The sequence below is a fragment of the Lissotriton helveticus genome, chromosome 8 (genome assembly GCF_964261635.1).
Source record: "Lissotriton helveticus chromosome 8, aLisHel1.1, whole genome shotgun sequence".
NCBI lineage: Eukaryota > Metazoa > Chordata > Amphibia > Caudata > Salamandridae > Lissotriton > Lissotriton helveticus.
In genome coordinates this window covers 1,423,374,331-1,423,662,688 of record NC_136069.1, presented here as the reverse complement: position 1 = coordinate 1,423,662,688, position 288,358 = coordinate 1,423,374,331, and the positions used below count along the sequence as shown (strand labels likewise).

Genomic DNA, 288,358 nt, shown 5'->3' with positions numbered 1-288,358 from the left:
GCTCGGGAAGGTACGCGTACGGTAAGCTTACGGTAAGCTCCTCAAGATATATCTATGATTTTACTTTTGATTTTCTCAGGAACTACTGAACGGATTTACACCATTTAACATGCAAACCTAACTGTTCCTTTTTGCCAAATTTGGTGTAATTCCGTTTAGCCGTTCGAGCTGTAGCCCTGGCTAAAGGTCCTATGGAAAATTGCATGGGGAAAACACGTTTTCGGACCCCCCTTTTTTCTCGGCCCCCGCTTGACGGATCAACCCCAAACTTTCAGGGAAGGAGCGGATCGGAGCAGGCCATCTTCTTGGAGAATTTCGCGAAGATTCGTCCACCGGCGCTGCCAAAGTTATTCCAAATAGATTGTTGCGGATTTCCTATGGAAACTAGGTCCTAACTATAACTACCTACTGGTGACCGCCCGTAGGTAATATATATATATTTTCAGAAGCCCCCGCATTCTCAAGTGGCTCCATCATCACTGGCGTGGGCGGCTGTGGCTGCTCTTTGTTTGGTTTCCGCTATGGACTCCGGGAGGCATGGTTTATGCGGTGTTGGGGACTTGAGGGGGCCTTTGTTTCAACATATCAGGACAGTGGCAGTGTCCTTTCGTCCCCGAGTGCCCTGCAGCTACATCATGCTGTCACCCTATCCAGCTTCGCCCGAACCAGAAAAAGATGCATTCTGGGACTTGTGGTCTACTGCTACACGATGGACCAGCATCACAAGGGCGCACCTATCCACTTGGAGCTAAGGTGTAGGGGTGTAACCAATCAGCAGAGAGCAGGACTATTTTGAACGGGGAAGGGACATGCCTCCTGAAACACTCACCTGGCACTGAAGAAGGCAATCCCGCTGAAATGCATCTGCCTTGTGTTTTAATAAAGCTGCCTCCTTCCTGTTCCCCCGTTGTGGCTTCTGCTCTTTTCTTGAAAGGAGTTTGTTTCTGCATATATATATATATATATATATATATATATATATATATATATATATATATATATATATATATACATATATATATATAGATATATATATTCACTGAAAAAAACATAGGTTTCAGGCCTTATATAGTTAGGAATTAACATATAAAAAAACCATTGAAAATGCTCCTATATAGTTTGTTGTACTAACTATATTTGGCGCACCCGCAATCCACTGCTGATGATGTCACATATTACATCATTCATGACATGGTCAGTGACGACATGCAAAGTGAATGGACAGAACTACTCCTTTCACGATTATACAACAAATTGGAGTCTGATTAAGTGCCCTTAAACTTGCGTGTTTCATCACTCTTTTAATTGGAACCATTTTTCCTTTTTGTATATTTCCCATAGTTTGTTTTAATTTGACATGTACTAATTGTTTTTATTGATTCATAATGTGTTTTTAATTATTTGAAATAAAATGTACATTTTCTTGGTAAACACTCATCACCTATACTCCTTATGTGTTCTTGTCTGTTGTCTATAGCGACATTTATGTTTGGTAGTGTGTGGGCAATAACTGTTGTGTGATAAATTTACCCAAAGGGGAAACGTTTCTGACATATCGTCTTTTGGCACCCCACCCCTTTGGTTTGTGGGTCCCTCTCTTTTATTAGAGATACATTTCATGCTTACAAGGTGAATTTAAGGGCAAGTACTACTGAATGTTATGCTTGTTTTATTGTCTTGAGCTCCAAAATAACACAGTTTAATTTCCAACACACTTAGGGCCTGATTACAAGTTAAGAGGTTACTTAATGACCTGATAAATAACAATACTACAGAGTACTTTAACTATTGGGTGCGATATAAAACACCTTATCTGAGTTTATGGGTTATAACCTGCAGACTTTTGTGTTTAATGCACCAAAATGTGCATGATACAGTAAATGCCATATGTTTTACCCCTGTAACATTTCACAAGGTTTGACCTGCTGATATTTAATGAATGTTGCATATTTAACGCGTCCAATAATTATTCCATGCGTAAAATAAAACCAAACCTGTAACCGCCCAACTTGTATTCAGGCCCAAAGCTGGTTGGTTACTTTGGGAGGAGAGGTATATTTTTTTCTCCACTTGGGCCCCTATAAAAAGTTTGCAAAAACCCTTATGCCATACTATTATGTAGCTTGAATAGCGCCTTGATTTCTGTTTTGTGAACCGAAATTGTGACTGTCTAAGAGCTTAACTTGTAAACGCGCTCTACATTAACCTAATGGTGTAATAAATAAATTAGCAATATTTATTTAGATAAACAATTCATCCATTTATTCCCCTTCTACAATCCTTTCTCTCAAAGGACACAGTGTCCAGGAAACATTTAAACGTATTGAAGTTTGTGAAACAAAAAGTAGCAAATGAAAGCCATTTTACTTTCAGTCCAAAAAACCTCTACGCCGTGCTGTTAAATCCAAATTATAAAAAAAGGGCCTATGGAAAAAAAGAAGCGGGCATTTTGAAAGCATACATCAGTAGCAAACACCTCATGCCCTCATTGTATAGGCTTTTTACAGAATGGCTCTTCTTTTCAGTCGCTTTTACATGCTGTGAGAACCAGGCGAAATAGCATTTGAGAGGTATTAGGCTAAGCGGTACCATATATCTGTCATAGGTGTTTCAGTTTTGACTCCAGCTGTTCAAGGGGAACAAGGTACACAATGCTTCAGTTTTTAGAAGACAAATGCAAACAAGTTAAAGGTAAAAGAGGTTTGGACTCAGAATCAATAGAGAATCAGTCATCCTGATGTAAAAGCATTTATGCCTAAATGCAAGGCATTTATTCAACATGTTCCAGAGACGAGGTTTGAAGTAAGTGAAAATGTGTGCCATAGTGCTTCCTGACATTGTGTTATGTCAATTTTGCTCACAACAAGAAAAATACGTTAAAATGTATTTTCAGACACACAGTTTAGTGCAGCTTTACATAAAGTAGATTTTACAATAATGGAAATGCAACATTTTATCACTTTTTTTTCTAACGCTGCCAAATTGTAGGCAATTAATTGATATTTCCAACAATACTGCTTATCGTGCCATAGCGAGTGAAATTGCAGGGAATCGGTGCAATACAAATTGTAAACGAAGCCACTTAGCCAAATAGGCTTTTAGGGCCTCATTTACGAAGAATTGGAGTAGGGCTGCACCGCAAGTCTTTTTGCTGCGCTGCTCTACGCCACTGAAAGGGTTGGAATGCATTGTATTTATGAAATACAGTGCATTCCTGTCCTTTCCTCCAGAGCTGGGTACTCAATTTGCTGCCTAGCGCCAATGTAGGTACCCAAGCACCGTGGTGCAAGGCTGCCTCCATTGCAGGCAGAATTGTTGTTGTGCTAGAAGGGGAATCTTCCTGCGCAAAAACAATCCAGAGAGGCATAACCTCATTCTATGTGTGCTATAATATGCAGCACACATGATAAGAGTAAAAAACGAGGAGAAATTAAAACATCTCTCCTCATTATGCCGACTCTGGAGAGGGGTAACGTTTTGGCGCAGCCCCAGGTTTAAGTAGTTTTGTAATTCTGGGAAGGCGTCAAAATCCAGCGTGAACACCCACCCCATCGCCCGTGGAATGCCTCCTTGACGCAGAGTAAGGTAACGCAGCACTTTACCCTGCATTGCCTTACTCCATATCGATGAGGCCATGCAAAGCCAAGCTGGGAGGCTCTGTTTTGCCTCATAGATATGACTGAGAGGCCTGCGCCACCAAAGCATCAAAACATTTGATGTTCTGGCAGTGCCGGCCTCTTATATTTAAGTCACTTAGTTTTAAATTCAAAGCTATTACGTTGAAAAACTAAGGCAGTAGCAAGTGGTACCCACCACAATACATCATTGTTCAGAATGCTATTTCACAGGGCTTTATTACCATAACAGCACAAGACTATTATGACTTTATGCAGCACAACACATTTCACAACGGGTCTTTGAGCTGCAGACTTTTCAAAACTATCATAAAAAGTAAGCATTGTCTGCATTGACAGATAAACACATATAAAACACCTTCCAAGAAACAGCTACCAAAAATAAATATTTGTCAATATAACAAAAAAAGGCATTTTTTATCCATGAAATGTAAAGCAGTAACCTTGGAAATGCGGAACAAAAGACAAATAATTAGAATCAATATTGAACTAAAAGGTTTAATTAGAAAAGAGGGCAAAACTACCCACTATGTAAAGCAATGACATCAAAAACGAAAGGGCTTACATGCAAGAGTGCATTAGGAGCCACGATTCCTATATTAGTCTGAATGTAGTGAATGACTCCAAAACTTTCTAGAAATGTTTCGGAAAGGGGTAAAAGTGAGTTTGCCTCAACAATACAATTGTGTGCGCCCTCACATGGATGTTTTCCAAGATGGATCTACATATACATCCTCATCCCATTGATACCTAGAAGCAGTGCTGCCTTGTGGCCTATCTGGGGGTTTACAGTGGCCCTATAGCCAGTCCAGCTATTGGACCTGACCCTTTCTTCAGGGTTATCCCCAAACTTTTTGCCCTCTTCCTTCTAGTTTTTCTGACCTTTTTGTTGGTTTTTGGACTCTGGGCATTTTACCGGTCCTAAAGTGCTTGTTCTCTCACTTCTCCTTCTCCCCTGTGATTGGTTTACCTCTGTTCGCCATATTTAATTTACATATAAGTTCCTTGTAAAATGGCACACCATATACCCAGGGCCTGTAAATTAAATGCTACTAGTGGGCCTGCACCACATCTTGTGCCACCGACTTAAGTAGCTCTTCAAGCATGTCTCAGGCCTGACTGTGTTTGCAATTTTATCTGCCATTTCGTCGGGCAAAATAAATCTTTTGCCAGACTCAAACCTCTAATTTGATACATATAAGTCAGACATATAAGTAGTGTAGTTCCTATATCCCTAATCAGATCTGCGCATTGGAATAATATACACTATAGTTTTGACATAGGATTGAGGTCAGTATGTCTCTATCGAGTACATTAAACTTAATTACGTGTGTGTGCAAGCTAACTCAGAGGTCACTAAAAACTTTATTGAATGCACAAGAAGAGATTAGTTTCTGACAACCGCATAAGCATGACAACTTTGTTTCCCTTAGAGTCGGAACAATATCTTCAGAGTCATGGAAACAATAGATAACCATTTCACTTAGTCAATCGTGCATGCTTTCTTTCAACAGAGTTGCATAGAAATAGATAGACGGGGCATTTTCAATAAAAAGGGTTTATTGAACAGTCTTATGTCTCATGCAAGAGATATGAGCTGCTACAATTGTAAGACAGAATATGAAGTATAATGCATACAGCGTTAACTGTAATATAAAATAATACTGTAATAGCATGGTCTGTAGCTATGACATATACAAAAATACATACATAAATAACACAGGCTACAATACTCAACTGGTGCTTCCAAAAATAACCCTAACCCATTGTACCTAACCTAAGTCTAGTATGAGGGAAGAAGTAGGTGCTGTTTTAGCTATAGTTTAGTTGTGCCAAGAATTGCCAAAGGTTTCTATAGGTTCTAATCAGCTCTATAACTTAGAATAAGAGAGGTTGGTATCTTTTTCCCGGGACTCGATCTCTAAAACCCCGCAAGGGGAGTCAGAAACACTGGAGCTGCATTTTCTGCAAGGAGGATGACAGCGTCTAGTCAGTGTGTCAGTTGGGGAGTTGACCTCCTTCGGGACTTGCTGTGGCGAGCCACGTCTTGCAAGTAGGTAGCCGAACCACACCGTGCCTTACCATAGCAAGTGAAGGTATAGGTATACCTTGAAGGTGTTTAGGAATGCCAGTATTGACGTAAAAGTCGGGCATAAGAACGTCACAAATGAACCCCTAAGGAAAAGATGTTCATGCATAAAAAATGAGTTTTTGAGAAATCAATATTCAAGCAAGGGGAAGTCCTAAAGGCTTAAGAGTCTGGTTTTCCCCGGAACTCGTTGTGACGTAGATGAACAGATATAAGTAGCCATGCCTGTATTAGGGTAGCATGGACTATGCCTAAATAAGGCCTGGATTTCTATGCCTCTAAAAGGGCAATTTGAATTGTACCTCTACAAGGGCATGAATCGGGAAAATCATACGGAACCTAATCGACACACAATACCTTGGGTATGCACTGGGCATCCCGAAGGGCAAGGTGCAGTGTACTTTAAAAGTTGGACATGTACTTTTAACTTTTACATGTCCTGATAGTGAAAAACTCGTAAATTCATTTTTCACTATTGCAAGGCCTACTTCTCCAGTAGCGTAACATTGGAGTTACCTTATTACATTTAATAGACTGTAATTTCCAAATTAGAGCAGTTAACCAGTTCATATTTGGTGTATCTGACACTATAATGAAAAATCCTAACTATGGTAAAGTCAGATTTTAAAATACAATTTTAAAAATTCATTCCACTGTTAGAAAGTTGACCTTTTTCTGCTTTAACCATTTTGTGCCTGTAGCCTGTCTCTGGTCAGATGACTAGGTGTAGCTGATAGTTTGGCTTTGTGATTCATCCTAGACAGCTACACACAGTAGAAAGCTTAGGATTTTCTGGATAGACCATCACTGGCAGGGTGGGACCCAGCCCTACTTCACTTGAATAGACTGTGCCCTGCCTCAAAAACAAAGTCCTATATACCCCCTCTAGTTAGTCTGGAGCCATGGCAGGGAAGGCAGGATGCCTGGACACTTTAATGGGAAACCTCTAGAAGCTTCTCCCCTACGTCAAAGGCACAACCGGATATAAATACTGGGTGTTAGACAGCAACTCTTCACTACACTCCTGGGCCTGTGGATACTCTGCCAGAAAGAAGACCTGGTGTGCTGCTGAAAGGACTACCGCAGTGCTCGACCGCTGCCCCACTGGACTACTGCCTTGCTAGACTGCTAGCCTGCTGGTATGCTCCCCTGCTGCCGAAGTCAGCGTGATTGGACCTGTACCTAAACCCAGGACTCCCAGAGTGACTTCAAGGACCAGTCAGTTGACCTCCGGTTCAAAGTCACAGGAACATTACAGGCGCCCAACCACCTGAACTAGCAACCAAATGCAGCTGAAGCTAGCACTGACCCCCAAGTGGTGCCATTTAGGTCCTGGATCCTTGGTTTGGCATCAGAAAGGCTGTTTATCAGCGTTGGGTTCTTAATGACCAAAAACAGCCCTGTTGGAGCAGAAACATTGTCACTCCCACAACCTGCCAACTTGAAGTTTCGTCAGCCCAACCCTTCATGCTATATCACTGCCCTCTCACAAGGAGCACCATCAATAAGCACCAGCCAAACATCGTGTGACAACAGCATGATCTTCATGCCAGGCCTGCTCTTTGCGCTACATAGTCGACCCTCCATCATGCTTCCCTGCTTCTCATGCCGTCCTACACAGTGAGTGGGATTTTTTGTACTTTATTGAGAAGGTAACTTTTCAGTGGGAATAAACTGGTCCCTGTATTCTACCTCTGCTCCATTATGGTCAGCCTGAACTTGTGACTTTCTCCTGGTCTGGCAGGGCCAGATAGCTGCAAGTGATGCTTTGGGGTTTTTGGTGCTATTTTCACTAAACTCTTTACAATTGCATATCTCCGGTTCTACTAATTGGATTGTTGTCGTTTTGATCTTGTTTTATTTATCAAAAATTACTCTTATTTTCTAATTGTGTTGTCAGATTTGCTTGAGTTGTGTTTTCACTGGGTTACTGCTTGAAGTGTTGCACCACTCCTTACACATTGCCTCTTAGTTAAGTTGACTGCTCTTTGCCAAACTACACAAGTGTTAAGCACAGGGTAAATTAGGATTAGGTTTTGATTTCACCCAGAGAAAAATTGTAGTTGCTGCTTGTCTCATAAAAAATCTTTAACCAATATCCCCATTTCTTTCAAATGCACAATGGAATGAGAGAAGCAGGCATTTGTTGCTATAATTCGACGATGATCAGTCTAAAAGAAAGAGCGGAGGCATGGGAAAATATGCAAACTGTATCAATTTGATTTGAAATCCGATTGATACACAGTTGTCATATTTAGAAAAGTAGGAAACTGATCCAGCCATGATTCTAAATCATGAGTAAAACTGAGAGAGAAAGTATGACTTTGTTTTTTTTATGAATTGTATAATGAAAGACCTTCTGACAAGATGTAGAGTAAGGAACTGCCAATGAAATCCTAAACATCAGGTACCCAGGACAGGCCCTCTTAACCCAACATAGAGCCTGATTAAGAGTGTAGCAGTGCAGCGCCTGGTCCGCCTTGCTGCTGCACAGCCAAACCTGTGGTCAGGCCACTTGCCAGATTATGAGTGTTTTTTTTGTCTGGCGGGTGTTTTTCTTTATGTTCCCACAGCAGTACCCTGAAGATGGGCACAGCAATGGGATTGCAAAAAACAGTTTCTGCAAGGCATTGACTGAAAAGTACAAGCCATGCAGAAACATGGGTGCATGCACAGAGGGGGCACATTTTGTGCCCCCCACTATGCACCCTATAGAGCGAGACACAAGGGGGCCCTGCAGGGCCAATTTTGTGAGCTCTCTGCCACAGTTTTCATGGAGGAGGAACCACCATGAAAACTGTGTTGGAGAGGGAACTTGTAATATGCTTGGTGAGATTGCGGCGATCCCACCCAGCATATTGCTGCTTTTACATCGCAGCACCACTGCCAGGGAACGGAGGTACCCTGGTGGCTGCGGTGGGGCACTGGAGGTCCAACTGCCCTAATTGCACTAGGGCAGTTGGAAGACCCCATTGCTGCGCCCTCATGAGTCTAGCAGCATGTGGACTGCCAGACTCATAATTGAGCCCATAATTGTTTGTCAAGTTGAAAATGATATGTGTGCAACTCTCCTCCCGGGGTATGTCATCATACAACCAATAATGTGATGGTTTAGGAAAAGATTCGGAAACAACATCATCTAATTCTTATTTGCCCTATTCAGCTCCTTGTATCATGCCATCTTCACTAAGTACCACACTAGACTTGACAGGCGTTTCATCACAGCAATGGCCATATCATTTGAATAATCTCAATGGCCAGTATGAATTTACACTTAAACCCATCACTTCCAAAGCATTGTAAGACATATAATATGACCTACAATATAAGCCCGTAGTAGATAATAGGGTAGGGGGATAAAAAATACCTCTAAGTCCCTAGTGTATAATACAGCATGGCAGTTTAGATGCCAGCAGTTTTTGTTCCACTTGGATGTCTGCACTGCTGAGATCTGTGGTCATTTTAAAAGCAGCTAAGTGTTGCAGCACTGCTTTCAAAAGTAAAATTCAATGCAAACTCTTCTTTTCTGGTAAGGGTACTTAAAGAGTTGTAATGTAACTTATCTGTACATCATGGGTACTCCCAAGGTCTCCCCTAGGGGTTCCAGGGGTAGGGGTCATGCAACTATAAGCAGGCCTATAAAAGATGTTTTATAAACCCTGGTAAGTGAAAGCTGCCCATTTTATTCTTCCCCCGCGTAGGAAATTCATTACAAAGTTGAATTTGGTGCTGTGGGCACTGTGAAATCATAACCAAAATCATTTCTGCATATTAGGAACACCCAGGTCTCCCCTAGTTGTTCCAGAGGTGGAGGTGTCCTAGAATTTATGAGTAGAGGCTTTATAAAAGAGATGTATAAACCCTAGAGAGGAAGAAATTGCACATTTCACATTTCACTTTCCCCATTGAAGATAGTTGGCCTTATAGGCTAACATTACAATATTTTATGGAAGCATATTTATTGCTAGGAAAGTATGCAAGATGTATACTTCAAAGACTGTATATGAAAAGTAACAACTTAGGCAATTATATCACCTTGTCCGTACAATGACAACTGGGAGAAGTAACACAAAATCAACTATGGTTCTGATTTTTATTATTAGCACAACTTATATATAAAATACATATCTCATAAAAAATCTTTAGTCCATATCCAATATAGACCAGATTACACAATATTAATAAAACCGAGTCAAAAACAATACAGAAGAAAAACAGACACAATTAGTGGCACATAAAATCAAAGGCTGAACATAATGGTATTGATAAATCCAGCAACTTGGCATTGTTGAATTTATCATAACCTGTACAAAAAAGAAGTTAATAAGACTTTATTTTCTAGAAGCCAAAATCCAGCCTCTAGCACTCTTACCTGATTGGCCAGCCCTGAGGAGATTAGCCAAACGACTTTGATTAGATGATAAGTGACCTGGCCAGACAGAGGCCATCTGATGAGGAGAGCACTGCTGGGCGCAGGAATGACGGAGGAGGGGGTTGGGCCATAAAACACCAGATTAATAGGACAAACAGGTCAAGCCAGCCTGTCCCCTAAGGGCCCCCTTCACCCTGCCAGATGGGAGGATTGGGGAATGAAATCGCAGATGTGAGTTTGGGAGTTTATGGAAATAAGCCGTACCCTAAGTTTAGTTTAGTGGAATTTCAATCATGATAGATTTTAAGAGAATAGAACTTTCTGGGACAAGACTATACCACATTTTCGAGGAAGTTGTGCTTTTGGGTATTGCCCTGCACCTCATTGGACAGGGATAATCCCCTGCTTGTCACCAAAGAACACTGGATAAATATGTGAAAGGTGCAGAGCCTGAAAGTGCAAGAAGAAGGAGGACTGTCCTGCTGGAATCCTGATCTGCACCCAGGGGTCTGACTGGTGAGGACTGCACCAGCTGCCCTATCCGAGGCTACAGCTCTGGGGACTTTGCCTTCCTTCAAGAAGGAGTAAGGAGTGGACTCCCTGCAGCTACAGGTTAACAGAGCTTGCCTGGCCCTTCTCCTTCCAGGGTCCCTCCCTGGAGTACATGCAGTGGAGTTTTAATGTGTCGACCAAGTGCATTGTGGGAATTTAAGTCCATGACTGCCAAGAACGATGTAGGAGATTCCAGACCCTTGGATTTATGTTTTGGACTCTTGGAACCCACCAAGAGACATTCTGAAAGGACCTCCAGAAGTTTGGGAATGTTTGTAAAACTTTCTAGAAAAAGCTCAATAGGTGAACCGACTCGAACATGAGGGCCATGATGGGCTCCTACAACCCCAAAATGGCTGGAATTCCAGGTTTGTCATGCTAAAGAACTCCAGAGGTCCCACTTCCAGGAGTTGAACAAGAGCTTGCGGAAAGTCAAGCTGGAAATCCCTCACCAAATCCGAACTGGTGGCGAGCATTGATCACTACCGGCAGAAGAAGCTCCAGAAAAGTTTCTAAGTTTGAAGGTAAAATTTTGACTGAGGCCTCCTGCATGGAGTATCTGAGCAGGGCTCCATCACGGTTGGCCTCAAACTTTGACTTTGTTCCGGTCAAGCATGACCAAATGTCCAGAAGTGGCCCTATTGGTTTCTAAGCACTAGAACATGTTTATTTTTAGAAATTCATATCTCTGGTTCCCTACATTGGATTTTGGTGACTTTGGTGTCATGTTAAAGATGAAAATAGTTTATATGTGTATAAATTGGGGTGGATTGTTTAGTGTGTGTTGTGTCTTACTCATTCACTGTATTGATGTTTGTAAATGCTTTACATGCCCGTCGCCTACGTTAAGCCTTATTGCTCAGTGTCAGCTACCAAGGGTTGATTAAGGGACTAATTTATATAGACCCTTTTTAGGACCCAGTACCATGTAGGTGGCCTTGTTGCTGGTGTTAGGTGCCTACCTACCACTCTCTACCACCCTCCTTCCAGCATACTCGTTCAGGATTATGTTTCGGTGTACTGCTTAAAATGATCTCTATTTACAAAAATTCTGTTTGTAAGATTCTGCAAGTGTAGACAACAATAACGATGTCCTAATTTTTATATAAAAAGCAGGGGTGGAGTGGTGTAAATATGAGAAATCCTGAACATAATATTACTTCACATAGGAGGAAAGGGAATGTTTACTGGTAGTTGTCGCAACTCAGCATACCAATGTAAGTTGCCGCGCTGTATTGCGTGATTGAGCCAGAGCTGAATAGCAAAATATTCTCCAGAATATGGTACAGTTCAGCTCCCTGCATGCATTGGCACATGTGTGGCTATCTAGCGCTAACACAGGCACACTTGCACCATGGTGCAAGTGTGCCTTTCATTACTGGGAGGCTTTTTGCTGTGCAGGAAGGGACATCTTCCTGCAGAAAAAGAATACTTAGAGGCATATTCCTATTTCTATGTGTGCTTCAAAATGCTGCACTAATGGAAAGAGGAAGTAAGAAGAATAAAAGTAGAAATTTCTCCTCATAATGCCTCTGTGGAGTATACCCACCATGTTGGTGCAAAATTGATTTACAAGTCTTTGTAAATATACGTTTGTTTCAAAATGTATGGATGGATGCTCGAGAATGCCCATGCTCCACTCATGTGGCGCCTACCCAATGCAAGGAAGAGCATGTCAGCACCAAGTTTTGCATTACTTCGTATTCAATAACTCACACAAATCCACCCCAATCTACTTAGAGTGGCTTAGTAAATGCTAAAATGGATTTTGCATTTGGCCTACACCATAACATTGACACAACCCTAACGCATAATCTAGTAAATCTGGGCCTAAGTTTGGACATCCTTTGCATATGTCAGAATACAATGCTGCGCCATGAAATGTTACACATTAGTCTAGATTAGGAGAAATCCTAGTCTAGATTAGGAGGAACCTTGCAACAATTGACGAAAAACAAGCATCTTAAGGTGAAATGGCAATAAAAAACACAACAGCAGTAGCTACTCCAAAAAGTAACCACTTCAACTTCTGTTACAAATCAAACCAGGGCACCCTCATGCTAGACAAATTCACCAAAGAGGGATGGGCACTTTTTAGATGAGACCGCCATTGTGTTTATCTGTAGATGCCAACTGCTATAAAATCCAGGGAGTGCAGAATATCCCTGATAGTGTGAGAAAAGTGGAGGAAGGCTACGATAGGGCAAATGTCATGGGGATGGAGGTACACATCACACAAAGTAAGCACAAAACTTGACAGTCACTTTTCCCTTCATCTATCCCGCTCTTCTACCTATTTCTGTGCAGGCTGTCATATGTCACCTCTTGAGAAGTTGATGCTGGTTTATTGGGTGTCTACCATGGTCAAGCAACAGCCACAATCCCTTGTAGGGTGAACAACAAAAAGTCACTAAATTAACCTGAGCTTAACCCTGGGTAGCTTGGCGGAAAAACAATCAGACTTAACTTAGAGGCATTGTATAAAGTGTTTATGCAGCACACAAATTGAAATAAATTCAAAACACAACACAAGAAAAATCTCACTTTTTTACATTTTTGTCACCAAAACAACAAAAAAAACAATCAGTAGAACCAGAGCTATGAATTTCTAAAGTTTTAGTTGAAAACTAGTGCCTAAAACTTCAAGCGCCTACCATGGTCATCTAGTCACGCAAGACCAGGTCAGAATCAAAAGTTGTGGATCGACCATGGTTCAGATGCAAGTAGCTGATTGGGCCCGGTCAGCACTAACCATTTGGATTTAGAAAAATTCTTGAAGAAAAAGTTCTGAGAAGCTCAAGTGTAGCGGAGCAGGGCTCCAGGAGGTGTATAAGTAGTGAGCATCATCGTCATATGAACTTGAGTAGAAGTTGAGGTGAAGATTTCTATGTTCAGATTTAGTCTCCTAAATGGAAGTCGGAAAACTCCATCTGGACAAGGCAGAGGGCTGTAGCCAAAGACAGTTCCACAAGGTTGGATACCCATTTGGCGAAGGCCAGCTGAAACAGAGAAGAACGTAGTGGGAGAAGCAGCAAAGTTAATTCAACCGGCAATGTACCTCGGGTAGATAGGAGTGTGGGTTGGTCCTGATAACCTCCTGGTTCTCAGAGCACTTCTAGGGCAAAATATGTCCTCAGTTTTGGTTTTTGGTACTCTGGGCACCTTTAGCACCACAACCAAGTGCCCATGACTGCTGGGAAATATTTTGGGAGATCAGGACTAAGGCTGGATTAAAGATGATGAGGGCATTTTATGCCACAGTGGCTCTGAACGATAGACCCGTGAACAAGCCTTGGGTGTCACTTCTGGTAGTCCTGGATGCAGGTGAAAATATAGGGCTCAACATTAGGGCTGGCCTCTGAAGTTTCAAGGCAGGCTCCAGGTGGCAAACCAGTCCTTCCAAGTACAGCAGCAGTCTGGCAGGTCTAGAAGTCAAAGGTCCTATCTATATATGCTGTTGCCCTTCTTCTGGAAAGTGGGAGACGCTTCTGGAAAGGTACTCAGAAGTGCATTGAATTTCCTGACTCCCCTGCCCTGGCTGCAGTGACAATACAGGGTTGTTACGCCCTTCGTGGGAAGATGGAGCACAGGCTATTCAAGTGTATGTGGGGCAGTGCTCAGCTCCACCCCCTATCCTGCCAGGAGATGGTCCTTTGTGGCAAACCTAAGTCAATATTGTGTGACAGTCTTAGAGGAATTCACAAAGTCTAACTGTCAGCTACAGCCAGTCATGTGACACAAGACATGTTGCAGGTACAAAGGAGTAAGGGCAGGAAAATGGCAACTTTCTTATAGTGCCATTTCTAAAATTGTAATGAAAAATCCAGTCTTCACATTTAAAGATGGCTTATATTACAATTGTTAAGGCAGAAAACAGGGCATATGTACCTGCTCCCAATGAGTTACAGCTTAATATATTTGTTTATTTATTTCATTTGTAACACGGTCTATCACCTTACGGCATCCCGGCGTACATTATATACATTATATGTAATAAGGAATCCCCAATGTTATCCTACGGAAGAAGTAGGCCTCACTGTAGTGAAAACATATATAAGTTTTTCACTACCAGGAAATGTAAAACTTAAAAGCACATGTCTAACCTTTTAAATACATAAAACCTTGCTCTATGAGCTACCTAGGACCTACCTTAGGGCTGACATATATGTAACAAAAGGGGAGTTTAGGGATTGTCAAGGGAGTTTAAATGGTAAGTCAAGATGGCAGTGTAATACTCCATTCAGGCTGCAATGACAGGACTGGAACATTATCTGGAGGGCTACTTAAGAGTGTGGCACAATACGTGCTGCAGGCCCAGTGGTAGAATTTAATTTACTGGCCCTGAGTATATAGTATACCACTCTACAAGGGACTTATATGTACATTAAATATGCCAATCAGATATATGCCAATCAAACCTTGTTAAGGGGAGTGAGCACAAACACTTTAGCACTTGTTAGCAGTGGTAAAGTACACAGAGTCCTAAGTTCAACAAAAGTGAATTTCAGCCAGATCTGGAGGTAAGTAAGCAAAAAGGTTTGGGGGAAGACTGCCCTACTTCTGATAGAGAACACACTTGCAATCCAAACACATATGCATACCATGCCACATGGGCATATGTATCTAAACACCATCTTTGCAACCAGATACCACCTGCATTAGTGTGGTTTGTGTTACAGTGCCACTGGGACCTGGCACATACTGTTCAGATGACAGAGCCTGGAAAGTATTTGCGATCAAGTCAGATATTATTTCCTCTTCATGTTAAGTACAAGACCTTTCAAGATCTCTATTTTATTCATAATTCATCTACAGCTGCATATTATGTGTACTCAGCCCCTTATCTAGTTTTGTCAAGAGAGCTAGCATTCCTTTTTTGAGCAACAATCTTATGAGACAGCCAGAACAACCTACCTGTAGGAAAATTGATTAATGCACCTTGAGGGATAAAAGCCCAAGTCTTGATTAGAGCAGTGTCTGAGAGTCAAGACAGTGATAACATTCTAGTACCTACACTCAAAAAGTGGATTCAGTGGGGAATCATGAGTTTAAGCTTGTTGGATTGGCACAAGAGCACATCTTTCCTCAGTGAATGTATATGTAAAGTTTATAAAAATGTAAGACAAACAATATTAATGCTAATAAATAAATAGGTTAACACCTCCAAGCCCATTCAAATAAAACAAAACACTTTAACCCCATCGATGCTCATGACGAGCTGAGCTCGTCATGAGGCACGGCGCTCCGGTGCTCATGACGAGCTCAGCTCGTCATGAGCACACGAGCGCCGTGCCTCATGACGAGCTGAGCTCGTCATGAGCATGCGGGCGCTGCGCGCGCCCCCCCCACCCCTCAGCACAGCGGGGGAATTACCGCCGCATGTAAAGGGTTAAACAAGCAAGGAACCCTTGGTTTAAAATAAGCTGATGTAATAAAATTGATTTACTTCAAAACATAGTTCTCTTGCATACAGCTGTAAATGTCTAAAGATAGTACTGGATAGGAAATACCACACTTTCAGAACGTATCTCAAACATTTATACTACAGTTCTTATGCTACAGGGACTGGTCCTTCGAAAACAGGTCACTTGTTTAAGTCTGAAAAAGCTGTTTTCCATACTTCTTTCAAAAATAGTGCGGAAAGTCAAATTTCAAACAGAACTGTTGGATGTCAGAGCTGAGTCTGTATTTTGGCCTCTCCTAGTAGTAAACACTCCTGGATAAGCAAGAATCCCCCTTGCAGGGTTAACTAAAGCAAGTCCTTTTAATCCACAGGATAGTTACAAACAGAGATTCAAGTGGAAAACTGGAGTGAAACACTCCACACTCCCTTCTGAGGTAGATATGGGTTCGTTCAACTAGGCAATCTTCTGCACTTCTATTTTTCATTAGCATTCTGCTTCATGGTGGTGAGAGCAGATTCCTATAATGGTAGCCCATTCGTGATTGGTAAATGTCCATACAATTATCACAGGGACGTTCCACTGCATTGCCCTCCTCTCTTAATCACCACTGTGACAAAGCACTACATCCCAGCTTTCCAAGATGTCCTCAGATGCTCAATGAAAGATTTTTCTTTTTGCTGCCTGGAGGAATCCTGGGTCAATCCATGCCAACCTTCTGCTAACCCATTTCTGATCAAACCCAAATATATGAATCCCTTATTGTGGCTACTATCATCATCCCTCTCATCAAGGAAGGGGCATAGCGACATCCTGGATCCACTTTCTTCAAAGAGATTTCTTAGAGTTGATTCCATTTAGTATGCAAATTCTACAACTCTAAACAGGAAGCATCTCCATGGAGGAGATCCTTCAGAAGTGTCACTTTTCTCATGTCAGTATTTTGTCAAGGACAGGGCAGGACTGAACAATCAGGCTTCTGTGTGTTTTATCCATTAATTAGAATCTTTCTGCTATAGGTAAGGGCTGGCACAATGAGCGATATTAGTGAGTCTAGAGACCTTTGCTCCAGGGAGAACAATAACTAGGTGTGTCATTTACTTCTACTCCTGTCTTTTGAGGCTGAAGTGATGTGTGAAGCAATTTATAATGCACTAAATGTAGCACATCATGCAGTGGTTGTCAATACCATCTTAAAAGAAACTCTTAATCTGCTAGTTCCTACATTTCTCTAACATTTTGTGTGTCATTTGTATTAGAAAATCTATGTTGTTTAAATTAGTAGGTATAATTCACAAGAATTATTTTTTTCATTGTTTCATAACCAAACCTTCAAAAGAGTAAAGTTTTGAAACACTACTGATGTACATATATTGTTAGCTAGTTCCACAGGCAACATAGCTTTTTTACACTAATTGACTTTAGAACAAAAAAGCTTTCATGGTTTAAATGTGACAATTATGGTGCATCTTGTTGCTTTCAGAAACATTAACATATTTCTAACATAAAGTCAGAATAATCCTGAGGCCACAATACGCCTGGGATGCTTCAGACCACTTACCGTGCACTAGTCCGCATGTGAGTGTTTTATGTTTCTTTGCAGCTGCCATGTAGCAATAACAATTTATACCACGTCAAACTTTGATGTGCATTTTAGTGTGGAAGTACAAAAAATACCTCTGACCCGACTTTATTCCTGCCGTGAGGGCAACGGCTGATGACCTTCCTGGGAGAAGCGCCGTGAGGGGAACGGCCGAATAGCGCAACGCCACTGACACCGGGGACACAGAACCACAACCCCCAGGTGCCCCGGCGGCCGAGTCGCGTCCCTGACGCCACCTTCGCGCCTGGAGGCACCTGTAAAAGCGAGGAGCGCCGAGCGCTCAGAGGGGGGCCTCTGACCCGACTTTATTCCTGCCGTGAGGGCAACGGCTGATGACCTTCCTGGGAGAAGCGCCGTGAGGGGAACGGCCGAATAGCGCAACGCCACTGACACCGGGGACACAGAACCACAACCCCCAGGTGCCCCGGCGGCCGAGTCGCGTCCCTGACGCCACCTTCGCGCCTGGAGGCGCCTGTAAAAGCGAGGAGCGCCGAGCGCTCAGAGGGGGGCCTCTGACCCGACTTTATTCCTGCCGTGAGGGCAACGGCTGATGACCTTCCTGGGAGAAGCGCCGTGAGGGGAACGGCCGAATAGCGCAACGCCACTGACACCGGGGACACAGAACCACAACCCCCAGGTGCCCCGGCGGCCGAGTCGCGTCCCTGACGCCACCTTCGCGCCTGGAGGCGCCTGTAAAAGCGAGGAACGCCTCTCGCCACGCGAGTCGCGCGCGGGAGCGCCCGGGACTAAGCCCGGGCAAAGGGCGGGCCCTCTGTGGCCCTCCGAGGACCTGAGGAGGACGGGGCGGGCCACCCCACATGGTCCCAACATAAGAGGTACAGAGACATAATACTGCATACTTATTTATGTTCATTCGTCCTGTGTCGTCAACGGGCTCTACATAGTCCTCCCATGATGTCTGTTTGGGAAGAGCTAAATGCCGTGTGCGGCACTAATTATGTGCCTGATATATTAACCCCCCCCAGAGTGGGCAAAGTCACTGATCTTGTAACCTGTACCACCCAAGCTGTTCCTGTATCCCCTGATTTAATCCTGTTTAACAACGAGGATACTCCTTCAAATGCCAATCCATTGTGTTGTAGCTTCTTATCCCTCCCCGCCAATCCAATTGTTCTAACGCCACATAAAGCAGGGACCACATCAAATAATCTTGTTTCCCCCCCCTCAATCGACCTTATTGGCCGAATTTGAACGTTTGTTGAATGCTGCCCTGTTACCCCTGGTCACAAAAATCAAGGAGTTGGGAGACAGGCTGTCCAGTGTGGAACAAATAGTAAAAATGACTCACCCATCAACTGTAAATTCGGCTGTGTCCCCACTTTCTACACTCTGTATAAACTCGGATAAGCCAATTCCTACTGAACTCAAAAAAGCTCGAATAATTGACCCTCCCCTGAGTTTACCCTTCCCAAGGTGCCAAAATAACACTCGTAACCATAATAGTGCTTCTTCCAAAGTCCCTAGACACCCTCGGCCAAGAAGGCAGAGAATTAATTTACCCCCAGAGGCTGCCCCCTACGTGTCCGTTCTTTCCGGGGTGCCCGAACTTGGTCAGGGCAATTACGAAACAAGCGAGGAGCTGCTAAATAAGACCATTTTTTGGCTTAACGACAACAGACCGCTGCCGCCCACCCTAGATGGCGGAATTGTGAGCGTCAGGAGGGTGGGGTGGTTAGGCAGATCGCCTAAAGACATTTCGGGAGATCTGATATTGATCAGATTTAAACACAGGAACATTGTCCCCTTCTTAAGACTTTTCCAACCAAAACCCGGTGATGGCCTTATTTCTACTTGGGACTTGTTCGATTTTTACCCGGGCCCCAGAGCAATGAACAATAACACTTGGTGAAAAGGGACTCTGGCCACCATGTGTTTATACCCGGACATGGTTGCTATTTACTTATTTTAATGAATTGACCAAATTGTTTGTTTTTAAATTATTTTTGTAATTGTATGTTTGTATGATATTTTATGAAATTGTACGCTTATATGATATTTCCTTGTTGAATATCGAATAAAGCATATTTTGAACCTACCTAATATCATAATTACTTCACCCACATTTGTAATTATGTTCAAGGAGTTTCACACTGCCCAGCAATCCAGATCACAACAAATAAAGACTTTGAGAACAAAATGCAAAAAAAGCAACAGTATTATGAAAAAAACATTAGCATTCAAACATCCAAAAAAGGAACTACAGTACAAGTATTTTTGTTTTCATGTATTAATGATGAAAACATTTAAATACACAATTGCCTATTTTTTTAAAAGATCAGTGGTGTACATGCATTCTATTGTAGTTAACATGCATCACCACTCTCAAAAAGGGCAGGCATGTCCATCAATGTAATTGCAATCTGGCACTTCCAATGGGTTGAATAGTAGAGGGAGGAATGGGGTTCACTGACAATGCAAAAAGATAGGAAAGTGCAGAAGAGATTAAAGTGCATGCTGCATCAGTCCAGGCAAACAACAAAATGTATGGTGCTAAGCAATGAGCTACTTCCAAAGTTCATCAAAGCCATAGCTGATGTCACAACTCAGCTCTACGTAGACCTGTAGGACAGCATGCTGCCTAGCTTGGAGCTTGTCTGATGGTGCTATCTAGCTTGGAGCTTGTCTGATGGTCTTGTCTACTCCATCAAGGAGGGGAATAAGGAAGAAAGGCAAGTAGAGATAAAAGACTTTTGTCAATTGAATCAGATGGAAGAAGCATAGAAGTGGGTACAGGGACAGGAAAAAAGGGTCTCAATGGAGGACAGTGTAGTGTTTTCTAACACAAGGACTTCCTCCTCAAATGTTTTTCCTTAGCTCCAATTTTCTAATCTGCCAGTGGGCAAAGGCTGATAGTCCGCCTCACTCATCTCTTCAGAATGAGTGGGTTTGCCCCATGGCTGATGATATCCCATGCTTTGCTAGATGGTGGGTGCTGGAAAGTTGAAAACGAAAATGTTTGAGTGATCAAGTAATGTAATGAATTCCGATTATACATTGGATGAGAGTTCTTAGTTTTGCTAATTACTTTGGTAATGTATGGCAAATCTTCAAAAAACTTTAAAAAAATGTTCATCCAGCTCAGCTCCTACCTGGAAAGTTTTGGGGTGATCCGTCAAAAAGGGGCAAATAAAAACACTATTTCCCCATTCACATTTTATAGGGCATTTTAGGCATCACTACAGTCAAAATAGCTGAACCGAATTACATCAAGAATGGCAGACAGCTAGATCTTTACCCAGAAAGTGTACTTTTTGTTATTTGATGTAATTCCTTTAAGTAATATTGTAGAAATTAAGGTTCAAAATGTATATATATATTAGCAGTTAAGTTTGAATTAAGAAAATTGAAGAGCTGTGATTAGTTGAGGGGCTTTTTGGCTCTGATTGGCTTACTGCAACATCAATAGAAATGTTGCAGCCACCTTCGCAGGACTCAAGAACTTGGGGTCCAGTTCACAGAAGTAATCTGAGATGAAAGTCTAACTTTATGATTTTCGGTATTTACAAAGGGCATTTACAAGTGGTCAAGTTAGTCTTTTGGTCTAAGTTTAGACCAAAAGTCTAACTTGGACCAAAAGTCTAACTTTACTACTCGTAAATGTCCTTTGTGAATACCAAAAGTCTTTACTTCTGTGAATCAGGCCTTTGGTCCCTTTTACTGAAATTGATAAAAAAAATGATATAAGGGAGCAGGTAGGCATGCTGGCCTCTAGCCCTTGTGGTGTGTCCCATAAGGACAACTTGGGGTGGCGACAATCCCACATGACTCCCTAGGGAGTACTGAGGGACAACCAAAAAGCATGGAAAATTAATTTAAACAAAATTAGTTGTTGGAGTCATGGGTGTTGTAGTTCTAAATATATATATGCATCTGCTCATCTCGGGGGCGTGGCTAAGCACGCAATGGCGGCGGACGTGCCCGGGTAGAGCTCCGTGCTAAGCTCCCCGTACACATGCTGTTTCTCCGCCTATTTTATCCCCCGTTGGCCCACAATTGCAGCGGAGCTCCCGCGGACGATCCCCAACCCCCTACTGAATATGGGGCTGATCGTGGTCCTGCAAGTGCCCCGGAGCCGACAAAGAACCGGCGCCCTTCCCGGCGGGCTTCCCTGGCCGGCGCATCTGCTAACGTGAGACCGGGGTCGAGCTGCGCCCACAAGGCCTGACCGCTGGAAGTAAAGCCGTGGACTATTGAGACCTTGAAATCTGTGGCGTCGCCCCTATCACATCTGTGGCTGTGGCAGGGTGAGTGCTGGGCTCCTGCAGCCCGGGGACATATTGGAAGTGACTGGCTGGCCGGAGCGGCGTTACAGCAAGCATTTGCCTTCCCCCGGCTGGCGCGAGGATCGGAGGGTGACTGAGACGTTACCCCGCCTGTGAGACCTAGAGAGGGGCCGTTTGCGGTGCGGGACCTGCTGGCTCAGGTTTGGAGCCACGGATTTCTTTTACTCACCCCGACCCTGGCACATTCGGGGAAGGCCCTATCAGACATTTTGCACCAGGAGTGAGTTGCACGGCCTGCAGCCTGCCTGAACTGCACGTGGTGGGCCGTACTAGCGGCTGCTACCGTTGGCCGCCTGTTGCGCTCCCCGGAACCTGATTTTGTACGCCCCCTTGGGGGCCCTGTGGCTGACGTGCTTGCTTCTGGACCATGGGCTTGGGCGCTGTCGAGGGACCCCTGCTACCTGGAGGACGTCGGCCTCTGCCCACGCCTAGAGAGTCTCCCCGGTGGGTGTTTCGAAGGGGTCCAACACACCTGCCGACTGTCTCCCGTGGGTGGTACCCGGAGCCGGCGAGGACCCTAGTCCTCCCCCACTTGGGGGGGACACTTCTCTTCGGGTGTGGCTGGTGGAGTTGCTGTGGAGGAGAAGTGCCACAAAACCGCGATTGCCATCCACTTTGCTACGTGTGCTGCGGAACTAAGCACCTACCGAATGGGTGGCTGCCTCGGGGGAACTGTTGCTGCCGGCCTGTAACCCCTGCCTTGGCCTCCCTGACGACGCGCCGCCTGCCATTTATAGACACCATCTAGTGCAGCGTTCAGACGGAAGGAGTGTACATTGACCCTCTCTCTCCCCCTCCTTTAGTGTGACTGGTGGTCCTGGTGAGTGGTGGTGTCATGGGCGTCCCTGCATCCCCCTGGGGTTAATGCCCATCGGTTCCACAGCGCACTGTGACCTCCTATGGGCTTCGGGAGACCTTCACGGAGACACTAGCGATTCGAGCATACTGCTCTGCACATGTCTGGAGGGCCCAAGACGAGAGCTGGTGCTAGCAGCGCCCAAGTGAAGGGCAAGATGACAAAGGCGATCGAGCCTGACCTGACCGCCTCCAAATTGGACATGATGCTAGCGGCGATGGAACGCCTGGAGGAGTCAATGCAGTTAACTCGTACGTCTCTGGAGACGAAAATTGATAGTGTGACCATTGACTTAACGCACCTCCGAGCCGATCATAAGAAACTATCAGAACGGACGACTGCTTTGGAGACCGTCATGTCTGACACCACACCCAAGATCAAACAAATGGACCGACGCGTTCAAGACCTCCTCAACAGAGTGGAATTCGTGGAAGACCGTGCGGAGGACGCAGAAGGGAGGGTGAGGAGAAACAACGTCCGAATCATAGGTCTGCCGGAACGTTGAGAAGGTGGAGTGGCGGCGGAGCGTATTTAGCCTGGGGTCCCCTTTGCACTTTCCCACTGCAAAATAGACACAGAGGGTAGATATGTGGTACTCCATGGTAGTCTGGATGGACAATACTTAGTCCTTGCTTTGATATATGCTCCTAACACTGACCAACGCCACTTTTTTACACAGCTGTCTACGGCGCTAGCTCCATGGCATGGAATACTGCTTCTACTTGGGGGCTACTACAACGCTGTCTTGGACGTTGCTTTAGACCGCTCATTCCCTCCCCTAGCCAGCTCACCAGTAGTGGGGGCAATAAGCGCGCTCACAGACTGGGCGTTGCAATGGGACCTGCATGACGCTTGGCGCAGCCGTCACCCCCACGAAAAGGTATATTCATATTATTCAGGCGCCCACACACTTCACGTCCGATTAAATAGGTACATTCTGACGAGCGACCTACTACCTCATGTCACAGACACCAGTTACCTCGGCCGTACTCACTCTGACCACAATCCTCACACTCTTGACTTAGCTTGGGAATGCCCCATCCACCGATACCAACATGGCGATTTCAACCGGACGTCTTACTAGACAGCCCTGTATAGGGAGGCGCTATTGAGCCGCCAATGGCAGTACTTTGAAGAAAATGATGAGACAGCATCCACCTCACAATTCGAATGGGATGCATTTAAAGTAGTCACCCGGGGCCACTGTCTGGGCATGCATCAGGAATGCGTAAACAGATAGAGACGGAACTGACACAGGTCGAGTCTGAACTACTGGAAGGGGAACGAGAGGTGACAAGGGGGGATAATAGGGCTTTAATGGCAGCCAGAGAACGACATACAGGACAGCTTGAAAAATCTGAACTATGCTGCCTACTCGGCGCAAACACATCGCCTAGGTGACAAACCTGGTAAATTGCCATCATGGCTGATCAGGCGCGACGCTCAGACCACGCCAGTAATGGCTATCTGCACTGCCCTGGACACCATTGTCTACACTCAGAAGGATATCCACAATGCTTTCACGTCGCAATATGAGGGCCTTTACCGTTCTCATCTACGACGCTCAGCTGATGATGTCTTGGCATATCTGTTGATCCTGACATTGCCAGCAGCTACCAATGAGCAGCGGGGAGACTTGGAAGCACCGCTCACGTCGGAAGAACTACGGACGGCTATCTTTTCCCTCTCCAATGGCAAGTCCCCGAGACCTGACGGGTTGCCCGCGGAGTTCTACAAAGCTTACTCCATTATCCTTATTCCCGAACTGCTGCGCATGTATAGGGCAGCAATTGCAGCCTCTGCCCTTCCGCCTTCCCTGAACGAGGCGAACCTGGTATCCCTCCTGAAGCCGGGCAAAAAACGAGCTCAGTCTGGGCTCGTATAGACCACTGGCGCTCCTCAACACCGACTACAAAATCCTGGCATCCACGTTGGCCCAATGACTGGGCCCCCTAGTGCCAGGTTTGGTGCACACTGACCAGAATGGTTTTGTGCCAACTCGTATCACGTCGTATAACATCAGACGCCTGTTAAGAATCCAAAGTCTGGCCACGACCCGATGGCCTTCTTCGGGATGCCTGGTCCTTGACCTTGAAAAGGCATTCGACTCTGTGGAGTGGCCCTACCTGAGGTTGGTGCTAGAGAAGTTTGACTTGGGTGATGCTTTTCTCTGGATGGTGGAACTCCTGTACCAGGAGCCTACAGTGCGAGTTCGCATGGGTAAACTGCTCTCAGGCTCCATCCGAGTATGCAGAGGTAATAGACAGGGATGTCCTCTCTCTCCCTTAATTTTCGCACTCATGATGGAACCCTTAGCAACGCAGCTCCGTGCTTCTGGTGCGGACTGGGGCATCCCTCTGGCCGAAGGGCTGCATGCAGTGTCACTGTATGCAGGTGATCTGCTCCTCTACATTAGGGACCTGTCTTGCTTCCCGCATGTACTTTCCGACATATTTCGCGAATTCGGAGAGATGTCGGGGCTTACAGTCAACTGGGCAAAGTCCGGTGTATATCCCTTTGCTGCCGACACGCGCGAATGTGACGTAGTGGTGTTGGGCGAATGACTTGTTTGGTACCAGACCACTTTCCGCTACCTGGGAGTGCATGTGTACCGCAACCCTACTGACCTGCTGGATGGTAATCTGGTGCGGGCGGTTACACAGCTCAGGTGACTTTCTGGAACTCCCTCCCACTCAATGTCCCAAGTCGAATTACGCTGGCAAAAATGATAGTGCTGCCTAAACTACTATACTTCTATGCCAATGTCCCTGTTTATGTCCCGACTAGAATATTCCGGGAGTTAGAAACCCTAACCAGACGATTGATATGGAACACGGGGCGGCCCAGGGTTGCCCTAAAGACATTGTATGCCTCAGTGGAGAATGGTGGATTGGCGGTTCCCAACCAGGAACTCTATTACCTGGCGGGCCAGCTACAGTGGGTGACCTACTGGCTGAGCGGGAAAAATCTGGGAGATACGGCTACGGAGGACGTGGTTCTGACGACGGCACAGATTCATGCGCTGTTCCACCCTTTAGTCAAAGCCAGATGTCCAGAGCAGATGCACTTAGCGACAGCGCGGAAGTGCTACATGAGGAGTCTGAAACTCACTAACTCTATTAAGCCATATGCTCCGGATCTGCCGTTGCTGGGGTTGCCTTGGGATGGTGGCACTCTCACGGAGGCTGTACTGAGTAGCTGGACACGGGCTGACCTGGAGGGACTGGGGGACTTGTTCTCGGAAGGTGCTTTACCACCATTTGAGACGCTGGCATTCAACACGGGGCTGCCAGTCGGCTAATTCCTTACACATGCGACGATCATACGCTCATTCTCGCAGGCCTGGGCGACCTCACAGAAGAACTATCAACCCACCTGCTGATACAGTATCCGTATGTGATGGGGAATGGCTCCCAGGTTGTCCATTGGCTGGCACAGGTCCTGCATACACATACCCAGTTCTCCCCACAGCACTTGCGCGGCAAATGGACTGGGGATAGGGGACGGGACTGGACCAATAAAGAATGGGCGAGGATATTGGCAGGTGCGTTGAACATCCCGCGCAACTCCCACTTCAAAATTATCCAATACTACATCATACACCGTCCGTATTTATCCCCGGATAAAATAAATCGCTATTTCAACCTTAGCACAACGGCGTGCCCCAGGTGTAGGTTGGTAGATGCAAACTTTTTACATATGCTCTGGTCATGTCCACTCCTACACGACTATTGGTCAGCAATATCGACCTCTCTGGCGGCTTCCACAGGGGGAAGCTTACCAAACACATGGGAGGCTTGTCTACTGGGCCTGTATAAGCAGACGGAACAGTCGAAAGCTCAAGCTAGGTTCTGGGATCTTGGCTTAATAACGGCAAAGAGGCTTATTACCAAACGCTGGAAAAATGCCCTGCGCACGGAAGAAACAGCGGGCCTCCGCTGTAGTGTAGTTCCTATATTCCCAATAGGCTCTGCGCATTGGAATAACAGCAGTGTAGACGTAGGACAGAGGTTGACTAGGTCTCTACTGACTATATTAGACTTAATTAGTTTCGCCAGCTAGCTCAGAGGTCACTAGAAACTTTCTCGAATGTTCAGGAAAGAGTTAACTCTCCGGATTTAGACAAGAAGGGATTAGCTTTTGTCAACCGCATAAACATGACAACTTTGCTCCCTCAGAATAAAGAGTGTATCTCTATAGACAACTATTTCACTCAGTCAATCGTGCGTACTTAGTTTCACCAGAGTGCAGAGAAATAGAGAGACGGGCGTTTTCAATAAAAGGTGTTATTTATTGAGCAGTCTTCTTTCTCATGCAAGAGAAATGAATTGCCACAATTGCAATACTTATCATGAAGTAAAGTGCGTACAGTAAAAGGAGTAATATGAAATAATACTGTAAAAGCGTTGGTATGGTTTCTTAGCCATATGATACTTTAAAATGGATAAAATATATACATACATAAAAACATTGACTAACGTACTCGACTGGTGCTTTTAAATACGCCTACCCCGGTGTACCTGACCTAAGCCTAATACGTGGGAAGGAGTAAGTAAGTAGCAGTTTAAGTTAAGTTGGTTTTTGCCAAGGAATCTGAATCAAGAATTCTCCTAAGGGTTTAGTCAGCTCCATACCTTGGTAATAGAATGTAGGAGGTCTGGTATCTCTCTCTCAGGACTCGATATCCCAGCAACCCGCAAGGGTGGCTAGAAACACTGGAGCTGGATTTTCCCGGCTGGAGAAAAAGACAGCGTATCTCTCAGTGCGTCAAAAGGGAGGGGCGGCTTCCGTGGGCTCGCGCATCAGCTGGGCACACGGGCAAGTAGATAGCCGCTCTGCTCCAAACCACTGTGTGTTTGCTTAAGGCAACGTTGGTATATTTATACCTGAAAGGTGCCGGGTTTGACGTAAGGTTGGACATAAGGCGTCACTAAGAACTAACAGTTCTTTCTGGACTCCAGGAGTTCTTGTGCAAATCAAAACAAGAGATGGGGGATTTCCCGAGCTGCTGGAGGCTTGGTTTGTTTAAAGAACGTGTTGTACTTTCTAGGAGTCTAGGGGATAAGCCGTGCTGTATTTGGATTGCATGGGCTATTACTAAATATGGATATGATTCTTATGCCTTTATAAGGATATTGTTTGTTATAACCATATAAGGGCATACATCGGGAATATCGAATTAGGGTCCTAGATAGAAACACAAAACCCACTCCACGAATTAATGTCCATCATTACTAAAACTAAGCAATCGTAAACATATAACGATGCATGTGTGTTTTCCAACCCACCCCAAAATACATAAATCGTATTTGAAATGGTATATGGTAAATACACGAAAATGAGTATTGGTACTGTACGCTTTTCAAGCAGTGTTATCATTCAGTTAAATGCATATATATATATATCAGCTGAATAAATTGCGACAATTACACATGAAATGGCTCTGAATACAGAAAAGACGGTCAAGACCATTCCATCACATAATTATACAATACTGTACTAGAGGCTGAGGTCAAATATTGTCTCTAGAGTTCCTAAAATAGAATCTCTGCTCTCTAAGAATAGTTCTACTTTAAGCAGAGTACATGTGCCAGAAAAAGAAAGGTAAATATTTGGAAGTGAAATCAAATAATTTCGCTTTCAGGGAAAAAATAGTTCCAAATCTTTTCAGTAGCTGTGTTTATCAAAAACTGAAGGCCGAATTCAGAGTTCAGGGAACGCTGTGTGCTCGTTGTTTTAAAAGTTATTCTCGTTGACTGGAGAGAACATCATATCAGACAAGCTTGCAAAAAATTGGTCTACAACATCAGGTGAAAGTTCGACCAAGTTAGAAAATGCTGAAATTGTGCATATGTGAGAATGATTGCTATCATCGGTGTCAGGATCAGCAATGCTCACAGAAGGTTGTACCTGTTTGGTGCTGCTTTCCTCTCGTACCTCACCGCCACCTATTCATAGTGGTGAAGTCTCAACGAATGCCGTCATCAGAATAGGTAGCCGCTGGGGACAACACGATGCATGAGTCGTTACCGGACCTAGTAAAGTATCGATATCAATTGGTACTGCTGATGGTAGTGTAAGACAGATGTCTAACACGCATTCTTCTCCGAATAGCAGACATCGAAGCACAGGTAAAATGCAATCTTGCCAGATAGGTCTGAATGAAAGAAACCAGGTTGCACTTAGATCTCTTAGCCGGGCTAATCCGAGGACTTTAGTTATGCGGTCCCAGTAGCGTATAGCTAGGATCGTTTCTCCCATCATTGCTGGAGTCTTGTCTGTGGCTTGGCTTGCCATATCGGAGCAGAAGGATCAAAAATAAAATTCCTGCTAGGAGTCCCAAAAGTAGAGGTAGGCCGCCAAAGACAGAATGGACAAAATTCGGAAAGATGCCCAGAACTGTTTTGAAGGGTGTTAACAGTCCCGAAAAAACTGTCTTAAATACATGTGCGATGCCACTGGTATCTGACATGTTTAAGATTTGACTTAATATTTCTACGAAATGGACGGGGCAATTTGTTGATAATAGGGAATGTATCTCTGCCGCTGACCTTGCAACTTGCAGTTCATACGTCTCTTTGGACGAGGTTAAAGGCACAGTTGTCTGTAAAAGAATAGACTTCATTCTGCTTAAAGTATCAATTTGAATAGAAGAGATATTCAAATAAGGCCAAAACGCAGACTCCATGTCTGGATTGCTGTGTGGATACAATACTTGCATACAGCAAATGACCCTGGAGCAAACGGTTACGAGATAGGGATTTCCTGGCACCATTCCACAACAGCTGTGGTCACTTACTAGAACGTAGCTGCCGTTGGAAAGATGTCTGAAAAATGGCTCTATCTGTTTTGCAGGAGTGCCATGCAGGTGTCAAGAATCAGTTACCTGTATACCCTGTTTTCTTCGGTTGGAAAGCTGAAGATAGTTCTAACCCACCCCTGAACTCCTTGCACCAACACACTGATTAGAAACAATGTGAAGATAGCAAGAAACCCAAGGGAGGGGAGAAATGGGACAAAATAATAAACAGAGAAACAAAACACTGCTCCACTGGTTGCTAATTCTCAAGGGACTGGATTCTTGACAGTGTGATGTCTAAACAAATAAAGATTATAACAAACAATGTAATCTTCTCTTAATTCTTAGACTTCTTAAATCAATGTATATATATATGTTCTAATAAGTACACCTAAGAAATACCTCTCTACTCTGGCTCAATATCTTGCCAGAAATGTGGGCCTGAAGTTTGCGTTACTTCTTCCTTTAAACATAAAACAAAATCATATTAGTTATAAGGTAGTTTGCTTTTAAAAAAAATAAGAATCTTAATTCTTGTTGCCACCTATATCCAGGAGATGGCGCTACTCACTTAACATGAACCCACTGTTGCTCATAAGTTTACTCTGCTTCTAACTCCGTGATTCATAAATGAAGATTGACAAGAAACTCTTCTTCGTTTCAAAGTCCTTGTAAAATCAAACTCTGTCTTCCATTCACAGTATTTCAACTTTTAAAATTATGCACAAAAGCATTTCTGTTCTGAATGTCCGGAGAAAATACTGTCAATGTTTTGTTTAAAAAAAAAAAAAAACGAGTCTTTGTTTTCACCAATGATTCCAAAATATCAAGTCTGTTTCTTTATAAAGAATATTGACACTTACTTTCAGTGTTCTTTTCTTCACACAAAATACCCGACCTGAATGATGTGTTTCTTTTCTCTTGTTTTCCTTTTTGCAGGCAGAACGAAGAAACCGGAAATGCTGGGGAAGAATCTGGAAGGGGACCTGCAGAGACGCGATGGCTTCCGGAGCTGAGGAGAAGGAATGATGAGGCTTTGTGGCGAAGGAAGACAAGACAAGGAATGGGCGAGTACGGAGCTGGCAGGATACAAAGGTAAACTGGAGAATGACGATCACGAGCAATTGACAAGGCTTCCAAACCTGCTTTTATAGGCAAAGACGGGCGGGGTCTCACACGCGCTGCACGTTTCCAAGATCTACAGTTTTGAACGTGCAGTGCTAATTTGAATACTGGCTTGCCATCCATTTCTTCATTTGAACAGTTAAAAAGAGCCTAATAACTTCCTCAACAAACCTTGCTACAATCAAATAAACCAGGCTCACTAATGTTTCTTGTAATTTGTATATAATGAAAGAAATAATATAAGTACTGCTAATATCTTTCTGAAACCATGAGAAACAAACTGTGCTTAATGAAAATAACTTCCATCCTGCTAAAATACAAAAAACATGCCTATTTATTTTAGGGGCATGCTCTCTGTACATAGACTGGCTCTCTGTTTAAAGCAAACCCTAACAGCAGGTGACATGAAAGGTTATTTGAAGACCCTTCGCAGGCTCCTTGCAAGTTAATACCTTGACATAGAAGTGTACCACTTAGTGATTCTTTACAATTTTTTCCACTAAGGAATACCTCCTTTTTCCCTTCACTATAACATTTGTGTGTGTAAAGTAAATCCCAGGCTGATTTGATGTATCCTTTACCCAACTGTTCATAGAGGCCTGCTGGTATATACTCCTGGCAATATTTAAACTGGAAAGTTGTTATCGGAATTGTGATTATTCCGTGTATTATCCATTCAATGACAGGTCTTTCTCACATTGTCAATGGTAATCTCTCAAGTTTTTCAATGCTCAGAATCGTATAGTCTGCTCCTTCTTGTGCCAAACTGATTTGTTTATCAGTAAGGTTAAAGATAGAAAATAATGACTTTGTGTTGATTAAACGCCATGGCATGTAGCCTGAACGCAGATTTTGCAACGTCCAGCCAAGCTGTACAATAGAACGTAATTGGGACTGACCATGTTGTAACATTAGCAAGTCCTGCTATATTATATCAATAGCAGATGATACAATGCTGTCCAGTGAATATATTCTGGAGGACAGAGTCATTAACCCATTGTCCCCTACAGAAAGTGATTTTTCCAAATTAATACGATCAATTTCTCGTATTTTTTAAGCTGTTTAAATTTGTGTTACTTTCCAAGCTTCGTTGTATGCAGCATATATACCGGCCGCTATGAAATGTTTTTTACGCTGTTTGCGTGGTCCCAGTATGAAATCACGCAAGTCAGCACCGTCTTTAGGTAAAGTCAAGTGTTGCTCAATTTCAGCCAGTGTGGATTTCTGTAGCCACTCAAGGCATAATTTCCCTACACTGTATGTTGTAACTATCCCTGGATGTTGTCTCTGGGAATATCTAGGGTCTGGCCTGGTCATTTTGAACCCCTGTATTTTATTCAGGAATCTATCTTGACAGTTATTTGTGTCTGTGGGCCAGATCAACCATTTTTCCAATCAGGATGTGTTCTGTTTTGGTGTAAAATATGGGATACGTCTATCTCCACATCTGTAGTGCTATTACTATCAGGCATGGGCTTCGGAATAGATGGTTTGTTTAAGTCTTTTATCTTGGCTAAACCAAGACAGGCCGTTTGCTGAATGGTGTCATTCAGGAATATTAATTGTTCTGGGATCATGCAGGCTCTAAATAATGCCTCTAAACCTTGGACCTGCTAGTATTTTGTACCCCAGATGGTTTTTGTTTCAATGTTGTTTTTCCAGAATTCAAAACGAAATGTAGTCATTTTTTCATAAAATGTTTCAGAATAAATCAATTTAGTATTTGTCAACATTGTTTTCATTCCTGTCTTATTTAACATTCTAAAATAAAACGTTTCTGCATCACTTGTGTTAAAACCTGAGAAGTATGGGAATTTTTCATAAAATGTTTTCGAGCTGCCTTTAGGCGGTGTTGCACAATGTTCCCATTGGTTATAATTAAAAACATTACTAGGTTGAGCAGTTTTATTCAAATAGTAATGACCAAAATGATTATAACAATATAACTCTTCATAATTTGATGAACCCTGTAAATAATCATGTTCTGTGAATTTAGCTGACATTACTAAATCTGACATCATATTATTAATATTTTCAAAGTCCCAATCATCAGAAAAACTACTTGATTTTACAAAGTCACTTAACGAAACCTTGAACTGGTGTCGATATTTCAAGAGCTCAATCGGGCCAAAAATGTCATAATCCGTTTTGTCCCATGCTACCCCACCGGTTATTGGATTGGCTGTGATGTTCACTGATGACAGGTCTCTTTTCTCGATGTGAGAGGATGTGTGAGGCTTTAGGACCAAGTTGATGTTCTGGCTTGCTGTGTCCATTGTACTATAAGTTCCATCAATGAATTTTCCCAAACATAGAACCATGATGAGCCAAAGCAGGAGGAAAAGTACACCTAACACAATCCAAAATTCAATCCATGGTGAAATCAGATATGTTTCATTTAGTTGGTGAAAAAGTTCAGTCACTTTGTCTTTGAAAGTTTTTGTTGCTGGCGTTTCTTCATGCTCGCTTGGATCTTCAGAAAAGTTATCGAAATTGATGAAGTAGCCAGATGCAGTTCTGTAAATTGTTGGAATTGCTTCCTGATTTTCATTTGTCAATGGATCATTCTTTGTTTCATGAGCATAGTCTGAGGCTACATCGTTGTTGACAGGTGTTTTTTGATGAACTGTTGCAATTTGGGTTTCAAGAGGCACAAGTTCCATTGCTTTGTTGCATAGTCCTTTTTTATTCACTGCAGGTTTATCAAATGTGATTAGTCTCTCAGTTTGAACCTCTTGGATTGTAGCAAATTTTGGTATTCTGCTATTTCTTGGGAGTCCACTGGGCCTACTACTTATTATTGGCCATATGATTGTGGTTTTACCAGGTCGATGGATACAACTCGGTTCTCCTTTTTACCAGCAAGGGGCGGTAGTACAACTGATCTTGTTCCGCTGACAGCTAAGAAAGGTACTGCTTTTCTGTAAGAAGGCCCAAATTCCTTCTTCACCGCGATCTTCTCTCTGACCAGATCCCCAATCTTTGGAATCCAGATAGGTCTTGCTGGGACAGGTGGTTTTTCTTCAGTGGCTGCTGGCTGTTGCTTTAACTTTATGTTACTCAGGATTCTTCTTGTTTCATTTAAGTCCTGTAAAACAGCCAAACGTTCTTTGATATCAAAGGATTTTTCTTCTACCACTGAAGTGTGACTATCAAGATCCTGAATGTACATTCTAGTACCGAACAATAGTTCGTGTGGAGTGAGACCTTTTAGAGAATTTCTTGGCAGGTTATTAAGACTACGTTGGACACTTGTTAAATGTTTGACCCACCCATCACCCAAACCTAATACCCTCGCCGTTATAGATTGCTTTATGTCCCGTTTTTTCCTTTCCACTACCGCATTTCCCTCAGGATGGAATGGAGAAGAGTACCGCAATGCAATGCCCATGCTGGCCATGGCCTCCTTGTAAGCCTGAGAGCTAAACGCAGGACCCTGGTCAGAATGTAGCATGCCAATTGCGTATGTGCCGATAAAGACTCGCAAATCTTTTATAACAATTCTGGCATCAGCCGAGCGCTGGTGTCTACATTTTAAGTGAAACTAGTCTTACATCTTATGGGGACGCATTGCTCCTGCTGGATTTTTGCGTATAGATAGCTCGATGCTTTCTAAAAAAGGAGTCCTGGCAATACTCCGGTCGGTTCACGACTGCGATCTCTGTTGCAATCCGGACAATCCTTTGCAAATTTGTAATGTTGCAGGCTCATCCCCGGCCACCAGTATTCTGATTGTAATTCTTTTAGAGATTTCACGATCTCTTGGTGCCTTAAACCCTCACCCATGTGTGCGTATGCTATCAATAAGACTCTCCGGTTCGTGTTTGGAATTACTCCATCCCCCACTCCAGGGATTTGAGCAAAAGGAACGGAGTTTGCATCAATTATGTTTGTATTATTGAGTGGATAGTTCAGAGGTAATGCTGCATAGTCGCCTTTTAAAGACAATTTTACCGCCAGCATGGTTTCTCCGTCTATGTGTTTTTTAGAACGCTTTTTTGTGGCTACAGAAGCCGGTTGAGCTGCTTCCGCTGTGGCTCTGAGAGCCAATGAATTCCCTGCAACGTGAACGCCATCACGTTGATGACTCAGTGTATGTATCACGTGATTCTTTCGTTGTTCTTTCTGCAAAAGAACTACTTGTTCCCAAAGTTTTTTATGCTTTATTGTGGCACCTGTGTCATCTTTGTAATCGTTTTGAACCCAGTTCTGCAAGTCATTATTGTAAGACTTGACGCAGAAATGCGAATCGCACACTTTTGTAGTGTAGTTCCTATATTCCCAATAGGCTCTGCGCATTGGAATAATATATTCAGCAGTGTAGACGTAGGACTGAGGTTATCTAGGTCTCTACTGACTATATTAGACTTAAGGTTTGCCAGCTAGCAAAGAGGTCACTAGAAACTTTCTCAAATGAACGAGGAGTTTAACCTCCCTGGATAGACAAGAAGGGATTAGCTTCTGACAACCATAAAACATGACAACTTTGCTCTCCCTGAATAAGAGTGTATCTCTAGAGTCGTGTGAAAACAATAGACAGCTATTTCACTCAGTCAAATGTGCGTACTTAGTTTCACCAGAATGTAGAGAAAAGAGAGACGGGCGTTTTCAATAAAAGGTGTTATTTATTGAGCAGTCTTCTTCCTCATACAAGAGAAATGAATTGCCACGATTGTAATACTCATGGTAAAGTAAAGTGGGTACAGTAAAAGGAGGATTATAAAATATTACTGTAAAAGCATTGACATGGTTTCTTAGCCATATGATACTTTAAAATAGATAAAATATATACATACATATATACATTAACTAATCGTACTCAACTGGTGCTTCTAAATACGCCTACCCCGGTGTACCTGACCTAAGCCTAATACCTGGGAAGGAGTAAGTAAGTAGCAGTTTAAGTTAAGTTTGTTTTGCCAAGAATCTCACTCAAGTATTCTCTGTAAGGGTTTTAGTCAGTTCCGTACCTGGGTAATAGAAAGCAGGAGGTCTTGTATCTCTTTCTCAGGACTCGATATCCCAGTAACCCGCGAAGTTATCTGGAAACACCGGAGCTGGATTTCTCGGCAGGAGAAAAGACAGCGCCTCTCTCAGTGCGTCAAAGAGGAGGGGCAGCGTCCGTGGGCTCTCGCATCAGCTGGGCTCTCGGGCAAATAGACGGCAGCTCTGCTCCATAATCACCACCGTGTGTTTGCTTAAGGCAACGTTGGTATATTTATACCTGAAAGGTGCCTGGGTTTGACATAAGGTTGGACATAAGACGTCAATAAAGATGTCACTAAGAACTGGTCGTTCTTACAGTGCTTTACAGGAGTTCTAGGACGAAATCAAAACAAAAGCAAGGGGGATTTCCCAGGTTGCTGGAGGCTTGGTTTTGTTTAGAGAACTCGGTGTGCTTACTAGGGGGCCGGAGATGTAGCCCTGCTTAATGTGACAGCATGTGCTACGACTGAATTATGGATATGATTATTATACCGTTGTATGGATATTATTGATTATAATCGGACAAAGGCATAAAATAGGAATATCGATTCAGGGTCCTAGATAAAACACTACACCCACTCCACGAATTAATGTCCATCATTACTAAAACTTAAGCAATAGTAAACTTAAAAGGTGCATGTGTATACCAACCCACCCCAAAATACATTTTTGCATTTGAAATGGTGTATGCGAAATACATGAAAATGATTATAGGTACTGTACGCTTTTCAAGCAGTGTAATCATTCATTAATAAGGATGCATATATATATATATATCGGCATGAACGATTTGCGAAATTTACACATGAAATGGCTCTTAATACAGAAGAAAGGGTCGAGACCATTCCATCACATATAAATACAGTTGCTGTAAATGTGCTAGATGCTGACGTGATATATTGTCTTTAGAGTTCCTAAAATAGTAGCTCTGTTCTCTAAGAATAGTTCTACTTCAAGCAGAGTACATGTGCCAGAAAAAGGGTAAATATTTTGGAATCGGGGAAAAAAAATAATTTCGCTTTCAGGGGAGAGAGAGAAAAAAATATATAGTTCCAAATATGTTCAGTAGCTTTTGTTTATCAAAGCCGAAGGCCGAATTCAGAGTTCAGGGAACGCTGTGTACTAGTTTGCTTAAAAGTTATTCTTTTTGTTCGGGGGAAAACATAATTTCAGACAGACTCTGTTGCTTTAACTTTATGTTACTCAGGCTTCTTCTTGTTTCATTTAAGTCCTGTAAAACAGCCAAACGATCTTTGATATCAAAGCATTTTTCTTCTACCACTGAAGTCTGACTATCGAGGTCCTGAATGTGCATTCTAGTCCCGAACAATAGTTCATACAAACTGAAACCTTTTAGAGAATTTCTTGGCAGATTGTTAAGACTACATTGGACACTTGTTAAATGTTGGACCCACCCATCACCCGTACCTAATACCCTCGCCGTTATAGATTGCTTTATGTCTCGGTTTTTTCTTTCCACAATCCCGTTTCCCTCAGGATGGAAGGGACAAGAGTACCGCAATGCAATGCCCATGCTGGTCATGGCCTCCTTATAAGCTCGAGAGCTAAAAGCAGGACCCTGGTCAGAATGTAGCATGCCAATTGCATATGTGCCGATATAGACTCGCAAATCTTTTATAACAGTTCTGGTATCAGCCGAGCGCTGGGGTCTACATTTTAAGTGAATCTAGTCTTAAATAATATACATTGGGACGCATGTTTCCTGTTTAATCATGCGTATAGATCGCCTTATGCTTTCTATTAGGTGTTCTGGCACTACTTTGGCCGGTTCGCAACTGCGATCTCTGTTGCAGTTTTCACAATTTTTTGCAAATTTGTGATTATGCAAGCTTATTCCCGGCCACCAGTATTCTGATTGTAATTCTGTCAGAGATTCCTTGATCATCTGATGCCTTAGACCTAATCCCATATGTGCTTCTTGTATTAAGAAGATTCTCCTGTTCGTGTTTGGAATTACTCTATCCCCCACTCCAGGGATTCGAGCAAAAGGAACGGAGTTTGCATCGATTATGTATGTATAATTGAGTGGATAGTTCACGGGTACTGCTGCACAGTCGCTTTTTGAAGACAATTTTACCGCCAGCATGGTTTCCCCATCTATGTATTTTTCTGAACGCTTTTTTGTGGCTACGGAAGCCGGATTAGTTGCTTCCGCTGTGGCTGTCTCAGCCAATGAAATCCCTGCAGCGTGAACGCCATCACGCTGATGACTCAGTGTATGTATCACGTGAGTCTTTTGTAGTTCTTTCGTTAAAAGAACTACTTGTTCCCAAAGCGATTTTTGCTTGATTGTGGCACCTGTGTCATCTTTGTAACCGTTTTGAACCCATTTCTGCAAGTCATTATTGTATGATTTGACGCAGTAATGCGAATCGCACACTATTAGTGTCGGGAATTTCGCGATCGGCAATATCGAGCGCCATTTTTAAAGCTAATAATTCAGTTTGTTGACTTGAATTGTCTTTTAGAGATTGTGACATTGTTACCAGTGGTCTCAATTTACCTCCGTGCCACCGGCATTTGACAACCTCGCACGTAGCGTTATAAGCTTGCTTTCCCCAAACTGAGGGTTCGGCATAACTGTTTGTGTATATTACACAGGCGTACTGTTGTAGGAGCAGAATGTCGATTGACAGAGGATATTCTCTTTCATATGCTAGATCTTTCAATTTTTTCATTTCCGGGTCAAAATAGTATTTCACTTTTTCTGTTGCAAGAGAATTTTCCCATTGTATCCATTTTGGATCTAATGCCATGGGCTTGTTAATGACTCGAAGGCTGATTCTGCTGTTAAAACAGTAATCTGTCTGCCTTGGGCCTGGGCTCTTTCTTTTGCTACAGCTGTTTGAACAGCATTTACAATGTTTTCTGCAAGACTGAATGTTTTTTCAGCTTGTGTGTACAAGTGTGATTTGTATGCTATTGGTACCTTTTCTCCCTCATTAGAGGTCAGGTACGTGAATCCGCATCTTCCTGGGATGACTCGGATTACAAGGTTGCGTGTGTTATCGCGAGTTTACAATTTTGTTTTAGCTAACATGTCTGTTTGCAATGATCTCAAAATTTCTGTGTGTTTTTGAGTCCAATTGATTGGTTTAAAATCAGGTTTTATTAATTCATAGAGAGGTTTAACCCTCTCTGCATAATTCAGAATGTATGTTCTTCCGAAATTCAGGAAACCTAGTATTGATTGTAAGTTCCTCAGCGTTTTTGGTGCTTGGAGTACAGCACACTTCTCTAAGAAATTGTCTGCTAGGCTTTTGCCTTCACTTGATAATTCATATCCTAAAAACAGGACAGTCAGATGGGCAATTCGTGACTTTTTAAAGTTGAATTTGTAACCCTCTGCTGCGAACCCAAGTATTATGCTGTTCACTCTTTTCAAATGAGTATCCAAGTCATCATCTGTCAGATAGATGTCATCGACATAAGATAATGCCTCATCATCATACATTTGTAGTAACTCTGTTACTCTTGCTGAGAATAATCCTGGGCTATTCTTGAACCCCTGTGGGAGTCGACAGAAATTTCTGGGAGCCCATTATTGAGAAAGCGGTCAAATACCTGCTTTCAGGTGCAATGTTTTGACAAAAGAATCCATTAGAGATGTCTAATGTTGTTTTGTACTTTTTGCGCACGATGTTATTTATTAGTGCTGCACTGTGTGAGTTTTGTACTGCAAATGTCTTGCAACATGAGTTAAGGTGTCTGTAGTCCAAAACTAGACAATATGAATCGTCTGGCTTGGAGACAGGAAACACAGGATTGTTCATTTGTGAGGTGCATGTTTCTATCACCCTCTGGTATTCAAGTTGATCTAAGATCTCCCTGACCTGTTTTTTAGCTTCTTGCTTAATTGGGTACTGCCTTTGTGCAGTTGGTTGACATTTTAATTGGATTTTGTGAGGAGGAGAGTCCTCATCCCATCCTACATGATTTTTATATAATGCAGGGGATTGGGCTACTGCCCACTTTCTTGCAAGTGTATATTTTTTATGAATTGGAATGTGATTTGAGAAGGCAGGCATAATCATTTCTTCGCCATGAGGGCACTCCCTGACAAACTCTGGTGGCCAGTCCTTTTCAGCTAAAAGGATGTCATAGCCTTTGGAAAGGTTATCCCAAAATAGACCCCTTACTTTCCTAGTCTTATCTCCTTCTATACGTAATGTTATCTCATATATTTTATGAGGTTTGCTAACTCTGCTGTCTGCAGTTTCCACTTGAATGTATTCATTCGTGTCCACTGTCTCCAGATGATTAATCAGGATCTTGCGAGCTATGGTCACTTCTGCTGCGCTGTCTAGCACTGTCTGGACCCACTCTCCGTTTTTCAGCTGTGTCCTCAGTATCCTCGGCATGTTTGATTATTTTAATGCTGGCTACCTTCTTTTTTGGAAATTGTAATTTTTTACTTTGGTGAGCAGGTTCCTTGTCTTTGGACTTGACGTGCTCTTCCCTTTGTTCTGACCCTCCTCTTCTTTCCGATTTCTGCGAGGAAGTCTGAAAAGATCAAGAGGGACGTATATCAATATCTTGATATCTATCAGGTTTCTTTAGATTATCCCTATTTCTAAGGTTGTATCATTTCTCAGAGGGCTCCCTCTGGGGAGACTTGTGTCCTTGGTCCGGAGATATTTGTCTCCGCCGAGGAGACCTTCCTCTGGACTGGAATCTTTTTTCTTTGGGAGTGGATTGTTTATTTCCTTCCCAGCTCTTTTTTGGAGTGTTTAGATTATTTTTAATAAATATTTTTTCAGGATTTTCAGTTAGTTGGGGTTTTACTGGTTTCCCACCCAAACTATCTCTTCCTAGTTATTCATAGGATTTTTCTATGATTCTGGCAAGTTCAAATGGTTGGTCTGCTATATCTGCTTCTTTCAATTTCTGGCGGAATGTTATATCCTCCATTGCCAATTGAACCAACTCTCTATATGCCTGTGTTAATTCTTTTATTTTAACTAAGAGTTCTTCACTTGACATTTTTTCAATGTCTGGATGTGGTGTGTAGCTGGCTAGAACCGGCCACGTTGCTCCTGGTCTACCTAGTGGACCGAGCCTGGTGATGTGATTATTATGTTTTAGGGCGCCTTTAAACCAGAGCAGGTGCTCTTGGTATTTTAATGGGATTTCCACCTCCTCGAAAGGAGTGTACTCATCCGGAGGTTCCTCTATTTTGTAATAGTGGAATTTGTGTGTGACAGCGTTTGCTGCTGGAAAGTTTATCCATGAATAGAATACCTCTGTCTGCCGATATTCATGTGCCTCAATTACGAATATGACTGTACTACCTCTCGATGTTAGTCCATTTTCTATAAGTTTAAGAGTTATAGTTTTTCTTATGTTGACCGGAATGAGTATTGCATTCGGGTCATTCTGTAGGAGACTTGTGTCATCCTCTAGGAGTCGAGCTGCTATCCTAGCTGTCTCCCTTTCGTCTTCACTTTCTGTCATTTTTTACTAACAGAAAAGTTTTTGGTGCAGATCAAGTTTCAAGGAAACAAAGATTAGGTGCACAATATTTTTGGAACACTGTATCCTTCAACGTTGACTATACCAAAAACTATACATAGGATTCTCATCCTACTAAGTTCCGGCGGATTTTAACCTTTTACCCACTCCAGACGTCTTTTGGAGCTTTTACGGGAAAAAGGGTCTGTGTGAAAAAGCACGACTGAGTTACTCTAATGTCTTGAGTTAGATTTATCGCCTTACCAAACGTTCGGCACCATGTAGTGTAGTTCCTATATTCCCAATAGGCTATGCACATTGAAATAATATATTCAGCAGTGTAGACGTAGGACTGAGGTTATCTAGGTCTCTACTGACTATATTAGACTTAAGGTTTGCCAGCTAGCTCAGAGGTTACTAGAAACTTTCTCGAATAAACGAGGAGGAGTATAACCTCCCTGGATAGACAAGAAGGGATTAGCTTCTGACAACCATAAAACATGACAACTTTGCTCTCCCTGAATAAGAGTGTATCTCTAGAGTCGTGTGAAAACAATAGACAGCTATTTCACTCAGTCAAATGTGCGTACTTAGTTTCACCAGAATGTAGAGAAAAGAGAGACGGGCGTTTTCAATAAAAGGTGTTATTTATTGAGCAGTCTGCTTCCTCATACAAGAGAAATGAATTGCCACGATTGTAATACTCATGGTAAAGTAAAGTGCGTACAGTAAAAGGAGGATTATAAATTAATACTGTAAAAGCATTGATATGGTTTCTTAGCCATATGATACTTTAAAATAGATAAAATACATACATACATATATACATTGACTAATTGTACTCAACTGGTGCTTCTAAATACGCCTACCCCGGTGTACCTGACCTAACCCTAATACGTGGGAAGGAGTAAGTAAGTAGCAGTTTAAGTTAAGTTTGTTTTGCCAAGAATCTGACTCAAGAATTCTCTGTAAGAGTTTTAGTCAGTTCCGTACCTGGGTAATAGAAAGCAGGAGGTCTTGTATCTCTTTCTCAGGACTCGATATCACAGTAACCCGCGAAGGTATCTGGAAACACCGGAGCTGGATTTCTCAGCAGGAGAAAAGACAGCGTCTCTCTCAGTGCGTCGTAGAGGAGGGGCAGCGTCCGTGGGCTCTCGAATCAGCTGGGCTCTCGGGCAAGTAGATAGCTGCTCTGCTCCAGAATCACCATCGTGTGTTTGCTTAAGGCAACGTTGGTATATTTATACCTGAAAGGTGCCTGGGTTTGACGTAAGGTTGGACATAAGACGTCAATAAAGATGTCACTAAGAACTGGCCGTTCTTACAGTGCTTTACAGGAGTTCTAGGACAAAATCAAAACAAAAGCAAGGGGGATTTCCCAGGTTGCTGGAGGCTTGGTTTTGTTTAGAGAACTCGGTGTGCTTACTAGGGGGCCGGAGAAGTAGCCCTGCTTAATGTGACAGCATGTGCTACGACTGAATTATGGATATGATTATTATGCCGTTGTATGGATATTATTGATTATATCCGGACAAGGGCATAAAATAGGAATATCGATTCAGGGTCCTAGATAAAACACTACACTATTAGTGTGGGGAATTCGCGATCAGCATTTTCAAGCGCCATCTTTAAAGATCTGATTTCAGCTCGCTGAGCTGAACAATTTCTCAGTGATTCAGTTTTGGTGATTATCGGTCTGAATTTACCAAAGCGCCAGCGACCTTTAACAATCGCGCACCCTGCGTTGTAGGATTTTTTCTCTACATCGTAGTGTTGTGCAAATCTGTCCATGTAGATTACACATGTGTACTGTTCGAGAGGCAGAATTTTGATTGACAGAGGATATTCTTCTTCATATTCTAGATCTTCTAGTTTTTTCATTTTCGGGTCAAAATAGTATTTCACGTCTTCTGCAGCAAGAGAATTTTCCCATTGTATCCATTTTGGATCTAATGCCACAGCAGTCAAATTGCATGGGCTTGTTAATGCCTCAAGGGCTGATTCTGCTGTTAAAACAGATATCCTTCTGCCTTGGGCTTGGGCTCTTTCTTTTGCTACAGCAGTTTGAACCGCTATTTGAATCTTTTCAGTGGAACTGAATTTCATTTCAACTTGTGTGTACAAGTGTAATTTGTAAGCTATTGGTACCGTTTCTCCCTCATTAGAGGTCAGGTACGTGAATCCGCATCTTCCTGGTATGACTCGGATTACAAGGTTGCATACGTTTTCACGAGTTTGTAATTTTGTTTTGGTTAACATGTCTGTTTGCAATGATCTTAAAATGTCTGTGTGTTTCTGAGTCCAATTGATTGGTTTGAAATCAGGTTTTATTAATTCATAGAGAGGTTTAACCCTCTACGCATAATTTAGAGTGTATGTTCTTCCGAAATTCAGGAAACCTACTATTGATTGTAAGTTCTTCAGCGTTTTAGGTGCTTGGAGTACAGCACACTTCTCTAAGAAGTTGTCTGCTAGGCTTTTGCCGTCACTTGATAATTCATATCCTAAAAACAGGACAGTTAGATGGGCAATTCGTGACTTTTTAAAGTTGAATTTGTAACCCTCAGCTGCAAACCCAAGTATTATGGTGTTCACTATTTTCAAGTGAGCTCCAGGTCATCATCTGTGAGAAAGATGTCATCGACATAAGATAACGCCTCATCATCATATATTTGTAGTAACCCTTGCTGAGAATAATCCTGGGCTATTCTTGAATCCCTGTGGGAGTCGACAGAAGTGTTTTTGCGACCCCATTATTGAGAAAGCGGTCAAATACCTGGTTTCAGGTGCAATGTTTTGACAAAAGAAGCCATTTGATATGTCTAATGTAGTTTTATATTTTTTTGCGCATGATGTTATTCATTAGTGCTGCACTGTGTGAGTTTTGTACTGCAAATGTTTTGCAACATGAGTTTAGGTGTTTGTAGTCCAAAACTAGACGATATGAATTGTCTGGCTTGGAGACAGGAAACAAAGGATTGTTCATTTGTGAGGTGCATGTTTAAATCACCCCCTGATATTCAAGTTGATCTAAGATCTCCTTGACTTGCTTTTTAGGTTCTTGTTTAACTGGGTACTGCCTTTGTGCAGTTGGCTGATTTTTTAACTGGATTTTGTGAGGAGGAGTTTCTCATCCCATCCTACATGATTTTTATATAATGCAGGAGCTTGGACCACTGCCCATTTTCTTGCTAATGTGTATTCTTTATGAATTGGAATATGATTTGAGAAGGCAGGCATAATCATTTCTTCGCCATGAGGGCACTCCCTGACAAACTCTGGTGGCCAGTCTTTCTCAGCTAGAAGGATGTCATAGCCTTTCGAAAGGTTATCCCAAAAGAGACCCCTTACTTTCCTAGTCTTGTCCCCCTCTATACGCAATGTTATTTCGTATATTTTATGAGGTTTGCTAACGCTGGTATCTGCAGTTTCCACTTGAATGTCTTCATTCGTATCCACTGTCTCCAGAAGATTCATCAGGATCTTGCGAGCTATGGACACTTCTGCTGCGCTATCTAGCATTGTCTGGGCCCACTCTCCATTTTTCAGTTGTGTCCTCAGAATCCTCGGCATGTTTAATTCAAATGCTGGCTACCTTCTTTCTTGGAAATTGTAATTTTTTACTTTGATGAGCAGTTTCCTTGTCTTTGGACTTGACGTGCTCTTCCTTGTGTTCTGACCGTCCTCTTCTTTCCGATTTCTGTGTGGAAGTCCGAAAAGATCAAGAGGGACGTGTATCAATATCTTGATATCTATCAGGTTTTTTCAAACTATCCCTATTTCTCAAGTTGTATCTTTTCTCAGAGGGCTCCCTTTGGGGAGACTTGTTTCCTCGATCCGGAGATCTTTCTCTCCGTTGAGGAGACCTTCCTATGGACTGGAATCGTTTTTTCTCTGGGAGTGGATTGTTTTTTTCCATCCCAACTCTTTTTTTACATTATTTTCAAGAAATGTTTTTTCAGGTTTTTCAGTTAGTTGGGGTTTTACTGGTTTCCCACCCAAACTATCTCTTCCTAGTTCTTCCTATGAATCTGGCAAGTTCAAAGGTTGTTCTGCTAGATCTGTTCTTTCAATTTCTGGCGGATCGCCACAGATGCTGCTTCTCCTTTTATGTTGGCTAATAATATAGCCGAGACCTGCTTGAAGTCTTTCAGTAATTTCATACCCAGAGTTAAAGCAGGTTCTGGACTGTATTCATTTTAAATCTGTCTTAGTACATCTCGTATTACCGCCATGGACGGAACACCATGTGTTTTTGTGTATATTGAAGCAAAAACTTTGCCCCAAGTGTCACAGACCTCCACATGTGGTGCGATCCCCACTGGAAGACAGATAGTCAGAATTCTATGTTTCTCAGTAGGAGTAGTATCAGGAAATACTGCCTCTATTTGAGTGATTTTTTGTTCTAACCAGAATGGAATTTGTTCTCGTTTTGAGGGTATTTCACCAAGACATGATTGTATGTTCTGTGGTGTAATTTTGTTTGTGTTCACCTGATAAGGGGTCAGCTGTGGAATTTTAATTGCTGGTTGGACTGTTGAAGTCCGCATTACATATTGGACCAATTGTCTATGTATTTTAATGAATAGTTTTAGCTGAGCTAAAGGTTCCCGGTCTGACATTTTAGCAATGTCTGGATGTGGTGTGTAGCTGGCTAGAACCGGCCACGTGGCTCCTGGTCTTCCTAGTTGACCTAGCCTGGTGATGTGATTTTGATGTTTTAGGGCGCCTTTAAACCAGAGCAGGTGCTCTTGGTAATTTAGTAGGATTTCAACGTCCTCGAAAGTAGTGTATTCATCCGGAGGTTCCTCTATTTTGAAATAGTGGAATTCGTGTGTTACAGTGTTTGCTGCTGGAAAGTTTATCCATGAATAGAATACCTCTGTCTGCCGATATTCATGGGCCTCTACTACGAATATGACTGTACCACCTCGTGATGATACCCCATTTTCTATACGTTTTTTAGTTATAGTTCTTCTTACATTTACCGGAATGATTATAGCATTCGGGTCTACATCTTGGAGACTTGTGTCATCCGCTAGGAGTTGAGCTGCTATTATAGCTATCTCTCTTTTGTCTTCACTTGCTCCCATTTTACAGACAGAACATGTTGTTGCAGATCAAGTTTCAAGGTAACAAAGATTAGGTGCACAATATTTTGGAACACTGTATCCTTCAACATTGACTAAACCAAAAACTATACATAGGAATCCCTTCCTACTAAGTTCTGGCGGATTTTAACCTTTTACCCACTCCAGACGTCTTTTGGAGTTTTTACGGGAAAAGGGTTCTGTGTGAAAAAGCACGACTGAGTTACTCTAATGTCTTGCGTTAGATTATCGCCTTACCAAACGTTGGGCGCCATGTAGTGTAGTTCCTATATTCCCAATAGGCTCTGCCCATTGGAATAATATAAACAGCAGTGAAGACGTAGGACTGAGGTCGACTAGGTCTCTACTGACTATATTAGACTTAATTAGGTTCGCCAGCTAGCTCAGAGGTCACTAGAAACTTTCTCGAATGTTCAGGAAAGAGTTAACTCTCCGGATTTAGACAAGAAGGGATTAGCTTCTGATAACCTCATAAACATGCAAACTTTGCTCCCTCAGAAGAAAGAGACGGACGTTTTCAATAAAAGGTGTTATTTATTGAGCAGTCTTCTTTCTCATGCAAGAGAAATGAATTGCCACAATTGCAATACCTATCATGAAGTAAAGTGCGTACAGTAAAAGGAGTATTATGAAATAATACTGTAAAAGCATTGGTATGGTTTCCTAGCCATATGATACTTTAAAATGGATAAAATATATACATACATAAAAACATTGACCAACGTACTCGACTGGTGCTTCTAAATACGCCTACCCCGGTGTACCTGACCTAAGCCTAATACGTGGGAAGGAGTAAGTAAGTAGCAGTTCAAGTTAAGTTGGTTTTTGCTAAGGAATCTGAATAAAGAATTCTCTTACGGGTTTAGTCAGCTCCGTACCTTGGTAATAGAATGTAGGAGGTCTGGTATCTCTCTCTCAGGACTCGATATCCCAGCGACCCGCAAGGGTGGCTGGAAACACCGGAGCTGGATTTTCTCGGCTGGAGAAAAAGACAGCGTCTCTCTCAGTGTGTCAAAAGGGAGGGGCAGCTTCCGTGGGCTCTCGCATCAGCTGGGCTCTCGGGCAAGTAGATAGCTGCTCTGCTCCAAACCACCGTGTGTTTGCTTAAGGCAACGTTGGTATATTTATACCTGAAAGGTGCCAGGTTTGACGTAAGGTTGGGCATAAGATGTCACTAAGAACTAACAGTTCTTTCTGGACTCCAGGAGTTCTTGTGCAAATCAAAACAAGAGCAGGGGGATTTCCCGAGCTGCTGGAGGCTTGGTTTGTTTAAAGAGCGCGTTGTACTTTCTAAGAGTCATGGGGAGTAGCCGTGCTGTATTTGGACTGCATGGGGTATTACTAAATATGGATATGATTCTTATGCCTTTAGAAGGATATTGTTTGTTATAACCATATAAGGGCATAAATCGGGAATATTGAATTAGGGTCCTAGATAGAAACACAACACCACATGTACCCAATAGCTCAAACCTGGGACGACACCTTGGCTGCTTTTCACCAAGTGTGCATACAAAGTGGGATCACATAGAGGCTCCTCCCTCTTAGCGCCACCTGACCCCCTCTTCCCTTCCCTTCCTTTCTTCCTTCCTCTTTTCCTTCCTCCTCCCTCCCCCCTCCCTCTCCCTAGTTTGGCTATCGCCCCCCCAGCCCCGCCCCCTCCGGATTGAGACCCTCCTTGAAGATTCTCCCCCACCGCCGCCACCCCTGCGGCCGCTGCACGCGGCATTGGACGACACCCACTACAGACACGACACCGCATGCATTTCTCCATGCCCGCATTCCCGTCCCATTTGTTTACATTCAAGTTTCTTATTTTTTCTTTATCCCCCTTTTTTCTCTTTTCCATATTGTTGGCTTTTAGCCCCTACTTTCACAAGTTTTTAATTGCTGTTTATTGTTATGAGCAAAAGATATTGGATATTGATTGTTTGCAGGTGTTCTTTCTTGCGCTTTGCAGGGTGACTATAAGACGACACTGGAATGGGGGACGATGACTAACGCCACACATGTTTTTTAATGCAATAGGACTCTACCTGCCCGGCTCTCCCTCACTATAACGCTCCTAGAGACTGGGATACTACCTATCGCCCGGGACGCACCACACCTGTCCAGCTCAATGCACTCTCGTCAGTCTCCAGACGCGACCAATTTCTTTTCATCGGTCAATTTATTGTCATAGGTACCCCACCATACGAGTTTTGTTGTTTTGCCGGACGAGACTGGGTAGAGCTGTAGTTCTAGCAAACTGTTGTCATGGAGAGGTATCTTTGTGCAGCTGTATTTACCATCCTTGTCATTCTATGCTTTAACCTGACTTATATCCTTCATTTGTGTGCGCATGTATAGATAATGGATGTGAAATGGCATGCTTTATCAATGCTACCTCTGTACTGTTTTGCTTTCCTGTACCCTAATGAAAGAAATGCAATAAAACATATTCAAACAAAAAAAAATGAATCTGCTCATCTCAAATGTTGATCTCTCTAGAAAGCTAATTTTTTAAACAAAGGATTAGCACACTGCCATTCACGTCACGCTTGAGAGTAACAAAACCGTTTCCCATTTTTACAGCAAAGTCTATAGGCATAAGGTTAACAAATACAATCCACGCCGAGCTGAAAAACAACATGGCCTTTTACCACTTCCAGGCATAGTATTACAGGTTTGGATTGGTAAAATGGCACCCTCAGCAACCTGAAATTAAAAAAAGCAACCACTGACACATGGGTTTTGGTATAGTTAGAATTCATCAGAAAGGTATAACAAAAGGAAGTACCCAGAACAAATAAAAAAAAAACCTTTATTGCAACACCACACATCACCTCATTAAAAAGCATAGAACTCTATCATATTGCCAAGTAGAATATAAGCATTGTGCCACCAGCCCTGTTTTCTATTAGCTGCAAACAATTAAACAGTAAGCAAAAGAAATATAGCTTGTGTAACAAATTTCTCTTTATTTTCCTGAAAAAATATGCTGTCTCACAAACTTTTGAGGCATTATAGATATTTTGTAACAACTATTTAGAATTGCAGTACAACGAAACAACAATACAAACATTAATCGGTTGGTATTATATGGGAGAGACAATGTTGGCCTCCCATGGCCTGATTCACAGAACTAACTTAGGACAAAATCCTAAACTTACTACCATTTTGGTATTCACAGAAGGCACTTACTCATTTTGGTATTCACAGAAGTTAGGAGTCCTAACTTTAGGACTCCTAAATGCTTTCTGTGAATACTGAAAGTCTTAAAGTTAGGATTTTTCTCAGTATAGGAGTAGTAAAGTTAGGACTACTCACTTTAGGACTCCTTAATGCTTTCTGTGAATACCAAAAGTCTTAAAGTTAGGATTTTTCTCAGTTTAGGAGTAGTAAAGTTAGGACTCCTAACGTTAGGACACCTAAAATGAGAAAAATCCTTACTTTAATACTTTCGGTATTCACAGAAGGCATTTAGGAGTCCTAAAGGTAGGTGCAAGATTGTTGTAAATCTAGTTTGGGTTTTGAAAGAGAGAGAAGGGTGCATCTTTAGGGTAAGTGCAGGCTAGTGTAGGGGTAACAATTACTATTCTAACTCCACGAGGGTGCATCTGTAGGGTAAACCATACCAATGCAGAAATTTTGACACCTTTTTTTCATTGGTTGTTAAGCATTGTAAGAAGACGTATTACCGACCAATACCTTTCCTTGCGCAGATTTTGAAAAACATTTGATTGGCTTTTTCAGGGGGTGGGTGTATTTCAAGGTCTTGCTGAGTATGCGGAGGGTGTTGAAGCATGTGGAAGCTGTAGCGTTGGCCTATGGGCCTGCCACATGAAACATGTTTATCCACTTTAAATCTAAGTTGGGGAGACTTACTGCTGTGTTAATTTAATTTGTGGCACACTGCATGTAATGACTTGAATTGTACTTGATTATAAGTATTTAATATTGATAAATGTATTCCTAGCATTCTGCTGATAACTTCATCTGGAATTTTTGGGTGGTTACTACTGATAATATTGCTTTGCATGGTCATAGTGTAATCTTAATACATACCCCCAGCACAACCGCTACACTTCTCAAACACCACAACACTACCCTAAACCCTAAAACACTACCCCCAGCATGAACTTATATATTATATAAATACCACTGCACTACTTTAAACCCTAACACACTATCCCCTACAGTAGGCGAACATCACTGCACTATTCTAAAACTTAAAACACTACCCTCAGCATGACCCCCTACAATACACAAAAACCAGTGTACTACCCTAAACGCTACATCTAATACAAACACGACCCCCTACTCTACACAAAGACCAATGCACTACCTTAAATCCTAAATCTATTGCCAGTACAACCCGTTCAGTACAGAAACACCACTACACTACCCTAAACCCTAAAGCACTACTCCTAACACTTATACACACAGCACTTCATTTACTTATGTAGGTAGTAAGTCATAGTTAGTGTTATAAAATCACTATTACAAGTATACAGTTATCCATACAGTTACTGATGCAATCACTGAGTGCTTGTAAATCTATGTCCTGGAGCATACTGGAGGTACCTGGTGGGCTATTTGGCCCTCAGGGACCCTCAGGATTGAGGAGGATTAATTCTCTAACTTGAAACACACGCCACAGGATGTGTTTGCAGACATATCACCTCAGGCCACACCCCCTTACTTAACCACTGTGCAAATGCGCCCTGTGGCGCGTTTTAAGTTGGGGAATTAATTCTCTTACAATACTGCGGGTCCCTGAGGACCAAATAGCCCTACAGGTATCTCCAGTATGCGCCAGGGAGCTGCGTTGCAGAAAGGTGTTCAGAGGCCACGCACCTTTTTATACCTCTCTGCAATGCAGCTCTGTGGTGCTTACAGGAGGTACCTAGTGGGCTAGTTTGACCCTAGGGACCCTTAGGATTGAAGGGGACATAATCTCTCAACTTAGTATGGTGACAGGGCGCGTTTATACAGTGGTGAATGGAGGAGACGGGCTTGACGTGATGTGTGCAAACACGCCCTGTGGCGCATTTTAAGTTGGGGAAAAAATTCCACTTCAAACCTGAGGGACCATGGGGTCATATGGCATCCGTACGTGCACCATAAGCGCACCCTACGCGTATGCCATATGACTTCAAAACAAGTGATTTGATTGGTTCATAACACTTCCTATTCCACCTGTTGAAAGACCCCACCCATTTTAATCATTCTTCTTTGACTTTCATTGAAGCAACGTAACGCATCTGGGAGATGTGTTACATTGTAAAGCCCTGCACCAGAAGGAGGTGTCCCTGCAAGGGGGGGGGGGGGTTCCAGTACAGGAATGCTTCCTAAAAGTGGTTGAGTAAAATCTACAATATTTTACTCAGTCATTTTTGTGCCCATGCTGCATCAAAGCCCTGCTCCTGCTTGAAGCAGGTAAAATGATTGACACAGAATTGTGAGCATATGGCCCCCAGACCATTGCTGGAGATGCTTTGTGCTTGTGATGCAACTCCAGCAATGCGCCACCTTTACGGCACAGATGTGTCACGCATCAGAGCCGTTTTTGTCCCATGGTGCACTGCATTGTAAGTTGTTGTAAATCTGCCCCTTAGTGTTTCAATACAGTGAATGGATTAGCACACACTGCTAAATGGGTCACTACAGTAGTACAAGAGCAATCACAGAGTGTTTGGTGGAAGTATAAGAATACAGAGTGGAGAATTGAAGATGTGAAACACAAGTGTACAGGTGGATAGAAGAATATATATATACTGGATAGGTGTTTGAAGCAGTTCATGTCCTAAGGCCTACTTCACTGCATCATAATTTGGATTCTAACTAAATGATTACACTTCTGTAAGGAGAGTGCTTGACTGAATTTATAAGTGCTTGAGTGTTACTGCAGTGAATGGATTAGCACAGACTGCTAAATAGGTCACTGCAGTAGTGTACGAACAGTCACAGAGTGTTTGGTGGAAGTATAAGGATAAAGAGTGGAGAATTCAAGATGTGAAACACAAGTTTGCAGGTGGATAGAAGAATGCCTATATACTGGATAGGGATTTGAAGCAGTTAATGTCCTAAAGCCTACTTCACTGCATCAGTACATGGGTACTGACTAAATGATTACATTTCTGTAGGGAGAGTGCTGACTAAATGTGTAAGTCCTTGAGTGTTAGTGCAGTGATTGGATTAGCACAGACTCCTAAATGGGTCACTACAGTACTGCAAGAACAGTCACAGAGTGTGTTCTGGAAGTATAAGGATACAGAGTGGAAAATTGAAGATGTAAAACACAAGTGTGCAGGTGGATAGAAGAATGCATATATACTGGATAGGGGTTTGAACCAGTTCATGTCCTAAGGCCTACTTCACTGCATCAGTACTTGAGTACTGACTAAATGATTACAATTCTGTAAGGAGAGCGCCTGACTGATTTTATAAATGCTTGAATGTTACTGCAGTGAATGAATTACCACAGACTGCTAAATGGGTCCCTACAGTACTGCAAGAACAGTCACAGAGTGTTTGGTGGAAATATAAAGATACTGCGTGGAGAATTGTAGATGTGAAACACAAGTGTGCAGGTGGAAGTGTAAGGATACAGACTGGGGAATTCAAGGTATAAAAGACAAGTTTGCAGGTGCATAGAATACTGCATGCATAGTCTATAGGGGTTTGAAGCTGTCCATGGCCTAAGGCCTACTTTGCTCCATGGCTACTTGGGTACTGACTGGATAATTACAGTTCTGCAAGGAGACTGCCTGACTGAATTCATAAGAGCTTCAGTGTTAGCACATTGCACATATAAGCACATACAGCTGAATAGCTCAGTGTAATAACAAAACAGCAGTGTCAGAGTGCTTGGTGGAAGTGTAAGGATACAGACTGGGGAAGTAAAGGTATAAAAGATAAGTTTGCAGGTGCATAGAAGACTGCATGCATAGTCTATAGGGGTTTGAAGCAGTCCATGGCCTAAGGCCTACTTTGCTCCATGACTATGTGGGTAGTGACTGGATGATTACAGTTCTACAAGGAGAGTGCCTGACTGAATTTATAAGAGCTTCAGTTTTAGCACAGTGCATATATAAGCACATACAGCTGGATAGCTCAGTATAATACTGAAACAGCAGTGTCAGAGTGTTTGGTGGTAGTGTAAGGATACAGACTGGGGAATTGAAGGTATAAAACACAAGTTTGCGGGTTCATAAAAGACTGCATGCATCGTCTACAGGGGTTTGAAGCAGTCCATGTCCTAAGGCCTACTTTGCTCCATGACTATGTGGGTAGTGACTAGATAATTACAGTTCTGCAAGGAAAGTGCCTGACTGAATTTATAGGAGCTTCAGTTTTAGCACAGTGCATGTATAAGCACATGTAGCTGGATAGCTCAGTATAATACAGAAAGAGCAGTGTCAGAGTGTTTGGTGGAAGTGTAAGGATACAGACTAGGGAATTGAAGGTACAACAAGTTTGCCGGTGCATATAAGACTGCATGCATAGTCTATTGGGGTTTGAAGCAGTCCATGGCCTAAGGCCTACTTTGCTCCATGACTATGTGGGTAGTGACTGGATGATTACAGTTCTGCAAGGAGAGTGCCTGACTGAATTTATAAGAGCTTCAGTTTTAGCACAGTGCATATATAAGCACATACAGCTGGATAGCTGAGTATAATACTGAAACAGCAGTGTCAGAGTGCTTGGTGGAAGTGTAAGGATACAGACTGAGGGAATTGAAGGTATAAAAGATAAGTTTGCAGGTGCATAGAAGACTGCATGCATAGTCTATAGGGGTTTGAAGGAGTCCATGGCCTAAGGCCTACTTTGCTCCATGACTACTTGGGTACTGATTGGATAATTACAGTTCTGGAAGGATAGTGCCTGACTGGATTTATAAGACCTTTCAGTTTAAGCACAGTGCATATATAAGCACATACAGCTGAATAGCTCAGTATAATACTGAAACAGCAGTGTCAGAGTGTTTGGTAGAAGTGTAAGGATACAGACTGGGGAATTGAAGGAATAAAAGACATGTTTGCAGGTACATAGAAGACTGCATGCATAGTCTATAGGGGTTTGAAGCAGTCCATGGCGTAAGGCATACTTTGCTTCATGAGTACTTGGGTACTGACTGGATAATTACAGTTCTGCAATGAAAGTGTGTGACTAAATTTATAGGAGCTTTAGTGTTAGCATACTGCATATTTAAGCACATATAGCTGGATAGCTCAGTATAATACTGAAACAGCAGAGTCAGGGTGTTTGGTGGTAGTGTAAGGATATAGACTGGTGAATTGAAGGTTTAAAACACACATTTGCAGGTGCATAAAAGACTGCATGCACCCTCTATGGGGGTTTGAAGCAGTCCATGGCCTAGGGCCTACTTTGCTCCATGACTAATGGGGTACTGACTAGATAATTACAGTTCTGCAAGGAGTGTGCCTGACTGAATTTATAAGAGCTTCAGTTTTATCACAGTGCATTTATAAGCACATGTAGCTGGATAGCTCAGTATAATACAGAAAGAGCAGTGTCAGAGTGTTTGGTGGAAGTGTAAGGATACAGATTAGGGAATTGAAGGTACAACAAGTTTGCAGGTGCATAGAAGACTGCATGCATAGTCTATAGGGGTTTACTTTGAAGCAATCCATGGCCTAAGGCCTACTTTGCTCCATGACTACTTGGGTACTGACTGGATAATTACAGTTCTGCAAGCAGAGTGCCTGAGTGAGTTTATAATAGCTTCAGTGTTAGCACAGTGCATATATAAGAACATACAGCCGAATAGCTCAGTATAATACTGAAACAGCAGTGTCAGAGTGTTTGGTGGAATTGTAAGGATACAGACTGGGGAATTGAAGGTATAAAAGACAAGTTTGCAGGTGCATAGAAGACTGCATGCATAGTCTATAGGGGTTTCAAGCAGTCCATGGTCTAAGGCCTACTTTGCTCCATGACTACTTGGGTACTGACTGGATAATTACAGTTCTGCAAGGAGATTGCCTGGCTGAATTATTAAGAGCTTCAGTGTTATCACAGTGCATATATAAGCACGTACAGCTGAATAGCTTAGTATAATACTGAAACAGCAGTGTCAGAGTGTTTGATGGAAGTGTAAGGATACAGACTGGGGAAATCAAGTTATAAAAGACAAGTGTTCAGGTGCATAGAAGACTGCATGCATAGTCTATAGGGGTTTGAAGCAGTCCATGGCCTAAGGCCTACTTTGCTCCATGACTACTTGGGTACTGACTGGATAAATACAGTTCTGCAAGGAGAGTGCCTGTCTGAATTTATAAGAGCTTCAGTTTTAGCACAGTGCATATATAAGCACATACAGCTGAATAGCTCAGTATAATACTGAAAAAGCAGTGTCAGAGTGTTTGGTGGAAGTGTAAGGTTACATATTGGGGAATTGAAGGTATAAAAGACACCTTTGCAGGTGCATAGAAGACTGCATGCTTAGTCTATAGGGGTTTGAAGCAGTCCACGGCCTAAGGCCCACTTTGCTCCATGACTACTTTGGTACTGACTGGATAATTACAGTTCTGCAAGGAGAGTGCCTGACTGAATTTATAAGAGCTTCAGCTTTAGCACAGTGCATATATAAGCACATATAGCTGGATAGCTCAGTATACTACTGAAACAGCAGTGTCAGAGTGTTTGGTGGAAGTGTAAGGTTACAGACTGGGGAATTGAAGGTATAAAAGATAAGCTTGCAGGTGCATGGAAGACTGCATGCATAGTCTATAGGGGTTTGAAGGAGTCCATACCCTAAGACCTACTTTGCTCCATGACTACTTGTGTACTGACTGGATGATTACAGTTCTGCAAGGAGAATGCCTGACTGAATTTATAAGAGCTTAAGTTTTAGCACAGTGCAAATAAAAGCACATGCAGCTGGATAGCTCAGTAGAATACTGAAACAGCAGTGTCAGAGTGTTTGGTGGTAGTGTAAGGATACAGACTGGGGAATTGAAGTTATAAAACACAAGTTTGCAGGTGCATAAAAGACTACATGCATCGTCTATAGGGGTTTGAAGCAGCCCATGGCCTAAGGCCTACTTTGCTCCATGACTTCTTGGGTACTAACTGGATAATTACAGTTCTGCAAGGAGAGTGCCTGACTGAATTTATAAGAGATTCGGTTTTAGCACAGTGCATATATAAGCACATACAGCTGGATAGCTCAGTATAATACAGAAAGAGCAGTGTCATGGTTTTTGGTGGAAGTGGAAGGATACAAACTAGGGAATTGAAGGTACAACAAGTTTGCAGGTGCATAGAAGACTGCATGCATAGTCTATAGGGGTTTACTTTGAAGCAATCCATGGCCTAAGGCCTACTTTGCTCCATGACTACTTGGGTACTGACTGGATAAATACAGTTCTGCAAGGAGAGTGCCTGACTGAATTTATAAGAGCTTCAGCTTTAGCACAGTGCATATATAAGCACATACAGCTGGATAGCTCAGTATAATACAGAAACAGCAGTTTCAGAGTGTTTTGTGGAAGTGTAAGGTTACAGACTGGGGAATTGAAGGTATAAAAGATAAGCTTGCAGGTGCATGGAAGACTGCATGCATAGTCTATAGGGGTTTGAAGGAGTCTATGGCCTAAGGACTACTTTGCTCCATGACTACTTGGGTACTGACTGGATGATTACAGTTCTGCAAGGAGAATGCCTGACTGAATTTATAAGAGCTTAAGTTTTAGCACAGTGCAAATAAAAGCACATACAGCTGGATAGCTCAGTATAATACTGAAACAGCAGTGTCAGAGTGTTTGGTGGTAGTGTAAGGATACAGACTGGGGAATTGAAGTTATAAAACACAAGTTTGCAGGTGCATAAAAGACTACATGCATCGTCTATAGGGGTTTGAAGCAGTCCATGGCCTAAGGCCTACTTTGCTCCATGACTTCTTGGGTACTAACTGGATAATTACAGTTCTGCAAGGAGAGTGCCTGACTGAATTTATAAGAGCTTCAGTTTTAGCACAGTGCATATATAAGCACATACAGCTGGATAGCTCAGTATAATACAGAAAGAGCAAGGTCATGGTTTTTGGTGGAAATGTAAGGATACAAACTAGGGAATTGAATGTACAACAAGTTTGCAGGTGCATAGAAGACTGCATGCATAGTCTATAGGGGTTTGAAACAATCCATGGCCTAAAGCCTACTTTGCTCCATGACTACTTGGTACTGACTGGATAATTACAGTTCTGCAAGGAGACTGCCTGAGTGAGTTTATAATAGCTTTAGTGTTAGCACAGTGCATATATAAGCATGTACAGCTGAATAGCTCAGTATAATACTGAAACAGCAGTGTCAGATTGTTTAGTAGAAATGTAAGGATACAGACTGGGGAATTGAAGGTATAAAAGACAAGTTTGCAGGTGCATAGAAGACTGCATGCAAAGTCTATAGGGTTTAGAAGCAGTCAAGGGCCTGAGGTCTACTTTGCTCCATGACTACTTGGGTACTGACTGGATAAATACAGTTCTGAAAGGAGAGTGCCTGACTGAATTTATAGGAGCTTCAGTGTTAGCACAGTGCATATATAAGCACATACACAACAGACACACAGTGTGATTCTAGGGAAAAAAAAGTTAGACTTTGCATTTTATCAAAACACATTTACTAGTCTAGAAACAGTAAAGTGCCTGCACACATATCTTGTATTTAACAACTACATTTCAGTGCACAACCCTGACTCATTTTGCAAATTCGTAAGCAATTTATTGCATTATTGGCGCCAACATGACATCAAAAAAGTGACACAATAGAACAACAAAAAGGCACAATGGGCTTGTAAATCTGCCCCAGAGTGTATGCAGCAGTGTATATATGCTGACAGGGAAATTGTACATTTGAAACACAAGTCTGATTCTAGACAAGCAACACTATTAATTACTCTTGAAGAGCTAATATGACTGCACACATTCCAGAAATATAAATACTGCATTTTACTGTACAACCATGAGCCATTTTGCAAATACAAAAACAATAACTAGTTTCTTATTCTATCAAAACTTCAAAAACTGATAGATATTTAAGCACTTATGTCTCTGCAAACACAAAACATATAAAAATCCTTCACTCAGAATAATTCCTAAATGCACACAGACGCACAGTGTGATTCTAGGCAAAAAAAATGAGACCCTGTATTTTAAAAAAAAACACATTTACTAATCTAAAAACGGTAAAGTAACTCCACACATTCCATATATATAACTACTACATTTCAGTGCACTACCCTGACTCATTTTGCAAATACATAAACAATTTGCTGCAATTTTTGTGCCAACAGTGCATAAAAAAATTACACAATTCCAGCATAAACACGCACAACAGGCTTGCAAATCTGCCCCAGAGAATTTGCAGTAGTGTATGTATACTGACTGGAAAATTGTAGATTTGAAACACAAGCCTAATTCTAAACAAGCAACACTATTAACTACTCTAGAACTGAAAAAATGACTACACAAATTCTACATTTTTTAGTACTGCACTTTACTGCACAAAACTGACTCACCAAACACATTAACTTACCAAATGGTTTTATCACAATGGTTATCCAAATACAGACAAACTCAGAATGTGATTCTGCACACTTTAGAAGGATAAACACATTACTCTTACTAAAAACGAAATGGACCACATACATTCCCTTTCAGCATATCAACTCACCTTTTAAATTGATTTGTAGATTAATAACAATGCCAGTCACACAGCATATATTCTTATACAGAATCTCTCTACTTCAGTGTTCTTAGCAAAACCAAAAATGGCACACTTTCCCTCTCAATTTACACATATATACATGTTAATACCAAATCAAATTGCTTCACACATTAATTCAAAACCAAACACATATTTCTATTGGTTGAACATTTGAACCCTTTCCAAATGACATCATTTTGAACCCTACCCCCAACAGATCATGCAAAAGTCAACTGACCACAGAGCTCAAAAGTTCAGCACACTGTAAAACACTACTCCTCAACAAGTTTAGACTCTGCATAGGTACTTACTTATAAGTACCAATAAAAATAAAGCTCTTCTTAGAACCAACCAACATCTAAACACATAAGCTTGAGAGATAACTGTGAAATATATTTTTTTAATTGTTTTTTTCTTGCTTAGGTACGCGTACGGTACGACTCAGAACCTCACAGCATACGTCGTACGGACGTGCATGGTGCGCGTACTGTAATTTTACTTTTTAAAAAATACCCCCTTTCACTAATTCCTATTATTCCCGGGGATCCCATCCCCCAGGGCTCAAATAAAACGTTGGGGACCGTGGGGGAGCCCCAATGCCGCCACGGTCCCAGCCGGCTCCCCACGTCCTTCAGGAGCCGGCATTGCTTTTCGTCAGGGAGAGCAGCTAACATGCTGCTCCCCATGACGAAAAGCAATCTGCTCTCTCTTCCAAATAGGGAAGCAGTTTGCTATGGTAGGGCGGGAACCGCGAGGCTCCCGCTCTACCATAGCAAACTACTGCAAACTACAGTGTCCCGGGGTTAGGCACCCCGGGACACTGCAGGAGCCGGCCCTGGGGGTGGTGGTCCAGGAGGGGCGCCGCACGGCCCCTCTCACAACATTTAAAAGCCCTGGGGAGGTGGCGGTCCCCTGGGGTGTGTGAGGGGCTTGAGCCCCCTCACCCAGGTATTTTTTTATTTTTTTTTAAAAACAAGCCCCGGGGGGTGGCGGTCCCCGGGGCTGCGGGGGGCTGTGAGCCCCCTCGCATACATAACATTTAAGCCCCGGGGGTGGCGGTCCCCGGGGTGCCCCTCTGGGACCCCAATATACATAAATACATTGCCCCCATGATTTGACCCCCCGAGGGACTAATTATTAATAAAACGGGCTTCCAATTTTTTTTATTTTACTCTATGCTTAACGCGCAATTTAAATTTGCGCACTTGTTTATCACTTTTCTTGTCCCTCGGTTTTACCGAGACACAAGATGGCTGCCAACACTGCCAGAAAATAGCCTGCTCTGCTCCGCTCCTTCCCTGAAAGTTTGCGGGTGATTCGTCAAGTGGGGGCTGAGAAAAAAGGGGGTCTCAAAACGTGTCTTCCCCATGCAATTTTCCATAGGACCTTTAGACAGTGCTACAGCCCGAATGGCTGAATGGAATTACACCAATTTTGGCAAAAAGGTAGAGTTCGGTTCGCAGATTGTGCTTTTTGTTAAATGGTTCAGTAGTTCCTGAGAAAATCAAAAGTAGAATTATATAGATATCTAGAGACGAAGTACCGTACGCGTACAGTAAGTGTACCGAAAACCGTACAATTACGAGCACAAGCTGCATGCTGATTGGCTGTGAACTGGCAGCCATCTTGTGCCTCGGTAGTACCAAGTCACTAGAAAGCAGTGAAAGAATTGTAAAAAAACATGCAAAGAGGGCAGGGTAGAAACATTCTTACCCCCAAGGCCTGCTCAGGGGGTCGCGCTTGGAATGTTGGACCCTAAAAGATTGTTTTAAAACAATTGTGGCGTACGCGGATGGTACGTGTTTTGGGCGGAAAAAAAACCTGAAGCCCGCTTTATTGTTAACCTGCTTTCTCTTTCAAGTAGGAAAGCAGATTGCTTTTCATCAGCGAGAGCAGCATGTGAGATGCTCTCTCGGACGAAAAGCAATGCCGGGTCCCGAAGGACGCGGGAAGCCGGCTGGGACCATGGGGGCATTGGGGCTAAAAAAAGAACTGTTCTTTTCAGAACTAACTTTACTGGTCAAAAAAGAGCTATATTTGTATGATAGTATGGAAAACTTTCTGTTTTCTGCACCAGCTGTACTCTCCACTACAGATGGGCGGATTCCACGGATCCACGATCCGCGGATTTTGCGGATTTGCGTATTGTTGATCCGCAAAATCTGCGGATCTGCGGATTTGCGGATTTTTTTTTTCGATTGCGCTCGTGAAAGTCAAGGATGCAAAGGCCTCTATCCAGCATCACAGCTGATTTTCGACAGTAGATTTGGGAAGAAAGCACACCTGCCCTGCCTTGACAATGCTCACAATTGTTTTTGGGCTGATTTATGCATCACTGAATTTGAGCTTCAACTGTCCATCATAGTGGGTAAATGGCGGGAAGACGGTTCACACCGCAAGTGTGTGGGCGGGGCCAAACGGGTGGGGATTTCATGTGAGCACACATGCCTCTGGTGTGTATAAAAGGTCAGAGACCGATCAGAGCAGCAGATGAAGAGAAAGAAGCTCCTGGTCACAGGAACAGCCAGGGGATTGCGCTCGTGAAAGTCAAGGATGCAAAGGCCTCTATCCAGCATCACAGCTGATTTTCAACGGTAGATTTGGGAAGAAAGCACACCTGCCCAGCCTCGACAATGCTCACGATTGTTTTTGGGCTGATTTATGCATCACTGAATTTGAGCTTCAACTGTCCATCATAGTGGGTAAATGGCGGGAAGACGGTTCACACCGCAAGTGTGTGGGCATGGCCAAACGGGTGGGGATTCCATGCAAGCACACATGCCTCTGGTGTGTATAAAAGGTCAGAGACCGATCAGAGCAGCATATGAAGAGAAAGAAGCTCCTGGTCACAGGAACAGCCAGGGGATTGTGCTCGTGAAAGTCAAGGATGCAAAGGCCTCTATCCAGCATCACAGCTGATTTTCGACGGTAGATTTGGGAAGAAAGCACACCTGTCCAGCCTCGACAATGCTCACGATTGTTTTTGGGCTGATGAATGCGCCACTGAATTTGAGCTTCAACTAGGGCACATGCTTTATTGATATCGGTAAGTGCTTCCTGTTGAGGTTTAATTTTTGTGACAGGACCATCGTGCCAGAATGAACCCTGCCCTATCCTGTAACTATTTTAGGATGGCGCCGGCAAGCTGCCAGCGCCATCCTGAAATAGTTACTAAGTTAGCTTCGACAGGAAGCACTAATAGATAAAATAAAGCAGGTGCTCGAGCACCAGCTTTATTTTATCTATTTGTGCTTCCTGTTGAAGCTAACTTAGTAACTATTTTAGGATGGCGCTGGCAATTTGCCGGCGCCATCCTAAAATAGTTACAACTTCTTCAAACTTGAAGGCTTGAACTTTTGCCCCCCGGATCCGCCGCTCGCGGATTTGCGGATTTTTGGTAAATTCGCGGGAGTTCGCCGATCGCGAATTTACCGAAAATCCGCAAAATCCGCGAGCGGAACGGATTTTGCGCCCATGCCTACTCTCCACACATGCGCAGCCTCGTTTTAAAGCTCAGGCTTCTTTCTTTTTCTTCAAGTTCGCCAAGTAAACGTCTCCTCATTTCAGGTATTAAATGTGCCCTTTCTTCTCCCGGCCGTGTGCCTCGTCCGCTGCTACACTTTTGTAATATATTAAAAATCATATTCTATCTATATTTCTTTGAATCGTATTGCTGAGGCATCAAACGTTGATTACAAACTCCGTCCTCCGTTATTTTAGTCCTCCGTTATTTTTATTATACCTGCTACTTTTAATTTACTCCCCGCCTAACTTGTTTGTGATCCATGAGATTTCCTGCCAGAGACACCACGGTGTTTGTCCTTGGCCTACGATCTTATCGGACTTAGTCACACGCATACCTAAAAACTAATTTGAAGCACGTAAGCCAGTCATTACAACGTGTGACCGTCACCACAAAGCCATTACCATGCTTATGCCTTTATCGTGCATGGTAAATGTATACAAGTTGTAAAAGCATGCGTGGTAAAGCCATATGCTTGCTAATGGTTTCGTACTGACGATCACGCATGCTTATGACCGCGTTGTAATGGCTGTTTACCTCCAATGTGGTACAAAAGGGGGTAGTGATGGACGGAGCATTTGAACCAATCAAACACTCACACCCAGTCAACAGATCTGGGTTTAATCCATCACCGTTCTTTAGCCCACTCTGCCACCCCAGTTCAGACATGTCCATATGCAAATCAGTCTGACCCTGTGCCTCATGGGAACAGTCCAGCCCGAACTGCCAAGCCATGCCTTCCCTGGACCGGAAACAAACTTCCGAGGACCGGTTTATGGCATTTCAGCCGTCTTCAGCCCGGCTTGATTGAATCCAGTGGCAAAGTGAGCAAGGGACTCACGTCTGAGCATACCCTGCCAACTTATGGCGAACAAATTGGTACAAATGGGGGTGGTGATGGACGGAGCATCTGAACCAATCAAACACTCACACCCAGTCATATGTCATTAGCTTTTATTCGATATGCAAGATATCTTATAAGCACACTTACAATACAATCATTTTCAATTACAAAAGCATTACTTAAGAAGTCAGTATAGAAAAGACATTTAAAAGGGATAAAAGGACAAGATGTCCAATAATAAATTAACTAAAAAGGGATTAAATCGCTACTGACAATCTCTTACAACGAATAAGCCAAAACTGTTTTAAAAATTTTGCTGTTCCACATACGATTGGGGGGGATGTGTCCGTGGTTAAGATACGTAAAGCTACTAAGTGGCTCCGTGTACCCATATTTCTGCAGAGGGGCTTCAACCAGATACTCCTGGGCCTTGCATAGTCCGGGCATTCAAACAAGACATGAGCAACGGACTCTATCTTGCTCGGGCAACAAGCACAATTAGGGGACATACGGGCCGCTGAACTCCAGTTTGATACCAGGGCACCAATGGGGAGGGAACCAACTCTAAATTTAAAATAAAGCGCTCGGTCAAAGGGAAGGGTAATTAAATCTAAATAGGGCTCAAATACCACAATGTCTTTAACTAGTAAAAAGGAGGCAGTGGACTTGCAGTGGTTCGAGTTTGTAATTAGGCGCTCTGCAGCCCATTTCCAAAAAAGGGCCTTTACAACATCTTTCGGGGGGGCTGAACGTGATGACCAGTAGTCCCCCAGACCAATTTTCTCCATAAGTTTTTTTGTGTCACGTAGCCATCTTATTTTTGCCCAGCCCCCCAAGCTCATTATTTCCCCCAGGCCATCAGCGTAGGATTTTAACTCTTCCCCCCTCCAAATTCGTGTCCATAAAAGGAGTGGGCGAAGCAGAGCTTGATCTTTGATGCTCTTGTAGCCTGTGTCCAACAACACTGGTACAGAAGGAGTGCTCAGGGGGATAGCAATAATTGATTTCAATAGCTTAGTCTCCGCTGTCGCCAAAGCATCCAATCGGCAGTGGCCCCATAGTTCTGCCCCGTACCTTGGCCTTGTAGATTTCGATTACAGGGGTGAGCGATCTCCTCGGTGAAGCCCGGAACTCCCTCATAAGAGCTCCTCCTACTCTCTTGTGGTTGAGGACCATTTTGTCTATATGGTTTGCCCAGGTCATTCTGTCCGTTATCCGAATTCCGAGGTAGTCGAATTCGGATACTTTCTCTAGGGCAACTGAGTTCAGCATAGGTGGACGGCCCAGTTTCCTTGGTGGATTTAGGACTAAATATTTGGTTTTGTCCACATTAATTATTAGCCCTTTTGCAGCACAAAAATCCTGGAAGCGCGTTAGCAGTTTCTGGAGGCCTTGGGGAGTCTTCGAGATCAAGAGCGTGTCATCCGCAAAAAGCAGAGTGGGGATCCGGACTCCTCCAAGCGAGGGGGCGTCGGCTGGTTCTTGTTGGAGATGTTCAACCACCCCATTCACATAAAGTGAAAATAGCGTGGGCGCCAAGACGCAGCCCTGTCTTACACCCCTAGACACCGGTATTTTCTCCGTGATCTCTCCGTTTTTACCCCAACGAACCTGTGCAAAGGTATTGGCATGGAGGCTAGTGAGGAGGGACAAGATATAAGGAGGTAAACCTAGCTCATAAAGCACCCTCCATAGTTCTTCCCGGGGGACTAGGTCAAAGGCAGTCTTCAGGTCTATAAAGGCCAAATAAAGACTACCCTTGCCTAGTTCCACCACCTTCCACCCCAAAAGTGCCATCCTGAACACCTGCTCTGTTGTCCCCATTCCTGCCCGAAAACCTGCCTGAAAGTCCGATAGGATTTTATTCTCCTCCACCCAATTTTGGATCCTTCCAAGTATAGCTTTACCAGCTATCTTTTGGGTGGAGTCTATCAGGCTTATTGGGCGGTAGTTCCCCGGGGATTCCCTACACCCTTTTTTGTAAATCGGGACCACCACCGCCCCTTTCCACGATTCTGGCACTGCTCCTCCCATCATGATATCGTTGAGTAGAGCGGCAATCACCCTTCCCCATTCCACTGGGTATGCCCTCATAAGATCCCCCGGGAGGCCGTCTGGGCCCGCTGCTTTGCGGGGAGCTACCCACCCAATAACCCCTTCAATTTCTAAGGGAGTGAAGAGATCGTAGGCGTGAGGCTCGGTCACTAGTGTGGTTGTCAACCCAGCATTCATATCTCCTTCTGGAGGGAGGTATAAAGCCCCAAAATGTTTTACCCAATTTTGGGGAGGAATGTTGCAGGGTCTCATAGCTGCAGCGGGTTTATTCCGTGAACCTATAAGATTCCAGAAAGCCCTTGTATCCCTACTTTTACTAGCTTTAAGCAGGTCTTCCCAGAACTTGTCTTCCCACTCCCTCCTGGCAATTTTTAGAGATTTGTTGTAGGCCTTCCTTGCATCCTGTATGTCAATAGGGGATTTATGTTTTACTGCCTCAACTAAATTCGCCTTATGAACCCTACATGATTGGGTATACCAGCCGTCGTCTAATTTTTTAGATCTTTTATTGCCCGACGTACTAGAGTGTAGGGTGAACACGTTTGTCAGGGCCTCTACCAGGGAGACAAAGAGCCCACTCGCTCTGCCCACCCCGTCTAAAGGGGACCCAAGGGTTGTCACTGCATGGTTTAATAGGGATGAAATTTCCCCTACCCTTGCCTCCGAGAGGACCAATTTCGCCCACTTTATTCTTCTACCGCAGAGGGAGACTTCAGACTCATCGGGAGGTGCAGGTGCCCGGATAATTTTTTCCTTCCCTCTAGGACACCACCACTGGTCCATGCTCAGGGAAAGCGAGTTGTGGTCGCTTTCAGTCGCAGGGACCACCAGCATGTCCCTTACATGGGTCCATAAGCATACATCTATTAACAGATAATCGATCCTAGAGGTGTGTCCCGGTCTATTATACGTGTGGGCCCCCCCCCTATCCGAGGTTGTCCTCCCGTTGGCTGCCCTTAAATTGAATTCGAGACTCAGGGAATATAACTGGAGCGCCACTTCTGACCACCTCCTTATCGGAGGAATTTCCAATACAGGGATCCCCAGCCTATCATCCTCCTCATCTTGGTCAAGGGCAACGTCCGAGCCCAAAGGCTCGAATGTGCAATTCATGTCGCCTGCAACCAAAGTACACATCTTGTGTGGGGTATTTTTTAGAATAGTCTCAAGTACAGAAATTACAGGAGACTTTCTCCCACCCTTGGTCCCACGGGCATAAACGTTGTAGATATTTAGAACCAGTCTCCCCCTTAGGTCTGTTAAGGTAATGTTTTGGATATCCGGGCAGGCTGTAGCAAACTCCTCTACTCTGCAGTCTAAAGAGGCAGCGACCCAGATGAGAAGGTCGCCCGAAGGGCGCCCTCTCCCTGTTTCCGAAGTTTGAGCGGGGACAGAATAAGAAGAGTATCCCACCCTATGGGCCGGCACCAGGCTCCATGTCTCTTGAAAAATACATACAGAGTGCTCATCAACCCAAGCAGTAAAATCTGGTAAAGCCAACTTTCTTGCAATCCCTGCGACATTCCAGCTGAGAACCTTAATAGCTAGGTCCGTCACAGCTGGAATGTCTCTGGGTGCAAGAATATCCCCGTCTGTAGTCCTCATCAAGGATGCCTGAGGGGAGCAAAAACCTTGGGGACTAGCTTTAGCGGATAGCGACCCGCTGGTTAAGAGGATAGGGGTGGGCAATTCTCCTGATGGATCAACTCTATTCCCAAATTCCAGTCAGTGGCACCTTGGTGCCCACGGGTGATTCACCCTTGTGCCTCCCATTATCCCTGTCCAATGTGTCTCCCCATTGTGACAGAGATCGGGGGAGATTACGCTTACTCCAGATAAGCTAACAGGTTGCCTGGGATAAAAAAAGGATAAGTCTACCACTTTAACCCCTGGTGCCCCCATATTTTTAATAGGGGTACAGATAGAGGGCACTACTCTAGGGTCTTGGAAGTTGATGATTATGCAATCCCCTTCCTGAGTTTTTTTCCCCTGCCCTACCCACCCAACTCTGCGTACACCTAAAATAATCCCATCCACATCCAAGGGAATGGGCTTGTTAGCCTTCAGCCAATGGATACACTTATGCTTAAGTGATTGATGGTTTTCCATCTGGCCTTCCTTTAGAGGGGGGACATTTACCATGACTGCAACAAAAGGTTGACAGTCTGGCGGGAGGTTTACTGGAGGAATCCGACGCACTGGATTCCTAGGGACCGATAGAATAGTATCTGGTGCTGTAAGTTGGGATATAGGAGAGGAGGTTTTCCCTATCACCAAGCCTTGAGATTTAGAGCATGTACCAGTTGTTTGGGTGTCTTTCGCTTTGCCGCTAACAGGCTGTGGCTGCTTTTGTGAGATAGACTTGGGCTTATTTATAGCAGACTCTAAGTGTACCGGTGACCCCTTATGATGTGGCCCTGTTTTAGGATAAGGGAAAGGTTTAGGGGCTGGAATTAATATACTGTTAGAGCCAACCTTATTTAAACAGTTTAGGGGCTTAGGATCTCTCTGTGGTGGTAGTTCATTCCCCTTTGTACCCATGTCCTGGTTTTCACTCACTCTAGCTAGTTGCTTAATTGTAGTTTTGAGTGAGTGGAACCCGTCAAGGGTAGATTGCTCTAATTTGTCTATCCTTGCCCCCAGTCCCTTAACCTGTGTTAATAGGGGCTTCAAGAGACTGTTTATCTTCTCAAGGATATTTTCAATGGTAGCAGAGTCAGCGAGGTTAGAAACATTAGTGGTATTGTCGTCTGTGCGTGGGCCCACAGGAGGGGCCACATCACCCCCTTCTATGTCAACTTCACTTTCTGGAGACCGGGGCCTTGTGTTTCTCATTCCTTGTCCAGAGTGCCTTCTTGCTCTTTGATAAAGAGCGGCCTGCCTAACAAGCCTACCCTTTTTGCGTTTCCATGCCTTTTTATTTCTAAGCCTATTGTCCTGCCTAGTTTCGGGAGTTTTGATGTTTGGAAACACACCATCTGGAACCCCTTCTGATGTAACTGTTAGGGGGATAGGTGATTTTGGGGAATGAGGAACGCTAATGGCTTCACTTAGGGATTTGGTTGTTGCAGATGGGGACAAGGTACTAAGCCCGCCATCTTCTATAGAGGCAGTAGGGAGTAACGTGGCCAGGTTTTCCAACCTGGCTATATTTTGCCCCATTTCAGCCAACTGGGGCAGGTCCATAGAGATGCCAGAAACTCCGGGTAAGGGAGCAGAATGAACCTTCTCACCAGCCGGTGTAGGCGACTGGGCAGCAACCCCCAAGGATGAACGTCTTGAAGGTTGATAGATCTCAGATAGACGCCGCTCAGACATCGCTATCTCCTTTTCTATCACCGCCGCTACCCGGGTAGCGGTCCATTGTTCCAATCACAGGGCTCCCAGCAGTGGACCCCCTTTCACCTTCACTCCTAAGTAGTTTACCTGAACGGGTAGACATAATTTCAAGGACACCACAAGGCCTTGCACTGGCCGTGTGTATGCACCGCCGTTGAGGTGGAAGGGGACGTGGCCCAGCCCAGCCTTGACAGCCCCTGACTGCCACAGACTGCCCGCCCTTTGCTCGGGCTTCGCTCGGCGTCCCGCTAAGCGTCGAGCTGTTCTTAAAATAGGGGGCGTTGCAGGCGGGGGCGTGTCTGATTGTGGGCGCGTCTGCCTGTGCAGCTGGGGAAGCAGGGACTCCTGGTCTTCCGAGTCCCTGCTTAGCGCCGACAAGCTGATCCGTCCAGGCGCCTCCCAGTGACAGCGCTTAGACCTCGCCTCTCCCTCCTTCAAGCCGCGAAGCGGCACCCGCGGAGCGGGTGCGGCGAGAGGCAGCGGCAGCAAAGGACAGCCCAGCAGAGTTGGACCCGAGAGCACAGGGTCAGACAACAACCTCCACAACTTCCGGTTTCTGGCATTTCAGCCGTTTTCAGCCCGGCTTGCTTGAATCCAGTGGCAAACTGAGCAAGCGACTGACGTCTGAGCATACCCTGCCAACTTATGGCGAACAAAGTGGTACAGAAGGGGGTGGTGATGGACGGAGCATCTGAACCAATCAAACACTCACACCCAGTCAACAGATCTGGGTTTAATCCATCACCGTTCTTTAGCCCACTCTGCCACCCCAGTTCAGACATGGCCTTATGTAAATCAGTCTGACCCTGTGCCTCATGGGAACTGTCCAGCCCGAACTGCCAAGCCATGCCTCCCCTGGACCGGAAACAAGCTTGCGAGGACCGGTTTCTGGCATTTCAGACGTCTTCAGCCCGACTTGCTTGAATTCAGTGGCAAAGTGAGCAAGGGACTCACGTCTGAGCATACCCTGCCAACTTATGGCGAACAAAGTGGTACAAAAGGGGGTGGTGATGGACAGAGCATCTGAACCAATCAAACACTCACACCCAGTCAACAGATCTAGGTTTAATCCATCACCGTTCTTTAGCCTGCTCTGCCACCCCAGTTCAGACATGGCCATATGCAAATCAGTCTGACCCTGTGCCTCATGGGAACAGTCCAGACCGAACTGCCAAGCAATGCCTTCCCTGGATCTGAAACAAGCTTGCAAGGACTGGTTTCTGGCATTTCAGCCATCTTCAGCCCGGCTTGCTTGAATCCAGTGGCAAAGTGAGCAAGGGACTCACGTCTGAGCATACCCTGCCAACTTATGGCGGACAAAGTGGTACAAAAGGGGGTGGTGATGGACGGAGCATCTGAACCAATCAAACACTCACACCCAGTCAATGGACACTGCAGCAACTGTGTCTGGGCGTGGAGGACTCCAGGGCACCAGGCGGAGGGCCACGCAGCCCCTCTCACACAATATAGAAATCTCTGGGGGGTGATTGTTTTCGTGGTTTGAAGAGCGTCATTGAGGCCCACACACTTAATTTTGTATGGGGGTAGCTTTGCACGCGAAAATGCCGCAAGAGGTTTGTAAATGTGGTACACATTGTTTTGTTTTACTTTGATTTCCTTTCTGTTTTGTAGTCCATCCAGAGAAAATATAACTTATTGTTCAGCCAGTACTTTTCAACTTTATTCTCAAACATCTTACTATAGTACTTCAAATTATAAATATTATTTTTATTGTGGATGTTTTTTTATTAACTTTTATTAAAACAACAATAACTGTAAACGTAACTTAAAGATAATATAATATACAACTTGAAAAATATCTTTAAAAAAACAATATTATAAACAAATTGTGATGTGGAGTCCAAAAGACGTACGAGGTAATCTGCAAAACAAAAAAAAAATTAGAGTTTCAAATTTTGTAGATATGACTAAATAAGGTGAAGCATTAGAAGTCAAGGTAACACTACGATTTTACGTGTGCAGTGTGCCTAGTACATTTCACTTCTGTTGTACTCCCGCATTCAAGTGGTGTCTATATGGAGGTGCCTACTGCGTTACTGACACAAAAGTGGCACAACGGGATTGTAATTACCCCGATTTATTTCGAATGCATTGCAATGGAGGCATTGTATATCTAGGCCCCTGTGCTTACCTTGTATAAACACTGCGTCCACCAGAGTTCATAACTTCAATTTAACTCTGTTAACATGGATATTCAATACGTTGCGGACAATTCCATTGCTGTAGCTCGATATGTAACATTCTACATAACCAAATCAGAAAAGACAGAGTTGAAGGAAATGTGGGAAGAGATTTCCCACGAGAAGAGTCTAAGTAAGAAATTATATAGTTACAGTTTGAAGATGTTATCTCATCGAGAAATTGGAGCATATTATAATAATAATAATAATAATAATAATAATAAAAACATTTATTAAGCGCCTGAATACACTAAGAACAGTGTGTCTCCGCGCTAGGACGCATACCAACACAACTCCAACCAAAAATCAAACCATGGAGAAGAGAAAAGAAGAGTAGAAACCCTGAATAAATACTAATCTTCAGGAAACAGGTGGGTCTTCAATTTCTGCCGGAACCTGGTTTCCGACGGTTCCATCCGCAATTCAATAGGGAGTTCGTTCCAATGTTTGCTGGCTAAAAACCTGAAGGAACGCCCACCCATTCGTGTTTTATAAATGCGGGGTATCGAAAACTGCATACTGCCCATAGATCTCAAGAGGCGATTTGGACGATAAATAGTTAACATCCTATGGAGGTAGGTCGGGCCCTTGCCATGTGCAATACGATGACTAATGCACATGGCCTTGAACCGGATGCGTTCCCGCATGGGGAGCCAGTGCAAGATCTGTAATGCATGTTTTCCCGAATACTTCCTTGGCAACTTTGGAACAAGCCTGGCCGCCGCATTTTGGACGCACTGCAGCTGGTTCAGTCCCTTTTTACTGAGGCCACAGAGCAGTGCATTCCCATAATCCAGATGGGACGTGACCAGGGCATGGACTAAAGTTTTCCTTACTGTAATAGGTAAAAGATCCAGGATTTTACACAGGACCTTCAGTATGCCATAGCACCTCCCCGCCATCTTGCCTATGTGTTGGGAGTATGAGAGATTGGAATCCAAAAGAACACCCAAGTTCTTCACAGTATCAGAAGGGGAGGGTGTATGAATGTTGGGATCGCTTATCAACTGCAAGTCTACACTCCAAATCTAGAAGAATCATTTGGGTGAGTCTAGGTCTTGCTGCAACACGAAATCGAGTACTTAAATCTGTACAATAAATTGAATATTTAGCTGAAAAAGAGCCAGAAAGTACAGATATTGTGAAAACAAATATGTTGGATACATATTATCCAAACGGAAGTTATCATATTGAAAACATTTGTCTCTATGAAGTGCTGCAAAACGATATTTTTAAAGTGAATATTACAGAAAACATCAATAATGGTATATACGCCGTGATTGGTTCAGAAGGATGTTTGGTGAAGCAAAGAAAAGGACATTTGATTAATCACCGTAAACTGAATTGCGAAACTCCTGACAAAAGGGAATTTTAATGTTAGTTCTTAATATTGCGTACCTAGACTGTTGCACCCCATTGACTCGCAGAGTCTGGAGTTGAGATTTTTTCTTGAAAAGTCAGACGCAGATTTACAAGCTCCTTGTGCCACTTTTCCCATGTTAAAAGTGACACAAAAGTGGTGCAATAAGCTTGTAGATCTGTTTCTCAGACTGTTGCAACCTATCTGTTGTTACTGCTCAGTGGTAATTATACATTTCTACACAGTCAAGCTGCTGCACACTACCCACTCTCTCCTTTCACAAATAATTTGTTGTTTGTATTCGGACACAAAATTCTTTGCTCACCTAGTGCTATTGGCGTTATTCAAAGAGGGTGCTCTACGTGTCGAAGCAGCCTTCACTGTAACCAAGAGAGTTCACCACTTCAACTCAGATAAGGTTCTATACAGCAGACTGGAGACCGCAGCGTCCAAAACTTTAAAAAAGAAAGAGAAACGATGTGAGAGAGTAATAAAGAGAAAGAGAGAAAAAAGGTCATTAAAACGTGGGCGAGATACACACTACGGGGGTGGGGAAGGTGCCTGAAGCCAGAGGCGCAACCACAGTCAAAAATATCAGGTTGGGGGCTAGAAAAAATTTTCGGGGGGGCTTAACTTTAAGATAAAAGAAGAGTGGAGTTGCAGAGGCTGTAATCGGGGGGGGGACATCAAAGCCTCATTAACAAGCAAAAGTCTTTAAAAGAACTGTGAAGTATTTGGGTGCGACTGTGTGTGGGCCCAGGAAGCTATCTCATCCTAGCTTAAGCCCCATTAGCCCAATGGGTGTTGCGCGCCTGCTGCATACTACACATTCTCTCCTTTCACAGATAACTTGTAGTTCTTTCGGAAACAAGCTTCTTTGCTCACCTTGTGCCATTGCCGTCATTCAAACAGGGAGTACTACGTGTCGAAGCAGCCTTCTCAGTCCTTGTTACAATGGCCATGCATCATCGCAGAATACACGAATGTAGAGCTTTGTAAGTTTCTTTTGGGGGGGTGTCGTCAATTTGTAAAACACAACCTGTAAGATAAAAAAGAAGTTAACTTTGTGTGTAATTTGTTTATGAAACCAGAGAGGAAATAAGAGAGTGATTGAAAACAATACTCGCAGCTCACCTTTTTGTCACCGGTGTTTTTCACCAAGTGCTGGACATAATCCATCCTGAAGCTCTACATCTAAAAGATATTAAAAGAAAGATGTTATGATTAGTAATTGTTACTATATTAATTTGAAGTTAGATAACATCGCGCTTTTATACACGTTCCTTTTCACATGTCTATGAACTGTTTGTATTGGTAATATTCCGGACATTTCAGCGATTATAAAAATGTTCCTGCTATTGGGAAAAAAATGTATACAAGTAAATTAATACACTATAGAGGAGTCTAAAACACTAAGTCGCGTTTTTGTATCTAGTCTGCTACAACCCTTTGACTCCCTCCGATGCGTACTCAAGCCTCACTGCTCACCTTTTCGTGGAAAAGACACCTTCTGCATGATGTAGTCCCGATGTCCAACAAAGAAGTCTCATATATGGTGCAGAGTCTTGATATCTCAATGGCTAACGACATCCTCGTGCTCCCATCATCATCATCGCAGGTTCTTCACCTGCTCAGTGTTTCGGGCACCACTAACTCAGTGACCAAGGAGGCCACGCATGTAGTAGTGGGCCCCTTGTTCGGTACTTTGGGAACAACTCTAAAATGGCGTACAACACGTGCTTTTCGTCTTTTTTATACATAGGGTTTCGTGTGTAGTGACAAATGCGCTGGATGGGTGTAGTGTGGGTGTATATGAGCCATGAGGGAGTGTGTGTGCCGATCTGACAACTAGACCTGGAACTAAGAAATCACTACAATGGAAATCTGGGCCTCATACTGTTGTTGTGTTTTCCTGGTAGCGTAAGAGTGGCCTGTACTAACGTATTCAGTCTCGATTCATTTACCACCTCCCCCCGGGCTTTTAAATGTTGGGAGAGGGGTCAATAATTGTGCTGACTTTTCTCCTTTAGCGTGCAGTACTATATTGTTTTACAATTTATAACTCTTCAAACCATCTTTGAAAGAAAAATACTTGTATTTTAAAAATATTTGTATTGAGTCTTTTATATTCATCATATGGGTGAAGCGCTGAAATGGTTTTACATTCATTGGTATCACGCGTTCCACCACAATAAATGTAATTTTATCATAAGCACTCACTTATGTTTACATTATATAAGTGTTGGTAGCCATCTTCTGCCTCGGTAAAACCGAGTCACAAGAAAGCAGTGAAAGAACCGCAAAAAACTCGCGAAGGGGGTAGGTTAGAAACATACTGATCCCATAGGCCTGCTCAGGGGGTTCCACATGGATCATGGATTGTTAGGCTCAATTTTTTTTATTTACTTCTTTTTTTTAAATCGCAGGGTACGCGTTTTGGGCGAAAAAGAAAAAAAACGCAAAGCCCGCTTTATTGTCAATTAGCCCCCGGGGGGCCAAATCCCGGGGCAATTTTTTTTTCATAATGGGGGCACAGAGGTTCCCCCCTGCGTGGGAATCGCTACCCCCGAGGCTTTAACTATATGTATGCAGGGGGGCTCATGGCCCCCGGAGTTCCAGGGACCTCCCCCCGGGGCTTCTTCTTATTAAAAAAAACTGTGAGGGGGCTTAAGCCCCCCCACACGCCCCAGGGACCACTATTTCCTTGGGGCTCTAATATAGAAAATAGGGGGTTTCTGACAGACACCCCAGCGCCGGGGACCACCAACCCCACGTGATTTTTTAATGTTGGGAGGGAGGCCGCCCGAGCAAATTAGATATCTTTGCATGTACACGCAGCGAGAGGCAACTGTTAACGATGACTTGCTTTCGCAAGTCCCCGAAAGGCTTCTTCCAGAATAAGTACGCACTTCACTGCCAGACCCCATTTAATGATTATCCAGGCTCCCAAGCCTAAACACGTCAGAAATCATCTCTCATCACTTTCTCTTCTTTTTTAGTGTATTGTGTCTGGCAGACTGCGTGACCCTATGCCCAGAGCCCTCGAAGGCCCTGGAGACTGCCACGCCCCAAGACAAGCTCCTGCAGTGTCCCGGAGGTGCGCTGCCTCATTTAAAAGCCCCTCGGGGAGGTGGTAAATTAATCGAGACTGAATAAGTTAGTACAGCTTACTGTGCTTACGCTACCAGGAAAACACAGCAACAGTAAATGGCGCAGATTTCGATTGTAGTGATTTCTTAGTGCCAGGTCTAGATGTCAGATCGGCAAACACACTCCCTCATGGCTGGTATACACCCACACCACACCCATCCAGTACATATGTCACTACACACATACAATGCCCCCACGGTCCCGCCGACTCCTCATGACCGTCATATTCGAATAGAGCATGCGCAAATGAAATGAAAAACATTAGGGGTACACGGACTGATGGTGGGCGTGGTGGGGCATATTGTGCGCATGCGCACTTTTAATATACATGGGTTGAGTGAAAGGGGTACATAGCTCGATGGGGTCCACTCCTCTATAGAACACCAGCATTGCTTTTACACATGGGTCGATGCTAAGCTGCATGTGGAAATGCAATCTTGTTTGGATTTTGAAAGTGAGAACAGATTTCACTGTTGTGTCTTTCAAAGTTTAAACTAAGTTTGCTATGGGAGGGCAGGAGCTGCAAGACTTCCACATTGTCATAGCAAACAGCAGTATCCCGTGGGTAGGCACCCCGGGACACTGCAGAAACCGGTTTTGGGCGTGGCAGTCTCCAGGGATCTCGAGGGCACCAGGCGGAGGGCCACTGAGCCCGTGTCACACAATACAGAAATCGCCGGGGGGTGGTTGTTCCCGGGGTTTGAGGTGAACACACTTTTAATTTTTTAGGGGGGTGGGCCATGGACGCGCAAGTGGTGCAAGGGGGTTGTAAATGTGGTACAGTGTTTTGTTTTACTTTGCTTTCCTTTCTGTCTTGTACAGGATCCAGGGTAAATATAACGGTGTTTGTACAGCCAGTACCTTTCTGCCTGTAACCATAGGAACAGTTCATGGAATACTAGCATGAGCACAGAGGTTAGAAGTTCACCACAATATATTGCTAATTGAAATAGTTACTGTGGTGGAGATTTATATATTTTTTATAGGAACCGTTAGTCGTACAAGAAGTCAGTGGAAAAGTTTTGTTAGGGATTCCTTCCTGTTCGGGGAGTATTAGGGTAACGTGCTCCAAGCGGGACTTTACGAAGCTTAATGTTCATTGGCTGTGAAGTATTAAAAGTAGAAAGTTTGGCAGTCATTCATTGCTTGTCCGTGGAACAACATGGACATTTTACTGGCTAAAGTGTTCCGAGCACATGTTTGCTCCTTATTGGGTGGGAACGGTTCATTGTAGTCAGTGATATTGTGATGCATTTTTCAAAGGAGTAGGGGGAAGACAGTAGTGGAGGGCAGGTTAGGAACACTATTAGCTCTGTACAGTGCCCATAAGGTGGTGGAGAGGGATTATGAGGGAAACAATTGTTTTTATATGTTTCAAGGGCCATTTATATAATTGCCGTGTGGTGTATAAATCACGGCGGAAAAATGACATTGTCTTGCGCTGTTTTTTTTTTAATCAAGTTTGTGGGTGACATACTTCTTAGGAGTACTATTTACTTATAATGAGGTGTTTACTTTCCGGATTGGGAGGTGTGGTTACGCAGCAAAAAGTTCAGTCTAGGTTTGAAACAGTTTTTATTAAGCAAATACAAATAAACTTTCTTCAGAAACTGTTGCTGTATATATGAAAGGGGTGACAATTAAAAATGGAATTTCATAAAATATCATTTAAGCGTGGCTATATACTTCTTTTTTGTGCTACAGTTTGTAGAAGTGTTGCCCCACATTATTGATGATGTAAGAGGGCATCAGTTACTTTTAGATAAAGTAGAATAGAAGGGCTACAACAAACACTCCCGCACTTCATTACCCCAGATCAAGAGAACAAGTAAAAAACAGTTCAATACAATTGATTTCATATTACATAGAAATGCATGCATTATTATTTTCCAAATTTGTATTCTGTACAATTCAGGAACGTGCTGTCGTAGTGCTTAGAGGTTGCAGACTGTTCCGCTAATAAATCACATACTCACTAAAGAATACATAGGATGGTACTCTTATAATGTAAAGTACAGGTCCTATATATTATTTAGGGAGAAGGTGAATAGGAACCGCAAATAAGAATAGAAATTAGAAAATAACATTCAGAAATGTAGGGTTTATTAAATATTTAAAGTAACAAAGTATGCATGATAGCTTCATTTTTTTGTTCTGCTGTTTCGTAAAATGTGTTTCTTGAAAAAAATATCTGATCAAGTACTTTTTAATATTTGAAAGTTATATTATAGATGGCACTGAAAAATCTCCCATTCCTCTTCTGTAGCAATAGGACAATCTATTATAATATAACGATTGATACCATTGTTACAGTAAAAAGAAAAGGAAAATAAAGTTATGTATTTAACAGGACATCCATAATTAAATACTTTCGAGTGGTAATTATTTACTGAACATCTTTTCTCCGGGAGGTGAAAAAGTTTGATCTTCGTGGTGACGGGTCATAAACTCCTCTGAGATCATGATGGTGAGAATAATAATATGTATATATTTTCACAGCAAATGATCACAAGGGGAAAATAGACTGAAAACCGCAAGCCGGTAACGTTGCTTACTTATCGTTACTCTTTGTGACAACGGATTGTGAAGTCCACTAAGATCACCAAGACTGTTAATGTTATAATATACATATTAACAGTATGTGATCTCTAGGGGAAAACAAAATAACAAGTGGAAGATGGTGACGTTGATTGTAAATGTTTAGGGTTTGCGTCAACGGGTCACCAACACCTCTCAAGCGAAGTACAGTGTCAATATTATAATATAAAAATTCACTATATATAAGGCGAAAGGAGACAGAAAAGGAGCAATGTTTGTTATAATCTATCTGTTTCTTAAAACAAGCTGCTGACGTTAGAGAGAAAAAGCAAAAAACATGCAATAACATTTCTTCTAGATATGAATGTTTAAATATTGACAAATAGCCATAATTATAACTAAGTACTATGCCTATGCCATATTGAAACAACTTACAAGTCCAGAATATGTTGGTTGACGCAAATAGAGAATCCGATGCTAGAAAACGGAACCTGCAATACAGATTGGCAACTCAGAAATAACTCAGAAATCGAAACTAATTGCACATTAGGTGTGGTTTATATAGTTTTTGGTTGTTTAGTAGTCTACGGAAGGAAGCTGTGGGTCCGCCTATTGAGATGGGAAGTTTTGCTGTTTATACATACTAACGTTTGTAACTGGTTTTCTTCTGCACGTGTTTGGAAAAGTTACAAACTGTGAATCTGTAAAGGTTTCTATTTCGATCGTAACACGTACAAGGTATTATTATCTACATACGTTAAAGAGTTTAAAAAGTGTTACTCGGTAAACTGTGTTCTTTGCAATTTCATGATTACAAACATCTAAATAGAAGACATAATAAAAAAATATTGTTATCATTAGAAGAAAAAAAGAAGTATTAATATTTGTTATTATTAACCCTGGGCGTAGTGTGCGGAGTGGGGCTCCGCGGAGCTACGCGACGTGGGCGCACAACTACGCCCACCCGCGCACTCCGCGTAGCCCCACTCCGCGCCGCCCGCCTCCCTCCCGCCCTCCCTAAATACATAAATAAATGTAGAAAAAGCTTTTTAAAACACTTACCTTGTCTGCCGCGTCCCCGGGGCTCCCTCTCGCCGTCCCGCCGTTCGCGCCGCCACCGAATCGGATCCTAATGCGCATGCGCGGGCGGCCGTGCATGCGCATTCCTCACGAGAAATGCTCATGCGCGGCCGCCCGCGCATGCGCATTAGGATCCGAAATGGCGGCGAGCATCGCGGGACAACGAGAGGGAGCCCCGGGGACGCGGCAGACAAGGTAAGTGTTTTAAAAAGCTTTTTATCCATTTATTTATGTATTTAGGGAGGGCGGGAGGGAGGCGGGTGGCGGCCGGCTACGCTCCGTCTGCGGAGCGCGCGTAGTGCCGCCTGGCTACGCCACCTACGCAAAATGCGTAGGAGGCGGCACTCCGTGCACTCCGTGCACGGAGCGTAGCTGGCCGCCCAGGCTTAATTATTATGCTTCTTAATTTAAAAAATGCTAGCATTTGTAAATCGTAAACCTATCCTCGGAAATGTGTGCTGGTGCTTGGGGCGTTGGGAAGATTAATAACTAATAAATGCCCTTTTCTATGCACCTGCAAACTTGGCTTTTAAACTTTTAATTGCCCAGTCTGTATCTTTACACTTCCTCCAAACATTCTGCTACTGCTATTTTAGAATTGTAGTGAGCCATACAGCAGTATCTGTTTATCTATACACTGTTTTAAAAGTGAAGCTGCTATATATTTAGCCAGACACTCTCCTTGCCGAACTGTAAGCATTCAGTCAGTTCCCAAGTAGTCATGCACGAAAGTAGGCCTTAGGGTGTGAACTGCTTCAAATCTGTATAGACTATGCATGCACACTTGTATGCACCTGCAAACCTGTCTTTTAAACCATCAATAGCCTAGTCTGTATCCTTACAGTTCCAATAAACACTTTCACACTTCTGTTTCAGTATTGTAGTGAGCCATACAGCACTATGTGTTTATCTATACACTGTTCTAAAGGTGAAGCTGCTATACATTCAGCCAGACACTCTTCTTGGAGAATTGTAATCATTCAGAAAGTACCCAAGTACTCATGGATCAAAGTGGGTCTTAGGGCATGGACTGATGATTGAAACCCCTATAGTCAATGCATGCACTGTTCTATGCACTGGAAAACATGTCTTTATACTTTCATTTCCCCAGTCTGTATTCTTACACTTCCAACAAACTCTCTGTGATTGCTGATTCATTTTTGTACTGAGCTATTCAGCAGAATGTCCTTATCTATGCACTGTGCGAAAAATGAAGCTCTTGTAGATTCAGTCATGCACTCTCTTTGCAGAACTCTTATCATCCAGTCAGTACCCAAATATTCATGGAGTAAAGTAGGCCTTAGTATATGGACTGCTTCAAACTCTTTTTTAGTATGCATGTACTCTTCTATGCACCGGAAAACTTGTCTTTTAAACTTTTAATTACCCAGTCTCTATCCGTATACTCCCTCAAACACTTTGCCACTACTGTTTCAATATTGTAGTGAGCCATATAGCAATATATGCTTATCTATAAACTGTACAAAAAGTGTAGCAGTTATACATTCAGCTCTACACTCTCCTTGGAGAAGTGTAATAATTCTACCACTACCGAAGTAGTAATGCTGCAAAGTAGGCCAAAGCGCATGGACAGCTTCAAACACCTATAGATAATAAATGCACTTTTCTAAACATCTGCAAACTTGGCTTGTAAACTTTGAATTGTCCAGTCTGTAGCCTGACACTTCCTCCAAACATTTTGCTACTGCTATTTTAGTATTGTAGTGACTTATACCTCAGTATGTTCTTATGTATGCACTGTTCTAAAAGTGAAGGTGCTATATATTCAGCTAGACAATCTATTTGTAAAAGTTTTAGCATTCAGTCGTTTTCCAAATAGTCATACACTAAAGTAGGCCTTAGGGTATGGACTGCTTCAAATCCCTCTAGACTATGCATTCACTGTTCTACACACCAGCAAACTTGTCTTTTATACCTTCAATTGCCCAGTCTGTATCGTTACACTTTTACCAAACACTGTCACACTACTGTTTCAGTATTATATTGAGCCATTCAGCAGTATGCGTTTATCTATACACTGTTCTAAAAGTGAAGCTGGTATACATTCAGCTAGACACTTTCCTTGCAGAATTGTAATAATTCAGCCAGTACCTAAGTAGTCATGGTGCAAAGTAGGTCTTAGGGCATGGCCTGCTCCAAACTCCTATAGACTATGCATGTACTGTTCTATGCACCGGCAAACTTGTGTTTTATACCTTCTATTCCCCAGTCTGTATCCTGACATTTCCAGCAAAAACTCTGTGATTACTGATTCAGTATTATACTAAGCTATTCAGCAGAATGTCCTTATCTATATACTGTTCTAAAAGTGAAGCTGCTATACATTCTGCCAGATACTCTCCTTGCAGAATTGTAATATTTCAGCCTGTACCCAAGTAGTCATGGTGCAAAGTGGGCCTTAGGGCATGGACTGCTTCAAACTCCTATACACTATGCATGCCCTTTTCTATGCACCTGCAAATTTACCTATTATATGTTCAATTCCTCAGTCTCTATTCTTACACTTCCACCAAACACTTCATTCCTGTTATAGTTTTGTAGTGACTCATTGATCAGTGTGTAGTTATCCATTTACTGTTGAAGCTGGGAGACATTAATATATTGAACACCAAAACACCGCAATTTAAAAAAATATGTTTCCGTTTTTTTGTTGTTAATATTCTTTGTAAGGATTAAAAAACATATAGTAACTATACAGGTATAAACAGTTGTAACCAAGATAGACAATAATTATAATACACAATTAATTTATGCAGAAAAACATAAGCATATCAATACCAAATGACAATAAAATTGTATCACAAAAGTCATAAATGTTAAAACAATCAGTAAACCAAAAGAGAAAAAATAAAAAGTGGCAGTTTGTATTCTCTCGACGCGCGTTTCGGCGTTTAAACGAACGCCTTCATCAGGAGCCACATAAACATATCTGCAAAGAATAAATTAACAAAAAATACAATCAATAATTACATTAACATTTTAATTCCCAGAATTTTCTCAAACCGTTTTAGTGTTCGACAAGAGTTAGGGAAGGAATTGCTAATTTTCTTTTCCCTTTCATTATATAAATAAAAACATTCTCGTCTCCCATCTAATTCACATCATATAATATTCATGGAACAAAGTTTATATTTACATATTTGAGCAGTTGCTAGCCTTTAACTTTGTAGGTGAGGGGGTTAATATACTATCAATACCAAGTATAAAAAACCTGTAGTGTAGATTGTATCTAAACTGATTAGCCTTAATGGCCGTTCCTATTACCGATGAATTGATTTATAGGGAGCAGTCCATCTTTTGATATCTCGTTATAAAATCAAGACATATAGTATCAAGATTTAGTTGGTTAAAAAAGGGGGGGGAGGGGGGGGTTTTAAGCGACAAGGTCGCATTGTCTTAATCCTACATTTATTCTGGTAGGGCCGCTAAATATACTTACCTAATCTTCTATTAAAGTATCAGCAATCTGGTTATCAGATATCGGCTACCAGAGTGGACATCAAGATTCACGAGTATACTATACTGAAAGTTATGTCCTAAATAAATAAAAATAAAAACTGTCAGATTTTCGAAAAAGTGCGATATGGCTCACTGCTACAAGGAAACCTAGCAGGTATTATTGCCTATATAACAACAGACGTGCTCACCCAGCGGTATATGCAGGGGATCCTTATGTCACGTGATATGTAACCAATCTCGGGTAAAACTCGTTTTCAGTATGATTCGAAACTGTATTCAACTGTTAATATTCATTTTCAGCGAACCTACAGATGTAGAGCATAAACCCACAATGGGAGGTCAAACATTATTTATTACTAAATGCGACATGTGTGACTTAAACTATTTATTCTGGATTCGTAACGCATGGAAGAATGACACTTACTAGTTAACAACGTCTAAAGCCTTTGTCTTGATTCGGAACTGTATTCAATTGCTAATTTTCCTTTTCAGCGAACCTAAAGGTATAGAGCACAAACCCACGGTAGGGAGGTCAAGCATTGTTTATGGCTAGATACGACATGCGTAACTAAAACTATTTATCACGAATTTATTATGCATGAAAGGTTGACACTTACTAGTTAAAAACGTATAAAGTCTTTGTCTTTTCCACCCGCACGTTAATCATTCATGTCAGGGGCTGTTAACGGTCGTCTCTTCCAGGACTCCTAGTCAGATTCCCGCCTTATGTTTCATATATATCTGCGTTCAGAGTAATAATGAGAGATGACTAGTATTTATCTGAGTTGGAATTTTCTCTAAAGCAACAATTCTAACTAATTTACATGTAATCTAGAGTTGCCCTATATCGACACACTCTATAAGTCTGTTTCTTACCGGTGATAAAAAGTAGAAATAGCAAGGCTGTGGTCGGCGTCTATTGATGGAGGACGGCCGAATTAGCCGGTTGCGGTTTTGAAGGCTGGCGTCCTACGACCGTTAGGAAGGTATCAACAGCGACGATCGCTGACTTCCTATAAGGCTACTCTATGGTTGGTCACATGATTGTCTGCCTAGGGATCTTAAAGCGCCGGTACCTAACAATTGGCGGTTCCGGGAAAGATCATTCTAAGGTGTTATAATTATTTTTACTCGTGATTTATAGACTAAAAATAGTCCAACTGTGTAAATATTTAATAACATCGTTGCCCAAATGCTCTTGGCGGCAGTGATGAAAGTAGAAAAATAGGCCGAATATATTCGAGAAATTGTGTATTATAGCAGGCCATTATATAGATGTCAACAACAGGACGTCTATATAAGATTAATGTGGTCCACCACCCTATCGGTAAACTGTATGATGCCTCGCTCCTGATTAATAAAGTCATAGTTCACAATTATGATTGCCCTTTAAATTGCGGTGTTTGCGGTGTTTTGGTGTTCAATATATTAATGTCTCCCAGCTTCAACAATATTGTCATGATACTGTACACATGATTAATTTCCCTGTTCTTGAGATTATCATAATTTTAACAGGGGGTCCTTGTTGTTTACACTATAAAAAGTTATCCATTTACTACATTCAAACAGTAATCAGCAGATGTACAATACGTGGTACATCCCCAGAGATATGCCAGTTATTGAGCACTGTGACATCACCACAATGGATGCATGATTATCCCAGAAAATGTCTTCCCTTAATATGTACATTAAATACATAAATATATGTTGTTTTTGAACAATTAGAAACTTTCGCGCCGTACGCGTAAGGGGCGCCGTACATGACGACATGCAGAAGCGTTGATGCGACGCGCAACGTCAAAGCGTATCCGTAACGTGTGCAAGATTAGCCGTACAAAGTATGGTGCGATCACCGTACGCGTACAGTACGATTACAAAAAAACACAATGAAAAAGGAATTATATAGAATTTAATTTTAATATATTGAAAAAAATAATAATAATTAAAAAAATATTTTTTATTTAGTTTTATTATTTTACATTAAGAATATGAAATTTAATTTAAAAAATAAAGAAAATATAAATACTTATAATAAAAATGTAAGAAATTAGTATAAAAAGAAATATAATAAATAATACATTAAAAAAAATATCATTTACAAAACTTTTGAAATTCATTGAAAAAACCTTAGGTTTCACACACGGTATAGTTAGGAATTAGCATTTAAAAAACCTTAGAAATTCACTGAAAAAAACATAGGTTTCACACATGTTATAGTTAGCTGGATATTTCACTCATACAAAACCATTGAAATTCCCCCGTTATAGTTAGTTCAGCTAAATATAACTTGCGCGCCCGCAATGCACTGCTGATGACGTCACATATTACATCACTCATGACATGTTCAGTGACATCACTCATGACATCACTGATGACATCTCAAATTACATCACTGATGACATCACTGATGACATTATCCAGTGAATGTGTGTCTTCCTGAAAAATAAATATTTTTTTATATGTATATCTAAAGGTTGATAGAAGAATGAATGGGTAAATAAGTGTCTAAATGGATGTTTGTTTGGTAACATTGATTGTATAACTGACTTATTAAGTGTATCTTAGTGAAGAGATGTATTAGCGAGTAATGTTTAAATATTTAAATATCTGTATCAGCGTCTTACTTTGTGTATGAGTGGCTGCATGGGTTGGTGAGTAGCTACATGAGTGTGTATATGGGTTATTAGTTGTATTTTTGAGTATCAGTATAAGTGTCTGTATGGTTCAGTGGGGGATATTACTTAGCGCACAGATGCATGAATGAGTGACTCACTGTTTGTATGTGTTTTGAAGACAGCATGTGTGCAGGACTGTATGAGTGGATGAGTATGTGTATGGGTGTGTTCTTGAGTGAATGACTGTCTCAATAGTGTCTGTATGAGTAAGTTTGTTTTAAACTAGTATATGTGAGTATTGATGTATATAAGTGAGTATATGTGAGAGTCAGAGATTGGAAGAGTTCCTGTATAAATAAGTAAGTGTTTCTCTAACTGATTGTTTAAGAGAGTAAGTATGTGTCCGTTTCTGTAGAAGTAAGTGTAGCGCTGTGTGTATAGCTGTATATGCAAGTAAATGGATGTTTGATAGTTTATTTGCATGTGTGAGTATGTGTGTGAGTAAATCTATGGATGAGTATCGGTGTGTAACAGGATGTATAGGTGTATGAGTACATATGATGAGTGAGTGCATGAATGAGTGACTATATAGAACTGTTGGTGAATGAGTGGATGTGTTTGTAGATGTTGGAATTACCTAATAGGTTGTTGTAACTGGTATTGGTATCTCCATTTTTCTTGAAACTTGAAACTTTCAAAACTTATGGCCCGCTTCGGTCCGCTCCTATCTTGAAAGTTTCGGGTGATACGGCAAGTGGGGCTCGAGAAAAATGGGGGTCCCAAAACATGTTTTCTCCATACAATTTTCCATGGGAAAATTTAGACATAGCTACAGCCCGAACTGCTAAACGGAATTACACCAAATTTGGCGAAAAGGTAGCCCTTGGTTCAGAAAAAGCCCTTTTTGTTGTTAAATGGTGTAAATCCATTCAGTAGTCATTTAAATATTAATGGAAAAAGAAATATATACATCTGGGCGGAACCTAACCACACAACTCATCGTGAGATCTGATTGGTTGTCAGACCTTCATCCAAAAAGTGATGGCAGCCATCTTGGGACCAATATACATGATAGCACCTCATTAAAAAGCATTCCTGTTAATAGAAGGTTTTAAGTCTTTTGCTACATTATAAATCATTTGCTGATGGTACCATACTCATTTTAGGAATTGTAGTGTGTTCTAAGTTGCTTTACCATGTGAAAAAGCCTTCTGCTGGGATATCATGAATCATGCTTGAGAAAAAAAAAATTCTCATGCTTTTCCCACAGAGGTTTGGAAGGTTATCTATAAGCTAAACTGAGAGCATATTTTCTGTAAATTTACATTATCTTCCTCAGTCATGTGAGAATGAAGTCTACGTAAAACATGTACATCCAACAAGGGCAGAGAAGGTCGGTTGATTCCTTTGTGTTCGACTACAGCTTCCCAGAAGGTTCTAAAGAAGAACTAGAGTGCTAATAATACTACTTATGACAAACGTATTGCACACCTGAAGCCAGCTTGATTGGAATAAAGTGGTATCTCTTAAAACATTTAATTTAAAAAGGAACAAAATGAGGGGGTTCATTTTTCCATAGAAAGTATGATTAGTGCTGAAGAAAGAAAAATTAGGGCACATTTTGAGTGACTTCTCAAATCCTCTTCTATTTCATTAAAATATTCTGAGATGCACTTTTAATACCAGCAGCAGACTTCTGTGGTGAGCAGTAGCTTTGTTACAGTGATCTATTGAGCAACCAGAGTGCTAACATTCAGAATTTTTGGCAAATGTGTGACATATCTGAATCCCTTCTTGATGGAATCAAAGTAAAAAACTGAAAGCATGTCCTACTGAGGAGACTGCAGTAAATGAGGAAATCAGGAAACTTCATAACAAATAAAATCCAAAGACGGCCACCAGAGTCAAAAGAGCCCAAATGTAGCACAAATATCACCAGATGTAGCGCACATGTAGCCCAATGACAGAAGTGTGCAAAACACTTTTATTTTTTGTGTTTTTGAAGTTTTATATAGTGCAGACTTGTCAGGTATTGGAGTGCTTTACATGAGCATTGGTTACATCACACAAGAACAAGTTCATTTTGGTTTTAGTCATAGGGAGATTAAGTGATTTGACGAGATTCACAGAATGTCGAGCTGAAGCCGAAACTCCAACCTGGTTCCCCAGTTGCAAAGTCTGCAGCTCTGGAAGTAACACCACATCCTCTCCCCTAAGTGCAACATTCAACCAAGTGGTCAATTGGATAAAAAAAACATAAAGATAACATAACTCAGAAAATATGTCCTCATTTTAGTTTTTTAGAGCACTAACCATAATTTTAAAGCAAATAAAACCCTCTCATACATTTATTTTCTAAAGGAAATGTACTAGGTATTAGAGTTTAGAATACATCAAGATGATGTCAGACGTTCCACACTTTTGTAATAAATATAGAATGTTAGCAATCTAGTTGTTCATTAGGAAGCTGTTGAGAGGCAGAGGCCAGGGGCACGGACTCTGAAAATTGAAGGCAGGTCGGAGGATGCAGAGGCAACAATTTGACCACACTGGGCATGCAGGAAGGGCAGTGGTAGCACAACAGACTATGGAGGGCAGTGGAAAGGGGGGCAGGGGCAACAAACCAACAATACAGGACTGGCAAGAGAGGCTGTGGCAATAGAATAGACCATTGTGGGCAGAAGGAAGAGGCAGTGGTAGTACAACCATACATGCCAATAGACCCAATTCAGACAGGAAACTTCCAATGTTCTTAAGCCCAAATGGGCTTTATTTGATCTGTCTCCTGTCTACAAGCTCCTCTTTTTCAATGTAAGTCAAAGGGGAAAATCAATACCCCAGTTTTCTTTCAAAATCTCCTTCTTACCAAGTTCAAAATGTTAGCAAGTATGCTACATTGGATCATGGAATGCAGGAAGAATTGGGGTAGGGACATGGACTCGGATAACAGAGGACAGGAGGGAAATGGAGAGGTGCACCAAACTGACCCTATAGGACAAGTATCAGGGTTTGCAGCAGCACAATACACCACACAGGGCATGCGGACGGGAGTGCAGCACAACAATCCATAGAAAGCAATAGGGAGGGGACAGGACCATGCACATGGACAACAGAGAACATAGGGGAAGAGGCAATGGTAGCTAGCTGACCATAATGGACAGACAGGAGAGAAAGCTGAAGCATAACGGACCATAAAGGGCAGGAGGGACAGATCAGGGGCATTACAATGGAGCAGACAAGCCAGGAGGGAGGGAATAGGGGTCTGCACATGGAAACAGAAGGCTGAGGGCAAGGAGCAGGAGCAGCAATATGACCATGGAGATCAGGCAGGATGGGGACTAGAAGCAAGACACACCATGGAGAGAAACAGTGACACTATAATGGAATACACACAGACCATGGCGGGAAGGTGGGAGGGGGTCAGGGACAGCTAGCTGACCACACAGAGAAGGTGGGAGGGGCCGTGGCAGCACAGAAGACCATGCATGGCAAGCGGGAGGGTTAGTGGCAGCACAATGGCTATGATGGGCACAAAGGAAGGTGGAGGGGCATGCACAAAGGACCATGGAGGATAGAAGGAAGGGTCAGGACCTGGGCACAGACAAGAGAGTTCAGGGGAAGGGGCCTCACAACAGACAATGCTGGGTCGAGAGGAGGAGCAGTTGCAGCACACCAGACCAGGGAGGGCAGAAGGGTGTGACAGTAAAATGGACCATGGGGGACAGGAGGAAGGGGATAGGGGCATGGAATGTGGACAGGTAGGGTGGAGGTGGCAGGGACAGTTATGGTCATCTGACAATACTAGGCAGGTGGGAGGGGAGTGGCAGCTCAACAGAACACTCCGAGTAGATAGGAGTGGCAGGTCCATGGAACATGGTGGGCAAAAAGGATGGAGCAGGAGCATGCACACAGACTTCGGAGGGCAGGAGGAAGGAGCATAGGGGCAGCAAGCTTTGCACTGAGGCTAAGCAGGAGGTCAATGATGGGGCATAGAGGTGGGCAATGGAGGGCAGGAGGAGTGGACTGGTACATCATGCTAAATGGAGGGCAGTGGCAGCACATCAGACAATGCATGTCAGGAGGGAGGAGGCCAGTCCATGGATTCAGACAGCAGAGGATAAGGAAGAGGCGGATGGGGCAGCAAGCTAACTGTTCAGAGAAGGCGGGAAGGCCAGTGGCAGAACAACAACCACACAGGGATGTAATAAGGGAGCAGCGACATGGACTTAGACAATGGATGGCTAGGAGGAGGGAAGGCAGGAGCAGCAAGCTTGGGTTGAGGCAGCACAACCCCCACCATCCATTGTGATATGCATCTTACTTATCGTTAAAAAAAACTAGAAATTTGCTGAAAAAAACAAAGATTACAGTGACAGTATAGTTAGACTCAGATTTCACTCATACACAACCAGTGAAATTCAGCAGTTATAGTTACCTGAACTAACTCTAACTTACACCCCCGCAATTTACTGCTAATAACCTCACACATTGCATCATTTATGACATGGTCAGTTACATCACTCATGGAATGGAACTATAATCGCTAGAACTTTATTTAGGGCTAGTGTGTGCATATTAACACCCCTTTTTTGTTCTTTTCTTTCGTGTAAGAACCATTATAATACGCAACGTGCCCAGATTAATATGGCTGATAGCCTTTCACTTTAAAGAAATGTGTAGTCCATTGTTTATGTTGATGTTTGCAATCCTAAGTATGTTTAATATTAGGCTTTCCTGTTTTCAGTTTCTATTTTCTGTAAATTCCGGTGGGGTTTTCTCAGTGTTTTCAATATCTTAAAAAAGATGTGGTTAACGTTGACGTACATAAAGGTATGGGGGTCACGCGGCAAGATATGCTGAAATGACATTGTGTGCATATTAACACTTGTTTTCTTTTCTTTATTGTATCAATTCCTGAATTTTCACTTCGTGACCAGGCTAATATGGCCGCCAGATTTTTGGATTAAAGTAATATGTATTCCTTTGTTAATGTTGGCAACTTTAGGCATTTGTACATTTAAATAGGATGCTACAATGATGTCTTGTATCGTTATCAAGGTTCGGATGAGCCAAAACACGTGGATCACGTCCTTTGCAGATTAAATACTTCCAAACTACAACCTGAGTGCTGATTCTTTCCTTGTAAGAGTGAGAGGAGATTAAATACATATATATAAAATTCACTGAAAAAAACACAAGTTTCAGGGACATTATAGTTAGAAATTAGCATTTAAAAAACCTCAGAAATTCACTGAAAAAATCACAAGTTTCATAGACGTCATAGTTAGTCGGTCATTTTACTCATAGAAATGTGGCCATCATAATTAGTTATGCTAACTATAACTCAGGCCCCCGCAATGCACTGCTCATGATGTCACATATTACATTACTCATGACATGGTCAGTGGCATCACTGATGACATCACTGATGACATCTCAAATTACATCCCTGATGACATCATCCACATGATCATCTGATAGCACCTCCTCACACTCTAAAATTCAGACTACCATTCTCGAAACCATAGACATACCAATACTAGTAAAGTTACAATATTCTGTGCACTATGCATGCAGACCTCTAACCAGCTACATACTATTGATACACTCTTCTAAATACCCAGTTAGTACCTATGCAGTCTAGGAATCCTTCTGTCTGACCCAAGCGCTTCTCCATTCACCGATCCAGCACTATCTATGTATCCTATCACTCCACCAATACCTAAGCAATTATAAATTCATCACGCACTGAAATTACTCCAGTTATTAGTCGTATACTTAAGGAATGGCGTAGTCACTAACACAAGTGCAGGTACAATATTTTATACACTATGCATGCACACCTGCAACCAGCTACAAACTATTGATACACTCTTCTAAATACCCAGTTAGTACCTATGCAGTGTAGGAATCCTCCTGTCTGTCCCATGAATTTCTCCAATCACCCATCCAGCACTATCTACTTATCCTATTACTCCACCAATACCTAAGCACTGATAAATTCACTATAAATTCATTATACACTCCATTTGTAATTCTGTAATTACTCTAGTTAGTAGTCATGCATTTATGGAATGGCCTAGCTACTAACACAAGTACAGCTATAATATTCTGTGCACTATTCAAGCAGACCTCTAACTAGCTACATACTATTGATAACCTCTTCTAAGTACCAAGTTAGTACTCATGCAGTCTGTCCCATGCACTTCTTTTATCACTTATCTACCACTATCTACTTATCCTATCACTACACAAATACGTAAGCACTTATAAATTAAGTGTTCACTCTGTGTGCAGCACTGTAATCATTCCAGTTACTAGTGATATTCTTATAAAATGACCTAGGCACCAACATCAGTACACATAAAATATTCTGTGCATAATCCCTACAAATCTCTAAGCAGATACATACTATAGGTCCACTCCATTAAATACTGAGGTAGTACCCATGCAGCGTAGGATACCTCCTGTCAGTCTCATGCAATTCTTCAATCACCCATCAAGCACTATGTTCTTATTGTATCAGTCTGTCAATACCTAAGCACTTAAGGGGCAGATTTACAAGCACCCTGCGCCACCAGTTTGTCACTTTTTGTAACATAGTGATGGCGCCAGGCACTCCTTCATATTTACAAGGAGAGGAAAGCCACACTGCATGGTTTTCCCTATCCCTGTAAATTTGACCACTTCATACACAGAACTTTGCGTTGAAGGGGTGTTCCATAGTTGTTGATGTGAGTGCTCCTATGCAACACCCATTGAACAAGACACATCTCCAGATTTATGAGAAATCGTAAATCTAGAGATGTGTGTGAATACTGCGCCATCCTAGAGTTGGTGTAGCAAGGCGCAACGAGGAGAATTGTTTTCATTTCTCCTCATTCTTTCCTCTTTCAATGCATGCTGCATTCCACAGCATACATTAGAAGAGGAAAATGCCTTTACTGATTTTTTTTGTGCAGGAAGGTGTTCCTTCCTGCACAAAAGCAATCTCTGCACAACACAGACATCCTTGCACTATGGTGCAAGGGTGCCTGTGTCACCGTATGGCTGCAGTTTGTGCAGCAGTGCAGAGGGAAGCACAGAGTTGCAACATATCCATGTACATATGTCACATCCCTGTGCTTCAGAATGCCGCAGTGCAGCTAAAGAGCTTGAAGTGTCACGCTGCAGTACTTAATAAATCTTCACCTATAAATTCACCATACCCTACTAATTCATTCTTTCAGGCAATCATGCTGTATACGTATATTCAACCAAACTTTCACACATTACCTTACAATTATAGTTCTTTCTTTAACCAGATATGGTAGATCTGATAAGAACTTTTTTTCTTCTTCTTCTTTTTTTTTTGTACAAATGTGTATTTTTGTTGGTGTTTTTTAAAAAAACGAACAAAAAAAGAACAAATATAACAGGAAACTTTTAGAATTACTTATCATTCCAAAAAACATTAAAAAAAACAATGATGGTTGCGTTGCTCAGCACAAACTGCATCCACAAACTGATCACCGAAGCATATAATTTTTTTACACTTCACGCAGTGTTGCTCGAGAAAGGCAATTGTGGCCTAATGGCATTCCAGGTGTTCCTGAGGACGCTCCAGACGTACTTGCCAAAGCAGGTGAGGGGTTCAAAGCAGATCGCCTCATTTCCTCCCGAGCAAGATTGAGAGGATGTGTGGTACGGAGATGATGTACATAGAAGCAGTGCCACAAGAGTATTTTTTTTCACTGCCTCTTGACAGGACTCCGTCACAAATTTTGCCCGTCACCTTTCTCGCATTTACTTTCTTCTCTCCAGGTGGAAAAGTGAAGAATTTCCAAATGACAGATTTCGGCCTCTGTGAACGTGGTGCCTTCTGCAAGAATTCTTCTTCAGAAGATACTTCCTCCTGCTGCTGCTGCTGTCCAGATGCCGTTTTGTTTGATATTTTTTGAAAAACACCAAAACAAACAAGCAAAAAGGGTTCATGTAGTAAAAGAGATGTCTCTCTAAAGATGCTCCAACAAGAATGATTAAAATGGGTGGGGTCATTCAACAGTTACAGTCGGAAATGTTATGAACCATTGAAATTTTTTTTTTAGGTCACATGGGATCCGCACACTCTGCGCTCACAAAGCACGCACCCGACGCAACTTCGCGAAAATATATGAAAAAATAATGTACGTTTATTATAAATACAAATATATTATTTTTATGAATATCTTAGATAATCTCTTGCCCTAATATGTATATTAAAGACACATACATATAATTTTAGAACATAAACATATTTTGCGGGAGTCGCGCAACCAGCGTGCCCCAGCACTTTTATGATGTCATGCGGGATCCACATCCGCCCAAGCATCACGTACTGTAATGCGCATGAGTCTCGAATGTGCGGGAGCAGGAGTCACGGACTAGTCGCATACCAATCGCGCATCACGTAATATTAAATGTACATGATGTAACTGAAAAACACGCAGCCGTCAAACACCATGCGTGGATCCTTCACCACTTGTCTAAAATGGCGGCTAGAATCCGTGCACCCACCGTGATGTGTACGCTTTGGGTGCTGGACTCCGAATTTTTTAAGAAAAAAAATATATAAATATATTAAAATAAAAAAATGCAAAAAATGTAACAATATTTCAGTTTGAATGTTTTTTTAAATGATTTTTTGCAATTTTCAGAAAAATATATAATGTTATTTAATAAAAAATTTATAAATAAACAGTTAAGAAATGGTAGCAAATCAGTACAAAAAATAGATATAACTACTATTACACTTAAAAATGACCATTTAAAAAACTTTTGAAATTCACTGAAAAAAACCATAGGATTCAGAGAAGTTATAGTAAGAAATTAGCATTTAAAAAAGCTTTGAAATTCACTGAAAAAACTATAGGTTTCAGAGATGTTATAGTTAGAAATTAGCATTTAAAAAACTTTAGAACTTCACAGAAAAAAACATAGGTTTCAGGGGTGTTATAGTTAGCTGGATATTTCACTCGTACAAAACCATAGAAATTCCTCTGTTACAGTTAGTTCTGCTAACTATAACTCGCGCAGCCACGATGCGCTGCTGATGATGTCACATATTACATCATTCATGACATGGTCAGTTATATCACTGATGACACCACTGATGACATCACTGATGACATCATTCATGTGACAATCTGATACACCTCATCATACACTAGTATAACCTTTCATCACTCACTGTAAAATTCAGAGTACCATATTTGAAACCATTGGCACACCAATATCAGTTACTAGTACTACATCATACCCATTCACTGATTCCTAAGTCTACACACACAACTACCCATTCAACAACAGAATTACTTATACATGCAGTCACTAATTAATAGAACACCATCAAATGCACTTATACACATACATAGACATTGACACATCAGCAGTTATCGTTGTCAGTTATGCATTCCTCCTACTCACTCATGAAAAAATAATCACACTTACATTACTCACTTACACAATTATACACACAACACCTAATTTATTCAAACACATAGTAACTCATAGTTAATATGTTGAAAAATCGCCATTACAATTATACACTCATTCATATAGTTACTCTCACAAACACTGACTCTTACATATACCTATTTATATACACCACTCTCACATACAATGCCTTTTATTTTGCTTTGTTGAAGATGTACAACTATAACATATATTCGCTGACCAACACACAAATAATGACACTCAGTCACCAAACCAACTGTTTCCACATGCACTCTTAAACCTATACACCTAGTCAACCAACCATTCACACATCTATTCATAGAGTTACACTCACCCCATCCAACCACACACAAACTCAGTGTCCCATACAAATACTCATCCAACTAATCAATAACTAATATACACACTCATGTAGTTAGTGACCAACTGATGCAGCATGTTCTACAACAACAGAGACAGTGATGCACCTATTCACATAGTTTAGCTACTAATCCATGTATTAAGTGAGACACTTTTAATTACTATTAAACAGACAGCTACTAAATCCTTCATCCAGACAGTTATAAATCCATTAAATCTTCAATACAGATTGGTATATATATATATATATATATATATATATATATATATATACATATTTAAACTTTAAACTAAACCACATTCACTGGATGATGTCATCAGTGATGTCATCAGTGATGTCATTTGAGATGTCATCAGTGATGTCACGGACTATGTCATGAATGATGTAATATATCATCAGCAGTGTATTGCGGGTGCATGAGCATGAGTTGCAGAACAAGAAACCAAAGATACCCACTTTCTACCATCTGACGAAGGTACACAAAGCCGCTGCTAGACCACCAGGGAGACCAATAGTGTCCTCAATAGGGGGACTAACTGAAAACATGTCCAAGTTTATCGATCACTTTCTGGCACCTTGGGTCAAACAATTAAGCTTGTATACAAGGGATACCAAAGACTTCCTTAGGCAAATACAGAACATTGGGTGGGAAGATGATTTCATCATGATCACTCTAGACATTTGCAATTTATATACGAGCATAATACACAAAGATGGAATGACAGCAGTGAAATCCTTCCTGGGACATCGCCCGGCGAAGTATGTGGAACATAGTGAAATGCTAATGGAATTTGTTTCCTTTTGCTTAAATAACAACATTTTCATTTTCCAGGATGAAAGATACCGGCAGATAAGGGGTACTGCGATGGGCACCTGCTTTGCCCCCAGTTACGCAAATCTATTCGTGGGCTGGTGGGAGAAGCAGGTGGCCTGGGCCGATGATAAAGGTGAATGGGTGAATAAAGTTGTCAGTTGGCGGAGACACATTGACGATCTCTTCGTCATTTGGAAGGGATCACAAGAATCGGCCGAAATGTATATTCATGCCTTAAATGTGAACGTTCTGAATCTAATATTCACCCATGAGATGAGCGAGATTGAAGTCAGTTTCTTGGACCTCAAAGTCTTTGTAGAAGCTGGAAGCATCCAAACAGCCCTATACAGAAAAACCACGGCTGGCAACTCCGTCCTGCATGGTCGAAGTAGCCACCCGAAGACTTTAGTAAGTAGTATACTCTATGGGAAATTACTACGAATTAAAAGAAACAGCTCTAGAAAAGAAGACTATGATCAAGCTGCTAGTAGCAGCTTGGGATGCTTTAAATCACGAGGCTACTCACGAAAGGTTTTGCAATTGGCAAAGGAGAAGGTAGAAGCCATAGACAGGCAGGTATTACTGAGAGAAGTATCAGGTGTAACATCGAAAGAAGGGAAAGGCGAGTTGAGACTAATTACCAACTACTCCTCTACAGCTAACAAAATCAGGGGTATAATCCGCAGAAATTGGAGTATTCTAAAATCGGATAACATCATAGGGAAGGAACTTTCTGAGTACCCTCTAGTAACATTCAGGAAATCAAGGTCCTTAAAGGGCAAACTCATACAAAGCCACCTGATGAAAGAGAGACCAGCTACAGGACTACAAAACCTTCACGGTTCATTCCCGTGAGGGAAATGTAAAGCATGTAGTTCTAGCAAAAAGGTCCTAACTTTCCAAATCCCAGGCAAGAAGTCTGTCACAAAAATCACGGAATTCATGACCTGCTCCACACCCTACGTGGTATACCGTCTTGAATGCCCGTGTGGCTACCGCTGCATCGGCAGTACAGTAAATGCGGTTAAAAAACGCATATTGGAACACCAAAGGGCAATTGCCAATAAAGACGAGAACTACCCGGTAGCCCAACATTTCGCTAGTCATCATAACAGTGACAGAAATCTTCTACAATTCTGTTGCTTAGACTGTATCCCATTTAATATCAGGGGGGGGGTGACAAAGAAAAAAGTTTACGACGTTTGGAGTCTAGGTACATCATTCAACTCCAAACAAAGTCACCTAAGGGTTTAAATGCAGGAGAGGAACTTATAACTCACTTATAGTCCATGAATAAGTCTAATGATGAATACATTAACCGCATGCGCGCTAGCGGTTTTCCCGCTGTGCGCTGCGTTTTTTCAAAAACCGCGTTACATGACGAGCTCAGCTCGTCATGAGCGTACGAGCGTCATAACTCATGACGAGCTGAGCTCGTCATGAGCGCGGAAGGGGTTAATAAGGAAGAGAGACGTCAGGAGAATAATGTGGTTATAATTGTTGAGATCCAGTAAAGTTCATGGAGACATCAGAATAGAACAGGTTATACTGTGATTATTATCTAGACACAGGTAGGGGTAATTATGAGAAGATGTTTACTGTGAAATCCGTTATCTTATCCTATCCAGGGCTTAATCAATTAACCTACTGTAAATAGAAGCTGTATATATTGAATCATACTGTCTGTAAGTGAACTGTAACCAATATTACCAAATATGAGAAAATAGATTTTGGGTCTGTTAAAAAACAATATGAATTAAAATTGAAAGGGATAAAGCGTTTCCAAATGAATTTTACTTTCCAATATGGCGACCATACCTGTACATAGAATATGCTGAAGGAAATCAATGTGTATAAAATATGTTAATCTCGCTCCTACAGGGTGTAGTCAGATAACAAACACTTATTATCTTTGTGCAGGACATGTAAATATTGTAAATACGTATTTTCGTTAAAGGAATGGATTCATGTTTTACCCTACTCTGATCTGCACAGTCCAACATGGCGACCATTATCGAATCTCAAGTCCGCTCTCTACCTTGTTGTAAATATGTAAATACTTCCGCCTCACAGACGCTAGCTGACACTGACGAAAGCTACGGCCGAAACGCGTCTGTTGATATTGATTTGCGCAAATAAATCCTAGACTGGGTTTAATCTAACAAGAGTGCTGGTCCATCTGTTCTGTGACAGTGGAGCTTCCCATATATATATATGTATATATATATTTGCCACTGTTCCCTCTCAAAGGGACAAAATGGGTCGCACTCCACGGGCCAATTTTGCAATTTTTATTTTTTCATATTCCACAAACTCAGGCAGATGTTAAGACCTACGCGTTTCGGTATTACAAGTTCACATATATATATATTCACTGAAAAAAAAACATAAGTTTCAGACATGTTATAGTTAGGAATTAACATTTAAAAAAACCTTAGAAATTCACTGAAAAAAACATAGGTATTAGGGGTATTATAGTAAGCTGGACATTTCACTCGTACAAAAACATTGAAATTCTTCTGTTATAGTTAGTTGTACTAACTATGACTCGCGCGCTCGCAATCCACTGCTGATGATGTCACATATTACATCATTCATGACATGGTCAGTGACATCACTGATGACATCTCAAATGACGTCTCTGATGACATCACTGATGACATCATCCAGTGAATGTGGTTTGGTTTGATATTTAAATAAGTATTATTTATATAGCAATCTGCATTGAAGACTGAGTGGATGTATAAGTGTCTGGATGGAGGATTTAGTAGCACTGTGATTGACTGTGCAAGTGCCTAGTGTAAAGTGTGTTACTAAACATATGAGATAGTGATTAAACTGTCTGAATATCTGAATCAGCTTGTCTCTTGTTCTGTAAACTACTGCATAGGTTGGTTATTACCCAGGTGAAACTCTATATTAGTTTTTAATTAGTTAAGTGAGTATTTGTATGGGAGAGTGAATGAGTGTGTGGTTGGGTGGGAGGTGTGTTACTGTCTAAAGATGTGTAAATAGTTGTTTCAGTAGATATATGATGTCAAGACTGCATGTGGAAACAGTTGTTTGGGTGAATGAATCTCTTTATGAGTGTGTTGATGAGTAAATATATTTCTTAATGATACACGTCCAACAATGTTGAAATATAAAAGGCACTTCATGTAATAGTTGGTGTATATAAATAAGTATATATAAGAATCAGTGGTTGTCTGCAGAACTGTATGGAAAACTGTATACTTATAATAGTGATTTTACAGCTCGCTAAGTATGAGTTACTTTCTTTACAAATAAATAAAGTTATGTTTGTATAAGTGTGTATGTATGTATGATCAATTGTTTGCATAAGTGAGTAGGATGACTGCATAAGTGAGTAGGAGATGTCCTGCTGTGTAATGTTGATATAGGTGTATAAGTATATTACATTTTGTTCTATTCATCTTTGTCAGCATGTATGAGTGAATGTATAGGTAAGTGTTTAGATGTGTGTGTAGATGTACAAATCAGTGAGTGGGTTTTTAGAAACTTGTGTTGGTGTGTGAGTGGTTTCAACAATGGTAGTTTATATTTTATACTGAGTGATGAAAGCTTACACTAGTGTATGATGAGGTGTATCTCATTGTCACGTGGTTGATATCAATATCATTCCAAAAACAAAGAAATAAAAAATAATTGCATTTTTTGTTCCGTTGAGCTGCACAAATAGCATCCACTGACTGTTCACCATAACAGATAATGGTTTTGCACTTAGTGCAGTGCTGCTGCAGAAAAGCCATTTCTGGGCGTATGTCTACTGGTGGTGATGAAGTGGACGCTCTGCAGGAGCTAGCAATGCCTGGTGGTGGATTGTTTGCTACACGCCTCATTTCTTCTTGTGCCCGATTCTTCGGGTGAATGGTCCGCAGATGTTTATACATACACGCTGTTCCATAGGAGTATTTCTTGTCACTGCCTCACGACAGGTCCCGGTCACACAGCAAGCATGTGACATTTCTTGCATTGACCTTTTTTTCTCCGTCAGGAAGGGTGAAACATTTCCATACCACTGATTCAGGCCTCTGCTTGGGTTGATCTTCCTCCAAGATATCTTCATCTGAAGAATGATGAGGAGCTTGCAAACCAGATGCCATTTCGCCAATGCAATTTGTTTAAAACACCCAAAAAATTCCAAAACCAGCTCTGGAAGAAGAAGAGATGTCTCTCATCAACTGCTCCAAACAGCATAATTAAAATGGGTGGGGTCCTTCAATAGTTACAGTGGGAAATGTTATGAACCAATCAGATCTCTTTTTATGAGGTCACATGGGATCCACACACCATGCGCTCACAAAGCGCGCACCCATCGCGACTTCGCGAAAATATATTTAAAAATAACATACGTTTATTACAAGTAGAAATATATTATTTTTATGAATACCTTAGATAATCTTTTGCCCTAATATGTACCCTAACGACACGTACATCTCATTTTAGAACACCCAGCGCATCCCAGCAGGTTTATGACATCACATGGGGCCAGCCACCGTGCAAGCATTCAGTACCGTAATACGCATGTGTCGCAAATGCATGGGAGCAGGAGTCGTGGACCAGTCGCATACCTGTAAACGCACACCACATAACATTGTGATATATGACATAACTGAAAAAAAACATGCACTCGTCGTTCACCATACGCGGATCCTTCACTACTTTTCCAAAAAGGCAGCTAGAATACGCGGAACTGCTGCGCTAGGTACGCTTTGAGTGCCCAACTCCCAATAACATTTTGAAAAAAAAATTGAAAAAGACAATTATATAAATATATCAAAATACAAAAAAAACTAATAATTAAAAATATTTCAGCTTTAAATTTATTTGAATTTTTTTGTTGCAATTTTCTGAAAATATATAATGTTGTTTAATAAATAAAATATTTATAAATAAACAGTTAAAAAAACTGTAGAAATTCAGTACCAAAAAATAGGCATAACTGCTATGGCACTTAAAAATTTGCATTTAAAAAACCTTTGAAATTCACTGAAAAAACCATAGGTTTCAGAGATGTTATAGTTAGAAATTAGTATTTAAAAAATCTTTGAAATTCACTGAAAAAAACAAAGGTTTTATGAGTGTTATAGTTAGCTGGACATTTCACTCATACATAACCATAGCAATTCCTCCATTATAGTTAGTTGTGCTAACTATAACTCGTGCGCCTGTTATGCACTGCTGATGATGTCACATATTACATCATTCATGACATGGTCGGTGACATCACTGATGACATCATCCAGTGAATGTGGTTTTCTTTGAAATGTAAATATCTTATCTAATTTAAACCTTTGGTTTCTGGTGCTCAGCACCAGTAAATAATTGTCAACACCGGCACGTATGACACTAAAATGACTAATACCTGCTGCCCAAGCCATTTTTATAGCTTTGGGGGCCTGGAATAGCCTGCATTTTCACACCTTTAGGACTGTGATGGTTAGTAGTTGTGTTGGTTCTGTCGTTGGCAGCATTGGCAAGGGCAATGGGTGCTTCAAGCTGCAGGGGCTCCCAACAAGAGCACTAGCACTTTAAAAAGAAAATACATCACTTACTAAATATCCTATTTAGTTCCAATAACTAACACCACTTGCCTCTTCTGTCCAACCAAACCGACTACAGAATAACTTTGTAGTCACTCATTGGCAGCCTCTGTTCACAACACAACCCCAAAGCTTTATAGTTTGCAAAGCACTATCTCCCACAATGTCCAGATTCATCTTAGATTCATTTAGATAATATTAATTTAATTGATTTTTCATTTAATTGCTAAAACTATAAACCACACTCAAAGATGTCCTGGAACTGGCCTCTAAAGTACCCATGAGGAGTAGATGTATTGGGAAAAGAGGTAGGTCTTCAATTTGTTTTTAGAAAAAAAAGAGATGTTTGCTAGTGAGACATAGCAACAAGGGAAGCTCATTCCAAGGGGCAGTAGCAGAGAACAAAAAAAGAAAGGGTTTGAGACAGACACATCTGAAATGGGGAACGTTGAACATTCTATAAGCAAAAATAGGGTGCTGTTCCGCTGCTCCACCATGCAGATCTGGCTGGGTATTGATGTCCCCACTCGGCAACGTGCTAGCATAATCATGATATGTGCCACCTACATGACTGAGTGCTTTTGCATGTTTCATTTAAAGATTCCCCTTGATATGCGGATATCATTGACAAGAAGTAAGTGACCTCATGGTGGAGTAGTGGAACAGCATACTATTTTTGCTTATAGACTGTTTGTGGGGAATGTGTGCTGGTTCACAGCAATAATTTCCTTTCCTTCACCTTATTGTGTTACAAATGAGCAGCATTGCCTTATTACTATTTACGTGGCTAGTGTTTTGGCTAGGAAACAGCTCTGCATAGGGCTGGTCAGAATTCAAACAATGAAACAGGAAAATAAAATCAGTGAAACATGTTACCACTCCCATAAACACACATAAAGCATTATAGAGACCTTAAGGAGTATTTGATTCCCACACTAATTATCATGACTCACTAGATATTTAAAAATTCTCTACTCGAATACTCAACCAGACAACCCCATAGTAAATTATAAAACAGTATTAAAATGAGGCCGATACCTTCCATACACTGGTATAAAACAAAAAACAAATTCTGATAACATGACATACTTTGGGACATTCTAGTTTCTATTCTGGTTGCTTTCACAATTTTCATAGAGGAATCTGACGTGCATTGCTATTTAATGTATGGCGTCAAGTGTCTATTTCACATGTCTGTGTACACACATTTTATGTCCACTTTCATAAGTGCTGTCTCTAATATAGCCTTTATACTACCTTTTAGGTATGTTGACTGTCAATGTGACATTCGTGGGGATTTTCTCAAGAATGTTTGAAAGATACTGCAAAATTAGCTTAACACAACAATTCTTATAACAGTCTATCACATGAAAATAACGCTGTGTTAACTAAGTGTTCACAACATGACGGTACCATGCGATAGGCCCACGACAACACATCAAATGTCCACGATACGCAAAAAAAGTTGCAATGTGTCCAATCGCGATAAAAAAAGCAGCAAACACCAGCAACAGGCCTGCAAATCCCATGCGTCATGCGGGAAAATACATGGATGCACCCGGACCCAGTGCAGAGGTCAACGCAAACCCCACAAGCCTCACAGACCAACAGCAAGGAACAACACGGTCAGGGAAAGCCAAGGAGAAGAGGGAGAGGAAGACGGGGTGCAGTCTGCAGGAAAACCAGATCAGCGTCACGGAGGTGACAAAGCACTACCATCAACTGACCCACAATTAGACTAACGTGAATACAGACGGAGTGTCGAGGGGGTCAAGAGAGGAGGCCAAGAGGCGCTGGCATGTTGTGAAAAGCCAAACCAAGCACAAACCCACTGCCAGCAGGAAGGCAGCAACGGCGACAGGAGGTGGAAGTCCTGCGCCACAGGAGGAGCTGCAGGAAATGGTGGCCACAGTCATCATTGTGGAGACAGTGCAAGGAGTTGGGAGTTGGGTGAGTAACGACCAGGGACTGGGGGGCGGGGGGAGATCATCGGCGGACGGTAGTGGGAGTACAGGCCGGGCGGTGACTTGGGGAGGGGGAGGGGCAGGGTGGGGTTGTAGTAATGTATGGATTATGGAGTTTAAAAGGTAAGTAAACATAAAAATAAATAAAAGGAATTTCATTGCGTGCAATGCATCACCAAATGCGATGCAGTGCGTGCAACTAAATGTATTTTATTTATTTATATGTTTACTTACCTGTTAAACTCCGTGATCCATACATTACTATCCCCCACCCTGCCCCTTCCCCTCCCCACGTCACCGCCCAGCCGGTACTCCCACTACCGGCAGCGGCTGGGGGAGATAGGCACAATGGCACACATGCACAACAATGTGTAGCACACTGCACAACCACAATGACCCTGGATCATGTCCCTGATCCCTGTGGCATACTGCAGCACACACACATAGCAATTACTGCACATCCACATTGACCACAATGTGGTACAATATGCAACCCCGACACAGCAGAACAGAGGACAAAACTGGCTCCGCACATGCGCAGGACTTGGCCAATTACATCTAACAGAGCAGGAACTGTGAGATGGAAATATACACCTTCAACCTCACATTCGTCATGTAGTCCAAATGTCCACTGTACCGCTTCAAAATCCAGCACCTTCCAAACAGTCACAATGTACATTGTCATACAGTCTGAATGTAAACAAGATCAATGCGTAATTGTTAAAAAAAAGGCACGGTGCACAGCGCGGGTGAACTTCATGTAGTTTTTGTTTGTTAATTTGCGGTTTCAATTTGATTGTGGGTGCTCCAATAGGTGGCGTAACCGACCATTTACGCCGACTTTAATACTCCTCATGTGCGAACATGTTCATATGGACGCATCCCTATATTTGGGCACTCTCGTTTTGTTCGTCAAAAAAGACAAATTCCACTTTATGTTATCGTTGCTTTCTTGATTCTTTTAATGTTCGTTTGAATCTTAGCTTTGCGTATTCGAATTACATTATCATATCACACTTGATTATATGATAAACTGCTCCGATACATTTCGCGGAAAGTGTGCTCTTGTTCAAGGAGCTCTGAAATGATTAAACAAAAAACACAAATTTGCAAACATAGCCCATCATAGTAGATTCCAAATAAATCATGAGTGAACAGCAATATTCTCGTTATGTTCTTCATGCCATCATAACATATGTAACCCGGTGTTTATGTCTTACTAGGGAAACCCAGTGTGTGAACAAAGTGCTATGGTGAACAGGGAACCCGTGAAAACAGAGGTGAAAAAAACGCTTACATGTCCGATACGGTCCGGACGCGAGTTGGGTTGAATCTAGGGGCAAAAACGCAACACCGTTAGATATCTTAGCGCACCGGGCTGGAAAAGCTCAGTGCTGAGTACATAGCGAGACGAGTCTCGACTTACTTGATTTCATTGACCATTGCGGGTCCCGCGGAACCGGTTGTCCTGCAGCTCACGGTGCACGATTAGGGGCAGAATGTGGATGCCTTATAAACGAACCCAGGACGGGGGAAAACTGAAGTGACGAAGTCGTCACAAAAATCAAAAACGGACTAGCGGGGTGTGATAGGGTGATGTGTCAGCCATGTTGGGTGTACATAAATGTTAATACATTATGAAGAACACGCTCATTTAGTTTCAAAACAAAGAAATAGCGGCACAATTGGTTCGTGTGTCAAAGAAGCCACGAATTGTTATCACAAGAAACAACTTAGTTCAATTCGGTCATTAAGACCAAATGGTTTCAGTGACTGCATGCGATAAATCCATGCAGTTTCACGCTGCAAATGGGTTCTGTTATTGTCTCTGCCCTCCTTCTTTTCAACAATTTCCAAGATCATAAATTTGAGTTGTGCCACATTACGTTTCAGTTCTGCAAAATGTGTCGCTATACTGGATTTCACATTTTTTGTCCGTATGTTTGATTTATGTACGTTGAGGCAAACTTTCATCTTCCTTTCTGTCTTTCCAATATAGATCTTCCCGCAAGGGCATCTGAGTAGGTAAATCAGATTGCTGGAGTCACAGGTGGCATTAACATTCTCTTTACTATTGTTACCCTTCATCGGGTGACTTATTACATTGCCTTTGATTATGTTGTTACAACTATTACAGTTGAGACAGGGCCGTGTGCCTTTGTATGTGATTTGTTGTGTTGGTTCCCTGGATAAGCTCGCGTGCAGGCAAATTTAGGAGGACGTTTGAATAAGTCTTTGAAATCTGGTTCTGATGACAAGATTCGCCAATGGTTCAATATTATTTTCTTGTACCTTCCACTGAGTGTCGAGTACTTAGAAACTAACACCATACAACACTTTTTCGAAAATGTACTCCCACCAACGACAGAGAAGAAACAGGACCTACTACTTGGACTTCGCCCTTTCAGCTCTTACATGCCACCGAGTAGTCACAAGAGTATAGATACCTTTGAGATTTTGGTCAAGCAAGATCTGGAGAAAATCAACTATCGGAAAAAGAAATTTAACAACATCACCCAAAAAGACAAAGACACCTTGAAGAAAATAGCAGCCAACCAAGCGATAAAATGCATTAAAGCAGACAAGGGGGGTGCACTGGTTATTGTCAACACCAGTATGTACCAATCAAAAACAATGGAACATATTTCAGACCCAAATACCTACAGGTTACTTGAAAAGAACACCACAAATGAATATAAAACAGTCTTAATGGACATCATTTCAAAAGCTCTTGAACTTACGACAATTGATGATCGAACTAGGAAATATCTAGTGGTGGAATACCCCAAAAGTCCAACAATAACTATGTTACCTAAGATTCACAAAAATTTAATGGACCCTCCATTTCGGCCGATAGTTTCAACCAGGGGCTCTCTCCATGAACCCGTGGGGAAATTTTTGGACCGATACTTACAGCCGCTTGTTAAGAATCTCAAGTGCAATGTTAAAGACACCACAGAATTTCTAATAAAATTATCTGAAGTGACTGTCACAGAAGGTGAGAATTTAATCTTATGCACTGCAGATGTCAAGAGTTTGTACACATCAATCCCACATGGTGGAGGGGTTGATGCCATTGAGAAGGCAATTTTAAACAGCGACATTTCTGAATCAATGCAAGTGTTTCTTATGGAACTGATGATATTTACATTATATCACAGCTACTTCATGCATGACAACCAATGGTACCAACAACTATCCGGTATGTCCATGGGCAACTGCGCAGCGCCAACGTATGCAAACATGTACATGGCAGAATTTGAGTCCGCCAACATTTATGGCGATCCAAACTGGATGAACAATTTGACGATGTATGTGAGATACATCGATGACCTATTTTTTATCTGGAGAGACACAAAAAAAAGACTGGTTGTGGCTTTGAATGAACTGAATAAAACAGAAAACAGAATACAACTTACATGGCAACTAAGTGAAGACACGATAACCTTTTTGGATGTTTCCATTAAACGCACAAGCACAGGATTGGAAACCGATCTATTTAGAAAAGAGACGGACCGCAACAATACCCTTCACCACTCAAGTTTTCACCAAAACTCATTGAAACGTCACCTGCCTTATAGCCAGATGTTACGAGTCAGACGTATTACCTCAAATCCAGAGATATGCATCAAACGTATGGAAGAAATGAGCACAAGGTTTTTGGAAAGAGGATACCCACAAGACACAGTTACTGAAGCAGTCAACAGAACTTCTAGTATTACGAGGTAGAAAGCACTCAGCCGAGTAGAAAAGACAGAAGACACACGTATGGTGTTAGTTTCTAAGTACTCGACACTCAGTGGTAGGTACAAGAAAATATTATTGAACCATTGGCGAAGCTTGTCATCAGAACCAGATTTCAAAGACTTATTCATTCGTCCTCCTATATTTGCCTACTCGCGAGCTGAAAACCTCAGAGAAATCTTATCCAAGGAACCAACACAACAAATCACATACAAAGGCACACGGCCCTGTCTCAACTGTAATAGTTGTAACAACATAATCAAAGGCAATGTAATAAGTCATCCGATGAAGGGTAACAATATTAAAGAGAATGTTAATGCCACCTGTGACTCCAGCAATTTGATTTACCTACTCAAATGCCCTTGCGGGAAGATCTATATTGGAAAGACAGAAAGGAAGATGAAAGTTCGCCTCAACTAACATAAATCAAACATACGGACAAAAAATGGGAAATCCAGTATAGCGACACATTTTGCAGAACTGAAACATAATGTGGCACAACTCAAATTTATGATCTTGGAAATTGTTGAAAAGAAGGAGGGAAGAGACAATAACAGAACCCTCTTGCAGCGTGAAACTGCATGGATTTATCGCATGCAGTCACTGAAACCATTTGGTCTTAATGACCAAATTGAACTAAGTTGTTTCTTGTGATAACAATTCGTGGCTTCTTTGACACACGAACCAATTGTGCCGCTATTTCTTTGTTTTGAAACTAAATGAGCGTGTTCTTCATAATGTATTAACATTTATGTACACCCAACATGGCTGACACATCACCCTATCACACCCCGCTAGTCCGTTTTTGATTTTTGTGACGACTTCGTCACTTCCGTTTTCCCCCGTCCTGGGTTCGTTTATATGGCATCCACATTCTGCCCCTAATCGTGAGCTGCAGGACAACCGGTTCCACGGGACCCGCAATGGTCAATGAAATCAAGTAAGTCGAGACTCGTCTCGCTATGTACTCAGCACTGAGCTTTTCCAGCCCGGTGCGCTAAGATATCTAACGCTGTTGCGTTTTTGCCCCTAGATTCAACCCAACTAACGTCCAGACCGTATCGGACATGTAAGCGTTTTTTTCACCTCTGTTTTCACAGGTTCCCCGTTTACCTTAGCACTGTGTTCACACACTGGGTTTCCCTAGTAAGACATAAACACCGGGTTACATATGTTATGATGGCATGAAAAACATTACGAGAATATTGCTGTTCACTCATGATTTATTTGGAATCTACTATGATGGGCTATGTTTGCAAATTTGTGTCTTTTGTTTAATCATTTCAGAGCTCCTTGAAAAAGGGCACACGTGCCCGAAATGCATTGGAGCAGTTTATCATATAATCAAGTGTGATATGATAATGTAATTCGAATATGCAAAGCTAAGATTCAAACGAACATTAAAAGAATCAAGAAAGCAACGATAACATAAAGTGGAGTCTGTCTTTTTTGACGAAACAAACGAGAGTGCCCAATTATAGGGATGCGTCCATATGAACATGTTCGCACATGAGGAGTATTAAAGTCGGCGTAAATGGTCGGTTACACCACCTATTGGAGCTCCCACAATCAAATTGAAACCGCAAATCAACAAACAAAAACTACATTAAGTTCACCGCGCTGTGCACCGCGTCTTTTTGTTTAACAATTACGCACACACCACCCTCAAGGCTGGTAGCACGCAATCGCAGCAACAATGCATTACGAGGAGATCACAAAGACCACAGATGCTAGAGCTAGCACCTTAGCCTATGGAGATGAGGAAACAACACGAATATATGCCTTAATCAACGAAGACTTGACACAAGACACTTCAAGCCACACAAGGGAACAGTGTGTCAAACAACTATCGTACCTATCGAAGCGTAAGATCAACCAGAAACTTCACCCTAATAAAATATCACAAAGCAATGCGCATACCGCGTGGACTCAGGATTGCACTTAAACCCTCCCTATGCAAAAAATCTAAAGAATTTCAGGACAAGTGGAACGCGATCCTAAACAAATGCAGCCTTGATCTAATCCTACTGATAGTGGAGGAATTATCAAACATTTTAAACGACCTAACCAAGGAAATTGATGATATTGAAAAAGAATTAAAAGAATCCGCCACTCCTGAGGAATTAAAGAACATTTTAGAGGAAACTAACATTCAATTGGACAGGCATACTAAAGAAATTAACGAGAGAAAAATTCGGAAATTCAAGCGTGACACGCTTGATTATAAGCTTGATGAGGTCTACACCTGGGCGGAAGTCTACGCCCAACGCCGCCGCAACAAACCATACAGCCAACAGACTGATACCTCTTCCTCAGGCAGTGAGTCCTCCAACCGCCCACCAAGAAAAACCACGTTTGATCTGAGTTCAATGGGAAATAACAGGAACAAATTAAGATCCAATCCACCAATTGAAGATAGCCCATCTACATCAGAGCCTTTTTTAGAGGAAGGCCAAAGCGCAACAGAAGACCCAGGAGGGTAAAAGGAAAAAGGAAAAGAAGTTCCATCGACGAGAAGCACAAAGAAGGACAACAAAAAGAAAGGGAGTCGCTAGTTATAAATATATCGGATACACGGTTATCCCCATATGAAATTAAACTTCTACAAAAGGGCACGTCCTTTATTCCAACACCCTCAACAAACCTCTTGGAATTGGAAACCAGTACATTTAAACTCACTCAAAAGCTTCGTTTACAACACTTTTTCGAAAATGTACTCCCACCAACGACGGAGAAGAAACAGGACCTACTACTTGGACTGCGCCCTTTCAGCTTTTACATGCCACCGAGTAGTCACAAGAGTATAGATACCTTTGAGATTTTGGTCAAGCAAGATCTGGAGAAAATCAACTATCGGAAAAAGAAATTTAACAACATCACCCAAAAAGACAAAGACACCTTGAAGAATATAGCAGCCAACCAAGCAATAAAATGCATTAAAGCAGTCAAGGGGGGTGCACTGGTGATTGTCAACACCAGTATGTACCAATCAAAAACAATGGAACATATTTCAGACCCAAATACCTACAGGTTACTTGAAAAGAACCCCACAAATGAATATAAAACAGTCTTAATGGACATCATTTCAAAAGCTCTTGAACTTAAGACAATTGATGATCGAACTAGGAAATATCTAGTGGTGGAATACCCCAAAAGTCCAACAATAACTATGTTACCTAAGATTCACAAAAATTTAATGGACCCTCCATTTCGGCCGATAGTTCAACCAGGGGCTCTCTCCATGAACCCGTGGGGAAATTTTTGGACCGATACTTACAGCCGCTTGTTAAGAATCTCAAGAGCTATGTTAAAGACACCACGGAATTTCTAATAAAATTATCAGAAGTGACTGTCACAGAAGGTGAGAATTTAATCTTATGCACTGCAGATGTCAAGAGTTTGTACACATCAATCCCACATGGTGGAGGGATTGATGCCATTGAGAAGGCAATTTTAAACAGCGACATTTCTGAATCAATGCAAGTGTTTCTTATGGAACTGATGATATTTACATTATATCACAGCTACTTCATGCATGACAACCAATGGTACCAACAACTATCCGGTATGTCCATGGGCAACTGCGCAGCGCCAACGTATGCAAACATGTACATGGCAGAATTTGAGTCAGCCAACATTTATGGCGATCCAAACTGGATGAACACTTTGACGATGTATGTGAGATACATCGATGACCTATTTTTTATCTGGAGAGACACGAAAGAAAGCCTGGTTGTGGCTTTGAATGAACTGAATAAAAAAGACAACAGAATACAACTTACATGGCAACTAAGTGAAGACACGATAACCTTTTTGGATGTTTCCATTAAACGCACAAGCACAGGATTGGAAACCGATCTATTTAGAAAAGAGACGGACCGCAATAATACCCTTCACCACTCAAGTTTTCACCAAAACTCATTGAAACGTCACCTGCCTTATGGCCAGATGTTACGAGTCAGACGTATTACCTCAAATCCAGAGATATGCATCAAACGTATGGAAGAAATGAGCACAAGTTTTTTGGAAAGAGGATACCCACAAGACACAGTTACTGAAGCAGTCAACAGAACTTCTAGTATTACGAGGGAGAAAGCACTAAGCCGAGTAGAAAAGACAGAAGACACACGTATGGTGTTAGTTTCTAAGTACTCGACACTCAGTGGAAGGTACAATAAAATAATATTGAACCATTGGCGAATCTTGTCATCAGAACCAGATTTCAAAGACTTATTCAAACGTCCTCCTATATTTGCCTACACGCGAGCTGAAAACCCCCTAGAAATCTTATCCAAGGAACCAATACAACAAATCACATACAAAGGCACACGGCCCTGTCTCAACTGTAATAGTTGTAACAACATAATCAAAGGCAATGTAATAAGTCATCCGATGAAGGGTAACAATATTAAAGAGAATGTTAATGCCACCTGTGACTCCAGCACTTTGATTTACCTACTCAAATGCCCCTGCGGGAAAATCTATATTGGAAAGACAGAAAGGAAGATGAAAGTACGCCTCAACGAACATAAATCAAACATACGGACAAAAAATGTGAAATCCAGTATAGCGACACATTTTGCAGAACTGAAACATAATGTGGCACAACTCAAATTTATGATCTTGGAAATTGTTGAAAAGAAGGAGGGCAGAGACAATAACAGAACCCACTTGCAGCGTGAAACTGCATGGATTTATCGCATGCAGTCACTGAAACCATTTGGTCTTAATGACCGAATTGAACTAAGTTCTTTCTTGTGATAACAATTCGTGGCTTCTTTGACACACGAACCAATTGTGCCGCTATTTCTTTGTTTTGAAACTAAATGAGCGTGTTCTTCATAATGTATTAACATTTATGTACACCCAACATGGCTGACACATCACCCTATCACACCCCGCTAGTCCGTTTTTGATTTTTGTGACGACTTCGTCACTTCTGTTTTCCCCGTCCTGGGTTCGTTTATATGGCATCCACATTCTGCCCCTAATCGGGCACCCTGAGCTGCAGGACAACCGGTTCCACGGGACCCGCAATGGTCAATGAAATCAAGTAAGTCGAGACTCGTCTCGCTATGTACTCAGCACTGAGCTTTTCCAGCCCGGTGCGCTAAGATATCTAACGCTGTTGCGTTTTTGCCCCTAGATTCAACCCAACTAACGTCCGGACCATATCGGACATGTAAGCGTTTTTTTCACCTCTGTTTTCACAGGTTCCCCGTTCACCTTAGCACTTTGTTCACACACTGGGTTTCCCTAGTAAGACATAAACACCGGGTTACATATGTTATGATGGCATGAAGAACATAACGAGAATATTGCTGTTCACTCATGATGTATTTGGAATCTACTATGATGGGCTATGTTTGCAAATTTGTGTTTTTTGTTCAATCATTTCAGAGCTCCTTGAAAAAGGGCACACGTGCCCGAAATGCATCGGAGCAGTTTATCATATAATCAAGTGTGATATGATAATGTAATTCGAATATGCAAAGCTAAGATTCAAACGAACATTAAAAGAATCAAGAAAGCAACGATAACATAAAGTGGAGTCTGTCTTTTTTGACGAACCAAACGAGAGTGCCCAAATATAGGGATGCGTCCATATGAACATGTTTGCACATGAGGAGTAACAAGATCAATGGGCCAACATACGTGTTAAAACAATGTCAACATGCATCTTCCCTTCACATTGTAGAGGGAAAACAACACCTCCAGCACAGCACAGCAGACAACTCATCAGTGATTCTGGAGAGGACCACTACACCTTCAACAACGATGCCCTACAACAGCTCATGGACATCCCAGACAACCCACCACCAGGACCAGGGCAGCCAAGCTACATAGAGGAGAACCCAACCCCTGCACAGACCACACAGTAGGAAGCACCCGCCAGCATGGTTGGCTCCCAGCGCCTCACCGAACCATGCATAACATTCCAATGCCAGGTGTCAGAATGCCAAAAGTAGGTGGCCGAACAGGTGCGGGTGGGGTCCGAACCAGAGGAAGCCGAACTAGATCACATACATGGGGGTCTAATTCCCTTCAGGTACCACCAACACCCCACAAAGGAGACCCACACTGTGACAGAGACACATGCATTTGCACATTTCCAGCACTGAACCACACCCAGAGGCACACAATTTTCATTCACACACCCACGCTGGACCTGAGAACGATGGCCCAGTCCACTCCTCTTACGTACTGAGTGGGTGACAACAAAGCTACATGTCCAAGGTCTAACCCGCTGCCTGCGGTGGCATGTGTTCATCTGCTGTACACAGCACAATGCAATGTTGTAGGGCCCGGGGCCCTGAAACATACATTATGACCACACAGACACACTTAGTTAGTTTGTGGAACTGGCTATGGTCACGTGTGCCCAGCCCCTTTTATTGGCAGGGCCACATGTACAGTGACGCCTGTGCTGGATGTCTGTGTGGTGAGTGTAAGCCAGCCCTCACGGAGTGGTTGGTACTGGCAACAACTTGAACAGTGTTCAGCATTAAAATGGAAACTGAAAACACAAGCATAACAGAGACAAATGCGGAGCATTATGGAGGTAGCTGGAGCAAGTACACAGGTCACCCTATATGCAAACAGAAGTGTCTGTGAGTTGCAGTGCACTGAGGTGGGTGTACTAGAGCTGAGCGCGCTCATGTGAAGAAATTGTCTAGGATTGTGTCCCTTTGGGATATACCTGATGCAGCTGCAGTGGGGTGTGTTCCACCTGCATTATCTTCCTTATCATTGTCCCAGGTCTCCCGCACTGCCTGAGATGACATTGCTGCGTAACCTCCCCACAGCACAAAAACCCCAATCAGTAACAGTCCATGGGTTCCGGTGAACTGAGTTAGTGGCAGGGTATCAAGCAGATGTTGGCATCCACGACAGGTGTGAGAAACTCCGTTAGTCTGCCAGAATGACTGTTTTGACTCTGGCAGTTGGCGGTGGACCTGGCAGTGGTGGTGTGAGCCTCCTGCAGTGATGCGACGTCCGGTCAGGACTTGATTTGATGAGTGAGCCCTGGTGGACCGCAGTTGAGGCCTGAGGCCACATACACATGGCATCGATTACCCCAAGGCCATCGTCTCAGAGGCCATCCAATATCTCAGAAGACGGGGTCCCTGATTTGAGCTGCACAGAGTTAGTGGCCCAGGATGCACAGCAGCTGGGCACAGGCACACCGCCACCAGACGGTGATTTGTGGTGCACTGATGTAGGGTCATGGGGACTGAGCGGGTCCTCTTCGATGTCCAAGGGGAGTGTGGTGGAGGGCTGCAGGGCACAGTGAAAGGTGTCCTCTAGGGCATCATGCAGAGGGCAGAAAAAAATCCAGAAGCGGCAAATTGAGGAGTGGAATGCTACAGTCTCGTCATTACCAGCACGTCAGTATCAACTACATGCGGATGAAGACAACCCCCAGTCCATAGACTCAGACACCACCAATGTTCAACCAAATAGTGTCCATGAATATCGTGGAACAGACTTAGTGGCACCGGGGCTGAGAGGGGATGCAGTCTGCGATGAGGCCATTACAATGATATGAACTCAGCCATTACTAAATCAAGACCCAGTCCCAAATGTGTCACCTACTCGACCACAGTGTAGGGGGGAGGCAGCGGTCAGCAGTGGCCAATAGCCACGTGCCGTTGGCTCGCGATGCACAGAGTTAGTGACACCTGGGCAGTTGTCGGTAGTGTTCGATCACCTCCGTAACGATGATCCTTTATTCCTCCCGACTGAAACGCATCATCATCTTACACCTTTCCTTGAGTGCAATATCTACTCTGCCATTGAAAAATCAAGACTCAGTTCCAAATGTGTGACCTACTCGCGCTCAGTTTGGCCCGAGGGCAGTAGTCCGCGTGGGCCCACACACTCGTGTGGTCAGAATGCTATTCACAGACTTGGTGGCACCACATCGAAGGGAGTATAGTGACTACAACTCAGCAATAAATATTGTCCTTAGTGGAATCAAGACTCAGTACCAAATGTGTGACTTACTCAAGCTTATTGTGTCCTGAGGGCAGTAGTCCGCGTGGGCCCACACACACGTCTGGTCGAAATGCTATACACAGACTTGCTGGCACCACATCGAAGGGAGTATAGTGACCGGGATGCAGCACGTGCACAGGATCGCAGGCAACACCGCTCATGGTAACGGTATCAGCCTTGTGGCGGGCTGAGGGGCGCCGCCCTGGCATAGATGTTCGGCATTCTGGAAGAGAACCACGCCCAGAGCTACGTGCTTTTCATTCACACCCCTATGCTGGCCTGGCGTACGCCGGGCCAGCCCACTATGCTCACGCTTACAGGGGGGACGTAAAAAGCTACGTTTTCACGTGCTTCCCCACTGGCTGGGGTGACATGGTTGCATCCACTGTCCACTACACTCCAAACACCAGTGGTATATGTTGACATGGATATGTGTGTGGTCTGCATAGTGCAGTCTGGCCAGCACATCCACGCCACACTTGGCATTGTGTACCTTCTCATTCATGGGTCACTTGCCTCCTTTGCACATACCTGGTTCCCACCTATACCTACATTCTGCTATTGTGTGGCTGAAGTGACATGCTGTTATGGCTTATTTGCATGGCTGGCCCAGGTTCCCACAGTAAGTTGTGCTGTCATGTCTGGTGGGTGGGCATGTTGTGTGTGAGTTTGTAACATGTGCATTCCCAGTGTTGTGAGTTGCATGATTGTGGAGTTGAGGTGTGTGGTGTGTTCATTTGGTACTTAGCACTGGTTGATGATGGACTGTCGGAAGATGTAGGAATCATGCTAACTGCCTGGGTGGTTGCGTCGATGTTGGTGGTGATTCCCCGGTGGTCCACTATTGCCTGCACATTGATGGAATGCGTGTGCTTTCTGTTGCGGTTATTGTGTGCAGTGTTGCCTGGGGGCACAAGTAGGACACGTGTGCATTGGTTTGCTTCCAACACGTGCTGGAAGCCAGCTATGGCGTAGATGCCTTGCCTGGTCTCTAGCTGTTCCTGCACAGTTTGAGGGCAGTATATATAGTGGGGTACCAAGCTGATGATGTCATCCATGACTGTTGTGAGGAACTTGGATAGGGCTGACTGTGAGACTCCTCCGACTCTGGCAGTTGTTGTTTGGAAGGTACCCAAGGCTAACAAGTGAAGCACGACCAGCAGCTTTGTCTGAGGTGAGATATTGGTTGTCCGCTGTGTTGGTACCATCAGCCTATGGGCAATGGTGGTCAGGATGTGGAGGATGGTTGTCCCTTTGAGCCTGTGGTGGGCAATGACATTCTCTGGTGTTGGGTCTGTAAGGTTGGTGCGTTTTCTGAAGGTTGCTGTCTTTCTCTGCGCTGCCTCAGTGTTGGTCCTGTGGGGGGGTTGGGGGCCCAGGGGGTCCTGGGGGTGGTGGCGGTGGTTGTTGTGACCCTCTTGGGTGTCCGGTCTGCATGATCTGTGGCTCCATTGCATATATTGTTCTTCAGGTGTGGCTCTGGTCTGCGCTCCCTTTTCTGCTGCAGACTGTCATCCGACTTTTCACCAGGTCAGAGCAGTTGTTGATTACCTGCTGCTAACGCGCCTTATTGCATGTTTTGTGGTCTTATAACCGATCTGACTGGTCATTGAGAATGTTGTGATGTGGTGTTGTCACAGCATTTTGCACGGGAACGCCTATGGCAATGTTTTTTGTGGCTGCTATCACCGGTAAACTGCAGATATGGACTGTTAGCATCTGCTTATGAATAGGGAGATACATTTATTGTGGCTTTGGCTGCGATAAAGTGCCAATAGCTTGGCGATAGCTCCTTGAGAATATGCCCCTCTATGTATTCTATGAGGCATGATCTGACTAGAGCCCAAAACCAGTCTCAAAATCATATGTAAATAGCACTGTGAAAATTAAGAAAGAAGAGTGAGAAACCATGTCTCTTACCATTAGATTCGGGGGATATGTTCTAAACTGTTATACACACAGCATTTTTATGAAACGTATTTGCAAAACAGTTTCAGGGCTTGATGATGGCAAGCCGTGCAGTCTAAGCTTCCTTATCCTCTCTTAAACCCCACAGTGAATGTTCTGGAATCCTTAAATGTTTGGTGTTTCAAGACCAATAGTCAACATGGTTCAATTTCTGTATCATGGTTTTTACCATTACACGGCGCATTCCTTTTTTCTTTCCTAGTGCTGGTGCTATTTTGGCTGCCTACCTCCAATGCTGATCCCTTTGCATCATGGTGCATAAAGAAATATGAGAAGCATTTTCCTCTTCTACATGTGCTGCAGAATGCAAAAAGAGGAAAAAAAATGAGGAGATATAAAGGTATTTCTCCACGTTTCGCCTCACCTGGGGAGGCATAGCATTTTGATGAATTCGCAGATCTGCCACCAATGGTAAATCTGAAATGTGCCATAATCCATGGGTGGATAAATGGGAACACCCACGTGATGTACGCTGCCTTGCATTACATTGCATTGTATTACTCTAGATCTGGGATCTCCAACCGGTCGATCGCGAGCTACCAGTAGCTCGCGGAGACCCCGGGAGTAGCTCGTGTAGCCCTTCAGCCTTTCCGGCTCCATTTGCTCGCCCTCACCCAAACCAGTCGCTCGGATTGGAGCTAAGCTGGGGTGGGGGTGGGCCAAGAGGATGACGCTCCTCTCCTGGAGCTGCAGACTCCTCTCGTGAGAGTCTAACTCTTGTGGCGTCATCGACCGGTGCCAGCGCGGAGCAGTAGGAGACGTGCCTTCCACCGCAGGTAAGCTCAAAGGTGGAATTAGAGATCCTGTGGGAGGGATGGCTGACAAGGCATCAGAGAGTGCTGGTTAGGAAGGAAAAACGAGTGGAACATAGGGCAGAAGGGCAAAAAAAACGAAGCAAAAACAAGTGGAACAGAGGGCAGAAAGGCACAAAAAACGAGTGGAACAGGGGGCAGAAGGGCACACAAAACGAAGCAAAAATGAGTGGAACAGAGGGCAGAAAGGCACAAAAAACGAGTGGAACAGAGGGCAGAAAGGCACAAAAAACAAATGGAAAAACTAGTGGAACAGAGGGCAGAAAGGCACAAAAAAAGAGTGGAACAGAGGGCAGAAAGGCACATAAAACGAGTGGAAATGAGGCCAGAAGGGCACAAAAAACGAAGTAAAAACGAGTGGAACAGAGGGCAGAAAGGCACAGAAAATAAAGGAAAAACAAGTGGAACAGAGGGCAGAAAGACACAAAAAACGAGTGGAACAGATGGCAAAAGGGCACAAAAAACGAAGGAAAAACGAGTGGAACAGAGGGCAGAAAGGCACAAAAAACGAGTGGAACATAGGGCAGAAGGGCACAAAAAACGAGTGGAACAGAGGGCAGAAAGGCACAGAAAACAACTGGAACAGAGGGCAGAAGGGCACAAAAAAATGAGTGCAACAGAGGGCAGAAAGGCACAAAAAACGAGTGGAATAGAGGGCAGAAGGGCACAAAAAACAAGTGGAAACGAGTGGAACAAAGGACAGAAGGGCACAAAAACAGGGAAAAACAAGTGGCACAGAGGGCAGACGGGCACAAAAAAAGAAAGGCACAGAGGCAAAATAAAGAATACAGAAATATAGGGGCAGCTAAGAACAGAAGGCAGAATGGACAGAGAGGCACGGGAGCAGCAAGGGGAACAGAAGGGAAAACCAGGCAGAGACACGGGGCAGCGAGGGGTACAGAAGGAAAGACCAGGCAGAGAGAGCATGGGGACAGGGAGGGGAACAGAGGCAAGAAAAAGGGGCGCGGACCACGTACAGGCTGTGGGGGAAGACAGACAACAGCAGTCACAGACACAAAAATGATAATACAAGCAATACAATAAAAGCAATAAAACCTTGAAAGGCACATGTGTATAGGTTACCGTTACTTGGCAGGCAGGTAAAAATAGATACAGCCAGGATCAGCAGTAGGATTTTTGTGCTGCTGTCTGATTGCTCACTTTCCACAAGCCCTTGGGTACCACTGCCTCTTACAACTCTGCAGTTATCTGTGTCTAGTAGTCAAGGCCAAGCTCATGATGAGGCGGGGGGTAGTAGAGGGGTATGGGCGGCATGAGGGGGCATGACTGTTAAGTCATGGTTCAGGGTCACGGGTATTATGTGGCACTGGGGGACCAAATTATGCAGCATGTTTGACAAAATCATGCAGCAAAAAAGACAAATTATATGGTGTATTGCAGCTAATTTTGTGATAGTACTACTTTATCGTTTTGTAATTTGTACTCGTTAGCAGTGTCTCTGAAATTATGGACCTTAATTTTCGACCTATTAATTGAAATGTCTTGAAGCGTCACAAGTCCAAAGTCATTCCTTTTGGTGTTCTAGGGAACTTTTACGCCAGGGCTGTCTTAGGTATTTTGTTCAAACCACAGAATGAGCTCTGAGGAAATTAGGCTTAAAGTCAATGAAACTACGCGTGGGGGGTCTCTCTGAAAAATGCGGGAGTTACTTCGGGTTCAGTAGCTTACGACGATTTTCACTGATCAGAAGTAGCTCTGACTACACAAAAGGTTGGAGACCCCTGCTCTAGATTTACCAAGCCACGCAGTGGCTGGTAGGGTGTCATTGGTGGCACTGCTGAGCTACTGCGCTACTGTGTCATTTAGTGGTTTTAATAGTTGTGGGACTGTGATTTCATACTGAGTGGGGACAGGGGCCTTTATAAAACTTTTAAATCGTTTTTGGACGTTTTTATATTTGAAACCTGTTTAAGCGCTGCTTAATTTTACTAAGGCAGCTTTTTTTGCTGTGCAGCAAGTCAGCGTGAGTTAGCAGTCCAGTTCTCTTGCAAGTAGCCCTACAAAGAAAGACCAGGTACCCTGCACCCTGCCAGTTCGAAAGATGTGTGTTCTTTTTGAGTCAACTACTAGCACTTATGTCAGCCTGCCCAAAAGCATGTTTGGCCTCTATGAACTGACAGCAAAGATAAGGACATAACAAGTGGAAATGCGAAGTAGTCAGGTACGACTGATGCGGGCTGACCTTTGGACAGTAGGGTTGCTCCGGGCCGTAGTCTGGTGGAATGTTCCTGAGAGGAAAAATGATGGCAATCACGCCACCTACCTGCCTAGCCAATCTTTTTTTATAACACAATAGTTGGATGGAAGTGCAGCGACAATATCTGGAAGTGATGCCTCATGAAGGCAAGTTTCAGTTTGAAACAACGCATCCGGGATATAATCCCATAAGAAGTTAAATGTGTGCTTCTGGTATTTAACAAGGGATCTGCAATTAATTTTAAAGTGACAACATTTCCTTTCTGGGAATCTCATCTGTGTCCTACCTACCATGCAGCGCTGTTAGTGGGTGCCAGAACAGTTATATTCGGACATCATATGGCCATTAGCCCAACTCTTAATGGTTAAGTTACAATGATGGCAACTTAGATACCAATACAGGATTAAGAAAGAAGTCTACTTTTTATCCCCCTTCTCATTTGATACCACCTCAGGTTCTAACATTTGAGAAGGCAGTAAGCGACAACATCTCACGTATTCTACAAAAAGAACATAAGAAATTCTCCAATTTAACCAAAAGGGAAGAGATAGCTTTAGAAAGCCTAGTGTCAGACTCTAAGATCACTATTAAACCAGCTGACAAGGGCGGAGCTATAGTCCTTCTAGATACTGAAACATATCACGTTGAATGCTTGAGACAGTTGGGAGATAGAAAAGCGTATAGACCTTTGAAAGAAGATCCCACTGAGAGAATTAAATCTAATATCTCGATTATGAAGGAAGAAGCTTTAAGTGAGGGATGGATAACAACACATGAGGCTATTTATTTACAAACAAAGCATCCAGTTATGCCTTATTTTTATATCCTCCCTAAAGTTCATAAGTCCACTAGACCACCTTTGGGTCGTCCCATCATCTCTGGGATCGGCTCATTACATGAACCACTGTCTACCTTTGTAGACTTTTTTCTTAATCCAATGGTGAAAAATATGCCCAACTTTTTATAGGATACAGCTTATGTACTCAGACTTCTTCCTGATGTGGAGTTTGATTATGAAACAGATAATATATACTTCTATCCCGCAAGATGAGAAACTCAATTCCATAACTCCTACTCACTCACTTCATCATGGCCTGTGCACAAATTGCTATGAAAAACAACTTTTTTAGATTCGAAGATACTATCTATCTTCAAACGTCGGGTACGAGCATGGGAAGCATTTTTGCTCACAGCTTGGCGAATCTTTATGTGCATGGATTCAAAGAAGATTACGTGCTTAATGAATCCAACCCTTACCGTGAATCTATACGCCTATGGAGGCGATATATTGATGATATTTTTGTCATCTGGCGAGGTGACAAATCCAATGTCAATGAATTCCTGACATGGCTCAACAGTCACAATAACTCTCTTAGATTCACAGTTGAAGCTGATAAGCACAGACTGCCCTTTCTAGATCTATTGATTGTGGCAACTCCAAGGGGCTTAGAAACGGAGCTCTATACCAAACCCATGGCTAGGAATTCCTTGTTGAGCTATAAGAGACATCATCCTAGGGGGTTGAAAGAAAACCTGCCCTATGCCAATTCCTTTGCATCCGTCGGAATTGCTCCACTAAGGGCAGCTATCTCAAACATGCCCAGAAGCTCACATCTCATTTGATAGAAAGAGACTATCCAGCTAAACTGGTGCTCAGTGCGGCCAAGCACGCTGGCAATAACAACAGAGAAGGGATGTTAGAACCTAGAACATCTAAAGAACCACACCTGGGTTAACCTATGTGAATACTTTCAGCACGGTGTCTAATGAGGTTAAAAAAAACTGTTAAACGACACTGGAAGATATTGAATATTGGAGGGGAACGTCTTCCAGAACCACTGTTTGCTTTCAAAAGAAACAGCAATTTGAGTGACAAATTGGTGCACACTAGACCACGCAGTGTGACAGTCCAGACCCAAGATACTATATGGGGCCAGACATTTTCCATGTGGCATGTGCAAGGTATGCCCCTAACTAAAAAATCAAAATCCATTGAGATCGGGACCGATCGACCATGGATACAGAAAAAACTAACCAATTGCAACAGTAAGAGAGTGGTCTATTTAATCTCATGTCCCTGCAACTTAAAATATGTGGGGATGATCACGCGAAAAATTAAACTCAGGATTATGGAACATATGAGCACCGTAAGATGCAAAAAGCAAGCTACGCGCTTGACGTCGCACTATCTAGAAATGAATCACCGCCCAGAAGACTGGTCTGGACCATTCTTGAGAAACCTTTCATCCCTGAACACATCACTGATGTGTCTAAGTTTCTCTTGTTACAAGAACAACGGTGGGTGTTCAGACTTAAGACTGAAACAAAAGGGCTGAATGATTGCATCCCATGGTCCATGCTGTAATAACACACCAAAAAGTACGCTAGGGTTAGACAACAGTGACCAATTAATATTATGACATTCTGCTAACACATATACACATCATCATACTGATTTCTGTAAGGGGCATGTCCATAGTTGTCTTCAGCCTTGGTGTGCGTTATCTACCACATTACACTATTTTTGTCCTCTTTTTGATTATGATGAACAGAATCTTTCTAATTGTTTAAATCTATTTACCTCTAGGTTTTACACAATAATCTGAGTTGATAAATAGTTTTTTTACACTTATGACGAGGGGTGTTTCAGACTAATGTATTCATTCAGCACATCCTTTAGGAGTGCTTTCTGAATGCTTCCTTGGTCTTAAATAGCATTTCCCAAATCAATACATAGCGCCAGTATAAAGTCAGCAGGCAGTCCCATACACATTGACCTACGGAGGGGCAAGACCGGGCTTTGAACACATGGCGGACTACATTTCCCATGATTCCGTGTTACTCGCATGCTCTAATACATCATCACGCGCGAGCACGTGATCTCGCGGTACTAACACGGTATAGCGGAGGAGAAGCAGGAAGTAATGGAAGAATTGGAAGGCTCTTTATAAACACCGGGTTATCAGGCATTGGTACCTCCCCGACGGCTTTGATGACCGCCAGAGGTACCGACGGCCAGGTAAGGACGCTTTAGGCACTGCAACCGTGTAAATACTAAATATGCCTTTGTGTAATGATTACTATTAACGGGGCTTTAATGGTGGGGAATTGCTTTCTAGAATGTCACATGGCTTTACCCCTTTCTTATTTTAACTATACAGTCACAATAGGCTGTTGGGTGTTATCTATATTTTGGCCAGTGCACTGGTGAAGGTTCAATACCTATTCCAAAAGTATGGAGGTGACATGATCACTTTTGCTATATGTAGACAGCAACTTTTCCACGAGCAAAGTTAGGTTACTTTGTTTTATCATAGAATACACTGTGGCGGCAAGCTCAAAATTCGACAAACACACATTTTTTAACAATTAAGGTGATATAATGGGGCAGGTTGTATGTAGCTTGTTACATAAAGGTTGCTATTATCTGAGCATGTATCCATACAAATTGCTCTACTCCCTCATGAGTTAACTATGGGAGATATGGTTGATGCCAAGACTTGTTATATAAGCGCGTCTTTCTCAAAGACTAAGCCTGCATAGTGCCTATGGAGTACTTAGTACTGCGAATAAGGGTTCATGTAATTGCACAACTTTGGGTTGTGTTGTTGTCAAAGATACTAATTATCAAGACGCTGGATAGCAGGGATGACTTTCCCCTATGAGGCGCATATTGAAAGCATGATGATTATCTTGGGTGAGAATTTACTTTTTGTAATATAGAGATTTGAATGGAATGTTTAAGGGTGACCAAACCTCCATATAAATGAACACTTTGGTGTTTTGTGTTCCCCTTTAGTGCGGTGCCTCTTTGCCCTGAGCTGTTGCCAGGTGGGGTGAGGTATTTTCTCCACACTTTTGAGGTAAGATTGGGTGGATTAGAGCCCAGTTGGAGGGCAAGTCTGATGTGTTAATTTTGTAATGCATAGACTTTTTAAAGGGATATATATATCTCTTACAGATTCTTCAAAAGATATGAGAAGTGGAACCTGTGAGGAATAGACTGTTGAGCTATACTCTTTCACAGTGTATCCTTTATTGTTACCTTTTGCACCTTTTTCATATATTTTCACTTAATATTGCAGTAACACTATTATATATTGGGTCCTGAAGAAAGCATCAGGTAGATCTTTGCCTTTTTCTGCTGAAACATGTCGACTAATTGAATAGTTTGTAGACAGCTATCTGTTGAAACTGTCTTTTGCACTGTTTTTTAACCTTTGACCGTAACCAGACAATAATAAACTCTAGGGTCTGACTACACCTCAAATTTTAGATTTCACTTTTCCTTGAGCACTGCACTTTCCCATACACTTTCTATATACACTTGCTCACATCTGTTTTTTCAAAATGGAAAACATCCTTGGGCTCCTCCATCATTAGGGTGGAGTTGTAGCCCTGTGAAAGGAGACCCAGATGATGAAGCATGTCACCTGGAATGGTGAGTGATGGGAATCCGTACAAATTTTGTTTATTCTTTTGTACACTTTGATAGAGTCTTGGTTTATGATTACTTATATTCCCCTTGTAGACTTCGGGATATTTGTGTGTTTTTGAATGCCTTACATGGGGCTGTATATTCCGTGAAGTCTTTAAACTATGGCCTCTGACCCTACCTAAATTCTCCTGTGTTAGGTCCAGTTGGAGAACCTGACTCTTCTGATGGTCCACTGTTGTCTAGGCCTGTCTCTTGTGCCCGTATTCTATCTTTTGTGCTAATTTTTCTGTCTTTTGTATGCTTTTTTCTGATTTACTTCTATCTTTTATTGTCTGCACCTTATCCTTGTTATTGTGCCTGCGTTTTCAGTTTTGTGACCTCTGCATCTTGTTTTTGCCTGTTTTGTCCTTTCCAAACGACAAAGGAAGGAGTTAAACCCTATCGATAGGTCCCAGCCTCAGTAAAGGGAGGGCAAGTTGCGTTACTCACAACCCACAATGGGACATCCTTTGTCCTTTAGAAGACCCCTTACTCACCAACCTAGTTGGTGACATGCTTCATCATCGGGGTCCCACCTGAACAGCCGAGTGCCGTCCAGGTGTGCTGCGACACCTGACTACAGTGGAGCTGGTTTTCTTTTATATGTGCAAGACAGGTAATCGTGTGTTTAAAAGGTATCCAATAATGCCCACTCAAATACTTTATTCTGGAGTGTCTTGGATGCTTGTTAAAATGTGGGACACCTGTTGCCCTGTTATGTGGGCTGTTGGTGTATAAATAAGTCGTATAGTGAATTAAAAAGGTCTACATGTTTCAACCTATGTGCAATTATCAGGTTTTCTTCAGGATCAATGTTGTACCTACGGGATGGTCTGTGCACGCTAAGGCGCACCCTATCCACATCGGTGACGGTGTCAGAATCACAAAATGTGACTCTCAAATAAAAAGGTGTGTTCTTCTCCTGTATTCTGGAAAAAAACTATGAGCACTCGGAATCAAGGCTCCATGAGCATCCCCGAACTGGCAGTATCCAACCCTTGCTACGATTTGTGGAGGTAAAGACTGGCGCCTTTCGTGCCTATGCCGTTCGACGGGAGCTCCGTAGTGTTTCTCTCTCCTGCTGTTTATGAATGTTTTGTCCTTTCTTCATTGTGCTCTCCGTATCCCTTTCCCGCAGCTGCTGCCCCCACGGCACCTCCCCCCTGCCAGTTCCCACCTCTGCCTCCTAGCTGCTCTTCCCTATTTAGTGCATCACCACCCCCTTTTGTACCACTTCCCTATTTAATGGCAGCTGCTGTGTGGTTATGCAGCAGATGCGCACAGTGGGCGCACCAAAGGCAAGTCCTTCTGTGCCTGTCCGTTACCTGACTGCGAACAGCACCAGGGACCCTGGATGGATGGCTTCCCACCACTATGACTCCACTACCCTCCTTGCACTCAACCCCGGAAGGAGCAACAACAGCCAGTGGACAGCACCAAACTCCACCCAGGGCCAGTTCTCCTACTGACACTGCCGACAATCCTTCACCATCTATAACACCCCCACGACCACCACACCCATGCCCGTTGCCCACAACACCGAAGACCTATAGTGCATCCTTCTCAACTTGTGTTCCCTTCACAGGCACGCAGTTGGGATCTGGGACGTCCTCAACAGTCTATCACCAGACGTCGCCATCTTTTCAGAAAATTGGACTGACGCTTCCTTTTCCACCGACATCACCACCGACATTTCTGCATGCACACGATCCAAAGGAAGGACTACCCCCCACCGACCAGGATGGGGACTTGCCATTGCACACTCCCTCCGACTCTCCACCTCCAGCACGAGCAACTCCCTTTCTTATACAGAACACCTCCACTTCCAGATCCAGACTAGCCCCAGAACCACATTTTGCGGCACCCTCACATACAGACCCCTGGGGTCTTGCGTCTCTTTCATCACCACCATTGCTGAACTCATCACACCTCACGCCATCACCTCATTGGACTACATACTCTTCAGAGGCCTAAACTTCCACCTTCACAACAGCAGTAACCCCGACTCCACAGCCCTTCTCGACAAACTCGACAACCTTGGATTGAAGCAGCTCGTCAAAACCCCAGCCACAAAGCCAGACACATTCTCGACCCCATCTTTGCAGGAAGGATAAACATCTACTTCAGCCACACCTGGGAGCTTCTCTGGATAGATCACCACTGCATACACTTCTCCTTCAACACCACCGCTACACAAAAGCCCGCCCTGCGCCCACCACAAAGGAACTGGAGCAAGGTCACAGAGGAGCACCTCAACTCTACCCTCCTTCATGACCCCCCCACTGCCACGACTGATGCCAATTCTGCATCCAAGGAACTAAACAGTTGGTTCACCAGCTGCGCAGACAAGCTTGCATCCCTCTGCCACCCTGACAGGCAACACCCACAGAAGGCTGCCTGGTTCACCTCCAACCTCCAAGAAGCCAGACGCTCCTGCAGACATCTCAAAAAATGCTGGAGAAACAGCAAAACCACAGTGGACCAGAACACCTACAAGAATGCCATGACATAATACTATCAACTCATCAGAGCCACCATGAGGACCTTCATCCATAACAAATTCCTCACCAATGCCACGAATTCAAAGGAACTCTTCAACATCATCCAGCAGTACACCAAACCCCCCAGGTAAAGCCACAGACGTCACACCTCTGCAACATGCTCAGCTCCTACTTCCACCTGAAAATCAAGGAACTCTACAACAATTTCAGTGAACAGACTCCAGAAACCATCCCCCCCACAGGAATGACAGCCAGCCCACCATCTCCACCTGGACACAGGTCACCACTGAGGATACCACCACGACCAAGAAGAATATTACTGTCTCAGGAGCCCCCATGGACCCCTGCCTGCCGCACATCTTCCACAGAGCCTCTGCCACCATAGCAGCCGAATTACACAACACCATCAACGCCTCTTCTGAATCCAGCATTTACCCCAATGATTGGAAGTGGGAAGAGGTCAAGCCCCTCCTTAAGAAACCCTCACCTGACCTAATGGACCTGAAAAACTACTGACCCATCTCTCTCCTTCCCTTCGCAGCCAAAGTCACCCAAACATTTGTGAACACCCAGCTGACCACCTTCATCGAAGAGAACAACATCCTCGAATCCTCCTAGTCAAGGTTCCGCAGTAACCACAGCACGAGACCGCCCTCCTTGCCGCCACCACCGGCATCAGAGTGCTACTCAACCAGGGCCATAACACGGCCCTCATCCAGCTAGACATCCCTGCAGCCTTAAACACCATCTCCCATGCACTCTTGCAGCCAGACTCCACGACACTAATATACGGGGAACCTCCCTCAACTAGATTTGCTCCTTTCTCGCTGGCAGGACCAAAAGGATCAGACTCCCACTGTTCCTCTCGAAACCCACAGAGATCAACTGCAGAGTACCTTAAGGATCTTCAGTCCCATGCTCCTCAACATCTATGTGGCCCCACTCGCCGCCATCATAAGACAGCAGGGGCTCAGTATATTATCCTAAGCTGACGATACCCAGCTCATCCTCTCCCTCACAAAGAACCCTGATCATTCCAGTCTCAGCTTCCAGGAGGGAATGGAAGACGTTGCAGCCTGGAAGAGCAACAGTTCCCTAATGCTCAACTCGGAGAAGTCAGAGGTCCTCGTCCTCTGACCCTCCCCCAGCACCTAGGATGACACCTGGTGGCCCTTCTCCCTCTGAAACCCACCCACGGTGAAAGATCACGCCCACGACCTCTGCATTATTCTGGACTATTCTCCCTTACCATGACTCGACAGATCAACGCCTTTGCCTCCACCTGCTTTAACTACCTCTGCATCCTCTGCAAGACCTTCAAGTGGATCCCCCCGAAGTCAGAAAGACAGTCACAGAGGCACCCATAACCAACTGACTGGACTACGAGAACGCCCTCTATGCCTGAATCACCAAATCCCTGCTACACAAATTCCAGACCATCCAGAACAACGCAGCCAGACTTGTCCTCGAAACTCCACAACATGAGCACCTGACCCAGCACCGGCGAGACCACCACCGTCTCCCCATCGAGAAGAGAGTGACTTTCAGGCTACTCACCCATGCATACAAATCCCTCTACAACATCGGACCCAAAAATCTCAGCGAAAGGGTCTCATTCAACGTACCCAAAAGAAACCTTTGCTCTGCCTACCTTGCCCTAGCAGGGAACCTGCGTATCCGCAGGACCAGAGCATGCGGAAGAACCTTCTCCTACATTGCGGCCAAGGCCTGGAAGGAGACCCCAGTCAACACCAGATGCTCCCCTACCCTGCACACCTTCAGGAAGAGCCTCAAGACCTGGCTTTTTGGCTGATCCAGAGCTGCACCCCCCAGCACCTTGAGACCCGCATGGATGAGGAGCACGCTTTAAAAGCCCATGATTGATTGATTGAATGAATGTGCTAAGCTTAGACTTGACCAATGGTGCACTCACCAATGAGGCAGGGCACCTCCTAGACCCTATCTTTTCTAATATCAAGGATCTCACCACAGAACCACCATGGCCTTTAATCTGGTCATATCATCTTGCTGTTCTTTTCCTTGTCAGGAGCCAGGACACTTACCTCACAAAGTCTACCTCTACCTGATGCAAATCTTGAATCTGGGCTAGATTAGATATCAATGCCTTGAATGCACAATTACGTTGGACTCTTCCTGGCCTTGAACAAAAAGTTGACTCCTGCAGAGGATAAAAAATTCTGTGGAGGTAACTTTGTCAATAACAGTGAGGTCCTCACAGAGAATACTTCCACCTTCTCCATGGTTCAGTGAAACACTACGCTTCGAAAAAAATATACTTTAAGGGCCTAGAAAGTGAGTGGAGGAAAAGAAAAAATGAGGACCTAGAAGTAGAGTACAAATTGGGCCTGAAACCTTACCACCAGCTCAGCTCTCTGGACCCTAACTTACTCCTAAAAGTAGTTGGTGTTTTGAATTCATCTCTGAGAGATTGCCCCATTCAGCAGCTTGGAAACATCCAATGGTCTTACCACTGCTGAAAAAAAAAACTTTGTTCTGACTAGCTGGTGTAGCTTTAGATTAATTTCTATGTTGCCTATTCTTTAAAAGATCTTGAGAAACATGTCAATTCGCAACTTACGACTTTTGTGAAAGTGCTCAATAATCTGCATCCATTTCAGTCTGGCTTCAGGGTGGGGCAGAGCACAGAATGCGCCCTCCTAGGGTCACAGAACATCTTAGAAGGTTCTTAGAAGCATGTGGTACAGCTGCATTGGTTATACTAAATCAATGTGTGGTTTTTGAACCAGTGTCTCATACCATTCTTTTAAAAAGGCTCAAATGACAACGGTTGTAGGGCACCACACTAGCTTGGATGAGCTTGCTTCATGAAAATCACTCTTTTCAGGTTTTCTCAGGCAGTGATAGATCAGAATCCCACATGCTTATCTGTGGTGTGCCTCAGGGCTCGTCTTTAGTTCAATGCTTATTGTTAACTACGGCTGCCATCTTGCAGAGTTGCTGGAAAGCTGTTGACGTACCTTATTCTATTCAACTGATCCTTTCTATTCCTATTGGCTGCAATGTGCTTCTGAGTGTCAGAGTGGAGGCATTATGTTGATTGTATATATTGAGTGGCGCCTTCATAGGACACACATGTAATGGATTATGGGGCCCTGTACTTTGTGGAGAGAAGACCACCATTGTAATGTGTGATAAGGATGATTTCTACTTGTGTTAAATGCATATATTAATGTAGGCCTAATTTTCATAGTAGTTACAATCAATTCCAAATCTCATCATAGTATATGTGCAGAATTATGCATAGGCTTTATACCATGAGCCATGTCTGGATACTGTTGTAAGCATTTAAGGATGATGTTACTCATGTGTATGATCCCACAGACCACTCAGCCCACATTAGACTTTGAAAAACAGTTGTCTGGGGGGTAGCTATACCTAACAGACCCATTCAAAGTGCCACACAACCCTATGCTCAAATACAAGATGGGAAGAAGATTCCCTTTTATGTATTGGATAGGTAAAAATGTGAGTTTCATGTGGGATACGTAGCCTCCGCCTGCAGAGAGCGAGGTCTGATAATGATTTGTTGGCAGTCTCAGCCATGGCCCAGACTGGACCAGAGTTACTGTGACAGGAGAACTGGTGCACTGTGGAATGCCCCTGTAGACCCGCTGATCCATGGATGTTCCCGGAAAGAGTTATCTGCACAACTAGTAGCCCTAATAGCTGTTACATGGATAATATCAGGAATGTTGACTAAGGTGACTCCCTGACCTGATACTTCTTTCCATTGAGCCACAGTGTGAATGTGTGTCTGTCACTAATGACAGTCCCCTTACCCACACAGCTCTGTTGAGACGTTTCGAATAGTGCTTCCACAGCACAGGCCCGTTGTACATCTGAGACATGAACAATGTAGATAGTAATTACTTCTGAATAGATGTATATATGGGAATCATCTGCTTAGTTATAATATTTCTTATCACACAACTCATACAATGGTATGTTGATTGCTGTCCCTGTTAATGTGCCACATATGGAAAAAGGTTTGTCCTGTGATGGCAGTACATATCACACAAACTGATTTTAATGTACTATGATACCCCAAAAAGGGATCACTGACATAATATAGAATGACAAAATATAGACTTACCAAAATATAGTCACCAAAATATAGAATGCCAAAATATCGAATTCCTATCTACAAACAGGTAAGTACAAAAATATTGAATCCAAAATATAGTCTGTAAAAAATATAGTCAGTCAAAATATTGAATTTTTTTAAATGTCTTAAAAGTAATTTAAAATTAATGAAATAATAAATATAATTAACTAAAACATACGTAAAAATACTCAAATAACCTTAAAATTAAGATATAATTAATTTAAGTTATTAATAAAAAATGTACAATATTTTACCGTAGGATAGCAGGAGGGTAACATTTAATATTACCACTCCAGTGAGTGCAACAGTAGGGAAAGCGTTGGATAGCGTAGGGGTAAAAATACTATTCCCACTCCAGTGAGTGCAACAGTAGGGAAAGCGTTGGATAGCGTAGGGGTAAAAAAACTATTCCCACTCCAGAGAGTGCAACAGTAGGGAAAGCTTTGGATAGCGTAGGGGTAAAAATTACTATTCCCACTCCAGAGAGTGCAACAGTAGGGAAAGCGTTGGATAGCGTAGGGGTAAAAAATACTAGTCCCACTCCAGTGCGTGCAACAGAAGGGAAAGCGTTGGATAGCGTAAGGGTAAAAATTACTATTCCCACTCCAGAGAGTGCAACAGTAGAGAAAGCGTTGGATAGCGGGAGGGTAAAAAATACTATTCCCACTCCAGTGAGTGCAACAGTAGGGAAAGCGTTGGATAGCGTAGGGGTAAAAAATACTATTCCCACTCCAGAGAGTGCAACAGTAGGGAAAGCGTCGGATAGCGTAGGGGTAAAAATTACTATTCCCACTCCAGAGAGTGCAACAGTAGAGAAAGCGTTGGATAGCGGGAGGGTAAAAAATACTATTCCCACTCCAGTGAGTGCAACAGTAGGGAAAGCGTTGGATAGCGTAGGGGTAAAAAATATTATTCCCACTCCAGAGAGTGCAACAGTAGGGAAAGCGTTGGATAGCGTAGGGGTAAAAATTACTATTCCCACTCCAGAGAGTGCAACAGTAGGGAAAGTGTTGGATAGCGTAGGGGTAAAAAATACTATTCTCACTCCAGAGAGTGCAACAGTAGGGAAAGCGTTGGATAGCGTAGGGGTAAAAAATACTAGTCCCACTCCAGTGCGTGCAACAGAAGGGAAAGCGTTGGATAGCGTAAGGGTAAAAATTACTATTCCCACTCCAGAGAGTGCAACAGTAGAGAAAGCGTTGGATAGCGGGAGGGTAAAAAATACTATTCCCACTCCAGTGAGTGCAACAGTAGGGAAAGCGTTGGATAGCGTAGGGGTAAAAAATACTATTCCCACTCCAGAGAGTGCAACAGTAGGGAAAGCGTTGGATAGCGTAGGGGTAAAAAATACTATTCCCACTCCAGAGAGTGCAACAGTAGAGAAAGCGTTGGATAGCGGGAGGGTAAAAAATACTATTCCCACTCCAGTGAGTGCAACAGTAGGGAAAGCGTTGGATAGCGTAGGGGTAAAAAATACTATTCCCACTCCAGAGAGTGCAACAGTAGGGAAAGCGTTGGATAGCGTAGGGGTAAAAATTACTATTCCCACTCCAGAGAGTGCAACAGTAGGGAAAGTGTTGGATAGCGTAGGGGTAAAAAATACTATTCTCACTCCAGTGAGTGCAACAGTAGGGAAAGCATTGGATAGCATAAGGGTAAAAATGACTATTCCCACTCCAGAGAGTGCAACAGTAGGGAAAGCGTTGGATAGCGGGAGGGTAAAAATTACTATCCCAACTCCAGAGCGTGCAACAGTAGGGAAAGCGTTGGATAGCGTAGGGGTAAAAATTACTATTCGCACCCCCTAGAGTGCAACAGTAGGGAAAGCGTTGGATATTGGAAGGGTAAACATGACTATTTCCACTCCAGAGAGTACAACAGTAGGGAAAGCATTGGATAGCGTAGGGGTAAAAATTACTATTCCCACTCCAGAGAGTGCAACAGTAGGGAAAGCGTTGGATAGCGTAGGGGTACAAAATACTATTCCCACTCCAGAGAGTGCAACAGTAGGGAAAGCGTTGGATAGCGGGAGTGTGAAAATTACTATTCCCACTCCAGTGAGTTTAACAGTAGGGAAAGTAATGATTTACTATATTATTAAAAATAAATTAAATATTAATACCAATAAAACATTAATTGAAATTAATAACCAATTTAATATTATGTAATAATTAATTAGAAATACTACATATTAGTTATTAAAAATTAATAACCTATTCATAATTATTTAACAACTAATTAATTTTCAATAACAAAAACTAATTAATAATAAAAATTAATACCAATTAAAAATTAACAGTAAATTCATTATCGATACACAAAAAGTATTTTTAATATGTAATTAATTACAATTACATTACTTCCCACCCTATTCCCCTATAAACCCACATCCCACTACAGAAAATACATTAATACAATTATCTTTATCAAATATTTAATTATTACAAAATAATGACCAATTAATAAAAATTAATTGCCAATTAATAGAAATTAATTACCAAATAAAAAATAATTAACAATAAATGTAAAATCAATACCAATAAATGAAAAAAATGATTTACTTAATTACAATTAAATTACTTCCCACCCTATTCCCCTATAAACCCACAACCCGCTACAGAAAATACATTTAGAAAATTAACATAATTAACAATTAATCAATTAATACAAATTAATTGGTAATTAATAAAAATTAATTACCAATTAAAAATAACAATAAATTCAAAATGAATACCAATAAATAAATACAAATATTTAATTAATTACAATTAAATTACTTCCCACCTTATTCCCCTATAAACCCACAACCCGCTACAGAACTAGAAAGCAAAATTTAATAAAAAATTATTAATAATTGCTAAAAATTAATATTTAATTTAATATAATTAAATTACTTCCCACCCTATTCCCCTATAAACCCACAACCCGCTACAGAATTAAATTACGCAAAAATTAAATAACATAAAATTCATTACTTAAAATACATTAAACATTCATTACAAAAATTAATATACACTTTTCACACACATACTAACATACAAAACACTTTAAAAAAATTGATATTATTAAAAAAGCGATATATTTAATGCCTATATTGTATACTTCGATATTTTGACTTCTATATTTTGAAAATCGATATTACTTACCTTAAATTCGATATTTTTAACCACTATATTGTGTCCATTCGATATTTTGTCCATTATATATTTTTACTTCGATAGTATGTCCATTCTATATTTTGGAATCGATATTATGACTGTTTACCCCCAAAAAGGAGTCCACATGTGCACACATCACCCAGAGGGGTAGCTCTCAGTGACTCACATACCAACCCTTACATTGTGGCCTTAGGATGTTTTGTGTACTATGGTACTCTCCTCTATGGACCACATGCATCAATGCAATGGGCCTGGCGGGAAAGGTATCTTGAGAGTCATGAACAGGAAGCTTACCTCTCAGAAGGTTCAATTGGTATGCTGTGTGTCATGGTACCTCACATCAAATTCCATGTAGGTTGACCCTGGCCTAAATGATGTTAATGAGATGCCTCGGTCAATGTAGGTCATGAAAAGGATTAAGGTTAGTCATCCTTGATACAAAAGTGTGTATTGATGCTTTAGTTGTGCTTAGCAATTTGACATAGACACATGTATAATGTTGACTCTTGATGAATGCATGTGCTAGATGTCAATGCAATCTGTAGCAACCCTACAGTTATCTTCAAACTTCCTGTTACAATCGGTTTCTACATCTATTGCATCCATACAGGTCAACGCCCATCAGAGGAATGCCATTTGAAGAGCCATTGCCACAAAGGTGCAGACCCTGGGGGTGTTTAACTGGCATAGTGTTCACTGCAGAAAGAGGTGGGAAGATCTGCAGTGCTGGACCTGGAAAAACGTGGACGTCTAGCTGATGAGGTCCTCCCAACATGGAAGAGGTGTGTGTTGGATCCTGACCCCCTGATGGCCCGCTTACTAGCGCTGGCCTACCAAGAGCTTGACGGGCAGTTTAATGCCCAACAACTCCTATATAGGGGTGAGTCCTGGCTTGAGTCAATAATGTTATATTATTAACTTTGATTGTTACATATAGGCATTTCACCAACCACTTTGGTGGTGGCCCATGTGCCACCCAAAATATTAGTCATGGTTAGTGTAGGTCTGGTAATAGGTGCATGCTGATCTGCTATGTCTATTTACTTTATGACCTGGAACACAGCAGAGTCCTGACCACATCCAATTTTCTCATTTTGAGCAGACACCTGGCTGAGTGAAGTGAGTCATCATCTCATGTTCTTAGTAAATCTGGGTGAAAATTGCACCACAGACAACTGGCCTTGCTTGTAAATGTGTTTGTATTTATATAGTGAATTTTACTCAGAGGTCTCGTAGCGCTGTATTCATACCGCTGTGGAACCCATCCTGGCTTTCCTGTGAAATGTCCACTCCTGGGTACCCCCAAGGTGAAGCCAGGCAAACAAGCACTGCTGGGGCCATTGTGGATATTAAGCAAGCTACTGCCCAGAGTCACAGAGTGGGACCCATGATTACACTAGGCACCGAGGCGGGAATTATCAGGTCCGGGGAAATTGAGTCCAAGAGTTGCCGAGGCGGGAATTGAACCCTGGTCCCGGGCCAGACCTCTGCATCAGGGTCTGCCGCTCTAACCATTGAGCCACGCTTCTCCACGCTTGTGTGGGTAGTGATGTTCCCTCACTACCCTATCTAATGTGATGGTGGCCCTCTTGCATATGACAGAGTGCTCAGTACATGCACAGCCTATACAACAGTTCCCATGTTTAAGTACATGAAAAGTGGCCATCAGTAATGACATGGCAGACAAGTAAGAAAGGGCAAAAGGAGTATGTGATCTTGGTTTGAGGTGCCGTCACAAGGCCTCGCGCTAGTTGCATGATTTCTATGTGGACTTACCAAGACTTGAGAAATGGTAACCTGCACGAAAAGAGACCAACAGTAGTGAAACGGCAGACGAGTGAGAAAGGGTTAAATTAGCATGGGATCTTGGTTTGAGGCAGTTACAGGGCCTCATGTTAATTGCAGTTATTTCTAGGTGGACTTACCAAGACCTCCTGCATGAAAAGTGATCATCAGTAGTGACATGGTAGACAAGGGGCAAACAAAGTGTGCCGTAGACATTAATAGGTGTTATATAGAGGATGAGGTGCTGTTGTTTAACATGAATTAATGGACATATTACTATCACTGAATATGATTTGTAAACACATGTCCATTTGTGTACAGTGTGCCTGTGCAGAATCAGTGCTTTGGCCGAGGAGGGCATCCTATTGATGTCTTTTTGATATACATATGCAACATTCCCAGAAACATGTTTTACTAAGAGACCAAAGCTCCCTTGCCTGCTCCATAGTGGGGTATCGCTTTGCTAAGGAGTCCATAGAAACTGGTCTTTGACTGACTTTGACTGACTTAGCGCTGATTTTCTCCGTGAAGGAGTGGGTTTTGGATGTGATCAAGCGGGTACAGCAAAAGCAGGACGTGTACTATCAGCTCCATAGGAGCACTAGACGCGAAGAGGTGAGATTCGTCCTGACATCCCTCCATTTCTTCCTTCTCAGATGTGGTGGTTGGACCGCCATGGTCAGACCGGCTGTAATGCATCTCTTAATTGGGCTGGTGGGTCCACTGGTGGTCCGAGCCTCCGGCAGACTCATTGGCCTATTCCGCAGCAACTGCAGTCGGATTTGCCTAGCAGTGTTAGCAGGACTGCTTTGGTGTTTCTTTCATGTAACTGCATGTCTCGTAATACAGCAGTCGAACCGTCGAGGTTTGGGTGGTCAGACTTTATTTTGGGTGCAGCGGGTCCCAGCCCTCCGTACTTGTAATCAGGCCCTGATAGTACTGGGGAACTGGTCTGCTTGATTTAAACCCAGTTGTGGTTTTCAGAAAATTAGCATGACAACCATTAGCGTCTACTGGCCACAATAGCCAGCCATTATGACCTAAAAGTGTGGCATGGCATATATGCTAATGAGTTTTTCCTCCATGTAGTTTGTCAAACCCTGCCAAATATCAAAGCGGGCAATGGATGAAAATGTTGGGGCATTCCTTTCTTTAACTTTTGTCAATCTCAGACTTGTAGTCTGCTGAATGGTGCCATTCATGAAAATCATTTTGTACAATTTAGGCAGGCTCAAAATGAGGTTTCCATTCCCTGAACTTGCCAAGATTTCGATCCCCAAATGTTTTTCAAATCTGTTGTATTTTTCCAGCGCTATCCTTTAAGTGCTAAGCGGTTGACAAATGAAGCAGTATGTATGAGTTTGGTCTGTGTAAACATATATTTGTTTGGTGGGGTAGGATCTAATTTGAATGACATAATGTGGGGTCCAAAGTGTGATGTCCTGTAAAGTAAGTGGACTTGTACTTATGCATTTTGTTCCCATTGTGTATAATTAAATGATGCATGGTGAGTGCTGGCTCTGCATAGAAAATGATGGTGATAACAACCAAATCAGCATAGTTAGCATAATTAAGATATAGGACCTCTGATTCAAAAACAGTATGACACTCCAGCTCTGAAATCATATAATTTAATGGTGAAACATCCCAATCATCTGAATTTGAATACAAATAGTATCTGCAGGATCTCTATAGGGCTAAATATCGAAAGGAACTTTTCTCCAAATAATCCCAACAGTCACTGGAAAGTCCTAAATGTGGCCGAAGGATAAGTCTATTTTCAGTTTATGCAAAGAAGGATAGGGGGCCAACACTACAGTCATTTCAGTTGTGTTAATTGTTGGAGGACCCAGCCTCCCCCTCAACTGGGTAGATCAGCATTGGTGGTACTCACAGTCTGCAGAGGAGGAGCACGAACACCCCTTGGCCTATGATGTACAATCGGCCACACGGTGTTGTTTGACATGTTTGAGGGAGACAAAGCATTTGTCTTTAGAGACAGGAAGCGGTGGCAAGATCAGAGTTCTTGTACCTTGTATTGCGAGGCTGGTACAGGAGCTTGACAGTATAAGTTAAACTCCATTTTAATCATCACCTTTTCTCAAACCATATCAACAAATTTTGGAAGCTACGCCGAAAATATAGTCTATATGTCTACACTCGGAGAGTTAGAATCAGGCATGTACTTGCTTGATTGAGCATCAGGGAACTCTTTTAGGTCCTGTAAGAAAGCACAGTATTTATCTACTTCAAGGGTCATGGTTGCTGTCACAATGTCTGGACTGTCAAGGTTTGTAACATACATCTTAAAGCCAAAAAGTTTTAGGTACAGAGTCAGCATGCCCAGAGATCAATGAGGGAGGATATTAAGAGCTTGTTAAATCGTATAGAGGTGATCCATATAACTACAGCCAGTACCTAATACTCTCGTAGTTAAGGACTGCTATAAGTCACAGTTTATTCTTTCCACAACAGAATTGCCCTCTGGACCATATGGAGATGAGTAATGTACCCATACACCCAGGGACATGACTAAATTATGGTAGACTTTAGAAGTGAAAGCCGGACCCTGGTCTTAATGGAATGCACAGAATGCATAGGTACTGATAACGACTTACATGTCTTTAATACCATTTTTAGCATCAGCCGAATGCTGTGCCCAAATGCAAAGGAATCTAGAGAAAGAATCAACTGCAACTAAAATAAATTGGAACGCAGTAATGGGAATCAGTGCACCACAATGATCCTGGTAAATATAGCCATATGACTTGTTGGAAATTAAGAGGTGTGTCGGCGATGGACGAGCCAAGGTGGAAGTTTTAATTTGATGACAGATGTCATGATAGAGGACATATATTTGGGCCTGCAGGTATAAGCCTTGCCACCAACAATGTTGTTGTAGCAGCAAAACTGTGGCTGCCACTCCTGCATACACAGAAGCAACACCTTCATGCGCCGCTACAACTAGAGCGTGTCTGTGGCATTGGTTGGAATCAAATGATCACCAACCCCAGGAACACTGATTGGGGTTGGTTTGGTTAGAGTAGTTAGAAGGAAACCCCTTTGGTAAAGGGGTACAATTTTTTATTGCATTTGCCATGGCCAATATATTATTCTCTACATGAGTTTAAGAGCATGTAACTGCTGTTAATGTGGCAACTGCAGATTATGCTGTTACATCAGCCAGAGAAATCCTTACAGCATGTGCTCCAACACATTGATGACTCAGTGTATGTATTACATGAGTTTGTTGCAACCTATACTTAAGGTCTGCTACTTTAACCCAAAATAGTTTATCCTTGACTGTGCTTCCCTTTGATTCCTGGAATCCATTTTGTTGGCAATAATGTAGATTATATTTAAAGGACTGTACAGATTAAAACAAACCACACAAAATAAGTTTGAGGAATTCAGGCTCCATATTTTCAAGTGCAAGAAGCAAAGACTTCAGTTCAGCCAACTGTGTGCGAGTTGTTTGAGGTTGGAAAATGCCATCCAACATACTACAAAGAATGATGGCACATGTGGTGGAGTATTGCTGCTAAGAACCTATAGCAGGTTGAGCTAAGCCATCAGTGTAAATTATATATTTATACTGATCAAGAGACAGTACAGTAGATGGCAAAGGATAAACAATCTCATACTGTACAAATTATTGCATCTGTAAGCAGGGTCAAAGACGAAGTCTACAGCAACAGCTTTTAAGGATGTAGCACATCGTATCCATCTGGGATGGAGGGCCTTAGCATAAGAGGTGCTAGCTGTGGTGACAGCCTCTAAGGCTGACACAGGAGTAACAACAATGATGCATTTCACTTGAGCAAGTGGCCATTTTTTAAGGATGGCCATCAGCACGGCAGTCAGTGTTTTTCCAGTGGAAGTAAAACTCATTTCCGCACAGGAATCTTAATGTGGCTTATATCCTGTCTGCACTGTTTCACTCTTGTTAAATTTTCTGTATATATACCCAATTGCAACTAGGAAAATACAGATGACCAGGTTGGTGATATTGACATTTGTATGCAAGTGGCATGTTTAAAGCAAGTCAAATTGTAAAGAGCGAAGTGTTATGATGACCAGCAGGAAGTGGAAAAATCAGGGCTTATTAATGCATAAAGAGGTTTTATACGTTGTGCATATTCAGATATGTATGTTTTGCCAAAATCTAAAAATCCTAGCAGGTACTGTAATGTTTTATGTGTTTTAAGTGTTTTAAGGAAAAGGAAACTTAAAAAAGCTATATTAGAATTCTTAAAGATGAACCTTAGGCAAGTTCAGCAAACCTCAATATTATGCATTCTACTCTGGCCAAGTGAAGATATAATTTATCATCCGTGAAGTAGATATCATCTACGTAGGACGGAGCATCAGGGTCAATGTCATGAAGAACAATTTAAGCAGCAAAAAATCTCAGGCTATTCTTACAGCTCATAGAATGTTGTGCATAGTGCATTTAAAAACCCAGGTCACTAAAAGTGGACCAGTCTAGGCTCTCAAGAGCCAAAGTGTAATAAAACATTGGAAATATCCTATGTGATGTTTTATTTTTTATGACCACATTGTTATTTGTGCCAGATTCTGCTTGTTTTGCACCGCAGAGGTACATGTATGACTTTTCAAATGTCTATAGTCTGAGACAATGCAATAGGAATGATCAGGTTTCAAACAGGGAAAAGAGAATTATACAATTGAGAAACGGAGGGTTCAATTAATCCCTGGTACTCCAATTGGAACAGAATTTCTTTAACAGTGATTTAGCATCCCATATAACAGGATATTGTGGTTGCTGTGGGGTGGACCATAGAGGAATGAAATAAAAAGGGGAATCCTTATCTCAACCAACATGAATATGGTAAAGTGCAGGGGCCAGTGCAAGGGTCCCTTCAGACACGTAAGCTTGTCATACTTCATCACAGACAAGGTGTAAAAAATAAGTAAGGATCACATCCTCACCTTGGGGGGGTGCGGGTACAAATGGTGGGGGCCAATTGACCCATGCAAAGAGGATGTCATAAGATGAGGTAAAGTTGTCCCAGAATTTTGTTTTAATGCTGCACCTAACATCACCTTCAATTTGAATATCTAAGTGATATAATCCGTCAGGAGGGGCCACACATGTATCTACGGTTTCAACTGTAACAAATGTATCACATGGTTCAGCTATAGGAAACTCTTGGAGATTCTTATGTACTATGGTGACTTCTGTCAAACTGTTGAGGAGAGTCACCACCCAACTCCTGTTCTGGAGGAGAGTTCTCACTGTCTGTGGCTTTTTAAACAGTCAAAGCTGCTACTTTCTTTTTTCTGAAATGGGGATTTATATTGAATAATCTTGTTATCCTTCATCATCTTCACGTCAAACAAGCAGTGTATCTTCCTTTTCTGTTTCAAGTGCTCTTCTTGTCTTTGTTCGGATTGTCCTTCTCTCTCATGACTGCTGATCAGAGGATTCCTGAAAGGAATGAAAAGAACTTGTATTAGGAACCTGATATCTGTTTTGAGTCTTGATTTCACTATGATCATGAAAATGGTACCGTATCTCAGAGGACTCAGGGTGTGGAGAATCTCCACGAGGTTTACCTTTCTGTTGCTGTTTAGATTTATCTCATGTTTTGTTTAGAAAACTCATGGCCCAGTCTTGCATCCTAGTCAGGTCAGAGTAGACTTACTTCTACTGACATTGATAGAAGTAAAGCATACACAGGGAGATGATGGACGGAGCACTGAAACTTTTCAGACACTCACCCCCAGTCACAGATCTGGGTTAAATCCATCATCATTCTTTATCTCACTTCGCTACCTCAGTTCAGACCCAGCTATATGCAAATCAGTCTTGACCCTGTGCCTCATGGGTACAGTCCAGCCCGATCTGCCAAGCTAGGACTTCCCAGAACCAGAAACAAGCGTCCTGGGACCGGTTTTGGGGTAACACCCCTCTTCAGCCAGGTTAGCTTGAAACCAGTGGCAAAATGAGCAAGGGACCCACGTCTGGGCATACCCTGTCAATTTAGTGTGAACAAAGCGAACACAAGGAGATGATGGACAGAGCACTGAAACTTTTCAGGACACTCACCCCAGTCACTGATCTGGGTTGAATCCATCATCATTATTTAGCTCACTTCGCCACCTCAGTTCAGGCCCAGCCATATGCAAATCAGTCTTTACCCTGTGCATCTTGGGAACAGTCCAGCCCGAACTGCCAAGCTAATGGTACTTGATTAAAGTGACAAGCTGGTGTTTGTAGACTGTGTATATTCTAAAAACCTATTTTGAAGGCAAGCTACATTTTTATTTAGAAGAGGTTTTGCTCCTGGAAAATTGAGTTTGTTTGCCCAAATTAAAAAGTGGCATTTGATAGAAAAATGACTTTTAAAACCAATATGCGGACGAAGACAAAATATTGCAGTTCTAAAACACATTTGAAGTTGATAGCCGAATGATAGTTCAATTTGGGTTAAGGAGACTTTCTACTGTGGCTATATCCTTTGTGCCAAAAGGCCTATGATGATGTGAATGTTACTTTATTACTCAGGTGGATGCATTTAATATTGCTAAACATTTTCCTGACATTTCTGCTGGTAACCTTGCCTTGAATGCCTCAGTGGTCACTAGTGATAATCCTGCTTAGGAGAGTTGTAGTGTTATGTTAACACATGTTGTCATTATTTTACAGTGAACACATTTGCAAGTAGCTCTGAAGGAATTTCCTTGAGCAGGAGTAGCTCTCACTACAGAAAAGGTTGGAGACCCCTGGTCTACATGATGTCCCGAGATTGGAAATTGATGGGCATATATTAGCAGTGGCCACTAAGTGCCACTCAGGTAGTCTATATACACCTCATCTATGTTTGCAAGCACATTGCACAATTTGCACTGTATCCGACAGGAAACTTTTATATTTTGACTCTTGACTTGTGCTGGTGTTGGAATGGCCATCAATGGTCAATGCAGGCACACTTGGCCTATGAGTCAATGTTCAAACAGTTATTTACAGGAATGGATGTGACTGTAATATTGCACAATTACTGAAAACCTAAGTATGCAGTTAACCCCAGTCCTCCAACTATGTGTACTGATGTACACAGGTGACCCATTAAATAGTAGTAAAGATGAGTTTTTTCAGTGACTATACATGTAGTATAACTCAAGTTAAGGTAGCAGTCCCTGAAGTTTCACAGGTTTGCCTGGTGTCTCATATTAGTACATGAAAATGTTTCCAGGTGATGTGCACGGCTACCCACATGCAAAGGTCAAACTACCCCACTCTGGCAGAGAGCAATACAATGGAGGGAACAGAGATACATATATAAATAGTGACACTTGGGATTCATCACGCTTGTCTGGACTGCGGAAGCTGGACTCTGATGGTCAAACCATCGACTAATAGACTTAGCTAATACATTTCACATGGTGTATTGAGCAAGTGCCACACATCCTGTTTCTGACACAAAGCCCAGAGATCAAATGTGTCAGGCCATTAATTCCCATGGTGCAAGGTGCCTACTGTGGTGTGCTAATTGATGTCTGTCCGAAGGTCATAGGTGTCATATTGGTCTAACAACACACCTATAATGCCTGTCCAGGAATTTGGTATGCAGGATGAAATATACACTGTAGATTGGTTGAACTTCACATTCTCTGTGCCTCCCTGATTGTGGATTGCATCCGTATGTTAACCAATGTCAGCAATGCAGACTGATTGTATGATTGTTGATATATTGCATGAAGGTGCATACATTAACATAGTTCATAGCCATTGAAATACAGTGTCATTGAGTGAAAAGATACCGATTCCGCAGATACCTACGTTCACCCAAGCATATTACAAATAACAAAATCTACAAATTGGTTGCCATGTTGCAAACATCACAATGTATATGTGTTCCTCACTTAAACATATTGACTATCAATTTGTCCACACACAGAAGACATAACCACACACAAGGACTCTTTTTTGACAAATACAGTCAACACATCAGAAGGTATCAAGCCTGTCAGGTGAGGCTAGAGAAGCTAGATAAGTTAAGCCCAAGCTGTGTTGACCTGCATTGTACAAATCGCTGCAGTGTATTTTAGACAATAGGCCAGTTCTGTGGGTCAAATCCCACGCATGTACCTATTTGTGCATCGCATAGCCACCGTAGTGTTACTCGTAATCCATGCATTGGGACCCATGAGTTGAAAACCCAAATGTGGTCAAAGCATAGTGCGTCACTCACTCTTTGGCTATTTCTATACCAATACATCAGAAAAAATCACGCATTTGTGAAAAATGGGTGGGATACACACAGGAAACTATGCATTGGGCATGGCAGGCTGCAAACAAGAAAGTGTGAAGTTATATTTGCGCTCACTTACTCTCTGTTAGTCTGCGCTGGGTGGACGAGGTTGCATGAGAGTGTCTGTGCAAGAGATGTGTCTACTTCTATAGTAAGTCTGTTTTTTGTCCAGATCTTGTCCTGTCGTCGTCCTTTATTGTCTTTTCTCACTGTATTGTTTTTCTGGTGTAATTGTACTATTGAGAGTTTCTTTACTTAGGGAATATTTGTTGGGGTACGTATTGTGTTTAGGGGTTTTAGATTTTCATACAGGTTTTTTGGGCGGATTGTTTGGGATTTGCAGTATGTCTGGCAGGGGAAGGAATTTTAGCGAGCCACAACTGGGAGGCCTCATATGGTTGATTTACAATTACCTACCAAGGGTGCTAGAGGCTGGTGTCAGGGTTAGCCAAGGCGACCCTACAAAGGACACATGTGATCAGCGGGAGCGGGTGCACCGGCTCCACAAGAACACATTCAAAGTGCTGAGAACAACATCTCCAGGGAGGCAGATATCATCAACTTCCTCGGGCTGGAGATTGGTAGACTTGCCGGTATGTATTTCATGCCTGCATATACTGTTGAATCATTATCTGGAAGTAGAGGATGTGGTGCATTGGCCAGAGTTGCCAACGAGGGAGCTGGGGACCCGGGATTTGGGTCTCTGGGTTGACACAACATCCTGTAATTCTGGGCAAATCAATTACTCTCCCTGTGCACATGGACAGCGCCTTAATACGCTCACTGATGATAAGCTGCACTATGTAAATCTACAAACAAACAAAAACAGTTAAACATGATTTGTCTATTCCAACAATATGAAGACGTGAAACACTTGTATCTGTATAAAAATATATGAGGGAATGATGTAAAGTAATGTTACTTGCGTCCTCATACAATGTTTATTTGTGGTAGGCTTGCTGTGCTGACTATAACCAAAGTGGTAGGGTAGGAATGCACCACATTCATCCAAGATGGAACATAACTGTTTGTTCACCTTGTACTTGTGCCATTTTTACATACCAGCCCCAATGCAGGCACCCTTGCACCATGGTGCAGGTATGTGTTTGTTGTTGTGAGGATTCTTTTTGTGCTTGAATGTGCAACTTCTTGCACAAATTGGAATGCTATTACCCTTTCTCCTCTATTGAAGTGTGTTTCAGAATGTGGCACACATGCCCACAAAAAAACACAAGTGCAACTCTAATAATGTTTCCTTCTTGTGCCACCCCTGGAGAGCCATATTGCACAGTCTCAAGTCCACAAGTCTAATAATTCTGGTAATGCGTCTTTATACGTGGGGGTTCATTAGGTTCATCCCCTGAAGGCCCATGGAAGGCATCCTTAGTGTTGAGTAAGGCTATGCTGCAATTTGTGCTGTATTGCCTTACTACATATCTATGAGGCCATACTAAGCCAACAAAAGTAACTTTGTGTCAAATAATTTATATGTGACGTATAGATTTAGGCAGCTGGAGCATCTAGGGGAGAGGTTGTAGCCTTGTGGCTAGAGTGGTCGACCTCGAAGCAGGGGAACCAGTGTCGGGTCTCAGCAACAACGCTCAACATGCTGTGATTATGGGCATATCACTTAATCTCCCTGTGCCTAAAAAAATAGAAATATTCTCATGTAACGAACCTGGTGCTCATGTAAAGCGCTCTTGTAAAGATGCCTTGAGTCTAGTTTGCGCTATATAAAACTCCAAAAATAAATAAATACATAAATAAATAAAAAATCTTAAATGTATACAGATGAGGTACAAGAGGCTCATCAGCTTGGCCCTTATGGACTACTAGGGTAAATCATTTCACCCAGGTACCTTGGTACACTGGACTCTGCCACTATGCTACCAAGCATTACTCACTCTGTCTCATCCTGAATGCATGATACATGCATGTCACAATGTGCACCCCTGAAATCCAGCATAACCCCTGGTCTGGGTTCCAAAAGGACTAGCGGGCACATGCATCATTGGTTTTTGCATTCGCAAACGGTGCGAATCGGAAAAATCGGCCGTTTGCGAATGCAAAAAACATTTTTGGGATGCATCAAACTTTTTTGCACAATTCGCATTTTTTTGCATTTCTAAAAAATGCAAATGCATTTAAGGAATCGCATTTGTGCGATTCCTTAAATGCAGTGCATCATTTTTTTTAAAATTGCGAATTTGGAAATTGGAAGTGCAAATTAACACGAGGTTGACCCTCATGTTAATTTGCGAAAATTTAAAAAAAAGCAAAAAAATGCATTTTTTCAACTTGCATGTTACAGACACACATGTCCTTAGGACATGTGTGTGTGAAACATCCACTTAAAAATACATTTCAGGGGTGCAGGGGGGGGGTCCTTTGGACCCCCCCTGCACCCATGGAATGCATGAACATTATGCAAATTCTATTTTGCAAATTCGCAATTCCCATTGATTCCTATGGGCTTTTTGGCCCATAGGAATCAATGGGAAATAGGAATTAGCAAATTAGAATTCGCATAATATTTGCGAATCGGTAAAAAATGCGAATTTTACCGAATCGCTAATATTATTAGAAAATATTCATGCATCCCGTTTTGCGAATTCCAAATTGCGATTCGCTATTTTTCTCAATTTGGAATTCGCAAACGGCGGGGATGATGCATGTGTGGGTAGATGCTTTCAATTAGCTGGCCATGTTGCCATATGTCTGTATATGCAGGTGAGCTCTTCATAAATACTGTGGAGTCATAGTATATCAAATAATAATGTTAACGGTAAACAGTCAAAATATCGACTTCAAAATATCGAATGGACAGAATATCGAGTTTTGAATATCGAATGGAAAAAATATCGACAGGACAGAATATAGACATCAAAAATATCGTTTTTAAGGTAAGTGAGTTAATATCGAATGTTAAAAATATGAACAGTTAAAATATCGAAGTATATATTATACATTATAAAAATTATCGAATTTTTAATAATATCAAATTTGTTATAGTGATTTTTATGTTACTATATGTGTGAAAAGTGTGTATTTATGTTATAATTTATTTTAATTAATTAAATTTGTTTTTTTAATTTTTGCGTAATTTAATTCTGTAGCGGGTTGTGGGTTTATAGGGGAATAGGGTGGGAAGTAATTTAAATATAATTAATTAAATATGTACATTTATTTATTGGTATTCATTTTTAATTAATTGTTAAATAATTTATAATTGATAATTAATAAAAATTTAATTGGCAATTAATTTTAATTCTGTAGCGGGTTGTGGGTTTATAGGGGAATAGGGTGGGAAGTAATTCAAATATAATTAATTAAAATTGTAAATTTATTTATTAGCATTCATTTTTAATTAATTGTTAATTAATTTATAATTGATAATTAATTAAAATGTAATTGGCAATTAATTTTAATTAATTTATTAATTGTTAATTATGTTATTTTACTAATTTATTTTCTGTAGTGGGTTGTGGGTGTATAAGGGAGTAGGGTGGGAAGTAATTTAATTCCAATTAATAAAATATGTAAATTTAATTATTGTTATTCATTTTCATTAATTGTTAATTAATTGATATTTGGTAATTATTTACATTTTAATTGGCAATTAATTTTAATTAATTGATTAATTGCTAATTATGTTAATTTTACTAATTTTATTTCTGTAGCGAGTTGTGCGTTTATAGGGGAATAGGGTGGGAAGTAATTTATTTATAATTAATTAAATAAATCAATTTATTTAATTGTAGTTATTTTGAATTAATTGTTAATTAATTTTTAAATGCAAAATTATTAATTGTTAATTCGTAATTAATTTTTATTAATAGGTACATAAGTGTAAATATTAACTTTTAATTTGTAATTTTAATTGATTAATTATTATATTATATTAAATTGGTAATTACTTTTAATTAATTTTTTCTAGATATTTATTTATATTAATAGAAATATTATATGAAGTCTTTCATATCCCTACTTTTGCACTCTTTGGAGTGGGAATAGTAATTTTAACCCCTACGCTATCCAACACTTTCCCTACTGTTGCACTCATTGGAGTGGGAATAGTAATTTTTACCCCTACGCTATCCAACGCTTTCCCTACTGTTGCACTCTTTGGAGTTGGAATAGTAATTTTTACCCCTTCGCTATCCAACGTTTTCCCTACTGTTGCACCCACTGGAGTGGGAATAGTAATTTTTACCCCTACGCTATCCAGCGCTTTCCCTACTGTTGCACTCACTGGAGTGGGAATAGTAATTTTTACCCCTACGCTATCCAACGCTTTCCCAACTGTTGCACTCACTGGAGTGGGAATAGTAATTTTTACCCCTACGCTATCCAACGCTTTCCCTACTGTTGCACACTTTGGAGTGGGAATAGTAATTTTAACCCTTACGCTATCCAACGCTTTCTCTACTGAAGCACCCACTGGAGTGGGAATAGTAATTTTTACCCCTACGCTATCCAACGCTTTCCCTACTGTTGCACTCACTGGAGTGGGAATAGTAATTTTTACCCCTACGCTATCCAACGCTTTCCCTACTGTTGCACTCTTTGGAGTTGGAATAGTAATTTTTACCCCTACGCTATCCAACGTTTTCCTTACTGTTGCACCCACTGGAGTGGGAATAGTAATTTTTACCCCTACGCTATCCAACGCTTTCCCTACTGTTGCACTCACTGGAGTGGGAATAGTAATTTTTACCCCTACGCTATCCAACGCTTTCCCTACTGTTGAACTCTTTGGAGTTGGAATATTAATTTTTACCCCTACGCTATCCAATGTTTTCCCTACTGTTGCACCCACTGGAGTGGGAATAGTAATTTTTACCCCTACGCTATCCAACGCTTTCCCTACTGTTGCACTCACTGGAGTTGGAATAGTAATTTTTACCCCTACGCTATCCAACGCTTTCCCTACTGTTGCACCCACTGGAGTGGGAATAGTAATTTTTACCCCTACGCTATCCAACGCTTTCCCTACTGTTGTACCCACTGGAGTGGGAATAGTAAATTTAACCCCTACGCTATCCAACGCTTTCCCTACTGTTGCACCCACTGGAGTGGGAATAGTAATTTTTACCCCTACGCTATCCAAAGCTTTCCCTACTGTTGCACCCACTGGAGTGGGGAGAGTATTTTTAACCCCTACGCTATCCAACGCTTTCCCTACTGTTGCAACCACTGGAGTGGGAATAGTAAATTTAACCCCTACGCTATCCAACGCTTTCCCTATTGTTGCACCCATTGGAGTGGGAATAGTAATTTTTACCCCTACGCTATCCAACGCTTTACTTATGTTGCACCCACTGGAGTGGGAATAGTAATTTTTACCCCTACGCTATCCAACGCTTTCCCTACTGTTGCACCCACTGGAGTGGTAATAGTAATTTTTACCCCTACGCTATCCAACGCTTTCCCTACTGTTGCACTCTTTGGAGTGGGAATAGTAATTTTAACCTCTGCGCTATCCAATGCTTTCCCTACTGTTGCACTCTTTGGAGTGGGAATAGTAATTTAAACCCCTACGCTATCCAACGCTTTCCCTACTGTTGCACTATTTGGAGTGGGAATAGTAAATGTAACCCCTACGCTATCCAACGCTTTCCCTACTGTTGCACCTACTGGAGTGGGAATAGTAATTTTTACCCCTACGCTATCCAACGCTTTCCCTACTGTTGCACCCACTGGAGAGGGAATAGTATTTTTTACCCCTACGCTATCCAACGCTTTCCTCACTGTTGCACCCACTGGAGTGGGAATAGTTTTTTTTACATTTTGCTATTGTACGTTAATAATATTGGATATTATTTAATTATATTATGTTAATATATACATATGTTTTAACAAATATGATTGTTAATTTTTTTATAACTTTTATTAAATATTAAATTATTATAAGTTAATTTAAGTATTTTTAAGTATATTTTAGTAATTAATTTTAAATTTTAATTTAATTTAACACTGTTTTTAATAAAGTTGATATTTTTTATAACTATATTTTTGAAAACGATATTTTGTACTCGATATTTTTGTACTTACCTGTTTGTAGATACAAACTCGATATTTTGTCTGTAGATATTTTTTCCTCGATATTTTTGGTAGTCGATATTTTGTCAGTCGATATTATTTCAGTGATCCAATGTTAACATATGAACACAAATTTTCTCAAAGCTATGTCCTCTTACATGTCTTCTAGGTGGACATATTCCATTTTCATGGGGAGAGGCTCAATCTTTTCAAGACCACAAAGCTACCAGTAAGTGTAAATAGTTTATGTGTGACCAAATCTGATGTCTGTGTATGATCTAGGTCGAGATGATCAATTGAGAAATGTGGTATGAGGTCACCTAACATCAATGAGCTGTCAGTCTGTGAATCAGTACAGAACCTGGCCAAAGTGTCTTTAGGACTGCTCATGGACAATGATTATGTATTAAACTGTTAGGTGTATTTTAGCAGGCTCACTGGAAGTACGCATCTCTGCAGATGTAATTAGGCGATTATTCAACCTTGTGGCACTGCCCTACACCAAAGAGAAAGGGATCGGAATGCACTGTATAAATGCAATGCAGTTCATTCCCGTCCCGTTGCCTTGCGCTTGTGCTGTTTTTCTGCGGAGTGCCAACACAGGTGCCCTTGCAACATGGTGCAATGATGCCTGTGTTGTTCGTACTTTTTTGTGTGGAAAGGTGAACATTCCTGCACTTAAACAATCCTAGGAGTCTTTCCTCTTACTTTGCATTCTGCAGAATGCTGCATACATAGGAAGAGGAAATATTGTTGAGAAATGAAGTAACAGCTCCTAGCTAGTCCTCACCTCGGGTGGCTTTCAGTTTTAATGGATCACCAGGTTTATGTGCTAATGTTAAGCTGGGACTTTGCCATACCCCATGGGTGTTGCATGAGTAAACAACCTGCAATACCCATTTTAGGCCTCCTGGGCGTTGGCACACAGCTATTAAACCTGCATTTGCCTAAATCAACATGTAGGAGCTCAAATTAAACCATGCAGGGGGCCTTTGTGTGGTTGTGGAAATTTTATGGAAAATCCTGTGTGAGACATGTTGCCTTTTATGTGTTGCCCTCCGAATATTTAGCCCTGAAGTGAGTGCGTGGTGCAACGTGTGCAGCCTTTTGAAAGTCCAGATGATGTATGCAAAAGAAAGCCACACTACCTGTACTGTATCATCTCATCCACTTACACTTAGGTTCATGATCTTGGTTATCCAGGCCCATGTGTCATATGTGTAGATCTAGACATCTTCATGGGTGTGAATATTTGGCCTAAGATATCTGAGGAATTTCATTGCGAGTACTGTTACATTTTATGCAGCCACACAGATGGCAGTTGACGCAATTGTAATGGTTGTACTAGGGGAGGACTATGTAGTGGCAAATTATTGGCCATAGCTCTGACTATTGCTATCATGTTATGCTCAGGTACATTTGATTGGATAATAATCTCAAACTATTTATCTCCGCCATCATGTACATGTCTTAACTGTCTTAACAATGTATTATTATTTTCTCCCTAGCCTACATGAGTGTTAATGAAACAGGCACATTTGAGCAGCACAGGGACTGGCACAGGCATATGAAGAATGTGGCGAAGGCATTCAAGAAAATGGAAAACCTTTATGTGTGGGCAAAAGCAGCAGGAAACAGTAACATTGCCAGGCAAAGCACACCAGACTTCCCTACAACACCTACTGACAAGGTCAGAACCGAGGACCAAGCCATCTTGACCAGGACCGATTCAGCCCAGACCAGGACCAAGTTAGCCCAGACCAGGACCAAGCCAGGCCAGAGTAGGGCCAAGCCAGGCCTGACAGGCCTTACCCAGGCACAGGCAAGCACAAGTGTGGCACCACCCACTCCATAACCACCCACACGTCTGGTCAGACAAGCAAGGAAACAAGCTTGTGGACTGCGTTCCAGTACATAATAATTTGCGAGTTCAAGAACCTTAATCAAAAGATGGACCGTGTAAAGGAGGAGCACTAACGGCTGGCCACCCGCCTGAAATATTTGAAGGCGATTGTGGAACAGCTCCTCCAGCTCGTGTGAACATTTTATGCTTCTTTATATCTTTGATATAGTTAGCATTTTTTTAGGTAGATTTAGATAGTATAGGCTTAGGTAAGTTTGATATTATTTGTTATTAAATTGTGAATGAATAATCAACTTTATTCCGTTTGATAAACAAACCATAAAAGCGTATAAATAACAGTCAATGATTCACAGAAATACAGTTTTGCTAAAATGGGCTAAAATATAATATCATCGGTGGAACGTCCTTAACCTACTATGCATATCCTCATTGATGTACTCAGTCCCCCCTTGTTATTCGTAGTTTTAAAGCTGCCTTTAAAAAGTTTGTCACACAATAAAGGGTAAAAAAATCAGTTCACATTTTTAAAAATAGCAAAGCTACCCGAGCCTGCCTGAATCTAGCTCGTCTTAACAGCTTTTTCAGAAACAGTTTCCTGGGGTAGGCATAGTACGGGCATAATAAAACGAGGTGAAGTGTGTCCTCCGGAGACTTCATGTCGCAGCCGCATGGTCCTCTCTCTTCTGAGTATATAATAAAACCTGCCGGTAAAGCCAATAAGGGGTGGATATAATTTAGTAAAAAACAATTTACCAAAAAACAATCATGGGCATTAGTCATAAATGTTAAATAAGGTTCTATACCCTGTGACTTTTTAACTAAAATATAATCTCTAACCGAGTGTTTCCCCAGTTCAACAGTTTCGCGCTGCGCCATTGCAAACATTGGGAAGAGTGTTTTAATATCTCTTATATCTTTTAACTTTATTGTCTCAGGTTTGTCAAATAAGTCTAAGGGCCCTAGGTTGACAAAGGAGTCCCTGACGCTTTTCAGCAATGGGATTTTCCACGCATGTTCCAGGGCGAGATAGTTATTAAATTATTGGATTATGGTATTTAGATTTTTCAAAGGTTTTTGTTGGTGGAGGGGATAATGTTTAGTCGAGAGCAAATGGCTGCTGTATTTAAAGTAAACTGCTCCCTTTCACTGACTCAGCACTTAGTCTTGTTTGTGTGGCAAAGCACTTACCTGTCTCCGGCTTTATGCGCTTCTTCGCATTTACAGTTGGAATTCCGCTTCTTCGGCTGTGCGTCCTACGTCGACTTCTTCTGCCAGCGCTCTTCCTCTTCAGCTGTTCATCCTTCGGTGGCTTCCAGGATTCCGGTCTCTGTCGCATCGTAGCTGATTCTCCTACTGTCGACCCTGTAAGACAAGCACATGCAAATCATTGTTAAAGTAAGGTAATGGCGACCTTTAAAATCACTCAGGTAGCCATTGCTTCATTAGTTTTTTCTCTTATTATATTTGGATTATGCTTGGACAAAAAAAAGAACTAACTCAATCTTGAATCCCTAAAAACAGTGCAAAAAAAGAAAATGAGTACTTGAACAGTGCAGAAGAAAACTGTATTATTTGTATGAGCAGGACATGCTAACAATGAGAAAAAAGACTTGTACTTGACTTTTTTTATATCCCAATTAACAACCTGTAACAAGGCATAACCAAGGTCTTAACAGTTCAAACTATATGTGCAAGGGACATTTCTAGCTTGTTATTGTTCTATTTTCATGTTTCTTTGGTAAGGAGTATTCCCAGGAAAAGAGTCATACTCACAGTGACCCCCACCAAGATAGCTTCTAAAACATTAAGAAGGAACCTTAAGAGCTTGGCATTGTGTTAATCTTCACTGATAATGTGATCACACCAATATTTTACTCCCCCTATGTTATTATTGTGTCACAACCCAGCCGGAGTCACACCCCGATTATCTCAGGAGGTTCAAGTCATTTAGACCCCAGTAAGGCTATGTTCTGAGAAATAATGATTTGAGGCACACTTCGATTTGAGGTACACCTAAAGAAATTCCAGCCTTTCTTGTCTTTCTTTTTCTCTCATCTCAATCCCCTTTCCCATTGGGAGCTTCTGGAAAAGCAGTATATTTTCCATACTGTCTTTTTGTCAGCTCTCAGTGGGTTTTGTGAATTATTGTCGCCATGGTGGAATGACCTGGAGTTCAGGTGAGTGGCTTACCCCTAAAACAGGTTGCCTTCCAATACCATTAATCATTTGACACAAAAAGACAATTGCTTAGTGGTTGCAGTTTTTTCTTATTGACATCCAAGGTGTGGCACTAAGCTTCTGCATCCTTCAGTGGCAGAGAGATGATGCTACACAGGTGGTATTGGCCATTAATATTAGCCTTTTCTCAGTACATTCCTTATGATGGTACTCATATGTAAACTTCTGTTGGAGCTTTGAGTCTTACATACATGCATGATGGCATTGTTATAATACCTAAGCAAGGTATCTTTGGATGTGTGAGCATGTGTTAGTGGATTACAGGTCCAATTAATACATTTCTGCCCTTGAGAGATAAGTTTGCCTATTTCACTCTGTGGCACTCAAGGTACCAGTGCTTATTGTCAAACCATCCTGTTCAATAGTTGAAAGGTATTTGGCACATATCGCCATGGCAAAGCAGGTGGCTGAAGCTTGCACTTGTCACACCTGAGCATGTGAGAGGGACAGTAGTACAATTACCAAGCAATGCTGAGAACTGTATTTTGTATATACACAGTCACCATGATCTAGTTTGTCCTATCTGCAACAGACATTCAACAGACAGGTTCATGTCAGTGCTTCTATTTGCAAGTGTTCCAAAGAGCAAGGGCAGTCCTTGCAGCTACAACATTGTTTGAGAGCCACAGGTTGTCCTTACAGTGTCCATGGGGTAAAAATGTCATGTGTAAGGGTGGGCGCAAAATCCGTTCAGCTCGCGGATTTTGCGGATTTTTGGCAATTTCGCGATCCGCGAATCACGCGAAATTGCCAAAAAGTCCGCAAATCTTCGAGGATAATGCAGGCAGGATTCATTCTGGCACGATGCTCCTGTCACAAAAATGAAACCTAAACAGGAAGCACTTACAGAATGATATAAATAAAGCAGGTGCCCGAGTTGAAGCTCAAATTCAGTCATGCATTATAATCAGCCCAAACAACTAGTGAGCATGGTCCAGGTGTGCTTCCTCCCCATATCTCTACCGCCTACAATTAGATGTAATCCTTGATGGAGGTCTTTGCATCCACGAGTCTCTCTAGCGCAATCCCCGTGTACTTCCTGTGACCAGGAGGCTGCTTCCTTCTCATCTCTGCTCTGATCGGTCTCTGACCCTTAAAGAGGCATGTGAACTCGCATGGAAGCCCCGCCACACACACACTAGGGTATGCAACGTCTTTGCGCCCTTTCCTCACAATGATGAACAGCTCACTCGAGGGACCTCGGCGCCCAAACAACTAGTGAGCACCATTGAGGATAGGCAGGTGCGCTTCCTCCCCATATCTACCGCCTACAATTAGATGTAATCCTTGATGGAGGTCTTTGCATCCACGAGTTTCTCTAGCGCAATCCCGGTGTACTTACTGTGACCAGGAGGCTGCTTCCTTCTCATCTCTGCTCTGATCGGTCACTGACCCTTAAAGAGGCATGTGAACTCACATGGAAGCCCCGCCTGTTTGGCCCGCCACACACACCCTAGGGTATGCAACGTCTTCACGCCCTTTCCTCACTATGATGGACAGCTCACTCGGAGTCCAGATCTGGGTTTGGGCTGGCAGATGGGGTATGTCTGGTTGTATGCGAATCCTCTGGGTCAGCTGCAATGCTGTTGCCATTACTGCAACTGTAGATGAGGAATAAAAGGAGGCCAGGATTTCCTGGAAGGTGTCTTGGTCCAGGGTTGGCAGGCTGACATCCTCAGCAGGTTCATCATCCGAGACGGACTGCTTGCCAGGAGGTGTTGCTTCTCCTTTTGCACTGAAATAGAGAAATTTTTAAGGAGAGATATGTTAGATGTTGAAATGAGTTATCTGGCTGACATACACTTTCAGTTCAACATTGGTGCATAGGGAATATACTATTCGTAGTTACTGAGGCCAAGTTGCACTATTGCTGTCTTTCAGATGGCAGTATCTCATTATTGTTATCACGAGCACTGTGTGACAAGGATGACTTGTCGTGTCATGACACACATTGCAACACAGTTACACAGCTCATCGAGCTGCCATGCCTGTGCAGGCACAGTGAGGTAAGGTCAACATCTGCCTTGGTGATTACCTTACTCTTACATGATGGCTATACTGATTGTGGTTTCAAGTAATTACACCATTTCTGTTCACATTGCGCCAAGTCCCCAATATGCCTGCATTCCCTGTGGCCACTACTCAGCCCACAGCTCCTGGGACTGTTATGTGGGTTTGGTCATGGGTCTGATTTGCTCCTGCAGTCTGCCTTTCACAGCACATCTTAGCACTCTGAATTGTTGTGCTATCTTGCATGCACAATGTGCATTCATTTTACACACAAATCCACACACCTCTACACAGCTAACAACCTTGCCACACTGCAGGTATGTGTGAGGGTATATACTCTCTATGGGTTTCCGGTTTGTGTATACTCACGGGATTTCTTTGCACACACAGTTGGTTCCATAGTTGTGAGCAGTGGGGAATGTGTACAGACTCTGAGTGGATGGGCATTGTCACACTAGGTTTACTGTTAGCACTGACGCTCACCCTTTTCATCATTGCCAGAGTTGGTTATTTGCAGAGTATCACACATTGTTTGACCCAGGCCTGCTTACTTGTATGTATACATGCCTCCTCTGTCAATCCTCTTTTAGGCCCAGGAACCCAGCTTACTGTACACACTGATGCAACCAAGATCATACATTCCCTCTCATGTGACTCCAGCACCAACAATATGTATGAACATATCCAATTGACTGACATGGTTGCCTGTATGTGAGATCGATGGGTCAAGCTGTACCCCACATGCTAGTAATGCTGGAATTGGTGACTGGAACCTCCCCAGGTTTGCCACACTACTAGGCCCAACATCTCACCCTCCAAACATCCCTGAATCCTGCCCTTTCTGGTTGCAATCTAGTTCATCCTGTTGCTTCGCACATTTCTGTTTTACGTCCTCCTACTTTGACATATGTGGCATGTTAAGACTTTTTTTTTCAGACATCCTCTTTCCAGATGCTACACCTTCACCCAGATCCACATCACATGTAGGATGTGGTACAGCAATGTGCTCTACTTTGTCAACCCTTCTGAGCTACGAGGCAAGTGTACCACTGTCAGACAAAGCAGTGCATGTGTATTGGTCAGGCTACCATGCACTACACACATCCCTTCTCACTTCCTTGCTATGTAATGTCTCCCCATTAATACACAGTGCCAGTTCTATATGCTTAGCCACATCCACAATGCACTGCACTGGCAGGGGCCCACTTGGCTCACACACCATCTTTTCTTTCAACACACATTGTCCTCAGGTGTGCATCACTTGAATTCACCCCCACCCCCAGTATGAACTAGGAACTGCCCTGTTGTACTACTTTTGCACTCTATAGGGGGGCTTGTACCTTCTTCCTCTCCCTCCCTTTTTCATAAATGCTGCTATCCCCTTCAAACCACTGATCCTTACCCATGTGTTCCCCATGTTGCTCCCTTTCCCCCCGAATTGGCAGTTGCTACCTTCAAGTTCTCTGTCCCACTCAGCTTTTTTAATAGGCTTCCAACTCTGTTGCTTCCCTTCCCTCCCTATTCACCATTGCCACTTCTCGTTAGCACTGTTTACTTCATCCAACTCTTTGGTGTTGGATTACTTCCCACAACTCCTTACTCCTGTTTACTTCAAAATACTTTTTTCACTTTTTAAGTTGGCCTGGCAGCGTCACTTTGGTCCTAAGCCACTCCATTCTGAACATTTGCTCCAGCACACATCTTTTTTATTTACTACTCAGAGATGGTAATCTGACATCTTGGAACTATGTGGCATGTTTACAATCCCCTTGCGCAGCTGGTTCATCATACTTTTATGTGATAAAGTGAGACGTACTGGCGGTGCAAGGAGCTTGTAACTAAGCCCCTATAAATTTTAAACAGCATCATAGGTGGGGCCGGACTGACCGTAGCCAGCACAAGGCATTTCTCCGGTGGGCCGTAGGGTGGGGGCCGTTTTGTTACTGGGGGCTGGCAATATCGTCCCCCTGTAACAAAATCAGCCAAAATGGGCAAACAGCTCCGCTGCACACCCCCTCCCCTCCCATTGGGCTGGCCGAGCAGTTTGCCAGGGCTGGTTTCGGTTCTCAGTCCGGCCCTAATCATAGGTTATGTGCATACATTTTATTTTTATTTATTTTATTTTATTTATGCGATTTTATATAGCGCGGACTTTACCCGAAGGTGTCAGAGCGCTTCACAATAGGAACAGTACTGATACATGAGGAGAAAATTACAAGTGAACAAATTACAAAAGCAAACATTAAGTTACATGAGGCAAACAAATCCAAGAGGTGGCAGACGGTACATTACAGGAGGAAAAAGTGACATGTGTGCGGGTTACAAAAGCATACAAAATACAAGTAGAGTTAAAGTACTGCAATAAATGGCAGACACTCAAACACAAGAACAAACGTTAAGCAGGCAATGGTGGCCATTGTGCAAGCATCTAAAGCAAACAAACTGTAAGAGGTAGCAAACAGTGTGTTACAAGAGAAAAGTGACGTGTGCATGTTCCAAAAGAGTACAAAACACAAGTAGAAGGATAATACTGCAATAAATGGCAGATACTCAAACCACAAGAACACACTAAGAAGGCACTTCCATATTCATGGAGAATAGACTGCTGATGCCTACTAACGTATGCGTCATCAAGCTGGTGCTGCTACAAAAATGAGCATATGTGATGAAACATGCCAAATGCTGTTTGACACCAGCAATATCCTATTTTCTTATTTTTATCAATGAACAGCAAAGTCAATAATTTGCATTGGCAAATACAGAAGGTGCCAAAGCTTGTTTGCTTTTTTATTGTTTAATGACAGTTTTCTAACAGATTGATTAAATAAAGGCTAGCAGAATGTTTGAATGGGGAGGGCAGGGGACATTATGGCCCAGATGTAGGTAATAGCAAATTACCGAATGGTAAATACCGAATTTTACCGATTCGGTATTCACTATTCGGTAATTGCTATGTAGGTAAGAAATTCGGTAAAAATACCGAATCTGTAAGATTCGGTAATTACCGATTCTGTAATTACAGAATCGGTATTTGCCATTGATTCCTTTGGGCCTTGAAGCCCATAGGATTCAATAGCAAATACCGATTCGGTAATTACCGAATCGGTAAAATTACCGAATTTACAAGGGGGACTGTCAGGAATCAGGCTTCGTGGGCCGCCGTCCGCACAAAGCGTGATAAACGGCAACCAAGTACCTTCAAACCACAATCCCCAGAGGGCTATGGGATACGTAGCGCGTGACCTCAGACGCGCACGTAGCGCGTGACGTCAGACGCGCAGTTTAGGAAACTTAAGCCCGGAAACAAGCAAGAACAGAGCCGATAATTCTGCCGAGGGCGAGACCCGTCTAGGAGCTGATTTTGGAACCCGGAGCTACCGTGAGTAGTAGTGTTAACGTGTGGTCGCCGGCTGGAGGCACACGGACCCGTGACCCGCGGAACTAAGGGTGAGCCTTTTTGGATACACACACGGCTGTGTGTGTGAACCGAGTGATTCACTCGGAAACCTGTGTTCGTTTTCCCCGTTCTTGCTGGAGAAACGCGGCTGCTTTCTCTTGCGGGGAAAACGGTGACTTTACTCGCCATATGAGAATTAACTCTTGACATTTATTCAATGATGCGAGTTGGAAGTTTTGCCTAGGTGGCTTTGACATAACCACCCAAGTCTCACCCGAGTGAGAGTACTTTCGAATTTTGGAGAGTGCAGAGCACAAGTACAATTTCTTCACATATGTACAATGTTAACATTTGAATGCTGTAGTAAAATGGACATGAGGGTGAATTGAACCTTTAGCCCATTGCTCTTTCTTTGTTTTGAAGACAACCTGTTTTTGCTTTATTTCACAATACAGGAGAGAACAACGGGGGGTACCTATGTACTATGGAAGAAGTGGCTTAAAGCAGAGCATTCACACTAAGTGGTAGGTGTGGTGTTGCAGTAGTATAGGCTCTTGAAGCGAATGTTATAAAGTCTCATGTTCATTCTTTTGTTCCTTTTAGCCCATTGCCGCCACTGATAGGACCTCACCTCCCTCTCCTGTATATCAAGACTGTGTATTTTTCTTTACAGGTATGCTAGTGATTCAATATAAAGGAATGTGTGAATATTGTTAGTGGTCAAAGTGATAGAGAAGGTAGGGAGGGGTGTGACTCTAAACCTCTTGTTCTTATCGTTACAGATCTCCCTCCCCGCTGTTCCCTTCCTTCCCCGCGCTCACGGGATCATCCTGTTGGTCTGTGATATCTATTATCGGGCCACGGGGTGGTCGTGGGGGTGTGGAGTAAGGCCTTTCAACACAGCCCCGAGGAGTAACGTGTGGAACCTGACAGAATCATCGGCCCACGGTTACCGTCCTCCTCTTGGCTGTGTTGATAGATAATGGCTACGCTTGATGACGTTCTGGCTGCTTTGGCTTTGGTACAAACGGAACTGGCTGCCTCCAATAGAGAGGTCGCTGCTTCCAGAAACGAAAATGCTCACTTAAAAGCTCGCATGGACAGGTTGCAAGGGAATCCATTCGATGCTGGGGCGAGTACCACCGCTCCATCTTCACTAGTTGTAGAAATGCCCACACAAACGGGTTCGAAACGCGTCGACCAACCAAGTCCCGTATCTGGCTTATAACTGGTGTTTTACAACGGCCCTTTAACTTGCCACAAGAGATGTGGTCACTCTGTTTTGAATTGTGACTTGTACAGACTTTAGAATTGAAAATCACGAAAGGATCGTTTCCATTGATTTACTACCGATACGTGGACCTATTGTTTTTGTTCTTTTACATTTAGGTCATATTGTGTGAATGTGTTTTGTATGACTGAATGGCCAAGCATGTATGAAGGGTGTAAATGTTTTATTGTGATTTATGTTCGTTGATGTATATATTGTATATAAAATTGTTTGTATTTCCATGCACTAAAAATAGTGTTATAATAAGTGAAAAAATTCTATAAAAGAGAATAAATCTCGAATGTTGCTATACTATAAGCGGGTTGTTTTTGTTACATTCAAAACAGCTACTTTGGTAAATGATTTGTTGGTAAACTGAAATTCTCAGCATTGGTACTTGTTTTGTTACATAGGTTTGGTTGGACTCAGCCTTGCTGAGTTAGGAGTCAAGGCCCTTGTGTGTTTTTTCACACAAATCCCGCTGGCACCCCCTGAAAGGTATTATGGGGATAACAAGAAAGTGCAGGTGTTTATGACACAAATACTTTTGCACCTCATGTGCAAACCCAAAATGTTTTCTACAAACCAGGCCCGAGTGGCCTTCTTGATTTCATATCTAGGTGGGAAGGCAGCTCAATGGGCAGTTCCTGTGGTCAGGAGAGACGATCCCTTACTCTACGATTGGGACGAGTTCAGGGTAGAATTCGAGAAAACCTTTGATCGTAGAGCCGAAACCTTCTCAGCCGACCGGAAGTTGTTGGTGCTTAAACAGGGCACTACTGACTTGGTTTCTTATTTAAACAACTTCCGTCGCCTTATAGCAGAGACGGATTGGCCTGAGGTCAAACAATCGGCATTGTTCTATCAAGGACTGAATGACGAGATGAAAGACGTGCTGGCTCACATAGACCCTCAACCGCGTACCTGTTCGGTGCTAATTGAACTCGCTCTCCGGCTTGATCATAGAATAAGGGAACGCAAAGGAGAATTAAGAAAGAAAGAGCCTATCGTAGTGGGACATGAACGAAGCGGAGGGGGCAACGAGAAGCCAACTACCTCGCAAGACGCCATGGAAATCGGAGCAGTCCGAGCCTCTTTGACATTTAGTGAGAAAGAGCATCGTCGGAAGAACGGGCTCTGTTTGTACTGCGGAAAGAAGGGACACTACCTACGGGAGTGTCCGGTGAAGCCAAAAACAGGAAGGTTCAGGGCTGGTCAAACGGCAGCTGGAACAGTTGAGAAGAAGTCGGAAAACCCCAGTGCTTGAGAATGAAAGAAGGGGAACCCTCAAGCACTATCGCTATCCCTTCAGTCACAGCCTGTTGCGATCAAGAAAAGAACCATGTATACCTTTCATTGGTGCTGTTGTTGGATACTGGAGAGCAAGATGTAAAAGCAATGGTGGATTCTGGGGCCACTGGGTATTTCATGGACTATCACGAAGCAGAAAGGCTGGGTATCCAGCTCATAGCTAAGAAACAGCCTGAACCAGTGTATGCGGTCGACGGTAGTGAACTGATCGCAGGACCCATGAAATATCACACGCCGGAAATTTTGTGCGTATGTAATGGCGTGCATCAAGAAACGATTACGTTTAATATTATCCAAGCACCCCAATATGGCATCATATTGGGGCTTCCCTGGCTACAAAAACACGAACCTTACGTCCATTGGACTTCAAAGACAATCCTTTTCAATTCGGAGTATTGCAAGGAACACTGTTTGGGGACTACTGAGAGTCCGTCTCATGCCTTGGCCAGGGTGTTTAACATAGCCACAGCAGCAGAGAAAGAAGTAGAACTCCCGTCATGTTATGCCGCTTACGCCAAGGTGTTCAGCGAGGAACAAGCCGAGGCTCTCCCGCCTCACAGAGACTTCGATTGTTGTATCGATCTGGTTCCCGACGTGGTAATACCTAACGGCAGGTTATACGCCCTTACAGTACCGGAGAATGAATACCTGAGAGCTTATCTGGATAAGTATCTGGCTCTGGGGTACATTCGTCCTTCTCGGTCACCGTTGTTTTTTATACTGAAAGCTAACGGTGAAAAGAGGTGTTGCATCGACTACCGTGCTCTAAACACCGTCACGGTGAAGAACCAATACCCCTTACCCCTGATTCCTGTTCTACTGGAGCAAGTTAGAGCAGCCACCATCTACACCAAGTTGGATCTGCGAGGGGCATACCACCTGGTTCGCATAAGAAAGGGTGACGAATGGAAGACGGCATTCAAGACGCGGTATGGGCTCTTTGAGTATCTAGTGATGCCCTTTGGGCTGTGTAACGCCCCAGCCGCGTTCCAATACTTCCTGAACGAGGTGTTGCGAGAGTACTTAGACCTCTTTGTAGTCGTCTACATAGATGACATATTGGTGTACTCTAACACAACGGGTGAACATCAACAACACGTGAGCCAGGTGCTCGAAGCCCTGATGAAACATCATATCTATTGTAAGATCACGAAATGTGAGTTCCACGTGACCACCGTCGAGTTTTTGGGAGTGATGCTTACGCCATCCGGCCAGATAATGGCTGAGAGAAAAGTTCAAGCCATAAAGAACTGGCCTCGTCCATGCACAGTCAAGGATATCCAATGCCTGCTGGGATTTGCGAACTTTTATAGAAGGTTCATTGGGGGGGTTTCGGCCCTGGTTACCCCCTTGACACGTCTAACAAGAAAGAACGTCCCGTTCGTCTGGAGTGGAGAAGCACAGCAAGCGTTGGATGGGTTGAAAGAAGCCTTCATCGGTGCTCCAATTCTAAAACATGCAAACCCCAACTTGCCGTTCATAGTAGAGGCTGATGCCTCTGAAGTGGCCTTGGGGGCGGTTCTTTCACAAAGACAGGAAAATACAGGCGTTCTACATCCTATCGCTTTTATGTCCCGAAAACTCAGTCCGGCGGAAATCAATTACACAATAGCTGAAAAGGAGTTGCTGGCTATAAGAGATGCCTTTGTGGAGGGGAGGCATTGGCTCTTGGGAGCGGTTCATCAGGTAACGGTCTATACGGATCACCGTAGTCTGCAGTTCATAAGAGCCGCCCGACATCTCACGCCCAGACAATTACGCTGGATGCTCTTCTTCGAGGAATATCAATTCGTTGTGACCTACCGACCCGGAGTGCACAACAAGAAAGCAGACGCCCTGACCCGACAAGAACATCCGGTGTTGCATACCCTGACTCCGACCAGATCAATCATCGACCCAGCGAAAGTCGTGTGTGTCACCCAATCCTGTGATTTTCTACAATCCTTGCGCTCTGGGATCCAGTCATGCGTCTGGAGAACTTGGCTTCGTCATCATCCTGAATGGAAGATGAGACATGGAGTAGCCATGAAAGGGAAACAAGCGCTTGTGCCTACCAAGGCCTTACAACGTACCGTATTTCACTGGTGCCACGAAATGCCTAGTGCAGGACACATGGGATATGTGAAGACTCTGGAAAAAGCGTTGAGACAATTTTGGTGGCCCTCCATCCGCCTGGATTTGAAGCGTTGGGGAACCCAGTGTGTGCAATGCGCCCGAATGAAATCGGACCGACAACAAACACAGGGATACCTACAACCTTTACCCACTCCGGAAATGCCTTGGGAAAGTGTGTCGGTAGACTTCATTGTCGGTTTGCCGAAAGACCAAGGGAAAACCGCCATTCTAGTGGTGGTGGATTACCTCACGAAAATGGGCCACTTCATCGCTTGTGAGAAGGTACCTACAGCGGGTCAGTTAGCACATTTACTATTAACACACATAGTAAGGCTACACGGTCTCCCGAAAGTGATAGTGTCGGACAGGGGGGCTCAATTTACTGCGGGCTTTTGGAAGGTTTGGTGTGCTGAGTTACACATATCCTCTTCCCTATCCACCAGTTATCATCCACAGTCGGATGGTCAAACAGAGAGACTCAATCAGTCACTAAAACAGTATCTCCGCTGTTATGTTCAGGCAGACACTGATTCCTGGGTGGATTGGTTGTGGGTGGCGGAGTTGGCATACAACAGCACACAACATTCTTCGACAGGTCATGCCCCATTTTTAAGCACATATGGCCATCATCCAAGGGTGACTCCATTAATCCTTCCCAGAAAAACGGTCAGGTTGCCAGACGTCAAGGCAAGATTGTTGCGCATTCGTAAGATATTTCTGGCGACGCGCAGGAATCTTGTTCGTGCCAAAGGGAGATATAAAACGCAGGCAGATAAACACCGAAGACCAAGTCCTGTGTACAAGAAAGGGGACCTGGTCTGGTTGTCCACCAAACATATTGCATTCCGGAGGTATAGTGTGTTCAACCCTAAATTCATAGGTCCTTACCGAGTGGTAAAACTCATCAATCCCGTGGCAGTGAAGTTGAGGTTACCTGTTCATTTCAAGATTCACCCTGTGTTTCACGTTTCCCTTTTAAAACCCTCTAGGGCCCCTGTTCATCGCCCTCCAGTGCCTGTTTGGGTACAGCAGGATAAGGAATACGAGGTGTTGAGGGTGTTGGACTCTAGATGGGTGCGGGGGAGATTGCAATACCTGCTTTCTTGGAAGGGCTACGGGCCGGAGGAGAACTCTTGGGAGCCTGCGGGGTCTGTGCATGCACCCCGTCTTGTGTCATGTTTCCACCGCAGACATCCTGATCGGCCGGCCCCTGTACGGCGTCCCTTGTGAGGGGGGATGTACTGTCAGGAATCAGGCTTCGTGGGCCGCTGTCCGCACAAAGCGTGATAAACGGCAACCAAGTACCTTCAAACCACAATCCCCAGAGGGCTATGGGGTACGTAGCGCGTGACGTCAGACGCGCACGTAGCGCGTGACGTCAGACGCGCAGTTTAGGAAACTTAAGCCCGGAAACAAGCAAGAACAGAGCCGATAATTCTGCCGAGGGCGAGACCTGTCTAGGAGCTGATTTTGGAACCCGGAGCTACCGTGAGTAGTAGTGTTAACGTGTGGTCGCCGGCTGGAGGCACACGGACCCGTGACCCGCGGAACTAAGGGTGAGCCTTTTTGGATACACACACGGCTGTGTGTGTGAACCGAGTGATTCACTCGGAAACCTGTGTTCGTTTTCCCCGTTCTTGCTGGAGAAACGCGGCTGCTTTCTCTTGTGGGGAAAACGGTGACTTTACTCACCATATGAGAATTAACTCTTGACATTTATTCAATGGTGCGAGTTGGAAGTTTTGCCTAGGTGGCTTTGGCATAACCACCCAAGTCTCACCCGAGTGAGAGTACTTTCGAATTTTGGAGAGTGCAGAGCACAAGTACAATTTCTTCACATATGTACAATGTTAACATTTGAATGCTGAAGTAAAATGGACATGAGGGTGAATTGAACCTTTAGCCCATTGCTCTTTCTTTGTTTTGAAGACAACCTGTTTTTGCTTTATTTCACGATACAGGAGAGAACAACGGGGGGTACCTATGTACTATGGAAGAAGTAGCTTAAAGCAGAGCATTCACACTAAGTGGTAGGTGTGGTGTTGCAGTAGTATAGGCTCTTGATGCGAATGTTATAAAGTCTCATGTTCATTCTTTTGTTCCTTTTAGCCCATTGCCGCCACTGATAGGACCTCACCTCCCTCTCCTGTATATCAAGACTGTGTATTTTTCTTTACAGGTATGCTAGTGATTCAATATAAAGGAATGTGTGAATATTGTTAGTGGTCAAAGTGATAGAGAAGGTAGGGAGGGGTGTGACTCTAAACCTCTTGTTCTTATCGTTACAGATCTCCCTCCCCGCTGTTCCCTTCCTTCCCCGCGCTCACAGGATCATCCTGTTGGTCTGTGATATCTATTATCGGGCCACGGGGTGGTCGTGGGGGTGTGGAGTAAGGCCTTTCAACACAGCCCCGAGGAGTAACGTGTGGAACCTGACAGGGACAGGGTGTCACTTTGACACCCTGTTGCACCCCTGTTTCAGGCTTGTGTGCCATGTGACACACAGACATGCCCTTAGGGCATGTCTGTGTGCCACATGACACAGGTGTACATGCACAGATGTGCATGTACACTGGAATTAGTTATTTACCATGGAATAGTATTCCATGGTAAATAACGATTCGGTAAGGGCCTGTGGCACTGATTACAGTGCCACCTACATCTTGATTTACAGAATCAGTAAATTTACTGATTCGGTATTTTACCGAATCTGTAAATTTACCGAATCGGTAAATGTACCGATTCTGTAAATAAAATGCCCCCTACATGCCAAATCCCAAATACCGGTCGGTAACGGCCGAAATCGGCCGTTACCGACCGGTAATTGGCGACCTACATCTGGCCCTATGCCTCCGAACGGGCATGATGAATCAGAAGTTGGGACCCAAACGGTTGGGTTTGAAGGGGCAGAGAAGCAAAAGAGAACAAACATTCAAGGCAAAATTCATCACAATATTTGTGATATTGTTTATAACATGCTATCCAGTATGATTAAAATGCTGGCAGTCCAAATAAAACATTTAACACGATTTAAGGTCAAACAGTTAACTTGTTCTAAAGCTAGACATTTGTTTTAGAAATATCTTGTTGCAAGAATTCAGGGATTCCTCGTGCACTTGGACTTCCCTTTTAAAAAAAATTTTGTAATCAAACTGACTGGGGCCGGGTTATAAACACGTAATCAACACAAATACAATTACTTTGCGCTTCTTTAAAAATAACCTTGGGTCGCAACACGTGCACTTATGACACATATTATGTAGCACTCAAAGACATCACGTTCCTTCACTGAACTTGTCAGGCATGCATATGATGGCTTTAAAAATCAAATACAAGTATTTGAAAAGCCATTTCAGCATGGCATTCCTAAGGAGAAAGAAACCTGATGCTGAACTGTACTGACAAGTTACTTTTTTTATTTATTCAACAGAGTGAGTATATATATAAGGTGTCCAGAAATTAAAATGACTGCCAGTATCAAAAAAGCCAGCTAAAAGAAGAATCTGATGCACTGAAAAAATGTCCACTCTGCCTTTCTCCATTTCACATCAAAAGGGTCCTACGATTAACGACTAAAGTCAGGACACACCGTTTCTAAAATATACAAACTCTTATCCCCTAAGCCTTGTAAATCTCACATGAAGTGTAAAGTTACATGTCAATCTGAACCTAACTCCAGTGAAATTCCATTTGACTGGAACAAGATACATGTCACTTCCTCCTCAAATAAAATCTCTCCAATATTATCCCAAACAAAGCTTATGCTAATAAACAGGACATCCTGGTCCCCCAAGAGGATCTTTAAACTTAACCTCAGCCAGAGCCCAACATGCTGGAACTGTAATACTCATGTTGCTAACCTTGCCCATATTCTCTTCCTATGCCCTATCCTTCAAACATATTATAGTATAAAATGTACGCATGTATATGCAATACATGGGGATTTTCATATATCTTGCTAGGCCACTGGGCCCCAAGATCACAGATGAGAATTATTGTTATTATTGTTATTTGTTAGACCGTATGCTCACTTTAGCCGGTAAAATTGTACTTAGCAAACGGAAACATTCCAGGAAGTCTCCTTTAGGATGTAGCAAGAATGGTTGTCCTTCCTCTGAGGGGCTGAGAACATTTCACTTCATGCCTCTCTTTGGCGTAATTCACACAGGAAATTATGGAGATCCTTCAATGCCTTTTTCTTCACATTCGACCCACCATGAAAATTATCTCAATCTCCTACCATGCATTGCTTATAGAATGCTATGCCCTCTGTGGTTCCTCTGTATTGTATTGTATTCTCTCTTATGACACATGTGAAAATTGTGTTTGATAGACCACCTGTTTTTCTTTTCAACTTCACTGTGACTTCCACGGTAATGCACATGAGTAACTTGCTGTTTTTTTACTTCCTTTGTATTTCTCATGGTTTTTTATTATTTGTCAGTAATTTTGTGCTCATTATCATTTTACCATTGTGTTATTACTTATTTGTTTTTTTTAAAAATTCAATAAAAACGATTTGAGATAAAAACAAAGGGTCCTACGATCAATTTTGAAACTCAACATTCATGTTTCTGTACTGTAAATGTTTTAGTCAGCTGGAAAATAACAAAAGCTCCTTTGATGAAAAGTTTTTTTGTCTGGACCCAACATCTGGTTTCAGACAGAGGGCTTATGTCAATTTTAGGTCACTAAGCGGCCCATGTATCAGGGTGTTGCATCGCCCTTGTGCCACACAATGTGGGGGCAAGACACTGAAGTATGATTTATCTAACCACACAGGGCCACCTTGCATGGCCCTGCCTGGCTTGATTAATCTGGTATAACCCAAAACAGCACAAATCATTGTGTTGTGTTACCCTGCCTCAGGGAGGCGTCCCATGGGTGGAGTTCGGGTGTTCATACGCATCCACAAATTGATTTTGGTGCATTCCTAGATTTACTAACACTGGTAAAACTGGGAATGAGACAAAATGCTACGCTTCCATAGTGGAGGCGCAACAAGGAGAAATCTCGTTTCTGCAGCACACTTAGGAAGAGGAAAATCCATGTGCAGGAAGAGTTACCTTCCCACACAAAACCAATTCTGTCAACAAAGCAGGCACCCTTTCACAACAGCACAATGGAGCCTGGTTAGTGCTAGGCAGCCAAAAGTATGTCAGCGCAAGGGAAAGGCAAGAATGCGCCATAGAATGTTAAATACAATGCATTCCTACCATTTCACACAGCAAAACAAGGTGGCTTGGTGCACTGTGGGAAAGTAGGATAAATATGCCCCCAGTATCAATCCCGGACAATGCTCAAACTGATACACTGCTACTGCGTCATTCTTTGGTCATAGTACATTCTCTGGTGTCCCTTAGCCTGCTCTCGCTAGTCTTCTCATTTCCTTGAACTTTTCAACCAAGGACTGCAGAAAGACTTAACAGAATCAAATGTCCTATAACCACCACAAAGTAAGTACTCCAGTTATTCTAGGGAAATCTCAGGGAAGATGTCAGACTCAAAGTCATCAACAGAAATCAGTTCAAGTAACATCATGTAATTGTCCTATCCGATTTTGGTGAGAAGCAGAACAGTCTTCACATGCTTTTGTGACAACTTTTTTGGTTAACAAAAGCATGTGAAGACTGTTCTGCTTCTCACCCAAAATAAAACTTATGTTGGTTAACAAAATGGGCATTGTTAATGCCCAGAAAAATTGTGCCAATGTGTCATGGTCCACTTTATGTTAAGTTATGTTTATGGGACTGAATTAAGAATAAATTGATGAATGATAGTGTTGCACACTGAAAGAACAGCTTTTAAGGCATAAGACTGTTACTGCTAGACGTGTACCTGTCTGCACAGACAAAAATGTTTTCCATGTCACATAACAACTCCTGCAGGATGAGCCCACTATCTCTGTAATCCCTAGAAACATGCAGAAAGAGTCCTTTCATTCTAAACCTTTTCCCTGTCTGTTGCAGGGCCCAGTCCTTCAGGATATCTCCATATTCTAGAGGTAGAGATTTAGATGCCTTAATTCCTCTAATATTTCCTGCAGAATATTGTCCCAGCACTCTTTCAATTCATGACATTTCAGATAAAGGACAGAAATGTAAGCTTGTCAACTCATGTTATTCTAATAGTATTTGCATGGAGACACTTTATCCAAATACATGAATGTTATAGGAGTAGTTGAGAGGAATTTAATCAGCTTTTGCTGGGATTTTTGCAACAGAGAAATCTAAGGGCCTGATTTAGAGTGTGGAGGTGGGTTACTCCATCACATACATGAAGGATATCCCATGAAGTGTATTACAAGTGAATTAACTCTTATGGCGTTCAAAATACAGTGGGCGGGATACCATCACATTCGAGATGGGTATCCCATCCACCAAAGTTTAGGTTCTAAGTGTCCAAGTGCTGCATTGTTTTCTCAAGAGTGGAGGGCGGCTGATGTAACACAACTACTATGCCATCCAAACTGCAATGGGAAAGTAAGAATTAGCAAGCTATGTCAGATGTTTAATAGTAGATGTCCATTTTCGCACAATGTTAGGGCACATCCTCCAAATGATGGTCTCCACATAACCACTCAAGAATGTCTTGTACACATATCTACCAAGCGATGGTGTACGCAGTAGTTGTGCAAGAGCAGAATGACCATTGTTGGAACACAAGTTCCCCATTCCTACAGTGTGTCATGAGAAAGGATTTAGCTTTGCCATGCAATACAGCAGGAAAATCATAGAAATTTGAAGATAGGTTTCACCATATGTTCTGTTATTTTATGTTATGTTATGTTATGTTATGTTATGTTATGTTATCTTGATGTATATAGCACACTAACCATGAGAGAGGGTATGCAGGCACTGGGGCATGTGTGTAGGAGTGTGGTCCCCGGGGTGCTTATACGATGAACAGGGTCTTCAGCTTCTGGAAGGGCTCAAGCAATGAGGAGGAAGCTTTGATGTGTTAAGGGAGGTCGTTCCATGTTTTGGGAACAAAGTAGGAGAATGAGAAACCTCCAGTTTTGTGTTTGCTGATGCAGGGAGTATGTACGAGTGAGGGAAAGTATGGTTTTCTGATGGGTTGGTGATAGTGTATGTGTGGTTTTTCATGTTTGTGTCCCTTTAAGCAGCCATAATTCGATAAGGTCTATGGCATATGAATCCATTTTCCAAACAAAATATTAGACTGCGCACGCAGTGCATTAATTTATTAAGCCCTGTACAATTCTGAGTCTGAACAAGCACATGAAGATAAAGATGAAATATTCCACAGCCATAAATAGAATGGTCCACTTTACGAATGAGAAGGAATCACCTTTTAAACAAAAAGGAGGGGTTTTAAATACCTTCATATTGGCCCGGAGGTTTACAGGATAGTGTTCTTTATGAAAAATCCCTATGTAGTCACTGGTGCAATGTTTGAAAATAAATCAATTTCTAGGACCAGAAGTTAAAACAAATCAATCATGTTGTCAAAGAAACCCAGTTTCAAGCAATGGCGTTTCATTACCTTTTGCGTCATTCATTATGAGACCCTTCACTCCAGTCTGTCATGTTACCATTATCCAAGTTCAATAAATACTGAACTGTAACTTATGTAGTAATATGGACGCGTTTGCCCCTTGCTTTTGGAATTTGAGTGGGAGGAAATACTGGAATGTGGAAAACATGCAGCATTAACATGGCATTACCCATTCTGAGGTGCAGAACCACGTCTGATAACTACCGCACATTGTGGTCTCAGTATTTACTGGGTCGGTCCAACATCACCTCCAAAAATAAAAACCTGCTCACAACAAGGTTCATAAATGTGTGAAAGATTCCTCCAATATAGCACAGCGAGTGGGATATTGTTGCTTGTTGTGAAGTGCTAAAGGAGCTGAGACTTGGCGCTTGCTCTAACATCGTTAGTCACATTAGGCAACTGGTTGGTAAATCATTCCTGTTACCTTAACATTATCAGTGACAACCCAGGCCTGTTTATACACTCTGGGGCATATATACAAGTCCCTATCGCCACCACAATGTCACTTTTATGAACGTTGTGGTGGTGATAGGGGCTGCACCTTATGTACAAGGCAGCGTTAACCCACTTAACATGGCTTAACACAGCCTTGTACATAAGACATTCTTTCATGCTATGGTTAGTATGAAAGGGGCGTGCAGTGGGTGTTGTGGTGGGCATTCCACCGCAACATCCATTGTATTTGATGCTGCCCCCTATGTACAAATGTGGTGCACATAGGAGGTAGCACCAGAATTAAGACCAGGAAAACCCTGGTCTTAAGTTTGCAAAACGAAGAGAAATGCATTATTGCTCCTCGTTTTTGCTTTTTCTATATGTGCTGCCTTGTGTAAGAAAATGTTTATTTTTTTCTTGATCACTCCCATTTTATTTGAATTTATGCTTCTGGTTTTTGGCTCTCTACACTGGGATGCTGCTAACCAGGGCCCAGTGCATGGGGTCTGACCCTACAGAACTCGTAGCACTGGTTAAAAAATCAAATTGGCACATTTAAATTGCCTATAAGTCTCTTATATATGGCATCCAATGTACTTAAGGTCCGTAAGTTTAATATTACTTTAGTAAACTGCAGTACCTATTGTGCCATCTCTAAAGTGACCAGGCAAAGCATTTCTCCAGGCCTGCCTCTACAGCCCGAGTGTGCAAATTCGAACTGTCAAAATATATCTTTTGCTAGTCCTAGACTTTCATTTTTAATAGTTATGTCACCCCTATGGTAGGCCCTAAATGCCCGTAGGCCAGGGTGCATGACATTTAAAAAGCAGGAAATGTGTGCTTAAGTTTATATGTAGTGGCAATGAAATAGCTCCAAATCTGGTTTTCACTGTGGCAAGGCTGTATCTGCCAATGAATGTGTTGGGATAAATTACAATACCGTACAATGCATAACTTCAGTTTAGGAATAGCTACAACAATGATTTAAGGACTCAAATTAATAGTAAATTAAAATGTAATCTACTGGTCAGGTCAGATTTGTAATTTCTTTTAAAAAAACGTACACATTTATAAAGTTGCCATTTTTCTGCCTAAAGCTCACAGGAAAGTAACAAAAGGGCCTAGGGTAGGAGGAGGTGTGGCCTTTGCCTGACAAGATGACCTGGAGGATGTGATCACCAACTGTACAAGCTTGAAAGTTGCATTCCCTGTCAGAAGCAGATAGAAATCACACCTATGTCTGCCCCTACCTTTGTCCGAACAGCCAGAAGGACACCGATCCCAGTGGGTGGAACTTGTTTCAGAGCTGGTTTGCGTGGGATGTTTCTCATTTCAATAGCCACACCTTAGAATTGTGACCTGAGCTTTGCCCAGGGCAAGAAAGGTTCTACCAAGTTCTACTTTGGAAGAACAGTACACTGTGGGATTATTTAGGGCCAACATACAAGGATGTGATGTCAAATGGAATAGAGTTGTCTATACACATTTTTCATAATAGCTAGGGAGTCTCCCCCATCCACAAACTGGTGCCAGGCAGAAACGAGGCACCGCTGGATACCTTCTTCAGAATACCTCTGGACCTGTGGAAGACAGAGGAAGGGCTGCACTCTGCGGCCCCACCTTTTCAGTGGTAATAAAATCAGTAGCTGTGGAAAATATTAGCTAATAACCCCATACATATACAATAAGGCTCAATGAATAACTTACTGTCAGATTTTAAGAGTGCTATTTTCCGTAGATGATCATTCAGACTCAGAATCAGAATATACTTTATTCGATTTTAGTCATTAAAATCATAAAAGCAGCAAGATAAAAAACATAAGATGAAAATAGATGGTAAAACTTCAAATAAACTCATATTCCATCCATATACAATTCCTTCTGTTACATAAATTTGTAAGACTAGGCATTCACAGTGAGTAATACGGTAAAAAAGCATTGTCATAATAGCTATTAACTTGTCATACTTTTCCTTACCCGTGATATATTTTTCAAAAAGCCAGACATAGCACCCACACAATAAACATTCTCTAATATTGCAAATATAGAAAGGCTGGACGGCTTTGCCTCCATCCCCCCAACTTCAACAGTGGCATTATCCATCTTGCCATTTCCCTTTTACAGAATTTACAAGAAAGGGTCATGTGAATTGTAGATTGTGGTGATACATTATCACAAGGACAATTGCAAAGATCTCTGGACCAATCGTTTACAGCTGGGTAGCTAACCAAACAATGGAAACTACCATACCTGAATCTTGTAAGCATGTATCTGTTAGGAGTCCAACTTTACTACTCCTAAACTGAGAAAAATCCTAATTTTAAGACTTTCGGTATTCACAGAAGGCATTTAGGAGTACTAAAGTTAGGACTCCTAACTTCTGTGAATACCGAATGCCAAATCTTTTCAAGCGCTTTTACCTGGAGGCGCTTGCTTCTTTGGGACATCACCTCTCCCGACGGAACCTCGCCGCCTTCGTGAGGGGCAGGACATTGGACGCTGCAGGGAGCAGAGCAGGAACAGTGCAGGTCTTGGGTTAGTGGCTACAGCGGGGCTGCGAGTGTTGCAGGGACTCCATTGCCCAGGAGTCCCTGCGTGACCGTGTGAGAGCTTCCGGTCCGCTCTCCCTGTTGGCCCGCCCACCGGAGGGCTTCTTAAACCCCTGTGATCTCTTCTCCCTTGGGACGCCAAATCTTTTCAAGCGCTTTTACCTGGAGGCGCTTGCTTCTTTGGGACATCACCTCTCCCGACGGAACCACGCCGCACCCGCTCCGCGGGTGCCGCTTTGCCGCCTTTGTGAGGGGCAGGACATTGGACGCTGCAGGGAGCAGAGCAGGAACAGTGCAGGTCTTGGGTTAGTGGCTACAGCGGGCTGCGAGCGTTGCTGGGACTCCATTGCCCAGGAGTCCCTGCGTGACCGTGTGAGAGCTTCCGGTCCGCTCTCCCTGTTGGCCCGCCCAACGCCCTCAATGTTCACTACATCTAGGTTCAGTACTGCCGCAGCGCGGGACGCAGCCCGGGGCAAAGACCGGGCTAAGAGCGGGCCGTTGGAGGCCGTTCGAGGTCAGAGAGGTCTGGGCTGGGCCACCCCCCTTGCCCTGTTGTAGATATACTCCATCTCTGCCACTTTGTACACTTTTATTTTCATAATGTGCTCACGGGGTAGTCGCAGCAAAACCGCTAAGGGAGCGATTAAGTCCAATGGAACCCTAGACGATTTCCTCACCAAGACCAACTTGGCCATTGACGTGGAAATCAGTAAAATGCAACATAGGGTATCGTTGGATTTAGAAGCTGCACGAAGGCTTTCTGAGAACCTAGCTTCCTCTAAAAAATCATCCCTGGGCAATATTGCCTCAGCTTTAACTCCTGAGCGTACATCAGGCCCTCGCCCATTGTTAACGTCGGCAGACATCCACCATGTTCCAACCATATCTCTACCTGAGCCCCTTCATATTCCATCACCACCACCTATAAACCCCACTGAGGTGTCTGCGACATATGTCCGCGAGGCAGGTATAGGCTTTCCCACTAAACCCAATTTGTCTAAACTAACAGTAAGTGCTAGGAAAGTTGCCATCTATAAAAAGAAATGTCTTGCTAGATCCATTTATGCACGCAAAAAGGCTAAAATTGCGAGGTCCCAGTTTTTTAATAGTAGACGACCGCTGGTCACATATGGGGTCAATGAAGAAACCTCTAAAACTAACATTTGCACTCTGGGTGAGGAAAATGATTCTGGTTTACGTAGTGCTGTGTTAGATCTTACAATGGGAGCCTCTCCAGTTAAGATCGAAGAGAGGCAAACTGAGGGTAGGTTGAGTGAAACAGGGAAGGATGGGGGGGCGATGAAGAATTCCTTAAAATTGTTTGGAGCACACTAAAACAGCTACTCACCCCCCTGGAACTTAGGCTTTCCCGTATAGAAAACAACTTACTTGAAATGGATAGGACTATAGTCACTTTGGCTAGTCTTAGTCTAAAACAAATGGAAGCAAAGTCTTCTCAGGGTGAGGATTGTACCCCACAGGCTCAGGTGCCAGAACCCCCGCCCATGCCCCCCCCAATACTCAAACCCATAGCAAAGCCCCGCACAACAGTCTGTAACCCCACTGATACTACTCTTAGATCCACAGCACCAAGCATTCATCCCCCCCAAAGCATAGCCCCTTCTAAATTAAGGTCACAAGCTGCTCCACATCAGTTTAAACAGCCTGAAACTACGAATACACTACCCCAGCAACCCAGTCGTCCAAATTTTCGTGGGGGTTTTATTGATCTGCCACCAGAAGCTGAGCCCTATGTTATTGTTTTAGCTGGAGTGCCTGCACTGGGTCCGCAAACCCAAGAGAACCATCATTCCCTAAAAAATAAAGTTATCTACTGGCTCAATGAAAATAGACAGCTTCCCAATCACCAAAGAAGTCGGGTACTAATGGTACGTAGAGTACCTTGGGTAGGCCCTACACACAAGTCCATTGCTGGGGATTGTATAGTAGTATCCTTTGCAGATCCTCATACAGCTCAGCATCTCTGTGTATGGCCTTCACGAGATGTCAACCCTTCCATTGTCGTCAGACCCCTTACTTTTTTCTATCCACCACGGCAGCAGTTTGAGATGGAGGGGTCTTGGTCAACAGTTCAAAATACCAGGTGGAAAGGTCGAAGGGATGGTTGGCAAAGTCAACATAACTGGTGGCAAGGGGCGCCTACTTCTAACATGTTTGGTTGTTTGGATGAGGTTGATTGACTTGGGGGGATTGACGCCTTAATGCACTCTACGGAACCCACCCTTCCACAGGTGACTGCTCCCCCTACCCCCCTAGTAATCTGTACGGATTGTTTAACCTCTCCCAAATGTTCTGGTTTAAATCTGGATCTTGTTAATATTCCTACTAAGACCAGGACAGGGGACTTGGGTCTACCGCAGACTATCTCATCTAGTAGCCCATTGGATACAATCAGGGTGGCCTCATGGAATATTGCAGGACTTAGGGGTCGCCTGGACAACGATGATTGGGTCGATTTTATCGACACACACGATATCATCGTTTTCCAGGAAACGTGGACAACTGTCCCCCTATTTAGAGTGGGCTACCTGAATTATCATAAACCGGCCATACAGGGCCCTAGGGGTAGGGCTTCAGGAGGACTCACGGTGTGGATTAGAAATACCCTGGGATTCCGTGTTAAGGAAATCCTGGTAGAGAATGCCGACCTCCTATGTATTAGCCTGAGTAAGGATAACAGCAAGGACATTCTCTTAATTAATATCTACGCCCGAGGCTGTCAGGGTGGGAGAAAGCAACCAGTTCTGAATGATTTAGAATATCTTTTGAAGAAGTACAAAGGCGATCATTTTGTCATAATAGCAGGTGACCTGAACTGTTCATTTGAACCCATCCTTAGTCTGGCAGAAGATGTGGGAATTGAAGAGGATACTGCTTGGAATATTCCCCCGTTAACTATAAGCAAGGGTGTTAGGGGCACAGAGGCGGCCCTCCACTGGTTGGGACTCTGCCTGGAGTGGGGCCTTCAGGCAGTGAATGGCCGCACTTCGTCTGACAACTCGGGGAAGCCAACTTTTGATAATGGGCTCAGTGCAAGTCGCATTGACTATATAATGGTCAATATAGAATCTTGGTCACATGTAATAGATATGGTGGTAGAGACTAGGCCAGAGAGTGACCACAACCCTCTCTCTTTGGGGCTTAGGGTTCCTGGATTGGGTGATCGTCACATGGAAACAACCTGCCTAACGTCTGACTTAGTTTTGTGTGACAACAGAAGACGAGTTAAATGGTCTAGAGTTATAGACGACCCTGTGCTTATTCGTAAAATAGAGGAGTCGGTTTTTGACATAAGGAGTAGGATGATCGCATTATCCCCCTCTGGTGGGGTTGATCCCTTAATCATTAATCTTCATGAGAAGTGTTTTACGGATCTTAACAACTTCCTCACCAAACCATCAAATAATAAGATTGTTAAATCACACAAAAGATGGTACAATAAGAGCTGTAGAGAAGCTCACAGTAAACTAATAGCAGCTGTCAAATCGAGGATTACTTATGACATTAGGAAAGCTAGGCAGTTTTACAAACAAGTCCTTTGGGCAGCCAAGCGGGACTGGGACGATTCCTACTGGTTAGATCTCCTCAAAGCCTGTGAGTCATCTAACCAAGTGAAATTTTGGGAGACAGTTAGATGGGGCAGGGACCCTGACTCCCAAATATCGGTCAACCATGTTTCTGCTCTGGACTGGGTGGAATTTTTTTCTACCCAATTCAAAGACACAAGCGCCGAGCATGTACTGACAACCGAACTTGTGATGAAGGCAATACCTATAAACCCCGGGGATAGACTCACATTTTCTGCCTTAGACACGGTACATGCCCTAGGTTCTGTCCAGTCTGGTAGAGCTCCAGGTTTAGATGCTATACCAGCGGACCTTTTTAAACTAAACCTTGATTTATGGGTCCCATACATCACGCTATTGGCAAATAATATCGCAGCAGGGGCAAGGATTCCGCAATCCTGGAAAGGGGCTGAGATACTGCCAGTATATAAAAAAGGGGATCGCTCACTGCCAAATAACTATCGCCTCATAAGCCTGATAGATTCGATCCAAAAAATAGTATCAAGAATGGTCCTAGTAAGAATTCAGGGGTGGATTGAGCAGAACAATATACTTTCCCCTATGCAGGCAGGATTTAGATTAGGCACCAGCACCATAGACCAGGTGTTTCGACTTACCATGCTCTATTGGAAGGTGGTTTTGTTGGGCGGTGGAGTTATCTACGCCGCATTCGTTGATCTCAAGTCGGCTTTCAACTTAGTTCCAAGGGTGAAACTATGGGAGGCTCTTAGATTAATGGGTCTTCCCCTAGAACTGTTGGAATTAGTCAGGCGTTTACATGAGGATAATTTCGCTCAAGTAAGGTGGGGAGGCAGGGTCAGGTGACCAATAGCTTTCCAGTCCAGCGAGGGGTGCGCCAGGGCTGTGTGTTGGCTCCTACCCTGTTTCTTCTTTTCATCAACCAGGTAGTCCAATTTTTTAACAATACGCAGACTGACGCACCTACCCTGGGCGGATTAAAATATCCCATGTTAATTTTCGCCGACGACACCCTGCTCCTCTCTAAAACCCGGAGCGGGTTACAGGCAGCCCTGAATAGGTTTTCAGAGTTCTGCAAGAATAACGACTTGCAGATCAACGTTGATAAAACTAAATTTATCGTCTTTAGCAAGAAAGACCCTACTAAAAGTTCGGTTATTTTGAATGGTGTCCCAATTGAGCAGGTCAAGGTCATGACGTATTTGGGTGTGACCCTTGATCATCAACTTAGCTGGAATCCTCAATTGGAGACATTAAAACTCAAATTCGTCCGCCTTACAGGTTGCTTATTGCAGGAACAAAAAAAATTCTTGACTAAACGCATCACTCCAGCACTAAAAATGTATGAGGCCAAGGTTAATGCAGCAACCTTGTATGGAGCAGACATATGGGGTTACAAGGACTTGTCAGTTTTGGCCACAGCACAGAACAGGTTCCTTCGGAACCTGGTAGGGCTTCCACAATCCTCACCCATTAAACCACTGCTATTAGACCTTGGTTGCAGACCTTTAGTTGAGCTGGCACAGTTCCGTCTAGTGGCACTATGGCGCCGGCTTTGGACGACTCCAGAGCTTAGCCTTTTTGCCCATGAATTGGATGAGGTTAAATCACTGTGGGGTGCTCACAAAATCCCATGGCTCAGGGAAGTCAAACAAATATTGTATACAATGGGCCTGCCCGAGCTATGGATAAACCCTGGGTGCTCCAGTTTCCCTTCAAAACTAGAGTTTAAGGATCTTTTCTGGGCCTCGAAAAAATCTATACTGGTCACCCAATCCTCGGACAATAATTTAACGGGACTCTTTTTAACACACAAGGTAACTCCGTCCCTTGAGCCCTACTGGGATCTGATTTGCAAAACCCTAGACCGCAAACTGTATCATCAGTTTCGTATAGGTACATTACCCATCAACTCCTTTACTACAAAGTGAAGAATGCAGGCAATAAATGTTTTTGGTGTCCCGACCAGGTAGAAAGTATTGGTCATTTGTTTTTTGCATGCCCAGCATATCGTTCGCCTCGAATTAAATGGCTGAAACCCTTATGTGCAATTTTGGATTGTGGGGGACATCGGGAAGCCCTGCAGAAATTACGTGATATTAGAACCGAAAGGTCTGTGATTTGTGTAGCTAAATTTCTGGGTTGGGCGTGGTTGATCCGTACAAAGAAATTGAACATTTTTGTTAATTAATTGTTATGATTACATGTGTTTGCTTGCCATACTCTTTTTAGTCAATTGGGGATATGTCAGTAGTAGTTTTTAATTATATTAGTATTGTATGTCGTCTTTTATGAATTTTATTCGAAATAAAGACATAATGAATAGAATACCGAAATGAGTAAGTGCCTTCTGTGAATACCAAAATGAGTAAGTGCCTTCTGTGAATACCAAAATGGTAGTAAGTTTAGGATTTTGTGTTAGGTTAGTTCTGTGAATCGTGCCCCTTGTTTTTCATACTTTTATCCTGCTGTGTTTTAGCTTTAGGCTTGACAATGCCAATCGAAGTTGATGTCTGATGAATGACTGGGAGCAAGTTTGTAATGTGGTCATTGATTAACGGATTGCAAGATCTTTTTGGCGTGAGTGCTAAATCGGCTCCAGATCAAAATGAAAAATCTCATCCCTAATGACGTGGACACAGCTGTTTAATTGCTCTGTGATAGCGTTTTGTGAAGTATAGGCTTCCCCCAACTCATTTTTTTGAAGAGCATTAACCTTACTATTCGGTAGGGTCCCTTGTGAGTCCATGTTAAATGACTCTTCTACAGAATAGTTCAGAACCGTTAGCTATCCCAGTTCCTACGTGAAACGTGTGCTTTTGGACGAACACTTGTGTGCTGCCGGAGGAAACCCTGCCGGGGTGGTTGCTTTCTGTTACTTGCCTGTCTCCCGACCCACGCCTCGCGGTCCCCGCTCCGCGGGTGCCGCTCGTGGTATCTGCATTTGAGGAGTGCTTCACTGCAGGGGGACCGGCCACAGACTCTAACAGCTTCAGGCACTGCGAGGACCAGCGGGCGCAGCGTTTCTCAACTCGCCGCAGCTGGTCCTCTTCCCGCCCCTCCCGCCTGGACTTTAAAACTACGGGCAGGGGAAATTACTGTGGTGTGCTTTTGGACGAACACTTGTGTGCTGCCGGAGGAAACCCTGCCGGGGTGTTTGCTTTCTGCTACTTGCCTGTCTCCCGACCCACGCCTCGCGGCCCCCGCTCCGCGGGCGCCGCTCGTGGTATCTGCATTTGAGGATTGCTTCACTGCAGGGGGACCGGCCACAGACTCTAACAGCTTCAGGGACTGCGAGTACCAGCGGGCGCAGCGTTTCTCAACTCGCCGCAGCTGGTCCTCTTCCCGCCCCTCCCGCCTGGACTTTAAAACTACGGGCAGGGGAAATTACTGTGGTGTGCTTTTGGACGAACACTTGTGTGCTGCCGGAGGAAACCCTGCCGGGGTGTTTGCTTTCTGCTACTTGCCTGTTTCCCGACCCACGTCTCGCGGCCCCCGCTCCGCGGGCGCCGCTCGTGGTATCTGCATTTGAGGAGTGCTTCACTGCAGGGGGACCGGCCACAGACTCTAACAGCTTCAGGGACTGCGAGGACCAGCGGGCGCAGCGTTTCTCAACTCGCCGCAGCTGGTCCTCTTCCCGCCCCTCCCGCCTGGACTTTAAAACTACGGGCAGGGGAAATAACTGTGGTGTGCTTTTGGACGAACACTTGTGTGCTGCCGGAGGAAACCCTGCCGGGGTGTTTTCTTTCTGCTACTTGCCTGTCTCCCGACCCACGCCTCGCGGCCCCCGCTCCGCGGGCGCCGCTCGTGGTATCTGCATTTGAGGATTGCTTCACTGCAGGGGGACCGGCCACAGACTCTAACAGCTTCAGGGACTGCGAGGACCAGCGGGCGCAGCGTTTCTCAACTCGCCGCAGCTGGTCCTCTTCCCGCCCCTCCCGCCTGGACTTAAAAACTACGGGCAGGGGAAATTACTGTGGTGTGCTTTTGGACGAACACTTGTGTGCTGCCGGAGGAAACCCTGCCGGGGTGTTTGCTTTCTGCTACTTGCCTGTTTCCCGACCCACGCCTCGCGGCCCCCGCTCCGCGGGCGCCGCTCGTGGTATCTGCATTTGAGGAGTGCTTCACTGCAGGGGGACCGGCCACAGACTCTAACAGCTTCAGGGACTGCGAGGACCAGCGGGCGCAGCGTTTCTCAACTCGCCGCAGCTGGTCCTCTTCCCGCCCCCTCCCGCTATTTAGCAGCAGCCACTGACGCGCTAGCGGGACGCGCGCAGAGCAAAGCGCGGAGCGAAGCCCGGGCAAAGGGCGGGCCCTCTGTGGCCCTCAGTGGCCGAGGTAGGCTGGGCTGGGCCCGGTTACTTTCATTTCCCGCGTTATTTTAACAGCGTTTCTTTGAGACTATTTGATATTCGTTGGACTGTCAGAGGAAGATTTACCTATTGAAACCGCTCCGGTACCTCTTCGAACTGTTCATATTGTCGGTCTCTATTGCATCTCCAGGTCTATATGTATTATTTTGGAGTACTATTTTAATATTTTATATTAACTCTTCTGGAAGTAAAATACTTTTGTATTACTACTGTGTGAGTTAAATCTCATAAAAGATGTCCAAAAAATTGCGTTCAGGAAGGGAAGTAGGAGGCACATTAGCCTCACAACAAGAGCCTGTTCGTATAAGAAATAAATCTGTTAATAACCCCCCATTGAAGGGTCAATGCCAACTCTTTGATCTCTGGGATTTGCCGTCCCTTAAGAACGCAAATATGTCTATGAATAAAGCCACCGGTGTTACGGTCCAAGAGGGTCATACTCTTGTTATTACGTCTCCCCCGCCCATTTTGGTGCAGCCCTCAGTACTACAATCCGTGCTAGTGGTGTCTTCTCCACTTGTTCATTCTGAAGGGAAGGGAGAGAGTAAGGTTGATCTTCCTGGACCTGAAGGGGACCCTATGAATTATCCACTGTTGTCTTATACTCCGCAGAATGATAGGTCGGGTGGTGGCTCGTTATCACTATCCACTGACCCTGAACTCTGTGGTCGATGTGTAAATATAGCTAAAGTGGAAATTCAGGCCCCCATTAAATCTTCGGGGGGTGTGACCCCTTCTGGGCTTATGTTGTATAGTAGTACCCCCTCTTTAAATGGTCAGGACATGTCTAATCTGTTAGATGCCTCTGGGTCTTTGGGTCTTAATTTATCGGGTATATGTCATCCTCTGGAGGCGTGCGAAAAACCTATCTCTGAATCCATGATTGCCTTGGAACAATTATTAGCCTCGATTTTAGCCCTATTGGGGAAATTTGTTGGCAGCTCAGATTGCATCTTGGACTCAGTTACCCAAATTTTGAAGGCACTGTTACAAAAATCATCTGATACGAGATGTGTTCTTCCTCCTAAGACTGAACACAGCCTGCCAGTGGGAGAAATAATTGCCCCTTCAGCAGTCGCTAACACGAAGGATGCGGCAGCAGCTCTGCAATTACACACTGTAGCTATCCCCTTAACCGCAGTGCCGAACTGTATTAAGAATTCAGTTTTAGAGATTGAGGAAGAAAATAAATCCATCTCCGGGCCTAAAGGGGTTCAAGATCTATTCCCCATTTTTACGTCTGAGATTAGAAAAGACGCTAATGATTCTAAACATGAGGTAAAGGTAAAAATCGGCAAACATGGAAACAATAAAGGGAATAAAAAGAAACCAATTCGAAAATATAGGAAGAAAAGGCAGCGTCGAATAATTTTCCAAAATTGTTCGGCCGAAGTGGAGAATGAAGTAGTTGATCTGGAACTCTGCTCATTATCCGCAAAGGCGGATGCTGAGTTGAATTCCCTCATTCCTACACATTTAAATGGTGAAAGTGAACCGTGTCCCTCAACATCTCAGGAAGTTTTGTCACAAATAGGGGGTCATTTTCCAAGCCATTCTCTAGTGCCTGTGAGTGGAGACCCAAATTATTTTTCATCTGGGCCTCTTAATCCCCTGGCTCCTCCCTTTTCTATTGCTTTAGAGAGTGGTGATTGCCCTATATCGGATTATCCCCAAAAAACATTAAAAGCTCCAGTGGACACTCTTGTCTTAGACTTTCTACCTCTATTTGATGTGGACCTTCCCTTAAACAGAGCCTGGCTACTTAAGCGCTTCAGTGAGAGTGAAAGTCTCCACCATATCCAAACTAGGGACATTGAGTTGGTTACCCTGTTTGGTGAAGTCAAGGTCTCTAGTATAAGGGTTACATTTTATTCTCCTATTATTGTAAACCTGATACTGCAGCAAGCTGAGATCTTCCAACGCACAGGTATCGATATTCTCCCGATTTTTAACCTTGGCAATATTAATCACTCCTGTGGGGAGGTACCTGGAAGAGATAAGATTAAGGGGGTAGCCTCTTCCCTCGGGGATCTGAAGATTCGGGTCACTAAGGGAAAACGCTCGGTCCTGCAAGTGAAGCCACTTCCGCTAACGCAGACTTCCTCTCTTATAGAGGATAACGATCGGTGGAACTGGCTGCATAGTGCCTTAACCACAAAAACTAAAGATAACCCCAGATTGTTTCAGCATCTTTAACACCCCGCTGAAAATTATTTCCTGGAACGCGTCAGGGATTCATAGCAGCCCAGAGAAATTTGGACTCCTATTTTCGTTAGGAGCTAATGTGATTTGTTTACAGGAAACTTGGTGTGTCAATACGTTGAATGTTTCTAAGGACTATTATGTCTTGGAAGTGCCTGCTGCCCCTTCCAAGAAAGGGCACGCTAGGGGGGGAATCGCCTGTTTATTATTGCAATGGAGATTCTCCCATTATATTGATTCCAGTAAACTTTTCCATGCTATAACTATTGAAAACCTGTTTAACGTTGGCATAAAGGCCCCCACTGTGATTTTAAATGTGTATATTCCTCCAGAAGAGTGTTTTAATGTGTTAATGAAGCGGGTATTTCGTTATATAGATCAAATTAAAAATGTTCCATCTCCCCCAGAAGTCATGCTTGTGGGCGATTTGAATTGCAAAATTTCTAATGTTAGTCTGGAACTCTTTAGGAATAAGTCTAAAGAAGAGGCGTACTTTGTGCCTCAAGCTCTCTTCCCTGAAAAGTCAGTGACAAATAAAAGAGGGAAGATTCTGCTAAAAGAATTAGTGGCAGTCGATGGACTTATACTAAATGGGAGATTCCCGTCGGATGTCCCGGCAAAATTCACCCATAAGTCTCCCTTTGGGTCTTCCATCCTGGATTATGCCATTGCTGACTATGGCCTGTTTCCACTTATTCTTGACCTTAAGATCATACCTACCCCTCTGAGTGATCATAGCATATTATTTGTAACTATTTCCTTAAATTCCCCGCCTACTGCACCTTGGTCCCTTAATGGCAGTGATGCTGCCTTTCACGTTTCTTCAGGAAGGTGCTTTTGGAATTCCTCAGCCATTAATGGGGTGCAGGATCTTTTATCCGATACCCTTTTAGTTTTAAATGAGTGGCGTGGAAACGAAATAGTATACTTTGAAGAATTCTTGCGGAAGATTATTTCTTATGCTAATAAATCTTCCAGATCTAGAAGAGGGGTTGCAGTTCCCAGTACACTGTGTATCCTAAATAAGGAAATTAATAATCTAGTCCGGGAACAATATTTAGATAGAGGTATGGAACGTGGAAAAGAGATTTCCAGGTTAAAAAGAAAGAGAAGTAGACTTAAGTTAAAAATAAAAAAGGTTAAGGAAGACAATGTCTGGATTAACTTAAGGGAATCTGTTGTTCATGGTAGGATTAGAGAATTTTGGGCAATAATTGGTAAGGGGTGTGGGTCTAGATTAAGCCCCTCCCCTATCCCTATAGCGGAAGAGGTATGGATCACTTATATTCGGGACCTTTATGCAGGGAACTGTACTTCCGATGCTATCGCCTCTGATGATATTTCAGGGGATGATATCACTATCGGTTTGACTGCGGATGGCCTTATGAACTATCCTTCAGAAAAGGAAATTGAGACGGCCATAAAAAACATGCGTGTCTCCGGGGCAATGGGCCCAGATGAACTCCCCATGACGGTCCTCAAACAGGATCCTGTAAGGTGGAGTAAAATCCTTTATCCCTTGTATAAAGCCTGTTTTATGTCTAAAATGGTACCTGCCTCTTGGAGGGGGAGTATCCTGGTTCCCATTTTTAAGAAGGGAACTAGGGACAGCCCAAGTAACTATCGTTTGATTGCTCTCCTCGACTCAATCGGAAAGGTTTTTGCGAAATGTCTTCTAGGATCCCTCTCCGCTTGGGTTGAGGAGAACAATATCCTGCCACCTGAACAGACTGGCTTTCGCAGGAATCACGGAACGTTAGATAATCTTACTGCTCTTCATGTGGTCACGGATAAATACGTACAGGTGAGACGGAGGGCAGTGTATGCAGCTTTTATAGATTTCTCCACCGCATTCGACAAAGTGGACCGTGGAACGCTGTGGAGAAAATTGGCTGCGCTTGGTCTCCCGTCTTATCTGTTGGAGTTGGTGCGGGCTCTCCATACAGAGACTTGGTGTAGGGTCCTGCTGGGGGGTGAAAGGGGGCTATCTGATCCAATTCCATCGGGTAATGGCCTCAAACAAGGTTGTTTATTGGCTCCCCTTTTGTTCTCCTTATATACGGCTGACCTACCCGCCGCTTTGTCTGCCACAGAGGGCATCGCCCCATTGGTGGGGGGGACCCCAATATCCTGTTTGATGTATGCCGATGATGTCCTTATTCTTGATTTAACCCCCAAAGGACTCTCAAAACGGCTACATGCTCTCCATAGTTACGCTGTGGCTCATTGCATGAAGATTAACATAACCAAAAGTAAAGTCATGTGTATAGTAGGCAAGAAGAGGTGTCGATCTGTAGATTTTGGCTGGTTTATTGGGGGTCAAAAATTGGAGGTTGTAAAGTCTTATATTTTTTTGGGGAAAATCATTACGGCTAATTTGAGTGAGAAGCTCCATATAGAGCATTGCTCTCGCAAAGCTCTTGCCCATGGCAAAGGTTTAAACTCACTATACCATGCAACGGGGAAACGGCACTTTCCGATTTTATTGGAAGTGTACAGATCTAAAATCCCCGCAACAATACTTTATGGTATTGAGTTAATAGAGGTGAAAAAGTGGGACTTTTGCCATAAGATTGAGGGGAAACTCTTAAGATCTCTCTCTTCCCTAAATACTGCCTGCTCTTTGGCCGCCTGCAGGCTCGACTTTGGTCTAAGGAGTAGTTGGGTACAGGGACTATGTGCCCTAGTAAGATGGGTGGCCTGTCTTGCGAGAGCGGAAGTAGGGACACTGAGAGCTCTCCTTAAAAGTGAACTATTGGGTAATTTCAATGAGTTTTCTCAACTTGTTCGTAATTTCAGAAAAGCCGTAACTCTTTTAAAATTAGATGAAACTATTCTTTTTGTGTACTCCCCTTCACAGTTAAAACTTGTTTTAAAAGCAGCCTCTTGGGACCTATGCTTTCAATCGGATAAAAAGTTAATTTGTGGAAAAAGGAATGTAGATATCCTTCGTGACACTTATCTGATGAAGCGTCCACAACCTTATGTGCGATGGTCCCTTCCACACGGTATTCGTAGATTTTGGTTTCTCCTACGTTACGATTTAATACCCCTAAATCTGTTGTTATCTAAATGGTATGGTTCCTCTTCTTTGTGCAATCTATGTAATTTGAATATCCAGGACTGTATGCATGTTCTATTGATTTGCCCGGCGCTATGTAAATTGCGCTCTAGATGGTTAAAAGTTATTTGTCTCCGTCTCGGCATTGTCACTTTGAATGACTTTCTTCATGCACTTTATTGTCCCCCTAATGAAATGTTCTGCTTCCACATTTTTAATTTTTTTAAAGGTTTTTTAGCTATTTATTAATATTCCATGGAGATGCTTTTTGACTTGCCAATTTTCTACAGTTCTGTCTTGTATGTTAGTTTGTATTTAATCTAGGTATCTTATAGGGCAGATATTGTTTGTATAATGTATTGTATGGTTTGTATCTCTGTACATTTTATGTGGCCCTCTGTCGAGAGCCAAAACATAATAAATAAAATTGAATTGTGAAACTCAAGAGGGGTGGCCCAGCCCAGCCTCCTCCGGGCTCTGACGGGATCAGACGGGCCAACCCTTGGCCCGGCATTTGCCCGGCACACCCACGCGCGTCCCGCATTGCGGGATGATAGGCTCACTTCATGCACCGCCTGGCGTGAGTTCTATGATGCGCGCAGCTCCTGCCGAAATGCACTCTGGGCGTTGAAGTTAAAGTGCAGCTTGCTAAGGCCAGGGACAACAGGTGTTGTGCAGAGATCGCGTTTTAAAAATACAGCGTGCCAGTCCCCGTTAAGAATAAAGTGCAGCGTGACTTTCAAATATGCAAAACCAAAGCGATCTCCCGCGTTGCGGTTGATCAGCCCCGCATTATGCGCCACCTGGCGCGAGTTCTATGATGCGTGCGGCTCCTGCCAAGGAACGCGCCCTGGGCGTTGAAGTCCCTGGTACTTGTGAACTTAGTTAAAGTGCAGCGTGCTACGGCCAGGGGCAACAGGTGATGTGCAGAGATCCCGTTTTTAAAATATAGCGTGCCAGTCCCGGCTGAGAATAATCTCCAGCGTGCCTTTCAAATATGCAACCTGGAGAGATTCTCAGCAGCTCCCGAGTTGCGGTCGATCAGCCCTGCTTTATGCACCGCCTGGAGCGAGTTCTTTGTCGCGTGAGTGGCACTCTGGGCGTTGAAGTCCGTGGTACTTGGGAACAGAGTTAACGTGCAGCATGCTAAGGCCAGGGACAACAGGTGATGTGCAGAGATCCTGTTTTTAAAATACAGCGTGCCAGTCCCCGCTAAGAATAAAGTGCAGCGTGCCTTTCAAATATGCAATCCCGGAACGATTCTCAGCAGATAATCATTCTTACGTGCATTTAAAAATCGAGATAGGCCACCAATGCAACCTCGGCGCCCAGGACCCCCAGGGGTGAAAGTGCTGCACTTTAGAAATTATTGAGTGATTAGAAATTATGAATTGATAATGGCCCAGAAGAGTAGCTGCGCGATTACATATTGTTATGCATACATCTATACTTGCCATATTTAGATCCAAGCCAATATTTTTGACTAGAACATAAGTTTTGGCCAGTTCCAGCCAATAAGATTTCATTTTCAGAGCATGACATATGTTAACAATCTGGGCTTTTATTTCCGCTACATTAGAATGTCTATATTCTATTGTTCATTTCTCCCGATGTGTACTCAATGGAACTGATACAAAATCCCCTCTGGACATTAAATCGAATAGTGAATGGCATGCATTTCATAAGGTTGCACAATACTCTGTCTTCAACAAACAAAAAGTTTTCTTCTATTTGCTTAATTTGCGCAAAAAGTTTTTGCTCTATGGTAGACTTTAAGGCCCAAAACCGTAATCGATATCAAGAAGACACCAGATTGTGCCATAGCGAGGGGACCGAACTGTAGCAATTTCAATTTTGAACTGATGAAATCATGTCTAAAACCGGACATGACATAAAAAAATACAGTATTAACTCCAGCAAACGTTTCTTGACTAATTTGTGCTCTAAAGCAATCTCATAACAAGGCATTCAGGATAACCTATGGAAGACAGTTGTGCACACTGAAATCTTTACGAAATATTAGGCTTGATTTGGTATATCTCTTGTTATTCAACTTGAGTGTGACAATTATATTATTAAAGTTTGTAGTCATTTTCAGCTAAAATAGTTTCTGCCATTGCTTTATATTCCATGCTCTGCAGAAATGTATTTCTTAATAATCATCTTAACTGTTAGGAAATATAGCATCCATTTTAAGCCTGTCAATACAAACAGAATAGGCAGTTTCCTTTAATGGCCTCTTTGAGTCACCCTCGCTACGAATTGTTAGTTATTTATGCAATGAGGCGGGGAAGACAATTCATATTAAATGCAGGCGCTAATGCATTTAGATCAATTTAACTGTGAAAGGAAAACGTGTCTTTACTGCTATTACGTTATGACTCAAATTGGCAATACTTTTAAACCACTTAATCTATTAAACTGTTTCCGTTGCACACTAAAAGCCTTCTAAGATTTACCTTCGCTTCAAAATAGAGTAAGCCAGTTCTGTTGGAGGACTTTAAAAAGTCTGCATGTGTCATATTGTTTATTTCATGCACACGAACTCCATCCAATACCCATGTGCAATGTTGGTGTCATTAGCAATGTCGGGATTCCTTTATATTATCAGTTGTACATTATGATTTTACTTAAACCTGGAGCTTGCCATTACGTACAAACACAAAAGTTATAGGATACGGATGCAGTCACTAACCATTACTCACAAAAAAAGGCTGTGTGTCCACATCCCTTCAATGTTGCTTTTTGCACTTTTTCAGAGACTTAGGGGTATATTCACAAGAACGTGTGATAACTACTGCAAGAATAGCGTAAGGCAACTTACTGCATCGCGAGAAAATAACCCTGTGACAACATGGAATTCACAACACGGCGGTAACATGCAATAGTCTGCTGACACCACGGACAATGTCCGGGAAACAACCACCGCGATGGAGATAAAAACACATCTCCAAACGTGACAAAACCTGCGATGGACACAAGCGTGGTGAGAAAACAGTGACAACCTGCGCAAGGGCAGCAATACTCATGCACAATGTGGGGAAAAGGTACAAGACCAGCACACCGAAAATGCGACTGAACAAAAATCATCAACAACGGAGTTCGACGAATGCACCCTGTCCAAATGCAGAGGATAAAACAAAAGGGGATGATGGACGGAGTGTTGAACATGCAGGGCACTCACCCCCAGTCAACTGATCTGGGTTTAATCCATCATCTTCTTTAGCATGGCTTGGCAGTTTAGGCTGGACAGTTCCCATGTGGCACAGGGTCAGATTGATTTGCACATGGCCATGTTTGGACTAGAGTGGCGGAGTGAGCTAAAGAATGATGATGGATTAAACCCAGATCAGTTGACTGGGGGTGATTGCTTGCAATGTTCACCACTCCGTCCATCATCCCTTTTGGTTTTGCCCCAAATGCAGAGGCCAACATGTACACCACAACATTCAAGTACCATGGAAGAACAGAACTGACAAGCACCCGGCACAAAAGAGACCAGTAGCAGACAGAGCAGAGCTGGAGGAGCGACACACCCACCGTGCAGCATACGCACACAATCAGGAGTGCACCCCGGCAGTGACAACATCCCGGGTCAAACAGCACCCCACCATTTCAATACAGGACACAACTGGTTCAATAAATGTGCACAACCTGCCAAATCACATCTGGAATGCAGGGAAACGTTACAACAAAGTGTACAAGTAAAAGCTGAGACCTGCAAAAATGTTTATTCACTCATGCAGTGCATTTGACATTCTCTACTGTCGCATGATTGCCATGGATAGTCACAATTTGACGTGTTCATGAGAAGTAAGTGTCAATGATGGTATTCCTAGGGGCCATTCCTGCCGTTGCTGCAGTGGGATGTAGCCCACCTACCCCATCTCCACCATCATTGGCCAGTACCTCCGGAACTGGGATCCAGGGGGCCCTGGCGCAAACACAGATGTTGTGCAACACACAACATGCAACGATCAGCTTGCACACAATGTCCGGGTTGTACAGGAGCTTCCCACCTGTGCCGTCCAGGCACCTGAAACGTGATTTCAACACATTAAAAGTGCGTTCAAGGATGCCCCTGGTACGTATATGGGCTGCATTGTACTGGGCAGGTGTGTTCGGATCTCAGAGGGGTGTCATCATCCAAGGGGAGAGAGCATATCTTGATCACCTGTGACAGTGCAGGGAGAAAAGAGTCAATACTTGGTTCAGCAGAATGTGATGGCAAGTCCACCAATCCAGTGACACCTGTGCTGGCTGTGTGTGAGGTGAGTGTTTGCCAGCCCGCAGGGATGAGCTGATGCTGGCAACTACACCAGCAGTCTGTATAGGGTGCAAGGGTAGGCCAGGATGACCATGGAGTGTTGTGGTCGTGTCTGGTGTGTGGACGTGTAGTTTAACATGTGGAATATGATTTGGTCACGTGTGCATCCCCACAGTTGTGCATTGTGCTGTTGAGGCATTGTGATGTGTTTATTTGGTACTTACCAACGAGCAGTCCCGTTCCATATGTGCCATCCTGGAAGCGCTGGTTGATGATGGACTGTTGGAAGATGAAAGAATCGTGCACACTGCCAGGGTAGTTGGCGACGACATTGGTGAAAAGTCACCAGTGGTCCACTATTGCCTGCACATTGTTGGAATGCGTGTGCTTTCTGTTGCGGTAGTAATGTGCAGTATCCGCAGGGGGCACAAGTGGGTCATGTGTGCAGTTGATTGCCACCAACACAGCTGGGAATCCTGTCTATGGTGTAGAAGCCTTGCTTAGTCTCCAGCTGTCCCTGTGCAGTGTTGGGGAAGTGAAGGTACTGGGGTATGAAGCTGAGGATGGCATCCAGGACAGGTGTGATGAACTTTGATAGGGCTGGCTGGAGACTCCTCTGACTCTGGCAGTTGTTGGTTAGAAGGTACCAGAGGCCAACATGTGCAGAATTGCCAGCAGCTTTGTCTGCGGAGGGATGTTGGTTCTCCACTGTGTTTGGGATCGTCAGCCTGTGGGCGGTGTGGGTCATGATGCGGTGAATGGTTGCCCTTTTGAGCCTGCAGTGGGCAATGACTTCCTCGGGCATTAGGTCTGTGAGTGTGGTGCATTTTCGGTAGGTCCGCTGTCTTACTCTGTGTTGCCTCTCTGGTGGTCCAAGGGGGGCTGGTCCGGGTTCAGGTCCAGGGAGTGGTGGCGGTCCTGTGGGTGGTGGTAGTGAGTGTTGTGGCCTGTTGGGGCTCCGAGCTGCATGATGAGTAGCTCCATGGCGTAGTTCGGACTTCGGATGCGGCTGTGTGCGGGGCTCCATTGCCTACTGCAGGTAGTCATCCATCTTTACACCTGCTTGAGGCAGGTGTTACATACCTGCAGCTACCGCGGCTTATCGCGTGTTTTCAATTCGCTTTGCGGGTCTGTCAGTTCGTTGTGAAAGTGGTGATGCTGTTTTTTTGTGTAATTCTGCACAGGAACGCCTACTCTGCATCTCATTAACGTTAGTTGGTGGTGTCCGCCGTGGTGTTAGGTTTTAGGGATGTTATCGTGGGAATTCTGGCCACATTTGCAGTTTTCACCAGCTTGTGAATGGGGTGTTAATTCTCTCACCACTTTTGATGCGTTAAGTGGGGATAATTCAGAGATAAATCCTTGTGAATATGCCCCTTAGAGTCACAACTGGCTCCATAGTCTAGGGCTGGGCAATACACTCCACTCCGCCAGTGGAGTTTTGCCAACTTTGCGCTCCACTTGGAGTGCCGAGTTCCGGAAAATTCCATCAACTGCTGCATGATGGAGTTTTTTCCAGCGTGTGGCTCACCAATATTAAGTTGTCGAGCGTCAGCAAGAAAATAGAGCATTACAACACCTCCTGGCAAGATTTCCCAGCGCGGTCAGTAGTGGCAGGTTGCTACTGTTTGCATTGATGTGGAAAAGTGAATTTTGCCATGTTCTGTGTCCCTACGTGTCATCCATCATATGTTATGTGTGCATGATTAAATATGCATATGTACTCCCCATGTCCGATTAATGACGCAATTACAGTTGTGTCCACCTCTAGTATGCCAGTTTCCAGTCCTCGTGAATACTACGAATATCAGGCCTATGTAAAGCTACGTTGCCACGTTTCTCAGTGTCCACGTTATTCTATTATAAAGTCCCCGTTTCTAGGCCTCAAAAGGGCCTGGACACTAGATACAGCTCCTGTCTCCTGAAGCCTCGCTGAGGAGCGATACAGCCCCCACCTGTATCCTCGACCCTTCACTTACTTCCTGCCTCGCAGTGCCCGGTCCAGCCTGGCTCTGCCTCTGAGTCTGCCAAGAGTATGTTATGATTCCAGTTATCAGTTCAGCCCTCCTTCCCTGCATTCCTAAAGCTACTGAATCGCATCAATAGTTTCCGTCATTGTCTAGCCTTCAGGGCTCCATGTTAGAGAAATACTGCATTTAATGGTCATTTAATATTCTTCAACACGCACTACATGTAGAATAATGCATGCTCCAGTCTTAGAGTCTGTTAGCCTTTCCCCTCTTGACTTCTAGTTTATATCAACATGTTCCCTAAACATCAGATACTAGATAGGGTTTAGGTACATGTCGCTTCGACCCTCCAGACTTCAGTCTCTGCTCCTAGCACAGAGTTCATAGCCCCCAGCTTCTCCTAGTAATACGTCATTGCCAGTTTGCGCGCACCACTAGGTTAGAGGTCCCGGCTCCTCAGGTAGCCCCCTCCATGGTTTCCGCCCCATTCATGACATATTCTGTTACGTTTGCATCACATGTCTATGTATACGCCCAGTTACACCTACTTTTGCCCTTATCTTTCGTGACTGCTACGCGTCACACCTACTGCTCCACCCACTGCTACGCCTACTGCAATGTAATGCTATGTGTTTGCGTTATGTATATATGCTCATGTTTTGTTATTAAAAGTTATTCCTTCCCTTGTCCAGATCCTGCCCCCGGCAGCGCTGCCATCCTATTCCTGTGCAGGTTGTCCTGATCCTGTCCTTATGCTGTAATAAACCTGCAAAACTCCCACTACCTCGAATCTTGACTCTTATTTTATTGAGCTATCTGTTATTCATTCATGCACTCAAAAATAGGGTATTATTTATTTATTTACCACATAATGGCGCCCGAATAGGGACTTGCCCTTTCCCCACGCGTCGGTGAAGCCACGCCGACCCCCTGACCCTCTGCAGTCGTGACGGAACTCTTCTGCGCAGTGGCAGATATTTCTGCTCAAGTATCCCTCAGGCCCACGGAGGAGACGGAGGAGGCGGTCCAGCATCCAGACGAGACGGTGGAGGAACGCGGCGAGTCCCGACCAGAGCCCAAGCCAAGAGTCCAAGGTCCGAGGTATCCGGAGGTCCACCCGTAACTGAAGTCCGAAGTCCGAAGTTCGTCGTCCGTCGTCGTAGCAGTCCAGTCCAGTCTGAGGCCTTCCGTTCTTGCTGCCCGGTGAGTACCGTTACTGGGGTGGTATCTAGACAGGGTCAATTTAATTGACTCTGGTCTGTGGGTTGGTGGTACACAGTCCCACAAACGAAGTGTCCACGTCGGTGGATGCGGGTCCTGACGTGTCTCTTTACGAGACCGGTAAGTTTCGTACTGTTTCAGCAGTGCATCTAGTTTCTGTTCTAGCCAGTTTCTGTTCTCGAGAAAATTTATGTGTTCTGTTCTCAATATTTCCAGGTAGTATTCTGTTCGAACTGTTATTTTAAATGTTTTTCATGTATTTTAATGTCGTGGTATGAATGGGGAATAAGTATCGTGTTCATTGTGTATTGTATTGTGTCTAGATTACAGTTCAGTCATGCCCATATTTTCCAAGTTACGTCAGTTAAAAACTAGAAAGGGTCTGCTGGAAGCAGCAGTTCCCGTCCCGCCCAGGGACAGTCCAGGTCACTTTATGTATCAGAAACATGGCATAAGCGCCATATTGTATCTAGATTTATGGGTAGAGTATACCAAACAGTTAGAAGAAAAGTATAGATGGCCCGTATCGGGTACATGGGATGCTGAGTGCATCATGCGAGTAGAAGAGGCATTATGGAAAAAGAAAGCCAGACAGTCACAGAAAGATGCCATCGAGTTATGGCGCAAAGAAGCTCATAAAAGAACCGAAAAAGAAATCAGAAAGTCAGAATTAAGTAGAGAATCCTTAGAACGAGTCCAAGAAAAAGAATTAATCGAGATAGGTGAACAAGTCAAAACTGAACAGAGAGACAGACAGAGGAATGCCCTTATTAAGGGTATGTACCCTCTTCTTGCCGAGGGCTTGCCAAAAGCGACCCCAGAGGCATCCAGTAATTTCCCGCCACCATTAGTTCCGATCAAGCTACGTCACAAACAGACCGCAGCTGATATTTTCATTTCGTCCTATCTGGACGACACAGTCCCTGAATATGCAAATCCTGTTCGCACTCCGCCAGTCCCAGTAAATCAGGCACATCCTGCTTCTCCAGACACCGGGGCACCCCATGCAGTACCTGCTACGGTACCCCCGGTCCAGCCAGCATTTCAATTTCCCGCTCCGCCACGAAGAATATCAGTCGACGATTCTAGTCTAGGGGCCGCAGGAGGAGGTCCTCCTCAAACCCCGCCGCCACGCAAGCGTTTATCAGCACTCGAATTACATGCTCAAGCATCACAGCGTACTCCCAAGAGTAATAAGTCTGTTGCAGAAATCAGGCAAGCCCTTGGCGAATGTGCCTATGACCCAGTCCCAGGCGAGAATAATATGGTTTTATATTCAGTACGCGTAAGGAGGGTGACCGAGTATCTAGTCACCCTACCCAATATGAAAGAAGATCTAGACAGAATATATCGTTTCATCCGTACAGGGGATGATCCAGAAAGTATTAGTGATGCCATGTCTCAAAGGAAAGCTGAGATCCAGCGTATGATATTAAAGTTTTTAATTAACTGTCTAATAAGAGAACAAGATTACCCGTCTAAAGATCAGGCCGAAATGAAAATCCTGACAAAGTGGAGTGATAATATAGCCGAGGGTAAGCACAATACCATTAGTGCCATGGAGAGTATGTACAAGAAAATCCGTAGAGAAATAATAAAGATACACGAACAACGTAAAGCAGCACAAGTAAGCGAGAAAGAAAGTAACTCTGATACTGAAGAGGTAGAGGACGAGAATCCCGCCAGAATAGCGTATGTAGGAAAATCTAGATTTCCAGATCGCCATTTACGCCTAGAACACAAGTCTATTTTCCATCATTCAGCACCAGAACAAGGTTCCCTAGAACAAGTATTCCAAGCTACCGATTACATTCTGAAATCACGAATCGGTTACAGTGGGTTAAGTACCATGCATGAACAGGAACTAGCCCGATCAGCAGTCCGATGGATTACTGATTCTACCACTTTTCCAGACGAAATAGTGGCACAAATGTTTCTGAAATTGCCCCCAGCCGAGCAGCGACTGGTGGGTATGTATATGATCCAACACCTCATTACTTCGTATGAGGGTCAGCACTCTGATTCAGGTCCGTTACACGATATCCTGAACGAGTTACTCCAGTATAGATGGAGAGGTCTAGGTACCGATTTAATTAGTGTCATTCTAGAGCAGCGCCACAAATATAGAACGTTTCTGAACCCGCATTTTGTTCATGTCTCACCCCCAGAAAGTAAACCATTTTACATGGAAAGACAGAACCCGTTACGAGAAGTGCATCCAGTTAAGACAGAGGACGGTGAAATGCAACGAGTGTTTGTATACACTCCAATAACAAAGATGGAACTCCTCGAGATGAAGAAATTAATTCCCTGTCATGACAAAGATCCAGCAGGGTTCCATAGAGAATTAAAAGACATGCTCCGTATGGTAGAATACACTTACCCAGATATCATTAAAATGTTAAAGGTCCTGTTGCCCGCAGGGGTGTATGAAAAGCTAAAGGAAAAAGAATGGGAGGTGGGAGAGAAAAAGATCGATTGGGCAGTTCTAGAAGCTGAAGACAAGGCACGAGTACCAGGTACTGGTCTAGGAGAGAAATGTAAAGAATTACCAGAATTATTGATTCAAGTTTTACCCAGATTATTGACAACTAGAAAAGAAGACTGGGATGCAATCTCAGCCTGTAAACAGAAACAAGACGAAGATGTCGAAAGTACCTGGCAAGCTAATACCCCGTCCCAGATGCTCCAGATGCTCCAGTACCACCAGAATAGAATCAGGGAAGAGCAAGAACACGAGAGAAAACGTATGAAAGACACGAAAATGAAAGTATTAGTTGCACAATCCGTTCCTCAAGACAGTCAGAAGAGGGGTCCGAATCAAGCCAGCCATCCTGCAGCTCCCGTTAAAGGGAACTGCAACTATTGTAAACAGCCAGGTCATTTTATAAACGAGTGTGCAGTTCTGAAACACAACATAGCTACCGGTAAAACAAAAGAAAGACCACGTCCGCCTAGACAAGAGCAAGTTTCACAGACTCCTCAGCCACAGAATGCACAACAGACAGTTACAGTACCGCAGCCTATTGCTGCAACCCAGCATGTCACACAGCAGATGTACCAGTATGCACAGTCTGAGTATCCAGAGTACCAGCAGTATTCATGAAACAGCCTAGAGAGGGAGGTAGGCTTGCCTCTCATCGAGATACCTGTAGATCAAGAAGGTCCCTATGTTCACAGTCAAGTATTAGGGAAAGACAGAAAGTTTTTGATTGATACAGGGGCAAGTAGGACCACAATTAGTCACGCCGAAGTTCCAGGGGCTCCGCTCTCAGGCTCAAGAAATGTTTCCCTTGGATTTTCAGGAAAACCTATCGTAAATGAGATTTCAAAGCCAGTTACTCTAGAAGTAGGTCCATTGTCCCGCACTACTGATCTGTTACTTACTAAGTCATGTCCAGAAAACCTATTAGGCATTAAAACACTGAAAGAGTTAGGTGCAGTTATATGCTGTTCCCCAGAGGGAATACGATTGTTCCTACGTGACTTTAAGGGTCACTATGTATTACGAGATTTTGATTCAAGACTGTCTAATGTTCCACAGCATTTATGGGCGCAAGGTCCAACTGATGTAGGTTATATGCAAATCACACCTTATCGTGTGACTCTCAAACCAGGTGTAGTGTTACCACGAATCAGACAGTACAGATTGCCACCTGAGGCTGTAGCAGCCTTATCCAAAATTATTGACGAGCTCATCGCTCAAGGAGTAGTTGTAGAAACTGACTCCAATGTATGTAATTCTCCGATCATTCCAGTCATGAAACATACTGATCCAAATGCACCCCCAGTATATCGATTAGTGATCGACCTACGAGAGCTTGATAAATGTATTATTCCGCAGTACCCAGTTGTCCCAGACATCTCTTCCCTATTGACAGCCATTGATTCCGAAGCCACGTTCTTTACAGTAATAGACCTCAAGAACGCATTTTTCAGTGTCCCTATTCATTCAGACAGTCAGTTCCTTTTCGGATTTTGTTTAAATGGAAGGAGTTATATGTTTACACGAGCTCCTCAAGGTTTCACAGAAAGTCCTAGTATTTACAGTCAAGCACTCAAGAGACAACTAGACAACATTCACATGCCAACTGACACTGCCCTGCTCCAGTATGTCGATGATCTACTGATCACAGCCCGTTCCGAACGTGACTGCGAGCGAGCGTCACTGACGGTTCTGTATTTCCTAGCCGAGATGGGGCACAAGGTGTCCCCTTCGAAGCTTCAATTCTGTGTCCAGCAAGTGGTCTACTTAGGACACTTACTGTCCAAGAGGGGTAGGCAGTTGACACCAGACCGTATTCAATTAATAGCGAGTCTTCCTCAGCCCAAGACCCAGAAGGAGGTACGAGCTTTTATCGGCCTTACTTCTTATTGTAGACAATGGATTCCTCAGTATGCATTTCTAGCCAAACCACTGATACAGTTAACGACACAGGAGGCAGCCGCATCGACTGTTCTCCCTTGTACATCTGAACATACACTTAGTTTCAATGAGTTAAAGAAAGCTTTATGCCAAGCTCCAGTTCTAGCTACACCGAACTACAGTAAGCCTTTTACACTTTTCGTTACTGAACGTGAAGGTACAGCATTATCTGTTCTCACACAAGATCAAGCAGGACAAAACAAGCCCTGTGCTTATTTTTCGAGCACATTAGATCCAGTCGCCCAGGCGTTGCCTGCGTGCCTCAAGTCAGTTGCAGCCACAGCACTAGCTATCAGACAAAGTGATTCCATAGTCTTAGGACATACCTTGACAGTACAAGTCCCACACTCCGTGGAAGTTCTTTTGAACCGAACACAGACTCAGCACTTGACAATTGCACGTCTAACAGGTTATGAATTGACACTGTTCCAGCCACACATAGAAATCAGACGCTGCAACGTCCTGAACCCTGCTACATTGTTACCATCAGTTAATTCAAATTCTGCCACACATGATTGTGTGGAAGTAGTTAACATTACGACAAAGCCAAGACAAGATCTGACAGATATTCCGTTATCAGATCCCGACCTGACACTTTATGTGGATGGTTCATGTATGAGAACAAGTACAGGAGAACTAGTCGCCGCGTATGCAGTGACTACTGACACTGAAGTTATTAAAGCACACCGTATTGACACTCTGTCCGCTCAAGCAGCAGAGCTAGTTGCTCTGACACAAGCCTGCATACACGCCAAGAACCTGAAAGTTAATATTTACACAGATTCACGCTACGCATTTGGAGTCGTACACGACTTTGGAGTGCTCTGGCAGGAGAGAGGTTTCATGACTTCTCATGGAACCAAGATTCAGCATGGTCTCCTTATCCAAGCTCTATTAGATGCAATACATTTACCGACATCCATTGCTATCATGAAATGCAAAGCCCACACGAAAGTCACTGACATTATTTCCCAGGGTAACGATCTAGCAGATCGCACAGCCAAGCTTACAGCCCAGACTCCAGACATTCCAGTTAACATGACACATACTCCAGATCCAATTACATGTATGACAGTTAAGGACCCTACTCAAGATGTCATAGATATCCAGTTACATGCTACTCCCGATGAAATCAAGAAATGGTCCGAACAAGGAGGGGTCCAGACAGATCAAGGATGGGTAACGAAGGGTAGAACCACATGGTTTCTCCCCGACTCTATGGTTCAAGTCATTATTAATACCGCACATAGTCCAGCACATTTAGGAGAAAAAGCTATGTTAGATAGTATCCAGAACATTTGGTTCAACAAGCATTTACGAGCTGCAGCTAAGCAGAAAGTCCGTACCTGTATGATATGTTGTCAGTTTAATCCAGGTAAAAGTGTCCCGGTGGAACAAGGTGGTTTCCAGCCCCCTGACCACCCTTTTGAAGTCCTCCAGATGGATTATATTCAGATGGAGCGATGTCGAGGTTTCAAGTATGTCCTTGTAGTTGTATGCGCTTTGTCCAGGTGGACAGAAGCATATCCAGTCCCAGATTACACAGCCGCGACCACTGCCAAGCAGTTGGTTCGTGAATTCTTCCCCCGTTATGGACTCCCTAGAGTCATATATTCTGACAACGGCCAGCCATTCTCATCCGAACTCATGAAGCATGTTTCCCTTTTGCTAGGGTACCAGTGGAAGTTCCATTGTGTACGCCATCCTGAAGCAGCCGGTCTCGTTGAGAGACATAACCAGACTCTGAAAATCCGTATTGCAAAAGTGTGTAAAGAGAAGGGTGTGGACTGGCTAGTAGCTCTGCCAGTCGCTTTATTTTATATGCGCATGGTCGCACATTCCAGATCAGGTCTGTCCCCGTATGAGGTCATTTTCGGCCGCCCCCCAAATATGTGGGGTACTCCTAGACCCCGAAGTATTACCGATGTTTCAAGTAATATGCTGACAGATTACCTAGCTTCCTTGATGTCTGCCCTCAACTCATGTCGTTCACAGGTTGCTGCCGCATTTCCAGACAATACCGAGGTGGCACCGCATGAAATCGTTCCAGGATCCATGGTGATGGTCCGCAACTTTGACAGATCAAGTCCGCTGGAGCCTCGTTGGAAAGAGCCCCGACAGGTCCTCCTCACCACCCGTACAGCCGTGAAGTTGGAAGGACGCAAGGGCTGGGTGCACCTTTCTCATGTTAAACTTTTTAATGGACTGAAACCCGTCTTTAAGAACATTTCCCAGGATTTGAAGGATTGCCAAAGCATTGTTCTCAAGGACTGTCCCGCAAATGACATTGATTCAAAACCCCCCCTGTTAGAGAAAACTCCGCAGCAGGAGTATAAACAAAAACTCCGGTCTAGTAAATTAAGTCAGCCAGTTTGATTGTCTAAGTCCTCCCCTAGGTGAAACGGTTAGACTGTTTCTGACATGTATAAAATAGACCCCCATAGTGAGAGAGTTAGTCAAAACTCAATCCGATGTATCGTTTTTCTATGTTTCATATTGTTTCTCAGCTTTATGATTTCCTGCACCAGTTATGCATTTTACCTATGTTTCCCAGTTTCACATGTAAATAAGTCTACTAATGCTACAGTAGAGCACACGTTTAGTGATCTGCCTCCTCATGAACTCTCTTACCGCCTCGCCATGCGTAATAACTCATTTATCCGCATGTTACATTACTCACACCAGTCCAGCAATGCCACTAATTGTTGGGTGTGTGGTCGACTCCCCCCTTTCCAGACACCGAAGGGAGTTCTGCCACTCTTTCCTTATCCTTTTTCACATAATGGTTCGTGTGGGGCATGGTCCACGTTAACGTCATCCTCAACAGATATGTCTTTTCTTAACAGTACATGTTTCCCAGACAAGCAAGGTCTCCCCCACAGAACCGGGTTAGATCTAGAAAATGAAGTGTATAATTTAGGTAATTATTCGTCGAATTTCATGGTCCTGAATGTTCAGTCTGATACTACTCCAGACTTACCTGCTATTTCAGTACTACCAGTCAAAGGCGAATTATGTGTCCGAAATTATGGTTCTGTACATGTAGGACATAGTGATTGTACTACTATTGTCAAGTATAGTGACAGTGGGAAATCTATCTTTAAAGCTTCACGTCATTCTTATTTTAATTGTGGTCAGACCGCATATGTTCGTCTGCCCCTCGATTGGGAGGGAACCTGTTACATTGCCTTCCTACTGCCACCAGTTTTTCTAGCCCCACCTGATTATCATAGAAATACACATCTAGTACACATTAGACATAGAAGGGAGTCCCCAATTGTCGATTATACTGAAACTACTCTAGAACAATATACCGATTTCAATAAAGGTTTCTTCTTCTTTATAGGCCCTGTCCAGAATAGTAAGTTAATCCGTAGATTAACAAGAACCCTTGAAGCTGTAGTAAATGAGACTGCCTCTGCTCTAGGTAACCTAACCGAAGAGCAATCTGCTATGAGATTTGTCGTTTTGCAAAATCGTCTCGTCCTTGACGTCATACTGGCCGATAGGGGCGGGGCCTGTAGAGTCATCGGATCTAGTTGCTGCATTTTCATTCCAAATAACGCGCCGTCTGTTTATTCAGCTATAACCAGACTCCATAAAATTGCCCATCTGATACACCAAGATCCAGGCACCTGGACATGGTCCGGTTGGTTCTGGAATATAATTTCCGCATGGGGATGGAAAATATTGTCCTTTCTAGGTATTGCAGTAGCGATCATATTCAGCTGCTGCCTCTGTATACAATGTGGCCCTGCGATTTGCGGCATTTGTGCTACCTCTTGTATTCCTAGTCCCAAGCCCCGTTCTAAATCCCGTTCCAGGATAATTCGAGACGAGCAAATGATACTGTATGAAATGATAGATGGTATCATGAAAATTGATGTTTCCTGATGGAAACGTAGTGACAAGGAGGGAATGTGGAAAAGTGAATTTTGCCATGTTCTGTGTCCCTACGTGTCATCCATCATATGTTATGTGTGCATGATTAAATATGCATATGTACTCCCCATGTCCGATTAATGACGCAATTACAGTTGTGTCCACCTCTAGTATGCCAGTTTCCAGTCCTCGTGAATACTACGAATATCAGGCCTATGTAAAGCTACGTTGCCACGTTTCTCAGTGTGCACGTTATTCTATTATAAAGTCCCCGTTTCTAGGCCTCAAAAGGGCCTGGACACTAGATACAGCTCCTGTCTCCTGAAGCCTCGCTGAGGAGCGATACAGCCCCCACCTGTATCCTCGACCCTTCACTTACTTCCTGCCTCGCAGTGCCCGGTCCAGCCTGGCTCTGCCTCTGAGTCTGCCAAGAGTATGTTATGATTCCAGTTATCAGTTCAGCCCTCCTTCCCTGCATTCCTAAAGCTACTGAATCGCATCAATAGTTTCCGTCATTGTCTAGCCTTCAGGGCTCCATGTTAGAGAAATACTGCATTTAATGGTCATTTAATATTCTTCAACACGCACTACATGTAGAATAATGCATGCTCCAGTCTTAGAGTCTGTTAGCCTTTCCCCTCTTGACTTCTAGTTTATATCAACATGTTCCCTAAACATCAGATACTAGATAGGGTTTAGGTACATGTCGCTTCGACCCTCCAGACTTCAGTCTCTGCTCCTAGCACAGAGTTCATAGCCCCCAGCTTCTCCTAGTAATACGTCATTGCCAGTTTGCGCGCACCACTAGGTTAGAGGTCCCGGCTCCTCAGGTAGCCCCCTCCATGGTTTCCGCCCCATTCATGACATATTCTGTTACGTTTGCATCACATGTCTATGTATACGCCCAGTTACACCTACTTTTGCCCTTATCTTTCACGACTGCTACGCGTCACACCTACTGCTCCACCCACTGCTACGCCTACTGCAATGTAATGCTATGTGTTTGCGTTATGTATATATGCTCATGTTTTGTTATTAAAAGTTATTCCTTCCCTTGTCCAGATCCTGCCCCCGGCAGCGCTGCCATCCTATTCCTGTGCAGGTTGTCCTGATCCTGTCCTTATGCTGTAATAAACCTGCAAAACTCCCACTACCTCGAATCTTGACTCTTATTTTATTGAGCTATCTGTTATTCATTCATGCACTCAAAAATAGGGTATTATTTATTTATTTACCACATTGAGAAAGCTGTGGCTCAAGTAGAACATCTACTTGAGCTGCAGAAAGAAACAGAGTGCTCCATGTGGTGCAGTTCACGCTGATTTTACTGCATGAAACAAGCTACTAGCATTAGAAATCAGCATGAGCAGCGCAACTTGCAGAGTTCTGACATTCGCTGAACTCCACGGAACTCTGCAAGTTCCACCCACCCCTACTCTATAAATGCAACTCATGGTACTCTACAACACAGGCTTTCACTCTATATTTACAAACAAGAGTTTTCCACAGGGTAGATATTTATTGTGTACCTGCAATCAATGATACTTTACAACATATAAAAGCGTTCAATACTTGGAGTTTTAGGTACTCCACGGCATAGGCTTTCACGCTAAACTTGCAAACAAGAGTATTCCATAATGTAGATTGTCATTTTATTTCTACTATCAATGATACCTAATAAATTATCCGGTTTACAAAGTAACAGGTGCAGCATGGTCTTTCTCTGCTCCATGGTTAGATGAATGTCCAGTCAGAAATGCCTCCCTTCCAATAGAAAGTTAAAGTTACTGGCCTACATTAAAAGGACTGAAAAGCACTCAGACCATCAAGGCAATCTTTGCTATTAGTTATCCCCTCCTTCCTCTTTAATTCATAATTTTCAATAAAGGCCAATCCGGGAATAAACGCTTGCTATGCTTTCTGCCTTCCAAATAACTTACTTTCTATAAAAAGAAGTAAGTATCTTGTTCACAGGATTTTGTCGCAAGTTACAGGATGGCCTTTGACCTACACGTTGTGCTTCTTTTTCCCCTGGCTTTGTGATGTATTCCTATAGGTTCTGTATCGATCCCCCTATTCCTGACCCTGTTCTGGTTAACAAGTTAACTAGCAGCCATCCCATGATGCAGAAACCGTTATCTGATAAAGCCACACCACGGCACAGGAACGTGTTATCTGATTAGGTCATAACGCTTGCCATCTAATTAGACAAGCAATATTCCTCCAGCCCCTGATAAGGCATACGGAGTTCTCAAAACAAATCAAACCTATGACAACCTGGGAAAAACCCTGCGGCCATTGTTTTGATTTCACCGAGAACTTCAGCAAAAGAATGTGCTAACGACCAGCTCGTATGACATCCTTATTGACGTATCTATGTCCATCCTCACGTCAATCTCGGCACCTTACAGGTATAAATATTACCGGTATTGCCTTAAGCAAACACACGCGGTGGTGACGAGATCGGAGCAGCCAGACTTGCCGAAGCCCAGAGCAGAGCAGACCCCGCTGGCGCAGCCCCGCCTTCCTGACGCGCTGAGAACGAGACGCTGCTTTCTCCTGCCGAGAAATCCAGCTCCGGCGCTTCCGGGTAGCCCTCGCAGTCAGCCTGGAATATCGAGACCAGAGACGAGAGATACCATCCCTCATTCATCCTAGATTCCAGGTACAGAACTGAATAACCCCTTGCAGAGAATTCTTGAGTCAGTCACTTGGCAAAACAAACTTAACTTAAACTGCTACTTTCTATTCCCGCCCACGTATTAGGCTTAGGTCAGGTACACTGGGGTAGGCGTAGTTAGAAACACCAGTTGAGTACGATTAGTCAAATGTATATGTGTATGTATCTATTTTATCCATTTTAAACCACCATATGGCTTAGAAACCATATAAATGTTTTTACAGTATTATTTTATACTTCTGCTTTTATTGTATGCACTTTACTTAACCATAAGTATTGCGATAATATCGATTCATTTCTCTTGTATGAGAAAAGAGACTGATCAATAAATACCATCTTTTATTGAACACGCCCGTCTCTTCCTTTTCTCTACAATCTGGTGAGACTAAGAATGCACGTACTGACTGAGTAAAATAAGTTGTCTTTTGTTTTCACACGACTCTAGAGATACACTCTTGATTAGGGGAGAGCAAAGTTGTCATGTTCTATGGTTGTCAGAAACTAAATCCCTTCTTGTCTATCCAGGGAGGTTCAACTCCTCCTTGCCTATTCGAGAAAGTTTCTAGTGAACTCTGAGCTAGCTGGCAAACCCAAAACTTTAAGTCTAATATCGACAATAGAAGACCTAGTTAACGTCTGGTCTAGGCCTATACTATTGAAGGTATTATTCCAATGCGCAGAGCCTATTGGGATAATAGGAACTACACTACATGGCGCCCAAACGTTTGGAAAGGCGATAAAACTAACTCAAGACATTAGAGTAACTCAGTCGTGCTTTTTCACTCAGACCCCTTTTTTCCCATAATACTCCAAAGACGCCTGGAGTGGGTGAAAGGTCATATCCGCCAAACCTCGCAGGAGGAAACTCCTATGTATGGTTCTTGGTTTAGTCAACGTTGAAGGATACACTGTTCCAAAATATTGTGCATCTAATCTTTGTTTCCATAAGAAACCTGATCTGCAAACAAACGGAATAACCTTCTGGACAGTACAATGTCAGACAGTGAAGGAGAAAGAGAGGCATCTAGAATAGCAGCTGAACTCGTAGCAGCTGATAATGCTATGCAAGAAACAGACCCGGATATAATACTCATCCCGGTCAACGTAAGAAAATCTATAACTTTAAAACTTATAGAAAATGGACTGACACCTAGAGGTGGCACAGTCATATTCGTAATAGAGGCACACGAATATCGGCAGACAGAGGTATTCTATTCATGGATACACTTTCCAGCAGCAAACGCTGTAACAAAGCACTTCCACTATTACAAAACAGAGGATCCTCCTAATGAGTACACTCCTTTCGAGGAGGTGGAAGTACCACTCAAATTTCAAGAGCACCTGCTCTTGTTTAATGGCGCCCTAAAACATAATAATCACATCACCAGGCTCGGTCCATTAGGTAGACCAGGAGCAACGTGGCCGGTCCTAGCCGGATACACACCACATCCAGACATCGAAAGAATGTCTGCAGCAGATCTTTTAATACAACTAAAACAATTAATAAAAGTACATAGACAATTAGTCCAATATGTAATGCGGACTTCAACAATCCAACCAGCAATTAAAATTCCACAGCTGACCCCTCATCAGGGGAACACAAATAAAATTACACCACAGAACATACAGTCCTGCCTAGGTAAAGTACCAGCTAAACGGGAACAAATACCATTCTGGTTAGCATAAAAAATCACCCAAATAGAGGCGGTGTTTCCAGACACCACCCCTGTGGATAAACACAGGATTCTGACTATCTGTCTTCCAATGGGAATCGCACCACACGTGGAGGACTGTGACACTTGGGGTACAGTCTTTGCTTCCATTTACACAAAAACGCATGGTGTTCCATCCATCTCGGTAATACCAGATGTGCTAAAACAAATTCAAGATGAATACGGTCCAGAACCCGCTTTAACTCTTGGTATGAAATTACTAAAAGACTTCAAGCAGGTCTCTGCTATATTACTAGCCAATATAAAGGGAGAAGCAGCAAACGTGGCGATCCGCCAAAGGTTAAAAGAAACAGATATAGCAGACCAACCAGCTGAAATTGCCAGAATTATAGAAAAATCCTATGAGGAACTAGGTAGAGATAGTTTAGGTGGAATACCAGTAAAACCCCGACTGATTGAAAGTCCTGAAAAAGTATTTTTTAATAATAATTTAACATCACAAAAAAAGAGCTGGGATGGAAACAAACAATCCAATCCTAAAGAAAAGAAATTCCAGTCCAGAGGAAGGTCTCCTCGGCGGAGAGAAAGATCTCCAAACCAAGGACACAGGTCTCCCCAAAGTGAGCCCTCTGGGAAAAGATACAACCTTAGAAATAGGGATAATATTAAGAAGCCTGATAGATATCAAGAAATTGATACACGCCCCTCTCAATCTTTTCAGACTTCCTCGCAGAAATCGGAAAGAAGAGGACGATCAGAACAAAGAGAAGAGCACGCCAAGTCCAAAGACAAGGAACCTGCTCATCTAAAAAAGAAATTACAATTTCCAAAAAAGAAGGTAGCCAGTATTAAAGTAGTTAACAATGCCGAGAATACTGAGGACACAACTGAAAAACGGAGAATGGGCTCAGACAATGCTAGACAGCGCAGCAGAAGTGAGCATAGCTCGCAAAGTCCTTATGAATCATCTGGAGACAGTGGACACGAATGAATATCTTCAAGTGGAAACTGCAGACACCAGAGTTAGCAAACCTCACAAAATATATGAAATAACTTTACGTATAGAAGGGGATAAGACTAGAAAAATAAGGGGACTATTTTGGGATAATCTCTCCAAGGGCTATGACATCCTTCTAGCTGAAAAAGACTGGCCACCAGAGTTTGTCAGGGACTTCCCTCATGGCGAAGAAATAATTATGCCTGCCTTCTCAAATCATATCCCAATTCATAAAAAATACACACTTGCCAGAAAGTGGGCAGTAGCTCAAGCTCCTGCTTTATATAAAAATCACGTAGGATGGGATGAGGACTCTCCTCCTCACAAAATCCAGTTAAAAACACAACCTACTGCACAAAGACAGTACCCAATTAAGCAAGAAGCTAAAAAACAGGTAAAAGAAATCCTAGATCAACTAGAATACCAGGGGGTGATTGAAACTTGCACCTCACAAATGAACAACTTTTTGTTTCCGGTTTCCAAACCAGACAATACATATCGTCTAGTTTTGGATTACAGACACCTTAACTCATGTTGCAAAACTTTTGCAGTGCAAAACTCGCATAGTGCTGCACTAATGAATAACATAATGCGCAAAAAATACAAAACAACATTAGACATCTCTAATGGATTCTTTTGTCAAAACATAGCACCAGAGAGCAGATATTTATCCGCATTCTCAATAAATGGCGCTCAAAAACAATTCTGTCGGTTACCCCAGGGGTTCAAGAACAGCCCAGGATTATTCTCAGCGAGAGTAACAGAGTTACTACAAACATATGATGACGAAGCATTATCTTATGTCGACGACATATACCTAACAGATGATGACTTGGATACTCACTTGAAGAGAGTGAACACCATAATACTTGGGTTCGCAGCAGAGGGTTACAAATTCAACTTTAAAAAATCTAGAATTGCCCATCTAACAGTCCTGTTCTTAGGATATGAATTATCAAGTGAAGGCAAAAGCCTGGCTGACAATTTCCTAGAGAAATGTGCCGTACTCCAAGCACCTAGAACACTAAAAAACCTACAGTCAATTCTAGGCTTCCTAAATTTCGGAAGAACATACATTGCAAATTACGCAGAAAGGGTCAAGCCCCTTTATGATCTAATAAAACCAGATTTTAAAAGAACCAATTGGACTCAAATACACACAGAAATTCTGAGATCCTTACAAACTGACATGTTAATAAAAACAAAATTAGAAACACGTGATAACACACGCAATCTTGTGATTCGAGTCATCCCAGGAAGATGCGGATTCACATACCTGACCTCTAATGAGGGAGAAAAGGTACCAATTGCATTCAAATCACACTTGTACACAGAAGCTGAAAAGAAGTTCAGCATTAAAGAAAACATTGTTCATGCAGTTCAAACCGCAATAGCTAGAGAAAAAGATAAAGCTGACGGTAGACGTATCACAGTCAGAACAGCAGAATCAGCCTTTGAGGCATTAACAACCCCATGTAATTTACCAACAACAGCATTGAATCCGGAATGGATACAATGGGTGAATTCCATTACAATGGAAAAAGTAAAATACTACTTTGATCCAGAACTAAAGGAATTAAAAAACCTAGAATATGAAAGAACATACCCTCTGCCAATCGACATTCTGCCATTACGACAGTACGCGTGCGTAATCTATACAGACGGACATGCTCAACCCTCCGTTTGGGGAGAACAAGCATACAACCCCACATGTGAGATTACAAAAGAGGTGTGGCGCGGAGGTAAACTAAGACCTCTATTAACAAAAACACACTCAGTAGAAACTAATTCAGAACAACAGACTGAAATAATAGCTTTGAAAATGGCGCTAGATAATGCAGATCGCGAATTCCCGACACTTATAGTGTCCGATTCATATTACTGCGTCAAATCATATAACAACGATTTGCAGACATGGATTCAAAACGGTTACAAAGATGACACAGGTGCAACAATAAAGCAAAAACTGCTTTGGGAACAAATAGTTCTGTTACAAAAAGAACTACCAAAGACTCACGTGATACATACACTGAGTCATCAACGTGATGGCGTTCACGTTGCAGGGAATTCATTGGCTGAGACAGCCACAGCGGTAGCAACTAAATCGGCTTCTGTAGCTCGAAAAAAGCGTACAGTGAAATACATTGACGGTGAAACAGTGCTGGCGGTGAAAACATCATCAAAAGGCGACTGCTCAGCGCTACCGATCAACTATCCACTCAATTATACATACATAATCGATGCAAACTCCGTCCCTTTTGCTCGAATCCCTGGAGTGGGGGATAGAGTAATTCCAAACAAGGACAGGAGAACGTTGTTAATAGCAGACGCACATATGGGCGAGGGTCTCAGACACCTCAAACTAAAAGATTCTCTGGAAGAATTACAATCAATGTACTGGTGGCCAGGCATGAGCCTGCAGCATCACATTTTTGTTAAAAAATGCCCGGACTGCAACAGAGATCGCAGTGGCGAGAGAAACGGTATACTACCGTGGCGTTTCACTCCAGAAAGGATCAACAGTAAAAAGCAAAGCGTCCGATTAACATATACAGGCTAGTTTCCACTTATAATGTAGATCCCCAGCACTCGGCTGACGTCTGGACTGTTATACAAAGATTTGCGAGTCTAAATGGCATATACGCTAGGAGCATGCTACGTTTGACCAATGTTTTCACTTTAGCCCTCAAGCCTGTGGGGAAACATGGCTAAATGAGCATAGCACAGCGGGATTCTTCTCACTTCCTTCCTGAGGGATACGGGATGGTGTAAAGAAAAAACCAAGGCATAAAGCTATCTATAACGGAAAGGATATTAGGTTCGGGAGCTGGGTGGGTCAAACATCTAATAAGTGTCCAACGTAGTCTAAACAACCTGCCAAGAAATTCTCTGAAGGGATTCAGTCCGTACGAATTATTGTTTGGAACTAGGATGTTAGTCTTAGATCTTGACAGTCAGACTTCAGTGGTGAAGGAAAAATGCTTTGATATCAAAGATCGTTTGGCTATTTTGCAGGACTTAAACAAAACAAGAAAAGACCTGAGCAACATAAAGTTGAAACAGCAGCCAACAACCACTGAAGAACCACCACCTGTCCCAGCAAGACCTGTCTGGATTCCAAAAGTCGGGGATCTAGTCAGAGAAAAGATCGCGGTAAAGAAGGAATTTGGGCCTTCTTACAGAAAAGCAGTTCCTGTCTTGTCTATCAACAGGACAAGATCAGTTGTACTACCGCCGCTTGCTGGTAAAAAGGAGAACCGAGTTGTATCCATCGACCTGGTAAAACCACAATCATGTGGCCGATAACAAACAGTAGGCCAAGTGGACTCCCGATAAGTAGTAGAACACCAAGGTTTGCTACAAATACAGAGGTCCAAACTAAGAGGCTAATCACATTTGAAACGCCTACAGAAGAACAACAAGGACTGTGCAACAATGCAATGGAACTTAAACCTCTGAAAACCCAAATAAAAACATTTAGTACAGACACACCAACCTACAATGAAGTAACAAACGAATATGCAAGAAACAGTAATCCTGAAGCAATTGGAACAATTGACAGAACTGCATCCGGCTACTTCATAAACTTCGATGATTCCTCTGAAGACCTCAGTGAATCAAAAACACAGGCATCAACAAAAACCTTTAAAGATAAAGCTAAAGAACTTTTTAAACAACTGAAAGAAACCTATCTGATTTCTCCATGGATTGAATTTTGGGTGGGCTTTGGTGCATTTATCCTCATACTTTGGCTCATCATGGTACTAACTTTGGGACGCTTCATTGAGGGAAAATATGCTAAAATGGACACAGCAAGTCAGAAAATCAACTTGATCCTCAAACCACACACATCTTCACACGTCGAGAAAAGAGAACTTTCTTCATTCAACTTCACAGCCAATCCTATACCGGGTGGGGTAGCATAGGACAATACTGACTACGAAATTTATGGTCCGGTTGAAATCCTGAAATATCCACACCAAATCAAGATCTCGTTTAGTGACTTTGTAAAACCAAGCTCATTTGCTGATGATTGGGACTTTGAAAGTATAAATAATATGATGTCTGACCTAGTGATGTCTGCTAAATTTACCAAACATGATTATTTGCAGGGTTCGACAAATTATGATAGTATGTACTGTTACAACCACTATGGTAACCATTTTCTACATAAATCGGCACAACCTAGAAATGTTTTAAATTATAATCAATGGGAACATTGTGCAACCCCTCCAAAAGGAAGCTCAAGAACCTTTTATGACAAATATTCATACTTTTCAGGGTTCAACACAAGTAATGCTGAAACATTTTATTTCAAATTGTCAAATAAGACAGGGACAAAGACCATGATAACAAACACGAAATTGATATATTCAGACTCATTTTTTGAACAAATGATTACTTTTGGTTTTGATTATTGGGACAAAAATGTTGAAGTAAAAAGTGTTTGGGGTACAAAAGAATGGCAAGTACAAGGTATAGAATCATTGTTTAGAGCCTGCATGATCCCAGAACAAATTATATTTTTAAATGACACTGTTCAACAAACCACCTGTCTTGGCTTAGCCAAAATCAAAGACTTAAATAAACCGTCTATTCCAAAGCCAACTATGAACAGCAATAGCTCTACAGATGAAGAGATAGACGTAAACTATGTATTAAACCAAAACAGAACACATCCTGATTGGAAACAATGGTTAATCTGGCCCACAGATACAAATAACTGTCAAGATAGATTCCTGAACAAAACACAGGGGTTCACATTGACCAGGCCAGACCCTAGATATTCCCAAAGACAACACCCAGGGATAATAACCACCTACAGTGTGGGCAAATTATGCCTTCAATGGCTACAAACTTCCACACTGACAGAAATTAAGCAACACCTAACTTTACTTACTGATGGTGCTGACTTGCGTGATTTCATTATGGGACCGCGCAAACAGCGTCAAAAACGCTTCATAGCAGCCTCTGTATATGCAGCTTACAACGAGGCCTGGAAGGTTACTCAAATTGAGACAGCAGAAAGTATACGGGAAATTGACCGTATTAATTTGGAAAAATCACTTTCTGTAGTGGACAATGGGTTAATGACTCTGTCCTCCAGAATTTTTTCTTTGGACAGCATTGTGTCTTCAGCAATCGACATAATATCGCAAGACTTACTGTTGTTACAACACGGTCAGTCTCAATTGCGTTCTATTGTACAGCTTGGCTGGACGTTACAAAATCTGCGTTCAGGCTATGTGCCTTGGCGTTTAATCAACACAACGTCACTATTCAATATCTTTAACCTTACTGATAAACAAATCAGTATGGCACAGAAGGGTGCTGATTATACAATCCTGAGCATTGAGAAACTCGAGAGATTACCAGTGACAATGTCAAAACGACCTGTCAGTGAATGGATAATACATGGGATAATTAATATTCCAATATCAACCTTCAGGTTTCAATACTGCCAAAAATATATACAGGCTGGCATGTACGAAAAATTGGGAAAAGGGTACATTAAGTCAACATGGAATTTGCCCTATTCACATGCATGTGTCAGTAATAAAGGACAGAAAGTGTTTCTTAGTGGCAATAATTGTGCGATGTCACTAAGCGGTACACTGCTGTGTAATGGAATTAGTTTGCATGGAGCCTGTGAAGGGAACTCAAATAACCTTTCATGTCACCAGCTAGGCACACCTGCAACAGAGATAGAACCATTTTTTCAAAGACTCTATAATGGGAGTTACATTCTAATTGTGGACCGCAGATGTTGTAGTCTTATGCCCGGGACTCTTTATCTCGTAACTACGACTGCGAAGGTCAAGTGCTGTGGACGCTTATTGTTCCCCAGCTCCTTTCCAGACAGGGAGGCAAGGGCATGGCCTAACTTGAAAATTACTTCTATTCGAGTAGATACTTTAAGCAGAATGAAAACAGTGCTTCTTCAGACGCCGACCAGGCTCACGTCATCAAAAGAAACGTATGATCTCCTAGTCGCAAGGACGACTGCAGAGATTCACTCATTGTTATCAACTAATTCCCCCATACATTTCGCAGAAATCCTGAATGAAATCTTAAATATTTCTGATACCAGTGGAGTCTCAAAAGTATTTAAGACAGTATTTTCGATGGCATTACCACCATTCAAAGCCATACTGGGTATTTTTCCAGATTTCGTCCATTCGATTTTTGGCGGACTTCCCCTCATTTTGGGACTAATTGCAGGAATCCTATTCTTATATTTCGTTATGGCAAACCATGTCACAGACAAAACACCTGCGACAAGGGAAGAAACAATCCGAGCCATTGGATACCGGGACCGGATATCAAAAATCCTGGGACTTTCCCGGCTTAGAGACCTGAACATGACTTGGTTTCTTTCATTTCGACCAATGTGGCATCGATGTGTTTTACCTGTATTAAGGTGCTTGTTGTGCGGAGAAGAATGCGTGTTGGACACCTGTCTGACGCTACAATCAGATGCGCCAATGGATGCAGAAACATTGTTGAGTCCAATAACGGCTCATGCTTTGTGCTGCCCTCAACGGCTACCAATCCTGATGACGGCATTCGTGGAAACTTCACCACTACGATTAAGGGGTAGTGAAGTTCAAGATGAAAGCAGCATCGATCAGGTACGACCTTCTGTCAGCAATACTAATCAAAACGTCAATGGAGACAATCGTGCGCACGAATGCATGGTTACACCTTTTTCCGAGTTAGTGGAACTCTCCCAGGAAGCTGTTGACAGCTTTTTTGACAGTCTAAATGATATGATGTTCTCACCAGAGCAGAAATAGAGACTTTTGAGCAAGCTAGCACACGGCGTTCCCAACACCCTGAATTTGGCCTTCAACTTTAATGATAAAATTACATGAACAATTTCCCCTCCAGTTCACGGACAGCAATTTTTTCAGCAGCCCCAAAATATTTTTACGATTTTTCGGGACACTTATCATCTGCTTAAAGTAAGAACTATTCTTAGAGAACTAAAATTCTATTTTCAGAAACTTTATAGACATTAGCTGCCCGCTGGTATGTTCATAATTATTTTTATTCTGTGATGAAGTGGTCTCGAACTTTTTTCTGTATTAAGAGCCATTTCATGTGTAAATTCTCATATACAACTTAGCAATAGTGTATACATATGCGTGATTACTTTAGCATTATTCTACAGCGTGAGTGCATATAATACATGTGACTGCTTTTTCCGTACATTAGATAATTTCGAAATGCATTATATGTATTTTGGGGTGGTAAGGTATACACAATACTCTACAGTATGTTTTACTATGCCTAGATTCGTAAACATGGCCATAGTTAGCGTGGAGTGGGTGTGATGTATTCCTATAGGTTCTGTGTCGATCCCCCTATTCCTGACCCTGTTCTGGTTAACAAGTTAACTAGCAGCCATCCCATGATGCAGAAACCGTTATCTGATGAAGCCACACCACGGCACAGGAACGTGTTATCTGATTAGGTCATAACGCTTGCCATCTAATTAGACAAGCAATATTCCTCCAGCCCCTGATAAGGCATACGGAGTTCTCAAAACAAATCAAACCTATGACAACCTGGGAAAAACCCTGCGGCCATTGTTTTGATTTCACCGTGAACATCAGCAAAAGAATGTGCTAACGACCAGCTCGTATGACATCCTTATTGACGTATCTATGTCCATCCTTACGTCAATCTCGGCACCTTACAGGTATAAATATTACCGGTATTGCCTTAAGCAAACACACGCGGTGGTGACGAGATCGGAGCAGCCAGACTTGCCGAAGCCCAGAGCAGAGCAGACCCCGCTGGCGCAGCCCCGCCTTCCTGACGCGCTGAGAACGAGACGCTGCTTTCTCCTGCCGAGAAATCCAGCTCCGGCGCTTCCGGGTAGCCCTCGCAGGCAGCCTGGAATATCGAGACCAGAGACGAGAGATACCATCCCTCATTCATCCTAGATTCCAGGTACAGAACTGAATAACCCCTTGCAGAGAATTCTTGAGTCAGTCACTTGGCAAAACAAACTTAACTTAAACTGCTACTTTCTATTCCCGCCCACGTATTAGGCTTAGGTCAGGTACACTGGGGTAGGCGTAGTTAGAAACACCAGTTGAGTACGATTAGTCAAATGTATATGTGTATGTATATATTTTATCCATTTTAAACCACCATATGGCTTAGAAACCATATACATGTTTTTACAGTATTATTTTATACTTCTGCTTTTATTGTATGCACTTTACTTAACCATAAGTATTGCGATAATATCGATTCATTTCTCTTGTATGAGAAAAGAGACTGATCAATAAATACCATCTTTTATTGAACACGCCCGTCTCTTCCTTTTCTCTACAATCTGGTGAGACTAAGAATGCACGTACTGACTGAGTAAAATAAGTTGTCTTTTGTTTTCACACGACTCTAGAGATACACTCTTGATTAGGGGAGAGCAAAGTTGTCATGTTCTATGGTTGTCAGAAACTAAATCCCTTCTTGTCTATCCAGGGAGGTTCAACTCCTCCTTGCCTATTCGAGAAAGTTTCTAGTGAACTCTGAGCTAGCTGGCAAACCCAAAACTTTAAGTCTAATATCGACAATAGAAGACCTAGTTAACGTCTGGTCTAGGCCTATACTATTGAAGGTATTATTCCAATGCGCAGAGCCTATTGGGATAATAGGAACTACACTACAGCTTGGTTACAGTCATTTCTTCAGAACAGGAGGCAGGTAATATCTATTGGTCAGTTCCTCTCAATCAAAAAGAAATCAGAATTTTGGGGTTCCTCGGGGCTCAGCATTTTGTCCAACCCTTTTCAATGTTACCTATCTCCACTTATGTCTCTTATTGATACTTTATTTAATGTGTCCACATCATATGCTGATGATACCCAATTGGTATTGCCTTTAGACAAAAATTCTTCTAGCTCCAACTCCTATTTAAAATATAGTTTTATGAGTTAGTCTGCTGGATGGAGCTTAATTTCCTGAAATGTAACACTAACAAGACAGCAATTCTTTAATGTGGTGAGGATAATATATTTTCTCCCTAGTTGTAGTTGCCTGACAATCTCTTGTCTCTTCTCTCTCCTGTCAAAGTGACTTGCAAACTCAGCATCAAACTTGACTGCTCACTCTCTTTTTACTCCCAAATAGTATCTGTTTCTGGTGCTTGTTTATGCCTGATCAAATCATTAATACCTTACAAACCTTCCTTGACCTCAAGGGAAACTGCAGTACTAGTGTTGAAAAATGGCCCTCTCTGCAGGGTCACCCCAGACGTTTTGCCTTCCTCCTCCTCTTTTTATGACCTTCTTTTCACTAGCCTTGGAACTCTGAGCATTTTACCACCTCTGACCAGTGCTAAAGTGCATGTGCCTCTTCCCTAAACATGGTGACGTTGTTGTATGCATCATTGGCATATTTAGTTAACTTGTAAGTCCCATGTACAGTGGTATACCATATACCCAGTGCCTGTAAATTAAATGCTACTACTCGGCCAACAGCAGTGATTGTGCCACCCACATAAGCAGCCTTTAAAATCTGTCATTGCAAGGCTTGTGTGTGCAGCTTACTGCCTCTTCAACTTGGCATTTAAAACCACTTGCCAACCCTTAAACCCCCCCTTTATTACACATAGGTCGCCATAGGAGCTGGGTGCTGTGTAAATAAAAGGTTAGGAAATGTACTTTTAAGTTTTGCATGTCCTGGTCGTGACAAACACCCACCGACATGTTTCACTACTGTGAGGCCTTCTCCTCTCATAGGCTATTATTGGGAATTCCTTAATATACTTTTAAGCTGTAACTCCTGATAAGAAAGGAGTAGTTGCATCATTTTTCATGTCTTTGGAATGATGATAATAAATCCTCCTTATTAGTCAAGTTGGATTTAACATTGCTGTTTAAGAAATGCCACTTTTAGAAAGTGGACATTTCTTTGCTCTGTGTGCCTTGCAGCCTGTCTCCAATCCACGTCTCACGGGTGGGTGAGAGATGCACTTTGTGTAGCGGTGCTGCAAGGATTGCCACTCTGCTTGACAGCTACTCTGAAAGAACTGCTTTTCTGCGTTGTTTTTCTGCTCTGCTGCCAGCTGCTCTCTGCCCTCCTGAGGAATAAGACTGGATCCATCTCAATTGAACTCAGTGTGACTTCAAGGACTTGGGGCCAGATGTAGGTAGCAAAATACCGGTCGGTAACGGCCGAATTCGGTCGTTACCGACCGGTATTTGGCTTTTGAGATGTAGGTGGGTCTGAATTTACAGAATCGGTATATTTACCGATTCGGTAAATTTACCACTTCGGTATTTTACCGAATCGGTAAATATACCGATTCTGTAAATCCATATGTAGGTGGGACTCTTCAGAGTCCCAAAGGCCCTACAAATTCGGTATTTTAACACCCAATCCAATTGGGTGTTAAAGTACCGAATTCAGGTGTGCATGCACATGTGTGCATGCACACCTAGCCATGTGACAGACAGACATGCCCTTAGGGCATGTCTGTGTGCCACATGGCGCACATGCCTATTTTTGGGGTGCCAGAGGGTGTCAAAGTGACACCCCCTGCACCCTTGCTAAAATCGGTATTTACCGATTCTGTAATTACAGAATCGGGTTTGCCCATTGATTCCTCTGGGCTGCAAGGCCCATAGGAATCAATGGGCAATACCGAATTGGTATTTACAGAATCGGTAAATACCGAATCTTAACGATTCGGTATTTACCGAATCTGAAATACCTACATCTCCCCCCCTCTATTTTACCACTTCTTAAATACCGAATCGGTATGATTCGGTATTTAAGAAGTGGTAAAATAAAATTACCTACATCTGGCCCTTGGTGGCTTGCCCTCCGTTCTGAAGTCCCAGGGAGATCAAAGACTTCCTTTAACTCTGCAACAGAATCTGGACAATGCAATCTGTGTGTTCTGCCCTGCCAAGTGGTGCCAATCCAGTCCTTGGCCCTTGGAAGATGATTTCTTATGTCCAAACCATAAAAATTGACACAGTGATGATGTTGCCCTGATCGGAGCCAGGGCATTGGCTTTTGACGCTGACCGATGACATTACTTTGAAGGATTGCATGACTTGATGATGGACAGTGGAGCTCTAGACGACACAGTGCCTGCATCATAAAGGGATTGCTTGATGAATCCTTATTCGCCTGCCTGGATTGAACCCGACACATCAAGTCTTCAACGTCGACGCATGCTCTGTCCAAGGTACCTTTTCAGTGGGACCTATGTGAACACTGTAGCCAGCCTGTCCTCCATCGCAGTTGGCCTGAACTTTGGATTGCCCCAGTCCAGTCTGACCTCAGGTAACCTCTAAGTGCTATTTGCTTCTAAGCACTACTTTTTATTTTTTTCTTAAAAAATTCATAATTCTAATTTTTCTTATTGGATTTTTGCTGTATTTATCTTGTTTTACTCATAAAAATATAATTTATTGTTCTAGCCCTCCGTGGAATATTTTTGTGGTGTTATCATTGTGTTTCTCTCTGTTTGTGTTGCGCAAATATTTTACACATTGCCTCTTTAGATAAGCCTGATTGCTCTGTGTCAAACTTCCAGAGGGTGAGCACAGGATATCTTTTAGTGTGCATCCAGATTACCACGACTGGGGTGGTGGTTCTTGCTTGGACATGGTGCATACCTCTGCCAACCAGAATCCCATTTCTAACAACTAGCACTTATCAATTCACGATAAAACTACTGCAATAGCTTATATCATGAAATTACAAAAAAAAAATGCTCTGGTCAGATTGGCTCAGTTTTTCATGGACTTAGGAAACTGCATTGACCCTCGTCCATAAATAGATTCTTTTTAAGACTCAGACTTTGGTCTTCAGAGCCTTCCACTGCTCAGGCCTTTTATATATCTGTGACCATTTAAAACATTACAAGCCTTCTAGAACCATGAGATCTTCCCACCTTAATGTCCTAACCATTAATGTTTTTAGATGCAAAACAAATGGAGGTAAATCTTTCTCTGTAATTGTGTCCAAAATCTGGAATTAGCTCCCTGTCCCACTTGGCTTTTTTCTCTATCCAAAGATTCATGTGGGCATTTGACCTACTTATTTCAAGGTTCTCCATTCTCTCCATAGTTCTTCATACTACAGTCTTATGTGTTAGAATAGGATTTACTATATTTGTTGCTGAGCTAGGGCCAGTATTCTCAGCCATGAGTAACATTGCAGATTATACATACCTCATATCATATCATATCACAATATATTATGGGCCAGATGTAGGTCGCCAAATACCGGTCGGTAACGGCCGATGTCGGCCGTTACCGACCGGTATTTTGCTTTTGAGATGTAGGTGGGTCTGAATTTACAGAATCGGTATATTTACCGATTCGGTAAATTTACCACTTCGGTATTTTACCGAATTGGTAAATATACCAATTCTGTAAATCCATATGTAGGTGACACTCCTAAGAGTGCCACAGGCCCTTAAGAGTCGGTATGTTACCACCCAATCCTATTGGGTGGTAAAATACATAATTCAGGTGTGAATGCACATCTGTGCATGCACACCTGTGCCATGTGGCACACAGACATGCCCTAAGGTATTTACAGATTCGGTAAATACCGACTCTTACAGAATCGGTAATATTTTACCTACATCTGCCTCCTTCCTATTTACCGACTCTTAAATACCGATTCGGTATGAGTCGGTATTTAAGAGTCGGTAAATAGGAATTACCTACATCTGGCCCTATGTGATTTACTGTCCCTTCACATGCCTTTTTTACAACCATATCTAAAAAAGTATTCAACAATGCTTGATCTGAGCTAAGAAATGCTGAAAAAAATGAGATAACTGTGCATGGCAAAGAGGCAAGTTAGAGCACAAGTTGTAGCTACGCAAGATAACTATAATTATAACTGCTGAATTTCTATGGTTTGTGTGCGCAAAATCTTAACCTAACTATACATTTCCAGTAACCTTTGGTCTATTGGGGGCATATTTACAAAGACGGAATTAAAATTATCAAGCCCATTATCGCAGTTTTAGCGGCAGTTTTCTGCCGCTAAAGCGGCGATAATTTTAACTTTGTCCTTGTAAATATGCCCCTAAGTGACTTTCTAAGTTTTTTTAATTCTATTTCCTAAATGCTATTTCCTACCTATAATGTCCCTACAACCTTTTTTTCAGTGAATCTTTACATTTCCCAATGCTATTTCCTAACTTTAACATACATGTAACCTTGGTATATGAATGGGTGTGTGAGTGATTGTGTGCGTGTTTAAGTGGGTTTGTGAGTGTGTGGTGGGTGGGTCACTGTGTGTCTGGCTGGATTTCTGGATCTGTGAGTGGGTGTGTGAGTGGCTATGTGGGATTGTGAGTGATTATGTGAGTGGCTATATGAGTGTTTATATGGGTGTATGAGTGGATGAGTCAGTGCCTCTGTGGGTGTATGAGTGACTCTCTGGGTCTCTGAGTGGGTGTGTGAGTATCTGTATGAATGTGTTAGTATGTGTGTGTAGTTTTTCTGGGTGACTGAGTGTGTGTGTGAGTGGCTGTATGGGTGTCAGGGCAATTTCAGGTTCTCAGAGTTGCTGAGTGAGTGGCTGTGTGGGTATGTAAGTCAGTGTGTGAGTGGCTGTGTGGGTGTGAAAGTGTATGTGTGACTATGTGAGTGGGTGTGTGAAAGCATGTATGACTGGATCTGTGGGTCTTTAAGTGTGTGTATGCGAGTGGGTTTGTGGGCCCTTGAGTGGGCATGTGAGGGGATGTACAGGCTTATGAGTCAGTGTATGAGTGGTTGCATTGGTATAGATGTGGGTGTGTGAGTGGGTGTGTGAATGAATATGTGGGTCTGTGACAGGGTGTGTGAGTAGTTCTCCGGATCTCTGAGTGGGTGTGTGAGTGACTGTACAGGTGTGTAAGTGGGTGTCTGAGTGGTTGTGTGGATATGTATGTGGGGGCATGAGTGGGTATATGTCCCTCTGTGGGTCTGCAAATGGGTGTATGAGAGGTTCTCTGAGGTGTGTGTGAGTGGGTATATGGGTGTCTGATTGGGTATGTGAGTGGTATTCTGGGTCTTTGAGTGGGTGTGTGACTGATTGTATGGATGTGTGACTGGTTATATGAGTCAGTGTGTGAATCAGTCTGTGAAAGGGTGTAGTTTAATAAACAAATTGGATATGGATCTGTTGTGGATTCACATGGGGCAGTGCTGAGCACCGCAGTGGCTTCATGGATCCTCACATGCTCAATATTTTTGGGACGATTTCTTGCCCATGAGGGGTCCTTCAGCGGCACCTCCATCAGTTCCATGGAGTCAGGATAACTCTATCCTGAACCCTTAGATCCTATTTCTTCTTTAATTCCCCACACCTAGGAATCGTGTTCCGTGTAACAAAATGGTGTTCGCAACTTTTCTATCACATTGGAGCCAGTCAATCACGCCATTGCTGTTGGTGTGTGGATCTGCGGACCTTCCACAGTGCATCAGTGGTGGATCAGTATCTCTAGATATACATCAATCTTTTTTCTTTAATAACTCCAGAACTATTGAACAGATTTACACCAGATTACAAAAGTCAATCTCTCTGGACCAAGAACTAGCTTTCTGCCAAATGTTGTGTATTCCGTTCAGTGATTCCGGCTCTGTGGAGTCGGATGGGGAAAAAAGCAGTTTGGAACCTCCCACTTTTTTCTCGCCCCCCAATTTGGCACATCACCCAGAAACTTTCCAGAAAGCAGCTGAAGTGAGTGAGTTTTGAAAATGTAGTGAAGATTCCTCAAATGACACCAAAGTTATTAGCAAAAACAAAAAATGCTTTTCCACTGAAAACTAGATCCCAACTATAGGATATACGTTTGTATATATCTATATATAGATATATATTTTTTCACTTGATAAACCAAAGGTTATGCGGATGTAATAGTTAGGAAATAAAATGTTAAAAACCTTAGAAATTCACTTATTTTGCCCAATCAGCCCGGACCAAGCCATTTGTAATTGTAGGGGGGGTTGACCCCCCTCCCTAGGCCAATTTTTCACCCAGGGACCCCATCCCCCAGAGCCCAGCCATATGCTAATAGGTGAGGGGCCCTGCCGATCACTTTTCCATGGGCCGATTTGGGCCATGCAGGTCCTATCCCGATGGCCCAGCTTCTTTATTGTTGGAGCCTTGGTACCACCCAGGGCTCCCAATTTCCTCAGTTGGGAACCACAGAGGGAGCCTCAAGGCCCCCACAGCCCCTGTGGGCTCCCTACCTCCTGCGGGAGCATGCATTGCTTTGACACACACGGGGAGATGCTAAACATGCAGCTCCCTATGTTTCAAAGCAATTGTCCTCTGTTTCCCTGCCCACATATCTGCAGGCAGGGAAACAGATGACACCTCAGCTCTCAGTAAAAGGGAACATTTTACAGTTCCCACTTGCTGACAGCAGAGTGTTTGCTCTGAAGTGGCGGGGGCTGTCAAGGCTCTCACCAAGTTAGAGCAAACTTCTATGTCCTGAGGAAGGCCACCTTAGGACATAGTAGGAGCTGGCCCTGGGTGGTGGCAGACCCCAGGGCCATGTATGGCTCCAGGAGGGGGACTGTGCAACCCCACTACTTTGTTGTATTTGAGTTCAGGAGGTGGCTCGAGGAGGTGATGGTACCTGAGGATCAGTGGGCCCAGTAGGCCCTCCCACATATATATTGGAAAGCTACACCAGGGGGGTGGCAGTCCACAGGATAGCTGGGAGCCCGCATACCCCCCACATTCCATTGTATAAAGCCCTGGGGAGATAGTTGTCCACAGTTCTGCGGGAGAGTCTGTGTGGACCTCTGTTCTTATTTTAAAGAAGGCCCCAAGGAGGTGGCAGCCCTCGGGGCTTTGTGGGGGGTCATGATGGCTCCCTGCATTCAATTGTAGAAATCCCTAGGGAGGAGGTGGTCCTCTGGGCTGTTTAGGGTCCGCACTGCCCCCACACTAAATTTAAACAAAGCCTTGGGGAGATGATGATCCCCAACCTGCCTGCATTCTGTGCGAGGCCCCCACATTAATTTTGCATTCTTTGTCCTAGGAAGGTAGTGTTCCCTGGCACCAGGTGTTCTGTGCCGGTCCCCGCATTAATTCCCCATTCTTTGTCCTGAAGAGGCAGTGGTCCACAGGGTCTGGGTCATATCCATATTACATTGCGCCCTGGTGAGATGTCGGTCCCCAGGGCCACGGGGGGACGTGGACCTCTCGCATTTGTTTTTAACATTTGCTCTGGGAAGTGGCAGTCCCCGGGGCACGGGGTGCCACAGCGGCACCCCCAGCCTAATTAAAAAGCATTGCCCGTGGTATTTGGCCCACCCAGGGGCTTCTTGGAAAAGTAGCACGGAGCCTGGACGCTAATTAAATATTTTTCAAACTTTGATAAATCGTAAGAAATCAAGTATTTACCTATGAACAAAGTTTTTAGTTTGAAAATTAATATATAAATCAGTGTTATTTTTGCAAATTGGTCTTGGATTTATTCTTGAGTGTGTGTCCCATTTATTGCCTCTGTGAGTACAACAAAGGCTTAGCACTACCCTCTGATAAGCCTAACTGCTCGCCCACACTACTACAAATAGAGTATTAGTATTATCTACTTTTGTACAGGTAAGGAGAAGTATTCCATAATTAAATTAGTAAGCCCCTTGTGTTTTTAAACCTACAGTTAAATTAACAAAAACATTCCCATTTTTTAATTCCCTGTTTCTTAAAGGCAATTAAAAAAGATAAAAGTTATTTTCACACACTTGTAACTTTTAACTGACCTCTCCAATTTTTGCAGAAATACATATTTGTTGGCCTTAGGTTTCTGTGTAATTAATCACTCCTAAACAGTGCTAGAGTGCTTGAGTTCACTCCTTATACATGATTTGATATGATATCATATACCTGACTGGAATAATCAGCTTACATAAAAGTCCCTTGTAGAGTGGCATACCGCATACCAAGGGCCTGTAAACTGAATGCTACCAGAGGGCTTGCAGCACTTATTGTGTCATCCACTCTAATAGCACCTTAAAACATGTCTCAGGGCTTCCATTGCAGCCTGAATGCATTTTTAAACATATTATACACACTTAAGGTGGGTCCTAGATAGCCCATAGGGCAGTATGCTGTGTAACTAAAAGGTTGGACATGTACTTTTAGGTTTTACATATCCTGGTAGTGAAAAGCTCCTACATTTTATTTTCCCTGATCGGAGGGCTTTCTCTCCCTTAAGAAAACAATGGGGATTTTCCATTACATTTAATAAGCTGTAATTCCTAATTGAGAGTAGGTAGTTATGTCATGTCACAATTGGCATCTATGAAAATATAACGATTATGTAATGGTGAAGTCATGCACTTTTAGAAAGTTGGGATTTTCCTGCCCTTATCCTTTTATGTCTGCAGCCTGGCCACATGACTAGGCATAGATGACAGTTAGACTTTGTGAATTTCTCCCATGCAGGGATTAGGTGTTTATCAATGGACCACTACTGGAAGGATGGGGTGGTGGAGCAGAGCACTACCTCACTTGCAGCCAGTAAAAGGGCCTAACAAGCCCACATTACAACTGTCACAAGCTTGACAACAGGGCAGGGGAGTCAGAGAATTCCTTGCACTTCAAAGAACCATCATAGAAGCGAGTTTCACCTACCAAAAATCACCAGCACCACGGTATGAAAATAGAACTTTCAGACCCACTCTTCAGTCCACTGCTGGACCTGCAGAAGGACTCCAAGAGCACTGCTTACTTCTTTGACCTGTGCATTTTTCCAGACTGCTAATGTATCTGGACTTACTGCCTTTCTGTCTGGAGCCTACCTTGAACCCTCAGAGGCCAGCCTTGCTATTGAGCCCTACATCTTCACCTGTATGCAGGACTACCAGAGTGACTCTAAGTGTAAGTTTGCTGGCCTCCTGTTCAGAGCTACTGGGACATAAAAGGGTCACAGTTTCTTGAACCAGCACTTGGACTCTGCCTGCATGAGTCCTGAATTCCCAGGAGGTGTCCCACCAGTCCAGGACCTTGGCTTGGGTATTAAAATTTGCTAAGATGGCCAAATCTCAAAACTGAGGTCTTGGAAAATTCTGGCTGAAAACTGCTCTAAGAACCAGGAGGAGGTCAAGACTAACCTGCTCACCTATCCGCCCAAGGTATATCACTGGTCAGATTGACTTTGCGGCTTCACCAACTATCGTCTACTCAGCAGAAAATCCTTTTCAGCGGTCCTGCGCCAGAAGGGTATTCAAACTTGTGGAACTGTCTTCCGCTACAGCCCCTGCCTCGTTTCACACAGAAATCTACACTGTGGCTTCAAACCAGGTCATTTGATGCTCCCTCCTCAGATACCTCCGGCAGCCTTGCCCATTGAACCTTGCCTCCTCAGTCACTTTTTTCAAAATGTCTTATATGTTTGAAGGTAAGCGCTGAACAGGCACAATCAACACCTTGTATCCAAATTGAGCGCCATTGTAGTCAGCCATATTTTTCCACTTTACCTGGTCTCAAACAACTAGATGTCAATGGTGGGTACTTTGATCTTTTAGGCGCTAGTTTTCATGAAAAATATTTGCAAAATATATAAGTCCAGTACTACGTATTGGATATTTTTCATTTTAGTTATCAAATAATTTATTAAAATGTACACTATTTTTCTAAATTGGTTTTGGAGTTTTTTTTTGCTGTGTTTTCACTTTCTTACTGTTTTTATGCTGCATAAATACTTTACACAGTGCCTCTAAGTTAAGCCTGAATTCTTTTTGTGCCAAGCCACCTGGGGTTAAGCATAGGTTAATTGAATGGCTTTTCTTGGTTCACCCTGCAGGAGATTGTGGATGTTGCTTGGCCAGGGCTCGCTCCCCAGTCAACCAACAATCTACTATCTCATACATGCTCACTTTGTATGATGTGTAGTTTTCTACCTTAAAACCCTGTGCTGGTGCTCTGTATCTTTACTTCATCTCAAGTTTTCAAGCAGAGAAATCTCTCTCAACCTACTTTGCTGTACATATCCACATTGAACTAAGGTTGGGCACTCCACACATACATTTCTATTGCATACTTACATGGAATTACAGCAAATCAATGTGAAATTTTGCATATTTATATGAGGAGAGTAACCCAGCATTTAGCATTATTTCCTTACAGCAAAATGCAATATTGCATCCAAAATGGACACAGGGATGAATGTTGCACTAGGAATATTGCACTAAATGTAACAGAACATGAACCACAGAAGCCACTCACTACGTTAGATGTTCTTGTGCTCCTGTGGTAGGATTTATTTAACAAATGACTCATAATTACGCAACAGCCCATGTTAAGCCTTACCTTTTTTGCAGGTTTATCCCTAAACCTTTTGCCTCCTATTTGTATGACCCTGTTTGTGTTGGCGATCGTACTCTGGGCACGTTACTGCTGATTAGTCCTAAAGTGCATACACTCTCTGTGTAAATTGTGATTATGATTGGTTACCCATGATTGGCATACTTGATTTAGTGGAATGTCCCTAGTAAAATGCAATGAGTGTGCCAGTGCCTGTAAACCAAATGCTACTAGTGGACTTGCAACAATGGTTGTGCCACCCACATGAGTAGCCTTGTAAATGTGTCCCAGACCTGCTACTGCAGGGTCTGTTAGCGCAGTTTTAAACTGCCCTGTCTACCTGGCAAGCTCACCCACTTGCCATGTCCAAACCTTCCCTTTTCTTGCATATAAGGCACCCCTCAGGTAAGCCCAAGGTAGCCCTGTGGGCAGTCTGCAGTGTATGTGAATTGGTATGTACTGAAGTGTTTTATATTAGCTGATAGAGAAATGCTGTGTATTTCACTTTTCACTATTGCAAGGACTAGCTCTCTTGTAGGCTATCATTGGAGCTATGTATTTTACTGGGCAACTTTCAATTGGAAATGGCTAGATATTCGGAGTTTAATCTCTCTGAACTCAGAATTTAATAACACATCTTTTAGCAAAAGCTTAAAATGAATGTTTGAAAATGCAAGTTTTAGAAAGTGGGCATTTTCTTGTTTAACCATACTGTGTGCCTCTGCCTGTTTATGCATTCGCTGTCTAGTTTTGTTGTGACAGGAGCTAGGGATGTGTCTTCACTCTAGACAGTCACAAGGGGGGTTGAGGTGTGCCCTACCTTTCCTGGGTGACTCATAGCCTGGCAGAATGGACCTTTCTGCACTTAGAGTGGTGGGAGGAGTTTTCGCTGGCACCTGAATATGCTGTGTCTGCTCTGCAAAATGCTGTCTCCAACCCCTGTAGTAAAGCTAAACGAAAGTGGACAGATTTGGTATTTCTAAACAAGGGAGACTTTCTGAACAAAGACTTCAAATAGAAAATGGGATGTAAGTAGTAGACCTATAACCCTAGAACTTTAGATCACTTTTATAATCAAGAGAAGAGCTGAAGAACTGTGAGGAGGAGACTGCCCCTCTAATGTGTGTTGTTTTGCTGGGTTGTCCTGCAGTTGCCGCTTCTGCAAAGGAGAGGCTAAAGACTAGACTTTGCTATAAACCTAATTGAGAAGAATCTAGAAGGGCTTGTGTGTACTGGACTACTATTATGAAGTCTCAGAAACACAAATACTTCACCCATAGCTTTTTTGACCTCCACTGCTGGGAGCTCTGATCTGACAGGGGGTGCCTATTCCAGTTCTAGCCCTCTGGAGGTTATTCCTGCTAGAGGAAGCTGCCAAGAACTGAGGATCTGAAGAAATTGATACTTTGCCCTCCTTGCAGCTGAATTTTCGGACGCAGCAACGCTGTGTGGATTAAATTCCTGAAGCAATGCCCCGTGCAGCGAAACATTGATGCATTGCCTGCCAGCCGCCCAAGAAACCAGCCCATGCTCCCTAGGGAGCAGGGGGTTGTACAGCGGGCGCCAATTTTAAAGTTGGGACCAGAAGGGTACAGAGGAAATAGTAAGAAGCCAAAAGCAGGGTCACTGGAGAAAGAAGACATTAGCAGCCTGCCTTGCATAAAATGTAAGCCCTGTGATTATAGTAGCTTTTTTGCTTACAAGAATGGGAGGAGTAAAGGCTTAATAACTCCCAGAAACTAGATGAGTGGAGAAGCATCCATTGGAAGGGATAGCATGTGGGTATATTTGGAACCCTGTGGATTGGGAGTAGGTAGGAAGTGTCTGAGGAAGTTAAAGCCTCAGAATCGATCAAAGTTGTTACAAGTATTGAACAAATGTCCCAGTTTATATAGGATTACATCTGGGGATATGAGTCACATAGGGTTTATAACATACCTGGAAGTGAAGGGGTGACAAAGGCCCTTTTCTACTCAGAATTTGCGAAACATGTGGTGGTGAGGGCAGAGGAAAAACTCAAAAAGGAGGGTATAAGATTGGTACAGACAGATGAGTTGGGAGCAGGGGTTAGGTATCCTAGGACTACAAAGCCCTGACCTGTCATGCAGGTTTATGGCTGGAACAAGTACAGTATAGCTTTGTAAGGGTCTAGCAAATAAGAACATTCAGGGAAAGAAGGGAGTGCATTCTAAGCCTAACTATAGCAAGTGCCGCAAAGAATTGATGTTGCAGAGCTGTTTTGAGCCCCTATTTGATTCAAGGTTAATATGTGAGGATCGTAGCTGGGGGGAGATGAGTGATTTGGAGTAGGTGTTGAAGTTTTCACACAGCCTGTTGGTTTTAACTTGGAATATAGGGGGATATAAGAAACTCTAAGATCATGATAGCACTAATGAGGTTTTGAGAAGTTATCGAATCATGTGCTTACAGGAAACCAGCTGTGCAAAGGACCCGAGTCTGTAGATGGATTTTTAATGCTTTCCGAAAATGCTGTGCGCCTGTGCCCAGGTGGCCTTGGATGGGCTGATTACTTTGGTCCCTACAAACATAGGTAACAAAATTATTAGATTGAAAGTTAAAAGCCAGTGGCTACTTTTCAGTCTGATAGAGCTCTACACTGGGCCGTGAAAGGAAAGACAAATAATTGTGGTTAACATTCATATCCCACCAGCGAGTTTAGCAGAATATGGAATCCCACTGGGACTGCTAGGACAAGATTAGGAGTCTACTAGCATAACAAAGTCAAATTAGTTGGTAAAGGTACTAGGTTATTTTAATCATAAATTAGACCCAGCTTCATGCAACAAGATGTATATGGATCTGCGAGCTGTTGCACGAGTGCCTTTGGCAGATTTCCTCAGATCACGTGGTACAGTGCGAGACAAATCCCTTGTAAAGTTCCTAGGGTCCATAGGATTGTTTTGTGTCAACGGATTGGTAGATACTGACCCTCCTACAAACCAGACTTCCTAAAATAATCAGGTTTGCCCAATCAATTATGAGTTTGTAAATGCTTGCCATTTTTCTGAGGTGGAAAGATTTGAGGTGCTAAAAATAGAGTGTAGTGATCATTGGCTCCCTCAGGTAATATTTAGAGTAGAACAAAGAGGGCAGAGAAACAGAGTTGCCTTTCTGAAGGTAGGATACCTTTGACGTGTCACTTCTCATATAACTGAGGCCAGTTTGAAACTGCTCAGAGATCTAATGGAAGACTATACGCTATAAAAGTGGATTTGAATGATATTTCAAAAAGGTATGAAGAGCTGGTGGAGTAGGTAGTAAACTGCTTAAGGGTAAAACTTAAACAGGATTTATCACTTTATACAGAGAACACAAAAAGGCGGGCAAGAGAAATGGTTGGTTCAAAAAGGAGTATAGGAACCTAAAATTACGTGTCTGAAAATGGGAAAGATTATTTAAGAAAAGACAGACTAAGGTACCAAGAGAGATTTTCTGCTGGGCAACACTTGAGTATAAAAACAAGCTGAGGGAAAGGAAATTGGAAAGTGTATGTGTGACTATGTGAGTGGGTGTGTGAAAGCATGTATGACTGGATCTGTGGGTCTTTAAGTGTGTGTATGCGAGTGGGTTTGTGGGCCCTTGAGTGGGCATGTGAGGGGATGTACAGGTTTATGAGTCAGTGTATGAGTGGTTGCATTGGTATAGATGTGGGTGTGTGAGTGGGTGTGTGAATGAATATGTGGGTCTGTGACAGGGTGTGTGAGTAGTTCTCCGGATCTCTGAGTGGGTGTGTGAGTGGCTGTACAGGTGTGTAAGTGGGTGTCTGAGTGATTGTGTGGATATGTATGTGGGTGCATGAGTGGGTATATGTCCCTCTGTGGGTCTGCAAATGGGTGTATGAGAGGTTCTCTGAGGTGTGTGTGAGTGGGTATATGGGTGTCTGATTGGGTATGTGAGTGGTCTTCTGGGTCTTTGAGTGGGTGTGTGACTGGTTGTATCGATGTGTGACTGGTTATATGAGTCAGTGTGTGAATCAGTCTGTGAAAGGGTGTAGTTTAATAAACAAATTGGATATGGATCTGTTGTGGATTCACATGGGGCAGTGCTGAGCACCGCATTGGCTTCATGGATCCTCACATGCTCAATATTTTTGGGACGATTTCTTGCCCATGAGTGGTCCTTCAGCGGCACCTCCATCAGTTCCATGGAGTCAGGATAACTGTATCCTGTACCCTTAGATCCTATTTCTTCTTTAATTCCCCACCCCTAGGAATCGTGTTCCGTGTAACAAAATGGTGTTCGCAACTTTTCTATCACATTGGAGCCAGTCAATCACGCCATTGCTGTTGGTGTGTGGATCTGCGGACCTTCCACAGTGCATCAGTGGTGGATCAGTATCTCTAGATATACATCAATCTTTTTTCTTTAATAACTCCAGAACTATTGAACAGATTTACACCAGATTACAAAAGTCTATCTTTCTGGACAAAGAACTAGCTTTCTGCCAAATGTTGTGTATTCCGTTCAGTGATTCCGGCTCTGGGAAGTCGGATGGGGAAAAAAGCAGTTTGGGACCTCCCACTTTTTTCTCGGCCCCCAATTTGGCACATCACCCAGAAACTTTCCAGAAAGCAGCTGAAGTGAGTGAGTTTTGAAAATGTAGTGAAGATTCCTCAAATGACACCAAAGTTATTAGCAAAAACAAAAAATGCTTTTCCACTGAAAACTAGATCCCAACTATAGGATATACGTTTGTATATATCTATATATAGATATATATTTTTTCACTTGAAAAACCAAAGGTTATGCGGATGTAATAGTTAGGAAATAGAATTTTAAAAACCTTAGAAATTCACTTATTTTGCCCAATCAGCCCGGACCAAGCCATTTGCAATTGTAGGGGGGTTGACCCCCCTCCCTAGGCCAATTTTTCACCCAGGGACCCCATCCCCCAGAGCCCAGCCATATGCTAATGGGTGAGGGGCCCTGCCGATCACTTTTCCATGGGCCGATTTGGGCCATGCAGGTCCTATCCCGATGGCCCAGCTTCTTTATTCTTGGAGCCTTGGTACCACCCAGGACTCCCAATTTCCTCAGTTGGGAACCACAGAGGGAGCCTCAATGCCCCCACAGCCCCTGTGGGCTCCCTACCTCGTGCGGGAGCATGCATTGCTTTGACACACACGGGGAGATGCTAAACATGCAGCTCCCTATGTTTCAAAGCAATTGTCCTCTGTTTCCCTGCCCGCATATCTGCAGGCAGGGAAACAGATGACACCTCAGCTCTCAGTAAAAGGGAACATTTTACAGTTCCCACTTGCTGACAGCAGAGTGTTTGCTCTGAAGTGGCGGGGGCTGTCAAGGCTCTCACCAAGTTAGAGCAAACTTCTATGTCCTGAGGAAGGCCACCTTAGGACATAGTAGGAGCTGGCCCTGGGTGGTGGCAGTCCCCAGGGCCATGTATGGCTCCAGGAGGGCGACTGTGCAACCCCACTACTTTGTTGTATTTGAGTTCAGGAGGTGGCTCGAGGAGGTGATGGTACCTGAGGATCAGTGGGCCCAGTAGGCCCACCCACATATATATTGGAAAGCTACACCAGGGAGGTGGCAGTCCACAGGATAGCTGGGAGCCCGCATACCCCCCACATTCCATTGTATAAAGCCCTGGGGAGATAGTGGTCCACAGTTCTGCGGGAGAGTCTGTGTGGACCTCTGTTCTTATTTTAAAGAAGGCCCCAAGGAGGTAGCAGCCCTCGGGGCTTTGTGGGGGGTCATGATGGCTCCCTGCATTCAATTGTAGAAATCCCTAGGGAGGAGGTGGTCCTCTGGGCTGTTTAGGGTCCGCACTGCCCCCACACTAAATTTAAACAAAGCCTTGGGGAGATGATGATCCCCAACCTGCCTGCAGTCTGTGCGAGGCCCCCACATTAATTTTGCATTCTTTGTCCTAGGAAGGTAGTGTTCCTTGGCACCAGGTGTTCTGTGCCGGTCCCCGCATTAATTCTCCATTCTTTGTCCTGAAGAGGTCCACAGGGTCTGGGTCATATCCATATTACATTGCGCCCTGGTGAGATGCCGGTCCCCAGGGCCACGGGGGGACGTGGACCTCTCGCATTTGTTTTTAACATTTGCTCTGGGAAGTGGCAGTCCCCGGGGCAAGGGGTGCCACAGCTGCACCCCCAGCCTAATTAAAAAGCATTGCCCCTGGTATTTGGCCCACCCAGGGGCTTCTTTGAAAAGTAGCACGGAGCCTGGACACTAATTAAATATTTTTCAAACTTTGATAAATCGTAAGAAATCAAGTATTTACCTATGAACGAAGTTTTTAGTTTGAAAATTAATATATAAATCAGTGTTATTTTTGCAAATTGGTCTTGGATTTATTCTTGAGTGTGTGTCCCATTTATTGCCTCTGTGAGTACAACAAAGGCTTAGCACTACCCTCTGATAAGCCTAACTGCTCGCCCACACTACTACAAATAGAGTATTAGTATTATCTACTTTTGCTCCTGTATACCGATTGGGACTCAGTTCTCTTTTTCAGATATCCCCATTTGTTAAAAGCAACTAAAAAAGAAAAAAACAGTTCTTTTCACAGCCTTAAAACTTCTAACTAACCACTGCGCAACTGCAGTGCATGTCCCATTAAATACCACTGGGCAATAACCACTAGAGCCTCAAATCCAAAAGATGGCCACTTTTAGAGGGATGCCAGAAGTGTGTTTCAAAAGAAATTAAAAACTGCAAGTACAGGTAAGGAGAAGTATTCCATAATTAAATTAGTAAGCCCCTTGTGTTTTTAAACCAACAGTTAAATTAACAAAAACATTCCCATTTTTAAATTCCCTGTTTCTTAAAGGCAATTAAAAAAGATAAAAGTTATTTTCACACACTTGTAACTTCTAACTGACCTCTCCAATTTTTGCAGAAATACATATTTGTTGGCCTTAGGTTTCTGTGTACTTAACCACTGCTAACCAGTGCTAGAGTGCTTGAGTTCACTTCTTATACATGATTTGATATCATATACCTGACTGGAATAATCAGCTTACATAAAAGTCCCTTGTAGAGTGGCATACCGCATACCAAGGGCCTGTAAACTGAATGCTACCAGAGGGCTTGCAGCACTTATTGTGTCATCCACTCTAATAGCACCTTAAAACATGTCTCAGGGCTTCCATTGCAGCCTGAATGCATTTTTAAACATATTATACACACTTAAGGTGGGTCCTGGATAGCCCATAGGGCAGTATGCTGTGTAACTAAAAGGTTGGACATGTACTTTTAGGTTTTACATATCCTGGTAGTGAAAAGCTCCTACATTTTATTTTCCCTGATCTGAGGGCTTTCTCTCCCTTAGGATAACAATGGGGATTTCCCATTACATTTAATAAGCTGTAATTCCTAATTGAGAGTAGGTAGTTATATCACAATTGGCATCTATGAAAATATAACGATTATGTAATGGTGAAGTCAGGCACTTTTAGAAAGTTGGGATTTTCTTGCCCTTATCCTTTTATGTCTGCAGCCTGGCCACATGACTAGGCATAGATGACAGTTAGACTTTGTGAATTTCTCCCATGCAGGGATTAGGTGTTTATCAATGGACCACTACTGGAAGGATGGGGTGGTGGAGCAGAGCACTACCTCACTTGCAGCCAGTACTTGGCCTTCACACAAAGGACCTAACAAGCCCACATTACAACTGTCACAAGCTTGACAACAGGGCAGGGGAGTCAGAGAATTCCTTGCACTTCAAAGAACCATCATAGAAGCGAGTTTCACCTACCCAAAATCACCAGCACCACGGTATAAAAATAGAACTTTCAGACCCACTCTTCAGTCCACTGCTGGACCTGCAGAAGGACTCCAAGAGCACTGCTTACTTCTTTGACCTGTGCATTTTTCCAGACTGCTAATGTATCTGGACTTACTGCCTTTCTGTCTGGAGCCTACCTTGAACCCTCAGAGGCCAGCCTTGCTATTGAGCCCTACATCTTCACCTGTATCCAGTACTACCAGAGTGACTCTAAGTGCTAGTTTGCTGGCCTCCTGTTCAGAGCTACTGGGACATAAAAGGGTCACAGTTTCTTGAACCAGCACTTGGACTCTGCCTGCATGAGTCCTGAATTCCCAGGAGGTGTCCCACCAGTCCAGGACCTTGGCTTGGGTATTAAAATTTGCTAAGATGGCCAAATCTCAAAACTGAGGTCTTGGAAAATTCTGGCTGAAAACTGCTCTAAGAACCAGGAGGAGGTCAAGACTAGCCTGCTCACCTATCCGCCCAAGGTATATCACTGGTCAGATTGACTTTGCGGCTTCACCAACTATCGTCTACTCAGCAGAAAATCCTTTTCAGCGGTTCTGCGCCAGAAGGGTATTCAAACTTGTGGAACTGTCTTCCGCTACAGCCCCTGCCTCGTTTCGCACAGAAATCTACACTGTGGCTTCAAACCAGGTCATTTGATGCTCCCTCCTCAGATACCTCCGGCAGCCTTGCCCATTGAACCTTACCTCCTCAGTCGCTTTTTTCAAAATGTCTTATATGTTTGAAGGTAAGCGCTGAACAGGCACAATCAACACCTTGTATCCAAATTGAGCGCCATTGTAGTCAGCCATATTTTTCCACTTTACCTGGTCTCAAACAACTAGATGTCAATGGTTGGTACTTTGATCTTTTAGGCGCTAGTTTTCTTTTTTTTTTTTTTTAAATAATTTTTATTATTGCAGGAGGAACACAAAGCAAAATTCACATGTAATGTATATTTCAAAATGAGGTTACAAAACGAAAAAGCAATTTAGCAACGAAATTAGGAGCATTGAAAGCAGAGGTCCAACAAGTATATATCTTAACACGAAAAACACTAAAAAATAAATGTAATTTAGCAGATAATTAACATACGTTGAGGCTCGTTAATTATCTGCTAAATTTTTGGCCTTGTTTTTGCTAAATCAGATATATCATAGTACAAAAAACTTTAGCCAAATTTTTTCCTTCTGCAAAGCCCTAGGACCTCTAAGTCTTGCTAGTGAAAGTTCCATATTATTTATTTCGTTCATCAAGATCCACCACTCATAAACATCTGGAACATCTTTTGATATCCAAGATCTTGCTATAACTAGCCTGGCACATGCATAAATGATAGTAACTAAATCTTTGTGAGGACAGTTGATTTCCTGGATATCTAATAGAACCAATTGTGCTGTCAATGGCGGGGTAGCTATTTGTTTAGTATTTAAAACATCAGTCAGCCCTTTCCAAAATGGTGAAAGGGCCGGGCACGAAAAGAGCATATGTTCTATGCCTGTAGCGTCTAGATCACATTTCGGACATTTAGTTTTCTCGTTGTTTAGCTGAGTTGCTTGTGCCCAACTAGCTATTCTTTGTGGAGTGTAATACAGTTGTGTAATGGTTCTATACGACTGTAGCCTCAGACTAGAAGACTGAACAATTTGATTTATGTGGCGTAAAGAATTTGAGATCTGTGTTGGATTAATGATCATACCCAGTCTCGAAGACCATTTGACCGCAATTTTCGTGCTGTCTTCTGATTTACCTTGTATTAAGTATCCATACCCCAGACTTATTAATGATTTTATTTTATTAGAATACAAGCATGTTAGTATATCTGAGTCTACTACTTCCATGATTTTCATCTTAGAGAGCAGGTAATCCCTTATTTGAATGTATTTAAAGTGCATATTGTCCCTTAAATTAAATAAAGTTTTAAGTGTATCAAAATTCAAAAAGCCATTCGGACCATAAAAATCCCCCAATGTATTGATATCATGTTTCTCCCAGAGAATGCCTGCTCCGTCAGAGAAAATATCAGGTAGTCCTGGATTGCCCCATATTCTAAGCTCAGCAGTATAAAAAGATATTTTCCCATTGATCTGAATTTGGTTCCAAATTTTAATAATGTGCCTGGCTGACTTGAATTTCACTCGTTTGAAGTAATTAGGATCATGTAAGCGATGTAGAAATTGATTGCAATCTAGTCCCAACATGAATCGGTGGTAAAATAACGAACTCTCGTTTTTCATCAGGCTTCGTATGCGACGAAAGAATGTGGCTATAAAATAAAGCCTAAAGTCTGGAAACGCTAGTCCCCCCTTTTCTATTGGAAGTTCTAAGAGTTTCAATGCCCTACGCACCCTTTTATAGCTCCATAGGAAGCTGCTACAGATACCCTCTAACTTTTTAAAGAAGGATTTGCTAGGTTGAAGAGGGATACATCTAAATAGATATAAAGCCTTCGGCAAAATCTTCATTTTGACTAGGTTTATGCGTCCCATTAGGCTGAGCGGGGTCTTGTGCCATTTTTTAAGAGTCGTTTCTGTTTCCTTTAGAAAAGAATCATAGTTTAACATTATAATTTTGTCGATACTAGACGCTAGTCTAATACCTAGGTATATCGCACTTTGACATAAGCCAGGGATCGGTTCTGAAGGTTTATAATTTGCAATAACCTGCGTCTTTCCTACGTTAAGTTTATACCCTGAGACTTTGCCGTAATTAGCAGCCTCTTTTATTATTTGTGGTATGGCTTTAACTAAATCTGTAGTAAAAACGGCAATGTCATCTGCAAAAGCAGTAATTTTTAAGCTCTCCCCACCGTGCTTAATTGGAAGAATATTTACTTGGGAAAAAAGGGCGTTTAAAAATGTCTCCAAAGATAGAGCGAAAAGCAAAGGGGACAGTGGGCAACCTTGCCTTGTTCCTCTCCATATTGAAAAATTCGCTGATACTCTTCGACAATAACTGATTTTGGCCTGCGGGTTATCGTACAGCGAGCATACCCACATTAAGTATTGGCCATGGATACCTGCTTTCTTTAATACCTCCCACAAATACTCCCACCCCACTCGATCGAATGCTTTCTCTGCGTCTAACATAACCATTCCGAGTGGGGTGAGAGTTGTTGAGGAAGCATCAAAGGCTGTAATTGCGGTATTCACATGAGCCGTAGTATCCCTCCCTGTCACGAACCCATGTTGTTGAGTATTGACTAAGGTCGGCATGATGGGGGCTAAGCGATTTGCTAGTATCTTGGAAAAGATTTTTACATCTGCATTAAGCAGAGAGATCGGCCGATACGAGCCACAATCCTCCGGAGGTTTATTTATTTTAAGAAAAAAGATTATTTTAGATATTTTCCACGATGTAGGAGCCTTCCCCGACTTGTACATGGAGTCAATAACAGATTCTAAGAGTGGTAATAATTCCTGTGCACAAGTCTTGTATAGTTCCATAGGCAAACAATCCTCACCGGTGGCTTTCCCCGGTGGTAAGGCTAAGATAGCTGTGTTTATTTTGGCTAGTGTTATTTTTGAGTTAAGTTGTTGGACAGATTCTGTAGCAATATCTCTTTGTGTGGGCATGTATTTATATAAGTATTGAGTAATTACAGCTCTAGTGGGAATATTCTCAGGAGTATATAAGTTTTGATAGTACTTGGCAAACTGATCCAGAATCTGTTCTGGCTGATCGTATATATGCGAGTCAGGCCCTTTGATTGTTTTAATCTTTGTTTTAGCTTTTTTGTCCGCAACCTTATATGCCAATATTTTTCCAATTCTGTCTCCTCCTTCATATTGAGCTAATTTGTACTTGTGTATTTTAGCACAATACCTATCTCTTAGTATCTTTTTGAGAGAGGATTGCAATTTTAAGAGTTGTATTCTTAGCTCATCAATGTTTGCTTTGGGTTGTTTAGTTGCGTCTGCTAGTTTCAGTTCAATTTGTAATATATTGGAGGTAGTTCTCATAGTGACTCTACGATTTTCAGCATTTGTTCTATAAATATGTTGTTGAGCAAACCCCCTTATACTGCACTTACATGCATCCCAGACTATATTAATATTGGTTGAATTAATATTTAATTCAATAAATTCTTTGATGTGTTTAGGCGCTAGTGTTCATAAAAAATATTTGCAAAATAGATAAGTCCAGTACTACGTATTGGATATTTTTCATTTTGGTTATCAAATAATTTATTAAAATGTACTCTATTTTTCTAAATTGGTTTTGGAGTTTTCTTTTGCTGTGTTTTCACGTTCTTACTGTTTTATGCTGCATAAATACTTTACACATTGCCTCTAAGTTAAGCCTGAATTATTTTTGTGCCAAGCCACCTGGGGTTAAGCATAGGTTAATTGAATGGCTTTTCTTGGTTCACCCTGCAAGAGATTGTGGATGTTGCTTGGCCAGGGCTCACTCCCCAGTCAAACAACAATCTACTTTCTCATACATGCTCACTTTGTATGATGTGCAGTTTTCTACTTTAAAACCCTGTGCTGGTGTTCTGTATCTTTACTTCATCTCAAGTTTTCAAGCAGAGAAATCTGTCTTAACCTACTTTGATGTACATATCCACATTGAACTAAGGTTGGGCACTCCACACATACATTTCTATTGCATACTTACATGGAATTACAGCAAATCAATGTGAAATTTTGCATATTTATATGAGGAGAGTAACCCAGCATTTAGCATTATTTCCTTACAGCAAAATGCAATATTGCATCCAAAATGGACCCAGGGATGAATGTTGCACTAGGAATATTGCACTAAATGTAACAGAACATGAACCACAGAAGCCACTCACTACGTTAGATGTTCTTGTGCTCCTGTGGTAGGATTTATTTAACAAATTACTTATAATTACGTAACAGCCCATGTTAAGTCTTACCTTTTTTGCAGGTTTATCCCTAAACCTTTTGCCTCCTATTTGTATGACCCTGTTTGTGTTGGCGATCGTACTCTGGGCACGTTACTGCTGATTAGTGCTAAAGTGCATACACTCTCTGTGTAAATTGTGATTATGATTGGTTACCCATGATTGGCATACTTGATTTAGTGGAATGTCCCTAGTAAAATGCAATGAGTGTGCCAGTGCCTGTAAACCAAATGCTACTAGTGGACTTGCAACAATGGTTGTGCCACCCACATGAGTAGCCTTGTAAATGTGTCCCAGACCTGCTACTGCAGGGTCTGTTAGGGCAGTTTTAAACTGCCCTGTCTACCTGGCAAGCGCACCCACTTGCCAGGTCCAAACCTTCCCTTTTCTTGCATATAAGGCACCCCTCAGGTAAGCCCAAGGTAGCCCTGTGGGCAGTCTGCAGTGTATGTGAATTGGTATGTACTGAAGTGTTTTATATTTGCTGATAGAGAAATGCTGTGTGTTTCACTTTTCACTATTGCAAGGACTAGCTCTCTTGTAGGCTATCATTGGAGCTATGTATTTTACTGGGCAACTTTCAATTGGAAATAGCTAGATATTCGGAGTTTAATCTCTCTGAACTCAGAATTTAATAACACATCTTTTAGAAAAAGTTTAAATTGAATGTTTGAAAATGCAAGTTTTAGAAAGTGGGCATTTTCTTGTTTAACCATACTGTGTGCCTCTGCCTGTTTATGCATTCGCTGTCTAGTTTTGTTGTGACAGGAGCTAGGGATGTGCCTTCACTCTAGACAGTCACAAGGGGGGTTGAGGTGTGCCCTACCTCTCCTGGGTGACTCATAGCCTGGCAGAATGGACCTTCCTGCACTGAGAGTGGTGGGAGGGGTTTTCGCTGGCACCTGAATATGCTGTGTCTGCTCTGCAAAATGCTGTCTCCAACCCCTGTAGTAAAGCTAAACGAAAGTGGACAGATTTGGTATTTCTAAACAAGGGAGACTTTCTGAACAAAGACTTCGAATGGAAAATGAGATGTAAGTAGTAGACCTATAACCTTAGAACTTTAGATCACTTTTATAATCAAGAGAAGAGCCGAAGAACTGTGAGGAGGAGACTGCCCCTCTACTGTGTGTTGTTTTGCTGGGTTGTCCTGCAGTTGCCGCTTCTGCAAAGGAGAGGCTAAAGACTAGACTTTGCTATAAACCTACTTGAGAAGAATCTACAAGGGCTTGTGTGTACTGGACTACTATTCTGAAGTCTCAGAAACACAAATACTTCACCCATAGTTTTTTTGACCTCCACTGCTGGGAGCTCTGATCTGACAGGGGGTGCCTATTCCAGTTCTAGCCCTCTGGAGATTATTCCTGCTAGAGGAAGCTGCCAAGAACTGAGGATCTGAAGAAATTGATACTTTGCCCTCCTTGCAGCTGAATTTTTGGACGCAGCAACGCTGTGTGGATTAAATTCCGGAAGCAATGTCCCGTGCAGCGAAACATTGATGCATTGCCTGCCAGCCGCCCAAGAAACCAGCCCATGCTCCCTAGGGAGCAGGGGGTTGTACAGCGGGCGCCAATTTTAAAGTTGGGACCAGAAGGGTACAGAGGAAATAGTAAGAAGCCAAAAGCAGGGTCACTGGAGAAAGAAGACATTAGCAGCCTGCCTTGCATAAAATGTAAGCCCTGTGATTATAGTAGCTTTTTTGCTTACAACAATGGGAGGAGTAAAGGCTTAATAACTCCTAGAAACTAGATGAGTGGAGAAGCATCCGTTGGAAGAGATAGCATGTGGGTATATTTGGAACCCTGTGGATTGGGAGTAGGTAGGAAGTGTCTGAGGAAGTTAAAGCCTCAGAATCGATCAAAGTTGTTACAAGTATTGACCAAATGTCCCAGTTTATATAGGATTACATCTGGGGATATGAGTCACATAGGGTTTATAACATACCTGGAATTGAAGGGGTGACAAAGGCCCTTTTCTACTCAGAATTTGCGAAACATGTGGTGGTGAGGGCAGAGGAAAAACTCAAAAAGGAGGGTATAAGATTGGTACAGACAGATGAGTTGGGAGCAGGGGTTAGGTATCCTAGGACTACAAAGCCCTGACCTGTCATGCAGGTTTATGGCTGGAACAAGTACAGTATAGCTTTGTACGGGTCTAGCAAATAAGAACATTCAGGGAAAGAAGGGAGTGCATTCTAAGCCTAACTATAGCAAGTGCCGCAAAGAATTGATGTTGCAGAGCCGTTTTGAGCCCCTATTTGATTCAAGGTTAATATGTGAGGATCGTAGCTGGGGGGAGATGAGTGATTTGGAGTAGGTGTTGAAGTTTTCACACAGCCTGTTGGTTTTAACTTGGAATATAGGGGGATATAAGAAACTCTAAGATCATGATAGCACTAATGAGGTTTTGAGAAGTTATCGAATCATGTGCTTACAGGAAACCAGCTGTGCAAAGGACCCGAGTCTGTATATGGATTTTTAATGCTTTCCGAAAATGCTGTGCGCCTGTGCCCAGGTGGCCTTGGATGGGCTGATTACTTTGGTCCCTACAAACATAGGTAATAAAATTATTAGATTGAAAGTTAAAAGCCAGTGGCTACTTTTCAGTCTGATAGAGCTCTACACTGGGCCGTGAAAGGAAAGACAAATAATTGTGGTTAACATTCATATCCCACCAGCGAGTTTAGCAGAATATGGAATCCCACTGGGACTGCTAGGACAAGATTAGGAGTCTACTAGCATAACAAAGTCAAATCAGTTGGTAAAGGTACTAGGTTATTTTAATAATAAATTAGACCCAGCTTCATGCAACAAGATGTATATGGATCTGCGAGCTGTTGCACGAGTGCCTTTGGCAGATTTCCTCAGATCACGTGGTACAGTGTGAGACAAATCCCTTGTAAAGTTCCTAGGGTCCATAGGATTGTTTTGTGTCAACGGATTGGTAGATACTGACCCTCCTACAAACCAGACTTCCTAAAATAATCAGGTTTGCCCAATCAATTATGAGTTTGTAAATGCTTGCCATTTTTCTGAGGTGGAAAGATTTGAGGTGCTAAAAATAGAGTGTAGTGATCATTGGCCCCCTCAGGTAATATTTAGAGTAGAACAAAGAGGGCAGAGAAACAGAGTTGCCTTTCTGAAGGTAGGATACCTTTGACGTGTCACTTCTCATATAACTGAGGCCAGTTTGAAACTGCTCAGAGATCTAATGGAAGACTATACGCTATAAAAGTGGATTTGAATGATATTTCAAAAAGGTATGAAGAGCTGGTGGAGTAGGTAGTAAACTGCTTAAGGGTAAAACTTAAACAGGATTTATCACTTTATACAGAGAACACAAAAAGGCGGGCAAGAGAAATGGTTGGTTCAAAAAGGAGTATAGGAACTTAAAATTACGTGTCTGAAAATGGGAAAGATTATTTAAGAAAAGACAGACTAAGGTACCAAGAGAGATTTTCTGCTGGGCAACACTTGAGTATAAAAACAAGCTGAGGGAAAGGAAATTGGAGTTTGTCTGTAAAAACTGGCAAGTTATTATTAAAGTGATAGGCACAAAAACCATCAGGAAATATTGGCAGGTTGTGCATGAGGGGAACACGCAAGGTGAAATTAGGTGTTTAGTAGGGTAAATCGATTGGATTAACCACTTAAGTACCCTGCATTTCAGCAATAATGCAGATGAGAATCTGAAGAGTACTGCCAAGTTTGATGTAGATATTAGGTCGTACTTCTTTCAAAATATAAAATAATTTATTCAGTCCCTCAAATTAACCAGAGCAGCGGGCCCAGATAACCTACGAGCAGTTGTAATAAAAAATAATGTTGACTGGTGGACAAGTCTACTTTATGTCATCTCGGAAAAGTCTTAGACTCTGGATGCTACCCAGAGAGTTGGAAAGAGGTATTAGTTAGGCCAATACAAAAGAAGGATGATGCTATACAACCAAAATAACTATTGCCTAATTAGCTTTCACAATGTGGGGGAGAAAGTATTTTCTAAAGTATCATTAGTCATAATGAAAACCTGGGTAGAGCAAAACAACTTAATTCCAATGGAACAAGGAGGCTTCAGGGAAGGCCACTCAGCAATAGATCACTGTCTCAGTCAATGGGCAAACGCAAAAAAGGCAATTGAATTAAGTGGCAGATAATTGTGTTGCTTTGATAAATTCCGTCCTCCTTTGATTTAGTGGAGAGGAAACTACTAAGGGATATGCTAGAGCAGCTTATTATCAACAAGGCATAGCTCTAGCTTGTGCAAGAATTGCACAGACAGAACTGGGATCAAGTGATCTTAGATATTCATGGGATCTTACTAAAGAGAATCCAGATAAGGAATGGCCTACAGCAGGACTGTGTCTTGACCCCTCTATTGTTCTCCATTTTCTTATCTGACCTACCAAAAACTCTATATAAAGCTGGTGGTTTATGCTCAAAGATAGGTGGGGCCCATATCTCTTGCCTAACATATGCAGACTAGCTGGTGATAGTGGATATGACAGAGTTGGGGCTCTGGATATTTTCCATGATTATTGCTTGCAGAAAAAACTTCCGGTTAATTTGGAAATAATGATGTTGGGTAAAGGAAAGTGGGTCTTTCTCTGGTACCTGGGTGCGGACAAAGTTGATGTGGTCGACAAATATAAATATCTGGGCATGTGGTTTGATAACAAGTAAAACTGGAAAGGCCACATAGGAGCATTAAAATCACCTGCCTTATGTCTGGTCTGGGGCTTAAAACAGTTTAGCCGGAAATATGGAGGGCCGTCCATACACCCCATTACTTTTGGCTTTTAATGCAATGGTATGCCCACAACTTCGGTATGGGGCAGAAGTGCTAACCATAGGTGGCAAATTGGATTGGAATTCTGAGGAGAGTAAATGTACGAAACGGCTCCTTGCTCTCCCACTCTCAACCATGATACAGGCCATAAGAATAGAATGCCAGCTTACAGCTTGGAGCTGCCAGGGGCTGCAAGCTACGTAAATTGTTTGGCAGAGATTGAAATAGGAAGGTCATTTTAACATATCATATCTTAAAAAAGAGATAGAGAAAAGTGAGCTGAACTGGGCCCTTCATGTGAAACATATATTAGGAAAGCTCTGCACTAAATTGTTATTGGCGCCAGATGGGTGGAAGGAAGAGAAATCAATCCCTGAGCAGGAATTAAGCACTATCATAAGGAATAGCGTGAAAGAGAAGGACTTGCTTTATTTGTGGTATAAAACAGCCACCCAGTTTTTGGTTAAGGACATGAGTAATGATCATGTGTTCCCTTATATCGAGGCCCTGCCAAGACCCGATCTGAAGAATTCCGTGTTGAGGTTCAGATTTGGGGAAAATCCATGTTACTTAGATAAACAGATTAACACAGTATTGAGAGATGGGCAGGGCTTGTGTATTTGTGGACTGAAAGTACAATGTAGCGGGCTACATGTTTTAATAGACTGTTAGTGGTTTTTAGATGAGCGGACAGAGTTTTTGAAGCCAGTTTTTATCAGCAATAGAATTATTAATTGGGATCAAGCCACCAGTCTACTGATAAAAATTAGCTGCTTAAATGTGGTATGTGCATTAGGGAGATTTTTATTCGCAATTGAGGAGCCCCTAATGGTATGAGCTTTTATCTATGAATGTGTGGCAAATTGTATGTAAAATGATGGAGTGTTTTTGATTATATTTATGAGTGGTTGTTTTAGGATGCTGTTATGTTTGTAACTATGTTGATTGTTTATAGACCAACGTTTAAATAAACAAACTTTTAAAATCTGAATCTGATAAAGATTTTTTTTAACTGCTGTGGGGTCCATTGTGGTGTTTTCACTGTGTTGCTGTGGGTTAATTAGAAATGCTTTAGGCATTGGCTCTTGTAGTTTAGCCTGACTGCTCTGTGCCAAGCTACGGGGGGGGGGTCACAGGCAAACTTAGGTGTGTACTTTACTCATTCTGAGTAGATGGAAGGGTCTCTATTTGGGCAGGGTGCACACCACTGCCAACTGGAGACCCCCATTTCTAACTGCAATTGTGTTCTTTTCTGTTATTTTACATCAAAAGAGTAACACCAATTTACCAGAAATTGCTTCAATTAATTCAGGGTAACCAACAGGTTGCCCAGACCTATATTGAGCCACTAAAACAACAGTAAAACATTACATGTTTGTGTCTTTTCAGTAGTCCAATATTATACCACATTCAGCAATTAGGTTACCCTTACACCTCTCCAGGTAACTTGTGTTTAAAACAAATATCATATAGGTGTTCAGAAATGTCTTTTTGGTTTACTCTCTTCTATTCTCGTTTGTTATACACCTTTTTTACTCTTTTCACAACTTTTTGTATTTCAACTTTAATTATCAATGTAGTAGTGAAATATGTCTTTACATTGTTATTATACTTTATTTAAATAGAAAATATTAAACTGCAGAGAATATTTAATATTCAACCAACGCTGAACACTCTAATATACACCTGTTTTCTTGGCAACAAAATTACAAGCTTATTTTCAGTTCAAGTGTTCTCCATGCATGCTGTGCACCATGGAAAGCTCCATATTTGAAAACTCTCAGGGCCATATTATCAAGCAAGGGTGATACATTATCGCTGCGTTTATCGTCAGGAAACTGTTGCTAAAGCGGCGATAATGGGCTTGATAATATGCCCTTGTGAATTCCCATAGAAGCCCAGGCTAACACCAGAACCTGGGCTTCTATGGGAATTCACAAGGGCCTATTATTAAGCCCATTATCGCCGCTTTAGCGGCAGTTTCCTGCCGATAAAAGCGGCGATAATGTATCGCCATTGCTTGATAATATGGCCCTCAGTCCTCTTGTTCTATTGATGACTTTAAACTTTAATAGCAGAAAATACCATACTCAGGACTCCCTATTTTGAAATCTCAATTCTTGAAACAGATTGCAGTTACTTGCTAAATAGCCTAGTGATCTACCTCATAAACAGCAACCAATCACAAACCTAGGACTCTATAAAACGTGTTGTCCTCTTCAAATTACAAAGTCTTCCAGAACGCTTCTCATTCTGGTGTAGAACTCCTCTCTGTGTTGCACTACGATGCTAGCATCATGGTTTGAATCAGTATTGTGGCCATTTGTTTATCTTTTGGGCCAAACACTGTGACATGAACTAAGATCTAGGGGTTCCCAAAGTAGATATAACTTGAGTAGGCCAGTGAGGGATGAAAATGCATCAACTACTGCTGACGTAGGAAATCATTTCAAATTGTGAACTTGCTAATGTCATGCTCGTGGTCTGCTAATGAAATGATATGCAGCTTTATCAACTCAAATGAAGGAAATCTTGGGAATATTGATGAATCTCTTCCCCAACATGATGTTTCTCAATTACAACTCATATCAAAGGCAAAAAAGGCAGTGTTCTAATCAGTTATGTCCAACATTTGCAAATTCTCATGATCATGTCGATAAGGTAATTTTAGCTTTTCTCTGAGAATATGACATGCAAACAACACACCACAATAAAATACACTTTCACGTTCCTGCTATCCATAAAAGGGATTAAATGCATTTCACAGCAGAAGGGAACAATATCTTCCTATACACATAAATAAATGTGTCAATTTTTACCCTCTAGGTGTGCACAATACACTGTTAACACAAAGTCTCTTATCAGAGACAACGCTTTCTCAGTAATATATATGTTCTTTCCATAAACAAAAACAGTTTAATAACATTTGTGGGAATCACAGTATTCCCACAGTATTAGCAAGATGCCTGCATTGCTTATTTTTTCTGGTGTACGTCACTTCCTGGCACTGCGGAAGTACTGCAGTACCAATCGTACTCCAAACAAAGTAATTACCCCCCTATTCACCCATCCACTAAGCATCAACCCCAACTACCCACAGTGAGGAGGTTGGAAAAGGACCTAACATTTTATCAAGCCCTGCACCCAACCTCACACGATCAATTGCCCCAAAGCTAGCCAGCTCTTTGATGTCCTGTGAGCAACCTCCCTAAAATGAGTAACAGGGTTAGCACACAGAACCCAACCTAACCAACTGCCAACCCCCTCTTCACACAGTCTTCACACAGTACACAGCATCTCGCCACCTTCTGCATCCAACCTCTATGCAGTTGTCCAACCCCCTGCACATCATCTTTGGCTGAGCTCAGTGGGGTTTGGCCACAGGACTTGGCCTCTTGGCAGACCCTGTGGGTAACCATATCATGGGGCCAACCCTCCAACGGGAGGTAACACCCCCAGTAAGTGCAGCCTTCCGCCATGTGCAGAAGGTTAACCACAAGGTCTCTGGCGAAGGGCCTGATCCCAAACCCCCACAGCGGCCAACACCCCAATGTGAATGACCTTTGACTATGCACAGCAGGGGGTTTGCCAAAGATCATGGTCTTTAGGCTGCCCTAAACATAACCCCCTTTGGGTGGTTAAACCGTTCCTTGGGCATCCAATCCCCAGTGCACATGACCCATGGCCGTGTGTGAAGGGGTGAACTCAGCACCTGGCCTCTGGCCAGATCCTGGCACAACAACCCCCCCCCCCCACAGGTGACTAAGACTTCTCTGTACTCTGACCAAGCCAAGCACCCAACCTCTTGAGGGTAGGCAATGCCCCCACTCTGGACAAAATGTGCCCTCTGCTGCAGAGGTATAGGCCATGGGGCTTAGCTAAAGTTGACGCTATTGGTATGGGTTCAGGCGTCCTACATTTTTAAACCCAACCGGATCACCTTTTAAAACGCAAGTTTATCTAAAATGACTGTACATATTTACTTCCTTTCATGCAATTAATATGAAGTTTTCATGCCTTTATATGTAGTTTCTGTGAAGTGATTCAGTTATAACAAGGGATGTGTGAAATTCGCCTAATTTGCTCTTGCATAATTATGCAAAATTATGAAAACAATTATGCAAAATGCAAATACGTCGTTTTGTGATATATTTTAGCATAGAAGGCATTATGGATTAACTTTTGGTTTGGAGATTCATTTAAACAAAAGCACTGCAAATAAAAGACTATGGAGTTATGTTGTTCCTGTGAGTTAGCCGTAAATATTTACGAATGTATGCGGTACATGTTTACCCCAAATGACACGTAATTATGCAAAGTGGCATAGTGGTGTAATTTTGGGAATTTTGCATAACAAACATAACTTGAAATTCCCGAAATTATGCAAATGAATCTGATGCAATTCATATTTGACCCAGGCCTCGAAGTTACTCATTTACTACCTCCTTCATTTGAATGGAGAAGACTTCCATGTTGAATTTCTCGTATTATACTGTTGGCTCTCATGCCACTCTTACCTAGATTTTTTGCACTTGCTCTATTCCACTGGCCTTAAAGCCTCCTGTTGTAAAACACGTACTGAGACCAGATAATTCGGATTTAGTTGTAACTTGCTAGGCATAAGAAGAAAATCGAATTATATTCCCTACATACCTGCCTTCCTTGGGCATACGAGTCCTTAACAGTCGAAATTCTCTTTTCAGTATTTTAAATATAAAAGTATGTTAAGATAAATAGGGAATACAGTATGAGATGGACATACAATGCTGTCAAGCTGAAAGCATCCATTTCGTTTAAGAGCCAACACTAGTGCACATTGTGTTATTGATTGCTTAAAATATGTAAAGGTATTGTACTCAACTGTATAACATGAATTACACGAAATCCAAGCAAGCAAATCAATCTCTGTTAGTTTATAGGCATGCCTCGTGAATTTCTACTGCGATGAAACCCACTTGTTCCAGGATATGCAACTCACAATAAAAATTGTTTTTCAGTCATTACACAGTGATGAAATTGGAAGGAACTAAAGATATGAGTCAACAATTAAGGCACCCAGCATGTTATTTTGTAGATGTGCTTAATAAACAATAGCAGCTGTCCACCTAAACTTGGGAACTATTCAGAGTTCCTATATTGTGATTACCGTAATTTATTAGGCATCCTAGGCTTGTGAGTGTTTGCATTTAAACTTTACTGGGTACACTTTGTGTCTTGGAAAAGTTATGCTTCTCTGATGAGCTCTAATGAGTGTGATTGTGTGAAGGGTATTTGAGCTAATCTAAGGGTATCTTTGTCTGGAATGATATGAATACTCTCAGCTAGTATTGAAAAAATCTGTCCCAGCAAAGATGGCAAAATGCTTTGTCACTTTTCTAGTTTAACTTGGATGACACTGTGCCAATCTAAGGTTTAAATGTGGATAGAAATCAGAGATTGGAGGTGGGAGGATTTAGAGGGCTATTGGATCTATTGATACAATATATCTGGGCAGTTCTCCATCTAAACCTGGAAACTTCCCAGAGATTGAAGCTTGTGATGCCCATATAACTTTATTTTTGTATCTATCCTCAAAAAGAGTTCCGCTCGTTAAAAAAATAATTGAATCTAACATATAAAGTGTTTGTAAATTCATTGTTTATGTTTCTAAAAATCATCAGGTTTTCTCATATAAAGGATAGTGGCATTCCAGACCCGTTGCTTTCATTTTAGAACTCTTAATCACACAAATACCACCAGTACAAGGAAAGAAAAATAACAAAATACAGCTGGGTGAGTGGTACCCAATTTAGATAGCATTAATGACTCCTTTTGACACCACCCTGTGCCAACCTATCTTCACATTAACCTGGCTCTTGTTGCATGACTTTCTTTATTTCCCCAGAGTTTTATATAGCGCAAACTTGACCCAAATGTATTGGGGGTCAGAGCGCTTTACATGAGCACCAGATGTGTTACACAAGGACACATTCATTTTTGTTAAGCACAGGGAGATCATGTGATTTGCCCAGAATCATAGGATGTCGAACCCGGTTCCCCAGATTTGTGGTCGACTGCCCTAGCCGTTACCCCACATACTCTCTTTGCCTATTACCTGTCAGAGTGCTGAGCCCCACTGAACATTTCTTTATGCCTTCTTTACTACCTCTTTATGTGCATCCTGCTTAGTTACTCTGCTGCCACACTGCACAACAGCTTGTACCATGTACCCCTGATCTACATCTCACTGAGTGTTACACTGATGTATGACATCTACTCTTTTCCTGATATCACAACAATCAGTACTCACATAATATACAACACCCAAACTTCCCCTGATCCACAACACCAAATGCTCCCTTCATGCACTGACACTGTGTTCCCATGAGGCACATAACTAGGGCTCTCAAGAGGCCCCATATTTATCACTCAAACTAAGAAATGTTTGTATTGATAGCCTTCACCAGGCCAAATTGCTGAATACATGTTCAAAATAGTTATACAAAGAAATAGATGTAAAGGGCTGCCTGGTCGTGCTGTGTGTGGGGCCTTTCCTGTTCATGTGAAGTACTTTGGTGATGAACATGATTGCCCTACTTTACAATACCGAACGTATTCACATGTAATAGGTTTGACATGCACAGAGCTGATACATCTAACTGCAGTACAGCCCCAAAGCAAACATCATTGAGTTGAGAGGGGAAGGTCAGAGTACAAGGGCTTTGCCTGAACATCTGCCTTCAGTGTACAATAAAGAGAAAATGTTTGACAGACCTAAATAAAAAAACAGCGAGAACACCTCTAGCAGATATAATATCTCACAGACTTCTGTATTCAATCTGCTATAATCTTGGTAACGACAGTGGTCCCTAGACAGGAAAGAGTTTAAGGAGCAATCGGTTAACATACGCTAAATAGACAATATGTTCTTTGTCCAGCCGGACAGCATTTATTCATTAATAAGTATTTAAACAGAAGGATCAATAACAAATACAAGTGGGACATTACCTGCATCCAACTTAGGAACATACACGGGTAACATAAAAGGAAGGTAGGGGCGTAATTTCAGGCAAGAACACGAAGTCTGTGTACAATAGTTTTTCCAGACTTAATTTACAGAAGAGTACCATTGCATTTTGTGATCCAAAACTATTAGAAACATATAGTACATATAGTGTTGACGACGTTTCAATCCCTTAGGGGAGAATCATGGGATCATCTTCAGGACAGTGGTAATAAACATGCCTGTATGCAAACATTGTAATTCATGTTTGTCAATTACTGAGTAACAATAAGTACAGACTTACAGTAGGAGAAAAATGAGCGGAAGTGAAGGGGAAATTAAACTTTGAGCATATAAGGGCAGATCATATATTTTCAAAGAGCTGTGACAATTTGTGTAGAAGTTGTAAAATATGGCGCAGTGTTTAAAATTGGAAACATTAGTGACACTTTCAATATTTCAGTACATGTTTAGAAATTGGAAAATATGGCGCAATGTTTAAAATTGGAAAACATTGGTGACACTTTCAATATTTCAGTACATGCACAGTTCAATAATACCATGTTGGCAGTATTTCAGGTGAGGCCTGATCATAGACTATGGAGGTGGCGCAGTGGTAAGGCATGAAAAATTGCAGGTTTGAATATGGGTATATGCAAGACTGCTAGCGGGAGTGATTGTGAATCCGGGTGATGCCTCGAATGAGGACTCAACTGTGGTACCAAGGGATAGGGGTTGTGTATTTACAAAATTCAGTGGAAAACCTTATAACATCTCTCTACAGGAGAAGAAAGCACTCTCCATGTTAAAAAATAACCAAGCACTGGTCATCAAACCCGCAGATAAGAGTGGAGGGATTGTCATTCAAGACGTGGACAAATACAAAAATGAGATCCTCAGCGAATTATTTAACCCCGATCATTATTGCACACTGCCATGCAACCCCACCAAAGAAAATCAAAAACTTATTGTACAAATCACCAATGAAGGCTTAGAAGCAGGATTCCGTAGCAAGAAAGAGCACCAGTTTCTAAACATTAAATCTCCTAGAATTCCTGTAATATATTGCTTGCCTAAAATTCACAAAAATGCTGAAACACCACCAGGACGACCTATTGTTTCTGGCTGTGGCTCCATTTTGGAACCATTAGGGCAGTACATTGACCGTTTCGTTAAAGATTTTGTACCACAGACCGAGTGCTACATAAGAGACAGTATGTCTATGATCAACTTGATTGAGGAATACCCCTTTCACCCTACATCCAACACAATGTGTACGTTGGATGTAGAGTCATGGTACACCAACATCCCACAAATTGAGTCAATGCTAGTAATCAAACAAGTACTCAATTGGCGTCCTCGTCCGCATGCAGTACCCACTCTAATTATTTTACAGCTTCTGGAAATCTGCCTATACCAAAAATGTCTTTCTATTCAATGAGCAGTTCTGCGGCCAAGACCGGGGTACTTCAATGGGAGCAGTCTTTGCTTCCAATCTAGCTATCCTGTACATGGACGACCTCGAGATGAGATGCATCCTTAATTCAGATAACCCCTTCCACAGTGGCATTGCACTGTGGAAGCATTATATAGACAACATATTCATGATCTGGAATGCATCAGCTGAAGCACTAATACAGTTCCTTCACTGGTTCAATAATAATTGTAGCAGACTTAAATTCACCCTATCAGAGAGTAAGATCAGCATCACCTTCCTTGATAGAAAAATCGAACACCACCATGGTCAACTCACTACTAGTTTGCACCGTAAACCTACTGAGCACAACACCCTGCTTAGTTCACCATCCCCGTGCCTTACGTGACTCACTTCCTTATTCACAATTCCTTTGAATTAGAAGGAACTGCTATCATAAAGAGTCCTACTTTTGTGAAGCAAAAACATTGAGTGATAAGCTGTGCAGCCGGGGATACACGCAAATTGGTCCGCCTCTCGCTAAAAAGGGCCTGGTATTGTCCCAGGGACATCCTACTGATACCTAAACCTAAAAAAGCCCAAGACAGATTGGTGTGTGTTACCACTTTCACACCTGCATCCAATGCCATACGTAAGAGTGTCCTGAAACATTGGAAAGTCTTAAATTCAGGGGTTCTTAACATTGAACGGCCCATGTTTGCATTTAAGCGAGTGAAAAACATTAAGGACCACTTAGTAAGGGCTGCTCTTCCAACCAATGCCCCTAAGAACCCCCTCAATGATCTATGGGGATTCCCACGCCTCTCGGGCCATGCTAGATGTGGTGAGTGTATTGCATGTGACACCACCGTAGAAGGTAAAGATTTCACCTTCAACCACGTAAAGTTTGAAAGGAGGTATTTTTCAAATTGTAATACTGCAAATGTTGTGTATGCCATTTTTTGCCCTTGTTCAAAAATATATGTGGGACAGACAACTCAAAAGGTCAGACTATGGATTGGACAGCATCGCAGCAGGATCCGCTGCAAAACTCCGAATGCACCACTAGTGGACCATTTCATGGAACTTGGACATAGCGAATTGGATTTCATGTGGACAATCATTACCGTAATCAAACCTCCCCCAAGGGGTGCTGACATCAACCAATTGCTCAACAAGGAAGAACTAAAATGGATACTTAGAACTGACAGCATACACAATGGCCTGAATGGCCTTGAGGATTGGACCTCGCTACTATAAAAACTGTGTAAATAATGGAACTTGTCTGAACTTCGCTCATAATGCTTGAACTTTACTCCTATAGTTTTTGTTTTTAAATAAATGGTCCACTGTTTGTATTGTACTTTAATTCCTTATTTAGACCTCTCGATGACTACACATAATAATTCACCACTGTACATAATATCTGTTTCTCGAACCATACCGCGGTTCTATTGTGTTACACTATGTAATATACTCTGAATGCATATACCTCCCTTACAAGATGGCCGCCGTCTTTTTCACCCGGGCTCGCCTTGACTGCATATTATGCCCGAACCACGTCACTTATCACGTGCTCTCCCCCGCGGCTACACTACCGCTGTTGTCCTTCTCCGAATCACTCCCAGATCGCCCCGCCGGGGCAGTAGATACTGGAAGTTGCTTGAGTATTCACTCGGTGAGTTGTTAGACTCCAATGCTGACAGCACCTTGGCCATGCTATTCCGACATAGTACTTATTTTAACTATTGGCCCTCAGGTTCGCCGACATCGATCCGTACAGGGAACGGCAGCCAACTTCTAACGTCCTGTTCCTATAATGAAGGGACTAATCTCGCACTCATTGCAGGCTCCCGGTTATCTACTACCTTTTCACAGCACTACGGTAAGAATTTCTGCTCCCAGCCCTGGGTTCTCAACCATTTAACTATATTTGAGTTCGCAAATTGCCCTAACTGTCATCATTTAAATTCCGACTCGTGCCTGCAAAGTTCAACCTACCACTGTGTAGCAATTGAACCAAGTAAAACCTTCGGTAATTTTGTTACTTTTTAGTTTTATTGAATCTTGTGGACACAACTCTATGATCAGGCCTCACCCGCAATTCAGCCAACATCGTATTATTGAACTGCGCATGTACTGAAATAGTGTAAGTGTAACTAATGTTTCCATTTTCTCGCAAGTTTTCGGTTTTCCATTGAATTTTGTAAATACACAACCCCTACCGCTCGGTATCACAGCTCAGTCATCATTCGAGGCATCACCCAGATTCACAATCACTCCCGCTAGCAGTCTTGCATATACCGAAATTCAAACCTGCAATTTCGCATGCCTTAACCACTGCACCGTCTCCATAGTCTATGATCAGGCTTCACTCGCAATACTGCCAACATGGTATTATTGAACTGTGCATGTACTGAAGTATTGAAAGTGTCACTAATTTTTTCCAATTTTAAACACTGCGCCATATTTTTCAACTTCTACGCAAATTGTCACAGCTCTTTGTAAATATATGGTCTGCCTTTACATGCTCTAACGCAGTTTCATTTCCCCTTCTCTTCCCCTCAATTTTTCCCCTACTGTAACTCTGTACTTATTGTTACTCAGTAATTGACAAACATGAATTACAATGTTTGCATACAGGCATGTTTATTATCACTGTCCAGAAGATGATCCCATGATTCTCCCCTAGGGGATCGAAGCGTCGTCGACACTATATGTACCACATGTTTCTAATAGTTCTGGATCACAAAATGCAATGGTACTCTTCTGTAAATGAAGTCTGGAAAAACTATTGTACACAGACTTTGTGTTCTTGCCTGAAACTACACCCCTCCATTCCTTTTATGTTACCCATGTATGTTCCTAAGATGGATGTGGGTTAAATCCCACTTGTATTTGTTATTGATCCTTCTGTTTAAATACTTATTAATGAATAAATGCTGTCCGGCTGGACAAATAACATATTGTCTATTTAGAGTATGTTAACCGATTGCTCCTTAAACTCTTTCCTGTCTAGGGACCACTGTCTTTAGTAAAAATCTATACACCCAAGGTCCCTAACATATTGCCTTTGGGTTCCCTTGTCTTGTTTGAATAATAATCTTGGTAACAACCTATGAGAAGCAATATTGCACATCTGGGGCCGAATTACAGATAGTGCTCTGCGGACGCAACGGTAGTGGTTGCACACATTTGTGCCTCAGGGCTTAATGGTATTACAGAAAGGGCTACAGATTCTAGTGCAGCTCCTTCTGTAGTACTGATAGTGCTGGTCACTGGCGTAGCTAGAGGGGGCGGGGGGGTCCGCCCCAGGCGGCACTACATTGGGGGCAGCGGCATCACTGCAGTGGTGGCCCGTGGCGGCGGTGTTTATTATTTATTTGGGGAAACAAAAGGGGATGATGGACGGAGCGTTTGAGCAAATCAAACACTCACCCCCAGTCAACTGATCTGGGTTTAATCCATCACCATTCTTTAGCTCACTCAGCCACCCCAGTTCAGACATGGCCGTATGCAAATCAGTCTGACCCTGTGCCTCATGGGAACAGTCCAGCCTGAACTGCCAAGCCATGTCTTCCCTGCAACGGAAACAAGCTTCCTGGGACCGGTTTCGGATTCATAATCCTCATCAGCCAGGCTATCTTGAATCCAGTGGCCAAGTGAGCAAGGGACTTTCGTCTGAGCATACCCTGCCAACTTAGGGCGAACAAAGCGAAACAGAAGGGGATGATGGACGGAGCGTTTGAGCAAATCAAACACTCAACCCCAGTCAACTGATCTGGGTTTAATCCATCACCATTCTTTAGCTCACTCAGCCACCCCAGTTCAGACATGGCCATATGCAAATCAGTCTGACCCTGTGCCTCATAGGAACAGTCCAGCTCGAACTGCCAGGCCATGTCTTCCCTGGACCGGAAACAAGCTTCCTGGGACCGGTTTCGGATTCATAATCTTCATCAGCCAGGCTATCTTGAATCCAGTGGCCAAGTGAGCAAGGGACTCACGTCTGAGCATACCCTGCCAACTTATGGCGAACAAAGCGAAACAAAAGGGGATGATGGACGGAGCGTTTGAGCAAATCAAACACTGACCTCCAGTCAACTGATCTGGGTTTAATCCATCACCATTCTTTAGCTCACTCAGCCACCCGAGTTCAGACATGGCCATATGCAAATCAGTCTGACCCTCTGCCTCATGGGAACAGTCCAGCCCGAACTGCCAAGCCATGTCTTCCCTGGACCGGAAACAAGCTTACTGGGACCGGTTTCAGATTCATAATCCTCATCAGCCAGGCTATCTTGAATCCAATGGCCAAGTGAGCAAGGGACTCACGTCTGAGCATACCCTGCCAACTTAGGGCGAACAAAGCGAAACAAAAGGGGATGATGTACGGAGCGTTTGAGCAAATCAAACACTCACCTCCAGTCAACTGATCTGGGTTTAATCCATCACCATTCTTTAGCTCACTCAGCCACCCGAGTTCAGACATGGCCATATGCAAATCAGTCTGACCCTCTGCCTCATGGGAACAGACCAGCCCGAACTGCCAAGCCATGACTTCCCTGGACCGGAAACAAGCTTCCTGGGACCGGCTTCAGATTCATAATCCTCATCAGCCAGGCTATCTTGAATCCAGTGGCCAAGTGAGCAAGGGACTCATGTCTGAGCATACCCTGCCAACTTAGGGCGAACAAAGCGAAACAAAAGGGGATGATGGACGGAGCGTTTGAGCAAATCAAACACTCACCCCCAGTCAACTGATCTGGGTTTAATCCATCACCATTCTTTAGCTCACTCAGCCACCCCAATTCAGACATGGCCATATGCAAATCAGTCTGACCCTGTGCCTCATGGGAACAGTCCAGCCCGAACTGCCAAGCCATGTGCTCCCTGGACCAGAAACAAGCTTCCTGGGACCGGTTTCGGATTCATAATCCTCATCAGCCAGGCTATCTTGAATCCAGTGGCCAAGTGCGCACAGGACTCACGTCTGAGCATACCCTGCCAACTTAGGGCGAACAAAGAGAAACAAAAGGGGATGATGGATGGAGCATTTGAGCAAATCAAACACTCACCCCCAGTCAACTGATCTGGGTTCAGTCGGGCTGGACTGTTCCCATGAGGCACAGGGTCAGACTGATTTGCATATGGCCATGTCTGAACTCGGGTGGCTGAGTGAGCTAAAGAATGGTGATGGAATAAACCCAGATCAGTTGACTGGGGGTGAGTGCTTGTATTGTCAACGCTCCGTCCATCATTTCCTTTGGTTTTGCTTTGTTCGCCATAAGTTGGCAGGGTATGCTCAGACGTGAGTCCCTTGCTCACTTTGCCACTGGATTCAAGCAAGCCCGGCTTAAGACGGCTGCAATGCCAGAAACCGGTCCTGGGAAGCTTGTTTCCGGTCCAGGGAAGGCATGGCTTGGCAGTTCGGGCTGGACTGTTCCCATCAGACACAGGGTCAGACTCATTTGCATATGGCCATGTCTGAACTGGGGTGGCAGAGTGGGCTAAAGAATGGTGATGGATTAAACCCAGATCAGTTGACTGGGGGTGAGTGCTTGAATTGTCAACGCTCCGTCCATCATTTCCTTTAGTTTTGCTTTGTTCGCCATAAGTTGGCAGGGTATGCTCAGACGTGAGTCCCTTGCTCACTTTGCCACTGGATTCAAGCAAGCCCGGCTGAAGACGGCTGCAATGCCAGAAACCGGTCCTGGGAAGCTTGTTTCCGGTCCAGGGAAGGCATGGCTTGGCAGTTCAGGCTGGACTGTTCCCATGAGGCACAGGGTCAGACTGATTTGCATATGGCCATGTCTGAACTGGGGTGGCAGAGTGGGCTAAAGAATGGTGATGGATTAAACCCGGATCAGTTGACTGGGGGTGAGTGCTTGTATTGTCAACGCTCCGTCCATCATTTCCTTTGGTTTTGCTTTATTATTTATTTAGGACAGTAGTGTCAGTGTCCCAGTGGGTCCCAGGGCCGTCAATATTGAAACGCGCGTAAGCGCTACCAATGACAGCCCTGGGAATAGTGTTTTGCCAGCCCCCAAACCGCGCTGGAAATGCAGCACGGATGCGCGTCCCTTGGGAGTGAAATCGAGTCTGGGGAAAAATGAAATCGAGATGAGTTCACATCTGCCAATACCAGACTGGCTTGACACCTGAATGACTGTTGCCCTGCTCTTTCAGAGACTTTCGCGGGTTGGTGAGTGAGTCTTACTTTTCCGTCAGCTCTCTGGTATGAACGTGGTGGGGGCTGCCTGAACTTTACTAGACTCAGACTAGAGCAAGATTGTCAACATGCCTTGTCCACAAGGGCTGAATCCACACCAGGTTTTAAGGACAGCCGCATGAGATAAGTTTGTATTAATGTAAATATAATACTTTTACTTTGCCGTGGGGTTATTCTGAAAATCAGCATGAACCCTGCACTCCATGGTAAATTAGCGGGACGCCCCGGGGCTAGGGGTGCGCCCTGAAGACTCACAGTGCATAGATTGAAAAGACTGACATACAGTGAATAACCCCACGGCCAAGTAAAACAATTCTGTGGACTTTTTGTAATGTCACTTTCGTAAATTATGGAGGAATGTATGTACATCATCCCCTATGCTCCTATGAGGTATAAACTAACACCCTGAGATATATATATATACACACACTTCTGCGCAACCCACACTATTGCTATGATTACACCAGACTTGGCGCGGAGACAGAACTTTACAAGAACATTTGTGTATTGCTGTCAATACATTCAGGTGCATTACTAGTCACAGGGGCTTCTAAAAGTTAATTTCCTGTGGAAATCAATGCTTTACTGTTGAGTTATCTGCAGGTGAAAACTTTTCAAAATAATCAAAACTTCGGAGCATTTTTTCCTGCCGCCCATAAAAATCCAAAAAACACAGTTGATGGACAGAATGTAGAACAATGTCATACATTCACCCCAGTACAAGGATCTGGGCCTAAATCCATCGTTTTTTTGCACTCCACAACACCCTGGGTTAGACACTGGCTATATGCAAATCAGCTCTGACCCTGTGCCTCATGGGAACAGTCCAGTCCGAACTACCAAGCCATGTCTTTCCCAGACCGGAATCAAGCATCCAAGGACCGGTTTCTGGCTATAAGCCTTCATTCAGCCTGGATAGCTTGACTCCAGTGGTGTGGAGAGCCTGGGACTCACGTCTGAGCATACCCAGCCCACTCGGGGTGCAAATTGCAAAAAACACAGTTGATGGACAGAATGTAGAACAATGTCATACATTCACCCCAGTACAAGGATCTGGGCCTAAATCCATCGTTTTTTTGCACTCCACAACACCCTGGGTTAGACACTGGCTATATGCAAATCAGCTCTGACCCTGTGCCTCATGGGAACAGTCCAGTCCGAACTACCAAGCCATGTCTTTCCCAGACCGGAATCAAGCATCCAAGGACCGGTTTCTGGCTATCAGCCTTCATTCAGCCTGGATAGCTTGACTCCAGTGGTGTGGAGAGCCTGGGACTCACGTCTGAGCATACCCAGCCCACTCGGGGTGAAAATAGCAAAAAACACAGTTGATGGACAGAATGTAGAACAATGTCATACATTCACCCCAGTACAAGGATCTGGGCCTAAATCCATCTTTTTTTGCACTCCACAACACCCTGGGTTAGACACTGGCTATATGCAAATCAGCTCTGACCCTGTGCCTCATGGGAACAGTCCAGTCCGAACTACCAAGCCATGTCTTTCCCAGACCGGAATCAAGCATCCAAGGACCGGTTTCTGGCTATCAGCCTTCATTCAGCCTGGATAGCTTGACTCCAGTGGTGTGGAGAGCCTGGGACTCACGTCTGAGCATACCCAGCCCACTCGGGGTGAAAATTGCAAAAAACACAGTTGATGGACAGAATGTAGAACAATGTCATACATTCACCCCAGTACAAGGATCTGGGCCTAAATCCATCGTTTTTTTTGCACTCCACAACACCCTGGGTTAGACACTGGCTATATGCAAATCAGCTCTGACCCTGTGCCTCATGGGAACAGTCCAGTCCGAACTACCAAGCCATGTCTTTCCCAGACCGGAATCAAGCATCCAAGGACCGGTTTCTGGCTATCAGCCTTCATTCAGCCTGGATAGCTTGACTCCAGTGGTGTGGAGAGCCTGGGACTCACGTCTGAGCATACCCAGCCCACTCGGGGTGAAAATTGCAAAAAACACAGTTGATGGACAGAATGTAGAACAATGTCATACATTCACCCCAGTACAAGGATCTGGGCCTAAATCCATCGTTTTTTTTGCACTCCACAACACCCTGGGTTAGACACTGGCTATATGCAAATCAGCTCTGACCCTGTGCCTCATGGGAACAGTCCAGTCCGAACTACCAAGCCATGTCTTTCCCAGACCGGAATCAAGCATCCAAGGACCGGTTTCTGGCTATCAGCCTTCATTCAGCCTGGATAGCTTGACTCCAGTGGTGTGGAGAGCCTGGGACTCACGTCTGAGCATACCCAGCCCACTCGGGGTGAAAATTGCAAAAAACACAGTTGATGGACAGAATGTAGAACAATGTCATACATTCACCCCAGTACAAGGATCTGGGCCTAAATCCATCGTTTTTTTGCACTCCACAACACCCTGGGTTAGACACTGGCTATATGCAAATCAGCTCTGACCCTGTGCCTCATGGGAACAGTCCAGTCCGAACTACCAAGCCATGTCTTTCCCAGACCGGAATCAAGCATCCAAGGACCGGTTTCTGGCTATCAGCCTTCATTCAGCCTGGATAGCTTGACTTCAGTGGTGTGGAGAGCCTGGGACTCACGTCTGAGCATACCCAGCCCACTCGGGGTGAAAATTGCAAAAAACACAGTTGATGGACAGAATGTAGAACAATGTCATACATTCACCCCAGTACAAGGATCTGGGCCTAAATCCATCGTTTTTTGCACTCCACAACACCCTGGGTTAGACACTGGCTATATGCAAATCAGCTCTGACCCTGTGCCTCATGGGAACAGTCCAGTCCGAACTACCAAGCCATGTCTTTCCCAGACTGGAAAAATCCAGCACAGGTTGTGTAAGTCCAGGACTAAACCTAGGCGCCTTTGGCCGAGATATATTTACAGTACAGCACAAACGTGGGTATTTGCCAGGTTGTGTCTCCACGTCATGTCTGGTGTGATTCCATCCTGTAGGAAACAACCATGGGATGTAAAATGGGAAGTGGGACTTCTAGATCACCCCAAACAATTTTAGTACAACAGGACCTCTTTGTAAGTAAAAGGGAAAAAGAAATACAGCTATATTTCGTGCAGGTTAGCAAATCAACAACTTCGATTCCTTTGGAAGGAGCTGCCAACCCTGAACTGCAGAGATGGTACTGGTGGTAGGGCGAGGGTCACGCACGCACTTACACAGCATCCGTAGTACAGAGGCGTCTCATTGGCTATGGTATTGGTTTTATAATTTAGCAGTAGTTGTGGCGCGGACATGATCGCCTACCTGTGCCCTGTAAGTAACAGAAGTTCACACTGGTCAGCAGCGTCACTTGGCAGAGCAGCATTGGATGTCTCTCCGTGATAGGCTTGCTGTTGTGTGATCTGTGCGTTAGGCACCATAAACCACGTGGCCAGAACGTCACTAGTGACTACATTGTGAGTCGAGCCAGGCACTCTTTAATTTAGTTCACTACTGCCTCCTGAGATACAAGCGGGGTCGGGGCAGCACTCCTAATGTTTTTATGGTCTGCACTGGTGTAAGTGCTGAAGGGGAATGGTTACCAGCTCTCGCCACGCCACAGTATCCTGCGACGTCACAGACTCGACCCCCGTGGCCTTTTGCTTCTCTGCAGTGGCACACACTTGGCAAAGAACTGCTGGCATGCAGTATCCATAACTGGACCTGACCCTCCACTGCCCGCACCCGAAACTGTTTGCTATCGGGTGAGCGAGAAAGAATCATGCAGCTGCAGCGTTAGGAGTCATAGCAGCCATGGTGACTGGTGATGGCAGTCAATTCAACTTCACAGTGCACTTTTTTCAACCAGGAATGCAAGTACGTTTGTGGACGTTGTGACGCTGTCTAACCACGATACCCTGCAACTGTGCCCATTTGTTTGTGCGGGTCTGCAATCACATGACCTTTATTTGAGGGCCTAGCTGGCTCCACTAAAACAATTTCAAGGTCCTAAAAGTTCATTGCGATGGCAGAAACATTTTAATCTTAATTTTGAGTTGGCCTGCAATTTCATTGTCAGGGGACTCATAACTTTGACAGGTTGAGAGCAATGGCCCCGAAAGTTCTGGTGGTACTATAGTGTGTTTATGGTTCAAAAGAATGACACTGCTAGTGCACAACTGCAAAAACTGCACTGAACAAAAGTCAACATCTCAGCCTTTGTAGTGTTTGGAACTGGCTAAAAATACCCTGACCACCTAGACCCCTGCTCCACATTTTACTAAACTTTCGTTATCAGAGATCACATCACACCCCACACTTTCTATGTGTTGGTGCATTCAAGTAATCTTTCAGTAGGGTTAGGCCCCTTTTAAAGGGTACAGGGTTATAAATGCAAGGTGTAGGGACTGGCAAAATGGCTTCAGCTCAGCTGATTAGTTCACATCAGTAGACAGATGCACATTTTATTTGAACTTACTTTATTGTACATTACTAGGGCACAGAATTTTTCAGGCGCCATGAGCCGCACGACAAAGTTGAAGTCGCACTTAACTCGCTGGTGACGGTGGGGTGACTCTTGTCAGTGGTGACGGAGATAATGTCGCTCATAGTTGAAATGTCACTGAAATTACACTGAAATTCTGAAAATGTCACACTTAGCAATCTGAAACCTTGGCAGCTATGGGAGTGCTGGGATATTTGCAGCAGAACAACCCCTACGGTAGGGGCCCTGCCACCACTGTGGACTCTACACACGACCAACGAGAGCCTGAGATAAGAGCTAAAAACGATTGTCATAAGGGGAGGAAAGGATCTTTGGTGAGCAGTGAACCTCCTCATTTTGGGGGTTAGAAATGCCCCTGAACATTACCCCCAAATAATTATTTTCACAGGGCTCCATTCCCAACTTCCTCAGACCAAGTTCCTCTAGTTTCACCAGCAGTGAAATTGAGAATACGTTTGGTTGGTATTTTTAGTTGCAGCAGTTTGCTCCTGTCATTGCTTGACTCTGTATGGTTTGAATAGGACAGTGTTCTGCTTCCCATTCCCAAGATATTAATGGGCTTTTAGTCATATAGCAAAGTATTAAACCTTCCTCATACACGAGTCCTAATTCACTTCTTCTGTCCTGATGATGGTCCCGTTCATTGCTTGAACGTGGGAACAAATCCTTTACACATAAAAGGCGAATATTATTAAAGCTGATTTAAGAATAAAGCAATCATTGTTTGGGAAACCCATAGAAAGAGTAACACCATCATAGTGAGAGTATAAAGGAGCGTGGGCTATTCCCTGAAAGAGGACATGTAGAATAAAAGCTAAAAATTGGTCATAGAATATCTGAATCCATTTTGTTATATATTAAAGGAAAGTAATAGCAATAAACCAAAGATTCTGTGGTAGAAATGCGGTCCCATTGCCATCACAGATAATGCCGGGAGTCAAGTTTGATTGAGTAAAGTATACATTCTGTAGGTTGGCAAACAAATTCCAGAGAAAATATGTACCCCTTCTCCCGCTACCTTCCATGGGCGCCAATCTGCGGGGTAGCCCCGGGCGCCAAAAGCTCTAGCTACGCCCCTGGTGCTGGTGCACATATCGTGCCACCGCTGTCTTGGAATAGTGTTCCTTCATTTGCATGGGAGTTTGGCCCGATGCAAATGAGGATGTTACATTGATTCCGGACCCATGCCTTAATATGGTGTAGAGTCAAACATGTCTTAGGAGGAGCAACACAAATAGGTATACTGATTTGAGCTCTCTGGAGGGGTGAAAGAGGTCCCATGGTCCCCCAGACATACCCCTGCAGGCGGGTGTCACTCCAAGGGGATCTCCCTTCCCTCTTCAAACAGCAGACTTTAAAGCATCTGCTCCACAGTTCATTGCATTCATTGTAATAGGGCGCACTGTCCCAGTTTGTGCCCAACACACCTGTCTAACGGAGCGCCAGGGTGCAACAAAAGACAGTGCAACATAAGACAGTACACTCCATCACTAATTTTGGGCCCAGGTGCCTAGTGTAAGGATTAAAGTTGTTCTCTTTTTCTCCCTTTGTGAGCGTGATGTCTCAGTGTACATATTGCCAGGTGTGTTATGAGTCATCATGTTCGTGTTTCTAATAGTCGGAATTAAGGGCTGTCTGTGGCAGGTATTTTACTCTACTCCGTGTTCTTTTATCTCCATTTTCATCTGTCTGTATAATTGATTCTGCCAAAATTGCCAACAATATTTATTGGGAAGCATAGCTTTTGAAAGAGAACATCATATTCAGACGATTTTTTGTTGAATTCTTTGGCACCTCTCTTTTCCTAATAGGAGGCAGATTTTTTTTTAATGCAACAATTTTATTCTTCACTGTTATTTTAATTTGACTGTGTTCCACCATCTGTTTTTGTTTGATTAAGTGTTTGATGAGATGTTCCAAGAGGCACAACTAGAATTTGCAACATGCTGTTCTCTAATTTTTATTAATTTTGTTTTTGAAATCCCGACTCCGGTTTCACCAGAGGTTTTTATCCAATGCTCAGTTGGTATAAAGTATTTCTTTGGGGTGAAGGTCAATTTTAGGCTCCCAGTATTGTTCGACCGCAAGTCATCTCGTTTCTACGTTTTCTTTTTAAAATATTTGCTCAGCAAGGTGTTCTCATTTTTGGCTTATAGCTTATTTATTGCATATGAAGTAAGAGGTTCGGATTCATTCCCAATACTCATTTCTAAAAGAGGAGCGTGGAGCATAATTTAATATCATGTTGCCTAGTATTTTAGCTCCCAGTGTGTTTCTTGTTTGTTTCTGTGAGTTATGTGTGTAATGGTCTGTGATATGAGGAAAACTATATGTTAATCCCCTCCATGCCATTTAAGATCTCGCAGGCAACTGCTATACAGCTTCTACTCTGATATATGTAAATGCTACTATTTTTATTTGTGCTGTCAGTGTATTCAATATAGCTGTGCCCAGCTATAGTGTATAATTCAATGACTAGTCATCCTATGACGTTTGAGGGACAAATGGTGTCTCATTTAGCGCTTGGAAGGACCTTAAAATTCAATTACTTCTGGAGGAAATGCTGAAAATAGAGTAGAAACCACTAAATGAATTTCCTCAACATATCTATACACACAATGAAGGAAAATCAGTCAGTAGATTCTTCTCTGTACTTAGAGAGCACTCCAGGAACTGGACGACTTTTAATCACCAACCATCTCCACCAATCTCCAAATATCGCCCATCATTAACATATTAAAAAGACATTGACATCTTTATTTGGGCTATTGTTAGTGGTTAAGGGCGTATTTGTGGAGTAGTATAGTCCCATATATTATCACTTACCTACCTTGGGTGCTTACGTTTTTCATGGTTGAGACATCAATTGGTTCTAGTTCAAGAAGACCACAGCTGTTCTTTTCCCTAAATCAACTTTAAATAGGCTAGCCATACCATCCTTTAGACAGCATTGTGTGCTCCTATTGAAACTGGTGTGTCACCTTTAAGAGTGTCATGACAAGCTGGGGTCTTGCCGCTTTCATTTTACAGATAAACATACATAGTCGTTGACCAATTAGTCATGGGTCAATGTAATTATGTAACCTAATATTCTCTGCTTTACTAATCCCTCCATCAGGGGTGCAACTAGACCCAAACTTCGGGGAGGGCTAAGACACCCAGCCAGGGCTGGCCCTAGCACTTGTCGAGCACGGTGCAACAGTCTTTTTTGGCGCCCCTCCCCTATTTCCTCCTTCTCCATGAATTCCAATACTACCACTCACCAACAATGCACATCATCTCTCTATAGCCCCTTTATGACAAACATTTCATTTTTTTAATACGGTTACTCGTAGTTTACTCACACTCAGTTCTGTGATGTACATGGTACATATTCTTTGTAGCAGGCACATTAACCCTCTATGCTGTGTGGGTAACAGGAGTGCCCATGTGAGTGAACGGTGAGCAATGCAACAGTGTGCAAGTAGGGTGAGAGGAGTGTCTGCAGGGTGAGTGAGGTGATCATATGAATTTGGGTGCGGGTGTAAGTGCAGAGTGGGATAAATGAAAGTATGGTTAGTGATGGACTTGTTTGAGTGAGATTACAGAGTGAACAGTGGGGGAGACAGGTGAGTGAAGTGTCCCATGAGTGCAGGATGAGTAGTGTGCTTGTGTAACTGCAGGGTGAGGTACAGGTTGAACAGCCCAGGTGCACTGTGAGAGCAAAGTGATCTCTGTGAGTGCAGAGTGAGCGGTGTGCTCATGTGACCACAGGGTAAGTTGAGGGAGAATGGTTTGATTTCATGGCGAGTAGTATAAGTGCTATGTCAATCAATCAACCACTCAAGCATTTGTAAAGCACGCTACTGACATGTGAGGGTCTCTAGGCGCTAGGGGGAAAGCAGCTAATGATCGAACAGCCAGGACTTGAGAAGTCTCCTGAAGGTCAGCAGGTCCTGGGTGTGTTGCAGGTGGGTGGGGAGGGTGTTCCACGTCTTGCTGGTGAGGTGGGAGAATGACCTGCCACCAGTGGCCATTCGGCGGATGCTTAGGACTGTGGCGAGGCGGAGTCAGTGGGGCGAAGCTGGCGGTTCGGGGTGTAGAAGATGAGTCGTTTGTTGAGGTATGCTTGTCCGGCGTTGTGGAGTGCTTTGTGAGCATGGGTGAGGAGCTTGAAGGTGATCCTCTTGTTCATCGGGAGCCAGTGCAGGTCTCTCAGGTGGGCGGTGATGTGGCTGTGGCGAGGGATTCCGAGGATGAGGTGTGCGGAGGCGTTTTGTATGCGTTGAAGTCTTTTCTGGAGTTTGGCCAGCGTTCCGACGTAGAGGGCGTTGCCGTAGTCCAGCCTGCTGCTAACGAGGGCTTGGTTTTTGTCCTTCTTGTTTATGTGGGGATTCATCTGTAGATCTTGCTGAGCATGCGGAGAGTGTTGAAGCAGGAGGAGGAGACCTTGTTGATTTGGTGGGTCATAGAGATCGTTGAGTCCAGGATGTACCCCAGGTTGCGAGCGTGGTTGGTGGGTGTCGGGACAGTTCCCAGCGTGGCCGGCCACCAGGAGTCCTCCCATGTGGAGGGAGTGGAGCCGAGGATGAGGACCTCCGTCTTGTCAGAGTTCAGTTTCTGGTAGTTGGTCTTCTTCCACTTTGCAAAGGCCTTCATTCCCTCGTGGAGGTTGGATTTGGCGGTGGCCGGGTCCTTGGGGAGGGAGAGGATCAGCTGGGTGTCATCAGTGTATGAGATGATGTTGAGGTGGTGCCGTCGGACGATGTTGGCGAGTCGTGCCATGTAGATATTGAAAAGGGTCGGTCTGAGGGATGATCTTCGGGGTACGCCGCAGGTGATCGTGGTGGCTTCGGATCAGAATGGGGGGAGGCAGACTCTCGCCGCTGTCCAGCAGGGCCCTTATGTCATCGGTGGCGGCGATGAGGGTGGTGTCACTGCTGTGATTGCTACGGAAGGCAGATTGGGAGGAGTCCAGGATGTTGTTCTCCTCAAGGAAGTGGGTCAGTTGTCTGTTGGCGGTCTTCTCAATAACTTTTGCCGGGAATGGGAGCAGGGAGATGGGTCGAAAGTTCTTGAGGTCCTTTGGGCACGCCTTGAGTTTCTTGAGTAGGGCGTTGATCTTGGCGTGTTTCCAGCTCTCCAAGATGGTGGTGCTCTCGAAGGAGCTGCTGATGATCTTCCGGAGTTGAGGTGCAATGATGGAGCTTGCTTTGTTGAATATGTGGTGGGGGCAGAGGTCGGAAGGTGAGCCAGAGTGGATGGTGTTCATGATTTGGATGGTGTCTTCATCGCTGACGTTGTGCCAGGATAGCAGGAGGTCGGTGTGTTTGGTGGGTGTTGGGTTGGGGGTATCAGCCTCTGTCATTGGTGCCTGGGTGTCGAAGCTGTTGTGTATGTCTGCAATTTTGAAGTGGAAGAAGGTGGCCATGGAGTCGCAGAGTTCTTGCGACGGCCGGATGTCATTGGAGCTGGAGCTGGGGTTGGAGAGTTCCTTCATGATGTTGAAGAGCTCTTTGCTGTTGTGTGCGTCATTGTCAATGTGCTCCTTGAAGGAGGTCCTTGTGGCGGATTGGATGAGTTGGTGGTGCTTGCGTCTGGCATTCTTGAGGGCTGCGTGGTTGTCTGGTGTCTGGTCGTGGTACCATTGCTTTTCGAGTCTTCAGCAGGTTTGCTTGGAAGTCTGGAGGTTGGCATTGAACTAGAAGGCTCTCATGCCAGTGTGCCTGTTTGAGGGTTTCCTGATCGGGGCGAGGGTTTTGGCGCAGTCGTCGATCCATTGTCTGAAGTTGGGGACCGCTGCATTGGTATCTGAGGGCTCGGATGGAGGGCCTCGGGCGAGGGTGGTGATAAGCTGGACTTCGTGACTTTGTTCCATCTGCAGTGTGGGATTTGTTGAGGGTGGTTATGCGCAGTGTGTTTCTCGAATGAGAAGAGGATGCAGTGGTTGTGGGTCCAATGGAGTTTGGTGGTGTGGCTGAAGGTGACGTGGTTGCTGGGAGAGAAGATGGGGTCGAGGGTGTGTCCCGCGGAGTGGGTGAGTGTTGTGATGAGCTGTTTAAGTCTGAGGTTAGTGAGGTTGTCGATCAAGGTTGTGGAGTTGCTTTTGTTTGCGTCTTTGAGGTGGAAGCTCAGGTCTCCAAGGAGAATGTATTCTGTGGAGGCGAAGGCGTGTGTGCTGATGAGGTCTGTGATGGAGTCGCTGAACTGTGGTCGGGGTCCTGGGGGTCTGTAGACGAGGGTTCCCCCAAGGGTGGTGTTGTGATCGACTTGGATCTGGAAGTGTAGGTGTTCAGCTATGCTGAGGGAGTCTTCGATGTTGGTCGAAATTCTGATGGTGTTCCTGTGGGTGATGGCGATTCCTCCTCCTGGTTTGTTGTTTTGGTCCCTGTGGGTGATCTTGTAGCCGTCCGGGATGGCTATGGCTCTGTCAGGCGCCGAGGAGGCATTCGTCCAGTTCTCCGTCAGGAAGGCGATGTCCGGGGAGGAAGAATCGAGCAGGTCCCAGAGTTCGACGGTGTGCTTGTGGACTGAGGGGGTGTTGAGTAGTATGCATCTGAGATGGTTGTGGTCTGCTTTGATGGGGTGGGCAGGATGTGCAGGAGTGCGCTGGCAGGTGTAGCTGCAGTTTCGGCAGGTGAAGGGTCCATGGGTAAGCTTCAGGGTGGCCTGGAAGCAGGAGGAGGATCAGCCGCCGTTGAGTGCATGGATAGTGTTGGTGTTGTAGCAGCGTCGGGTGTTGTGGCACTTGCGGGGCCCAGGGGGTCTGGCACTGGACATAGTCCAGGTGTGGATGGGCGCAGACGGCCTTGCCTCAGGCGTGCCCCCTGCACGCATCCGCTGCGCGACAGCACATCAGTTGGCATATGTAGGGGAGGGGGGGATGGGTGGAAAGGAGGCGGGAGAGGGGCTTGGTCAGGGTGGGGCCACAGGGGCAGCAGCGGCGGGAAGAAGAGAGTAGGTGGCGGGGGGGGGGAAGACCACAATCAAGCGGTAAAACATGGGGGGGCACGAGAAAGTAAAAGACAACACCAGTAAGCACAATAACACAGATGAAACTGTAAAAAACAATTAAGGGAAAAAGATACCACAGAGTGCAGGAGAACCTGCGGGGCAGTCACAGCAGCCGGCTCGAACCCAGCCGGGAGGGAGCACAGAGTCGCGGTGGGCTGATAAGTAGGAGCTGCTGGGGAGAGTGCTGGCCTTAGCCGAAAAGGTCAAGGAGTCACATGCGCTCTCACTCAGCGGTCAGCATATGTAGGGGAGGGGTGCGGGAGCAGCGGAAGGGAGGCGGGAGCGGGGCTTGGTCGGTGGGGAAGGCTGCACTGCAGGGGCAGCAGTGGATGGGAAGGAGAGAGTAGTTGGCGTAGGTGGCGTGGAGGGAAGACCCCAACCAAGCTGTAAAATAGGGGGACACGAGAAAAGGGTGGTCATTGTGAGTGCAGGGTGAATGGTGTGAGTGAATGAGTGAATGATAAGTGTGAGTGTGTTGTGATCAGTGTGAGTGCAGGGTGAGAGTGAAAGTGAAGGGCAAAAATGAGGAGTGAGTTGTCTGATTGCAGGGTGCATTCCCAGACACTTGTAGTAACTCAGCATGTTGAGGGCTGGCGTAGGGTTTTAGATACACGTTAAACTATTGCTATTATGGTATTATTCAGGGAAAGGGCCAGACTTGCTTCAGCGGGCATCAGGTGTTTTCTTGATTGAATGGAAGGGTAGGGGCTAGTTTTGGACCGGTGGAGGCCGTTTTTAGCACAGGGGGCCAGTTTTTGCAGCAGTGTTGCAATATCGGCCTCTAGAAGCAGCAGCAGTGTTTTCCAGCCCAGTTTGCGTTCCAAGTCCAGCCCTGTTCTGGTATCGAGGGTGGAGGAAATAAATATTGTGCTCCTGCTGCAACAAACTTCCACTCTTGTGATTAGGGTTGCCAGCTCATTATATTGATATCCCTAACGGTACAAAAATAAGCAGTCACCTAAAGCCTATTTTCAACACTAATCTGTCCATATTTGGAACAACAAATATAAATAGAAAGCATTTTTGATTGTGTTCTAAGGCTGCCCGAATGATCCATGGATGATAATTAAAGAAAACAAAGACAGAAAGTCACATCACAAATGAGTACATACTTTTTTATTTATAAGCCTATTTAGTATCAAGACAAGGTCTTTGCAGGATTTTTAAACAGCAAATGTCTGGCATTTTTCTTTTGGCAACCCTACTTTATATTCCTTTTCATGAAATGCATTCTCACACTAAGGCAGAGGGGTGCCTGGGGGAACAGGAACAAGAAAAAAAATAAGCCTCAACCAGTTTACAAAGGTTTGTAAATATGCAAATGACCTTTATAGACCTGTGAAACATTTGGGCGTGCCGGAGATAAGACTCCAGACACTGCCAAGCAGAGCCCACAGCAATCTTCAGCATTGCCCAGGCTTAGACACACAATGGGGGGGCTACAGCCCCTCCATCTCAGAGAGGAATTTCACTTATATATTTTTTAATGGTGGTACTGTAGTGTGACTTTGTTTGATCGACTCTATTCCATGCTATTTGTGGGAAAATGTGTTGATTTATATGAGTTGTGTTTGTGTACCTCCTTGTACATACCGTGATGCTGCTGTATCTTGGTTTATAAACGAAGTATATCTTATTTTTCCTCAAGTCTTACATTTGTGATATCTTCTAGTTCATCAGCATTTTGAAATGTCAAGATTATAATGTAATTTGAGACAGCAGTAGCATGTTGCTACAGACTCGGGGTTCCATCATCTTAAGTGTTACATGTCAGAATTATCACTCAATTCCTATTTATCTGGCTCCAAGCTCATTGCTCCTAAAACCACAGATCTTCCACAAAACAAGAATGAGTCATAGAGCCGTCTTAGGCGCTGCACCAAAGATTTGGAACTCTCTTCTACCAGAAAAGGAAGTAAAAAAAATGCTTATGACTAAGTTCTTACCTTAAACGGCCCTGGCCCTATTGCTGGTTTATGGCCTACTGATTGATTTCCAGATTATTGTGCACCTTTGTTTCGCAGCACTTACCTGTTCAGCTCACACATGTATTGAATGTTCTTCTACATGCACCGTATACATATTACCCTATTTGTGATGTACGTCTATCTTGCTCGTTTTTATGTATGCTCTAGTAATGCTTGCCCTTTTCACCTCCTTATCCCACCTATCCTATGTGTAAAGTGCTCTAAATCCTACCTGGGTCACGTTTGCTCTCTATAAAACTTTCAAAATAAATAAATACATAAAGTTTTCTTTTGGAACCTTATGGAGATGTGTTCATATTGCATAAGTTGTTGCTTTTCCCGCTTTTGTAGCTTTATTTCTGTGAATTAAATCATTTTGTCTAGGTACCAATGGCTGAGTACCATGGGCTATGTCCTAGTATGACCGTATTTTATAGATTTCGGGAACAGATGTTCAATTTAAAAAGGCATTTATTGTCTGTAATATACTAACATTTTTGCTTTATCAGTCTTGGTATTGAAACCCACGTCGCAGAGTTTTAAACTACAGAGAAACTCTGGGGCATATTACCAAGCAATAGCGATAATTATTGCTATAGCGATAATTATCGCTATTGCTTGGTTAGGGACAAAAATGTATCGCCGACCTGCGGCGATTTTTATTGCAGATAAACCTTGGTATTACCAAGGTTTATCGCAAATGCGATAAAAATCTGCCGCAATGCACGAATATCGCTGAAAAGTCAGCGATATTCAGGCATTACCGAGCTAATGCTCTTAGCCATGTTATCCACCTCCCATTGGATAACATGGCTAAGAACTGCTCAGGGCAGGTGTTAGCTTTTGGAGATATTCACGCTTAGCGCGAATATCTCCAAAAGTTGGTAATAGGAGATAGCGATGTTAGCGACTGTTTCCAGTCGCTAACATCTTGGCACGCCCACTTTGCATGTCATTAGTGATAAATATCTCTGACATGCAAAGTGTGGCCCAAGATGGTCGCTATCTCCTACTAGCTGTCGCTAACTGGTGTTAGCGACAGCTAGGTAATAGGGAGATAATTTTATCTCCGCTTTCTTGGCTTTTAAAGCCAAAAAAGCAGAGATAAACCCTCTTGATAATATGCCCCTCTAAGTCATCCGGCGAGAATAGATAACTTTACATTATTTCTTCCGGTAATGAATTTGAAATTAACAAGATGCTTCAACATCACTTTAAGTTACTTTACCAGATTACACAAGAACACCCAGTGAGTGAGGTGACCGCTCAGCCCTCCACAGGGCTTGGTCGCCCCACTCACTGCTGCCGCTCCTGCCTGCCTTGTCTGCCTCCTGCCTGCAGATTCCTTCGCTCGCTGCCCGCTGCTCCTGGGACTTACCGCTGCCCGCTGCTTCTTGGATTTCCCGCCGCTGCCTCCCTGCGGCCCCGCCCCCCGTGATTCCATTCGCCGCCCCGCTCCCGCCACCCAGCTGCTCCTCCCTCCCGGCTCCTTACTTATGACTCCCCCTGAGCGACCGCACAGCGGACGCGCGCAGCGGGAGCACCGACGGAGCGCCGAAGGTGCGCCAAAGGCAAGCCCGTCTGCGCCCGTCCGCGCCTGGACCGCGCCCAGCGCCAGGACCCCTGGCTCCCACCGATGCAAGACTACTCGATAAACCTACGACGCCGCCGCCCTCACCGCACTCAATGCCGGCCGGAACCCTGCCTGCTACCGAGCCACCCCGAGACGCACCCACGGACCCTTCACCTGCCAAGCCTGCCGATTCACCTGCCCCCGGACCTGCACCACCCCGCCAAGTCGAGCACCAGCAGCAACCACCTGAAGTGCATCCTGTTGAACACCCGCTCCGTCCCCAGGCACGCAGTGGAACTCTGGGACCTGCTCGACGCAACAGCACCGGACGTCGCCTTCCTCACCGAAACCTGGATGAACGCCTCCTCAGCGCCCGACATCGCCATAGCCATCCCGGACGGATACAAGATCACCCAGAAGGACCGCGTCAACCAGGCGGGAGGAGGCATCGCCATCGTACACAAGAACACCATCCGCATCTCGACTAACTCCGACGATACCTTCACCGCCGCCGAACACCTACACTTCCAGATACACGCTGACCCCAAGACCACCCTCCGAGGCACCCTCATCTACAGACCCCCGGGACCACGCACACTATTCAGCGAAGACATCGTAGACTTCATCAGCCCGCACGCCCTGCCCTCCGCTGACTACATCCTCCTAGGGGACCTCAACTTCCACCTGGAGAACAACAACGACAGAAACACCACCGCCCTGCTGGACAACCTCGCCAACCTCGGACTCAAGCAACTGGTGAACACTCCCACCCACTACGCCGGCCACACGCTTGACCCCGTCTTCTCTTCCAGCAAGCACATCTCCTTCAGCCACACCACCGGACTCCACTGGACCGACCACAGCTGCGTCCACTTCAGCTTCAGAAAGACTGCGACCCACCACCACCCGCAACAGGTTCCCCGCCGGAGCTGGAGCAAGATCACCGCCGAGCAGCTCACCGCCTCCCTCAGCCAGAACACACCCACCAACACAACGGACCCAAACGAAGCAGCCAGCGACCTCGCCAAGTGGCTGACCGCCTGCGCCGACGACCTCGCACCACTAAAAATCCCTCCCAGCAGACCCGACAGCAAGAAAACCCCTTGGTTCACCAACGAACTCAAGGAATCCAAGAAGAACTGCCATACTCTCGAGAAAGCCTGGCGGCTCGACCAGACCACAGACAACAGGACCTCCCTCAAGCACGCCACCCGCAAACACCACCAGCTGATCCGCGCCACCAAGAAGTCGGCACTCAAAGAACGACTGGACAACAACGCCCACGACAGCAAGGAACTTTTCAGCATCGTCAAAGAGTTCTCCAACCCCAGCGCCGGAAACAACGACATCACCCCCTCGCAAGACCTCTGCAACTCACTCGCCACGTTCTTCCACCGCAAGATCACCGACATACATAACAGCTTTGACGCACAGACCACGCACCCTACCGCCGAACCAACAGCCGCCACCATCACCCTCTGCAACTGGACCCCGATCAACACCGAAGACGCCACCCGCACGATGAACTCCATCCACTCCGGATCACCAACTGACCCCTGCCCACAACACGTCTTCAACAAAGCTGACGCCATCATCGCACCCCATCTCCGGGACATCATCAACTCCTCCTTCCACACCGCCACCTTCCCGGAGAGCTGGAAGCACGCCGAGCTTACCGCCCTCCTGAAGAAACCAACGGCGGACCCCACCGACCTCAAGAACTACCGTCCCATCTCGCTCCTTCTGTTTCCGGCCAAAGTCATCGAGAAGACCGTCAACAGACAGCTTGCCGCCTTCCTCGAGACGAATGGATCCCTCGACCCCTCGCAGTCCGGGTTTCGGGCCAACCACAGCACCGAGACCGCCCTAATCGCAGCCACCGACGACATCAGAACCCTAACCGACAATGGGGAAACAGCAGCCCTCATCCTCTTGGACCTCTCTGCGGCGTTCGACACCGTCTGCCACCGCACCCTAGTGAAGCGCCTCAGCAACATCGGAATCCGAGAGAAAGCACTGGAATGGATCATCTCGTTCCTCGCCGGAAGAACCCAGAGAGTCCGCCTCCCCCCGTTCAGATCCGAGGCCACCGAAGTCATCTGCGGCGTTCCACAAGGATCTTCACTCAGTCCAACCCTCTTCAACGTCTACATGAGCCCCCTCGCAGCCATCGCACGCCAACACAACCTCAACATCATCTCCTACGCCAACGACACCCAGCTGATCCTCTCCCTCACCAACGACCCCACCACCGCCAGAGCCAACCTACACGACAGGATGAAAGACGTCGCCGACTGGATGAGGAACAGCCACCTAAAACGGAACTCAGACAAGACGGAAGTCCCCATCCTGGGATCATCACCCTCCGCCTGGGACGACTCATGGTGGCCCCCGGCCCTGGGTCCCGCTCCCAAGCCAACGGACCACACACGCAACCTGGGCTTCATCCTGGACTCCTCCCTGTCGATGACCAGACAAGTCAACGCCGTCTCACCTTCGTGCTTCAACACCCTGCAAGATCTTCAGATGGATCCCCACTGAAACCAGGAAGACCGTCACCCAGGCACTCGTCACCAGCCGACTGGACTCTACGCCGGAACCACAGCCAAACATCAAAAAAGACTCCAGCGCATCCAGAACGCCTCCGCACGACTCATCCTGGACATCCCCCGACACAGCCACATCACCGGTCAGCAAGAGAATCACGTTCAGACTCCTCACCCACGCACACAAGGCTCTCCACGACCTGGGCCCCAAGTACCTCAATGACCGCATGACCTTCTACACGCCCACCCGCCAGCTACGATCAACCAGCCACGCCCTCGCCACCATACCACGCATCCGCAGAGCCACCGCCGGAGGAAGATCCTTCTCCTACCTGGCAGCCAAGACCTGGAACTCCCTCCCCATCCACCTTTGGTGAACCCAGGACCATCTCTCCTTCAGGAAGCAGCTCAAGACCTGGCTATTCGAGCAGTAACATACCCCCTCCCCCAGCGCCTTGAGACCCTCCCGGGTGAGTAGCGCGCTTTATAAATGCCGTGATTGATTGATTGATTGATAGATTCATCAGATATATGTTAAATTGTCCTGTCCTCCAACACGGAGATGAATGCTTTGAGTCCTACAACTTTTTATCACTTTGCGGTATGTCTGTATTCTTGTCATCCTGCTTTCAGATTATTGAGAGAAACTATGCTTTATTTTGAAGGAAGTTTAGATTTTTGTAAGGGAGAGGTTGTCTTCTATCCAAATGATCCTGACATCTCATAAGTAAATATATCAAATTCAACAGAAGCCCTTCTTTTATTTTCTTAACATCTTTATAACGGGTCCTGTCATTTGTCTATATTCTACTATGCTTAACTAAAGTTACGAACACTGCATATGGAAGTTTCATGGAAAAAGCATGTAAAATACACCTAAAATGTGCCAGCGATCCTCACTTTTCAAATTCTGATCAATGTTATTGTCATTCGGAAAGGTGATTGTACACATGTTTTATTCTAAGACGCTTGTGCATAAGGTTATCACTATGATCATATCATTACACATGCAAAAACTGGTGTTGCCTTCTTGAACTTTGAATCATGCTGGTTAGTTTTATGCATTATTGATACATGCGAGAATGTGACTTAGATTTCAGTAGCTGCAGACCTGCTTTCATGTAGCTGCATATCAGAGAAAAATAGGTTTCTGTCAGCCCGAGGGCAACTCCTTGTGGAAGTCTGCCTGCAGACAACTCTGGGACGAGAGCCCTTTTTGTGCTGTGCTCAGTCATTCCTATGTAATTCATTTCTTCCCATGTGCAAACACAAAGGGAGATTGTACAATGGAGATGCAATGAGCCCGTAAAATGGAGATTGAGTAAAGGCGAATGAGGCTCTGAATGCATTCAACAACAGTGTGATAACAACCAAAGCAAATTGCAATTATAATGACTGGGGCGCTTTACACTTGAAAATGTGTGAATAATACACCTCGAGTGCTAATATATAAACACGTTAACATTCTCTTCACATTTCAAGAGTCTGTTTCCATTCTCTGAACCGGAACTCAAGTCCATTCACATTGGTACAGAAATATTTAGGAACACAGCAAATAAGTCTTGTGCAAGCATTCCTGGCAAAGTGTCTTTTGGCTGTGTGCTGGAAATGGATGGTTAGCCGGGAGGAGAGCAATGGGTGAACTTCTTTAGGCTAAAAAATCTGGGGGCATATTTATGAGTTCTGGCGCATCTCTGCAAATCAGCAGGGATGCGCCAGAACAAATGTGTCATGCAAAACTACCCTTGCATCACGGCGGATGTGCCACATTTACAATGCGGCACGCCATGGCGCAAGGGCAGGCAGATGCGTGACGCATCTCGTGACATAAGGGCGGCGCATCGCTGGAGACGCGACTCCAGCAATGCTCCGGTGTGCCCTATACTTAACGTGCTGCATCAGTCCTTACGCCTGCTTCAAGCAGGCGTAAGGAATTGACGTAGCAGCATCGCACAAGTGCCTGCGTGAAATCTTGTAGACTTCACGCAGGCACTTTTGCGAGGCGCACCTGCCTCGGACCGCCCACCCTGCGCCGGAACGCCCACATGTGGCGCAAGGCTTTACAATGTGACGCATCTGCCTAGATGCGTCACGTTGTAAATGGGTCGCAGGGATGCGCCACGTTTACGCCGCCGTTGTGTCACGCAACGCCGGCGTAAACGTGGTGCAAGTGCCTTGTAAGTCTGCCTCATGGTACTTAAAAATGAAAGTACATTTCAAAGAGGAACGGCTTAGTAGCTGAAAATGTATGCAGCCCATTATAACAGTACAAAAACAGCATAAACGTTAAGAAATAAAACAAATACAATGTCCAAGTCAATTTAGTAACAATGAATAAAAAGTAATTGGTACATGACACAAACACGAATCAAAGCTAATGAAGGGAGGAGTCCACTTTCAAAAAATACATGTGAATTCTAGTATTAATTGCTATTTCTGAAACATGAATTTGCAGACAAAGAGGGACGTGGTAGTTGTATTCTGTGAGTGTCCATCGGGGAGTATCAGTGCATTTGTTCTTAGCTCTGATACCTATTAATAGTCAGTACAAGCCCCATTCTCCTCCCACAGTACTGCTGTTATCAAACCAACCAAGACAAGGTCAGATTGTTAATTTTATGTGAAAGACATTTCTTACAACTTCATGATTTGGACAGTAGTTTTCTGCACCGACAAAATAAGAGTTGAACGAGAAGTCCTTGCTTTGTCTGATATCTCTGAAGGCTGAGACTGAAACTGCTTATTGAATTCCTCGTGTGAAATGGGCCGACCACTTGCTCAATGTGAGTGTTACATTTTCATTGGTTCCTTCTCTGTGGGAACCCGTGCAATGTTTCTTTAAATGAAGTTTCATGTTTAATTGTGTGTAACTAGATAGACTGGCATCTGTCCACCTTCAGAGGGGGACTTCTCTTTTCCTGCTTTTGAGACCCCATGTTCGAGTTCCTTTAAATTTTTCTCATAGAGATAGCTTCTGAAAGGAGAACATTTATTCTTGTCCAAATTGGAAAACATTTTTTTAAAACATTATACTTGCTGCACCTACTGCATGTGAGTCCCCTGACTCTGCCCGAAACTGTGGATTAGCATTAGGGAGTTTCCTTTTGGTGGAACAGAATCTGCAGCAATTTCCCTATTCAATCTTCAAGAAACTTAACTTTGCATTTGCCTTTGACGTATTCAGATTATTTTCACATGTGCTGTATTTGGGAATTATTGACTTAATATTAACTGATTCGATTTGAAACTTAAACATTACTAACGTGTTAATAAACATTTGTGGTTTGCGAATGTACCCCTCTCATTATTCTGGGGAAAAATCTGCTTCACTGACATTGAAATGGTATTTAACTGATGAATTCTAAGCGTAGTTCAAGACTAAAATCCATCTGAGTAGATATAACAGAACTTTGAACTTGAACGGTGCAAAAATTATCCTTTTATCCCTTTAGCAAGATTAGTGTTCTTCCCATGCTGCTACCTCTTTCTGTTTCTACATCACGTGCTCATGAAATACTCACCTATATCAAACTAAATCTGCAGATTGCTGTCATTTATCATGTCAAAGTTTCTCATTCCACAGTATCCTACCTAATGTCCTTCCTCCTCTTACCCATTTTTATACTCTGTATGCATTTACCAGTGTGGTCGACAGGTGGTGTTCTTGAATTGTTGTGTCCCATGGAATCAGTGCCTGGCACAGCATCTCTGTGTTCTTACAGATGACAGCACCCACCCTATAAGAGTAAAACAACAGTGGTTGTTGGTGATCCCTGAACTCATCCTTGCAAATTGCACACCCGGCTTCACCGAGGTTTTGCAACACTTCCTCTAATGGCAAAAGGTATTCTCGAAAGCACTATTTTTAATATTAAAACATTATTTCATGATGAAAGGCTATTTCAGTTATTTAAGCTCTTCAAACCTGCCCATGAGCTTGACTAGTACATTGATTTATAATATATGATATACAAATGATATACATGTATAGGTGTAAGTATATATATAAAATCAGAGTAGTGAGGAGGTATTGCTTCAATCACCTAGCCCCAAAGTCCCCAAAGATGAGGTGCAGGAATCTGTACAGTTCATCACAGGATTTAGCAGTCAGGTGGGGTAATAGCGCAAAATACTAAAGAACAGATGGGGCATACTGAGACAAGACCCCATTTTAAGAAACAAAGTGGGTATCAACCCATTGATGAGTAACCAAATAAATGCATCCCTAAGAGATCTTTTAGTCAAAAGCCATCTCAGTGGAAAATATATTAGTTGGCTTAAACAGGCGAAAAGATTCTGCAAATGAGAGAAATGCAAAGCCTGTAGGAAAAGTGAAAATGTGACTGAAGTTACGGTAGAGAGAGTAGACATACAGTGGATAATCCCAAAGTTTATCGCATGCAGTACGGATTACATGGTATATGTAATAACCTGTCCCTTCAATTTATGATATATAGGCTCAACTACATTCCCAGTAAAAAAAAACATATACTGGAGCACTGGAGAGCGATTACAACAAAGACTTCAGCTATAGTACTGCTAAACATTTTGCTGAGAAACATGCAGGAGACTGGACCAAGGCTAAGTTCTTCGGTCTTGATTCAGTCTTGGTACATCAAAGAGGGGGTAACCGGATTGCGTCTTTACCCATATTGGAATCCTGATTTATTCTTCAGTCTGGAACAAAATTTCCTAATGGCCTGAATAATGACGAGGAAATACATTCTCATCTGTAACTTGCACCCTATGTTGACATACTATGATTACTGTTTTCTATGCCAATCCTTCCATTTATCCCTTCCCTCTGTTATCCCTCCTATATTTATCATTTTAATTTCAAGCCTTTTACCTATGTTTTTATGGCATTTCCTTTCTAGGCTGTATCTTGTATTGAAGATCTTTTGTCTAGTCTGTGTATGATGTATGTTTAAGCGGTCACAATACTTAACATTCTTTTATTATTTTTAATATTTTTTAGGAATTTACTGACACGGTTCCGGGATTCCACTGATTCACCTGAATTAAAAATTTGAGCACGGAGGCACAATGCTGTTCCAGCAAACACACATCACCCCTAGTAATCCAGTCCATTGTGGGCATTTGGCTTTTATTATTTAGGGCCTCTTGATTGTATGCGGGTACTATACCTTGATGTTTCTGTAAGAAATTTTCGCACCTAGTTCCCGACTATGAGTTCCTCCAAAGCTTATAAAGTTTGTAATGTACTTATGGGTACTATACCCTGATCCGTTGCAAATTTGTTCTGGTGTTAAGTTATTCATTCCATCTAGTTAACTTATGCAATAGGTTTTGGAAGGCATGTCATTGCTACTCCGCTCACATAATACCCAATGTAACAACTGTGTTGTCACTTTGTACTTGGATCCAGTAACCAATAAAGTAGCCTATGTGGGGCTTTTCACTTTATTAGGTCGGCCGCAAAGACAAACTGAATTGATTTAAATGCTTAGAAGGCTTTTTTGTGAGCAACCGTAATATTGTCTATAATCACTATGTATATTCTGTGTTTAACACCTTACCTGCGGCGCCGATTCTCCCCCGGTGCTGAACATTCCATTCTCGGGTGCGATCGTGACGGAACCATTCCGTCATCCGCACAGCTCAACCGTGAGGCATGACGGAATGGATCCGTCACAGGCATCGAAGGGGTTAATGAATGATTTATGAGTTGTAGAAGGATACACTGGTGTATAATGTTTTCTTCATCTATCCCGACACATCAAGTATGACGTCTAAATGTGCCCCTTTAAAAACTCCATGACCCAGACTGGGAGCCATGAGATCAAGACCACGGCTGTGGTCGAAAAGCCTATGTGTGCTGCCAAATAAAGAACCCATTACCAGTGTTGCTCGAGATTCTTCATTGGATTCATTGTATGGGATATATACATAAAAAAAAAATATATATATATATATATATATGTATATATATATGTTCGCGGATCCGGCCCAGCACCGGAGGTAAGGAGGCACACAAACAGGCAGGTATAAAGCTTAGACCAACAGCTTTATTTTTAGCTCAATCGTCACTAGCCCAACGCGTTTCGCCTTCAGCAGAAGGCTTGATCATGGGTACAGAGCTCTAACACGAGCTTTCTTTTATGTTAGTGCACAGTGAAATTTTTTTTTTTAAGTATCAAGCAAATGCATTGTGGGAAACCAAGTTTGCATCTGTGTTCTATGTGTTAAGAATTGCTCTGGTTCAGATTAACATTGGAATGGGATAGCAGTCTTGTAGCGTTTTACAATAAGTCACGAAGGAATGTTTATATTTAAAGTTTTTGGACTGTAATTATTGTCCGGTTAAGTTACAATTGATTTCAGTTTCATTCCCTCTAGTGAGATTTATATAACAGTTAATGAAAAATCCATTGTTTTAATGTTCTCTCTGGTGATGTATATATATATATATATATATATATTACCTACTGGCGGTCGCCAGTAGGTATATATAGTTAGGATTTTTTCCCTATGGGATTTTTGAAAATTCTATGTCTAATAACTTTTGCGTTTGTGGACGGAATTGGCTGAAATTTTCTGGAAAATGGAACATTTTGTTTCGGAGCAGCCCTTGAAAATTTGGGGGGGTTTCGTCAAGGGGGGGCCCAGAAAAAAGGGGGGTCCCAAAACGTGTTTTTAACATTGAGTTTTCCTTAGGGCGGTTGGCCTCACTTTTAGGCCGAACGGCTGAATGGATTTGCATGAAACTTGGCAAAATTGTAGGGACTGGTAGCCCGATGTGCCTTTTGTAGGTCTCAATATATGTGCTCCAGTGGATTTTGAGAAATTAACGTTTAAAAAAAGATATATATCTGTAAGCGCGCTCCAGGCAGCGCTCCGGTCCGCGGACCTTAAGCGTACCGGAACTTCGCGTAGCGAAGCTGATTGGCTCTCCGGTGTCTGTCAACATTCTAAACAGTCCGGAGCGGCCGCCATCTTGTCTCTCGGTAGGATTGAGAGACAAGAGGAGGCCAAAACAAAGGGGGAAATAACCATAAGGGGGCATAGTAGATCCTCCCTGACCCCCTAGGTTTAATGTGGAGGCTTTAAAAGGGCCCCGCGGGGCAAAAAAATAATAATTTTTTTTTTGTTTTTTTGCGTGGGTAGCGCCCGGTCCGCGAACCGGGAAGCGTTCTAGGCAGCGTACTACAATGAAAAATGAATGATAGACTTTTCAAATGCTGTATGTTAATTAATTGTTGGTTTTGTTGATTATTTTTTATTTTCTTTATTTTTTAAGCATTTTTTTTTATTGTGATTGTGTTTCATAATTTATTAAACTTTCTAACATTTCATTGTCAGAAATTTCATAATTATCATTGAATATACATTGTAGTCTCTGAGGGTGTAAAATGTCCTCATTTTCAAGGAGGTTATCTACTGCTTGTACACATTGCAGTAGTTCTTTGTCTAAAGTTTCATCGAAAAATTCAATATCATTTTCATCAATGATTTCTTGGCTGCTCTCTTGCAGGACAATTTGAAATTCAACTTTCTGTTCGCCTTCCATTTTGCCTGAAATTTAGATTAAAAAAATATATATTAGTAGAGATAGGGCACTGTTGGGATTAATTTTAGATAGGCAGTTTTTATCAGTGAATTTATCTTTGGGCAGTGTATAGTATCAGAGTGGAAGTAGGAATATAAAAAAGTATATGTGATTTAACGTAAGTAAATTCATAATTATACAAGAGAAGCCTAACTCCATCCATAACTATAACAGAGAAGTCTATCTAAATCTATAACTACTACAGAGGGATAGTATATAACTATCAGAAAAAGTTTACCATATTAACTTATAGTGCACAATATACTTCAGTTTTAAAAATAAAAACTTACCTTTAGAAAGAAGTTGAAGGAATTAGTGAAAATCCTATTGAAATGTACACCAAGAAGTAGTAGTCAAAATGGCTGTGTTTTCTTCTCTTCCTTTATATATATTCAGGTATATAACCAATGAAATGTCAGGTAAAAAAAGTAGAAAATGAAAGTAACATATTAATTGGTTGTCAATTCCAACACTTCAGATGTGTTTTGTGAAGTAATTTACCTCACGGTATTTAGAGAGGTCTACAGGCTAAATGGCTAAATGGAATTCCAATCAAATTTGTGAAAATGGTAGGGATTGGTATGTAGTATGAGCTAATCTATATTTGGTGAAATTGTCTCCAGTGGCTTTTCTGTGAACTACTTTCCCACCTTTTTTGATGGTGCGCTTCCCAGGGAGCGACCCGGTACGCGAACCGTTGAGCGCCCCGGTTCGCGAACCTTAAGCGTTACGGGAGTCCACCATTTTGTGTTTCGGTCGAATTAAGATACAAAATGGAGGGCAAATAATGTTCAGAATGGGTAGAAGGGGGCACGGTAGACTTATCTTGACCCCCTAGGTTTTGTGAGGGTGGCTGAGGAGGCTTATATGTGCGAAAAAAAAACATTTTTTTAAAAAATTTCGCGAGGTTAGCTCCCGGTTCGCGTACCGGGTAGCGTCCCAGGGAGCGTACTTTGTTGAAAATTAGTGAAAAAAGTTAGAGGAAAAATAACAATTGTGAGTGATCAGATGTAGGGTAGCTCTGAGAAGAGCTTTTGGGTTTATGGTACATTTAGGTACTTATAAGTAGGTACCAATGCACATTCTTAAATTCAGAGTGAAAATTCTGTTGCCCTCATCTGAGAAGTGAACTCCATCTCCTCTGTAGATATCTTGCATGTAGTAACGCAAGTTATTGTTGTACAGGGAGCCCATTCCATGGTCTCTCATGTAAGCTGAAACAGATTTGTTTACATGCTTCCTCGACTTCTCAATTTGTGGACAAAATTGGTTTGACCACCTCCATTTCTGTCTTTGGCATATATTTGAATATACCAAGGCAGTCTGAGGAAAAAGTGCCATTAATTGCTCAAAGGTGTCCTTTAAAAGCATTTCCAGACCTACACCAGTCAAAGTGCCCAAGTCATTACCTCCACAGTGCACAATTAACAGGTCAGGTTTGGGCAAATGCATAAAGGTTTTCACCAATGGTATCAATTGGTGACATTTTAATCCTCTGTGGCCAAACCACTTAATTTCCACATCTTGTAAATTGAGGTTAGGTAAATTCCTGTTTTCAGCGTACCTTTGAGCCCAGTGAATATAACTATGTCCAACAATCCAGACAGAAAACATGGTGAGAGAAGGTTCTCCTGCAGTCAGATGAAGTGTGGCAATGAAATGGCAGTTGAAAAAATGAGAGTTTAAAATGAAAAAAACTGTGGAGTTTCTGTGTTCATGAAGCAGTAACAGTGATTGGTGGATTTTGATTGCTGAAAACAAAAAGTTAGGGTGCACGGATGAGTTATTTGAAAGATGTATTTTGAATGGTCAATAAAAAATCATTAAATGAAAGAATGCACTGGATATGCAGGTGCACTGAGAGTTCAGAGTTCAATTGCAACATTGTTGTGTGAACTTGCAAACACCAGAAGTCTTCCAAGAGGTGGTTGCCATGCAGAAAAGGCAGAAAGGGCAGAGGGGGGAAGGGTTTTCATTTGAAAAAAAGTGAGGGAAGAGTTTTGATTGGGTGACATGAGAGATATGTGTGAAGAATTACAGCATTTCTGTGCTTTTGATAGCTGCAGACTCTGGAGTGCATACCTTTTGCTCTGCTGAAGACAAATTGGTGTGTTTCTAAGACTGTTTTCAAACTCAAAGTATTTGCTAAGGTGAGAAAATATTTCTTTAATTTAGATAGAGAATAGTGTGCTTTAAGGAGAAAATTATGAATTATGTGGCGCAAATTGCTTGTAAATATGCTCCCACCTGTGCATGGAAAATTTAGATTTTGAATGTTTGTGTTACATAGCCATGTTAAAAGTGATACAAAAATGCTGCAAAGGCAATTAAAAAACGCTTTTATGTGTCTTAAGGACATTTTAAGTAATTTTC

The 288,358-nt window shown here is 43.2% G+C and overlaps 1 protein-coding gene across 1 annotated transcript; it reads right to left on the bottom strand.

The window, feature by feature from the left end:
- Positions 1–152,877: 152,877 nt before the first annotated feature.
- Positions 152,878–282,123, bottom strand: LOC144771995 (uncharacterized). The gene is made up of 4 exons (XM_078656216.1): positions 282,056–282,123; positions 155,955–156,347; positions 153,563–153,736; positions 152,878–153,075 (listed from the first exon to the last, which is right to left on the bottom strand). The coding sequence occupies exons 2-4, from the start codon at positions 155,980–155,982 to the stop codon at positions 152,891–152,893; spliced, it is 387 nt and encodes a 128-aa protein (XP_078512342.1). The 5' UTR covers positions 155,983–156,347; positions 282,056–282,123; the 3' UTR covers positions 152,878–152,890.
- Positions 282,124–288,358: the final 6,235 nt, after the last annotated feature.

What these genes read in the sequence shown, in the direction of transcription:
- LOC144771995 (XM_078656216.1), bottom strand. Translation starts at nt 155,982, where the DNA reads ATGAGAAGGAAGCAGCCTCCTGGTCACA. An exon ending in GAAGCAGCCTCCTGGTCACA is followed by an intron (nt 153,737 to 155,954) that starts GTAAGTACACCG and finishes CTTGTCTTACAG; the next exon opens with GGTCGACAGTAGGAGAATCA. An exon ending in GCGCATAAAGCCGGAGACAG is followed by an intron (nt 153,076 to 153,562) that starts GTAAGTGCTTTG and finishes CTTTACCGGCAG; the next exon opens with GTTTTATTATATACTCAGAA.